At 39.6% G+C, this 288358-nt stretch overlaps 1 protein-coding gene and 1 long non-coding RNA gene across 7 annotated transcripts; both read left to right on the top strand.

Annotated features, from left to right (window-relative positions):
* Window positions 1–125300: 125300 nt before the first annotated feature.
* LOC133219391 (uncharacterized) lies at window positions 125301–187177 on the top strand. 2 transcript variants are annotated; one of them, XR_009727425.1, is made up of 5 exons: window positions 125301–125555; window positions 129684–129771; window positions 157308–157429; window positions 168182–168308; window positions 185987–187177. It is a non-coding gene; the product is annotated as an uncharacterized LOC133219391 (long non-coding RNA). The 2 variants fall into 2 exon arrangements; XR_009727426.1 differs by lacking the exon at window positions 185987–187177 and adding an exon at window positions 170538–170725.
* A 3515-nt stretch (window positions 187178–190692) lies between these two features.
* NRIP1 (nuclear receptor interacting protein 1) lies at window positions 190693–273316 on the top strand. Of its 5 annotated transcripts, none has more exons than XR_009727423.1 (4): window positions 190920–191214; window positions 197859–197943; window positions 233097–233310; window positions 234178–234586. XR_009727423.1 is itself a non-coding variant. In XM_061366686.1 (4 exons), exon 4 carries the CDS (start codon window positions 264783–264785, stop codon window positions 268263–268265), a length of 3483 nt encoding a protein of 1160 aa, XP_061222670.1. In that variant the 5' UTR covers window positions 190962–191214; window positions 197859–197943; window positions 244998–245046; window positions 264418–264782; the 3' UTR covers window positions 268266–273316. The 5 variants fall into 5 exon arrangements, 4 of the variants coding, with proteins under 4 accessions (XP_061222669.1, XP_061222670.1, XP_061222671.1 ...); XM_061366686.1 differs by lacking the exons at window positions 233097–233310; window positions 234178–234586 and adding exons at window positions 244998–245046; window positions 264418–273316 and having other exon boundaries at window positions 190962–191214; XM_061366687.1 differs by lacking the exon at window positions 234178–234586 and adding an exon at window positions 264418–273316 and having other exon boundaries at window positions 190962–191214.
* Window positions 273317–288358: the final 15042 nt, after the last annotated feature.

Genomic DNA, 288358 nt, shown 5'->3' with positions numbered 1-288358 from the left:
TGTACACTATTAAATGCTCATACAAAAAAAGACAGGCTGAAATCTGATAATTGCCTCCCATCATCTTCCCAAGCTACCAGTTGTTCAGCTTTTCTTCCAAACTTTATCCATGTGTTGTGGTTTAAACCCAGCCAGACAGCTTGTGCACCCACTCTCAGTGAGTGGTGCCAGGCTGGAAGCAGTTGAGGCCTGCGTGTCCCCTGCGGGGGCTCCCCCCTTCCCTGCTCCCAGAGGGATGGGGAGGAGAATCGAAAGAATGCAACTCCCATGGGTTGAGACAAGAACAGTCCAGCAACCAATGTACAACACAAATCAACACGGCTACCACCACCAACAACAATGGTAAGAGAAAATAACAAGGGAAGAGAATACGATACCACCTGCCGAAAAAAAATAACGAGTCCAACCCAGAAGACCCCGTGTCCTTCCGGGTAACTCCCAGTTACATCCTAGGCATGACGTGCTGTGGTATGGAATACTTCTTTGGTCAGTTTGGGTCAGGTGTCCTGTCTCTGTTTCCTCCTGGCTTCCTTTCCTGGCTTCCTTTCCTCCCTGGCAGAGCAGGAGGCTCACAAAGTCCTTGGTCAGCCTAAACATTTGAGCCGTAACTAAAAACATTGGTGTTATCAGCTCTGTTCCCAGGCTGAAAGTCAAAACCACAGCGCTGCACCAGCTACCAAGAAGGAGAAAAATGTCTGCTACTGCTAAACCCAGGACACTGAAATATTTAAGAAAGGATAGAAGAGTTCTCTAAAGGCTGAAAAATATAAGTACAGTTCTGAATTGTTTAACTGAATAGCAAAATTAGTTATATATTTTTCCATATATTTTAATTAAAGACCCTAGAGTGTATCACAGTATTTTTTTCTTGGAATTTCTGTTTCTCTTTCAGTGTGTACACAGAGTTATACCTACACCCACTGTGGGATGTTTCACACACGTTCTGTGGACAGTGCAAACACAGTTATTTAAGCAAAAAGTATTTTGACAAGGAATAGCTGTGTACAGAGAAAATGCATATACTTGGTAAATAGATCCATTTACCGTGCTAAAGCTTCACCTACTTGACTATTTCCCACATTTTCTGCCATATGTTTTATGAAACCAGGAACTTTTGAACCCTTGTCCCTGTAGGGAATTTAATTTAATCAAGGCTCATTCACAGGAGCGACAGATACTATATCTTGTCTCAAAGTGCAGTCTGATTCTGCCTTGCTGCTGCATAATGGATGCATACTTTACACTCACATTCCAGAGTGTATTTTTCAGCTGATATACTGTTCCAGCACTGTAGAAAAATCATTTGAAAATTGAAATATGTGTCAGTCAAATGGTAGAGAATAATAAAAATTACTGCCTGCATGAAAAAACTAAACTAGGTTTCTTGTAAGATGATATTTTATTAGCAGAAATAAGAAGTTCTTTTCTGAATTCATTCTTATGTGATAAATTAACTTCTCTTACAGTACACACGTTAAATCATTTGAAGTTACTTTAACACAGTTTTCAACATCTGTGCCCTTGCTGAGATTATTTCAGTGCCCAGCAGCAGGAACACTCCACTAGGTGGAAAAGAAACGGAGTTATTTATACAAAAATACTGAGCCACCTTTGAATTGGTTACTGGTTACTTTGAACCTGAACTGCATAAGAGAGCAGCTGAGATTATTTGGTTTGTGAAAACTTACCTCCTGTAGTTTCTATCTCATAACCTTCAAGACAGATGACATTTTGCAGTGACACTTTTCAAGCCCAGATTCCTTACCTATGCATTTCTTTAAGTGTTTTGGAGGTTTTTTTTTGGTTGGGTTTTTTCTTAGTTTATCTAAAATGAACTCATTTATAGTTTGCCCAAAGTACTCGTGCCATTGAAGTTTTCCACATCCCTATAGCTAAAGAAAAATAAGACAGAAAAGAAGGTGATTATATCAATCACATCTACTGCAGAAGTTTGATTTTTGTTTACTGGGGAGAACAGGAAGAGAGACATGATGGGAACTGAACACATTTTCTTGTTTGTTGCCAAACACTGCACTTTGGGTTTGCTTCATTTGTCAGTAAATGATCTTTGAAAATTGAGATTCTGGTTTCTTTACAAAATGATAGAGTAAATGAACTATTGATGATGCATCTTCAGAAACTATTCATAAGACACTCCTTTACATAGTGCAAGTGGTTGATATGCATTATGATCTGATAATCTTTCAGAATCATCTAATGCACAAAATTTTTTCTCGTGTATATAATTCATCTTGGCCAAGCTGCATTATTTGTTAATATGACTACTGTACTGTGTCAGGAGCCTGTTGTATAAGACTGATACTCAGTTTATGAGAAAACACACACACAAAAAAGCATTTCTTTCCCCATTCATAGTATAAAAAATATATTATAGACATTTATGAACAGTCAGCCTAACAAGAGCAAAGAGTAACAGGAAGCAGGTCAGCATGATTACCAGTGACCTGATGCTTCAGGCCAGACAGATTTGACTGTCTACTTTGCAAAAAAACCTCCTCATGCTTCTTCCTCTTAAAAGCTAGAGGGAAATTTCCTGTAACTATAACCTTTATAGTTCCTCAGGGGCTGCAAGTCAAGACCATTAGACTTGGCATGGGAAGATCTTCCCTGTAAGTCCCAGTTCTACCTACAACAGTTTGCAATAACCATAAAATCCTAGAGTGGTTTGGGTTGGAAAGGACCTTAAGATCATCTAGTCCGAGCCCCTTGCCATGGGCAGGGACACCTCACACTAGACCATGTCACCCAAGACTCCGTCCAGCTTGGCCTTGAGCACTGCCAGGGATGATGTACTTATTGCTTCTTTGGGCAACCTGTTCCAGTGCCTCACCCCCCTCACACTAAAGAACTTCTTCCTTATATCTAATCTGAACTTCACCTGTTTAATTTTGTACTTGTTACCCTTTGTCCTATCACTACAGCCCCTGATGAAGAGGCCCTCTCCAGCATCCTTGCAGGTCCCCTTCAGATCCTGGAAGGCTGCTATGAGGTCTCCATGCAGCTTCTCTTCTCTAGGCTGAACAGCCTCAACTTTCTCAGAAGTACACAGATAACTAGATAGGGCAACCCAAGAAGCAAGTTCTCCCAGCAGAGTGTGAAAGCACGATTTCAAACCATTCAATATTTTTTGCATTTACTCTGAGCAACTGAACTAGAACTGTCTTGCGAAGAAAGATGAAAACCAACTAAAAAATAACTTGTGTACAGATATAATTATAGGCTGCAAGTATCAAGAAAAGACACTGTTTAGCATGGTTAAAGGGGCAATCTGAATAAAAAGGTGATACATGTTACTTAGGAATTCTGCATTACTAATGAACTAACCTTTATCACTGTATAGTTTTTGCAAATGCTGTGATATAAAGCACTACATGGTTTCAAGAATCACATTAACATGTGTGAAGTTTTATGTACTTCATGTATTTTTTCTGAGTTTATGGGTCTATTGGGATAAACAAAGTTTTATTAATTCTCGGATACTAGATCAAATACTTAAAGGATCTGCAAAAGCTAAGCTAGAGAAGGCAATGTCCATACTAGCCTGTTCTGGTTTAAAGGAGAAAGTGGACTACTATATGAGTAGTGAGAGTCACACAGGTGTCATCTTCAGCACATCTACCACTGAAACTGTGTCCTACAGTTCTCCCTCACATTGGAAATCAATTTTTTTCATTTCTAGGCCTCAGTCCAGGAGTGTCTGTAGATAAGCTGTCATTGCAGGAGATGATGGTGAGAGCAATCCAGTGGGTGAAAACAGTGCAAGGAAGTGGTTTCTAGATTGGTTAACTGTGCTTCTAGGGCACCAGCAGCCAAAACTAGAGTAGTGGTTATTCTTCACCTGGGAATAACCTTACTAAGAAACTGAAAAAGAGACCAGAAACCTTTGTAGTCTCTGTATGACTCTGCCTGCTGTGCTTCTAATGCTTTCTGTGACAATGCTGGTTTCACAGCTTGCTCTCTCATGTCAAAACCTCTGGCACCATATAACAAGCGGTCCCAAAGCACCAAAAACAGGCTTCACTTTATACTGTAATCTAATTTACCTTCGTTTTAGTGGTCAAGTCTTCTGAGAATCTGTGGGAAAAGCTCTCAAAAATCTATAAGAAGCATGGCACAATTATTCTTCCAAAAATTTAAAGTTTATTTTCTACAATGTATTCAAAGCATTTGAGATTTTTTTCCTCTCTACCTACATTAGTTAAGTGCACCTTCCATTCCTAATGAAGTATTAAGTTGGGCATAAGCTGAGTATATGAAGCTAATGATGGGGCAATGGCGAATTGCTTTTATTCCTACTTTGAATGGGGAGATGAGGTCTGCTAGAATAAAGATAGTGGCTTTGGAAATACTTGACAGAGAGAAAACTCAGGAGTTGAAAATCTAGTGAGAAGCCATGGGGATGACAGAGTGCTCTGTTGCCAACTAAAAATTAATTTGAGAAGACTTGTGTAATTTAAGGCAGGTTTCCTTTTTCTCATTGGATGAATTTAACCCTAATGAGAATTTTCATGACAGCAAATGAGACAGAACAGAGGTTACTGCCAGAGAGTCCCATGTCTTTGCACATCCACCCAGAGATGCCATCTGCTAGAATATGAGAAAAAATAAAAAAGAATGCAAATACTAGGGATGTAGTAAAAGGAAAATCAAGTGAAAATTGTATTTATAACTTCATTGTTTTATCTTTGACATTCTTTAATCTTCTTTAGTAGAAAAAAACCCCAACATTTTACACTTACTTTTTCCATTTTCAGTCTTTCAGATATTTCTGCTCAGATGAGCAATTACAAATAGTCTGGAAGCAAATAAAAGGAGAGACAGCACAGGCATAATACTGGAAAGCAGACACCTAGGAATACTGTTGAAGATTTTGTCTCCTAGTACTTCAATATTTGAGGCAGGGAGGAAGAGTGCTATGAAGGTTACATCTTCCTACTCCATTTTTCTAACTGCTATGCCCTTCAACCCCTGAAGCATCCTCCATGCAGCAGTTCAGTCTTAGTTTACTTACAAAGCATTTGAATGTAATGAATAAGGAGAGACACTTTAGTAACATGATAGACACACACAGACAGATCTTGCTGTCTGCCAAATTCACTGCATGCCCTGCAACGCAGGATTGGCCAGAGCTGAGTGGTGCAGAATAAAGTCTCCACATGAGAAATTTTCACAGGCACAGAACTGCCAGCTTCAGACATTTGGAAACCACAGCTCAGGCTTCAAAAGAGTGCTGTGGGGCTTTAGAAACTCTGAAACACACTTTAGTAATGAATTCTGTATTTTTGCATTTATGCTCTGGATTTGGAGACTTGGCCTTGTTTTTAAATTTCTTATTTTTGTTTCTCTCTTTTAAATAAAAGCTGACTTTTTTTTTTTTTTTATGGTCTAGCAGCTGGTTCCTATGAATACTTCAGAAATTGCAAGGCTTAGGATAAAGTTGCAAGAGTTGGCATTGTATCTGGCATGACAAAAGCTGCTTCCTGCAGAGGAAACCCCTATCAGGTGTAAGGTAGATAGAAGACTGGTAACAGGAATATCAGACCAAGATGAAATATGTCAGAGAAAAATAAGGGAGTAGGTGAACAGAACTGCTTTGGTTCTTTTTATTGACATGAGCACAAGTTCTCTCTCCTGAACCCTGTAACTCACAGAGGGCTTTCACAGGCGGAGAGCCTTCCATCACCAGATCAGGCTTTTGCCATCCGTCTTGATCTCTCTTTTCTCCATCCCTGTGCAGTCCAAACAGGAAGGGAGAGCCACTGACACGTTATTAAATGAAAAATGTTCAGGAGAGGTCAGGAATGAAATCTGAGGGCTGTTTATAGTTGCTTGATTGCTGCCTGTGTAGCAAATAAGGCAACCATACAAAGGTCACTGTGTCTCATCCTATTACATCAGTGCCCTTTCAAAGTACATTGTGTCCCTTCAAGTTGTGTCACATCAAGAGCTGGTCGAGTGCTTCATTGTGATTGATATTCATTGCCAATTTAACTTTCTGCTACTGGTAACTGATTCTTATTCCTGGAAGCACGTTTGTTATTTGCAAGAGTGTTAGCAATTTGCAGATGCTCCATTTGATCATGTTGTTATGAGAGTCACATAAAACAAGAAGTTCCTTCTCTTTCTTGATCAGATGACACTCTTTTTAGTAGCAGAAAAATATTATTGAGGTCTGTATATATTTGTTCATTCCTGAACAGCTGTAATCTCATTAAAAAAAAAAAAAACAACAAAAGAAACCCAAAATACAAGGGAGTAAAAAGAGACAAAAAACTTTGTCAAAGAAGCTGAAAGTGAGCATGAACTTGGAAGAGTTAAAACGTTGACTGTATTTTCAGAGCATGCTTGTAAGCTGGGGTATTTTTGCATGGCAAAACCAATTAAAAAGTCAAATCCCTTCAAAAGTTATATTAAGAGTAAAACTCGGAATTCTCCGCTAGAGGACTCTCTCTTCTTTTAAATGACGCGCTCAGCTCTCGAAGACAGGACCGTGTCCTTCGGTCCTAGATATCCGAGTGGTTAGTTTATAGAAATGTGTGAATGATGTCAATGCTGAGGGACTTGTGTAAAGTCTCAAATGTTCAGCCTTTAGCTTAAAATGGTAAAAGATTTTCAAAGCAGCATCCAAATCAATTAACCAAGCTGTGAGATTGAACCGAGGTGCATGGAAAATCTCACTCTGTTTTGACACTTGCGTAATATTTTATACATACTGTTGCACTCTCAAAAATATCTTCACCTTTTTCTGTCATTCACACTCAAAAATTTATCAAACATGATTCGCACCCATGATCAGGACACATTGTTTTATTTTGACTTTAGTTAGTGTGGGAATATGTTAGTGCTTAATATAAACTATTGAAACACCAGGGAAATAAAGTGTGGCTTTTTTTTAGCGTCCATTTTCATGTTAAACCCACCCCATTTAATGGCAAAATGCTAATGTCCCCCACCAATCTGCTCGTACCTGGCCATGTGTTTCTTCTGCCTTTCCTCCAGCAGACGTAATGATTGTGCTGCTGCAAGGCGAGCTGGATTAATCAGTTGGTTCAACAGAAAACAGTCAGGTAGGCAAAGGGAGGCAGAGCACTGGGTCCCCTGCCAGCGAGCTGGAGGTCCCACACTGCTGGCAGAGGGCTGGCTGGGAGGGAAAGAAAGGTAAGAGAGGGACTTTTCTTCAGCAGCAGTTTGCAGTTGCACAGGATTAGGTGCAACATGATACAGCAGATTTTCAGGCCACTAAAAATTTCATGCAAACAGCACTTTGGTTTTCATTTGTTTCACTTCTGAAACCAAAGTTAGGTCTCATCCAGGCTTCTGATCTGTAATGTTAGATTCACACGCTTTCATGGAGTTCACTGGGTTCACAGCTGCTTGGTTTTATGCAGCCACAGAACAGGTGGTCTGAGAGAATCAGACCAATAAAAGATGTGTAAGTAAACTTGGGTTTGCTTTTTCTATTCCTCTTTGTGAACATTACAGTCATATGGCTGTTCTTAAACTACAAGCTCTAGTATTCAGGGGATTCAGTCATTGAAAATAGATTGTTAAATCCATGGGTTTATGAAAATAGTCTGTATTGCTTATCTAATAAACTAGAGACTTACTTGGACAATGTGTACTATATGTATTGAAGTTATAATATGATCTTGCATACATACATGGCACACTTATGTTGAAAGCCAGATCTTCTCTCACTAAGAATATGTGTTGAATACACAAACACGGTGTGAAGATTTGAGACACAAACACGGTGTGATGTTTTGATGTTTTTCCTGTGTCTAACAGATTTCTTACCATGCCCTGACTGGAATGACTAAGAGAGAAATAATAAGTATTAAAGTAAAACATATGAAACTACAACAAAAAGACGATGGTTTAACATCCACTATATTGTTTGTCTTTCAAAGATTATATATTAACATACAACAACTTTACAGATGTTTATGCTTTTGGTAGCATAATAAAACATGCAAAATATTTACTACTAAGCATGATTTTCTGTCTCTTCCGTGCTTGCTTCTGAAATACGCTGATAAAAAGCATAAAGACTTTCAGTAGGCAGACCTAAGCCCAGAGAAAACAAACTGGTACCTAGACCTTACTATGCTAATCAGGTACCTAGCCTTTCTACTGGATGCACTTAAGAAGAGGGTATCTTTGATTGTAAAAAGGTAGACTGATGATTACCTTAGTATTAGTTTCTTGATAGTATATGACATCTATGTTTTATAGAATAGGCGCAGCTTAGAAAGGGACGCTTGTATGGATAAATTCTATGAGGTCACAGAATAAAAGAGTGCACAGTTCCACAGAGGAGTGCAATTTAATTGCAAGACCCTGGGGTTAAAAAAAACCCTAAGAACTGCCTGTTATCTACCTACTTTCATATGAGCAGGTAGTTGTGTTATCTAAATTTCACATTCTCCATTTCTTTTCAAGACGGACATCTCAAGGATCTAGATTATGACATGGGCAATGTTTCCATGCAAGGGAATGTTTGTACTTGAGATTGCTCTCTCATGAACTTTAATCTGAACTGTTTGCCTGTTTGTCTGCTCCGCGGTGCTGAATGGGGAAGAAGAGGGGGAAATCTGTGCTGTAAAATTCCACTTGCTGGTAGGCACTAGCTGGCTTCTCTCACAAGGAGAGAAGGCATCATGGTGTACTGCAGGGGTATGTCTGAATCTATTCTTGCTGTGTGACTCAAGACAAGGTTTAATTAATAATTCTTTACCTAATGCCCTTCATATGGCTTTGAAGCTTCATACTTTGCCATGGTAGCCACAGGTAATGTCTATTTCCATCCATGATGAAAAGTTCTGGAAAAAAACACCAAAAACAAAATCCAAAACCAAACAAAAAAATAAACCCACCAAAACCCCACCAACTGTAACAATTCTGGTAGTAATTTTAGCTGGGGTGCTCGTGGAAATAGCCAAAGTTCCTTAGTGTTAAGTTAAGGCAGCAATAATCAGAATGAGTTAATATAAAGCTGACTATAAAAATGTAACAAGCCATTCAGTATTGTCAAAATACATTTTAAAACTAGCTAGATAGCATATGCTAAGCATTGCAGCATCTTCTCAGGTAATGTCTGCCAGGTACAAATGTTAATTCTATTATGGAATAGAAACTAAATGGTCAGCAAGTATAAAGGAATGACTGAAACCAAAGAAGAAGAACCATCAGTGGTTTAGCAGGAACCTCAAAAACTAGATATAGTCACAAAAATATGTAAGTGGAGCTTAATGGCAGTATTTTGGAAGAAAACACCTACTTTCTTGGATGAACTGATAAAGTTGGATAAAATGGAGATGCTTTTGGATTTGGCATCCCCTAATGCCAAAACCAAAAGCATAATGTTTTTCCCAGTATATTAGCTAACTTAATAAATGATACGTCCTTTCCCTTTCCTCATTTGTAACCTTAGACCACCATAGCTGTAAACAACACTAGTCCTATTTTGGCAAAATATTACAAAGTAGAACAATGATGTCTTCTACAGTGCTAAGTATCAAAACGAAAATGAGAATCCACATTCCTGTAGAAAGTAGTTCAGTCATGAAGATTTCAATTCATCATCTGTGACTTCTTGCTATGAAGGCATCTTTCTTTCTCCCAGGCATATGCATAGGTGGCAAATTAAGTTCTTTCCTGATGATAGTAAGTGGAAAGGTTCCAGTTTCTAGTTAAAATTTTCAAATCTTCATTCTCCCTTGGAAGCAAAGGTCAGTTTCTAGTTTCACCTGCCTTAAGATCTATAGAAGTTAAGCCAAAAACAATGGAAAAGGACAAGTATGTCATCTAACAGTAGTTATCTACACAGACTCGGCTTGGTGCTGCCAGTGCTGATCACTAGTAGAATTCTGGGTGTCAAATTCCAAATCCTGGTCATCCGCCCAACTCAGGCCTTGCCTTCTGATGCGTAAACAATCATCCAATGTATGACTGTGGCTGACACCTGCAAGTCTCTGGCACAGCAGTGATCAGAGTAAAGCAGTCCAGAAAAGCACACTAACCCCATCAAGTGAAATTCCCCCGAGTGTGAGCATTTGTACCACTTCATCACCTGCTCCAAACACAGTTCTTTGACCATGCCCCTGCCCCATATATATTTACGACAACATACACACTACTAAACACTTTAAAGCAATCCTCCTTCCCTATCTTGCTCTCATAAAAATATCCCTCCATAGAAGGTTTTTCTCTCACAAGCTCCTCTCTCTGAGGACAGGATGGAAGAAGTGTCAGATGCTAGCTCTTTTGGTTACTGCACTATTAGAAAGCACTCAGGCACTATGGTGATGAGGGCATTATAAAAGCCTTATGTGGAAGAGAATAGAAAAGGCTCATCAAATGTAAAACCAGAGGCACAATCAGCGTAACAACTGCATACAGCTTGTTTGCTGCACCTTGATCAAGCTTCTTGTCCTCTGGCCAAGTCACACCATTTGTCCTGGCCCACTGTTGACAATGGGATGGAGAAACATGCCGGGTGAGCACTCTGTCAGAGAATGTATACTCTGTCTTCCATGTCCTAAAGCACTCAAGGGATTAAACAATAGGAATCACAGGCAGAATTAGCATTTTAATGGGGAACAATGAGTTTGAAAATTCCCATAATTTGGCCTTTGGGCACCATCTGAAAAAACTGCAGGCACAGGGGGATGGAGACAGAGAGACGGAGAATGTGCTCTGACCAGACTTATGAGAAATTCAGCCTGTGTTTTAATGAGGGATGGGCTAACGTAAGCCAATGCAGCTGACCTTGCTGGAGACACATTTTCCTCAGCCAAATCCTGACATTTCAGACCTGCTTTCACACGTTCCATGAATAGATGTCATTACTCATGATCACATTTATCATTACAAGTCTAAAACAATGAGCTGTCAACGAGGGGAAGGCTTAAAATAGGTTTTAAAACTTTCCCCCTCACCTCCCCAGAAAGTACCTGGCATAGGTTATTATGTGGCAATGTGTTCTAAGAGGGGAAAAAGAAGCCAAGCTTCTGACACTGAAAAGTGTTTCTTAGTGATGTTATCCTGTGGAGACCAAAATTTTCTATTATCCCATTCCCTTCCAGACTAATGTAGGACATTGAGCTGAGCTTGAAGAGATAATAGCCAGGTTTTCCCTGTACTGGGGATTTTATTCTCCACTGCAGATAGCATCAAGCACACAGGGCAGATCTTTCCTCCCATTTTGGAGGAAAGTCAATGCAGTTTTCATGTATGGCAATAAATTACATTACAAAGAATAGCTTGACAGTTAGTTTCTGCATCTATTTGTAGCGAACTGTCATGGGATAGCTAGGGTGAATGGAAAATGACACAGTTACTGAGGTGTGGAGAAGGGTGAATACCTGGCATGCAAAACTAGAGAGGGTGAAATTATCTCCTTACAGATGTCACTCACCAAGCCTAAAGAGAGCCCAGCCACCTTGTTTCCTGGTGGAGGTGGTGCTTGGAGCAGCCCACAGGAGTCCTGCCCACCCTGTGCCACACAGTGCCTTAGCCTGCTGTGCCAGAATGGCTTCATTCATTGCTCCCCACCCCCCCAGCCCCCAGCAACCAGATCCTGGAAAATGAGTTTTGAAAAGAACTCTCCTTCTTTTGTAGGGTTTGGGCTTTGTGGGGTGCTTTAAACCCTATTAGTTCTCAGGCTGCTTCACAACATGGCCAGATGCATGGTGGTGCCAGCACACAGGGAGGAAGCAGAACACCATGGCACAAGGCAGAAATGAGCAGGAGCTATGAGAAACAAAAGGTGGTTAAGAAAATACAGGGAGGTATTGCTGTCATGTTGCTTCTGTGGTGACTCCTAAATCTGGTGATAAATGCTGTGTTCTGGGAATAGGAATCAGACTTTTAGAGCTGCTTTAAACAGTTTTTTTAATAGAAAGGAAACTGGTATTTCACAAATACTAAATCCAGCTATTTGAAAATTAACTTTTTAAAAAACCTGCATCTGTTGATAGAATTCTCTGTCATTTAGCCAAATGCAAACTCAGGTGAATAAGATTGCCAGTTATCAGTATAATTTTGAAAGAAAGGTATTCAGAATTAATTGCATGCTTCACTTGGAGAGCCAGTCTCTATCAGTTTGTGTTTGCAGTGCCATCTTATATCCAACTGACAGTATTATGGCCTTTTTATGGAGTTTTCTCATCTGAAAAAAAAAAAAGCCTTTGTAAAAAAAATAAGTCTAGCCTCCCCAGATTAAATCTCTCATTTACTTTTTGATGCCACTCCACCATGGCCAGCAGAACAGTCAGGAGGACTGGAAAACTTAACGTTGTTGAGGACGGTTAGAAAATTGCTAGTTCTGAACACATGTGCCATGAACACATGTAGTCCTGGTGGGAAAATTGCTTATCGTTTATTTTGGAGATGCAAAGATCCTGATCATGCTTACACAAGAGTGAGTGCTATGCGTGAGCTGAACTACCTTCGCATTATTTATGTACTCCTCAAGTGCAAGCCTAGAATCCAAAGAGCACTGATGGATCTATTTTGCTTTGTCTAGCGCTTGCATTACCCAGGTGACAAAGTGCACTATGCCATCCTGACAGTGGAAAAGTATCTAAAATGGCTTATGTTATGCAGCCTGTGATGTAGGAAGCTTTCTGTAGGAACGGAAAATGCCCATACGTGTGCAGAATTTCATATTAACCTTTGTATATTTTACAGAATAAGTTGTCAAATGCAGATGCCACTATGTAGACCAAATGAAAAGAGACATTGCCTGATTTTGCAGACAATTCGACTTCCATTTACTGATCACAGATTCATAGATTTAAAAGGCCAGAGGGACCATCATGGTCGTTCTGTCTGACCTCTTGTATCACACAGGCCAGAAAACCTCACCCATTAATTTCTTCTCCAAGACCATAACTCCTGCTTGTGTGAACACAATTCTCTCAGACACAGACTTTTTTCAGTGCCCAGTCCCATGACTGCAGGTAACAAGAACGGGGCAATTTTGTGCAAAGTCTGTAATTGTCTAGTGTGTGTGGGGGGGTGGTGGTGGTTTTGGTTTTGTTTTTTTCTGGGTTTCTTAAAACTTCTGGAAGGTTTTGCCATCACCTCTGACAAATTAAGTCCTGCACTTAGTCTGTCAGCAGTTAAAAAAGCACAGCAATGCTTGTTTCTTCAACACCAACCTAACCCTTGGCCTTTGCCAATGAAGGTGCCATGTTTGGTGGCAGTTTCTGTAATATGGAGAGTTCTCAGCTCCAAACTGGACAGACAAGTTAATTCCCTTCACATGGTCCACTGAACAGCCATCAGGTGGTGATAAATTTCAAGCTGCTGTTCACCTGCACTGAGTTCACTTTTGTAATTGTAACTGAAATATTGTAGTGTTCTACACTGAGCTTTATTATTGATAATTCATAACAATTCATTTTGCCCTTTTAAACTGGAAGCATAATTTACATGCTATATGCTTGTTAAAATAGAATAAAAATGTAATTTAGCATGTGACATAGTATAACTATATTATTTCACAGAAGCATGAAGAATCATTAGCCCTTGTCTTTAGAAGTTTAAAATCTAAACTGTGTAGTATATGCCATGGTGAAGACCTTGTGGTATATTATCTGAAATAACACTTAAGATTACTCCTATCACTGTGCTTTGATACCTTCTTTGCGTTTCCTGTAAATTAATCTTTAGTTTCCAACTGTTAATCTATGGAACTGCAATGTACAATATAAATGGGGCCTTTTAAAAATAGCACAGTAATGTAATGAATTAAAATCACAGTAAAGAAAAAGTCTTACCATTGTGCCAGAAATCAGTTCAATATGCTGGCTTAGTCTTTTTTAAATGAAATTGAATTGATGAACTTAAATGCAGTTCTTGTGCAGAAAAAATGTGTATGATAAATATTTATGTGGTCAGCACTTTAGAAGTAACATATATTCACCATATATATCCATGTGATCCAAATTTGGTATATCATCTTCATTATTTTTATGCACAATTCAAACAAGCATAAGATTGTAGTGAATGAAAAATAGAAAAATATTGTCCCATATAAAGCCGCATTTATTAGAAGGTAACAGTATGCTGTTACCTCTTTTGTCTGAAGTTTAGATAATTTTCAGTGTCTAACTGGAACTGGAAATGAACAGTAGAGTTGTTATCTTTGCTAATTATTTGTGTATTTTACACAAAGAATGCACCAAATCCATGCATTTGCACACAGGAAGATTCAAACAGGTGACATTTCTTCATGGTCTCACCCCTCTGCTACTTAGCTCGCAGCCCAGAAATCTCTCTGAAGACTTTTCCCACAGCCATGTTCCCAAGGCTTTAAGCTGTCTCTGTATTTTCTGCTGCTTCTTTTTCAGTTTCTCTTCCTCCCTTCACTAAAATGCTACCTTTCCTGACCATTTCTCCTTTTATTTCGTAGAGTGATAGACCATAGTATTTTGCTTAACTATATTCTTATACTTGATCATTTTATTTCTGTGCTGGAAAGATTTTTTTTTTTTTCTGCTTAAACTGCTGTAAACAACTGCCCTCACAAATCCTAATGACTCCTTGCACAACAAAAGGCTGTCAGGTGGAGACTTTGGCTATGGGTGCTGTTTATATGCCTTGCTGGATTTATTTACTACTGGGATCCTCCAAGGGATTTTGTTTCATTCATGTCACAGCTGTCCAGCACAGATGCAGGTGTTGTGTTTGGGCTCTGATGCTGCAGTGAGTTCAAGTCCTCCAGGTTTGGCCAAATCAGGAAACAGTTCCCAGCAAAAAATATACGTAGGAGGAAATTTCTTTTGCTCCCATGAATGGGTCCAGGATCTATCTGCCTGTGGTGGGCAGGGGAGACTGGTTTGTGGGAATTAGGAAAATAAGGTAAATTGCAGTTCGAAGATGGTGTTAATTACCTTAACTAAAACAAGAGTCTGCAATCTTCCATACTTACAAAGGTCTTGTATTGGTTACACAGTAGTAGCTAAATGCTTCTCTTGAAAGTCAATGTTGGAGGGAATAAATCTAAATTTAACTGCCTACAAATCAACTGTCTGTTCTATGCCTGGACTTAACAGAAAGGTAAGTTTCTCAGCAATGATACATCTTATTGACATAGTGCCTGTAACACCCCCTTATAGCCTAGATACTTACAAGCTAGATGCTTACCTTTAAGAAGATAAGGTGAATTGTATCCCAGCATTGGTGTACATTTAAATGGCAGTCACAAAAGCAAGCTTGCTTGGGTATCACGAGGAGTGCCAGTATGTATGTGTGATACACATTTCTGATATTCTGAATTTGAGCATTTAGAGGTGTAAAATTTTGCTTACCTTGGATTGAGACGCTGCAAAGGAGTATTGTGGCTTAAGCTGCTACTATTTCTTGCAATGTCAGGGAATGATTCTGCAATCTGTATTGATTTGAAAACACTGCTTTTGATTTGGGTTGCTACCTGCTATGTCTGAGGTTACAACTGGCTTAGGAACAACAGCCAACTGTAGGCAAAAATTAGATGAATACTTTATGGTAAAGTATTCCTTACTTGAGTCTTTGCATTCTATTTTATGTGACTGTAATTTTGCCTATCTTTTAGGGTTATCACCTATTAAAATGCTTCATCTACCACAAGACTTTTCTCCATGTTCTTAGAACAGCTCTGAAATTTTTGTTTGTATCATAAGAACTGGTAAAAGGAGAAGGGCAGCAGGCATCAGAGCTGATACGTGAAGTGTCAATCAGCTTTTGGATCATCATTTGCTATGACAGCATTGGGAATGAAGAAGAATGGCAGACACAAATTTATTTTAATGTATCCTGCAACCTTGTGATTGATGACAGGAAAACCAGATTGTTTCGTCCTTTTTCCACAATTGTTTTTTCTTAAATTAAATCCAGAACTGCACCTGGGTCAGAGCAATCCCAGGCACAGCTACAGCTTGGGCAGAGAAGAGATTCAGAGCAGCCCTGCGGAGAAGGACTTGAGGGTGTTGGTCAATGAGAAATTGAACATGAGCTGGCTTCAGTGTTTGCTCACAGCCCAGAAAGCCGTATACCAGACTGCATCAAAAGGAGTGTGACCAGCAGGTTGAAGGAGGTGATCCTGCCCCTTTACTCTGCTCTCTTGAGACCCCACTTGGAGTACTGTGTACAGTTCTGGTGTCCTCAACATAAGAAGGACAGGGAGCAAGTCCAGAGGTGGACCATGAGGATGATCAGGGGACTGGAGCACCTCCCCTATGAAGATAGGCTGGGAAAGTTGGGGCTGCTCAGCCTGGAGAAGAGAAGGCTGCGTGGAGACCTCATAGCAGCCTTCCAGTATCTGAAGGGGGCCTGTAAGGATGCTGGAGAGGGGCTCTTCATCAGGGACTATAGCAATAGGACAAGGAGCAATGGGTTTAAACTTCAACAGGGAAAGTTCGGGTTAGATATAAGGAAGAAGTTCTTTACTGTGAAGGTGGTGAGGCACTGGAACAGGATGCCCAAAGAAGTGGCAAATCCCTGGCAGTGTTTAAGGCCAGGCTGGACAGAGTCTTGGGTGACATGGTCTAGTGTGAGGCATCCCTGCTCATAGCAGGGGGTTTGAAACTAGATGGTCTTAAGGTCCTTTCCAACCCAAACCATTCCATGATTCTATGCTTCTATGCTTCTATGATTCTATAACTGCAGGAGTGCAATAAAATACTCTCATGAAAGTAGTAATCTCCATAAATCTTCACATTCCCCCCACCCCCAGCCACCTCATTTTATACACAAACATGGAACAAAATGATGCATAAAAGCAGCAAAACTGATTACCATCAGCAGAGTTTCCCTTTTAATGTATTAGGCCTTTAATCTTTTCTTAAATGTTGGCCATTAAAATTATTAAACTACTTACCTTCCGCCTGCCAATGTATATTTTTTGAATGAACTGACTAAGGTTTTTTAAAAATGTTACTGCACCATTTCCATAGCCTTCCTGGTGTGTTTTTTAGTGTAAATTTTGCATTGCTTAATGAATTCAACTCATTGCTTTCTGCAAAGCCAGTGGCTCCTGTATACTGCAGGAACTGCTTCTCCCCTCATTTGTTACTGGGAGCCTGGGGGTTCAGGAAGGTCCTGTGGGCCATGATAAGCAGGCAGAAATACTTCTCGCCCTGAAGTCATCTACTCGGAATGGATATGCAGGATTTCCAGAGCTAGCTTCTACTTCTTTTTCAGGCTCATGAATTGAGTCTTAACAATGTCCACAACCAGTAGGTTAACTGCCAGTTAAATAAACATTGTGACAGCTAGTAATATAATTATTTACATACTTCTGAAAGGAGTACAGCACTCCGTAGGGGCAGCAGCAAACAGCAGCAGGTTTGACGGGTCCTTTTTCTTGCAGGACAAGTGAAATGACTGGCAGAGATTTTCCAAAGTGCTGTGGGGTCTTAGGTGACCCTACTGAGGGGTCTCAGGGAGGCACTGGCTTTTCAAAATGCCAGAACATCAGCTGATGGAGCTATCCCAAATCACTTGTAATGTTTGAAAACACTGATCAGTAACAAACTTAATGCTGTTGATCCCAAATTAGGTGTTACCCTGTGTATCAGTGAGGTCAGGGTTCTCACACTAAAGAACAAGTGACAAGCCTTTCTTTAGCTTTTCATTTAGTATAAGTCCAGTGCCTATGACTGTCAGAAATTAATGATGCAGTCTTGAAATATGAATCATGGAAAATGAGTAAGATTAATTCTTTTACTAAATATGCCACATGCTGACCACAGTGACTTTTGCTCTCTGCTGTCTGCTCTCCCTGGAGAGTGGTGACTAAGTACTGGGTGCTGTGGGAAAAATGTTTGGGTGTAGCAGCTGAGTTTCTGCATGCTCTGTGCTGATCTTGTGAACACTCAAGCAAATGAGTAACTTGTCACATTTGAGCAGTCCCACTGAACAGAAGTCACTTCTTCCTTCCATGTTTGCAAACTCAGGGCATGTAAGTACTCAGCTTTCTCTAGCAACAAAATTTAGTCATTTACTTTTCATTTGTAACAGTCAGTTTAAATTTCACTCAAAACAAGCAACTGAGAGTAACTGACAATAGCCAACCCAGCGAAGATAGTGTGTGAGTTACAGTAAGCACACATGTAAAGTTGCATCGGTCATTTATTATGAGCAAGTTTGCCAACTTGGCCCATCTTCCTGTATAGTTCACGTGTTTTATACAAGCAATGAAAGGCATTCCACTTATCTTAATTGCTTTACTTGTGTCTTCCATATTCCTGTAATGGTTCTTGATTGTTCAGCCTTAGAAATTAAATGCATTGTCTGCTATTATTTCCACAGTTATCAAGTATGTGCAGTTAGGTAGTATCATTGATAGATATATGCTACCCTTTCACTTTTAAAAGTCTGAAATTCAACTTTTGCATTAGATTAAAAGTACAAGCACAGTTGGCTGGATTAGTTTAGCCCCTGGCTGGCTCCTGTAGCAAAGCAACCAGACCAAACTGGCAGTGTAATCAGTTATCACCAGCTGTATTGATAACTGCAGTTCTCATGCATACCTTATGTGTAAAAAACCTTGTATGTGACTGCAGAAAGTTTACTTTCAGTTAAAGTGATTGCTTTCTTTTCACATAAACAACCTTAGTTTAGAAATTTCTATAACAGGCATGCATAACTATTAAAGATACATGATCACAGAACAAACCAGGTAACTTAGAACCCGGTACAGACACACACCCTCCCCCCCGCCCCCCCCGGCCCACATGAGAGCAGATCACATTTGCTCAGGCAAACATGGAAAAGCTAGGAAACGCCAGAATTAATGTTGTCCATGTCACCCTAACATAGCCTTATATATATATATGTGTGTGTGTGTATATATATATATATATATATGCATGGATGCCTGAATTCCATGGCATCTGGTACCTGTGTGGTCTGTGAATCAAGATTGTGAAAGACAGGGGAATTTTGATTTTAAAACCTTTCTCAGATAAAGGGTTGCTAGGACAGTTTTACAGGATTAAGAAAAAGCGTTGCCATCCCCCTGTGCCCTTGTGTTTGGAGATGCCTGCCTTACTGTAGATGAATTGTTTTGGAAGAGGCACACTTCCAGCATCTAGAGTTCTGGTCCTGCTTAGTGGAAGCCTGGCAATTTTGAAAAACAACACAACATTGGGAATTATGGTGGAAAGTGGCACCCATGGTGATACAATGGCCTGGAGGAATTTCTGTCAGTAGTTGTGGTCATTTGGGTGTTTCTGTGCCAGATTGCTCCTAGAGTGTGGCTCTTGGAAGGGTTTTCCGGCTGTTTGCTCTCTTCTGCTTCCCCTGAGCTGCAGTTTTTGAATTGCTCAGTTGTGCTCCATATGTGGCTATGCTTGAAATTGTTCATTTTTTCCCTGATTTCTTTTGAAAAAGTGGGTGATGTCTCTGATCAGGTTCAGAGAGTGTCTCCAGAAAGAGTTGTATGAGCTTGGCTGGGGGGCTGGTCATTGACATAGCAGGTGTGGGACAAGGGAGAGATCAGGAACCTGTTAAGCTGGCTTTTCCGTTGAAAAAATTATAATGTGGACCAAGCCATTCATTTTTACTTGTGCTCTCACCTGTAGCTTTAATTTACATCTCCGAAGACACAGTACAGTGCTATTACTCAAACAGCAGTCTCTCATCTAGCTCATGAGCACATTTTACCTAAACCTCACCTTATCTTCAGGCAATCCAGTACCGCTTACCATTACCATGCTCTCTCAGAAAGCAGCTGCAAATCATGAAGGCAAAGTGAAACCAGTATATTACTTCCTGCTGATCAGATCTCAGTAAGAATTAACAGACCTTAGAAGAATTTCCCAGCAGACCTTTGTAGAAATTAATTAAGTGTCCCTTCTCCACTGGATTAACAAAACATACTGTTTCATTTAGTAACGAGAACTTCTTTGATATGCAGATTGAGTGCTGCAGCCCTGTCCTTGCCTGGCCCTGGGTTCTGCTGAGCTGGACACTGCCCTGATCCCATCCTCATCCTGTCCTCACCCCAGGTGATGCCTACCTAGCAGGCTCCATGGTGCCTGGGGATGACCAGTCTGTGGCTGACCCTGGTCACCATCCCCAGCGAATTCCAGCTCACCTTGCTGGGGTCCACAGAATGGGTTTGGTGAGGGAGGGAAGCACTACACTGCCCTGGCAACCCTGTGGCCCTATGCCTTGCCCAGGTGCCCTGATGCTGCCGTCCTGGTCCAGCTCCATAGCCCCACAGCAAGGCCTTCCACAGTCTGAGCCTTATGATGTCTGATTACATTAACAAACTAGTCAATTTTGCTTTAAAGACAAGCTGAGGCTGAAGCTCTAAAGATGTGCACAACATGAGCTTCTCAAAACCCCTTCTAAATACAGCTAATATTTCCTGTGAGCGATGTTTTCTATAAAAATGGGCACAGAGCTGGAAGAGTGTGACTTCAGGACTTGTGAAGGAGTCACAGCACATGCTGAAAACAGTGAGCAGGTGTCAGTTTTGTATGTGACACTTGCCAGCCAATCAAAGCATACGGTGCTAGGACTTTCTGAGTCATGGGAATTCCCTAGGAGCTGCATGGGTACCATGACTCCGCATCCTCATGTCCTTGAGGCTACAGACATCGATCCTCTCCTTCATTCCCAGTGGCACCTTCACCCCTCTCCCCATTCTCTCCCTGGGCAGTAGCCAGGACAGAAAGTAAACCAGAGGAACAGTGATTTCGTTTTCTACTGGGTTTCTAATAGGGAACCATTCATTACAAAATGTTTTTCTTAAACTCAGCTAACCCTTTCCAGCCAGGCCCAGTGCACACCATATTGCTGCCAGGAGACTTTTGTGAGGAGGTGAAAAGAGGGCAGATGATGTCTTTGAGGCTATACCTTGTCTTTTAGCACCTATTCATCCTCATCTGTATTACAGCATGAGGGAATGCAGAGATCTCAGAACAGGCTACCTAGAAAATTCACTGTTGTGCACTGGAAACTGGAGAAAAGAATGCCTGATTCATCAGTGTGCTGCTGCTGGGCCAAGGGCAATATAACACCATGGAAATCAGCTGGGATGAAGCTGGGATGAAGCTGCAATAGATCAACATAGAGAACAAGCATTCACACCATTATATTTATACTCGACGCCCTTGTGCATTGAAAACATTCCTTGCACTGCAAAGCCACAGCATCCCACTTGTAAGTACTGATAAAACGCACCTCTTTGCACAGCATGACCTGCTTAGAACAAAAAAAATGCATCAATCCAATTTTGTGTAAACAGCCTGGTTTAACTTTCCAGAGCTGCGTGCATGTAACATGTCGCTGCTGACTGCCTTTATTCAACAAGAATAATGTCAAATGCTCTTCTGGCACTAAAAAATGAAGACTTTGACCACACATTAACCCCATTAGTATAGTGTTAACTTTTGACTTTAATTCTGGCACAGTGTTAGGGGTATTTAAAAGCAGAACAAAGTGAAAGGAAATGTTAAACACATTCCTCTTTCTCTTGAAAACTCGAACGATAATTTAATGCTAATGTCATGAGATAGGTAAAAGGGTTTCATGTCTCTATGTCTTGTATAGAGTGTTACTGTAGGTAAACTGGGCAACTTGCAAACAGCAACTGAAAAAGAGAAACGTAGCAGCTTTCAAAAGGAGTTTCCTGTGTACTTTACCCTGTGAAGTCATTTTAGGTGCATACCTTAGGAGGTTTAAAGTTACTTCAGTAACACTTTCATTATTGGTGAAAATACAATGGTGATCAAAAGAATATAATGAAAAAAATCATTAATTATTAACTTTCCTATAGTGTAATTTATGCCAGCACTTTACATACAAAGAAATGTTTCTAAATAAACATTTGTTAGGTGAGTAAGCCTATTAAAGAGGTATAATGTAGGTCCTTGAAAGGCTACATACACTGCCTCCAGAGGTTTAATATTTGGCAGAATGTAATTTGCTGCTTCAGCTGGCCATATCTGGCCATAAATTACTAATTACATGAAGCTTACAATAGCCAAATGATGGTTGTTTCCAACTGAGATTACTATAACAAAAACCAGTACTCTGATTTCCCAAGACTGCAAGACTGTAGATGGATAAACATAAGGCGTAGAAAGAGAGATGTGTTCAGCACTCTCTTAAGGTAAACCTGAACTTTATTTTAAAATGGATGCATATATTTACTGAAGGAGAAATGTGGAGTCAGCTGCAATTGCGTGGAGAAAACATTATATCTTATGGCTAGTAAACTCCAAATACACCCCAGGGGACTGATTGGAAGTTACCTACAGTTCTCTCATTATCACAGCACTTTGTGTCTCTGGTGACTTTTGTCACGGTAAGCAGATTGAGAAGGAATGAGTGCAGGGTGAAAAAATAAAGGTACAGGAGCATACTTTATGAGAAACCCACACTTCTTCTACATCAACAAAGCACAGAAACAAACACTTAACTCTTCTGTAGTTGCAGTTATTTGTTCTTTCTGCCTTGGTGATACCTAGTTTTGACAGAATTACTCCATTGTGTCTATTTGTAAGTACTGTAAAAATGCAAAAGATGATCCACACACAGGATTTTCTTACTTACCTTAGTAATTGAATGGGCTGAGGGTGAGCTTGAGTTCTTCAAATAATGTCCACATGGCCAACACACAGAGTAGAGGGATAGATAAGGCAGTCCAGCTCTCTGAGACCTTTGCTGAGATGTGAGAATGTTTCCATTGACTGCTGAGCTAATCACCTTGGTCATACCTTCTAGTCTGTGCTGAAAGCTGTCTGGAGGGCATCTCCATTTTGCAGTGTACTGAGACACTGATGGCTTGTCTCTTTGCATGTCGCTGAAGGCTAAGCAAAACTGCTTCTATAGGAAGGGCAAGTGGTCAGTATGGCCACGCTAAGACTGAAGTCTTTGGGGATCGTAGGCCCTCCTTCATGTTAAAGAAGGTCTAGCCACCTTTCTTATTTCTTTATTTTTTATTGTATCAAGAGGAGCATTTGTTTGAGCTTTATATGCACTAGGAGCAGATTATGTTATTTGGGTGTTAAAATTAATGCAGTTCTTCTCTTTGCTGTCAGCCAACATAAAATGCATTGCTTGGGATTTCTCTGAAGTTTCACATCACATTTCTTGTAGATCATTTTAAATAACAATGATGAGAAATGTGCTATAATGCAGCACAAGAATTTTAGCTGAGATAACATAGAAATAATGGATGTTTATAGTCACTATTTGTTAGAGTAGTATAATTTATACTTTAGTAAATGAAATATTAGGCTATATTCAGAATATCATTGTATTAGGCATTGTAGAGATATACTGTAACTGATTGTCTGTGTCTCAGAGCTATGATCTAAGAGCCTTAACAAAAAAAAAGAAGCAGAAGGGAGAAAAAGATGACAAAAATATCTCAACAACTAAAGAGTGGTTCATAACCAAGCATTAAAACCAAGTGTCTCACCATTTCTGATGTTGTCCTTTCTTCATGGGCATCAGATCAAACAATGTGATGAGTTAGAATTCCCTCTGCTTCCCTTCTCTGGCCAGAACCGCACCAGGTGCTACCAGCCTGACAAAGACCATGGCCAGACCCCCCCTGCAGTACTGTGTCCTCAGTGCAGGAAAGACATGGACCTGTTAGAGAGGGTCCGGAGGAGGGCCACAAAAATGATCAGAGGGATGAAGCACCTCTTCTATGAGGAATGGCTGAGACAGTTGGTGTTGTTCAGCCTGGAGAAGAGAAGACTCCAGGGAGACCTTATTGTGGCCTTTCAGTTCTTAAAAGGGGCCTATACAAAAGATGGGGAGAAACTTTTTTAGCGGGGCCTGTTGTGATAGGACAAGAGGTAATAGTTTTGAAGTAAAAGAGGGGAGATTCAGTCTGGATTTGAAGAAAAAATTCTTTACAGTGAGGGTGGTGAAATACTGGCACAAGTTGCCCAGAGAGGTGGTGGGTGCACCACCCCTGGAGACATTCAAGGCCAGGCTGGATGTGGTTCTGGGCAACCTGATCTAGTTGGAGATGTCCCTGCTCATTGTAGGGTGGTTGGACTAGATTACCTTTTAACGTCTCTTCCATCCCAAACTATTCTATGATTCTATGAAACATACCTGGATGAAAGTGAGTGTGCTTGCTACATGCAAAACGGCAGACTTTATTATAGAGGGGTTTTTTTTTCTGTCAATGACTTCTGCTGCAGTTACCTTCAAACACCAAACAAGAAAATCTATCACTTAATATCCAAAACATCACAGAAGAAATTTAGAAACTCAACCAGTGTGTATAAATCTTTTCATTGGAAGCTAGTCCAGCTTCTCAGTTCTTTGAAAATCCCTAGATAACAAATGTTGACTTACAGAAGAAACACTGGGCAAGCAGTTAATCCCTTAACATGGGCAAGAAAATGGCTGTGATAACTGAAAACCGTAAACATAGTGTAAGTCGCAGCTACATTTCCTGAAGTGATGTGTTTTCTGTTTATTTTTCTTAGGTTTCTGTTACATCCTTGCATTTAGAGAAAGAATAAGTAAATATTATTTAGGATTTATATAGCAAATCACAAGCATTCAATTTAAAACCTCTAGATGAATACGTGTTCTAGAAATAAGCTTCCACATAAAAGCAGGCAGTTTATACATATTTTTCTTTTGATTGTTTAACCCTAATATTTTTTCTCTGTAAGACTATCATTTTATTCTGTTTTATCTTCCACAAATTCCTAAGAAGCACACCATTAAATAGTGACAAGAGATATCTAATTTCCTACAAGGAAGTCAGAGAAGTCATTGCAGGTCCATTGAGTTAGCTCCCAAGCACTGGTGTTCTAATCGTACTTGGAAGGATATCTTCGTTCTCTTTAGTAGCATGAGTAATTCATGACAAATAGGAATATGGCACCTCAAAGAAGGCAGTGCAGAGGACTAGGCTTTCTAGCCTATATCACCCTGAGTGCAAACAGAAATACTGATTAATGCAGTCTCTCTTCTGATTCTTCTCTGCCCTCTTTTCCACAAGTGCTTTTGATCCAAACAGGCTCTGAATCTAGAGCTTCAGTGGCCAGTCACAACCACGAACATTCTGCAGTAAAAAGTTACATTCAACGTACATCAATCCCCTTGCAATAAATATGTCACAACCTACTGCTGGTAACCCCATGTACTTTTGTCACAGAGCCTCTCCTCTCTCAACCCCACGTACTCTGTCACAGACCTTCTCCTCTCTCCTGGTCCCAGGAGCATTCAGGGAGCCCCAGGCTGTGGTATGGTACAGTGCATTGTCATCATCATGTTTATGCCTTCACAACAGGATGCTGCTTAGTGGGGATGCTGCTGATTCTTTAGCTCAATGTGCTCTTAATCACAACACATAGACCCATTCTCCATCAAAATAACAGTGTAAGAACATAAACTTTAAATACATGCAATGCAATAAGCAGAAAGCAGCATTTATTTTCTCTTGGTTTTCCTGCTTTCTTATTACTTCTCACCAGCTACTCCATATTCTATCCCTACTCCCATATTCTGTCATCTCTTTCCTCTACTTTTTCTCTTTCAAAGGTGCCCATTTTGTATGAAATACTGTTGTAAAAAATGTTAGGCCATAAAAATAACTCAGAGCTTGCTACTAGACTGTGGATCAGTTTCCAGGGATCTATGTCGCTATATGACAAAAGTGATCAGGAGTCAACCTACCGATATGAAAAAGAGGCAGGCAGCCATCAAAGAAAGTCTAAGAAGCCATTTTAGAGAGCTGAAACAAATAACAAGTTAGTTTCCTGACCAAGAGATTCCACAGGCTGGAGGAGAGCCATATGCAAGAGGGAGAGAAGAAAAGAACCTGGAAAATCTGGGCCTCAACCTAAAATTGTTCTCCAGAAACTGAGGAAGTGGAGGCATGGGGATACGTCAAGGACCTGCATTATTTTATCTAGTTATTGTTATGTAAAGAGGAGTACTTTATTTTTCTGGTAGTAAAAGAAAGAAGTGTAGAATCTCTTTTGTAAGGCCTTTGTGTTACAAGCTTTAAGTGCCATGTAGCCACAGAAAGACTAGTGCAAACTCAAATTACTCCTGTGGCTGAAGATTTAGGAAAGGGAAGTCGTAGGTTTAGGACTACTTCATGAGACTCTACTCATGCAGGATACCTGTACCAAGAAGCTGCACATGGGAGAAGCCAAGGAAAGAAGGGGCTGGACTTCACCTAAATCAAAGACAGCTGTGAAATACATCAGTCCAACATGTGAAACTACAACACAGACATCTAGCAACATAGCTTCTTTCTTGCCTTCTGTAACTGGCCTTGTCCAAATTGAGTGAGAATTATTTGGTTATTCACAATAAATAGACTTTTCTTTGGGTGGGCCTTATGTGTCTGTGTTCACAGGCTGCATGTGGACAATCCTACCACTAAGCTGCTTGACCCTATGCCTACTAATTGGAGTCCATAGTGAAACTCAATGGATGATCAGAGTGGCTGATACACAGTCAGATCCACTTACATGCAAGTGGTTGCTGGCCCCAATACGCTCAGAAGCAAAAAAAAAGGCCAGGACCTACAGGTCAGTCAGTGGTGTAAAAGTGGTACTCAAAAACTGGAACTTGCTATGGGCCCATTTAGAATTTTGAATGTTTCTAATTAGCAACTTTTTAAACCCTTAAGCTTATTGAAGACATACTGAAAAATAAGCTTGTCCCACATTGCTCTTTCCAGCTCTGCCTGAGAAGACTGCTTTCCGAGAATCTTCAATCACATGAATCTGTTTTCCTGCTGATATTTTATAGATGTGCATTTCCAACTTTTCAAATCCAGTGCTGACCAAGGGCCGTTTGTTTGCCAGAGTGAACCAGAGGGTTCACTTTACAAAGCAGCTTCACACAGGCCCAGATAATGCCAGACCACCTCAGATGTTCCTGCATGCAGGATGGAAAGCTGAACCTCAAGAGCAGTCTTGCAAGAAGTGGAGGGTTTTGCTTCTGATCTCTTCATTACCAGTAGGCCTAGTTGATCTAGCTGATCAAAACTGGTAACCTCTTTGCTCAGAATCTTTGTGACTACAGTTATTTACCACTTAATTTTCCTTCTGCCAGATTTTTCTGTGTATGATCACACTTCATGCCAACATGAGATACTTTGTTAGGAGTTCGTAAGTACTGCAGCAAATATATTCCTAATACAGCCACACTACTTCTATAATCCTTCTCTAGTTAATATCTAATGTTATGTTTCATGTCATATCTAAGATCTCTCTTGCCATTAATGTTATCTTGATAGTCATTAGTTTATTAACGTTGTGACCATTCTTAGCATGATTTTTTTTGAAAGCATGGTTTCTCTCTTGCTTCTATACATTATCTGTTGTCAGATACTTCCCATAAGCTGTTTACATCAGAGTAAAATTTGGCATGCTTTTTTTTGGCATATAAACCTAGGAGAATCCTTTTTCATACCCATGGAAATATCAAATTTAGTTACAACATCAGCACCAGTTCTATTTTTTAGTTACAAAAAAGTAGCTGAGACCAACTTATATGGTTAATATTAAACTGCTTGGTGCCTCTTGGAAACTCAAGTGAAGAGGTTCAAATGCTAAGTAACACTTGATATCAGTTATGGAACACTAAAGATTTTTCTCTTTGAACTAACAAGCAGGTTTACCCAACGTTGCATATCATCTTTCATAACAAAGCCATCCTTATTACATTGCACTTGGCCAACAATTTCTGAGACATCCTGGTCTTTTTTTATTCATTGGTCATCACTTTATTTTCACTCTGACAATATAGTTTTTCATTGCTGGAACATTGCTCAAAATTTAATACACAAACTAGTTCCCATCTTCAATTCTTAAATACTCGGGTGTCTTAATATTCTGGAAGGTACAAAACAAACCTGATTCTCAAGTATGCTAAGGCTTTTTTTTGTTTTTCCCCAGCCACTCTTCTATCTAAAAGGGTCTTAAACTGTATGGAAACAGCCTCTTGAGAATAAATCCTGCATGAAAAGGCCTGGAAGCAGCACAAGAGCTCTAACTCCTTGGCCCTGTTGTGAGGGGGGAGATACAAAGACAGGAATTTGTTGTGCTGTACAAGTTCTTTGCTTTGCATGACTGTTAGAAGGTCACGGGAATCAAAGCCTTTGGGTGCCTCAAATTCATGGCACACAAGTGTATCCAGTTGAGTGCAGAAAGTACAAATAATTCACACTGAGAAACATGCACATGTTGCTGTCAGGTCCCAAGTTAACTGCTGCAGACATTCCTCCTTGTTACTGGTTTTTTGAAAAGCTGTCATTTGTGGGTTGATTTTCATATGCCTGAAACTGTCAACACACGGGTACCTGTTTTCTCTATTCTGAAAAATCCTTGTCATGCTCCTGAAAGGTTTCTCACATTAGCTTGGTGGGTGTAAGCACCCAAGCCATTCAGAACACATTCAATATACAGTTATTTTCTAATGAGCAATCATAGTCCTTAATATTTAATGAGAAATGAAGACTTAGATTTAAGGTATGCCCAGGTTTGTTTCTGCAACTGCAGCTGTTTTAAGGATATGAATGTGATCTACATTTATTTTCTGTTGATTTCAAATTCTTTTATTTGGAAGCATTTTTCCCAGACTTTAGAATTTGTATGGCTATCGTACATTTTGCCAGCAAGCCTGCCTTAAAAGACCATCACCCTAACAAAAGATCTACAAACGTAACAAAATTAAAAGACACAAATTTGTCTTGGCTGCTCCATCATATTCCCTTTAGTCATATTTGGATTCCTTTCTAGCTGATAACAGTACTGTCATAAATCCAAATACCATTATGGTAGGTACGCACAAATCTTTTAAGTGAAAATAACCAATACATGTAGCCAGTGGTAGAAAAATATTGAATAAAGATGATACGCTTTGGCCACTGATCACAGGAAAATTTCTGATGAAGTGCTATGTGGTTTCTAAGATCAGTGGGAAACAGAGCTAGGGGGTTAGAATTTGGGTTTTGGGGTTGTTGAAATTTTGCCTAAAGGATGGCTCTGCAGCTGTCAAGACAGAGTTTACAGTTTGTGGGTAAACAAATCAGTATGACTGAGATTGGAACCTGTTGGTCCATAATACCGGCATGTTTGAAAGCAATATTATTCTCTCCCCCAGCAGAGTAATTAATATGTGTAAAGCAAGCAAGCATAAATTCAAAGCCTACTTCTCTTAATGTGTGATGTTCCCCAACTCCCTGTCCTACAGAGCCAGACTTAAAGACTGTGAGATGATAGAATCACTATTTCCCAAGCAAATTCTATTTTGATCTGTGAGCTACCCAGTGCAGGGGATCCTGCTGTCAGAAGAAAGATCAACAATTTTAAATATTTTTTATCTCAAATAGAACCAGAATGCAAATGCACTTGAGGCAAACTATGATTGCACATCCAACCTTGATTGTGTCATTTTCCAATTTTTTTATATCTCACTTTGCAGCTTCAATTTTAATTATAATGAAATTATATAATTTGGATGTGTTATTTCTTAGGAATATTTTAAAGTAAGGTTAAAATTAATTATAATTTGTATATGTGATGTACATGTGCAGGAAAAGAAAATGGGTTAGCTTTTTAAATAGTTTTTGCTCAGCTGTAGCAGAGGAGAGTTTTAGAGAAAAAAAAAAAAAGACACTTCTGAGTCTTAAGGGTGTTTCTTTTGTGGTATGTCAAAGCCTTACAGCAAACAGTGAAGCTCTGAGAGGTTCATAACGGAAAAATCAGAGGACTCTTTTATCATTGAAAGCATTAACTAGCCAACTACTAGGGAGGATACCAGTTTCTCCATAATATTCCTGTGGAAGATACTTGTGTTACTTGAAGAAACAATATCAGCCTAGTCCATGTTGTGCAGTAATGAAAAAAAGACTGAAAGCTTCTAAAAGTCTGGGTGTCAGTCCTGTTGGGAGGAGAAACACCCAGGAGCTCTCACAGCATCACTTACCAGCCGTGGTTCTATGATATGCGTATCAGCCTTAGCCTGCTGGATCACGAGGCAAAGGAGATTTAAGCCAGTCTAGAAATCAGTGTGAGGTATAGCCAAATTAGCAAAAGCATGCAGTGGTGATTTTCTGCCAGCACGTGTCACTGGTATCCTAGACAGCTCCCTGCTTGTCTGCCCTGTGCATACCAGGACACTAGCCCTACTGCAAAGCAGGAATATTTTGGAGCAGTTCACTTAGACAGGGACAGCTTTCCATTTCCAAGGTCAACTGGTGACCCAGGAAATAGCTTCATATAAAGTACCATGCCACTGGCAGGCCAAACTGCCCCAGGAATCTTGGCATTACAAGTACCATGTACTATTTTTGCCTCTCCCTTGAGCAACAGAAATAGCAGCAGTGTGTATCCATGCCTGTAGGACTGGGAAAATGATGCGACTGCATCAAGGGTTGGCATCAGCTTTCTGTTCACCAGGGACCACACAGAGAAGACAGAATAGTTGCAGCACACCCAGGTGTGTTCCGCAGGAACTTCTCCAAGGCACAGAAGGGAAATATTAAGCTTTTCCCAGCAAGGCTGATATGTATGAGTGTCCAATACAGCTAGTTTTGGTCTGGGGCTTGGTTTTGGCTAGACCGCAGTGGCATCTGCAGTAATTACTGCATGTAGACATAATGGCCAAGGTCTGATGCGAGTGTCCAAAAAGAAAGCGATGCTACAAGGCTCTGGAAGGTAGGCAAGAACTTTGGGTGAAAAATGTATAAGGATGGAGGAGCAGAAAAGCTTGTAACCTTGTTGTGGCCATGCTGATAAAGGTAACATGTCAGTGTCTTTTCAGCACACCAGACCTGCCAGGATGAGTTTGTACTAGATAAATCCTTTTTTTTCTGTAGTATTTTTGATATAGTAGCAGAAAACCTAAAACCAAATGAGAACCTTGCGGGAACCATAGGTGCCACTGAGCTGTCAATGCTTGCCTTTTTTATGCTGGGCTGTGAGCTAGTGCAGTGGAGAACCTGTAAATACTTGCTTTTGCATCCTTTGCTATAAGTGGTAAGTTGTTTGCGCTTTGGAGGTACAGCTGGGCTGCTCGATCACCGCGGTTAGACCTGACAGAGGTCACCTGTATGACTTCTGCTCAAGCAGTACCAATTTTTAAGGAATGTCTTATGTGGATTTGTTCCCATAAGTATGAAAACCTAGAAAAAAAGAGAAATAAGAACTGCTTAAAATCAACTGCTCTCACTGAAGAGTAACCAGCTCACCAATACTGACAATAGGATCAAAGACACATATGTAGACTACTAAAAGGGGTATAAGTATATTAATATTTACAAATCAGAGCAGTTCAGTTATCAACTTTCTGAAGCCTAAATGCCTGGAAATCCCAAAATAAAAGATGTAAAAGCAGCGTGCAAAAAAATTAGAAGTCTTGTATGAATACTGACATTTGTATGTGTTATTTCTGATCTAAATGATATTTAACCTACTTGTCAACACCAAGTAAGACTAGTGAGAAGGTCATTTTGGGGCCATGATAGATTTTGTCCTTGTAATACTGGCAGTAAGGAGACGATGTGAAACACTAACCTCTGCTTTATACATTTATATGCCTTGTAGAAAGCCTGAGATGTTATGAAAGAGTTAGTGACCTGACAAGGCTTTCAGGAAAGAGTTAAGAGCTATTTTTGCATGCCACATAGCCAGAAGGGGACTGAAAAAAAGGGAGTCATTTTTTCTCAAGTGTTAAGAAAATCAAAGGAGTTAAGAAAATCCCTGGCAAGGTGGATAGGTGAATTTCTTTTTTGTGCTTGTGCTCAGAACTGTCTGGATCATTGATAGGTTTTGTTTGCTTCATGGTCCTTTCCTTTTAAGTTTTTTGTAGGTCTAAAATTATTCATTTACAGTCAAATTGTACCTTTTTTAAAACTCAAGTAAAAATACTGTATTTTTTTTTTTTTTTTGCCAAGTTACTCTATCTTGGTTTTAATGTTCCTCAAGTGGGATCACACACTGAAGTTTTAGCCCACCATGACTGAACCTCCTCCACAAACACCAGTTGTTCATATCTGGGACCTGACCTGAGCAAGCTGAGCCCCTCTGTAGCCTGTGCACCTTCTGGAGTTTCCTTCCTATGGGCATCAGGCCATGGGGGCAGAGATGAGAAGCAAACACTTAATGTTTCCCACAGTACTAGCAATATATGATCCATTCCTGGAACTGGGAAGTATTTCTGAGTCTCACCAGCCACTCCAAGCCCGTTCCTGCACTTAATCTCAGTCCTGAACCCTGCAGAAAGGTGGAGCTGATTGATAGCACTATTTCAAAGGCATGCACTACCTGACCTAAACAGAAGAGCTACACTCAATCATGGCTTCTCCTGCAAAACCAGTCTTGCTTCCCTATGGGACCCATGTCAGGACCACAGGGACTGGGCAGCAGGCCTCAGAGCACTGGCACGCAGCATGCATAAAGTCGAGCAGGGGAGAGAAGGCACAGGGGGGAGAGAAGGCACACGGGGGAGAGAGGGAGGTCACATCCCCTTCGACTGTCCTGCTAAATCCACACCTGAGTTTCATCACATTATTGCCTTACAGCTGACATCTAATTATGTAAGCTCACAGAAGGCCTGGACTTTTGAACTGAAGAGCAAAGGTCAATTTTTGCTACTAAATCAAGGTAGCAGAAGAAACATATGGTCCATGGCTGATCCCTCCTCCCTGTCCTGTTTTATTAGAAACCAAGAATTGATTTTTGGGAGCAACTGTCTTCGCATTTATTTTCTCTGTATTTGGTATTTGGGATCAGTTAGATCTCTTAAAAATCCAAACCAAAACCCAAAAGCAATTAAAAAACCCCAAACATTTAAACTTTATATGCAGGGTTCTATCTAGGTAGGTGATATTCTGCTCTTTTTTCACTTGAGAAAGCATTTTAAGCCATAGTCTCTGACACTGACACTGCCTTCTGTTGAACTCTGCTACTGTCCTCCCTTGCAATCCCTCTAGGATTTAGTAAGTTTTCATCCTCTAGCCATATTCCATTGTGACTGCTTTTGGCTCAGATCCTGCACTAATATGGACAAGAAATGCAAACCTGATAGGGCAGAAACCCCCACAGGTGAACTAAAAGACCTTTTCTGGGTAATTTGTATGCTCTTTCCAGCTAGCTGTAATAGCGTCAAATCTAAGTGATAAGGATACTGCTAAACTTGCTTTAATTAATGTCAGCTTTACAGTCATAAATCAATTCCCACATGAATTTTAGAAGTGGCCTAGATTTTTTGGCCACTGCCACAGTTTGTCTGGAAATTCTCCCACTTGTGGACCTTAGCTTGTTCTTGCTTCAGTCCTGATGTTTTCTCTGTTAAATTCAGCTTGTGTCTGGTTTGCATGATGCACAAATTTACTTCTTTAACAATGACCTAACTCCACTTCTGCCTGTGCCTGGCCTTTTTCTCTTTCCAAAGGTAGATGAGATGTTGAAAGTCATTGCAGCACTGTCTTTCAAGACACATTGATTGTCAATTGTCTTCCCATACCAGTGCATTAATTCAACAATACTACTGATGTCTAAGGAGAAAGGCTGAGCACATCTAAGTAGCTTAAATTATTCCTTTTAACTGAAATATAGCCACTAACTTCACTGGGACTTCATGCTTCCAGAAGTATTAATGAAGGTGAATAATATATTACTTAACAACTCATATATTTTACTAGGTGTTGACTTTCCAGTGACTATTTATCAGGCCTTTCTTTGGTACCATTTGGGAGCTTGGACTAGTTTGTCTGTGCTGTTTTATATGTATTGACAAAATTCACTTCTGCTGAAGGGAATTTATTCTTTAGGAAGGCTGTGATTCTCTTATGGTTTCAATTTTGATTTCTATTTATGCGCTTTCCTTAGTTAACATTATTCAGCTGCCCTGTTTGTGTGTCATTTGTATGCAGACGATATTCGAATATCCTCTCAGTCCCTGCAGAGCCTACAAAGAAGTTTGATGTTTTGTGTAATTGCCTCTGTGATATTTAATCACGGGTAACTTCAAATTTTGTTAAACTTAACACAGGCGAAACTGAGTTGCTATTGATTAGTTCACTGGTGCGGAGGTCTCAGGTGTCATCTGTGGTAGTTTCCATTTGTGGTAGCTCTTTTATCCTTCAGATAATGCTTGTGACCTTGGGGTCATTGTGGATTCAGTGTTTTCTTTTGAAGCCCACATCAATCATGTAATTAAAGTGTCTTACTACTGTCTTTGGAATCTAGCTGGGCTGAGACCTGTGCTCTTTCTAGCCCACTTGCTAAAACTTTAATCCATATTTTGTTTGTCTGACTTGACTACTGCAGCTCTTCTGTATGCCCTGTTGTTTGCATTAGGGACACAATGTAGCTGTTTAGGAATACGCAGTAAATGAACAATGCTCATTGACTTCCATTCAAAGTAGAGGATGTCTTTTTAAAATGTGGCTAGACACTGGGTATTTTTCAGCTTCTTCTTAGCTGGGAGCATTTAATGATACTTCATTTAACAGGATATTCTTTCCAGACAAACCAGTAGAATTTTACATGAATCATATCAATTCACAGTGTTATTTTTCAACTTGTTTCTGAATGTGGGTGGCTTTAAATCATTAGAATTTCAAGATTGCTGTCACCTCATATTAATAAACGCTATATACTTGGCAAGTTGCAGGAGCATTGGTTATGTTTCCATTACAAACCTATCTTTATTTACTTGTCATTTTGGGGGTTAATGTTTTCCAGACCAGTGTCTACTAAAGAATGACTTCAGTTCCAGCAGAATTTATTTCAAACAATCCTTTTCTCAAATAGACATTTTCACCAATACAATGTCATAGGCCACATTTCTGCTCTCACTTATCTCTACAGAGTCCATTGGGATCGTACAGGATTAACAAAAGCCTTGACCATGATGGGGAGTTGTAAGATTTTTAAACAATCCAGATAATAAACCAATACAAGTATGTATGTAAGCAGTTATTTAAGTTTAAAACTTTTTTAACTTTTTTTATGTTGTGCTGATTCCTGGTAGTCTTGATGCACACTGAAGCAAATGAAAATAAAAAATGATGCAAACTATTGGCTTAGTACAAAATCACACTATATATTTGCATTTTTGAAATTTTGGTGGGTAAACAGAGCAGGCTACTGCCACATACACCTAATTATTGTTCATACCACTTTTGAAAAGTCAAGCACTTGAGGTGAAGCATGCTCTGACACATAGTGAGTAGAGGTAAAAGCTGGAAAAAAAAAAGTAATCCATGGAGAAATAGAACTATTGGAATACCAAGTGGATTCTCAACCATGTGTATACCAAAGTGTTGAAGCAATGCATCTTTACTTCTATTACTTGACTAAGAGTCATCCTGAGACTACAGGAGACAGGAAGCAGTTTAGCATTAAAATACAACAAAACAACAATGGCGCAAGCTTCTTTTTTTTTTTTTTTTTTCTTTTTGGTTAGGTTCTGTACGTAAGTGCTTGAAACTATTCATTACCATTGTTACATGCAGTCTCAGTGTTTATAGGACAGCCAAATGGGTGAATTTCACTGCAGCAAACTGCTACAGGAAAGGTGCATTTGCACTGAATTAAGTGGAGTAGTCTTTTGCTATGAGGTTTTTTGTCTACATGCCCAACTGTAACCCAAGGCTGTATAGGGTATACTTAGATGTGAAAATCAGATGTATGATATAAACCTAATATTTTATTTATAGCAAGAATATTGATATACAGCATACTAAGCACGATGTGCAAGGATCATCTAATGGTGTTCTGGAGCAGCTTGTTCCTAGCTGAAATGTGGACTTTCATCTGTGACAACGAAGTACTGGAACACTACAGCTTTCTCTGAAGTTGGATGCTCTTCCTGAGTCATTACAAAATTGTCTGGCAGTCACTGCAAGTGTCAATTGCTGCAATGAGAAGATAACTTAACCTACCTCTCTAATCAGAGAAAGCACACTGGCCCAAGCAAGGGAAATGTCTGAAGCTTTGCCTAGTCGTCTAAAATGGATCCCAAAAGTGAATAGATTAGATTTTCAGTACCTGAACAGCACTGCCTCCTTTTCTTATGTCTATTTGCAGCTTCTGTCTGGAGACTGATGAATTTGGAGAAAAGGAGAGGTGTACTTAAACTGCGAGGAATAAAAGAAATCTGAAATTGAGTAAGAAACTTTCCAGACAAGAATTTTCATGTGAAGATTATTCCAAAGTCTCCAGAGAAGTACAGGTTTTGTATCAAAGACTCAGAGCTCAGTTATAGATGATAGTGTATGCAACAGAAGTTTTTAAATTCACCCATGAATGCAGCTAATTGATTTTAATTGAACACGCCTTTGCTCCAGCATATATAATAGAAGAAGAAGAGTTGTTCCAAAACAGTATGCTAAAGCACTTCAGGAAGTGTTGCAAAGTCAGATTCTTTCCTTTCCACCTGGACTCAAAACGTCTGTGGAAGCCATCCCCAAAACAAGATAAGAAGTTGCAGACTTTTTCCCACCACGTAACACAAGGGTCAGACACAAAAATAAAGAGGATATAACATGAAGAAATATTTGTTCCTTCATTATGATGTGCTGCTTTTTGGCAGCAGTGGAAGTTCAAAGAGAATTACTTTATCTCCAATATGGACATGAGTAATAGATGGCAGAATGTACTGAGACTTATATAGGCAGATTTATGAGGCATGCCAGAAAACAGTGGCCCTCTGAGTTTATTTAAAGCCATAGATTTCTGAGCAAGTCTGCAGCAAGGACTAAAGCCCTCATTGTCCTCCTTGCAGTAAAATTGTCTCAAGCTTACAAAGGTAAGTGTAGCACCACTGCTTTCTATCCAGAAGAAATTGGAGCCATTCAATAGTCTCGAAGGCTCCAACATCTGTAAGAAAGCTCTTTACTCACTAGGAAGCCTTTAGTTTTCAAAGCAAAAGTCTTTCTGTTGTAAGTCTGCTTGACTTGGTTGACAGTAGTGAAACAGAGCTCTATATAACTACAAACTTCATTACAATAGATTTTTAAGATGGTTTGCTCACTTTGGTCAAATTTAGATACTTGCCATTTAATCTGTAAAGGATATAAACTTTGATGTTTATATCCTCTAGTTAGTTAGCAAAAAAGTTTGTGTGACTCCAGAAAAACATGCCCTAGGAAAATATGAGAAAAATTTGCATCCCTGAGGAGGAATATAATGTTCAGATGCTGTATAATGAACAGAGGTGAAACTGGTAGTGGAGTTACTGTGCAGTAAAATATTCAGAACTCATAATGTTTCATGGGGCCAATGCCCCTGGGAATAGAAATAAACTCTTTTCTATGGCAGAGCAATAAATATTTATATATCATATTGCCCAAAGACCTCCATCAGAGGGACAGAGAGGCAGCTGAGTTTGCAGAAAAGAAGGTACAATTCTTCTCTTGCACTTACAACCTGAAGATAGAGACAGAGAAGAAAAATTTGTTCCTATCCCATTTAAAGAAATGAGCATTTTGGAGGCTCTGTAAAGAGTTTGGTAACTGGAAGTATTACAAGAATGTTACTTTTTCCCTTTCTTTGTCTTAGCACTGTGTAGGAGTAAAGCATATATGGTCTTTGAATAAACACAGCTGACAAATTAGCAAATTTTACTGTTTGATGGAGGGAAACTTGATTGTAATTCAGTTTTTTCCCTGCAGAATCTGAGTGATCTGAGAAACTAGATAACCCTTAAGGACAGAAGAAAAGGAATCACATCCCTCTTAAGCACAGAACATTAACTTTCCCAGGTTTCCCAAATGCCCGTTGACACAGTCCCATCTTAGAAGACCATAATTGGCTGAGAAAAAGAAGAGAATCAAAGACTACAAGGAAATCATTCTCACCCACACAGACTGTGTTAAAGGTATTTTTCAAAAGTACAAGCCTTGTATACTTAAATGCAACACCCATAGCACCTATTCATAAGACACCACATGAAAGAAATAAGTTACAACTTGATTTTCTACTTCAGGGAGATTAAGATATTTCCCAAAGACATCAGAACAGCCCAACTACAGTCTTAAGTCAGACCAGTGAGGTTTGGAGATTCACAGAGCACCACAAAAAGTGCATCTCCTATTGCAAACATTAGAAGAGACAGTCTTTGTAGATCTAGTGACTCTCAAGTGCTCCTCAGATATCAATGAGATTCAGAGATGCAACGTTCATCTAAGAAAATTTACTCACAATTTATATACAGGGAAATTGAGGCATTATTATCTTGAGCAAGATTTCAAAAATTCATCTCTGATTTTGCAGTCATTGGTAGTTGTTTTCCATCCTGAGCCAGGAAATGTATAAAGATATCTGTGAGTCTCAAAAGAAAATTGGGTTTGGTTTCTTTTTCTGTTAAGCATGTGAAACTGTCAATAGCAGAATGTTTTGCAGAAATGTGTGAATTTAGATGAACCTCTGCTAAAAAAGGTGGACACTGGAAACCACTTTGTTTTCTCCCTAAGTAATCAAGTTTTCTAGGGTCAAGATTTCTTGGGTGGTCCCTCTGTACCACAGACTTAGCAGGTCACAAAGTTTTAAGGTTCCTGCAGCATGGCTGAGAGCACAGAAACTCAGGCTGTAGCAGAAGTCTTTCAATATTTCAATTCTCCACTTTTCCACAAGCTTGAAGAGGTATACCTAATATCTAGAAGAATAAAAACTCATCTTAAACTTGAATGGCTTTTGGTCTTCTAGGAGCAGCTCAGTAAGATGCAATGAAAACAGGTGTTAGGAAATAATTGGTTAGCCAGTTAGGAAACATGCAGTTTATTTTTTCTTAATTATTTGTAGGGGATGGAAATACATTTTCTTCAGGGGGGTTCAATTTGTGTGGGGATTTTTTCCAGGGGTGGACAAAAAATACTGAAATATCAGAATTCCTTTGCAGAACAGAAATGTTCCATTTCAGTATTCTGTTCCCTGTTGTTGCTCAGCCTTTGTGGAGATCTTGGCTCCCTGCTTTCTTTCTCTATGCAGTGACAGACTTTTGAAAATAAAGGACAGTGAAAATTCTGGACACAGAAAATAGCAAGCGAAATCACTAAGAGGTCCTATTTCACCTCTCAGAGATGTGTACTAGAATGAAAGACAAGGCTGGGAGGTCAGAGAGAACCCAGGGTTGCAGTGGGACTGCAAGTGCTGAGACTGGGAGAATTGAAGAGAACAGCAGTGAAGCCCTGCTAACCTCCCCAGCAGCCATCAGCCTTCCCAGTTTCTAGAAGAGAGACTCAAGATAGAGTAATCCTCAGATTTAGGCACGAAAAAATAGGGACATGCTGAAACCAAGGACTCTTTTTGAAAATGCTCAAAGTTTACAAGTGCCAAAAGAAATAGCCAGATATACGCTGGTTCCAGTGGTGAGGGTTGCAGGGCCTGGTGGGACTATAGAAGGAGGGGCTGACCATCACCTTGGGTGGCCTGGGGTTGCTTCAGGCACTGCAAAAGAGAGGCCATCTCTGGCATTTGGAGCTTTATTATAATATATGTGAGTATTTATTACCCTGAGCAAAACGTCCACATTTCTTCCTGGCAAGACGCTATCCTTTTCTGAGGTGTGAGATGCTTTCAGTTGGGTGGGGTTAATGTTAAGCAAGTGCAATTCAAAGGAGAATTCTAAATTAAAGTCTACTCCAAAACACTTCTTAAAACCCTGAGTCATTAGAGGCTGAATCACATTATTCCTATCAGCAAGATCTCTTCTCTAACATCATCCTCTATTTACTGTACATTACCTCATGATCCTGGTCAAGCTGCATCTTTTTCACGAACATGAAGAATCCTAGTCATTAGGATGAGTTTAACATGTTGTGAGCTTTATTTTCTGACACTAGTTAGGAAACAACAGTCCAAATTCATGCATTTACTTGTCTGCACACAAAAGAAGCTTTTCCTAACAAGCAGGTCAAACAATAAGCCTCGTTTTCTGATCTTCACATTTCACTCACTTGCTGAAGCTCAAGGCTGGCTGTTACAAGGGCAATTCTAAAAGTCAAAAGGTTACAGAATAAAGCATCACCCTTAAAAATTCATCATTTATCTGTCGAACAGTGACCTCCTGGTGACTCTCTCTTAGCTACAAAGCCATTGATTGCATGGCCCTTCATCCTCCTTCTGTAAATCCCATAAACAAGTCCCTCTGAAATGCCAGAAGAACATTTAACATGCAACTTTCACCACATATTAAAATAATGATGTAATATTAGATTAGGTATTAGACTAATTACCACATAATTAGCTCTTTCCAACAGTTCATCATATAAGATTTGGGGATAAATTATTGGGAAAATACTCTATTTGATTAAGTTTCAAATATTTTAAAATTTGCCTATATAATATATACTTATCTAAGTATATATAACTTTATGTGTATTAATATGGCAGGTAGTATGTTAAGGAGATAAGCTCCTCCAGTCCAGATATGTCTATGAACTGTATTTCCTTTCGACATAGAGCTATGTTGGAATAGCTCTATGCCTTAGAAAGCTTAAGCAAACTGAAAGATAAGGATCAAAATTAAATTGCAAATTACTTCAATTCGTTTGTCTCAGTGATTAGAGAGACCATACCATTAAAATAGAAAACAGTTTAGTGCTGCTTACAACAAAACTGCTCAAAGGGCAGAATTAATGATGAAAAGTTTAGGAATTAGAATTGAACTTTCTGCTCAGAGAAAATACTCAAATTTTCAACCAAACAAATCTATTTACAGTCTGGATGATGAAAACTTCACTGACAGATTATATCTCTGCTGCAATACTCCTAAGGGACCTGAAAGTCAAGCTAGGCTCTTAGACATCACCTTCTGCAGAGGAAGTTCTTGAATCAAAACAGATATCTACATTACAGAGGTGTGGCCTAATTATCATTACTGCATCCCCTCTTTTTAACACCTGTTAATTCTGGGGATGATGAATAAGAGGAAGTTTGGGACTGAATTCCAAACCCTAATATAAATTCATAAGGTATTTGCTAATAATAGCCCACAGTTCATAGCAACACTGAGACAAACCCTACATCCCAAGCTAGTTTACAACCACACTGCACAGAGACCCTTGATCTAGCCAGCCTCTTAACTGAGAAAGTTGTTATTAGAATTGAACTTTTCCCTGATCACAGTTAAAGCACTCTTGGGGCATGTGGAAGATAAAACTGCAAAGAGTAGTCTTGCTGGGTCTTTAGTGTGGAAATTACAGTGTTGGAGCTACTCTATCAATTCAGACAGCAGCTGGCCTCTGGCAATATTTTTTTCCTTCAGATTAATTAACGTTTCTCCTCAGCCTCCTGGTTACAGGCACAATCATAAAATCTGTGCAAGTTAGCAGAAGTTGCATCAGACACTATTCACCCAGCCAGCTGTGTAGGAATGATTTTCTACCTCTGCACAATCTTTTCTGATGTTTCTGAGAGGCAGGAGACTTTGGTGCTGAACATGAGAATGGTCAGATCTCAAATGACTGAGCTGCAAGCCTGTCAAATCTTTCCATTCACCTAAGAATTTATCCCTTCTGGGCACTATGGTTTCATAAGAAGCAAAGCTGTCATTCTGTAGAGTCAAGTTTTCATTTTCAGAAGTCAGAAACAACCTCCTATCAACAACACCAGGTGAGGATTTCACACGTTGCTTCAGGGAAAGCTGACCTGTTTCTCCATCTCATTGACAGTATACATCTCAGCTTCTTAGGCTGATAGAATATTTCCTTTAAGAAATCTCCTTGCTTCAGTAAGGCCTTGTTGGGCTATGGTCTCACTATTCTTCAAGATTAATTTTTTTATAAAAAAACCCCAACTTTTATTCCTATATTAGTGAAAAATACTCTTCTTTCAACAAGGTATGATATCATGAGGCAAATGTATAAGCTATGGTGAAATTTTGTGAGTGCCTTTTAACTTTCAGCTTGCTATTACTGAATAGTTCCAGTAGTAATCCTCATGGATGCAAACAAAGCTGGCTGTGACTAAGATTTGTAAATAATAAAACTGCTTCAAAAAACAGTCTTACCTTCCAAATTTCTACAGAATTGTTTCCTTCTTTCACTCTCAACACAACTTTAACTTGCTCTTATACAACAATAAATCCTAAAAATATATACTCAAATAACAGAGATTGTTCACCATTTGAATTTTAAATCACTGTGCTGATTGAAGATGATGAGAACCTTGAAAATATAGACTACTTCTATCAAAGATGGGACCAGATCTTGGACATAATCATTACATGCATTGCCTCAATTGTATGACGATGTTCAGTATTCCCCTAGAATTACACAACTGCCAATGCTTTATTCTTTAGATCAAGGTAACATCTTTCCTTTTCTATTACTTTCTTGGGACTTCTGGATGCATTACTCTGGATCTTGAAGCAGAAATAGCAATTGAAATTAGTAGAAATAACTGCAGAAGAGGACTTGATTGTGTAAAATTTGGGGACACAGCTATTATAGCTAGCCTACAGAGATATCTACACCATTTCTTAGAAAATCTCTTGGACACCCTTGATAAATAAAAACTGGAGGGCTTTTGGGAGAAAAAGTCATGGGATAAAGCCTGTCCCTTATATATTAATGAAATGTATGAACTACCTGGCGGCATGTAAAACCCCCCACACAACCCAAAATAACCAAACAAAAAAATCCCAGAACACTGAGGGCAACATAAACCCTACATTCATGAATAGGTCAATATCAAAGATCATCTGTAGATCAAAACCTGGAAAATGCAAAATGTTCAGATTAGTATGCAAAATAAAGCATCAATGTAGAGAGTGGATTTATATGATTACACTATGAATAATTCATTACCAGAAGAAATACAATTAGCTTTTAAAAATGATCTAACTACTAAGCTCATGTTTAGCAAATCTAACATATAGTAACATCAGGAGGTAAAATTCCATAATGCAAAAGAAATTAAAACAATGCCTTTAGGACACCAGCTGCCTTATTACTAAGGGGGAAAGGGCAGTGGATTAGGCAGGTTAGATCATGCCCAGAGAGGTTAACTTGTCTGTAGTCAATACCCTTGCATTTTCAGGTGTGCCCTCAATTGACCTTTTTAATATATGTGCAACCCTTGCTGGAAAACCTTATTTCAGGAACACTAAGCTCCGGTTGTTTGAAGTGGCTCTGACTATGGCAAAGCATTCCTTAAATTCATACGGAGTTTATTTGGTGGGAGGATGCACAGGAGCTGAAATATTTTTCATGAGAGAGGCTTTTCTGCGCTTCCAGTAGATAGAAATCAGAGGGCTGAATCAGGCAGAAGATAATCGATGCTATAGCTGGCATACTCAATCAATACATTACTGGCAACTGTAGCTAGTTTTAGCTGAACCTTTGCTTTCCAGAGCAATCACTCCAAGTCCTGACTTAGTCATTTTTAGGATGAAATTGCATCAGGTTCTTAATCTGTATTGTACTGGTTTGATGTTCGCCAGACTGATACTGATAGTAATTTCCTAGGAGGCTGACATCTGTGGACTGATACTACTCAAGAAGGGAGCAGAGCAAGTGCAAATGCACAAGAGCTTGCTGTGGAGAAGCCTTCTATTTGGTATTTTTCTTCTTCCCTGTATCCTACTTCTGCAGATGGTTTATGTAAGGGAACACAGACAATGCTTACCTACCCTTTGGTATCTTAAAAGTACTGTGTATTCGTAATAGTTCTTTTAAGAACGAAGAGTGCCACTGCTAAGTGACATTATGAACAAGAAGCCAAAAGCTGATACAACAATTCAAAAGCATACAAATTAAAGTCAATTGTCAAATGGATTTTCCATTCCATTAAAAATGTCAGGATTGAAAAATTTTGACACACAAAAGATCATATTAAATATTCATATTAAATTAAGCGGGGGCAAACTCAAAAAATAATCCAAACATTGTGCAAAATTAAATTCTAGAAACAATTACCTTGCCGAAAATATTTAAATCCAAATATGCTGTGGACATTTGGATCCTTCCTTGGATCCTTTTATTTTCTATTTCAAAGAGCAGCTGTATTTTAAATAAAGCAAAACATTTTATGAATAATATGTTGAACAGAAAGCATTGCTTTGCTATGGTGTTCTGTTTCTTTTCAATTTTTATTGTTACCATTATATAATTTTTATTTATTCAAACAACATAATGTATTTTTTATTATCTGTTCAAATAATTTGTCATAATTAAATTTGCCACTGTAAAATAGCTTTAATGAAAACTTTCAACCTAATTTAACATCCCTTTAAATTCTCCATTACAGTTCTACTGTCTGGATTAGTAATAGACATAACTATTACGACATTTTTGCTCTCTGGTGACTCTAACCCCAGATGTACTCATTTAACACAGGTCTTCTCACTAAATAGCAGTGGACTTCTGAGTTTGGCCTTTGAACAGTTTGGATGCTTCTGCAAACCCAAGTAAAGGAGAGCCAGCGGACAGTACCTGGCACAAAGGGCTGTGTCGCACTGACTAGCTCACTTCTAAGCTCATTAGGGCTATTGGCACACCAGAGCAGACTTGCTGCTCCATCTCTGCACAGTACTTGGTCCCCTGTCTCCTGCCCCATGGGGCACCTCTCATGCCTATTTCTATTTGGGGCTGAGGACACTAGTTCAAAACATACTAAATGGTGCTGCAGACTACCAGGGTACTGTCTTTAGCTTGGAGCTAGGAGGGTGCTTTGCATACCAACATGGTTATCGTGCAAGAGAAGTGTGTAAAGGTACAGAAGAGGACTGTGCAGAACGGAAGAAATCAGACCCAGTGCAGTGTGGTCCTTGCCATCTGTTAGCTGAGATCTCTGGTGTGAGCTCCCATAGAAAATCCAAACTTTTCCTGGGCAGAGCTCGTTGGAGAGGTCCCAAACCAACAGTTTAGCAGTGTCACCAGTCTGGAGGCTTGTGCTTAGCTGCTTTCTGGCCCTCCTTTACACCACAATATAAATCGTGCTATCCAGGCAAGACAGAGGTCTTGGGAAGTGTGACAATATAATTAGTGGGAATGAGTGTGAATTTCTTCCTTTTCTCTTAAAGAACAGAGATGAGGGTAGCTGTATCACTACATGCACATGCCTTTATTCCCCAAATTTACTTCACCTGTATTAGAAAGCTCTGTCAACAGAAAGGCAGCCAGCACAGTCTTAGTGGCAATATTTGTTTGGCACACAGTGTTCACTGTTGCATATTTGTGTTGATGTTTTTGTTCTCACTCAGCTGTGGGAAGATGTCTCCATGTTTGCTGCACTTCTTCTGTCCCATGCTAAGATATTTTCATATTCAGTGCTGTAAACAGCTCATTCTTCACCCTTTTCTCAAAGTACAGTGGCATTTCCGAGCCATATTTGCAGTAGCTCGATCTTTTTCATCCCTGCAGCTACTCCTTTTCACACCATTTCCAGACTCTTTTGCAAGCATAGATATAGCACTATTCAGCAATTGCTCATCTGTCCAATTTAAATAATGTTGCATACCAAATGTACCTGATTAAAAAATCAAGTTAAACTCCACTGATAGAATGCTTTTTCTAATTCTTTGTCCACTTCAAATATGTGTGACTCATAGCTGTATGCTACAGCTGTGACCTTGACTTCTGCAGGCACATCTTAACAATTGCAATTTGCAGGAGTTGTAGGTGCCTGTGAACTCACCTGAAGCTATTTTGTTTTAGGATGAATAAGGCATTATTCATAAGAAGTTTTCACTAGAGCTGCTGAAGTAGCAGCTTTGGAAAAGTAGCTGAAGACATGGGATGGAGTTCTCCTTAAACACTGCATGGTAGCTTCAAGACTGGAAAAAGGACACAATGTGCTATGATCCAAATTTTGAATTAAAAGTACCCAAGACATAAAGACAGCTAAGTAACATGTATGTAATGAAGAGAAGGCACAGCAAATAGAATTAAGGAAATTTCATCATAGCTCACAATAACTCACATGAGGAAATGATTTCTGATAGCAGAAACTTTCATCTAGTAGGAAAAAAATCATCAAGACATGCAGTCACTGGAAACTGAAGCTATGTAAACAAGGGCTGTAAATAAGAGGCATTTTATTTATTTTATTGTATTGTAACAGACCATTAATCACTAGCAGAGTTTACACAGAGACATTGTGGATTGTTTGAGTGTGTCTTAACAGTGACTCATACCATGGTCTTTCCTCTTGACACAATTTTTCACATCTAGGCTCCTGCCTCCAGTGCACTCTGATATGTAAACAATAACTCAACATTTATCCAGTGACTCTGCTTCACATTTATGAATTTTAATCAGCCATTGACACACTTACATGAAGTGAAACAAATAAGCAGCTTTGACAAATGAGATTTTTGCTTAGAAAGGATTTTAAATTCATATTAATATTCAGTTCCTCTCTAGGACTCCTGACATCAACTGTGTTTTGGCACTCGTATGGCTGTCTTGAGTCTAGATGATTATTTTCTATTGCCCAAATGGGGAGCCCATTGTGCTAAGCATATAATAAAGAGACAGCTGCTGTTTCTGAGAGCTCACAATCTAAGGCAGAGAGAACAAATGGCTGGTAGATGAGGAAGTTTGAACTTCATTCAGCAAGGTAAGAAGCACTGTTGATATATTATTTAACTAGCTGTTGAAGCCACATAATTGGACTCTGTTCCAAAGATGCAGAAAATTTCTGCATATAACAAGGTCCTCACCTTTAGGGTCAGATTTTTTTACAAGCGGAGCCTGGTTTGTCAGCTAATGCAATTTTCTCTCTTTTTCCCTCCGCCACCCTGAATTGCTCCCTGACCAAGCACCCCTCAAGCAAAAGTCTTTGTGCCTTTGATTATTTTATGGCATTTGCTGCATCCCAGTTTTCATCAGAGGTCTTTCCCAGCAGAGTAGCAGTCCCATGAATGGAATCAGCAGGGAGGCTCTTCATTATCGCAGTTCTGGCAGTGAAGTCTCTGTACTTTTATCACTGTATTGGTATCAATTATTTGGAGCCACATTAAATAAATGAAGTTACTAACATGAATATATCATGCCCAATTCATACAGAGGCTCATGAACTCTCTCTAAAAAAGCACCTCTCTTTTATGCCTACTGCTTCCCTTATGAATTCTTTGTAAGCTCTGACCTTAGACATTTCTCAATCATTGCAAGAATGCTTAGCTCAAGATTGAGTACACATCCATTTTAAATGGGCTGAGGGGAGCAAAAATCATGAGAAAAGCAGATGGCATCAGAAAAAAAAGACTTTTCAAAGAGGGTTCAATGACCTCCATATAGATAAGACATGTTAAAGTCACTGACTTCTTTTTAACTCAGCACTTGCGCATATATATATATATATATATTTAGTATTATATAATGTGCTTGTAAGGGCAAAGCCTCTTCAGCATTTGACTTACAATATTTATTGTAGAGTTCTGACTCACCTTCCTTGGGTGTAGCCCAGAGTCACCATAATACCAGTAATGACAATGAGATGGGACTGAATTGGCCAGTGACCTTTGGTTGTTCAATGGGTCACAGCAGCATACTGATTGCAGTTTTCTGCAACTTAAAGACAATCTTATTTATTTATTGATTCTGCTGAATCAGAATTAGGCTTAGCAAAGATTATTCTTGAGAAAGAAAACAGGAATCAAGAACAGTCTGGGATTTAGAGAGTATTTTTCTAAAACATTTCTAATCAAAACTACCATATTTTGGTCTTAAGTAATAAAAAATGCAAATCTCTGATACTATTAACTTCAGAAACCCTAAAGTTAATTCATTTTGCTTGTAATTCTGACCTGTTTGAAAAGAGTAGAAAAAACAGAACTCTAATGGAAAGGAGATTTCTTGGACATATCTTTGCACATAGAATAAAAAATCCCTAGAACCTTTGATCTTACTGAGAGTAGAATTACACATAGATAGAATGAGCAATGGGAAATGCTTTGTGGGAGTGTCTGCAAACTCCAATTTAGCCACAGTTGAACAGGTTTCAGCCTCTCTTCCACTAACATTAACCAGAGTGGATTTTATTTAAAGGCATGTTGGAGAAAGAGTATTCTAAACTCAAATACAAACAGATTTCATTCAAACCTGCCTGAAAAATGTTTTCTCTGCTTATAATTGAGACAGTCAACCTGGCAGCTGAAAGAATGGCATGTTTCTTAGGTGGACAATTACACACCCAAAATAAGGAAGAGTATACAGGTAGAAAACATAATTAAACTAAGTAGAGCTTGTAAATAAGCCCTGTCAGAATACAATCTAATGGAATGATTATTCAGCCTGTGCCCCATATTCCGATTTGCATAGATGCTTAGTTCTTCTGCACTCTACTTCTGCTGAAATTTACAGGGAAAAATCCTGTCTTGTTACAGACAAAGACAAAAGCACTGACCTCAAGATTTTGGAGGGAGTGCAGTGAGTTAGATCTGTGACTTCACTAGGACTACTGGGGATATGCAAATCTGAGCAGTGCCAGTTAAAAAGAAAAACATTTGCATCTTTGCAAAACTAAAGCCAACCTCAAGAAAAGCAGTAAAACCCCACAGCTGTTCAAAATTTATCAGAAAAAAAAGGGTGTAGGGTGAAATTCAGATTAGAAGTATGTAGCCAATAATGAATAAAAAGAAGAAACTTAGTTCTTTCTTGGAACTCTTGAGTTTGGGTGCTTTCTTTTTTTATTAAAAAACAAATCTTAAATGTAAAGTGAACTGAGAAACCAATTATTCAGGTATTCTGAAAAAAACCTTGACTGCTCCATCAGCAACAGGAGTAATTTTAAAGTTAGCACATCCCCTGAGAATTTCTAACCAGATCATACCAGATATCAGGGTTCTTTGTTCCGGAAGCAGAACCAAAGCACAGAGGGGGTCTTTATCTCAGTCTTATGTCATATGCTAACCAACTGCAAAAGCTTAAAACAAGTGGCAACAATCCTGTATTTCCAGTTTACCATTTTCTTATCTCTGGATCATGCTCTTTCTGTTTAATGTACTGTAATGTAAATATACAATACTTGGACAACAGGCATCTCATCATGAGTTAAGCCATTTTTGATAGCATTAATCCTGCAAAGTTGCCCAACCATAATGGACATGTCACTGCAAAGTTTTTTGAGGTTTTTTGGTTTTGACAGTCTCTTTGCATGTGTTGTCCAGTATGATAGGTATGGGAGATGTAGCAGTCCTTCATCTAATGTGCATTCCTGGTATCATCATGTTACTTCGTGATGGTAAGACTGACAGGTTTACACTCACAATGACAAGAGAAAATAGTATTGTGCTGCTGTTCAGGGGAAAAAACAAAAGACAGACAAGTCAAGTACACAGCTCACTCATCAGAGATTGTGGGCGTCTCTCATTTTGGATATGTTTCCCCATATTCCTAAACTATTCATTATCATTTTACTGTATCATTGCCCCTCAAATGCTTGTCATCACTTCAGGGGCAACCCTGAAATCAACCTTTCTGAAATCCATGAATTAAAACAATCAGATAAATGCAATGCGATGTATTAAATATGGAATGACACATCTGACTGTTGGTAAAGGCAAAGAGTTTTCAAAAGAGCTTACTGCAATGCAGACTGCCACCTCCATTTGTTTCTGATGGCTGTCACACTGTCCAGATGCAAGGATTGAGAATGAAACTTAAATTTGGTGCTAGAAGTCCACTGTAACATCAATCACTTGAAATAATAATGTCTTGCTCATGATTCTTTGGAAAATGCTTCACTTAACTTCCAAACTGTTGCTTTCAGAAAAGGCTAATTCAGGGTTGGGTACGTTAATGTCCTAATGTCAGTGTCCTAAAAAAGTGCCAGTTAAAAAAAAAAAAATGTCAGCAAAGACATTTTTTAAGCCTGTGTCAGCACAAAAGGGTGCCTCAGTTGTTTCATCTCACAACAGCTGCATGCTTTCATTGACATTTGTTGCCCTTTCTTTGTGCACTCATCCTAACCTCATAGGTTATTTCCTGGCCTCCCTTCTGTGACCTATGACCGATGATGACCTTTAGCTGGAGAATGTGACATTTTGTTCTCCTCTGGCTGACATGTGATGCCCTCATTATTCAAAGGTATGTGAAAATAATGACCTGTACCGACCTCTCAGTTTCCTTTCGTTTATTGGTCTACACTTGGTGCTTGTTCAGCAGATTGCTATGACTAGGTGGTGGGGTGTACTATTTCTTTTGAAGAAGGAAGCTCATGAATTGCATCAACATTTTAGCTCTTTGTGTCTGTTGCTCCATTTGAGGAGCAGGAGATGAGGTGGTGCAGCTGGGGGAAGATGGTTCAGGGTTAGCGGTTCAGTTCAGTTTAGGTGTTGGGAGCACCTTCACAAGGCTGGCTGATGCAGCTAAAAGCTTGTGGTTGTACGGAGCATTAGTTGAGTCCCAGGCTAGATATCTACCTTAGGGCATCTTAAATGGTACAGGATGCCTGTGCATGAGCTACTGATTCAAGTCCTCAGTTCTCAGTCATATGAAAGAATGGATGACTAAACAACCTTAGAATTCAAAACAGGAGACTGTAGCTTACCCATCATCAAGATTTCTACACCTTCCCTGTTGTGACCACAATGGAAACACAGTCACAGTTACAAGAAATACAGTATTAGTCTAACATGCTAACAGTGCTTTCTCAGGTAAGTTCATTTTTTGCATTTCAAATGGTGGAAGTTTCAGTGTTCTTCAGAAATGCAAGCCTGAACACATGAAATGTTTTTCAAGAAATAGATTTTCTCTCCTGTGAGGTGAGACATGTCCTCATTGACTATAGTAAACATTTCAAATGCTGAAAGTCTAAAGAAGGAACTAACCACTTTTGTGTGGGAGATTGTGATACCAATTAAGAGTTTATTGAAGACCTAGCCAGCATGAATATTTAAACCCCCTTTCTTTGAAGAAAAGATGGTTACTTCAGGTCAGGGATGAGGGCATGTATAGAGCAGCATAAGGAACAGATGGCTGCTAAAGACAAATTCTGACTATAAATAGTCCCTATTAAGAAAACAGAAATAATCAATTAGGGACTTAGCTCTGCTTCCTGATGCACAGGAGTGGAACAACAGAAGAAAATGTTAGCACATATGTCAGTGTATGTTTCTGGCTGAGAAAGAGATAACAGGCCCTTTCCCACTGAAAGGTGGGAAGCCGCACTGGGTCTGAAGGTTAAGATGGAAGATTATCAGCAGCTCTTTGGAAAAGGTTCTAGGTATTCAGTATGCAGGCCAGGAAACACTGAAAATCAGGAGCAAGATTTTGACCTTGCCTCAGCACTCTGTGCAAACTAGTACAGAAACTAGGGGAAATGTCATAGTAACAGCCAACTTTATGGGTAAAAAGAGATTATCTTCCCCTCACCTGCAGGTTGTAAAGAACTTCAGGTCAAAACACATTGCCTAAAGGTGGAAAAAGTACTCATAACTGATACCCAGACCTCAACTTGCAGACTTGTAGGTTTGACCTGGACATTTGGGCCTTCAGGTCAGACATGCATCCTGAACTGTAATCCAGTTAAATAACCCATTAAACATTCAGACTGACACTTAAAGTACTGCAGCGTAGTGGAAACAAGACTCTAGGTTCAAATTTGAGATAGTGTGGTTTTGGGTTGAAATGGAAGAGTTAGTGTTATCCAATGAAGAAGAGTATTTTATCTATCTTGGTAGAAAATGATGTCTATAAATACCTCTACATAAGCACCTAACTATGGTAATGGCTTACCAGTCATAGGTATATGTCTTCGTCTGAAGACAGCATAACTGAAAAATCTTGAAAGTATTGTTCTCTATCTACCAATATAATTTTTGTTCTGCTTGGACTCAGCTTTGCTGCGTCAGTCCCAGCAGCAGATCTGGGCAGAAGGCTGAGACCCAAGAGTGACAGAAAGAAATGGCATCTATGATATGTCACATCTATTCTGTTGCTCATTTCACAAATGCCCCTGGCATTTCATTTCTGAGGGCTAGCTACTGATGGATTAATTGAAGAAAAAATAAGAGCATATAAATGGATCCTCGCTGGTGCCAGGCAGTCCTCCTATCACTGACCTGACAGTGCCCCAAACCCTGTTGCTGAGCAGGGCTTTTACAAGAATCTTGTTCCCTTTTGGCTGACAGTAATCTTCATATAATTTGTCCATGGAATGCTTTTAAAAGGATTCAGCTGAAGAATACACATGCTTTTACATGTGACCCAAGCCCAGATCAGATGTCAGATTGCTTATGACCAATCAAATAAATATAAACCCACCATGGCAACATAATTCTGGAAGGTCTGCAGAAACCTTGTAGAAATATTTTTATCAAGTGCTCAAAAGACTGTGATGCATGAAATCGTAAGCTGCTTTTGACAGCTTTGGCCAAGAAAGGCAACTTGTTTGTATGGCAAAAACATGAGTTTAAGAGGAGGATAGCACTAAGATAAATTTTTAAACCAAGAGCATATATAGACTTCATTATCTTTGTTTTTTCCCCAGAACCACAGTCTCAGAAATACTCTGTTTTTCTTCCCCTCTATCTCATTTGCCTCTCATTGTTCAGGAGCTCATAGGGTTTCACTCCTCCCAAGATCCATAAATCAGATGATTAACTTTCAATTCAAGACTGTTTTATATGAGCAGAAGAAATCTAATTGGAATACAATCACCCTCCTACTGCTTTTCACAGCTTTCTTTGCATCTCAATGTGATCTGAATTTCAGATGTCTCTTTCTGTGAGATATTTATTTTTCCCCATCATGCACTGAACCCAATTGCACTGCTATCTTTTTCTGCCCTTTTAAGCTCTGGCTGTAAATTAACCATTATTCAACTGAAATAAGTTCCTTTGGAGTTCATAAAAAGTATTTCAGCATGATAGCTTCCAGAATAGTTGTACAGGAGCAAACTGGCTAATCCTAGGAATATGAGGGGTTAATATCAGGTTCATCTTCCCCTCTCTCAACACGGGTGCTTAGGGGAGAAGCTGTTTTGTAAGGTGCAGTACTGGATTGACTGAAGGAACAGGAAGGCTGGAAATGCAGAACACCATTTGCAGGTGCTGAATGAACTCCAGATATAGGAATCTTCACATTATACTTATGGTTACTTGCTTTGATTTATGCTGATATTTAGTACAGCTGAAAAATCCTGCCAATTACAGACCGACTGTGGCCCTCTGATCTGCTGGCTTATATTACTCTTCAAAAAAAGAAAGTCAAACCCTTTTCTTATTAACTGAGCATTTAAGGAAAATGGCAGCTTGAGTGCTGAATACTAAGATGCTTCCTTTAACCATGCAACCCACAAGCAGCACAAACTTTTCTTTAATTTCTCACCTCCTGCACACTAAGCCTTCTCCAGACCAAACAGGGCATGTTTGTGGGAGAAGTTAATACTCACTACACATTAAATACTTGCATCTCAGACGCTGTTGTTCTAATGATTTCTGTATGTATGTGCTACAGATACTAACCAATCTGAGAAAAAAATAAACTTTAAATCTAACCACTTTTACATATCCAGATATTAAATGAAAACAACTTAATCATTACCACATGATCATGAACAGATACTGAACACAACAGGCATGATTCCTATGACCATATGAGATCTGCAATGTGGTGCACCTTTCTGTCTACATCCCAAGTGATTTACATTGGGGACTTGTCAGAAAGCATGACAGCTTCCAACTTCTCTCCTCTTCCATATCAGGGTGCCATTCAGACTGACACAGAAAGGTACATGCCTGGTTTTCATTCTGATATGAAGCCCAGACACGGCAAGATTCCAACTCCATGTCCTACAGTTTAGACATAGTGTATCCATCCACAAAACAACTGAATGTCAGTTAACTAACTACGTACCAAGCCCTACTTTGCTTCTCATATCTTCAGCAGTCCTACCTGCCTCAACAGAGCTACTTGTACAAACATCTTAGGGAATCTGACTTAACTAGTGTTAGAACAAAACATTGCAAGCAGTTACTTCTGAGTTTGAAGTGTAACGTAGACGTCAAATTGTGGTTCTAATCTAATGTAAAATTAATTATTAAAATGATTAATCCATTAAATAAATACATCTCAATTCACAGCTGGTTGTGACTCAGGCAGGCTAATTAACCAAAAAGTAATAGACAATTCATTTTCTGGGCCTTCACCTGCATCCTTTTACATTGGTGGAACTTTTCTCACTTATGTTTTCAGCAGTCTGAGGGAAAGGAGGATTTGACTTAATGTAGCAGTTCCATTGACATGATATGACACTTTTTTGTGTTTTCATAAAAAAACAGCTTTTTTGTCTCTGAATTTTTCGGTAGTTACTTTCCAATGTAGTGAAGAATCAGCAGTGGGGACCAAGATGGTATTTATCTCATCTTACTTTAGGTATCTCTAGTTTAAATGTTCAAATCTGAACGAATCACTAAAGGCTCCCATTAGACTTTTTTTTAATGGGAAATTAATCTAGACAAATGAAGACTCGTGCTTTTCCCACTACTAAATGAAACCAAGGTTGCTTAACTCATATGTCGAGATCTACATTTAATCAGACTAACCCCATCCATTGGTCTCTTTTCAAATCTTTCTTCCCTGCTGACTGTAGTAGTGCTATGTGACAATGTCTGCACTGGTGCTCACTAGCCATACTGGAAGAGACTTTTTGTTCAATATTCTCTTGGCTCTTAGTAATCCACTAAATGGGGTTGTCATGGGGATACAGACTCAGGGCAGCCTCACCTTCTTTCTCTCATCCACTAATACATAGTGTGGATGAGTGGAACTTATGCAAATAAGTTGCAAGCAGAGTTGCTTGTCATTAGCAGAGACAACTCTAGAGGCAAAACCAAACAGAATTTATCAGTAAGAACTCTATCATTAAGAAATTTTGTTTGTAACCCTGCAGTGATTCATAGTCCACTTGACTGTTTTCTGCTTACCTCTTCATGTCTTTTTTTTGTTCACAAAATTAAAAATAATCATTTTGGGTACCTTTTCTCCAGTTACTGGTTTTATTGATATCATATGAGAAAGATAGTTTCAGATCCTGTCAAACTGGTAGCACAAGAGAAGGATTTCATGGATGTCATCTTCTTCCAAATACTGATAAAGCACACAGAGCAGGGGAGACAAAAGCATTGCTGGGAGGAAAAGAACAAGACGAGAAACTACAGCCTGATTGTAATGAAGTAAAACTGGATGACTGTCAGCACTTATGCTTTGTTTTTACAAGGGAGATATATACACATACATATAACCTGAATTTGCTGAGCATGTCCTAGTTGAACCTGAGGATGAGTTTATACGACACAGTACGTAGACATACCTGCATCACTGGAGGCATCTCATGCATCTTAGCTGAGTGTTATTCCAGAAATATCAGGAGAGCAAGCTGATGTAATTCCCTGATACCTGAACTAGCCTGGATAACTCTATATTAAACTGATACATACCACTACACACCCTGCGACTGTCTCTTAGTTCCTGCTGTCTTTGCCTGAGGTCTCCTTTATAATTCATTGGTTCAAGCACTGACCATCCAGACCCCATCAACTGAAATAAAGCCACCTCTAAAGGTCTCACAGGTCCAGGCCCTGCCCTATTTGATGCCAGAAATGGCCAAACTTTTAGGTTGTGAGCAGCACAGTCTTTGGTTTCTTTCAGCTGCTGAAGGAAAGAAAATGACCTATCATCCATGAAAAATTCAAGCACAGCTTTAAAAACATTAGCCACACAGAAATACTTGTGTTATATAAAGTGCTCATCATGAAACAGTGGGAGATCTGTCTGAAATTAGCAAGAATTACAAAACCTCCCACTCTGAAGGTGAAAGGAGAAGCAAGGTTATAATTATATAAATGACTATGGGTGAAACAGTTGCTCTGTGTAGAGTGTGGGATCCAAGTAGTCTCGAATACTTGGAGACAGCTTTCCTGAAGCCAAGGATTTGGAGGTTTTGGGGGTTGGTTGGTTTTTTGGGGTTGTTTTTGTTTTTGTTTTTTTTCTTCTTAAAGTTCCAGTCACTTCTCTGGTAAGATTTCCACCAGGGGTACACCCCACATGTATTCTCAAAGCAAGGGATTCAGATATTCTCTAGCCTTAACTTAATTCACCCTCTCTGTACATCCTCACTGTCTTTATCCCTCACTTCATTGGTGTGATTCTTAGTATGAACCCATAATACCTGCAAAAGAACTGGACTACAGGGTTTCTATATTTTTAGGCTCCACAACCCTATTTACCCAGACTAAACTAGGATTATAGTTCATTCTTCTGGGACATGAGGCAACAGAAACAAACAAAAATATGAGCTTTGAAGGGTTCTAAACTCCAAGCTTGCCTTAATTGACTCAAGAACCATACAAACACATAAAATATGGCACTTGCACACATTATTGATTAAATTTCCTAACATCTCTGAAGTAATCCCTGAATCTGAATTGACAGCAAGTTAAGGTCTCTCTCTTACCCATGGCTTCCCCTAGAAGTCAGTGTCTGTTCCCTGGGCTTTCTCTTCTAGCCTCCCTGCTTTTACAACTTGCTTCCATTTTCTCAGCAGTCTCCCAAAAGGGCATCTCTGTTACAAAAGCATTTCCCATTTCTGTCTTCTCTTGCCATCTGCACACATCTCTTTCCCTAATCAGTTTGCATTCACATCAGCTGACCAAACTAATTTTGTGGACAAAGTGTTCCTAGAGCCACGTGAGGACATGGGGCCTAGGCTGAGGCAAGACAATTCTTCCTCTTTCTGCATGGCTGGCTGCAGCTTAAATTGAACAGAAAACCGCACTGAGGCTGTATAAGATTCTCCTTTCTGATATATGCCTGAGAATCTTTGCTATAGACTTTTCCACGGTGGCAATTACAGTTGCTATTGAGGGTGGGGAGAAGAAAAATCATGGTTTTTTTTCTGCTTTTCCATCTTCATTTTTGTACATTTGAAAGTTCAACAGCACGATGTTAGCAAACATCAAATTGGCACAGCTGTGACTGCTGCACTTCTGAAAGAACTGTTGAGTGCCTCAACAAACATTTCAAAGGATATAACAGAAGTCAACATTTGCTAACAATCATCATGTGTAATATATGGTATCCTTACTGTAAGGAAAAAGAAGTACAAGTCCCTAATACTGATGTGATAAGTGTTGACAAGTGCTGACATTTAAACAACAACCAAAACAAGACCTGACCCTGAGGTGTCTCCACAAGTATCATTAGTTGCCTACTCAAACCCACTAAAATCAAATGAGATTGCTCTCTCATGACTGCAGATTTCAAGATCAAATCCTTAGTGGAAAAGAATCTCTCTTGAAGTAAGCTCCTGCTCCACTCATGCTAATGGGCATATTCAATTGTAGCATGACAGAGCTTGTACTATAAACATTAAGTCTGTAATGTTAAGGCACTAAACTATTATTAAGCCAAATATCTAAGGTATTTCAATTTAAAACTTCAAAGAATACCTATTTGGGCAGTAGGCATTCTTGCTGTTAATTAAAATACAGTTGATGAACCAAGCACAGACCACGAAACCGTACAACTGAGAGCGCAGCAGTTGTGACCCAGCATTCCAGTGGAGTTAGAGGAAATGAAAAAACCTATAAAGCCACGTATTTCAATCTGACATATTTTTAAAGGTCAATCTGTGTCATACTCTGCATTCAAAACCTTGTCATCAGGGATGACTTATCAGCAACTTAGCAAAGTTTGGTGGCATTAATTTTTTTGTGGTTTAAGGGATTTAAGTAATGGAAAAGTCCATCATAGAAGTACACAAGACTATAAGTAGAGGACCTTAACAGTTTAAAGGAGCTATTAAGCTTTCGATGTAACTATACATTACCCGATCTTTCCTATAATGTGGATTACATAAATTTTAATTAAGCAACTTTTAAGAACATTGATTATTGATTTGATAAACCATAATGGCAAGCCATCAGGAGCTATTGTGTAAATAACCATTTAAAAAATTTGTTATGTCATAAAAATTTTTATGAAAAGTACTTATGGTAGTTTACATGCTGAGTAGCCACTTTTCAACATTAAGTACCTCAGCCAAAGATACATTTTTAAATTAAGCAGCTTTTAATTTATATATGATTTAAAAAGAAAGCTTTTAAATCACGCAGCATATACTTTTTTGAACTTGTGTAATTTTAAAATGGTCAAGCCAATAGTTTTTTTTTAATCCCTGAGAATGAAGATGATGGTAAAATAGCTGATCAAGTGCCTGTACCAGGCTTATCAATGGCTCTTTGTGATCATACAGCTGTTGTGACAATACATGCTGAGAAACTTATGTAAGTCCAAAGAAGAGCCTTTCAGCTCAAATCTCATTAACAACTTCCTTTGAGAATTTGTTTGTGTTGGTTGATTTCCAGCAAGGATGGAGATACCAGCTATCTATATACAAATCCAGAAAGGGTCTTGTTGAACTGGTTTTGTACCACACAGTAATGGAAGGAGAGGAGTTCTCTCCTAACACAACTGATCTGTCATGTCCTACTAAAAGGAAAAAAAAAAAAAAAAGCCAAAAAAACCAGCAAATGAAGCAACAACCAAGAAGGTGGAGTTGTCTGGGATAAAAAGCACCGACACACTGCATGTACTGGAGTTGTTAAAGGCAAGAGGCCAGCTGAATGGGAAGCAAGTGAGAGTACATATAAATGACGCTAAAATAAATAGTCTACATTCAAGCAAGTAGACATGCAATGAGGAATAAATGGTGCCCACAACTGGAATGCCATGGATTAGGAGTGGAGAACACAAAGGAGAAAATAGAGGTTAAGGGTGATGCAGATATCACCCACACAAATTTCTTCTGCTGGTGCATTCACTGGAACAGCAATACACTGCAAGAAGGACAGCAGTTCCCTGTCACATAATCATTTTCTTACAGTGACTCATCCAAACAGCCTAACTGAAATGCCAGAAATTTTTACGATACCAGCAATGTAAAATCCAACCTCAGAGAATGAGATAGGGAAATGATTTTAGGAAAGATACTGACAAGGAACAAAATCCAAACAAACACACTGAGAAATGATTGCAGGAGATGTTTTGTCAAGGTTCTCTGAATGCTTTTGCTCTAACTGGGGCTTCACAGCTTCACAGGCCACTGCTTATGAGGGCGAGTCCAGACAGTAACCTAGGGCTACCTTATGTTGCAGTGGGGACCTCTGTCCTTCAGCGGTAGGACATTCCTACACTTGCATATTTGTGCAGTTAAAAAGTACTTACTCTTCCTTGCAATGGCATGGCATGAAGTTTTCTTACAATGAGGCTCTGTGCCACCCTTTTGCTCTGGGGGTGACTCCACACCAGAGCTTAGAAGGTATAGGGAAAATCCTTAGAAACTGGAACTGACCACAGCCTTAGCCATGTTTCTCTCTGGCTTTACTTTAAAAAAGTAGACAGAGCCTTAGGTGGCATGATTTAGTGGCAGGTGTCCCTGCCCATGGCAGGGGAGTTGTAACTTGATGATCTTAAGGTCCTTTCCAACCCTAACTATTCTATGATTCTATGATTTTTAAACTGACTTGACACACTTAGCTAGAACAAAAGTGAATGGCAGGGAAGGATAATCACAGTGTAAATACACTGCAAATTGCTGTAGGGAGGAGTTTCATCAGGATAACTATAATTTATGGAAAGCTGTTTGTTGCAGGGGCCAGCATGTACAGAATGAAAAGCAAACTCAAGCAGAAGTGGCAATGTCTTAACTGTCTGCTTTTATTCCTGTTTCTTCAACAAGTACTTAGTGTTGCTCCTCTCTGTGATGCCACCCATTACTGGGCAGGACATTTTTTGCATAGAGCCATAAGACGCATATTTGCAAAGAAGCTATATACTTGAGGGTAGCCTAATATTGCCTCTCTCATGCATCACGCACCACACCTTATTTTTTAATCTCTGGCATACTGGGAACACGTGCCAAACAGCATGTGTACCTTTCACAGATAACCTAGAGTCAAGGTATCTAACAGAGAGTCACCAGCACAAGCAACATGAACTTTGGCCTCACATGGCCCCTTCCAGTTTGCCCACGCTAAGGCCTCATGTTCCCTCAGCAGACGTTGGCGCCTTGCATTTGCTGGCTACACAGATACTCCGAGGGACTACTTAAGTATGCAATTACATATATATTTGCTTTTGCTCATCTGCTTTTAAAATCTTTTTTATTTTTTTTATGAAGTGATGGAAATCCCACTTGTAATTTTGGTTGGAGTTTAAAGTTCTGGGAATATCTCCCAGTGTGCAACACCATGCTGTTTCAAACTCTCTGAGTGATAAAATATCGAGAACCCAACTGATTAAACAGAGGTGAACACGTCAGAAACTGCTCTGTAGATATTTGGGAAAAAAGATAAATGTTCCATCTGTCTTGACTACATCTGTGCTCTTTCTGTATTTAATTGCCCTGAATGTTGTAGGAAACAAGTTCCCTAACAGTTTAGCAAGACCTAGAATTACTACTGTTAATGTTTTTGCAAAAAAGCAGAAAGTATGAAGGAACAGTGTACTGAACCTATTTTTACATATTGAGCTAGATTCAAAAGTAATACATACGCACTTGGGAAGCGGAACACAGACCCCTGGCCCTTCTGTCCAGCAGGTTTAAATGTCACATGCTCATGACAGATGTCTTGAGAACAATCTAACAACCAATACTTACTTGCAGCAAATGAATGCATGTTTTCAAGCGAGGAATGCATTTTTTGAAAAGTGCTTAGATAACCAAAATAAAAGCTCCTGTTTGTGCAATAAATTATTCCTTATGAACTATTCAGTCATTTGTCATAACAGCATTAACTTTTTTTTGGTGCATTCTAATAATTGGTCAGGAATATTATTCAATATTGTTTATGAATGTCTGGTGGATAAACGATCGTGTACAGTAAAAGGCAGGCTTAATGTCAGCAGTTCATGAGCAACCTAGGGAAAGGTCATCTTGGTGTCAAAAGCTGCAAAAAATGCCACATGCTTTCTCTTCATTGATGCAGGCTAGGAGAGAATCCTCAGGGAGGACCTGAGATCAGAAGGAGGAAACAGACATTGTTGTACCAATTATGACTGCTTATTTGAGCGTCTCCCTCTTTGTGATTACCCCAATTTAACCAAACATGTAATTTCTAGGCTGCATCAGTTTATCATAAGTGAATCCACTTGGATGAGTGTTCATGCCATATTTAAATATAGATAGACTCATCCTTGCCAGGTGCTGAGTTTGCTTAACTCCTACTGAAATTAGCAGAGGCTCAGCATTTTGCAAGAATCACTTAGCAGTGCCCAGGATTGGGTTCTTTATGTGTCTTATACATCAAACCAAAATCTGTGCTCCTCTAATGTCCATTTGCACAGCAGCCCATATTTCTTTTCATTCATTTATTAACAAACAGACATCCACTTGGTGTTTTTCCTAAACAAATGTTAGTGGCTGTCACTACTAGATACTTAGGAAAATTGAATGTATTCCTATTCCCTTCTGCACCATATCAATATTATGCAGTGTACTTTAGCTTTCAGCTTTTCCTTATGTACAGGATATTTATGGTCCATTTTGGAGTTGTCATCCAAGCACTTGGGGTCATTTTGTTATTAAACAGTACAATATTAAAGCAATGGGGCACGGCAGGTGGTGTGTTTCAGGCTATTTTGTCATGCCTCAGGCTGAGTTGCCATCTTCCACCCAAAATAATGTCACGTTGAATATTAGTACAAGAAAAAAAAAACATATCCAGTATCAGACAATTTAAAAAATAGAGAATGCTTCATTGTAAGTTCCAGCCTTACATGGGGGAATTTTTCATGTGGGTGCTCTTCAGAGAGATACAGTGATTGATTTTTATAAAAGTTGGCATGCGTGACCAAGGGCAGATGGTGCATAAATTTGGGCCCCAGTCTTACATTCTGCTCCGTGTAGGTGGACCCCTGAACTGCTGTGACTGAGAAAAAAGGATATAACTGTGCAGATGCAAGATTCCTGAGTACTATGATCAGGCTGTAAGACTAGAACTCAAACTTGCATTGGAATAATAATTTTAAAGCCAGCTTTTGGAATACACTCAAGCATACGAGCTAGAATTTATAGGCTGGTATTTAGATGCTGCTCACACTGTCATTTCATGTCTGATGATACTGAAAATATAGCATCCTCCCAGAATATATGCCACCAAACTAATGAATCAAGTGAGCCAAATGTACACAGTTTCTTTATCATTTTGTTGCACATTTACATACTTAAAGCATAGGCTGTCTTCATAGGGCAACAAATCTATGAGGCTTCAGTTTGTTTAGCGTTTTCCAAATTGGAAAATGCCTGACATTCATATCTTTTTCCCTATGGACCTCCAGGAAGATGTGCAAGGGTGACAAGAGGGCACAAGGTGGCCACAGAAAAGGGAGAAATAGATGGGCAAAGCTCAAAGGCAAAATCCAATGTCCTTGGAGAGAGAAAATCAAGGAATGTCAAAGAATGAATTTAGCAATGAGGAACAGACATCATTCATATACTATGGATTGGGGTTCTCATCATTTGTAAGCTTTTTCTAACATCTGCAGTAACCAATCTACTATTCCAAACTGCATCAGCAAATATATTTCTTTGCTGTCTAATTACCTGGGGATTACCACAGTGCCTCTCTCACAGACTGCATTCTCCATTAAGAATGGGAAATAGCACATGAAATTAGACAGCAATGTACTACATTCATTTTTAAAGCCCTGCCTATACCTTGCCATTTTTTTAATTCACTGTGCCATAGGCAGACTCACAAAGCAGCCCCAATATGTATTTCAGTTTCACAGGATCCTTCAGCACTTCCAGAACTGCTGAGAACCTGCACCATGCCCACCAGCTGGAACTGTAGAGATAAAAATCCTCATAATTTAGCTCAAAACTGAATGTGCCTGATTGCTGATCCTAGAGCAGCTGGACAAGGTAAATGTTCAGAGCAAAGGCAACACGTGGTGTAGACTCCATATATTTCTAGTTACTTCTTTCTTTTACCTGCTTATGAATATTTACATGAACAGATTTTGGCTCACACTGGGAGATTCTCTTGTATAAATACCTATGGTAACATAGCAACAAGGACCTTGTGCACAAAACTGGTTTTCTAACTGATTTCTCTTGATTTCTAAGATGATCAGCCTTGGTAGAAAGCAGAAGAAAAAAAGTGGTTAGTTCATCTTTGAAACCTAAGCTCATTTTTCTTGAACATTTTCAGTAGTGGTTCTGCTCAATAATTATTATGGCTTCCTTCTTTAGTTACAGATGTTTTGATGGCATTTTACATTTAGCTTTATACTGAAACAATATAATTGCTAAGATGTTCTTCATGTGGCCATTCTACATGATATCTTTTCCTAGAATTTGTATGTTAAAATTTATCATGAAACCCTTGCATCATATATTAAAGAGGTGAGATAAAGTGTAAAAACAAGGGCTGTACCTGACACTTGAAAGTTGCTATTCCTGACAGCACTTCATCTTTTTCATACCCATATTGGCTTTTATCCCAGCCCATCTATTCCTTAATGTAAGCGTTATAAATTGTTGTAAAGTGCCATAAAATATAATAAACATGAATCAATATTTCTTGGTTAAAAAACTTAGAAATGCTGATGAAGCTCAGGTTTATTATAGATGTCCTGAACCCACAATGTGCCTTTATTTTTTTTACCTTCTTCTTTTTTTCAGGTCTTGAGTTCATGTGTGCATACACATTCATTCTTCACAAATCAAAGAGGCAGGGAAAATGGAAATTACTAATGCAGAGCTAGTGAAGCATCTAACATTTTAATCAGTTGTTTTAGGTAGGATATCCTATATGTAAAGGGTTATTATAGTTGGTACGTATGACCCAATTCAAGCAAATTCCTTATAGATCTAGTGAATATGAAGCATGTGCACGGCACCAGAAAGTTTGGGGATTACTCAAATGTTTAAAGTTAAGCATAAGCTTAAATGCTTTGCTGAATCAGGGTTTTAATTAAGAAGCATGGCACAGTAGTGCTATTTGCCATAAAAAATTCATCATTGCCATGGATCTCTTCTCATTAAAGAAGATGCTATGATCTGTGCTTAAAATATGAAAGAAATATGATGTCTGCATGATGCATTAAATACCCAAGCATACACATGCATTTAAATTCTTGCTGTCTTCTTAAGGATATTGTTGTGAATTATGTTCTTGCATATGCAAGAACATCCTTCATAGTGAAGTGACAGTTCGTTTCTACATCCAGCTGATGCTCTTTACATATTATTAGTATTATTTATTCTCAGCCTGAAGCTAATGATAGATTCCTTTGTCATAGGTTGGTTTTGTGGCTTCTCCACAAGAACCACCATGAACCATGATGTTTCCAGGGGCATTGGAAGGGTCAAACCTGGCTCCTTTCCTACCTGTGAGGGGAGGTGCACCGGCTGACCCAGGCACAGCAGACACTCCTCTCCTGCTATTGGGCTGGTTTGGAGGTGCCCAAATCCACCCTGCTCTCACCATGTTGCTACTGCCCAGCAGGACAGGGCTACTTCCCCAACCAGGGAAGCTGGTGTGCGCCATGTTGGTGAAAGCTACCATGAACTACCCCCACTATGAAACTCACCTTAATGGAGGGAAACATCCCTGCTCTGTCCTGCTGATTGTGACCTAGGCACTTAAGACCCTCTTTGGTACTGGTCTGGCAGCTGAAGGAAGAAATCCTCCAACAGTGCCAGGGCATTGCCTTTGTAAGGGACACTCCACAGTGCCCTGGGAAGCAGTTCTGCGGGGTGGGTGCGGCTGTGAGGGAGTAGCTGGCAAGAGGCCTCCTCAGGGCTGCTGCCAGCCCTGGGGCCCTGCCCCTGGGGCCCTGCTGACAAGCCCTGGGCCCTGTCAGTGCTGCAGCTTTTCTTCAGGCCAGGGGATGGACAGACTGCTGCTAACCCTGGTCATGATCCCTGCTCATGATCTCTCATCATGGTCCCTGGCCCAGCCCACTTCACTGGGCTGAGGGCAGGGGAGGGAGGGTGCTGCACCACCCTGCAGCCCCACAACCCTCTCCACACTGGGCCTTTGCTGTTACCAAATGGAAAGAAATCCTGACAGAACTCTACTGTAAAAGAGTAGAGTCCTGGCAAAACAATACAGCTGGGTTATAATACGACAATAAATTTACTGCATTCATTTTCCTTGGACAGGGAGGCTGGCAGGGACTGAGGCAATGACTTCAGCCTCATGCCACATGCTACAACATGCCTGTGCTGCCTGGCCATTCAGATGGAGTATCCATAGCTGGAAATGAGGCCACTAAAGTGGAAAAAAAAAATAAAAAAAAATAACATGCCTCTAGACTATGTGTTGCCATGTGTTGTTTTGGTTTGTTTTTTTTTATTCAGCTATTTATAAAAGTGATAGTCCTCTGTTTCTCCTGACTCTTTCAGCACCCCACTGAAGAATGTGTGAAAAGCTCTAATTTCCCTTGAGGGAAACAGTTAATATCTTGTGATTTCAGTGAAAAGCTGTGTTCACACTATGGTCAATAAATTCCTATAGACAACTTTCCCCCCTTGGAATTCTCTTATCTTGTTATTCTGTTAATGCTTGGGATGAATATTCCAGCTCAGCAAAGATATGGTGAAAAGCCATCCCATTTTCTGCAGGTCAGCTCCAGAAGAAGGTTGCCAGAGCTTTAACAGACTCTCCTGGCATTAGGTTTCCCTTTTCTTTCTTAAAAACATAAATACTTTTGGTTTCCTTCTGACTTGGAGCAAGATCAAATTTCAAAATATCCAAATCCTCCATGAAACAGCATTACGTCTTTCTCTAGAGCCCCAGTTATTACTTCCTCCACTGATAAATCCCACCAGTATCATAAAAAGAGATTTTTCATTGAGAAAAAAAATGAAATGTCTCCCTAGACGAAATCTGAAATAACTTCCCTTTTTATAGGCTGAAATACAATTTGAAATATCTGAGCTGAAAAGTTCTTGCCTCGGTACCTGAACTGCTTCTGCGTTTACACCCAATGTCTCCATGAATTCCCTGATGAAAGGAGACAGACTTTGAGGATGGCTGTAAAGGAATATGCAGCTCCAAATCAAGTATCCCCTGAAACTGTGTGTGAAACTGCTATGTGGTAATTTCAAAGCCATGGGAATATCCTGCAACCTCTAAGTCCAGGATCACTCTGATCTTAGCCTCATCAGTAAATTCTACTTCAGGTCTGTGTGTAATACTATTGTTCTCCCTGTTTTGAAGATCATTTTATATATATGGCTTCTTTTTTTTTTCCAATAGTTAGTTTGTTTTTCTGTGTTTGTCAGCACTCTTTTCACAGCACCTAAGTACAGAACACCACAGCAGTGCTGCTAATCTGACTGAAAGCTCGCAATGAGATGAAAGAAAAGCAGAAGAAAAGTGGTTTAGCCTGATGAGAAGCTGCACTCAGGTCTTAACAGAAAATTCAGAGCAGGAACTACAGCCATGGTGATTAACAAGGAGTTTCCAGAAGTTAATATACCGGGCAAAAGGGTTGCTGCTTTGGAGGCTGAGCACTGGAGAGTGGAAGTTAAAATGACTTGTGCACCACTGAGCTGGAACATGCTGCTCCTGGGTCATTGATCTGCTCTGCTCTGGCAGGGCACCACTTTGGTATTGTTTATTTTCAATGACATAAAAACTTGTATTAGTACAGGAAGCAGAATTGAAAGGCCAGAGACTAAAGGAAAGACAAAAGATAGGCCAGTGGTAAATATGGAGGGTTCCAAGACTATGATGCAAAACCAGAAACAAATACACCCCCTGAACAATAAGAAATTCATTACTTCATGGATCAAATGGTCCAGGCCAGATCCTTGTCTGCCAGAGGTTAGAACTGTTTCTTTCATATCAGGGAAACTAGGCTCATATGAACTGGAAGAGTAGGTGATCCATAGTTTACACAGGCAGTGAAGCTGTATATAAGAATGACATTTTTTCACCTAAAAGGTGAATGCACAGAGAATTGTACAATGCATTTTTTTATAAATATTAAACATCTAAAGCACACTGCTACTGCAATCCCTTTTTATGACCCCTACTATAATACTAAGTATGAAAAGGTGCATAAACCTCAAAGAGCTATTAATTTATCAGGAAGAGAGATGCTCATTCTAAAAACTAGGGGTAATAATTTATTGCTTGGATCTTCTGTAATAAACTTGAAATAATGCCCCTAAATTTCAGAATTTTACCGTCAGTGAGACAGTCATTAGTTCTTATGACTGAATTTCCACACCATAACATTCATCAGCATCTCCAAACAGTACTTTCCCCCAGGCTTTATAATGCACTGGGTACACTGCCCTGGGGTCTCAGTGACATAGGCACACTCAAAACTTCAGTGTCTTTTTAGCAACAAAGACACTGTAAATGTAGATATTTTCCTCTTTTCCTTTGACATAAGTGAAGGTTCTACCATGCCTCCACTTCAGCCAGCTTGGGAAAACAGACATCACTTTTATCAGTGTTACACACAAAGTGGCTGATTTGTGTATGGGGAAAACAAGTTCTACTGAAATGTCCATCACATCATTCTGTCTGACAGCTTTGATGTACAGAGAGAAAATGGACAGCTAGGAAAGCAATTAGACTAGTAAAGGGAGCTTTTGCCTGCATATTTTCTGCAGTTGCCTATTTGCAAAGCAGAGAAGACTTCTTGATTCAATATAGCAAATGGAGAAAATAGTCTGGCACATTGCAGGGGGCTGTCTCTGCACCTCATCTGGGCACTGAGTCAGTTGCTGGTCTTAATATAAAGTAGCAATTAAGAGAATTAACATTTATTTAAAATATCAACAGTCTCTGAATAACTAGGGAGGATGAAGAGGAGTTGAATGGCACCATGAGAACAACAGGCAAACTGGAAGGAAGCAACAACTGTTGCCTGAATAATCTGGTGACCTGGTGTGTCAGATTGCATCAGTTTCTTAAGATGAGAAGCAAAACTTAGTGCTTAAAAGAATACATCACTTAGTGTTTAAATACTAATCTCAAATTTTATTCAGAAAGCGAATCTCTAATTCAAAATCTTCTGGACTTCACTTTTTTTTTTCTCTCTCTCATTCTCATTCAGCCCTTCTTAATTTAATGCAAAAAATATTTAAACATTGAGGCATTGCTCCTTTTTTTTTTTTTGTTTGCTTGTTTAAATTGTTTAGTATCTTACACGGTATCAAGATCAATTTAGATTGTTAACATCAGCTCAACTCAACAATAACCTAGCAATGCAGACTACCTCTGAATTCTAATAGATGCAAATATTGGAGTCTTCAAGACCACCTGTAAGATGTCTCAGGTCTTAGATATTGTCCTATCATAGGCTTGAGGGTGATCTTTTACTTGCTCTGCAAGGAATGAGGGCTCAGTGGTGCATAATGACAAGACAAAGGGATTTTAGATTAGGAGACTACACCTTTTCTTTGTAGATTTATATGTAAGGCATTTGCACTTTCTGAAATACAGCCAGTTTTCAGTTTTACTGGGATGTCCTTTTATTAATTTTTTTTATTCTTTATTTTTATTTTTTTTTATTGCCAGAGCAGAAAGTCACAGAATTTCAATGCATGAAAATCACAAAGCATGACCAGTTTGGTTTGTATTCTACTAAGAAGTTATACCAGTACTGTTGTGAATTGAAAATGCTTGATTTTTTTAAACACGCAGGCAAAGACCCCCAATACACAATTTGATTCAGTTATTCTCTTTGGCTGTATCTAGATCAATAATTTAAGTAGTGCCTGGCCACTGAAACTCAATAGCCTATGAAGTTAAAGAGTTTAAATGTGGCTTGATTTTGTTCTGGACCATATTATACCCTCTCAGACTATTCCCAGGCAGATTCTGAGGGTTAGTGTGGGACAGTATTACAGATTGCCGTATCTCAGTGACAGTGTAACTGCAGCAATCCTACTTTGAAGATTATGAGATTATAATAATACGGACAAGCTATTTTGTGCTAGTTATCCTCAGTGCCAGGAAACTACGATAGCAGTAATCTTTATGGCCATGTGATTCCTGAGATGGTGAGGCCTCACAGGACAGCTGTTGTAGGTTTTGGTATTCACTGATTGCGTGTGATTGATATTTTATACCTAAGGAACTCTCCCATTCTTTCTCATGTTCCATTGTACCTCCATATATCCAAAAGCCTACGTTTTGGCTATATTGGAATATGAGTCTTGTGAGTACATTCTCCGGAAGGTAGAAGAAAGAGGCAAATCCTCATTAATTCTCATAATAATAACACTTATCTGTTTTTCTAGTTACTTCTTTTCTTTGTCACAAGCATACTTGAAGTTCTTCTTGACCAAACTTGGCATATTAAAACCCCCATATTCTTAGGCACTGAATTAGGATAAGAAACTGATAGCAGTTTCTTATTATTATATATTCTTTTTATATTTATTTATATATATAAGAATATATAATTATTTATTATATATTCTTATTATACTGCAAAATTATTGCAGTATTTTCTTTAGAGTCAAGAAAGCAAAATCAATCACTTCAAATCCTTGGTCTTTCCCAAATGTGCAGAGTCAAAGACAAGATTAATGACAAATGGTGGTCTCAAAACAAAATTGGAATTCATTGCTGTCTAGCATTTCCTGGGGTTGCCTGGTGTCTTCTTGACTTCCAGCTACCACTCCAGAAAGATGCAAGTCTCCTTAGGTCTTCTCTCATATCTGCTACTCCTGCAAGGAAGTCTTGGATATCTTTGGATATCTCAAGAGATTCTATAAGTTTAAATTTAATCCTCAGTGTTCACGCAACAAGAACCTGGATGGTGTTCTGATCACAGATGAAGCTTGTAAATACTAGAGTGAGACTAATTTTGAAAAACACATTAGAAACAAGTAGTAATATTGTTCCACAAAGCTGTCAATGTCCATGCCATACTCATTTTGGGATAGGTTTTTGAACTCTCACACCAAATGCTTCTCACTCATACCAGTAGTCTCCCTGAATATGTGCTCATCTGCATGAAGGGTAATGATAAAACAAGATATTTCATATTGCAGCAGATTTGTTGCTTGGATACTTGAAAATGGCAGATACTTGGTAAAAGACACCTGCTGTCATGTGTGGTTCTAAAGATCATTGCTTGTGACTATACTAAAAAACCATCCACAGGTTTAGGTTGTTTCAAATACAAACAGAATGCTGTAAGATTCCTGGGCTCTTAGTGAATACTATGAACCAATTTGCACCAGGAATCTAATATCAGAATAATTTCCCTGAGACAGACTCACATCTGATCTACTAAGGTGCTTATTTGTGTGGCTGCTGCAGAGCTACCTCTGTATCTTTAGAAATCTAGACTCTATTATTTCAATTCCTAAATAAGCTGAACAATCTACTAGCCCTACGAGAAAGCAAGGATGGGTGTTCAGATATGTAGGTGTTCAACTACTCTATCAAAATTAGAAATAAAGGAGACCTACGGGTGCCTTGGGTATATGCTACACTTTTTCAGTGAAATGTCTAAACTCCACGGCAGTCAGTGGAGGGGGCGGGGATTTAGCTCCTAAACTGAGATAGTTTTCCAGGTCTTCAAGGGCATTTCAATCCAGCCATCTGAGTCAAAAATCTTTGGGGTGCAGACTATTTTACTATATCCTTATCAACAGCACAGAAAAGATTGTCAGTGCTTAATCAACAGTGAGGAATTCCTCAAATGCTGCATTTAGAGCAGGTATTGCTCATGGTGGTTGACATCTCCATAAAGCACAGCTTTCCATCTCATCCGTATCAAAAGTAGTCAGTCCCCCGGACCTAATGATAGAAATTTTATCTGTGTGGCTGGTGCCCGGAATCCACTGCCAAATTAGGTGTGTCTATCTCTATTCTGGGACCCTTTAGGAATAAAACACTGGGTTTCATGGTAAGACAGTCCTACTGATTTACACTACTTGAGATTGTAGTCAAGTTATATGCTAAGATTGCATGTGGCATATAAATATGAAAGTTCAAAAAAAATCAGCAAGGACTGGAAATTGATCACAGTTCAAAAGACTGCTCAAAGCACATTAACATGTTAACAAAGTGCATCAACATTTTAACATGAACATGTTAAAAAAAAGAAAGAAAAGAAGGTTGAATAGCAACAATATAATCAAATGGTAAGATCTATGTAGTTTGGAAGTCATGATTACTCAAACAAATTCCTTGCATTTATATCTCATCTTCCTTCTACTGAAGACAGTTTTTTGTTTGTGGGTTTGTTGTTGTTTTTTTTTTTTTCCTCTTACGTACAACTTCAGCTGAGAAGAATCTTAGACAGATATTAACTAGCAATTCATAACTACATTTGTATTTTTATTGTTTTGCTATCCAGGGATAAGGTCTATGCAGACATATTCATTTCTTTTTTTGAGTTTTCAAACACATAAAAGAGTAGGAGATTCTGATAAGGCCCTATTGTGGGTATCATGTGATATAAGTACAGCTAAGGTCATGTTGACCTGCTCTTGTTAGAATACATCATCTACTTAGGAGAAAAGAAAACAAATTGTGTCACATTTTTTTCCATCAATGGCTGTAAATGAAAGGGATATTTTGAGAAACTGAATTAATAGTACATTAAAATAACTGGAAAGAAGGGCTGATAATTAAACATGCTCTGTAATTCAATCCCAGCATGAACAATGAATCTGCTCTTTTGGTAACGTTTCTTTTTAATTATAGAAGTGACAATTCTGAATGACTCAAACCTTCTCTGTCATCATGCACACAGACAAAGCCAATTAAGGTGAAACCAAAGCAAAAATGTAGCTCATTCACTTTGCACTCAGTTTACCCAATCACTTCACTTCTCTTTGAAGAATGCAGAACGGAGCAAGACCCAGATCTGATATACTTGTGATGTCTTTGTTTGTCTGTTTCTTTTCAGCTGTTTATTTAAAAGCTCTTAACAATTCACTCCACAGACACAGGGATGTTAAGTAGCATGGCTTTCCACATTTGATGCAGAATCAGCAGCAAACTTTCAAATCACTTCAGGTATTCTTGGAATGACACACTGCTCTACACAAGAAAAGCAGGCAAAATAAGATATAATGATAATTACAGTAACTTATCAGAAGCAATTCAAACTTTTACTATCCAGGTTAATTTAACATGGAAATATTGTGAGACATGGAATAATTGTATCCCAGAGGATAAAAGAATGATTTTTATTGCAGGTTTCCAACAAATTTTTCTTCAAAAGACCAAGACAATCCATTTTTTTGTCCTTATAAACTACTGAAATAAAACATAAGTCTCAGCACCTCAGGAGAGATACATTTACATTGATGATACTGCATGAAATTTTACTGCCAGCAAATGTGGCTGGAATAATGTCAAGGAGAGAAAAACAAAATGGAAGGGTATCTTTACTGCTCTCTAGTTGGTGTTTACTAATAGCTATTTGCACCCTTGTGCATGATCATATTTGGATCACCACTCTGCCTTTCAATGCATGCATGTATTAATGTAGATAGATTCAAACCAGGATTTGGCAGCAAATCCCAAATTCTTAAAATCCTTTCAAAATGACTGTGCTTCCTGATTGCTATTTTACTCTTTGGTCAAAGACCATTGTTTCTTGCTGAGGGCTTTGCATTAGAAGGGTGGAACCAAGGTTTACAGGTGGGGAGGGGAGAGAGAAGCTGAGAAGCTGTACCAAAGACCATGATGCATCTTTCTCACTTGCATTTGTTCAGGCATGGGGACTCTGAATAAAGCTTTGCTGTGGAATGTGCCTAAACTTGACCATCACCATTAGACTTAAAGAGATGAATAGAATCCATCAAACTGACTGTCTTGGATAATCTGCATAATTATCATATCACATGATTTTATTCTGTAGAGGCTGGCATACTCCCTGGGAAAGCAGTAGTAATTGCTTCTTCTTTAATGTGTCTTGTACACAATGCTGAGGCACTCTTCACAGAGCTTGGTGACGGCTGTTTCTTGTGTGGATTGCAGAAATAGCAGGCTGCAGATGAAAGCCTTCCCTTCCTACAGTACTCGGGAAAAGTGCCACTTCCATCTTGTGAGCAATGATGTGACTCGCCTGAATGATATTTTTCAGCATCATTGTACAAATAATCTTAGGTTGGTGGGTGAAAAAACACCCACATATTCTTTCTTTTTTTCTTTCACAGGGAAGAGAAAATTTTGAATATAATATTCCCTCCTATGTATTTTCAGTCTGATCTTACTGTGTTGGTCAGGGACAGATCCTGTGTGCTCAAGTGAACTGCACTAAGTTGCAGGATATTTACTGGTTGTTCTTTTCTTTTACACTGGGGATGTCATAAATGATTATAGAGCAAAAAACATTCCACATTTTCTCTAGGTAGATTTAGAACATTAATTATGACGATGATGATGATGATGATGATAATAATAATAATAATAATAATAATAATAATAATAATAATAATAATCTTTTAAATCCAGAAAGCTTCATTGTTTCAGTTTTAGAAAGGCAAGTGCCACTGTCATAAACAGCTATATGACACAGACTAGGCAAAATGGACATCTTATTGCTAGGGAGCAGAAGGGCACTCACACCTTAGGAATAAATACAATATGTTTTACTCTGAAGCTGTGCTGAGCCATGTCCTTCCAGGAACTCCTCATGACCTACTAATTGATCCCAAACCACAGTTTTGAAACTGTGGGTTGGGAACTAGATGGTAGCAATACCCATCTCTTACTATACACACATTCCTGATGATGCTGATATAAAGAAAAATCAATCAAGCTTCTAAGAAAGGTCAAAAATAATCAATTTCAGCAATGGTTTAGGGATACAATTGAAGTCCAACAAAGAGGAAAACCACCTCTTTCTGTCAGCATCATGGATTTCTGGCTGAAACACTCCATACTCACTACCGTGCATTTGTCATTTAAAGGACTGATGTTACTGCATCCTGCAAAACATCAGTTTTACTGAGATGATGTGTAGCTAATTAAACTACTGAAAGGCATACAAGTATCCTTTCTGGATTCACTGAAACACATGGAGCTGGTTCTATCATGTTCAGGAAGTGAAGAAGTGCCATGATCACCCAAATGTTTTGTTTAAGACTTCCACAGAAATCCAGAAAGGAGCTTTACCAAAGGCAGTTTCTTTAAGGACAGACAAATGCCTCATAATGTCCACTGCATTTGAAGGAGAATCATTGATCTAAAGAAAATCATTAGGATGTAGTTCAATTTTTTTAGTAATATTCAATGGGTGGTGATACAGTTGCCTATAATGATCATCAGTGAATCTAAACATTTTAATTCAACAAGTTCAAGGTTTGTGCGTTATACATCCTGAACTTCTGTTGACTTTCTCTATGAATATAGACCATATTTTGTGTAGTTGAGAGCCAGGTGGCACAGTCTTACGTCTGACAGTAGAGCTATACAATATGACCTGTATGTTCAGGGATGTGCTACATTATCTTGAACATGTACTCTTTCCAGTTCAGAAAAAGTACACGTGCTCCTGGCCAGCAACTGAAATCTGAGAAAATGTGATTCACATAAAGAAGTCAGCTTTTTATGTAGGTTTGTTTTTCTTTCGATTCCTGGCGAAAACACAACACTATATTCGATCCTTTCCTGCAGCTAAGGAGAACATGATCAAATACATCAATTATCATTTTTGCTACTAGGGTTTCTTGTACTACTTAACTTAAAAACTCTGAAAAGTAAAGTGGGAAACCCAAAAGGGCAAAGTGCAGAATCAAGTCAGCTAGATCCTAATAGGCAAGATAAATAAATGCTGTTACGTAAGTTAACCAAAAGATGAACAATTTGGGATGAATTTTCTGTTTGCAGTAATACAAAATGCAGCAAAGAACATCAGGAAAGATAAAAGCTTTCTACTGTTAGATCACACAATGAGACGTGAAAAATGAAATGTAAAATCATAGAGTGGTTTGGGTTGGAAGAGCCTGTAAAGATAATCTAGTTCCAACTGCCCTGCCATGGGCATTGATACCTTCCACTAGACCAGGTTGCTCAAAGCCCCATCCAACCTGGCCTTAAATAATGGATACAACATAGGTAAGAACTTGTACTACCTTTAGGCTAATTGCCAAATGCATTGTTTCATTGAATATTAGCTACAGAAAGAATGATAAGCAAGAGAAAATACTTGCCTGGTTGATCACTGAAGATAGAAAAATCACAAGGAATTGTATTAACTTACATCCCAAACTGAAAAATCTAAAATGCTTTATGAGGGACATTAAATGGCCAAATACAGTATTTAGCAAAAGAGTAAAAGTGACAGAAGGAGACTTTAAAACATAAGAGAAGTAGCCCCACAGATAGAGCTACAGAAAGATCTCTCGTCATTGCCTCGAGAAGGCCTTCTAAATCCCCACCTAAACTCAGCTTAATAACTTATCCACTGAAGACTTATTTCCTGAGAGACAGAAACTGTATATATTAAACTAAGCAAAAGACTTATCTCCTTACATATAAGACCAACATGTTCAGGGTGGGATTTTTACGGTCCCAACCACTGCTTTCCCTAGGGTGATCATCATTCTCAGCATGAGAATTATCCTAGATACACTGTAAATACTCGGTGCTGCCAAAAAGCTGCTTTCAGATTTCAATACTATATCTAAAACACTGCACTAATGGATTTGACTGTAAAAATGTGCTCTCATTTCCTTCCTACCCTGATTCATCTGTCCCATCCTTTTACTACACTGGACTTCGTGGCTGGAAATTGTGACAAGGGCAGGCTCCCTCCTCTAGGGTTAGTGACTGTGCTGTAGCTTCATCCTGCTATGCAGGCAGCTACAAAGGAGCATTATCCCCTGTAGGCAGCAACACCACCTCTCCTGCATGCTTTTGCTGCTGCAGCTGGAGAGAAATAAGCTACTGGGTGTCTTAGCTCTGCAGCCTGCAAGCAATGCCAACCTGTGAACAACTGCACAAATACTACAGCCAAACTTGTCTGGGTGGACACTTCCCCAATGCCTATGACTTTGTTCCCCACTCTCAGGTCTTCTGTTGCTCTTCCAGCTTACAGAGAGCAAAAGTAAAGATGATCTGATTCTTTGTGCAGTTAAAAAATGACTACATGTAGTGTAATGTAACAGAAAGGAAAAGAAATATGATCAGTCACAAAGAACAGTCACAGATGATGAATCTTCATTGTATTAACATTAGATGAAACCCCTTGGATAGGTTTTCATATTAAAGATCTATATGTATTTCTATTTGTTGCTATTCCACTTTGTACTTTACATCTACTGCTCATGTCGTCTTGAAGTTATATTACCTTGTTCCAGGTTTGTGAGTGTTTTTTGCCAATAGCCACATAGTAAAAGCAGGTGACAGTACTTGACCCCAGGAGCTTCCACTGAGCACACATGCCAATCTTATAGCTAGAAATCTTCAGAAGCCATGTCAGAAGCATAGCTGCATGTAAAATAGATTTTACTATTCCTGAAAATGTTTAAAATTATGAATCTATATATGTGTGTGTGTTTAAGACTTTTTATTCCAACGATATTCCACAGAATAATGACAGGAATACCTCAAAACTGCCATTAGCTTGGAGGTCATCTTTTAAAATATAGGAAACCTTAGAACTGAACCCTTGGAGTGCTAATGCCTCACTTTCTGATGTTCTTTCGGTTACTTTGAGCTCAGTTCCTACTCTGGAGAAGATATTCTTGCCACAAAATATGGAGAAATTTTTCCTGAAGAAACTCATTGAAAAAGATGCTTCTTGGCACAAATTTCTATGACTAGGCACTTTCTAATGAAAAAAGTCAGTAAAAAATTCTCAGCAATTTTCACACAAATAATCACCAAAATTAGACAAAAAGTAAATGGACTTGGCATGTTAAATCAGCATTGTTTCCAGGCACAAAGCATAGAAAACAGCTCCTAGAGTTGTTTTAAAGTGAAAGTATAATTGAATAACATGTATCTTAATCCAAACAGTATTTTTCTTGCTTTTAATCCACTGGAAATGGAAATTTATATGGGCAAGCAATTCTGTCCAAGTAGCCAACCTCAAAACACCTTTGTATTCAAATAGTGTGACACTTGACATTTGTGTGTCCATGTGTTATCAGACTGCTGTTTACCCTCTGGAAAGTGCCAGCATAAGGGGAGAATAAGGGAAAGTGAGAATTTGCCTGCTGGTTTGCGGAGAGCTGGAACTCTGATTTACTGTAAAAGTTCAGGATGCCCCAGTTAAATCAGGACACTTGAGAGATATGAAGACTTAAATGTCCCCCCAAAGCTTTGGTCTAATGTGATTAAGCTGGCTGATATTACTAATCATAGACATATTCTAAATTGCAGAAAAATGATAAGTAGATATAATGGGTTATTACTGTTGTATACTTATAAGAATATGCCCCAAAAAGGTTTCTATTCCCTGCTTCTATTTTCTGTTGAATGTCAATCACTTGTATCTTTTGGCAGCTATAATATAATCTTCCTTGAGATACGTGATGCCCTTAGCTTTCAGGAACATCATGATCTTTTATTTTTACCCCTAGACTCCTCTGCTACCTTTTTTTCAGACTTTGCATATTGCTTTTTAGATTGCTATGCATTTGTGAAATGCCTGTGACTTCCTCATGTGGAAAGCCACTGTTTATACAGTGGGTACTAACTGAAGACAAGATGTGAAGAAAATGTACCACACTATACAGTATAATACTGCACGAGTATGCAGTGCAGCTGGAGATTTGAATAAGTGAAAAAACATTATGTCCTATATATCTGAATAGCACTGAGTTGGGACAGCTTAGGACTTGCTCTCAGCTGCGTTCCTGAGAATTACATTTAGAGAGGAATGTTGCATCCAGGGTTTTGTTGGTTTTTTTTTCTTCTTCTTCAAATTGGTTTTAAAAGCAAATTCATGCTGTGAAAATAATTCTGGCTTTACAGGTGAGAGAAATATTCCACTACAGTTATGAAGCACCGATCCTGACTGTAGGTAAATAGAGGAGAGGGATCTAACTAATTGGAGTTTTGCCAGAAGGAAGTAGTAGAGTGCTTACAATGTATCTACACACACTATGACTAGATGGAGACGTTTTTGGCTACCCTCTCTCTCAGTTTATACAATCTAAGTTGTCTTTAAATACAGCCACATACCAAGTCAGAGAGTGAGCTCCTTCATATAAATGTTTTGAACAACATGTATACCCACATTTCATTAATAAACTGGGGTGGAACAAGCAGGACACAGTTGCAATCAAACGTTATTGCCTGCCCTGCAGCATTCATTACTTAAAGATTTTTAACCTCTTTTTTTTTTTTCTGTCCTCTTTTATTTGTTGGAGGGTTGGATCTAGGTACACAACAAATTAAAATTAGAATAACTAATTCTATAAAATAGAATAACTGTGAAATATTGTCATTCTAGAAGCAATAGGCAAGACCTTTGGCTGCTGTAAGCTGTAAAGCTTCATTTGTATAGATGGAGCAATGAAAAATCTACATTTACTGAGGATGTGGTCCATTGTTTGCTGATGACAAAGATCTCAAAAATGCCTGTGACTTTTAAATTGTGTACGTGGAGGTTGCTCTGAAAGTTTCAGAGACTATGGGAGAAAGGAATAGTTATCATCAGTGAAAAATCTAATGCTTGGAGGACTCTGACATTGCTCATTCTTCAACTGTCTAAATGAGTTTTTTACTTTTTTGAGATTTTTCCAGTAATATTGTTATGTACAGGGAAAATAAAATTAACACTTCATTGCTATTCATCATATGGCACTAGAGGCAAACGAGAAAATATACATTATTTACCACCAGCAAAGTAACATTATTTGAAATGAATTAAAAACAATAAAAACAATAAAAGAAAATAAAACCAATAAAAGAAAATAAAATAAATCAATAAGATGATAGTCACTAAGTATTCCTCCAATACACGGGTCTAGCAAAGCAGCTGAATGAAACATAATGGTGCATTCCTTAAGTAAATCTAAACCAATCACAATTAAGATGAAATCAGGAATAAAAATAGAGGAATAAGGACAGAAAATTTCTTTTACACTAAGATGTCTCAAAACCTCTGAGTTGCCCACACTGGGAACAGATCTAAGAAATATGAACACAACTGGAGTATTTAGAATCAGAAAGATTAATGATCATTGATGAAATTTGCATGACAAAGATATATTTTTTCAAACATAGCTGGTTTTTTTTTGGCTATGCACAAGTTCTAAGATGTATTTTCAGACAAATACAGAACAGTGCTAAGCCAACTCTCTCTCAAACCAAGGTTTTATATGCTTCCGGAGCTATGGTGGAAAGATAACACATATAGGCAGAGAACACCTTCTCAGTGTCAAAACTGTTAAAAATCTTTGCTGAAAGAATTGTACCATATACATATCGCCATAAAATATTAAACAGAATTTGCAAGTTCATGTTTCTCAGTTGTCAGGCAGATATATAATGTGTGTTGTTATTTAGATTTTACATAGATACACAATGACCCCCCTACTTTCTTAAACTGATGCCAAAACTTCAGATATCAGTGAGGATTAGAACCTGGTTTGTAGCCACTTGTGCTTCTAGTCTAAGCAAGTAGAAGGTCATCAGTTCTGCCATGACACCAATGATAAAAACAGACAAAAAAGAAGCAATGCAAAGACTTACAAGTGGTAACATATTTGCAGTATAACAACAGAATCACTGAAGGTGCAGATGACTTATTAAACATCTGTAATGACATGTCAACAAAGGCTCTGTAAGCATAATTATTGGTCAAGGACAGATTACTGAGAAAATGGTAAGAATAGACAATTTTAGATTCCTTTGCAATAAGTCTTTACAAAACTAATATTAATCATATGTGCTAGATATGAGTATTTTGTACAAAGACAATTAACCTCTTTATTTGAAAACGAGAGCTTCGTTACTGTTGAATATAGAGCTAATCCTTTGCAGCAGATAACTTTCAGCAAGTATGAGCAGAATAAGTTGTAATTGCTATGCCCATGTTCTTCCACAAGTGAAAGATTAATATTTAATTTGCCAAACACTGGTATATATGAAGGCTAGGAAACTTCTGGTATAGGAAAAGTCAAGGTATCATCTGAGGATATAACAAATGCTTGCCCTAGACCCATCTTTCCATTTATTTCTTTTTTTAACCAGTTCAGCCCTACAGGTGAAATCGCCCTTTTTTGGTCATCAAAGTTCGGCTTCTGTGAAAGTAATAACAATTTTTAACTAGGTTTAAATTAGCACCATGATTGCATGGCTAGCAAAAAGACTGCTAAGAGCAGCTATCCCTTTTTTATTTAAAAATGTGTCAGAGTTGCATTGATAGACCAAGGTAGCTGAGCCATCACTTCAGTTGAGATGAAAATATTTCTCTGGAACTCCTAATACAGCATTATACACTTCACAGGGGCAAATACCCAATCACAGCCCTGTCTTTATGTTTAGGACCATGCAAATATCAATTTGTATTGATATATTGTATAACACTAATTCCTGATTCATGGTAAGGTTGATGAAGCTAATTAGGAACAAAGTACAAGAAATGGGGAACAGTGTGACAATGCAGTCATAAAAGCCTTAAAAAAATAAACTCTTTTAATAAGATAATAAAAGAGGTTATCAGGAGGCAAAACAGGCCAGCAAGTCCTCTGTTCTAGAGTTTAGGCTCAGGATTCATTCTATGGCAGCACCTTGTTTGCAAGTTTCTCATCCAAAAGCAGCACTGATTCTTGGACTTTACACAAGAGCAGTGAGACACTGAGAGAGGTTTAACCTTTTGTTCAGCCTCAGCCAGACAGCACTACTGAACTGTAGACTCAACAAGGGACAGGACATCTGAAGAGTCTATTATCTTTCTCTATTGAAAGAACAGAAAGCTTCTTATGCCAGCTAATACATTTAATTTTGAAAACAGACCTATTTTCCTTATGTGTAATTGAGTTCTGTTACAGAACACAAAACAGGTAGGGCTCGCTGTCGTAAGCAATGAAAAGAGGTCAACATCGAAGGACACAGATGCAAGTTCCACTTTATTTTCAAGAGCATAAGAGCTTCAAAATAAAAGAACCTCTCCTTTCTGCATTCAAAACAGCCAAACACTATTTTAACTGGATTAAGGTACAAGATGAACCTCTTTTGTATCATTATTTCACCTAACCCACTCTTTTTCTCTCTTCAAGCAGATGTTTCAGGGAGCACAAGTTGCAGTCAGGTCTCTCATCACTTAACACCTACTTGCTTGGATTTCTCTGATCTCACTTTGGTGTTGAAGGGGTTTTTGTTCATTTACACCTTGTGTAAAAGAGGCGGGGTTGGCCTAAATTGTGCACCTTCTTTCAAATACTGAGGGAAGAAGGGTGGGCATGCAAGTTGTGTTCTGCTGCAAGAATAACTGTTGAAGAGGATCTGCTGATTCATCATTACTTGAAAATCATTTTGGAGTGTCCTTACTAGAGTATTACTGGTGAGCTAAATATAAGATTAGCTCCCCAGTCATCACCTAATCAACAGATTAGGTGATGTTGGAACATAAAAATAATTTTTTCACACAGCAGACAGAAATGATCCAATTAGAATGTAAGTCACTAGTATCAGTGACATCCAGTTTGTATATGAATGAGGTTACTGAAGAACTGGTTTATGAGATGCCAAGATTAAATCAGTAATAATAATAATAACAACAACAATAATGAGATGACAACAGCAATAGCAATAATAATAACATAGTAATAATTAAACGTTACATGTTGAAAGAGTTTGGGGTTTTTTGTGGTTCAAAAGAAAAACATAAGTTCTACATATGTGTCAAACACACAAGTGCTATGACATGCACTAAGCTTCAAAATGATATTGTATGTGATCATTTGGGGGTTGGAACTAGATGAACTTAAGGTTCTTTCCAACCCTAAATATTCTGTGATTCTATGATTTTGATTATTATTATCTCAGACCATAAAAGGAGAAAAATAGCTTTTGTCAATCCTAGGAGTTCAGATCATGGCACAAAGTATCTATCTTCTTTAAAGACAATCAGATTGTCTAACTTCTCCTTTTCTTAGTATGTTGTTTACCATTCCTGTATCTCAGCAATGATATGTCTTCCAATGGATACACAATTTCAGCTACCTGTATTCTGAAAACCATGTCCATTCATATTCAGAATATATCAGTGCCACCTGCTTAACCTGATATTCTATTGTAGCTTTCTTAGAAGCAATGATGCAATTATAATTGCTGGCGAAACTTTTCCTCTCACTTGCAAAAAAGGAACAGCTGGGTATGTGCCTACACATAGCTTCTTTAGATACCAAAGTAAGGTGCTTCTCAAGCTATCTATACCAAGATCCCTGACTTCCTATGTATCAGTGAAAGTAACTGCAGTTTTTCTGAATTACATCCAAGCATTTAAGTTAAACAGTACCTGGTAAGAATACTTTTCAGATGTTGAGAGCATAGTCCTGAAAATCACCCCTGACTTCCTTCCATTGTAAAAAAAACTTGCTTATTTTGTGATATCTGCATTTTGCAGTGGGGTTGCACAAAGTCTTCTACAGAATCACCATACACCCCCCCACACCCCACCCCCACCCCCCATACACTGGTGTATATTTTACCTCCTTTTAATTGTACAATTCAAGGAACCCTTACTGCTCTGGACATTACTTAAATACCAAAAAATCCAAAGCTTCCAAAACAGAGAGAGGTAATTGGTATCACCTTGTACTAAGAAAAAGGATTTCTGCAGATGAAGTAATATCAGGGTCATTTTCCTACCCTCTGCTGAAAAAGTGATCACTGTTGAAATTAACTCTTGAAATAAACCTAAAGCTAACTAATGTTTACAGCTGCTCTACTAAAAGTATAAGAATGGGAATATGTGATCCTGTCTGCAGTTTCCATCAAAATCACAGCACAAGAGAGTTCTGCAGTCATCATGAGGCAGATAACATTGATTAATGTTCTATACAGCAATGGCACCATACATTTATGGACAGAGTGGCAAAGCTCTGCCAAAGCTCACTAAAAGCAGCTGCAAGGCAGGACTGACTTTTAACCTCCCCATTTACTACAGGAACTTCTTGGCATAAAATCTGTGCTAGTAGCATACAACCTGCAGGGTTACCATTACAAAAACAGATTTGGCCAGCAGGACATCTCTATTTCCTGAATAAACTCCTAACACATTACATGAAAGTGAAGTTATACAGGTATATCCGGAAACCAGAAGAAGAAGCAACCAAAAGTAATTAATTCTTAACATACACTGAAGAAACACATTTTTGCTTAATTTTTGATATTACAATCTCCCTTTTCTTTGGTTAACAGTATTGTTTGATATGAGAATTAAACAATTATACAGTTGTCTACAGGGGGGAAAGGTGTGTACAAATCCTTATTTCTGCAGAAAACTTGATCTCTGAGCAATGAGGCGGAGCTTTTGCTTGTCTGAGAAACATATTGCTAAGGTGCAGGAGAATTGTTCTTGCTTGCTGTGGAGTCATCTATGGTTAAAGCCAGGGTGCCAAAAGTAGCTTGTCTTGTGAGTTGCAAAAGGGTATTGTGGGACAATAGTATTTCTCTTTCTTTTGTGTCAGAAAAACAGGGAATTCCTCAGTAAGACATGCTGATTAAGGAGGATGCTTTTTATCCCTCAGAAGGCGTTTATCCATCTCAAATTCCATTTTCTGAATTCAGTGATATATTATTAGTGTCATTTTCTGGAACAAATTATACTGTAAATAATTCCAGAAAGTGCACTTAATATAGATTTGTTTGCTAAGTGGCACTGTCTGCCTCCAGGGTTAAAGGTAGAATAAAATGTTGTTTATCCTATGGGGAAAAGAAATGACAAGGTTTCTTGCTTCCTCTCTTGTTTCAGTGTGTGAGCCCTTGTCATTCCAGGTCATAAGATCTGTCACATGCTAAAAGAGAGAATTCTTGCAAAGACTCCTTTGTTTCAGTAGGGCAGTATCAGTGGCCCATTGTACCATTCATTAACGCACCACCTCTTCATTGCTGCTTCTGTTTCTTTTAAACAAGCCAACTTGCTTCTTGAAAAGGTTGCTCTGTGCTCAGCTGTGTAACTCTGGATTACAGCCTCCCCAGTAACCAAACTCAAGGGTGTTAAGCATATGGAGGCTAGAATAAATGATGTTCACAGAGTGAGCTCCCTATCCCTCTTAGAGAAAGCAATACTACTAATGAGGACTTTTCATCGCAGAAATCTGACTGTCCCGAGATCACCAGGGCTGGACTGACAAAGGTGATATAGCAGTTGTCACATTTGCATTTGTGTCCCTAGAGTGGACCCAGAGATAAAGTCTCTGGAGCTTGGTGCTTGTGTGCCCCCCTTCTTGGTCTCTTTTCAGCCACACCCTTCTCACTGTCCCTCTGTGGAGCTGTTGTTTCCTCTCAGCAGCAGCTAGGGCAATGGTTCCTAGACTTTGTACATTTGCTGCTATTTGGAGCTTCCTTCAGTAGGGTAACAAGGGAAGGGAGTGTAGGCTCCCAGAAGGATGGGAAAAAGTGCCATACATAAGATGTATGAGTTTCCTGTTTAGTGGATGTGAATGTCACCATTTTATACATGAATAAAAGAGTTGTCATACCTATGATGGTAGCTTATGAAGTTTATTTTACTCTTACACAGCTCTGGTCTAAACCTGGTATTTATCAGAAAAGACAGAAGTTGTACAAGACATATTATTTTCACTTCAGCTGGGAGGTACCAAAAATCCTTTAGGCCCCAATCCCACATCCACTTACACCTTTGGTATATCATTCCATGAAAGCAAATAGAAGCATCTCTTTCATCATTTTGGTGCCAGATAAAAAAGATGCTGTCTCAGCTACTGTCCGTGAAAAACCCACTACTAACCAGCCTAACTATGTAAATTACTTACTTAAAGGATCAAGAAGGTCTTTATACATCCAGCACCATATCAGAACACATACTCATTTAATAAACCCTCTGGTTTCAAATCTAAAAGCTGCTAGCAGTCACTTCAATGCAGGAATGTTCATAAATGATTCATCTTTACACTGTTTGCAGGCTAATGAAGTGAATATTGGTTACAGAAAATTTAGGTGCTCCTATTACTCTGAAGGAATCAGGATCTGCTGCCTCCAACAGATACTGTTACAGGTGTTAAATTTCAAATCACAGCCTCCAAACTTTTTTTATTTTTGTCTGAGAAGAAATTAGGCTTGTGAGAATGAGTGTGCTAATATTTCCTAAAACTATTCAAAACTGCAGTCATGCTAAAATGTTTTCAGATCCAAAATGTTTATTTTCCTAAGCATTTCAAGCAAATTTGCTGAAAACAGTCAATCTACTTCTGAAAAGTTACTTATTGCCTGAGAACTGGCTTCACATGTCATATCTGAAAGCAGACATAAATGAGCAAATTTCAGACAGTGACTCTGCTAGCCTTCCCCCTCAAAAGCTACACTTTAATCAAATTCCCTCTTACAAGGTAGCCACCACATAAAAACTGTAAATGTATTCTATGATTCTGTATGTGGAATATGTGTATGAACATTTGAACAAATTCCACTTGAAAAGTCAGCTTGATTACATCAGAATTATTGAGACACACAAAACTACACCTAGCTCTCTACCTCTGGTCTATCTACCCAACTGTTTTATTTTGAAATGATTCACCCTTGAAGGCACTAGAATGCCTCCCAAAACGTGCAAGATTAATCAGTCCTGCAATGGCCTTATATAAACACATAACTCTGAGGCTGTGAGTTGTGTTATTGACTTCACTGGGACTACTCATTGGCTTGAAACTCAGCCAGTCTGAATAAACAAAGTTACGAGGTTTTATTTCTCTTCCCTGCTTCCCTATAGACCACTTGGATTAATTTTGTTTAGGGTAAAGTTTTTCTCTCTCTCTACTGCCATATCTGTCTTTTATTGCTTCTCATCCTTTATTTATTTTCTCCCTTTTCTACCTCCTGTCTTTGCTTCTTGGTATTAGTATTTACCTTCTTAGGAGAAGTTTTCCTGTTCCATAGCAGACTCTAATAGAGGATTTTGACTATCAGAGATAACTTTTTAGTGCATAATGGGGTTCTTAGCTGTAGCCGGTATCATCAGTACTATTAAAACATAAATATATTAAAGAACAACATCCATAACAATGTTGACAGACTATTAACAGTGTCGAACACTCTGATATATCCAGGCCAAAGAGGTCATTTTCTTAATGTCAGCTTGAGAAAGCGTATTTTCATTTTCACTCTAATGAACAATTCAGCAGTGTACAAATGCGGTTAGGAAAAATGCAAAGAAAGTTCTGACCATTTTAGAAAAATAGGTGTGGACTAAAAAATCTGACTGCTTTTCCACTTTGCAGCTGAAAGGACATTGCACTTACATGCAGCTATATCAAAAAGAGTGGTTTCCTAGAGCAGCAAAACAATCAGAATGTCTTTCCTCAAGGAAGAACTGCAAGTATAATATTGTATGACTAGAATGGCAATTGACATATAATTAAGGGCATTGCCATGATTTGGAATCACTCCTACTCTTCCATTATCAATAGGATTTAATTTCTGAGGCTTTTTTTCCTAAACTGACAGCGTTGCTCTTCAAAATAGACAGAGCGTCTATACAAATTACAAGTGGAAAATACAAGTGGCACTGTTTGGCTGGCATATAATCTTCAACTGATTGTATTCAGTTTTGTTCACACTGGGTGTGCTTTCTTTCTCCCTAAAAAAAATAATGCCCATTTTCATAAATGAAAGGAGCTGTGAATAATCCACTTTTTATATAAGCATTGCTAGTAAGCAGAGCAGAATAAAGATGCCTTCATTCCACTAACAATTATGAAAAGATCATATCAGACAATGACCTTTAGAAATGCTTCAGTGATCACTGTGTCAGGCTGTAAGTCTTAAGTGGGAATTCTTCAGACAGGATTTGACTTCACTATCACTTATATGCCTAATTTTGCCCCACTCATGTTAACATGATTTTTACTGTTGAATTTAACAAAGGAAGAACAAAGCCCTTATGTGGAATAAACTCACAGAAATCAATAGATAGCCATATGTACAATGGAGAACTGAGTTTAGCTGTGCATTTTTGCTTCCTGGCCTCTTGATTTTCCAAGGACATCCTTTTGCATTTGATGTTGGTGCCAATTAGAGAGAAGGTAGAGGCAGAATTTATAGCAGCACCATCAATAAGACTCTTACTGAAGCAAATGGGAAATATGTGCATGAATTTGGCTGAATATCGTTATGGTAGAAGAGAGCCAACCAACTGATTATTTTCAGCTTATAGATGGACTAATAACCTCAAGAAAGCAGTGAAAGAAAAATGTCTATTTGTTAAGATTTTAAAATAACATTTTCAAGTGAACTTCCTATAACAACACTCAGCATAAGATTCAACAATACAAATAAATACATAATCTCCTGCCATTCAAGGTCACATTAACCTTCTTGAAGAAGAAGCCAAGAACTCCTTAACTTAATCACCCTCTAAATTGAAGCTGGTGCTCATTTGACTCTGAGGTTTTGCTCAAGACAGAGCAAGCATGTGAAAAATCGGTGAAATGCAAGATTTCATTTACACAAGGTCAAAGTGACCTAGATTTCAAGTGAGGTCTAAAGTATTATCAGTCCTTCACACAAGAAAAGTTTTGTGCGCAGTTCATTTACTATTTAAGACATTTGCATAAGTATATAAAAGAGCCTTTTCTTCTTGCTATACCCAGGTATGGCAAGTAACTGTTAGTACTGAATAAATCATGTGTGAGTACTAGTCCCCAGAATAACTTGGATTATGTGCAGTTTTCTCAATACACAACAGTTTATGCAAGGAGGAAATACATACACAGGGGCTACATCTACCACAGAGGCAAGCTGTACAGTGGTGTGAGCTCTGGCCATGCCTGCTGATGATTTAGGCCCACTGAGACAAATGAGTATAATGAAAATAGACAATTTATATCAACTGGAAGACTGGAAAAAAAATTTTGAGTATTCAACTTTGTTCATGATGTAGCTCAAAAATAAGGGTAAATTTATCAAAATGAGGTCACATCTTGAATAGAAAATCTTTATGACAATATAAGAAGAAATCTATGTTGTGGTATTAATATCTTGCTGACTCAGACCTAAATAACCAGCATATGCACTGGTGAAAAAGCTTGAAAACTAACAATTAATTTTATATTAAGTTGGGCAGAATGAGAACAGTGTAGTCAATAGCTGTAGCAAACAGCATTATTTATATATCATATTTAATTACACATGAATGCTTTAATGTTATTATTAAAAAAAGCACTGTAAACTTCTCTCATAAATATTTTAGCAGTAACATAATGGACTGAGTTGTTATTTGTAGCAAGATTATTTTCTTCCTATTTTCCATCTGTCCTACCTGTTGATAGGTCAATACACAGATCAGGACACGAACATTGAAGACAAATGGCCAACATAAGATGTGCAGTATAACTGATAACTGCAACAGGCAAAATCAGATTTAGGTAGTCTTTCGGTAAAGAGAGTTACACTTCATTGAAGCAGTTACTCACTTTTAGCTTTGAATATTGGTCACCTACTGTAATTGAAAGAGGAACACAAAAGTTGAGACAAGCTCTAAAAATTTTCTGTTAGGTATTTCTACAAGTTAGAGATGAGAAATCTTCAAGGTATATGTCTCCTAATATGTTTTTCTTATCTGATAATTTTCCTCATGCTAAGGGTCAGAAAGTTTGAAATTCCAGTTCAGAGGAAGGGCTGTATCATGCCTTCAAGACAGGTTTCTCACCGGGGAGGCAGGATCCCTGCCCGACTTCGTGGAAGCTCAGGTACTCTGGCACACTTGTCAAGAGCACCATGCTGCCTCGCCTAGAGTTCCAGCTCTTTCCAGTGGCTAAATAAAGACATAAGAGCCTTTGCTGCAGCCCACTCCCAGTCTAACATCACTTTGGCAAGGCTTGTGATGTGAGCCATAAGCAACCCTTATACTCAAGGGAGAGTACAAGCTCAGCAGCAGTACCTGCCTTTCTGTCTGCTCAGTCACTTCTTGAGCTTTTACTCACAGAGTAGCCGTCAGTCAGGCCAGGAATCCTGTACCATTTGTCTTTAAATGAAGTGCTCGCCTTAAGACTGCAAGCCACTGCATTATTTATAAAAGGCATACCGCTCTCTTCTTTTTAAATACAACCTGCCCTATTCTGAACACCTCTTTAAATTGAATGTTGTCTTATGCACCTTGGTTGTGTGTGAAAATATACTGCTTCAAGGTAAAAGGAGAGAAGTTGAATTATTATCCTGAAGGCTGTTTGTACACTTGCATGATCCACCCACTCATCTTACCTTGAGGGTGACAAGAATTGCATGGGCTGGTCAAGAACAGAGCAAAGTACTCAAGCGCTGACTGACAAGGTTGCCCCTCCTAAGTGTTCGCTCTGAGCTCTGATCTCCAAGCACTATTGATACTCGGCAGTGAAGCAGAACTGCTGACGTTCCTGCTGGGTTCCACGCAGAAACCTGAACATCCCCACTGCATTCACAAATTGGAGCCAGAGTTCAAGGGAGAAAACTTAGAGCAGGAATTTTCATCTTAAATCACATTTGTTTTCACTTTGGCTCCTATTCAGTACCATAATGAAACATGCACTTAACTTTAAACGTTAAACCCCTATTGTGTACTGAAAGGCTAGAAGTCAGATGTGTGATTGAACTTAACTTGCTGAACTTAGGCATATAACAAGATAGAAAACTTTAAAGGACCACTCTGTATTAAAAATATATTTTTACCAAGAGCTGATATGTTCCAAATAGGCCAGGAGACTATATTTCTTACTAGCTACTTCCCAACCATCTTAATGACACTGTAAACCACTGGTTATCATACCAGATTTAAAGTGTGTATATACAGAATGAAAGTTCCATTACAAAAAGAGCTATCACAACCAGCCTTGCTACTCTTGTGTTATTATAGAAGAACAACAAATATGTGTGCGTGCGTATCTGCATGTCTGTATGTATTTAATTTATAAAACACTGGGTGAAATTCCTAGCACCAGTAAAATGATTACCTTCCCATGTATTTAAGTAAGACAGCATTTCTCCTCATACTTTCCATCAGCAGTTTGATTGCTTACCTGATTTCCTTCAGAATGTAGTTTAAACTTTACCCAGCTCTTTTTTTCCCTTCTTCCCTTGTTTTTTAAAACTAAAAACAAAAATGTGATTGTAAGAAGAAAAACTGCACATTTACAAATGTACTATTTTTTTTCACTTCACCTACAAGAAAGTTGTCAAAAAAATTTAAAAAGTCATTAGGATAATAGCTATAAATACAGTAGTTCTCTTCCATGAATCCTCAGAGGTACATTGAACTTAAAGTGACAATAAAATAATCTACTCAAGTAATTCTGAAACAGCTAGGACTCCTTAGGGAAAAAAAAACAAAACAAAACAAAAAGCCCAAAAACAACAAAGAAAAAAAAAAAAAGTAATGCATGTAAGTGTTAGAAATGTTGCTCTTAGAACATGTTCATGAGAGTAACAACACTGCATGTATCAAGCCACAGATGGGCATCTGGTGTGCCCTAAGGATTCTCATTATTGCTATATGCTGCTGCGGCTGAAATGTAAAGGGGCAAGTCAGAGACGGAAAAATGAGAGACTGTAAATACAAGGCAATGCTTTAAAAGAAATTGATTGGGATGGCTTCTTAGCGTCCAGTTGGGATGTTATAGAGCCCTGTATAAATCTTCCTCCTTTTCCACTGAATGCTTCTCCTAGCAGCTGGAGGTGTATGTGTAGCAGAAGTGGGAGGCTGGGTCAAGTTGGTTGGAAAATGGAGGCAACAAAGGTAAAAATATTATACCCAGGTAGGTAAGATGGAACATGAAATCAGCGCTAGAATAATTTTCCTGTAATTAGGATGCTGTCAAAGGGTCGACCATCACTGGAAAGTCATCCCCTACCTCTACTACAGGCCTCACAAAGGCAAAATACTGTTCAGTTTTATGTGAGATACATACATCTATCGTGTATGTGGCATGCAGGTGGACATACTGGAAATAATTCTGGAAAGCCCTTGATACGCAAAGCCTGAGACCCTTTGCAAACTCTAGACCAGGACTGGGCAGAGTGATGAGCCTTCCTCCTTCACCCGTTTGAAGTCACATTCTGACGCCAGTGTGGACAAATCACTGTCACCTGCTAAATTAATTGAGCTAAAAATTGAAGAAGGACCCACGCTTCACCCTTCTGCACCCATTGAAGTCCCTATAGTCAGGAGAGGGGGGGCTTCCTAATTTGCCAGCTAGACCACTCTGCCACCACTTCCAAAAAACACGCCTTCAAATCCTTGTCTAGACATGGCCTTATGCAAGGGAGAGATAAGAATCAGCCCCTGAATGGGCGTTTTGTTATATAACCACCGATGAGGCAGGGGGAGTTAAACATTTGCAATAGTTTGTAACATTCCTAAAGCATTACGTTTTCAGCAAAGTGGATTATCTTGTCTCATTTTTCTCTGATGAACAATCAGCTCCGATCTTGACACATGAATTTATTATGCTTGGGTTAGACAAACTAAGCCTTAATAAGCTTCAGTTAAAAACCTCACTTTGTGTTTGTGGAGGGGAAAACTCAGCACTTAGGTTGCCTGACGGGTACGAAAATGAAATCAGGCTTCTCTGCCCTTATCTAGCTTAGGTTGGATGTGTGTATATATCAAAGATGGGATTTTTTTTTTTTTTTCTCTAGGTTTTGCTAGCTGTTTGATTGCTTTGTTGAAATGGTTCCACGATATCTGACTGGGTTGACCTCCAGATGTACCTCCTCCAGGGCATTATGTTCTGTTTCGCATTATCAGCTGCATGCTCCAAAGGTTAGGTTGTGAGAGCTTGGGTGGGGCTTTTAAACTCCTTCTTCCAGCCCCACAATCACAGTGTGCCTGTTTGCATGTGCTCACATGGTCAATTTTACGAAACAGTGAAAGAAAAGCAATACCTACTCATCTTGATTTAATAATTGCAGTCATGATTTATGTATAATGGTTTCACTTTATTGAACATCGGTTTGATAGATAACAGAGAGCATGTGCCTGGCTTATTTGGAAAGTTTATTTAACACTACAGATCCTTCAAGGAATGTGCAGAAACTTCTAGATATATGGAACAAACTCATCTGATGTATATCAGGTGTCTGAATTGACAGCAGTAATGGGTAAGGCAATAATTAGTATGCATAACTATTTCAGGGTGTGTAAAGTAATACAGTTCCAGTGCTGGAGTGTCGCTGATTTACACCAGCTGAGGATATGGCCCTGAGAACTCACAAGAAATGGCTATGCCTACTAATTACTGAAGCTGCTAATGTATTTCAGCTGAAGAAGTGCTAGCTCTTGCAAATCAGACACCTAAAAGTTTCTGCAATTTTTTTTCAGCTAAGCAGTCAGAAAAGTGAGATTGCATTTTGCACTGTGACAGTCCTTGTTAGCATTAAACGCTGGCTTGCTGCACTGATCAGGCATCTCACTAGTTTAGGTATGATCACTACTAAATTTCCACTGGCTTCTGCCCAGATTGAGGCAGGATGAAAAGCTGATTTTTTGGTTAGCTTTCTGGCATAGAATGAAGATGCATTTAGGATGCTTTTGACACTGTTGCAATTTCACTCAGGTAGTCACTCAGAAAGAAGCGGCTAGTGAGTACAGAAAACTATTGCACTTGGCATTTCCAGCAGCCAATCTTTTCTAATGAGCGACAGCTGAAAACAAGTGGGAAGTATTTTAAACCCAATGGCTCAGATAGCTTCTAATTTCTAACTTATGTAGAGGCTACTGAAGGTTATACTATATGCCATATTTTGTCCTGCCAGATTTATGTCTTGGATCAGTTCAGTCACAGGTATGTCCTTTCAAGGATTCAAATCACGGAAGGTAAAAGCCCTCACAAACACAAGGACACCAAAGTCCTTCACATCATGGCTGTAAGTTCAGCTAGCAGTCTTTCCCAGCTACTGTTTTGTTCAGTTCAAGGTCTGTGGGTATTTTGAAATGCAAGAGGAGTTTTTTTATTCATTCCTGAATCAAGTTTATTTGGAATATCATGGGTCACTGTTGGCCTAACTACTAGTGGGACTTGACCATTTAAGAATATTTACAGGGATCTTTAAGACCAAGGTCTCTGCCTTGGCTTTACTTATACTGCTGCGGGCACAGTAACAGTGAAGCTCCCTGGAAATTTTCAGGCTCTAACTCAGATTCTTCCTGTATTTGTATCCTCAACATGTCAGATGTTGTGGGAAATATCTAATTCTTTGTTATTACTTCCCAGAGAGGAGGTTCCCTTTCTACGGTTTTGGGCTGGAAGACAAATGAGTGAGCTCAAGACTGTTCATGTTTGTAGAATAACTTGTTTTATTTACACAGTCAGTAATCCTGGAAAACAGATGGTTACAGAAGAATGTAAGCAATTCCTTCACCCTCCATTCCCAGTTCACTGCTAGTGCATAAGGTCCTGGAAGCTACATTACCTCTAAAGTTGAATGTAGTTCACCTGATAAGAATTAGAAAGATTTTTTTTTCCCTTAAAGAAATAGAGATATAAGTCTAACAAGATTTATATTATTGTATTATTCTTGAGAGTAAAAATCTGGCCCCCATGGTAACAAAAAAATTTAGACATCTGTGTAGACCAGCAACTTCTTGTGCCCTTTGCTGAAAAATATAAAAAGGAGAGCTAATGGTGTTGTTGTATTTTCTTGCTTTTACAGTCTAAGCCAAAACCTGATTTTGATTGTGGTAAGTATCTAAGTATCACCATCTATTTTTCTTTCAAGTGACAGGCTATATTGCATTATCATGTTAATCCATTTTGGCAATACAGACAGGATATTTTCAGAAGAACCAGACCCTAACAAGACCTTTCTATTGACCTTTACCACATAACTAGGTTATTTTCAAAATTTACTTTGATTATCCTCACTTCAGCTATGAAGAGTCACAGTACTTAAAAAAAAAAAAAATTAAACTAAAACCAAATTAGCCAATACAAAATCAGATTTGAGATACTTCTTGAGCAGATGTTTTGAGTTTTAAATTACCAAGTTGGTTGTAGTTTACTTGTCCTGATATTATTCCATACTGCTGTGCCTGGTTTTACTAACAAAACTCCTAATAAATTGTTATGAAAGAAGAAAAAGTATTATTTGGTGTTCAGCCAGAATGTCTTTTTTAATCCATGCCTCTTTCTTCCTTGGGTTTATTAAGCGCAGGTTTGGCTACAGCAACATTTAAGTACCTCACCTTTAAATAACAAATCATGTCCAAGTTATTCCGTTCGTACATTAGAACTCTTACGTTTTCCTTATTCTCACATGGAAAATAAATACATGAAGCCTGATTCTTCATTTACTACACTGTGAGTAATCATTATGCCCATGCAAGAGAAACACAACATGGAAGAAAAAAAATCTGATTTGGTAGCATAATGGGCTTATTTTGAATTCATCACAATAATTACACAAGGTGATGAGTGATGAAGAATCCAGCTCATTATTCATAAGAAGCAACTATCTTTTAGCTAGTACTGCATATCAGGGATAGAAAGCCCCTGGTTTATTACAGCCATTATTATTAGTCCAGTTGCCAATCCAAAAATCATATTTGATTGTCTCATATGCAGCAGAATACTAATCTATTCCCTTCTTACTTCTCCCTCTATGCTTGTATAGACAGGTACACTAATCTATTCTGCCAAGAGCAATCTCTTTATCTATGCAAAAATACAATGATTATTCACTCTTATCAGTATCAGCATCTGCATATATGCACAGGATGAAACACAAATATTTCCTCACCCCATTTTTTGTCAGTTCTCTGCTTGAAGGGTGATCAGATCATTTTTAATTGCATACTGAGCAACAAATATCTGACATTTGAGTTTGAGTGACTAAGAACTACATTTTGTTGACAATATTAATATGCTCTTGTGTTTCATGTCTATCAGTTTTCAGGAGTTTAATCAGATTAACACTTTGTAATGACTCCCAAGAATGCCACATTCTGGCAATGTCTGATGTTAGTCATTCACCAATAGCACCAAGCCAAATCCCTTCATCGGAAAGGCAGTGGATGCATCACGTCCCAGTGTACCCTGGAAAGGTAAGTGGTAGTGAAAATAGACCCAGTTCTTAAGAAGGAGGTTTCAAAAGACAGGATGATCCAAGCACACAACTTTCTGGCAATAAAAAAGGGCAGTCCTACACCTCTCATTCCCTTTTTTTTTTCAGGCCCTGCTCTGATCCGTCAAAGAGATTAAGTGCAGCAAAATGGCCAAATGAATCATCTTCTGAAAGTCTAGTGACCTCACCAGAAGAATTTCACCATCATCGTTACGGAAGGCAAGATCGAGCCCATAGGGAAACTGAAGTAATTTATCTGTGGGAGGAGGAATATGAAGTTATATGATCCTTAGCTTGGCTAGAGGGATAGGTTTCCATTCAAAGTTTTCATCAGATTGGAAAACACTTAAAATTTTGGCTTGATAGTGGTTTGATCTTTGTTTAGTTTTTCAGAGTACCTAGAGCTCTAACTAAAAAGGAGATAGACAAAAGAAGGAATTCTTCTCATCTGTTTGTCAGCCCATGAGTCAGCATGATGAGAAGAGGCAAAGTGTGATCCAAGCGCATCTTTTGGATGACATGTTAAAGCAAAGTTCTGACCACTTGACATTAAAGATCCCATTGCAGTAATTATATCTGAAAAGCGTGTTAATGTTGATGACCTGGACCAGTGCCAAGTCTAAAAATTACATTCTCACTTCCAACATTCCTACTTTGTTCCAAATGGAAACTAAAGTCTTCATTTCCTCTCCGAAAGAGCCATGTTGTTGTAGGCTGCTAAATTCTTCCTGTGTTTCACCACAAAGTTTCAGCGCTGCAGTAGATTAAACAATCATTATATGGTTTCTCTATCAGCTTGTAAAGCAAGGCAATATTTCACAAGATGAAAGGAACTATGAAAATGTAAGCTACTTTTGAGTCTGCTTACTGCAATACAAAATTTGACCAGTGGCAAAACTAGGGTCAGCTGAGGCAGTCTTGAGTGGTTCCATTAACCAGTGAAGTGCAGTATTTCTCTCAGCATGTTTAGTATTGTGAATGCAAAATTTGACCTAAAACATCAGATATTTATGTACATTGTAGCACTGGATCTGCTTTCTTTTTAGATCAGATTCTCATCTGATTTGTGCTGCAGACAGAAGTCCTATAGGAGACACACTTGTGTTAAGCACAAAACCCCCCGAAGTAGCACTTGGGCTTTTTGTGCATGTTTAGTTGCTGGCTTTGAGGCCAGTCCAAAAAGCAAGGGCGCTAGACAAAACTCAGTGCTGTATGGGGTCAATGCAGTAGAGTAATTTAGCTAAGGTAATAGCAGAGTCATAAGGGACACAAAACAATCCATCTGTGTTAACGAAGCCTCGTCTGATGCCAACTCTTGATGTTTAGAGAGAGAGCATAGGAAAAGGGTGCACCTGTATCAGTATTTCCTCCAGTAATGCTTCCCCACATTCTCCTAGCTTCCAGCAGTCTGCAAGACTATGCACAGGGAAACAATGCACAGAATGGATAAACTAGTGGCATGGAGAAATGATATACAGACGTAGCTGATGCTGAAAATGCAATTTGCATAATATGGTAATGTATGCATTATAGTTCCAACTACATACATGATCAAAGCACCCACTGTAAATGATAATGCAAATTAATTTTAGGCTCATTATTGTTAATTGAACCTGAATAGAAATCAGATTCAGCAAAAGTAGAATAAAGAAACAAACAGAAACTATGTAGGGAAACAGTCATTAATATGATTATTCTCTCTGGCTTATAGTTAGGTACATGCTCCTTCTGTCTGTGTTTCTCCTTTTGACTTCTCTGGTATGGTTTCAGATACAAATTCTCTATTATTGTGTAGCTGATGCTCTTGGTTTCTGTGTTGATGTTCATGTCACTCTCTCAGCACACTTTCTCAAATGTATTATTAAGGTCTGCATGGTCTAATAGGTTGCCATTACCCTGAGCTTTATTCATCCCTTTTCCAAACTAAATCAAATTTGAGCTTGAATAATGTTGATAGGGACATTTGCCTAAACTCAGTTTGCTACTGCAGTAATGGGATTGTTTTTTGTGAATTAATGGGTCATTTGTTTTTAAAAACAGAACACCAGTATGTTCCTGCCCCTTCTAATAACTTTTTAATGGTGATCTTTTGTCCTGTTGTAATGGTTTCTCATTTCTGCAGTAGTTTATGCCTGGAGACAGGAAAAGGATAAAATACTGGGATCGAGCCATTATCCAGCACTGAAGTTTCTGTCCTACAGTGGGTTTTGAATCATTTAATAATGTAATGTAATTATATCCTGAGTTTTACTAAATGCTTATATCTGTTAAAAAAAACAACACACAACAACTTAAATCTGGTGAGACTACATTTTCTTTTCCTAGACAGTACTAACAAGTGTGATCTTCAGTGACTACAAAATTATTTAGCATTGATAACTGTCATTAACAACTGTAAGAAATATATCGTTAGTTGCCTTAAAATTAAAGACACCATAAGGATATAAGAATCTTTTCTTTGTGAAAATTTTAACTTTATCATAAACCTACTTTCAGTATAGGATAACGCATTGAGCGAAGACTGCATGCAGTTGTAGAGGCAAAATAATATTAAATTTCTTCCTAAACTGGGGAAGCAAAATAGGACACAAAATTTGTGATCTCATTCCTAGGAACATTCCTGTCTGTTTCTTCTTCCTAAGATATTAACAATATCATTCTTATCACTCTACAACCACCTGAAAGGAGGCTGTAGTGAGATGGGGGTTGGTCTCCCAAGTAACAAGTGATAGAACAAGAGGTGATGGCCTCAAGCTGAGCCAGGGGGGATTTAGAATGGATATAAGGAAAATCTTCTTCACAGAGAGGGTGCTCAGGCATTGGAACAGGCTGCCCAAGAAAGTGGTGGAATAGCCTTCCCTGAAAGTGTTCAAAAACTGTGTAGATGCCCCCCAGTGATATGGTTTAGTGGTAGTCTTGACAGTCTTGGGATACTGATTGGACTTGATGATCTTAAAGGTCTTTTCCAACCTAGTTGATTCTGCAATTCTGACGTTTTAAAAGTAAAACCATTTAAGTAATAATTAATCTTTCTCTTTACTGATATTTTTATTTTACTCATTATAGACCTTATGAATTTTTTTACATTTGGCACTGTAAAAACTTTTAATGTGTTAATGAAACTGCATATCTCTGTTTATTTTTTTAGAGTTTATACTATATTGGTACTTATAACTGCAGTGAAGTTGCACAAAGCTTATTATCTTTATATCACAGTATGTCCCAGTTAAAATGCAATCACTTTCCTAAAGTAATTTTGGAAAAGTATTGGAGCAATGATGTATTTGTGTCAGTGGCTGCCTCTGAACCCCATAACCAATATACCACTGACGTGATACTGCTTGCACCACCTACAGGGAGCAAAGATAGAGTGACAGTTGGAAGACTAAAAGGAGGTACTTTTGCCCCTGCCCCTTGCTGGGTATTCACACTTTTACCCTGCTGTATTTGAGATATTCTCGTCCTGTCTCCTCCAAGGGAGATACAGTCAAGAAAAAGCCGAATTTTTTTTTCCTTTTTCAAAGACAAAAACATTCTGCTTGGGAAGTCCCTGTTACCAAATGTGCCTGGAGCATGTGCAGAAACTAGCAGCATTTGAGCATGCCTGAGAGATTGGTTTTGTCACCTTTATTCACTGTAGATGGCATTTTACTTCATGTGTTCTTACTGAAGTCAACAGAACTTGAACCAGAGTATGCAGATACCGATTTTGAATCCTGGACCAGAATCCTGCACTCCTCCCAGGTTTTACATTTTTCAGAAATGCTGGTCACTCTTTTAACGGCTTTAAAACTGGATATTGCAGGTGTCCGGTATTGACAGCTGCAATTTTACTGATGCTATGCAGCACAGAATGTCCAGTCTTATTACGTTTCAAGACATAGCAAATGCAACTCAGTATCTGAAAGCATAAGAAGGAAGGAGCCTCTCAAAGTTCACAGTAAGTGCCATTATTTTTAGGTTATTGGAGAAGCTTTTTATGCTCCTTTACATAAAGTACTTCATTTAAAAACTTGCTTTTCATTTTAAAACTTTGTTTTCATTTTTAATGTTTTCTACAAAATTCAAGATGACTGTGGAAAACAGTACACGCTGATATACATAAATCAATTACAAACTTTCATACCTACACACTTCTGCCTTTCCTCTGCCCAAAAGCCCACATTAGTTAGAGGAGGTTCACAGATGGGAAATGCAGAACTGCCAGAGACTTGAACCTTTCCCCTGAAAACAAACCAAAGGGAAGCCAGCATATGAAACACAGGATGCTGTGAGAAACTTTTGAATCAAAAGCAAGGTGAGGGGTAAGTATACAAAATGATAAACAAAACAAAAATAATATGTGGAAAAATATGCACATGTTCACTGCACTCAAAATTAGTCTGTTGACCTTGTTTCCTCAGGCCATAATTTACATCAGCCGTTCAGCAGGATTTAAAATATGACTAAATATTGATTTGGGCAACAGTAAACTCCCAAGGTATAAAAACAAGTTTTCTCACAGTCTTATTGGAGAGGATATACCTTCTTATATTGTAAGGCATAAGGCTGATTCTGATCATCAAGAGCAAGGAGGAAATATTTTCTGAGGATATATATTTATTCCTTCCTTAGTTCCTTGCATTTTCTCTAAGCTTCTGATCACTAATGGTATGATGATAGAACACATGGACTACTGAGGTCTGATCCAATATGTTGATTCCTACAGCTCTGCTGAGAATGGATGTTGTCCTGGATTCAGAAAATAAATAGAATTCCTTGTGACATCCAAGAGGAGGAAAGGGGCAAAGCGCTCCAGGCCAGGGTCAGAAAGCTCCTACAAGATCTGTTCACAGTTACCTGCTGTATTTTTTTTTCACATAACTTAGTCTTGCAGACTTTGACCGTCTGATGCCTTTCAGTCTCATAGGAATTTTTCAGATATTGACATTAGGCATTTTGCCTTAGGTGGCAAGCATGACAAACTGTAAAGGTGCATACGAGGTATTCTGGTATGTGCTCATATCGTGGTATGATCTCATCTTAAGGAATGTGATTGTGACTTTCCAGCATTATAAACTGAAACCAGGATTTGGTTGTAGACTGCTGCATACCAAGGAAAATACTGTGCCTCTGTGAATTTCAGCTCATGTTAATACGTCTTCATAACCAATGCTGGAAAGCATCACCAATTACTGTGGCTGTTTACAGAGCACAAGAACAGAATATTTAATTTTACCAGCCTCTAAGGACAACAAAGTTGAATTTGAACTCTAGTTAAAGTTTTGCTGATTACTCTTGACCTTTCTGGGACAAAGACATGAAGGTCACTGGAGTCATGATTCTTTTCACATTCTGCTTGTCTTTGTCATTCCCCTAATAATGCATAGGACTAGAAACAAGAGCTGGGTGGTGTTTTTTTCCCCCTGCCTGGAAATCTATTTAGATTAGTCACCAGGTTTTCCAGTCTACGGTCATTGAAGGTCATTTGGTTTATAGCTGAAATCCTCAATTGGAACCTCATCTTGTAATCACAACTTAAAACCCAAGTGAGGTTTTGTATCTCCTCTGAAAGGGTAGGTTGTTGTATGATTAGCTTCAGAATGTTAAATGGATTGTCTGTGTAATGATGGGTAATTTGGGGGGGCTTAAATTGCACTATGAGAAGACCAGTCTTGAATAATAAGTACTGGGCTTAGTAAGTATAAAGAATAGCATTCTAGGCTTCTCTGAAATGCTAATTCTATTACACATTAATACTTCCTTTGCTGTAAAATGGCAAAAGGCAAGCCAGCAAGATGTAAAAAACTTACAAAGTGCATTTTCACTTATAGACTGTTCCGAAGAGCAAGTTGTTTCCTGAAAATGTCCCTTAAATAAGCATCCACTTACAGTGGTCAGCATTTGCTAATAGCTGTTCCACAGCCTTGGTTGCTGGCAGATACAGAATATTTGTTATAATCTATAGAGCGATGGGAATGGGTGTATAATTTTTACACTAATTTTTGAAACTATTCTTAGCCCTAAGTATGATGCATCAGGCACACCGTGCAGATGTACTCCTAGAGGCAGTTCATAAAGTCTGGTGTCTTGTGTATTCTTTGAGTCTGCAAAATTACTGGTGAGAGTCTGAAAGAATAAGTTTTGATTGATTGGTTCATTGACTGATTATTTTCATGTCTCTTTGGCCCATGTGCAATTCAAACTGAAGTACGAATACATACATTTACATGTGTGGGTGTGTATACATGTATATATAACCAAAACTGAAGACTTATTGAAGGAATAAATTCTACCCTGCCATGATATTGTTAGGGAGGTAATTGTTATGCTTTGTTAGGGTAAACTATTTTTTTGATGAGAATATCCTGACCTAGAAGCTGACCTTTGACTTCTTTATTTTATTAATCCTTAGGTTCCTAGCTTCAGAGACCAACCTAGAGACAGCTTGAGCATGTACCATATCTCTCTTTGCCCCAGCTGCTGGCTTCCTTTCTCTGTGTCCATTTGACCTCCACACAGCTGCTTGGATACAAGCAGCAGGTTACAAGCAGGAGTTATCTTGCTTAGGGTTCAGTGTCAGACACTGCCTTGCGCAGTGTAAACTTGATGAGTGTCTTTTGTTGGGTATCACCCTACAGTCCATCACCATCACTATCATAACCTGTGACGCTACAGCAGGCATTATTCCCACTCTTATTGGCAAGCCAGGCATTTTCATCTCTGTAGACAGCTGGTAGACCCACAACTTGTCCCCATTCATTAAGGAGTCTGAATCACCCTTCCAGCACACCTTTTTTGATTCCTCTCTGGGCTTGCAGGAGCTGACATCACACAGCTCTTAAGCTTTTCTCTAGAACCTAATACCAGATTACCTTCCTCTTCTATCTTCTTTAGCCACCATACAAACAGAGCTCCTTTTAACTGATTACTTTTCTATATTCACTTTGCATGTATTAAAAAAGGTCTGGTGGATTTCAAAACACCCCACTCCAATAGACTCCAGCTCAGCAAGTCCACCAGCTTCCCAGAAGCTGCAAATACCACAAACATGCATGCACCCTTACTCTCCATGTTTTTTAAACCATGACATATTCTGGGATCCACATTATGCCACTGTTGCATTCCATGTCTCTGATGTAAAGATGATGTAAAACTGCAGTAAATTGATTGATTGATTGGTGGCTTGGCTTTGCGAGCGAAGATTTGGGAAGGGCTTTAACCACACTTACTAGAAGCATGATGACCAAGGGCAAGTGGGATATGCAAATCTGGTTGGAAAAAAGTGTGCAGAGGCAATCAGGAAGTGTCCGATCACAACTGTCATCTCCTGGGGCAATCTCGAGAGACCCATGAGCTGATCTGCCTGCATGCAAGGCTGGATCTGCAGCTTCCCAAGCACCTTGTCACCTGCCGTTTCGACCCTCACCTGTCCATACAGACAAGTGACAGTGAGCCCTTCCAGCCTGCGCAGTGGATTTTTAAGGAGAGCTGCAGCTTGTGCAGAACTGGCCCCACACTTTACACCTGATGTTTAACTGGCACGGCCTAAGTGAGCTAGGACAGTGACAGCAAAGTACTCAGGTGGTAGGTTTTGTAAGAGTGTCCTTCTCTTTGATGCAAGACCTTACAAGGCTAGATGAGCTCCATCAGCCTGGGTTTGAAGATCGGAGTTTTCCTTCTCCTTTAAGGAAGGCCTGACTTCACTAGCAAAGATTCAGAAATGGCTTTAACACACACATTCTGAACAAGACTGTCATCTCCTGGGTCAATCTCAAGTAACCGATGATGCAACAGCACAACATGAAGTGTCTAGGTGCTATTCTGGCTTAGAGGCGTAGCCTCACACCAGTGGCTCCTCAGCCAGCTGCACGCACCAGGGGACTGACCCTGCTGTTCCTCTTGTACTGAGCAGGATTACTATTGCCACAACACATCATCAGTAGGGTAAAACTAACCTGTCTCACAACTGTCTAATGTCTGGTTAAAAAACAACTGCATAAAGAATCAATGCCATTCAGAGCTATCTGCATTTTTCAATTGTCATTAGCCAAACTAGACCCTGATTACTTTAGAGAACAGAATAAGGCAAAAGTGATAAAAAACTTTATTTTACTGAACTTCATTTCATGATTCAGACACATTCCAGGGATCTGGGCCTATGCTTTTAAAGCACGTTATTTGGCTGAGACCAGGCTGACTTTTCCAGCTATCTTCTTCTCTCCACAGCTAAGATCTCAGAAGAAAGAGCATTAGTTTGACTCACATTAAAAGGGCACCTTTAAATCTGATTCCCAGACAGCCTCCTGCATCTTTCAGGCTGTCAACCAAATACCAGCGTATTAGAGAATGAATTTACTTTTGATGAAGTGCAGACCTTAAAAACCTAAGCTGGATAGGGGGTTCATGACAGACAACAAGGTCTTTCAGTGCAGAAAGAATGTGCAGCCACAGAAAGAGACTGCTTACAATGTATTGGAGGAAGACTACAATTTGAGATACTTTGCTTTTTAATAGGCCATGTAGTCTCTTGGGTGTTCATGGGTACTATGCTGACTATAGGGTCATATCTTCAGCAACAGTGTAGGTAGCCATGTGTTCTCTTCTAGCACATGACTTAGTTGATGTTCTTGAACCTAATGAATTTTGGCGGAAGGAATGATAATAGCAGACATTTGTTTCTCTGCAGTCACTAAATTTTGTTCGAGAGTTAAAATAAACTTGTCTGCTTGGCTAGTCTCATGTGTAACAAAATAAAAATAAGCCTTCACAAGGAATCATTTTCAAGCAGCATTCTACTTTTTGTCTTAGGCTTGCAAATGGCATTCATGTTTTCAGATATGTCAGATATCATAATGTAAAATAAATAAGTGAAACACACAGATATACTCTCGGTGCCTTGTGATGGAGAACAAGAGCCTTCTGCTGCTTCCTTTACCTCCTTCCCAGTCTTTTTTTTTTTTCCCTACACTTGCAATTGGTGCTTGTTCATAGCATGTGCATGAAACACTAGTGTTATTTTAATGCTGTACCATTTTGGAGCCCAGTCACAGCTCAAGACCCCCACTGAGCTAGATACGGTGCAGACAATAAAGTCAGATCTGGCTCTGAGGACACCCCATCCCACACTCCACCTCCCATGGTCACAGGAGACTAACATTGTATATCAAATCATAGAATCATAGAATAGTCAGGGTTGGAAAGGACCTTAAGATCATATAGTTCCAAACCCCCTGCCATGGGCAGGGACACCTCCCACTAAACCATGCCACCCAAGGCTCTGTCCAACCTGGCCTTGAACACCGCTAGGGATGGAGCATTCACAACTTCCTAGGGCAACCCATTCCAGTGCCTCACCACCCTAACAGGACCCTGAATCCAATCTAAACTTCCCGTTTAAGTTTGAACCCATTACCCGTTGTCCTGTCACTACAGTCCCTAATGAAGAGTCCCTCCCCAACATCCTTACATGTTGATGCATTCAATGCATCTGCCTCACATGCAGATCATAGAGACAATGACATTGGCTGAGATATTAGGGGTTTTGTAGAAATGCCTATTGGTTGCTAAACACATCATTCAAATGTAAGCATTTAAAAAGAGGCTTAAAGCTGATGTTTGCCACAAAAGACCCTGCGAAATCAGCTTTGAAGGAAACACAGGAACATACCAGTGAAACAGGACTCCTTAGGCCAAGTATATACAAGTCTCCCAGTCATTTAAGAACTTACAACCTTAATTTCAAAAGTGAATTGGAGCTGAATTTCAAGAAACAAAGAACTTATGGTATTTTTGCAAAGGAGGTCTGGGTTCCCATTTTACTTTTCAAAATATTACCCTTTCCTCTTGAAAAACATGTTGCCACATACAGACCAAGTACTGTCACTCCAGAACAGAGAGACAACAACAATAATTCTGTGCTGGTCAGCCCAGCACAGTGCCTGCCCACTAACAATAGCTGTATCAGAGCTGGAGAGAAGAAAAGTCTCTTAAGTTTCTGGAACAGGAACTTCTTCCTTTTCTGATAAATGAATCATGATTAAATTTTATTGGAACCAAAGTTAAACTTAAAACCAAAATCCTGTCCTCCTATGGTCCCTAGCCCTAGCATTGTTATTTTACTTTACATCGAAGCTGTCAAATAAAACTTCAAAATGGCATAGGACCAATGAGTGACTTAGCAGTTAGCATCAGATTCATCAGTTTGCTTTTTTTTTTCTATAGAAGCAAAGTTGCTTGCACTAGAAATAACTATAGGCATTTGACTCATTAAATTCTTGTTTAAATTAATATTTTTTTCCATAAAAATAAAATGCTATTTCTAAATTGCCCAGAAAAGAAGCTTGATTAAAGATGCTTCCTAAAACAAAGCAGACTTTCTATCTTTTAAAGTAGGGATCATAACTAAAGGCTGTTATTTCCTTTTTCTATGAAGTTATTTGAGCAATTAAATATACTCTGAAAAGATTTTTTTATTCTGTAAAACTAATTATTGTGTCCCTCAAAGTAGTAATAACAAAGTGGATTAACTCATTCTAGAAGGGTAAATAAAAGTGGTCTCTGCCTTACATTTTTCTTTGCTTTTGACCTATAAATCAAATTAGGATAATACTACCTGTTAATACATCTAACTCTTTAAGGGAAAACGTGTTGACAGTGGCTTAAAAGCAGTTTCAAGCAATGAATGATCCAGCATCCTTGCTTAAATTCCCTCATAAAAATCTCTTACTTCCCAGCCTGTAACCTTTCAAGGTCTGTTTCTGAGACTGGCTTCCACACCCAGCCGATGTTGGGTTTGCACTTGCTGCCGTACTGTGCCCCCTTGTTCTGTAGGTGATGCTGTCCAGGGAGATTCCTGGCATCAGTATAACAGCCTCGAGTTGCTGCATGTGATGTTTTTCCAAATTGTCTGCTGGTTCATTAAAATGCAGTGAAAAATTCTGTACTTTTAAAGAGTCAATGGGGACAGCAGGGGGGGCATGATTTTTCTTGGATGGAGTAAGACTGTTGGAACCCAGACCTATATCTAGACCTCTAACCAGTGAAAATCAACAAGGCTTTGCTGATTTCTTGCAGCTGAGGGACTTTCTGTACAGTTTTGAAGGGCCCCAAACTACTCTTATTAAATACCTGTCACAGTGGTACACACCAGAGCTACACTCTGCACAATGGGATCAATAGGTGTTTTCCCACCAATTTCAATACTTCCACATATGATAAAAGCTGCAGCCACATAAAATCCTGTAGCACATGAAGTACATTGTGTAGGACATATCCTTAGCTGGAAGAAATTTGGCATAGCTCCCTTTACTGCATTACTGTAAAGTCAATTTGCATCAACTGTATATTTGGCCCTAGATGTTGAATTATTGTTTGGTCCCTTAGCCTAGGAAGAAAACTATCATGCATGTATATAATTGCATCACAGAGAAGCCGACATATAAGGAGAAAACATGTTTTAGAAACACTTTAGAAGAACGTTTCGAAAGCCACAAGATCATTCCTGTTAATTTTACAGAACTCATGACAGATTTCTGATATGCTAACCACCTGTGAATGCAATGCTAACTCCTTTCAGTTAGAAAGGCTGCCACTTGGTCTTCATCTTTACTGCCAAAGATTTCAAGGACATGGCTTGTGCTTAATTCATTTGATCCTATTGGCTTGTTGTCAACAAAAGTGACAATCCTGTATTTGTAACGTCATAAACTTCCAAGTATGATGTTGTAAACTGAAGACCATGACTTTGACTTAAGGACAGGAGCAGATGGTTTGGGCATTTACTTATGATCTTGTTTTCAGGAAGCAAGACCTTGCAATCATAATAGTAAAAAGTTACTTCATGGGAAAAGAAGGTAAGGAATCTTTTTGCTGAAATGCCCCTCCTGTTTCTCCAAGCCTCCCAAAAAAACCATAATTGATTTCTAAGATCCGTGTGAGACTGCATATTTATTGCCCTGAATGAAATATGGATTTCATGAATTCTGCTGGTATGACATTCAACCCACTTGAACATTATGAGTTTGACAGTTTGACTCTAACTCAGTTTATTTCCCACTTGAGAGACTGGAAAGGAACAGATGGGGATGTGAGAACGACCAGGGAGGGGAAGAGCGTGCAGCAGCTTGTGATGCTGGGTCCTGGTGTGAGCACACCTCGCTGCAGCTAGTCAGGGGTTGTGACCGCCATCTAGAAGTGGATTTCCAGACATTATTAAAGCTGCAAAAGCACATGTAACTCTTAAAGCAAACATTAGGCAGCCCCAGAAGGTAAAAGAATGTCTGCTGAGTATGGGCTGTGCCAAATTTAGCTCTGGAAGGGAAAAGGTGATAGAGGTCAGCATTACAGGTCTTGTAGGACGTTGGCAGTCTCAACTGATCATCACTGCCATTGGGCATGTCCCTGCATTAGTGCTGAGTTAATAGATAACTAGCTGCATCATCACAATATTTACTCCGCTGGTTTGAACACTTTTTTTCCCTGTTAATAGGGTCTCTCTTTTTCAAATGTTTTGTGTATTTTCAGGTCTTTTGTCTGCTTACCACATTTTGTGTCCTTATTACATATACTGCTTAGTCATATATTTACTGAAAATTAATGAAGAAGAACACTTGGCATGTTCCAGCGTCAAAATACTTTGCAAACATTAACTAATTAATAATGTATCCCTTATTTTCAGGCATGCTAGCATGCTCGAATGCTGAGTGAAATTTTGCTAAATCATTGTCTCCCCGCATGTCCCCTGCTCTTTTGCTAACCCATTACATGGTTCAAGAGTCCGATTATTGAGTTTGGTTATAGACAGCAAGTCTGATTCAAACTTCTGATAAGCACATGATTTCTGAAATGCCTTTATAATCCAGAGCAGACTTCTAAACGAAGCTCAATGTGACACATAGCTGTGTCTGGCTGCATGAGGTATGATCTTAAAATAAGCTGAATGTCTTCTATCTGACAAAATACAAACACTGTTTTAAGAAGACCTGACCCTGGATGGCTGGGGCTTTGCTAGGAATCAAAGAGGTTTTACTATTTTATTGTATATTCCAGTGGAGACCCTGAACTGACAGCACTCTGTATGCCAACAGGGATACTGCAGTAACGCCAGCCCTGCCTTATGCAGTAGGTCAGGCCAGATCCTTGCATTTAACTCCTTGCCAGACAAGAGGACTGCTACAGTAGCTCTCAAGTTAGAAAAACAAGACACAAATCTTATAATTAACATCAGCTATGCCCGTGCTTTATAGAGGCTTGAAACTGGTTTGGTTCAAAGGTGTTTGTTTTCACTGCAGAGTTTACAGAGGCTGTGCCTTTATTTATCCCAGGACACCCTTATAAATGTTTGAGTGCAAGGCTCAGTTACTGCAATTCCCTCATAGCAGGAGTTTGCCATAACTCAGCTGGTTCACGAAGCTTGCTCACAGATCTGACAGCTTGAGCAATATTGCTCCCACCTTGGTTTCCCTGATTTTTGCCAGCATTTGTATCACATTCCCCTTTCTGTTTACCATCTCCCCGCTGCCTTAGCATGATGCAAACTGTTGTCTTGAAAGAAGCAGAGGGCATTGCAGAAGTGCTTTAGGAAAATATCCCTCCCTGAGACTTCTAACAGATTAAGTCTCAATGCCTCCTCAAGGTTATTTCTGGGGGAAGGGAAGAGAGGATTGTGGGACTTTTATGGTTATAGTTTTGGTTTTGTTTTACAAATATGGGAAGAGTGCACTTTTTCTAGAAAATGGATGTTCTTAGATGAAGAGTACTGAGCACTGCTTTCTTTCGGGTACTACAGCCAGATGAGATGACTTTTAAAGATTCTCTTCCTAGAACGAGTGATGCCCTTCTAGGGTGTACCATCCACTTACCAAAAAGAACAAAAGGTACAGTATGTACATATTTGTTGGTAACATTACTGAACAAGGAACAACTAGTCTCTCTCTTCATGGGAGGCTTATCTGAATTTAGTACATCAGTTCTTTTGAGTTTGTGATGTTTGTAGGTCTGTCACAATTTTTTTCCTATATTTTCCACCTCACTTGAGTGTTTCAAAGCCTAACAGAGAGCAAGCAGTGTGCTTTTTCTGGTCTGCAGAAACCAGTATGCCCTACTTTTCACTTTCCTTAGAAAAGAACATTTTTTCGTCAGAGAGTGTTCTGTGGCAAAGCAACGAATCCTCCAGCCTGCTATTTTATAGCACACTATACTCCCAAGGTCAATCAATTAATATTCCATATTAATCATTAAACTTCTTATTAACTCTTGTCATCCTTGAAAACATTATAGAACTTGCACAGAACAGCTGCTGTAGTGATATTCATTGCTGTCTTCATTCTTCAGATTATATGGAGGGGTTAGGGGTGAGCCTGAAATGACTAGAATCAAGATAACAAAATATATTTTAAGAGAACTGCAATGGCATCTAGGCACCGATACAGAAACAGCACCTCTTCTGTGTCGTGCAGAAATTAAACCGCCTGCCGAAGAACTTATTGCTTCTAGGACTCCCAGACTAGTCCTTATAAATAGCAAACTTGTAAATAGTTTGACAGCCTTCAGGGACTGCTGACCTTGAATTGCCTTCCTATGAGTATATCTAAAGATTGTGCAAGCAATCCATGTTAAGCAACTCCTATATTTATAAAACTTATGGAAATGAATAATGTAGCAGACCTGCCTTGGAAGCTGATACTATTTTGACTGTTTTACCATTCCGCTGTTGTAATACAGGGACGAAGGAATATCCAGCCATTAGTTCATCTTGCCCTTAAGAAACATTACTCCTAACATGAAATTAATGCTTTTTGTTTGTTATCCATTCAATCCCTCAAGTCTCCCAATCTAGTCCTCACCCCCATGCTAAATGTAAAAACAAGTTTAATAGCCCATAATGAAGCAATTTTTTCAGGACTATGACCAACCCCAGCTTTTGAATCTGTTTGTCCCAGATCCCTGGAGCTGTTTGTCTACCCTAAATGTCAAAGAATCAGACTCCCCTGAATGCTCCTGTCTTCAGGGATTTCCAGCTGCCACTAAGGCATCTGCCGGGGAGGAGTGGGAAATGATTCGGAAAAGGGGTTGTGGCTGAGGTGCATTTCCTCAATTTAAAGAAAACATGATGTAAGGCAGGCCCTTGCATTCTCTGACGAGTGCCAGGAACTGGATCAAAGACCAGAAAACCCAGGTTCAGAGCTCACGCTGACATCTCTGCCTCCTTCCAAACTCACACTGAGTATTTCTCAGTTACCAGCTTGAAAAAAACACAAGTAAATACAACCACTCATTTCCACCCCAAACGTTAGTTCTGATCATTGACATACTTTAGGCATTTCTCTTTACCTTAAAAATTATTATCAATCAAGGCACTGGTGTAAACTGGAACATTTCCATTCAACAAAACTGTTGATTCATGGTGGCAAAGAATTTAGTCATTGCTTTTATGGATCCTGTTAAATGGGAAATACTACATTTGTCTGTTTTCTCAACCAAGCACTGAATTGCTCTGGTGAGGTACTTATTGCTATTTCTTCAGGCTAGCATTGCAAATGTAGCTTAATAGGAAAATGTATAATATGATTATTAATTTAAACTAGCAATTTCGTATGTTCTACTTGGACTTACATTTAAATTTGCTTAATATTCTATATATATAATTTAATGCGTCTTGTTCTGTGTTTAGAGCTGAATGATGAAAGAATAATATTGGGGGAGGTTGTCATTTAAAGCAGCAATGGAGAAATATGTTTGTTTGTAAAACTGAAGGAAGTTCACTGATTAGGTGGAAAATTGAAATTTACAATGTTGTCTTGAGCTTTCTTGGTTTTAAGAACCCTGATTTTACAGAACTAATGCCTTCAGCTTAAACTCAGTATTTAAATGTATGCAATCAGGAATAGGGGAATATAGATCTGAAGTGCCTTACTTGGACCTATTGAGTTAAGGCCATTAAGGGGTGGAAGGGAGGTTACATAAACATAGGTCTGGGACAGAAGGCACCAAGACATGGGGGCAATCTAATTTCCATACAGGGTTCCTGTCCCCCAGGTACCCAGACTGCAGGGTACAGCAGCTCGCACACAACAAATACAACTGGATTTCCTTCTCATGAAAACCGGGGAGCGGGTTTCGAGACCTAAGCTGAACATGCAAGCAGATACACTGGGAATTGCTCCCAGACTCCACAGTTCAGCTGTTAACCATAGTCTTCTACAATCAGTCTGCTCCTGGTAGTGTACTCCCAATCACCACAATTATGTTGCTAATGCAAAATACAAGATCAGTCCCCATCAGGCATACTTAACAGGGTTGGCTGAAGAAGTTATCACTCCCAGTTGCATGTCTTATCCCTGTTCCAGAGGCTACTGCCACCATCTCTAGTTAGCTCAACAGAACAGACATCACGTCTGCACCTCCACCACCAGAGTTCATAACCCAGCGTATTAACTTCAATTGCTGTCTATGACACTTTAATTTGCCAGACTTTGATTTGCACAGCAGGAACTGTGACGCATTCAGCCCACCCCATGGCCTCTGCTGGGAGAGGAGGGAACCCAGCTGAGACCTTGGCAAAATCCAGCATGGTTTCTGACTCAGAGTTTTAACTTTCCAATTTTTCAGGGACATGTATGTTATACTGTACCATTACACCAGTTACCTACGGGACTCTCTCTGAATGCACCTGCAAAGGTTTGTTGACAGCACTGGATTTTAATTAGAGCTGGTAGGGGATTTCTACCTGAAAATGTTTTCCACCAGTAACTTTTGAAGCCTCAAAACTGGACATTCCTCCAAAACAGACCTATGAGCAGGAAAGGGTTAATTAGCCTTATGAAGAGTAAATGTGTTTTGAGGTGGAGAGAGATGGAGGAGAGGAAGGAGATGTGCATTTGTCAAATGGGGTGGATTGGATGCATTCATTTTTAATTGCTGTGATTCAGAAGGAAGGTAACATGAAGAATCTTGTAGAAGAGGAGTGCTGCTGCTTACCCAAATTCAACATTAATCTAAAGCAGAGGGAAACACAAGAATAACTGTTGGTCTCCTGAGGTGTTTCCCTTTCATCAGGCCGAACCCTTGCAGGTAGCAGTGTATTTAGTCTGTTTCACGTCCTCCACCTGCAAGGAAGCTCAGTGGCACTCAGAGCATCCTCACCCCTCCCATCCAGCAGTCCCCCAGGCTTCCTGCATCTCTGTTCCTCCAGCACCTCTCAGCTCCACTGCAGTCGTTTCAATAATGCATGAGCAAGGCTTATGCCCTCATTTTTTACAGTTCTTAATCAGATGAGAATTAGATGTTTCTTAGGTCCTGCTGTGTATTCTGCTGTGGGACAACAGTTTTGTCTGTGTTGAGTTTTGCACGTAGAAATTTTTCTGTACATTCAGAAGTAGGTGCTGTGACTCTGGAGAGCAGCCACCCAATTAGGCACAACAAAGCATGTAATTTCCATTCTGAGACTACAGGTAAATCCTTTAATTAAAGGAGTCTTACGTACTTCAGTAGTTCCTTCTGGAACCACAGCATCCTCCTGAGGACACAGATGCCCTGCTCCACTTCTTATACCAGTCCTGTTTCTAGACCTCCTCCTTTTCATTAACGTGAGCATGACAGGGTGGCTCTTAGCTCATTCGCATTCAGGGTCTGACCTGACAATTGGGAGTCATTCAAGGACACAGCTACAGCAACTTCTGTGCACTCTCCCTGGTGACACCATTGCGGCCAGTATGCAAAAACTGCGTAGATGAGGCAGAGCTCCTGCCCCTGAGGGTTTATTGTGCCTGCTGTGATTTGCACAGCAGATCATTTCCATCCATCTCTTGCCCCTGCTCCCTGCTTTTACTGCAACCAAAAGCAGGTGTAACACACCAGACTTGCCCCACAGAGCCCATCTCGCATATGAGGGTATAGCTGCTTTCACAAATGGCTAAGCCAAGGGTGCTAACAAATGGGGTTTTAATGAAATCCTGGGCAGAGGTGATGCAGTGCATGTTTGCACAGCTGGCACTTCATACATGATCCTCAGATGAGGTTGAAGCCCCTGTTGACTGCTCTGAGGAGGGAGCCTGTGGTCCAGCCCCAGCTGCCTGGGAAACCTGGCTCCTCCTGAGCACCATGATGCTCTACCAAGCTTCCTCCTCAGAGGCTTTGCAGAGCAAGCTGGAGTCATCCTGTGCAAAACCATGTCATTCAAGCCTCAAAATAAGACCAACCTGTAGGTACAAGGCTATCTATCTCGTGTACCTATTAATGAAAAAAGCAGCAAAGTTCATTCATTCAGAAAGGAGATCGATTTTTTAATTTTTTTTTCCCACACAGATTGCATATACTATCCTGGTTTTAGAATACCTGCAATCAAGATTAATTTTCAAGCAAGGCATAAAAGAGACTGTGAAGTTATTGTAGCTACTATTAAATAATTGCATTTTTTGTACCACATGATCTTATACTTGGATTTTTTTATCTCCTTTTTTCTCTTTAACACAATTTAGCAATTCTGCTACTCTGCAGATGGCTATACAAATTATTCAGGAAAAAACATTTGAGGACCTTTTAACCTTCAAAAAATATTCCAGAACTTTCTTTTGTAAAACTTTTCTGCATATTTAAATGTATTGGCAGGTTCTGTAATATTCAAATTCCTACTTAAAATAGTAAAAATATTTTGACATATTTCTGGGAGTAGTCAACCCTGTTAGCTTCCACTTAAAGTGCAATTATTCAGGAATATTATAGATCATTATGTGGCTTTGGGGAAAAATCAGTATGACTCAAGTGCCCATTAGTGAAAGTGAAGTGGTAGTAGGACACCCAGGGAAACACATGTGGTATTCCCATGAATATTAAATTAATTCATTATGATAGTACTGGTAAAGTGTTAAACTCTTTCCCATTTCATGAAACAAGCTTTATTTTCCAAGGCAGGAATATAAACACTGTCCAGCAATGTCGTAAGAAAAGGTTTGTCATGGAGAGGTTTATGTAAGAGATGGCCTTGGGTGTCTATATAGTGGTGCTGTTGGATAACAACTTACACGACAAAGAGGTTTCCCCTTCCCAAATTCTGCTGGAATGCAAGGAAGAGCAACTGTTCCTTTGAAGTAAGGAGTCCCCTGCTTAGAGGTCAGTGAGAGCACATGCACTTAAGTATACAAAATAAAGATACATATTCGAATAGCAATCAGGGAGGTAGCTGCAACATTGCAAAGCACACACCATGCTCTGCCTCGCCCTTGCATGGCCAGCTTGGTGCCCAGAGGAGACAAATGTGGGTCAGCACCCAAGTGCTCATTCCAGAGCAGCCATTGCAGCCACTCCTAGCCACCAGCACACCAGTCCCTAAAACAGACAATCTTCTGCCCTATCCTGTGCTTTAAACATGATTCCCTGGGGCAATCCTAGGCACAGCAACAGGTTGGGCAGAGAAGTGATTCAGAGCAGCTCTGAGGAGAAGGACTTCGGGGTGTTAGTTAATGAGAAAATGAACATGAGCTGGCTTCACTGCACGTTCCCAGCCCAGAAAGCCAACTGTATCCGGGGCTGCATCAAAAGCAGCGTGACCAGCAGGTCAAAGGAGGTGATCCTGCCACTTTACTCTTGTGAGACTTCACTTGGAGTATTGTGTGCAGTTCTGGTGTCCTCAACATAAAAAGGACATGGAACTGTTGGAACAAGTCCAGAGGAGGGCCACGAGGATGATCAGGGAACTGGAGCACCTCCCGTATGAAGATAGGCTGAGAAAGTTGGGGCTGTTCAGCCTGGAGAAGAGAAGGCTGCGTGGAGACCTCATAGCAGCCTTCCAGTATCTGAAGGGGGCCTATAGGGATGCTGGGGAGGGACTCTTCATTAGGGACTGTAGTGGTAAGACAGGGGGTAATGGGTTTAAACTTCAACAGGGGAAGTTCAGGTTACATATAAGGAAGAAGTTCTTTACTGTGAGGGTGGTGAGGCACTGGAACAGGTTGCCCAAAGTGGTAAATGCTCCATCCCAAGCAGTTTCTGAGGCCAAGTTGGATGGAGTTTTGAGTGACATGGTTTAGTGTGAGGTGTCCCTGCCCATGGCTGGGGGATTGGAACTAGATAATCTTCAGCTCCATTCCAACCCTAACTATTCTATGATCTGTGATTCATACAACTAGCTTCAGTATCCTGGGAGCTGAGGTTATCTGATGTATTCCCATGGCACAACATAGCTGAACCTTTATTCTTTCTCCTCACAAGCAAAAGGCTGTTATGTCCAGATCTATTCACATGCCTGACGGTCAGGGAATGGGCAGAGGTTACAGAATGGTGGAGTGACAAGAAGTGACATTTTGTGGCGTCTGTGCTCTATTTGGTGTACCTATCCACTATGGGTAGATGAACAAAATGTTTTCTCATCTGTTTCTTACTCATTGCCTGCTCATTTCAGAATCCAGCATGGCAATACAAAAAATTCACATCTCAGGCCAGGGTAGGATATATGTGCCCACAAAGGCCATATCATGGGAAAGGAATAAAGAAGTCTGGACCTTGACAGGCTGTTCTGAGGCATCACAAGTAGGAGAGAACTAGAAAAGAAAGGCCAGGACTTCCTGCTTTGCAACAGATCCAGACTCAATCTCCTGCAATGCTCCTGCTTCCTGATAAAGGGAGAAACACAGTATGCATCTCCTCTTCTCTGAAGGTACCTTTGTACCTTCTGAAGTTTCCCTTGAAGTCTTCAGGTGTGTGAACATTAAAACATACTTCTAGTCCCACATTATACAAGCAGGACATGAAGTGATACTTGTCTGAAAGAACGATGGTTTTCTAGACCTTAGACAGGCATGTGCCCTGTGACCATGATCATTATATGAAGGGAGGGGAATGATTTTGCAAATTACTTTGATCTCAGAGAGTTATTTGCACAACATAGTGTTCAAAGTTGACCCAACTGACAGTTTCCTATACTGTTTTAATAAATGCTTTTTAACCAAAAGATCAACTTTTCACATTTCTCATTTCCCAATTCCTATTACCAAACTTGTGGTTCTGTTTAATAAAAACAAAACAAAAAAATGCCACCCCACAATCCTTGAATTTACAATAAGTTTTAAAAGTATCTTTCCAAAAAGGTTGCAAAGAGCAGAATCTTTAATATGAAAGGATGAGGGTGGCTTCCTAAGAAACTTTTTTGAAGACTATTTGCTAAGAAATCTCAACAATCTCCAGTTAAAAGCAAACAAGTTATACAGGAAACTTATTCAGGAAGTGAGCATCACACTTCAAGGCACCAGTGTTGTAGTTGTCACGGCTCATCTCTCATTCTCAGGAAAAGGTCTGCAGATTATCCCTTACCCTCTGTTTCCCCTTCAGTCCATCACCCTTCGTTCAGTGACCCATTTAGCTGTTCGGTCACTAATCTGCTCCTTTAGGAAATGTCTCCCAACTGCCAGGGCATTTCACACCTATTAAGTGTTGTCACCTCATCTGACACAGATTTTGTCACCCAGAAGGTTCCCCAGTCAAGTGACACCCAAGTGATTCATCTCTTCTATGTTGTAATTAAAAGTCTGCAAACCCTGGGGGAAAGGGGGCTGGGAGTGTCTTTTGTTTATGATCTAGGTGCAATGGCTCCCACAGGGCCCCATGGACATTCCAGTGATAGTGGTCTGCAAGCCTAATGTCCTTCCAGGGAAAGTGTTCCCAAAAATCATGACAGGCTTGTGGGGGTTTAAACTAGGAATATTTTCTTCAGGAGATGTAGGACTCAACATGCAGGGGAACTAACCCTGGAGGTTCCTTAAGAAAACTTAATTATAGTCACACTACAGCCAGCACATCCCAGACCAATAAAACAGAAGAATTAGGAAATGGAAGGGAAATCAGCTACAGCCTAAAAAAACAGAGTACACATTTGCTCTTTGCAAACCCACACAAAAGCTCTCACAGTATTCCTTTGGCCAGAACAACTCTGCAGAGACTGAGAAGCTACCTTAAAACTACATATAGTTCTGAAGAAAACCACATGGTGCAGAAAAATCAAGCACATAAAGCAGCCCATCATCTATGACTTCTTGAAAATAAATCTGATGAGTTGCTGATGGTACTGTAGAATTAGAAGCACTACTAATTTTAAGGGTTTTTTTTTCCAGGTAGTAGAGGGGCATAAAAGTAATTATAAATAGGGGAGAAAAGCTCTATTGTCACCCTTATGATGTCACAAATGTGGATCAGATGAAGTAACTCTGACATGTGTCTTTGATAAGTTAATTAAACATATATAAGAGAGAATACAATAGAACTCATATATCCAGATTTCAACAATGAATTTCATATGTTGCCACGTAAGAAGTTAAGCTAAACAAAGCCCATGTTAGTGGCAATACTGTAGGACCTTTCTAAAAGGTTCAGGACCTTTCTAAAGACTATCAGAATATAAAGTATGAGGATGGAGGAGAATGGTACAAGGAAAGGTCTTAAAACCTACCAATCTTTCTTTAAAGATCTTGGCACACAGGTAGGAATGCACAAATGAAATTTGCTGATCACAATGTTAATGTTGAGGTACTGTTAATACAGAGGACTATTAGGATATCACACAGAAAGAAAGAAATGACAAATGGAGTAATAGAAATTGGATTAAATTCAATTATACCAACTGCAAGGTGACATGGTCAGGGACAAGTAGCAGAAATCTCTTATAAATTGGGAACTTTCAAGTGGAAACCAGCTGAGTACACTACAGACTTTGATACAGCTATTCTTTCTGCATAAATACAAGGCTCTTGTATAATGCAATCACAAAAGACAGAAAGTCAATCCTAGACTGGACTGGGCAGCCAGAAAGAAAGGAATATAAAATCTCACTTGGAATTCTGGGCATCTGACCATCCATGTTCAGGAAAAATTACTCGAGATGAAACAGATACGGACAATGATGGGGGAAAAGAACAGTCATAAGTAGACTGGAAATCAAAAGAAAAAAATTCAATGTAGAGCAGAGAGATTCTAGAAAAATCCAGGCAAAAATTGTACCTACTGTTACAATTAAACTTGTGATCAGTCAGCTTATGAAAAGGATTGGATGATACGATTGGGGTGATAAAGGATTTGAGTATAGGATGCTCATGGGAGAATCCCTAAATTTAATCAGCTAAGCAAGAGAAAAAGAGGTCAAAGAAGGGAAAGAACTCACAGAGGTTGCCAAAAGTTTCTGTGTGGGTCTTCACTCCAAGGAGAATAGGGAAATACCTATCTTTGGTTTGTGAAGGTGAACTGCTGTCAGAGGAGCGCAAGAAAAAGTGCTGAAACAACTTGACAAATTAAATTGCAATAAATCACTGAGACTGGAGCCTATTCATCTCAAAGTTCTGAAGGAACCAAACAAAATAGCTGAGCTATTAAACATATGTAATTTATCATTAAAAACAGCTACTAGATCAGAGATTTGGAGGGGAGCCAGCAGTATTCCAGATCTATAATTTAAATGGGTACCTTGGGCAAGCCTAGGAAACATTACTGCAGGCCTGACACAGTTGGATGGGGGAGGAACCATGTCAGCAGCAATGACAGGGTTTCCAGAGGACTGCCACAACACCCACGGGGGGGGGAAGTTTTTTGTCCAGCTAAGATTTGGTTCTGCATTGCTTTGCAATCAAAGCTAAGGAGGGAAGAAATCTCCTTTATGGAGATGAAAAGCTCCAAGTGTTTGCCCATGGCATCATGCAGTTCCACACTATGCCAAGGCACTGTGTAGATGCTAATGCGTGTGTTTCTGTTATATATCAACTTCAATGAGCCCACTCACCACTGAAGGATTATATGATTTTTTTTGGTGGTGTTGCTATTTGCTTTTCTGCAGCCCCTTTTATGGATGAGGATCCCATTGTACAAAACATTGTACACACAGGAAGGACATACAAATACTATCCAATTATCCAACAGAGACATGAGAAGACTGGGCAGGTTGAGGTGGGGACTGCAATGAAACATCAGCACAGATCAAGAGGATGAGCAGACATCCCTGTGTACCCACAGCCAGTTTTCTCCAGAGCTGTTAAAGGCGGGTTGGAGGAGATGCATCGTGTATGAGAGGCCCCAGGGTGCAAAGCTTTAGCATGCTTATCTGGCAGTTGAGCATTCTGTAAATGAAGGACTGTAGGACTGGCCAGCAGACAGCAACCATCTTTCCTAGATCAGTGTCCGCCACCTTATTCTTGGTTCAATGGAATTACTGTTCTGAACTGGAGATTTCCAGAGCTTCCTGTTTTTCAGACCTTTCAAACATTTCCTGAGAGAGGGGCAAACAACATGTAACAAATTTGAGCCTAATGACTATAGGCTTGCTTTCTGAGCTCATTTTCACACAACATTTAAGAGAGTTAATGGAGTACAAGTTAAAAACTACTGGTTTATACACTCATGCATGTTAGAGAATGGAATATAACACTATGGAAAAAATCTAAATTCTGATAACTTGTATACATTATGAATATTTGAACATATGCATACCTAGTTTCATGGACATATTAGAGCTCTTCTGTTTGTACAGTGACCTGGTGAAATCATAAAAGTAGTCTTATCTTAATCCATTTTTTACATACTTATTCTGGGAAAACAGTTGGGGTTTCTTTGACAGACACAGCCTCAGACAGATGCTATCCAATAAAGGTACCTCTAAACAATGTCAGAGAGGTATGCTAAGTGTCTTAAGTGTTTTACAACAAACTCGACCATTAGAATTTGAATACAGGACTAGACTTTAGGTAAACTTATCCTGAAGGCTTATCCTCATTAAATTCTGCAAGAGTTGTATTGAACTGGATAAAACATAAGGACTGCCAAGAAAAAACCTGACTTTAAACTTCAAATGTTGATTATTTCAGAGTTCTTCCCAAACAGATTTATACAGGAAGAAGTAGAGTTGACAAAAAGTTTAACTGATATAAGTACACCACACTTGCACACTTGTGACTATACTTAAGTGCGCAGAAATCCAAGATAGACCATAGTATTTTAAATACCCTCACATAATGTCATCCTGGACTGACAGCTAGGGAATTGGGCTGGAAGTCATAAATACACCACTGTAGCTGCCACTGGTCCATTTTCTGAACTCCAGAGCAAATACAGGCATCGGCTGTGAAACTGCCATGACCCTGTCAGCTGACAGCAAGAAGAAACCAGAAACCATTCACCCCAGCTATGCTCACAAACCCCACAGCATGGGCACAGTGATAGTGACAGAAGGGTGTATTGACCCCCTTCACTAATGTCACTGAGAAAGATGAGACACTGAGTGAGATAGTGTGGCTGTGCCACCAGGACATCTCCTTTCACAGGCATGGCATGCGTCCCAACCTACAGGTGCTGCCAGGGCATCCGTCTGAGCAGTACAGAGGGACACTGCCACTGTGGGCAGGTCCTCTGCCATCACACCTCACTACACCTCTCACTCCTCATGTCCCATATTGTCTCTTTCCTTCACTCCTAGGTATAAACTGTATCTGTAGACACACACTGTTAACCTCCAGGGCTGAGATTCACCTGCTGGACATTTCTGGCTTCTTTAGGGACTTCCAGAAAGCGCCTGAACAGGCGTAGCCTGCAAGTGATCTAAAAGAATAAAGCAAAGGTAAAGCTTTCCAGTCACAATTTGATTAGCTTTGTAAAACAACACTTCACAGCACCTCCATCGCTAGAAAAGGTCTGAGGCAAAAATAAAGATGCATTTCAGAAGACAGGAGATTAGATAAGAGTCTTCTTAGCTCTAACAAGACTGCCCAATTAATTTAAAATATATTGTATTGTATATGAAGAAAAAGAGTAAAACAAATAATAAAAAAAATCTTTTATTCCAAAGACCCCCAAAAGTCTATGAAGCAAAATATAGTTTTAAATGTAAATGAAATGTTGTTTAATGTGCTACTGGTGAACTTCTGCTTGAAAGCAAATTTCTCCCCTGACTGCAAGTTCTGCAGTGCTGATAATTCCTGATGCACAGACATGTAAGATTCATTGACCTATTTAAATGCATTTCCCTGTTAAGAGGCCTGATTACCCAGGACTGGCCAAACTAGTCCCACTCTATATCTAAATCTGACATCTCAACTCCAGCGTGATTCATTATTATATGATAAGGATGCCAGGAAGTAGCAAACACACAAAGTGGGGAAGGAATGCAAGTGGGAAATATCTGACATTCAGAGAGGGTGCTTGAAGCTGACTTAGCGAATGCTAATGAACTGCCAGTTTGGACCATTTCCTGCTTATGCTAAAAAAAGGTTTGCTTTATCAGAAATGAACCTTTTTTAAATACAAGACAAGCATAATGCATTTGCATGGTTGAAGAATCCACCTAAAATCCCTTTTGCTTTAAAAAATATAGTGCTATTTTGGAACCAGGTCAGGAGACAAGTCTGTTGTAACTGACTCAGTTATAATTATAGTACAGATCAGGCCCCGACTCCACTGTAATTGTATAGCATGACAGGCTTGTGCATGAACGAAGAGTAGGAGTCTTGGCTAGAGCAAGACAAATTCTAATATCATGAACATAACAGTGAAAATCATAATTACAGATACGTCACGGTGGATTGGAGATGTAGCAGGCATGAACTGATTCCTGGTGACCTGGGAGGGGCTGACTCAGCTCCACTCTGCTGCTGCTAGTCGGCAAAGCAGTCAGGCTATGATCACTGCTTTTTGCCAAGAGGGAAAATGATTGGTAGGGTGGATATTCCCTGTGGGTCATTGACAGCTGCTGGTGACGAAGGGCTCATCTTTTACTTTACCATGGTGAGGTGATCCCTAAAAGCAGGCAAGAGCTTTCCTCCCAGAGCAAAAACCAAAGCAGCAGCAACAGGGTACTTTCCTTGCTCCTGCAACACATGGGAGAGGCAAATGCTTCCAGTGGATCACACTGGGGCTATGCTATACATCGCCATTCTGCATGCTCTGCTCCTCTACCTCTCCAGCAGTACAAAAAGGCGTGTCTTCCCCTCAGCTAGCAGGTGACTGCAAAGCCAGCACACGTTTTCATCAACCACCTCTGCAATGCAAAAGGTGACCTACAGCAAAGGCATCAGATAAACAGCCAGAGGTGTTACTGTTTCTGCAGCTGGGCTCATAAGACTCTACCTGAGCACTTTGATGCCTCAGGGTTTGGTTCAAAGCAATCAAGTCACCAAGTAAAAAGCAGATGCAGAGATCCACCAAGACCAGGCTTATTCAGCATCACACCTCTTGGACATCCTTGGCGTCAAGCACCAAGCTGCAGGGAGGTAGAGAATTTTTTTCCAGGTGTACATGACCCTGTTACACCTTTCCTTTAGGATTTAGTGATGATATCAGTGCCTTTTATAGAACAGGGCAGTAGTTAAGCACTTTGATGGGCTTCAGGGTCTGCCCTTCACAAGTTCAGGGGCCTTCTCAGGTTTATAGATTCACATCTGACCTTTCCCACTTCCCAGAACAGCATCCTTTAATCACTAGGCTCTAGGCTCCAGAGAACAAGAGGGTCTTGCCCACCCTTCCAGTGCTATGTGGAAGATACGGTTTTCTACATCCTTCCAAAAACTGGTGAGAAAGGGAGACGGAGACATGATTATCCATTTTACATTAAACAGTTACTGGAGTTGACATTTGAGTGTACAACAAAAAAACAACAGATGGATATTGACAGATGGAGAAGCATGAAGAAACAATGAGACATCCTCAACCACTCTTCTCTGCTTCTGAAACATGTTATTGTTTCCCCTACCATCTCTCTTGACCCCAGCCCCATTTTCAAGTGCTACTCCATATGCTTCCTTTCTCTTCCTCCATATGTCTTAAACATGTAAAAAATAATAAAAAAAAAAGAATTAATTCCACTTCTTCTGGCCCTACTCAGCCAATTTCCCCCCGCTCTAAAATCTGCTTTCTGTTCCCTCTTGTCCACAGAAACAGTTTATGGCATTACCAGCAAAGTCACCAGCTAACTTGTCCTCCCTTCCATTTTAGAGAGACTGCACACCCTCACTTCCTGAAAACCACCTGTTATCCAGCTTTCATAAATGCCATACACTTCTTGTTTTCCTCCATTCCCATGCCATGACACACTTCCACATCTTCAGCTACCTCTTACAAACTCAGCAATTTAACTTCTTCATTTCCACTCTGGTTTGCTAACAGCTTGCCTTTCTGTTGCCAGCTGAACTTCCTCAATATCCCTCTGCAGAAATCAGACCACATGCCAGCAAACTGTAAAACTCATGCACTTTCTTAAGTTCCTTCTCTTCCTTGATGCTTCTTAAGCTTGAAAATAAAATGTATCCGCTATTTTTGACTTACATTTTCTGATCCAAATTTTTCCACTGTCACTCATTATTAAAATTCATACAATAGTATTTTCTCCATGATCTCCAACCAATAAACATGCCAGCACTTCTTAAGTTATACCACAGATAAGAGATATGTTCTTCTCTGGCTCCTGATGTTTTACTTAAGTCCGTTTCTTTCTTACCTTTTACTTGGATCAAACCCCATTCCTCTGCACGTACTTTTGCTGACCTTGCTATTAAATTTCAGTTCTTCCCCTCTTGCCTTCATGGACATGCACACTTTAGGGTCTTTCTGTATCTCCTTCATCTGCAGAAACTCTTCATTCGCCACTTTCAAAGATCCCACTCTGTCTTTTCTTTCCCTGTTCCTGGAACCGATCCACTGGCCCAATCCATCTAATTTTCATTGGCTCTTCTCTGAAAAGAGCTATAAATCCTAGCTTCCCTGCTCTCAGTACTAGAAATTACTAATAAAGATTAATGGAGTCATTAGCCGGATGCAAGCAAACTTCACTGCTTGTTTACTTATATTTCACTGCTTATTTGATAATATTATTTGTGATTGTAAACTATGATAAGACTGTTGCCACTTCTGATGCACCTCTAAGTACCTGGCATGTTCTGAGACGTGTATAAATTACACTCAGATTGTCACGAAATTGGACTAACATTTAAAGCTTTGCAAAATTCATCTCCACCAAATTCTGGTGTCTGAATTCAGTGCTCCATTTGGAACCTGGCATGCAATATAATTATAGTGAAAGGTGAAATAGAATAGTATGAACACTTTGCATACCTGCTATTCACCATCTGTTCTTCTCTGTGATAGAATGATATAGCTTCTCTTTACAGAGAAGCTTTTGACTCGATCAGAAAGGGAAAAATAGCATTTTTTGCTATACTGCAGAAAGATTTTTATTTTGTTCTTAAAAAAAAATAAACTTAATATATCTTAGTGGGCTATGATGATATATTAGATGACTTCTAACTTCAGAAGCCATAAATTAGTACGCCATTACCAGGAAATCATAGTACTGCCTTAACAGGACCATGAGGCACTTTGGCATCTTTTTATGCTTTGTCTGGATCATTGGCCCTAAAAGGTGAAGCCACAGGCATTGGAACTTATCCTAAAAACAGACTAAGGTTTTCACATAATCAAGGAGTAAATCATTAGAACAAAAAATGCCATTGCAAGATTTGCAATGATTCCACAATCACTTGCAAAAGTGAGAGTGAAAGGTAGGGTGGGCACAGGCACCCTAATTGAGTGATACCTGTGTTGAATCACAGTGAAAAGTTCGCTTTGCTTTACAAGCTGTATCCCATAGACCTGCTGACCTTAACACGGGAGTGAGAAATGAAGGAATAACTAGGAATGTCACTTCTCCTGCCTTTTTTAGAGCAAATTCTCACCTGGGGCACAGCACTTTCCTTTCTACCCCTTGTCTGGGGAGCGAAGCTGCCCCAGCAGTGGTACCTGCCTCTTGCTCTCCTCTTAGGTGGTTTCCGCACCCATGTCAGCATGCTGCCCCCAACCTAGTGGGGTGCCAACGGGTCAAGTCAGCCCACCCAGCCCTCCTGCAGGCCTGTCTCCAGGGGGTTCGTAGTCTTAAAAAGAAAATTAGTTTATTATTATTATTAATAGAATTTATATATATCTAAAAAATCAGGGCATGGGAAGGGTTAACTTTTCAGACCCAGACAGTTCCCCGCTGATCTGGTAATGAGTAAGCAATGCAGCTGAATGTCAATAGCTCGGTGTGAACTCCCATAACCCAGCTGAGCCCTGTGCTGGGGGGATGAAGGAGGGGGGAGTAATCGCCTTGACCCCCCCCCCCCGACCTCCCCCAGCCCGCTGGGCTCCTACGTGCTGCTTGCCGGAGTGCGAGAAGCCTTTTATAACAACTGGGTCTGAGTCAGCTGTTGGAGGTAATATAATATACCTTAGTCAATAGCTGTACGTTGCACAACATACGATGTGGCAGTTCCTTTCTAACTTGGGGAGCCACCCAGTCTTTTTAGGATTTCCAGGAAGAGCTGTGGCATCTGACCTTCAACTGTTATTAAAAGAAATCAAAGGTTGTATAACAGTCTGCTGGAGCTTTGCATTTCTTACTGGAGTTGTGTTTCTTCAAATGCCTCTACATTTCTGAGCTTCTCAGGTTCTTTATTCCTTTACTTGTTTATCCTCTGGTAAGCATTTATTAATAGAGAGACTTATTCCTTTACTGTACTTGTTTATCTTTCAGGGGGTTTGTTTTGGTTTTCAATTTAGAAGCAGAAGGGTCTCCCACGCATTTCACATTTCTGTCTGCGGGTGAAGTCCCTGCATGGCTTTGATAGCAATCTTCCAGCTGTCCATTTGCACCCTGGAATCCCTCCCTTTGGCTGATTTTCTGCATTATCACCATAGTTTTTGACTAAGACTATTAATCCACCTGTCCCTCTGTGAAAGCGGATAGATTGGCTTGTGCAAAAGGGGAGTAAGATGGTATGAACTGTAAGTCTGCTATTAATCCTGTTAATACGGGATTAAACTGAAGCCCTATGAGTTGGAAAGGCTGATTTGATTGTTTGGGACTATAACTTAGCTCTCCCTTATGAAAGTAGAGTTTGCCATGCATCACATTTTGTGATTTGCATATTTGCTCTCTGAGGAAATCAAGGTTAAATATAGCAAGGAGATTCTGCTGGCTTAAACTGGTAGCACAACTATGTTCCTTCAGCCTAACAGTCTCCCGGATAGCAGAAGGAACCTGTCTGTTCTTGTCTCGCAGTAACTGCATGCTATAATACAACTTATATTGTTGGCTTATGCTTTGCCTCTGACCTTTACACGCACTTTGCTTAGGTACCAGATAGACTGCATGCCTTATTTTAGAAGGAAAGAAGCGACAGAGGAACTGGACTAAAATAAATGTCTTGCCATTGTTATTTTCAGTAAAAGAGTTACAAAATCAACGGCAATGGAAGGCTGAACAGCATCATATATTCCCTGTGCGAGGCTATCATATAGAGCAACATCTATCTCATTAAAAAAAAAAAAAAAAGTTGATACTGTCTCTGTGTTAGAGATTAGCATTCTGCTTGCTCCTCAGCCTTAAGAGAAGGCCTATAAATTATTAATACTAACATCAGTGTGAGACAACAGATGGTAAAGATTACTTGGAAAAAGTCTTCACATTAACATATTACGGCCTTGGTTTCACAGCACGTTGGGACTGTTTCTTGCTGCTGCCAGCCGGCCTGGCCCTGGGAGAAACCTCCCAGCAGAGGGGAATCCTTGGGCAGCAGCAGCAGAAAGGTCCTGCCCTGGTTCAGCTGCACAGATATGGTGGCCCAGCCACCACCACAGAGGGGCTGGTGTGTGTCATTGCCCAGTGAGGGTCCTGGCATCTGCTACACCAGGGATGAGACCAAGAAGGAAGGAGCTCAGGGCTAGGAAAACCTTCAGCTGGCTAAAACATGTATTCCTTGCTGCGATGCTTCCAGATGGGATCAGTTACATTGCATGCTCTGAAAAATAAGAAATACGCATTTATCAGTTTTAAACTGTTGTTGAGCCAGTGGTGCTACGAGACCCAAAGTATTCACGGATATAATTATGTATATGTGCATCATCCAAAAATTTTGCAAGCAATTAAAGTATTTTTATGCTCTCTAGAACTGGTTACTTTAGCTTTATCAGGTTTACAAACATATTAAAGTTGTATCAAGCAAGTAAATTAGAAATTTCTGTTAAGAGGGTAAGAGTATTGCATTGTCTCCCTATCTAGCACTTGTTACAGCAGAACATGACCTTTACTCTTGTCTTAGAGTTATCAGTCTATGACCCTCCTGCCCATGGCTCTGCTCACACCATTTTTGAAGATAACTCTGTCAGAACCTCTGACACTGAAAGAATTTATCCAGCCTCTTAAGGACTTTTACAGGAGACATTTTCTCATGGCCCATTACTTCTGCGAATGCATATGCCATGTGAGTGTTTCACTGTGATTAAATCATGACTTAAAACATAATTCTCATGTTCCTACATCCTCTGGGTGTCACAGAAAATTTTCCCCAAAGCCTAAATAACGAGTTGGGCAGTGCACAGGTGAGAGCATAGAATGATCGCTAGAAAATGCCTTCAGTGACGTTGTTGCTGTGATATTTTCATAATGAGTACCAAAGCCTTGGTTAAGCAGTTTTGGACTCATACCTCATCATTTTCATAGATAGTAATACTTATTTTACTGAACAAATATGGTTATTCCCTTCATTATTTTGTCACACTGCCTTGCAGAATACTTCATTGCCTTGGCTTTCACCAGTCTTCTTTAGGGGAAAATGTCTATGTTTGCACAGCTGCCAGTCCAAAACCTTCGTGGTGAAACTGTTTCTTAGATCCTGGCATCACCGGTTTCAGTGCATCCAGACTACACCTTCAGGGACTTCTGGCTTCACATTCAGTTTTACATGATGACTTGGAATATTAGGTACATGTAGCACATCCCTGAGATGCCACCCTGGAAACAGCTGGCCCTTGAAATTTCCTGATTTGGGAATGAGGTGCTGGAAGAACTGTTTGAAGATGCCTGATATCATAAAATGTTGATTTGTGACACTGATCTTTTTTTAATCATTTAACAATACAGTTAACAGGTTCTTGGAACAAACATCAGATTAACCAGGCCTGCTACTTGATATTAGTTTAGAATTAATTTTTCCCCACAAAATTCCACTTACTATTATAGTGCTTAATTTTGCTGTATAGAAGAATTCCCCAAAGTCTCAGTCCTAAGGCCACTGAAGATGAAGGCAACATTCAGATTAAGGTTAGCAGGGAAAGCGTTCAGGAAACAGTATTAGTGGTACAGAAAGGGATTCAGATGTTAGCTTGTGATAATTCGTGATCACCTCTACCTAAAAACAGCTACACTGGCACAGATTTGCATTTGCCAATGAAAAGCCAACAAGTGTTTACAGGCTCTGGATTACGATGGTGGCAATCTGTTATGTCACAAATAATCTTGTTCCCAAGTGCTGAATGAGGGTAATTTGTAATCCGCTTTCTCTGAGTGAATGTACCACTAATAACCTCTTTTCGCTTGCTGATTTGATGGGGACTTGGGAGTCAAGGCCTTGTTTGTCAGCTGCAGCACGGGACAACTGAGTACAGCCCAGGGGGAGGGCACAGAGCTGGTCTACAGCTCACCACCCCAGCCCCACTCAACAGTCATTTGGGGTCCTGGGGGAGAGTTGTTGCTAAGACTTCTAACAGAAGGTGCAGCTAGAAGGGATTTTGGATTCTTGTGTCCTGGATGAGTTTCCAGACTCTTCACCCCATAGTTGGTATCAGAGGGGTGATATTATAGGGCTCTGAAAGCAGTGGTAGCAGCTCTCCTCTCCAGTCAGAGAACGTCCTGGGGAAGGTTGCCAAGGTTCTCTGAGATCAAAAGAGAAAAGCAAAAAGACATGCGTAAAAATGAGAGTGATACATGTGAAATCAAGTTTATATGAAGGAGGACAGACTAGACTGTTCTACACTTGTTCTTCCTGCTCTCTGAGCTCTTGTTGAACAAGCAATCTCAAATTCAGAGCCATGGACCATGCTTATCCCATGTACCTCCATCCTCCCCCAAGTCCTATCTGAACCTCAAAGAGGAAGAGGTCTCCATGTCCTTAAATTGTAAGAGGCAGACCTAGTGAAGTGATATTTTCTGAATAATGTGAATCAGCTGGCTCCAGGGAAACCAAATAATGATGAAGAACTGGGGAAGCCTTTTTGGTTCAGCCAGTGAAGTATTAGACTTGGAAAGGTGATAGGAAGATCTGGCATCATTCAAATGCACACAGAGGGACTAAAGCCATTCTTAGATTTTTCTGAGTATAGAATCAACATAGTGCAAAACAGCCAGTGCTATCTGTGTCAAAAATAACAGTACAGGTGTAGCTTTGTGTGTCACAGTGCGCAGATGATAGGAATGCTCAAATCCTGATATGCACTGTGTTTTGTATGAAGGCCAGCTGGTGATCTATATGAAATAAAAACGTGATTACAGATAACTGAAACCACTGAAAACAAACCTAACTGAAGGCATTGGTATGTTTGAAGGGGAGGGGAGAAACAAACACGCAGAAAAAAAGTCAATTAAGATTCCTGGGGAGGGAGGGAAGCTGCTTGGTGTTCCGCAGAGGGACTAAATGCTGAAGGGAGGAGCAGACTTTACAAGGTAATGAGAGTGCTAAATGGCAAAGTTTGGGCTGGGTGAAAGGTAGAGCTTCAAAGGAGGAATATGCACAACTTGGATCCTAAACAGCCTTTACATCTATCCTTAGCAAACTCGAAGATGAAAGGATCTGCATTCAAAGGACCTGCTTTTCTCTTGCCTTTCACCTTCTGAGCTTATTTGTATCTGCGCAAAGGGTATGTAAATTGCCAGGGCTCCAGTTCAGTGGCTTGTTTTCTAGATATATAGGATGAACAAGCCTATATGCTGGGATGTGAATACCTGAGGACTCTCATATCCTACCACATGCTGCTGATGGTGCCCTGTGCTATTCTGGTAAGGGGCAGGGGGGTGAATCTTCTCTAGTGCTTTGGATAGTGTATGCATAATACTGCAGCTACAAATGTGAGGTGAGATACTGAAACACTGATAAATTTTTGGGTTCTGTTGTTTCTCCTCTGCCGAGGTCCGTGGTGCACTGCCCATGCCTCTGCCCTTTTGCCCGCTGCCCTTCTCACGCTCATGCTGCATCAGCAGGGGAGATGCCCATGGGGAGGGCTGCTCCCCACCCTGTGAGGGCAGGCAAGCAGAAGAGCTGCTGTGCATGCAGCCTCCATCATTAGCCATACTAGAAGCCTTCCTGCTAATGAAAGGGGCTGGATGCATGTGGGAATTGGGCTGGGGTAAGAGGGAGGGGTGGTGCATTTGGGGTCCCAGATACGAGGGTTTGGAGAGAGACGAAAAAAGGCTCTCCTCACCAAGAAGAGTTCCATCAATTTAGTTATCAGGACAGCATGGAAACTGTAGGGAAACACTGGAGGATGAGGAACTGATGTGCACTTTTTGAGTCTCATTTCACTTGTGGGACTGTTAATTATGAGAATATAGAAATGATTGGGAATGCTTGTATTTAGACAGTGTGCTTCAGGATTCACTGCAGTTAAGCCCCAGTTACTCCAGTGGTATTAAAGATCCTGTGTGGGTTTTGCAAAATTCATTTACATCCATTTAAGGCCCCTTTGCTCAGACCGAGCAAATGACAACAGATCCTAAGTGAGAAAAATAAAGGGAAAGGAGAAAAGACTGATCTCAAAAAGAAATGAGCTTCACATTTGTGGTCCATTTACAGCCAAAGACACAATCACCTAATCTGACTCCTAAAGTTAGTCCTAAATATCAGTGTAGGCAAGTCCCTGGATACTTGCCAGTGTCTCAGGGCAGATAACATCAGCACAAGTCGAGAAGAGCTCTTGAGTCTAGCCTGCGTTTTAATATACTATTAAAATAAAATGAGACAGCAATTAGTTTCTCTTCAGCTATTCCACAGCATAACTTCATCGGTCAATTAGTATGAATAAATAAATATAGGTCTTGAATTATTAAACTGCAAATAGAAGAAGCAACTGCATTTAATATTTCACTGTTCCTTCTCCTTGCTGTTTTGCTTTGCTTGGAGTTTTGAGTCAGTTGGTATTACAGGAGTGCTGTTGTCTATTCTTAACTCTTTCCAAACTTTTCATTCTTTCCTAGGGTAATTTTCTTACTCCAATAACACTTTTAATCCTGGCTTAAGATATAAAGGTCGGATTATCAGAGGGTATGCATTCACAGAGCAACAGTCTAGCCTCTGGGAGCAACGGGGAGTTCAGTGGCTTAAAAAAAGAGAAAAAAAAGGACATCTAGCGCTTCAGTGTGGGCTTACTAACTTGAAGTTCCCACACACTAAAACCTTCACAGAATCATAGGGTGGTTTGGGTTGGAAGGGACCTTAAAGTTCATTCAGTTCCAACCCCCCTGCCATGAGGGGTTGGCCTTAATCTTTCTCTACATGGGCTATAGAAGAGTAAACAATGTCTGATTATCCCACCGGTTAATCCCTTTTCCTAGTAAGAGAGGCAGAAACAGGGGTTGAGCAGGGTTAGGATATCTCCTGTTCGTGTCTGAAGACTCACAGATACTTGGGGCAGAGAGGTCCAGTCTGACAGATCTGCTTAGGAAGCTGGAGTACCACAGGCTGTAGGAACTGCTCAGGACCTTTGACACTTCAGGCTCCATGTGCTGTGACTGTCTCAAGTGTTATTTGAATGTGTAATCAACAGGGATCAGTCTCTTTAGCTGCTGCATGGTGGAAAAGTCGTGTGCAAAGAGAAACCTCATTTTAATTTTAGACTTTGATTATTTCCAGAAGATCTCCAAGAAGGTAGATCAGAGCATTTTCTGACTTCTTTGTTCACAAATGCTACTGTTGACCTCTTTGGTCACTGGTGCTGATTCTTACAGAAATGGGTCACTACTGTAAGTCGTTCTGTACTTTACCAAAGCGTCTGGACGTCAGATCACATGTTCCCTGCAGGAAATGGACAAAGAATATATCAAATAATAGTAACATGTTTAATCCTCTGTTGATGAGAATGTCAATGCATATAAGAGGAGGAAGAAGTGCAACTTCAAGTCAGTAAGCTGGAGAGGGCCTAAAAGCTCTTGGGGTATTTCCCTCCTGAGATGCCACTGCCTTCTGACCTCTGGTTTTGATTGTGGACAAAATTCTTATAGTAATGGCACTGTTGTACATGAGAAGAGAGTGGGTTCTCCTCTAACTGCCTCAGAAGAAATTCTTTGCTATGAGGGTGGTGAGGCACTGGAACAGGCTGCCAAGGAAGTGGTGAACACTCCACCCCTGGAAGTTCAAGGCCAAGCTGGACAGGGCCTTGAGCACCCTGGTCTAGTGGAAAACGTCCCTGGCCATGGCAGAGTGGTTGGAACTGGATGAGCTTAAAGTCCTTTCAACCTAAACCATTCTGTGATTCTATGACTGTTTTGCTCAAGATATACATACTGGTGACCCCAAACTTGTGACCTGGGCAAACACGCAGTGCAATAGGAGTGTATATGTAGAAAACAAGTAGTGCCAAGGAGCCAGTGTCTCACTGTGTGTGCTGTGAGGGTTCTTGTCTTGGACTAGCTCTGGCAGTCTGAGCTCCTGTAGCAGCTGGATCATCCTGGGTGAATCTCTGGAATGCATCCTCCAGTTAAACTTTGTCTAAAAGAGGCCCAGCTATCTTATCCTAAGACTGCCTCACAGTGTGAAATAATACGCACTAAAAGCGTGCACTGGGGAGGTTTGTAAACCTGAATCAAAACACTAAAACTGATGCACCCTGCTTAAGGCAGCAGACTGCAGCAGCAGCACCACCACTCCCCACGAAGCCACCCACCTCAGTGCTGCCTGCTTCACGGCACAGCGCTGGCATCCCGCAGGGTGAGGGCAGCATGCTGGCTGCGGGGAGCCGCCATGGAGTTATGGGGCTTAGTAAGACTCGGGAGGGAAAGAGAAGGCTGAGCGCCGCAGCCCTAGGTCGCAAAACCCAGTGGTGACCTACACCTGCCCATCACAGACTGAACTCTGCTGGCACCCATCCTGTGGTTTCCCACTCTTCAGTATTCGATGCTGATGACAAACCTTGAGCTGCTTCTGTGTACACTGTAGGTGTATTATTTTGTCACCTTTGAAGTCGCTTGAGGCACCCTGTGAGCTAAGTGCATTCCTCTTAGGTTGGTTCACTGCAGTGTATTTTACAATGTTAATTTCAATGACATTTTGTTTTCTATTTTAGTTTAAATATTTATTTTTTTGCCATTTTCTGGCCTGCTTTTATGTTCTTGTTTCCAGCTGTTGCTAGTGTAAGACCCCTGAAGAGTGTAGTTTGGGTATGTCAGTGAAACTTTTTCATCCTGTACAGCTTTTGGGTAGCAATCATAAATGGCTCATGGCAGCAGGCAGGGGGAGGATGTGGCATACAGCCTTGTGGTTATGTCTAACAAGCACTGCTGTCTGGTCTGCTCTGGTCTGCATTATTTTCTCCTCTCTACTTAGCTGCCATGGTGATAGGTTACTTGGGCATACCAGAAATAGACAAACTATCAGGGCTTTCACTGAGTCTGATCATGAGGGCTCGCTGTACTTGAGCATATGCATATATTTGTGAAAACTGCCACTTGAGGCTGTTGCCTACAACATAGTGTGGCGAGTATCATTGTGCTTGCATTCACAAGTGTGCAAGAGCTTTTACTGGGAGCGCTGGATATAAGAAACAGGATACTTAATTCTGGTCAACCTGAAGAGGAGTTTTACCTCCTCTGTCCTGTTCCAGGCAACTTTCTGCAAATTAGCAAGGCTCTACAAGGATTCAACTTGGTAGGCAAGTACCAGCTTTGGTGTCTCTGTATCCCTGCAAAGCAGAGATGGTAGCTTAAATGCCTGTGTTGTTTGTGGTCCTGAAGCTGGAATGACAGGCATGACCACAGAGATTCCCCCTTTCCTATCATGTCCACTAGCAAATTGGTGAAATTCCCATGTACAAGATACCTGCCAGACTTTGGGAGGGATAAGTCCCTCTCCAAGGGTCCCAGGAAAGATGCTTCCTGTGTCCCTGCAGAAACACGTAGTAACAGAGGGCTTGTAGCTTAAAGCTGTGCTTTTTTGTGAGACAATCCATGAGGTATAGAACAAGTTTGAGAAGATAAAACTAAACCAGAGCTAGGACAGGGCACGTACTGGAAAAATAAGTAAGTCTCACAACTGGAGCCTGAGACTCAACTCTTGTATCTGTAGGGTCAGGATAACCCACATCATCTCTCGCAGCTTGTTCAGGTCAAGTAGGAGGGTTCCTTCCCTGCCTGTGCACTGAAGGAAACCAGCATGTACAGGTGGTCCTCCTGACGCAAAAGCCAGCCTTGTGTGCTGACAGCAGCATGACCAGGGCACCCTACACCAGCAGCCCTTGCAATGCCACATGGCTAGTGGCAGTGCATGAGTCTGACAACCATCCCATGCATCTCTAACCTGAGAAAATGGAGCCCAGGCAAATGGGCCCAAATAGTTCAAAAGAAAGAGGGAAAGTAGATAAAATGGTATTTAAGAAGGAAAATATTAAATATATGGAGGTATTTATGGTAGGTCAGAAAGGGGGAAAAGAAGCAGAGCCACAACAGGTAAAGCAAGCTGAAGAAATATGGAAGGAAGAGAAAAACTGGGTAGATGGAATAAAAGCATTAATAAGGATGGCTGGAATTTTAAATTTTTACATGAGCTGTTAAATACTAATTTTAAGTAAGGATAACTGATTTTTAAAAGGTATTAGGTGAACTTTTAAATATATTTTATTCTACTCTTTCACATTTGAATCTAATTTTTAAAGGTAATTCCTAAAGTAGTTGATATGACTATTATTATTATTTTTTTATGTGATTCACTTAGATCTGACTGTTACATACCTGTCAAAATGTTCCAAACTATAGCTTTTGCTGTTGTATTGTCCCTTTACATGCGTAAACCCTTCAGGAAAGTGGCAGGTGTCATAGAAAGGGAGAAGAAGCCATTCAGAAATTAAGGTGCTCACAAAATGAGAATTTGTAGATGATTTCTTCAACATGGAGGTAGAAATACAGCATTGTGTGCTTCTATGAGCTTATATTTTATGTCTGTGTATGGGTAAACTGTATCTAAAATGCAATTATAGATGTTTTTACTCATGAGATAATACATCAAGAACACCCTTCCCTTAAAAGGAAAAAAAAATAAACCCAAAACAAACAAGGGTGGGAAGTATCACCATTATTCAGATATAACACCTTTTTGGTTTGGAGAAAGGCATTTGATTGATAGTGCTCAGTGACCAATCTGCTGATAGTGACCAATCTGCTGAATTAGTCCTTCATTAGTTTTGTTTCCACTTCTGTTAGATTTGTGTGCTATTTCCTAAATAGTTTCTGCAAACAAGCATTTGTTGTCAGAATACAATATTAAAAACTAAAGTTACAAGTTAAATTGCACAGCTCGTTATAGGCTGGTTTTGATCCCTGACTAGATTAATAGAAAATGGATCCTAGTATCCCTGACTGGATTAACAGAACATGGATTCTAGTTCAAGTACACAAATCTAGACTAGATTCCAGTTTTAAAAGCAAACAAAATCAATCCCCAGTCTCCAACTTCATTCCTTTTCCTGAAAGGTCCTGTTGCTGTAGATGAGTTGATGAGGAGTGCACATGCAAGGACAGAGGTGTTCCCAGAACAGTGGGTCTTTGTGTGCATTCAGGAAATTGCCTTCATAGGCTGAAGCCCTCCTCACTTTCTGATACCTTGGTGAGGCTGGAACAACAGCAGCAGGATTAAAGCTTATGTTTCAACTGTCTGAATTGTCATCTACGTTTACGGTTTTGTTACTAGGACTTTTTCCTTTGTTCTAAATACTGATGTCAAAACAACAACGCGAGAAATTGTGACTAAATAGGTCAGTTTTTCTACAGAACAGCTGATTTGGCCTTGGGTCCTTCAAATACTTTAAGCAATTGCACAATCTCATTGAAGTGAAGTTCATGAAGTTGCTTTGTGTTCTTACATGATGTATATACATGTGCAGGTCTTGAATACTGTTTTCACCATGCTAGATGGCTCTTGTAGGTATAACTGCTTCAAACTGTTTTTTCACAAGCTTGTCTTTTCTCCTTGATAATAAGGAAAAAAACCTACATGTAATATTGTAATTGCATTTTGCAATGAAAAGTTTTCCCTTGTATGGTGGATTTTTATTCAAAATGTGCTAAATTCAGTGTAAAGCAAAGTAATCTGATTCTTCTTGTATCAGTTTTGTTGTAATTCATCACCAATAGCTACCTGCTGTTTGGAGGATTTCTTATTTCTTTTCAATGGCCAGTGCCTGATCCTAACATTCGCTCTCTCTCCAAAATTTAGTGAGAAATCTCCTTTAAAAGGCTGAGCAGCCAGGTCATGTTTCTGTGACCTTTTATTCTATTAGTATTGAGTCAAAACATGGATCTGATGTTAAAATGAGAATAGGTTGTCAATATTTACAATAGCATACAAAGGCTTGGGGTGGGTAAATGTGAGTCAGAAAGAGAGGTTCACACTAACTTAGGTGGTGTTTCTTTTTCATTGTATGTGATAGAAAGGCACGACAAGATATTTTTGAAAGACACATAAACTCTGCACCCTCCATCAAAGCTTTCACAAGGAGATGGGAGAAGCTCTTAGCAAAGAGCAGATAGACTTAAACAAAGAGTGGGTCAAATCTGTAAGCTTCTTGCTTTGACTCCATGTCCAGGGAGTCATCTGGGGCATTCTTGCTAAGCTAGGAGCAAACAGGCACTTCCAGATGGTTTAGTTCCTTATCTGCTGTGGAGTCATCAGGGGAGGTAATGTATGGAGAGATGGCACAACACTGAAACATTATGGGCAGCTGTAAAGAGCATATTAAATCACCAAACTGAATGGAAGAATTAACTATTGCCCATTCTCTTGTGGGCATGGTAAAGTCCCTTGAAAAATCTGGTCATTTTGTTTCTGTCCAGATGAATGCTGCAGCAGCAGGAGTGCACTAACATTAAAAGGCTGTTGCCAGATAAAGGTTTGTGAGGATTTCATCTGCAGTCAAAGCTGAATTTTCATTCTGTTGCTGTTTGAGAGCTGTCTTGAGCTTCTCTTGGATGTGGTGGCTCAGAGGTTGTCTTTTTTATTAGTTTTATATACACTTTATTTTTTCCATACTACACTCATAAAGCCTCTCCAGTGCATCTGCTCTTCCTTCTGTATCTATACCCTCATGGTATTTGCTGTATCTACTACAATAGTCTTTCAGGTTTTAACATGGTTTTCCAGCCCAGGTTTGGGTGATACGGTATTACGGAAATCACCTTTCTTAATAATCCTGTGACTTTTCTCTTGTAAAATGCAGAATATACCTCTGATGCTACAAGCATTAAACTTTTTCAGAAAAAAAGCTGTTGTATACCCTCAAGAGCCTATTTGACTCAGCTTCTTGCTACATCCCAGATTGTTTCCTTCTTAAAGATTTCTCTTCTCATGGTCAGTGACTAAAGCCCTTATCTCCATCATTTTCTTCAGCTCTGTTACTTGTCACATTTGCATTGTATCCATCAAGCTACCACCACTGCCTCACTGTACATACCTTGAAATCCACGAGTCCCAGCTGATTAACATAGTAAAAATTGTTTCAGCTGCCTTCCAAGCTCCAGTACAGCAAAGGACTTCCACGTGAGAGTAGCTGCGAGTGCACAGATCATCCCACTGGATTTAATATCCCAGAGTTTTTGATCATTGTAAACAGTGGTACCACTACTGGCCTGGAACATACAAGCCCCAGCAGAGATGGATGCACAGAGTGCATCTCCACATTCTCTACAGGGTGGTGCTTGTGGGCTTGTGCTATTTCCTATGTTGTTTTTCTTACTTCCGTATATTCAAACACACAGAATTTGCTTGTCTGCTTGCTCTGGAAGTATTTTAGAGAAGTGGGAAAATTCTTGTCCTGATCAGGTTTGTGTAAAGATCTGTGACCATCTTCAAAATCACAGCAGTGAAATGTTAGTGAATGGCAGCTGCATGTGGAATAGACCAGAAAATATAACAACCTTTAAAGGAAGACAAAATGATGGTCGAGACTGCAAAAGGTAATAAATAGTGTATGTATAATAGTGGTAAACTTAAATGATGATGCCTTACTAAATGAGGTCATCATCTAACACGCTAACCCCCCCCCTCCCCCCCCCGACAGAAATAAATGTGTGGCTGAATTCTGATGAAATATTTGTCAGTCAGTGGGTGTTTGTTGTGTTTACTCCTACAAGTATGGAGGCTAAATCACTTGTGTCAGGATGATATGAGTAAACTGAAGGTCACTTTCAGCATACTTTAGCATGCCTCAGAGGCACTACTGATAAGGAAAAAGACAAAAGGACAAAAAACAAAATTAACTTTTAATTTCCCACCAAAACTATGGCTGTCACAAATAGGGAGATGAGTGAAATCTCTTGCAACATATAGCACAGGACTGTATATTTAACATCTTATCTGATTCAGCCTATCACAAACAGCATGTAATTGTGTCTGACTGTATAAGTACGAGTATGTATGGATCCTAACACATAGCTCAGAAAGATTTTAGTGATGCACTTTCATATCCAGTTTCAGTTTAAAATCTTTCTGCCCTAAATTAGATGAATAGATAAACAAATCAGATATATTAATTTTCTGTTGAGAATGCTTTGGTGATTGCTTACAAAGAAAAGTTATTTACATGCTGATATAAGGCATTACTTAGCATAATGAGCAGTAATTTTCTCATCCTCGAAGGTATTAGGCTCCCTTATGTGTTATACCTAACTCAGTTACATAGTTGTGCTGCTCTATATGATCCCCAGGTGCACATTTGAAAAGCCTGGATTTTATCTGATCAAGTTTTATGCAGCCAGCTCAGAGCTCAGCAGTCAGCATGTGGGTACCAGACAAGCACCCCGCTAGCCTCCAGCACCCACCACCTTCAGCTGGGAAGGCTAAGGCCAGCTGCACCCCAAGATCCCATCCTCACTGCCAGGGGAAGGTCAGAGAAGGCAAAGCATTTTTGGCCACCCACTGGGTGTTGGTAGGCAACATACCTGCCTGCAACTATCCTTAATGCAATGGATGTAATCGTACTGAGGATTTCTGTTTGGTTTTTCAGAAATGACTAATACATCCCTTGAGGAGAACTGGTGATTATGTTATGTGCTTGTCTGGGATTGCTTCCTATAAAAATTTTTTATATATATATATATCTAAGAATGAAGAGTCACAAATTGTAATACTTATTAACCACTAATGACATTGATCTAAGGATTTAAAAGGAAGATGATTTCTAAAGAGAGCTTTCAAAATCTGAAGTACAGAAGATTTTTTTCTGGCCTGAGTTGTGGGAAGCCCCTTTGCTTTACTTTGAGGTTTACCAAAGAACCTGTTTGTGTTCAGAGTCCATCTCTCTGGAAGCTGTAGACATCTGTTCCCCCACCGAATAAATAAAGTGGACAGAAAATTAATTCAAGTCTCCCTTGACAATATTTTGGTTTGTTTCAGCCTTGACCTGATCCTGAAGCCACTTTGTCTTTTAGGCCCTCTGTGTTTTTTGGTTTCTTGGTTTTCAGTGGGGAATCATGGTAAGGATATGAAGTGCACTAGTGGTCTCTGCTTTCACTGGGGAATCACAGTGAGGATATGAAGTGCACTGGTGGTCTCTGTAAGGTAGATGAGGAATAGCATAAGACTTACTGATTTGAGGCAGTCAACTTTGTTAACATGTATTTAAATTCGGATAGGCTGTGAGCCCTACAGTCAATCTCAGTTTTATGATCTTAAATTATGAGCTGTTCAAAAATACATTGTATTTTCTGCTTAAATAGTTTTATGTCTGTTTATATCTTAATTGAAACGGTACATAGGCAACTGCAAGTGCTTTTCATTTGAAGGCCATTACTAAATATTGGTATTGCAAAGGTGTCTTAAAAATGCATTTTTATTGCATTACAATGTGTTTGTTGACAATCTCTCCATTAAATGATTAAGCCTCTAAGGTTTTTGCCTGTAACAGGTATAGGTTTTGCTTTGTCAGCAACAAATAACATACCTGTCTGCCAATTACAAGAAGTTCTTGCATTGAGCTACAGAGAGATCAGTATGCATCTGACAGAAGCCTGAGCTTCCCTGTGCTTCAAAATGGCACAACCTGCTCTCCCAGTGTGCTCCCCACGCAGAGAGGCCAGGGGGCATCTAAGCCTTTCCCTTTGTAAAGCATGCATGAGCAGGATTACTTTGAAGAAGCAAGAATCTGCTTTGTGCTGAGATCACAGCTCTGATGCACCAGGGTGAAAGCAGGTGTTCATATAATCCAAACTACTGAATTTACTCACTTCTTCTCAAAGGACCATGGAGGGATTTAGGCTGGAAGGAATGTTGAGAGGTCTCTAGTCCAGCCTCCAGCTTACAGTAGGGTCACCTGTGAAATCAGACCATATTGCTCAAGTCTCTGTCCAAGCAGCTAGTGAAAGTCTCCAGCAACAGAGACTTCACAGCCTTTCTGGAAGATCTCCTCCACTGCCTGCCACCCTCATGGGGAAAAAGTTGCTCCTTATATTCAGTCTGAGCATCTCTTTTTTCAGCTTTCAGCCATCGTGTCTCACCCTGCCATACACCAATGCAAGAACATGGCTTCATCTTGATTACTGCCCTGATAGTACAGGCAGATGGCTATTAGGTCCTCCCACAGCCATCTCTTTCCCAGGCTGAGCAAGCCCCAGCCCCTCAGCCTCTTCTCAGTTCTCTTAGTTACTTATCTGCTAAAAAGGACTTCTTTTGCCTTTTCTGCCTTAGCACATGTCCAATGACGGTCACTCACAACAGTGTGCCCACAGATGCTGGGAGGAGAGGAGGTAAGAAGGGTAGCACAAAAAGGACTTCTGAAATTTCATAATACCTGTACGAGCTGAGATGGTGCAGAGAACTGGGTGTCCTAGCTTGGAAGCAGAGAGTGGCACAGGTTGGCTTTAAAGCTTGAAGTTCAAAGTAAACAAGACCTGTGTGCACGCAGCACAGGAATACAGGTGCAGGATGTTAAGCACCCTCTGCATCCTGGTGCTCTGATAGCACAGGAAGGTGCTTTCAGCATGAATCTGATTAAAGTGCTATGGGAAAGGCAGAGTGAGTCTCAGTACCATTTGTTCATGTCTTGAACTTGACTAGACCACTCCTGAGGTAAGAGAGTAATTGCACTGTACAATCACTTAAGTTCCAGTATATATATACAAAACCTTCCTTAGTGACTAATCATTGCAGGTACAGTTAATAGAAAATCTGGAAAGTCAAAAGCCCTGGTTTCAGCAGAGGAGTACTTGGGTTCTGCAACAGTTGTAAATATTAGAGGTTCCCAGCCCATTTTTATTTCATTTCACTGATTTCTGTTATTGCTGTTATTCACTGCAGAAAAGACTCTTCTCCCTCCCTATCTGTTCTGTTTCTGTATTAAGTGCTGGATATGCTGTTACCCTCTCACCTAAGCCAATGTAATGTTACTGACTGCTGGTATACTGTGAAACACAAAAGAGAATCTTGATCTGTGATTTCTAGGGTGCTTGTTTGGTTGTTGTGGGTTGTTTTTTTTTTTTTTTGAGGGGGTGGTTTTGTTTTGTTATTTTCTTTAAAGGGGAGCAGTGAGTTCATCTGGGGTTCCTAAAAGGGTTCTGGGGAAATCTGTTCGCTATTCAGGTTTTGAAAACACTGGGAAAAAAAAAACACGTGAAAATGAATTGAACTTTAGTCTGTTCTGGCCCTAAAACCTAGAAGAGTTTGTTTCACACTTTTATCTTTCAACCGTGGCCAGATGAGACCAGACAGCCAATTAGCAACGATGCATATCTGCTGACTAGACATCATGGGACAAAGCTACAGCTAGGTTAAACTAGCATAATTCCATTGCCTGCCCTGAGTTTTTCTCTGCGTTGGACAGGGATCCTGCCTAGTTACTGTATACAGTGGAAGTGGGGGTCTGATTATATATAAGTCTCCTTTAGAAAAATAAGTCATACCTTATTGTCTGAGGGCAACAATTCTGTAAGAATTGGGAGAGTCTTTGCCAGAGTTGCTATGAAATAATAATGGGGATCATGGTATAGCTGAATGATGTTTCTTTCCCATTGTGTGTGAGGCATTCCAGCTGGGCAACCTCCTCCTGGTATACTCAGCAATGCAACTATCTCAAAAGAGCAGCTTACAAATTTGGAAAGAAGGCAATTCCAGAGAGTAACTCCCACTGGATATTTCAACTGTTCCTTTTTTATTTACTTATTTAACTCTCTGCACACACAGACAAGGACCATAAATCAATTTATATAATTTTTGCCACAATGTAACTTCATCACAATTTCATTGCAAGGCTCAGATAAGTTTAGTTATAAATTTATCCTAAAATCAGTATTTTTAAACAGAACTATGTAATTAGAGAAATAATAGAATTTATTAGCAGATGTCTAAAAGCTGTTGTTTTCCAGCATTCCTCTGATGATGAGTAAGTCAAAATAACAATGGGAATTGCTTGAGTGGAGACTAACTAGCATCATGCATTTCATTTACATGTTAATGCCTTGTTGTTTTTCTTGTTCAAGTAAGCTATGTCTCAGGATGCACCTGTACAATGAATATCCATGGGAATAGGCTTATGTGAATTTTTTCTTCGCCGTGTTAAATATTAGAGGGTCTTCAAGAGACATGGCTGAGATTAAAACAAATGTTGTCTTGAGAACTAGGAATGAAGTGAAATTTTAACCAAGAATTAGGAGTTTAGGGGTAAAACCTCTCCTTTCCTGGTATTAAAAATATAACTGAAGTTCAATGTGTTCATCTGGTATATGGAAGCTGTTATGTTGGCTATACAGAGACAGTTCCAGCTGGATAGTTTATTAGTAGTGTTGCACAGTGATGTGTACGTTTGTGAGTGAACAAGCAAACAGAGTACTTATACCCAGGGCTCATCTATCACAGTCCTCCTTCTTCCTGTGATGGGGGTCTGCAGCAGCATACAGGCTGCCTGATAGTCCTCATCACTGGGCTGAATATTGCTCTTGATCCACCCATAAAACACCCACCAACTATACCATACCACCCCTAAAGTTCCCTACTCAACTGGTCTGTACTAAGTCTGTGAAATCCTAGGAGGAATCAGGTGAATATATTTTAAATATGGAAGTGGTGACGACCTTTCTGACTAACACTGACTATGGGTCTTACTGACCTTGGCAGCATGAGAGGGTCATTGCTTGACATGGCTGAACTGTTCTTGAACAATTTATATGGTGTGCTGGGTACAAACAGTCTTTTCTTCAGTATCAGGCATGCATGTCTTATCTTTCTACTTATTCTTTTTTAAAGAATCCTAGCTATTGTGAAGTAGGCAAGGAAAAACATGTTCTCTATTTATACTGTTTGTTCTTCTTGGCCTCTACTATTCTATCTTGGACAATACCATTTCATGAATGTTTATTTTTTTCTCTTTATTTTTGCTTGGATGGTTTTAAAGAGGTCTCCTTTTTCTTCTCCAGCACTACAGAACATGGTCTCAGGGCCTAGTTTTGCAGTGCTGATGTTGATGGCCATTTCCAGCTGGCTGAGCGGGGTTTAAACATCTAATATTGCTTTGTGAATGCAAGGAAAGAAAAAAAGAAAAGTAAAATTACTTGCCAGCCTTTTAAAAAGGCAGCTCTTGAAAGATGACGGGAGTGAATGAGAATGCCTAGTAGGACAACTCTTTCTGCTTTGTCTTCAATGGAAAACTCTACATTAATACAGTGAACAGATTTTCAGCTATCGAGAACGCATAATCCAGTCAGTTTTGCTATCTAATTTCAATGGTGGTTTGTTTGGTTCGGGGGGAGAGGGTAGTTGGTCTGTTTGTGCTTGTTGTTGTTCTGTTTGTTTGTTTGGTTTTTTTCAATAGAAAAGACAGAAGATCATGACAGGTTTTGGTTCAAGATGAAGGTCAGTGTTTTGTACTCAGTGGATTATCAATGATGGTCTCTAAAGCAGATTTTCTTGCCCAAATTAGTCAAGTCCAAATGTAGACAGTGACAAATTCAAGTGTGCTTACATGCAATATTTTTTTGCTCTAAAGAAAATGTTGTGAATCCACTGCACATGAAGAATATCTCTGGGAAAATAAAACCTGCTTATGAATTTTAAGGGAAAGAACTCCTATCTCCTCCAAGCCACTCCCCATTGCCCTGGTTATTCTGCCTCTGGGCCTTTTTTTCTTCCATTTTACTTTTTCACAGGTGATTTGGGGTAATTCAAAGGCATTAGCAGCCATCAAGCAATACTTTTCAAGAAATTTTTTATCTGTATTGCTTCTTGTTTTCCTGGCATTTTGTTTTTTTCTCCTTGTAATTGTTTGAAAGTTGTATATCTGTTCTCTGTGCTAGAGAAACAGAAGCTGCAAGTGTTGCAGACAATATTTAACCACTTCATTTTAGGCCACAATCTAACAGTGTGTAGTGTTAATTTTAATAATGATTTTGGTGGAAGGCATCTAATTCTATTGTAGAGCATGAATCACAGAAGACATATACCTGGACAGTCCTATTAGGATGTCCTTGCTCAAAAATCTGGAAAGTAAAGCATAATGCAAATGAAATCAGTTATGTTATGAATAATGTACGGTATCCATTATTCTTTATAAAAAGTTGCATGTGCTTCTCAAACCTATCTAGATACATTCCTGTTATGTGACGCTCATAGCAATGAGAACCATGGAAGACCAAAAGTTATGTGGCAGGAGAGACCAGAGAGGATTTTGTCTGTCTGGAGTGTTAAGCAAAACATTCATCTAAATCACACCAACGTGCCTCCATGTCTCCACAGTCATAAACAGCTTCATGAACTGCAACTCTCCTCTCTGCAGGGCACAGGGCTTTCACCTGCCTCTGCTTTGTTTCTGGTGGCGGGGTTGTGCTCCTGGGTGGGGGATATGTTTTCAACTGCACATCCGCAAAGAAAAGTGAACATATATTTCTGAGGACAGGGTTTGGCTCACGGAGTAACCACAAGCCTATGTCTCTTTATTGTTTCCGAATAAAACAGTCTCTTTGGCTGAGATCCTGTTAAGATTTATGCAACATGCTTAATTCTGTACTCTGGGAATAATCTCACTGGTTTCAGTGGGACCACAAGCAATGTGTAAATGTAAATCATTGCAGCACTTGTTCCTAAAAATCAGTGCAAACAGAAAAAAGATTTAAATGTATACTGGTTACATGGACTCCTTATTTAAGGGGGGGAGAAGAGAAGAAACTTTTTCTCTAGATAATAATATGGAGCTTGAAAATTCTTCTGCAGTCAGATATTATTTCAAAACTGGTATTTGAAGCTGGTTTTAAATAGACTTCTCAGCAAAATAAAGTTGATTGTAAAGGTTTCTAAGTCTTAACAGTGATGGTGATGTAAGTGGGACAGGTAATAAAACAGTGATAAAGAGAACTAAAAAGCAAATGCCTGATGTTCCTTTCTGACTGCATCCTTGCTTTTCTGAGTGTAATTCCATAGACTGCCTTTAAAGTGTCCTATTTGGAGGGACTAGTAGTGGTGAAGATAGAGAGGGGGAGTTTACCAGTACAGTAAAAGAGAGTGCTAACCTCAGCCTTGCATACAGAAGGGCTGCTTCTGCTGTGATATAATCCTTCGCTAGAATGAGCCAAACTCTCTATTACTTAATTGGTCAAAGCTCGCTTTGAGTTGTGCTTGATTAACAGCTACAGAATCTGGCTCTGGGCACTTGTGATGAGAGATGCTTCAGCATCTCAGCTTAGCCCGCCAACACTGATCTCCCAGCTGCTGGTTCCCAGAATTTCCCAGCTACTGCTGTTGTGCACTATCTGGGGAGAGAAATTTCTCTTTGAGCAGCTGCGTGTTGTACTAAGTATACTGAAAGGCAAAGCCATAGGCTGGCAAGTGGGAATGAGTGTTAGTCAAATGGCAGACCGCAGCCCTCTCACCTTTCCAGCCCACCTGCAGTGTCATTGCCAAGAAAGTTTTGGGGTTGGCTTCTTTTTATTATTATTATATTTTTTATTATTTTTTATTTTCTTTTTTTTTTATGTAATGTGATTGGGTTGCTTTTGTGGTTGCCTTTGAGAATCTGGTCATCAGGTTTTGACATTAGCTAAGACATTTTATGGGTCTGTCTTGATGGTACCAGAAGGTTTGTCTTTTGTCAGGGTTGGTTGTCTTTGCTTGCTTTTAATTGAGCTAACAGGCCTGATTGCAAACAGTTTTTAGCATCTTGGGAAGTTGAAAGCCTGAGACCACTGATACTGCATCACAGGGTTTTGTGGTTAAGTACGGTCTCCTCTAAGTTACAGCAGCATTAGAAAAGCACTAGGCATACACTTACAGGGGCTGTCTAAATTTGTGTTATTCAGACAGATTGTGAGGTTTCACCTGATGCTCATTGTACATCACTTTCTAATTGATATATGCAGTTTGAAAATCTGCATGTCAGACATGTATAGCTACACTGTACTGTTGCTATGCTGTTACCATATGCAGGAGTCACTTTATGCAGAAAATAGTCTGGTTGGCACTGTATTTTAAAAACAAATACTCTGCTGTAGATTTCTAATGAGCAAGGTGATGTTTTGTTACACATAAATTCAAAGAGCACCAATTCACCCCCTAAAGGAAGAGTCAAACTGTATAGACTGAAAAAATTAGACAGTGCAGGGGACTGTTATTAAAACACCTTAGACATCCTAGTCAGCCTTTGAATTAAAAAACAAACAAACAAACAGAAGGCCTGCAGGCTGCCTGGTGCTTAACTAAAGAGGAGCAATTAATGAATTGGGTGTGAAGCTGCGCTGTGATCTTTATGAAGATTATGAAAAGGGTGTTAAATTTATGGAATCCATAACATTTGGCACAGGATTTATTGGTTGTAATTTTCCATTCTTAGCTCATTCTTAACTGTCTTATGCACACATAATGGGCAGGAGAAACTTCTTGTGTAACATTTTCCGAGTATCTTCTTTTCTGTATAAATATGAAAATGTTACACAAGAAAATGTAAATATGTTTGTTTTCTATTGCATAATTTTTAATAATATGGCAGGTGTAGTGTTTGCATATTATGCATATTATAACCTTGCTGCATATCTCCTTAATGGTAATTCCTTTTAAGTTAAGCAATAATGTGGCTTGAATGAAGACTTCAGGGTTTAACTAATAAGGAATACAGAGGCTTGGGATTCAGAGAAGCTGATGTTTTGTCAGCTCATCTCTTTGACGGTGATGTGCTCCTGTCATGTTCATTATCCATATTTGAGAATTGCCTTTTGAGAATCAACAGCCTCATTCTGACTGAAATTGCTCTTGGGTCAGTATCTTCCCTTCTTCAGGGAAGAAACATGGACCACAATGTATTTCCATTCCTCTTCTTAAAGACCATAATTCACATTCTTTGTTTGCTCAGCTTCTTTCCAATCCAGAAGGGTGTAGTGACAGAGCATGATTAACATCTATGATTTGTAAGTATAAAAGGCTGGACACCAATTCTTGGGACAGAAGTAGATATAAACAAATGAATTTATATAGGGCACATATCTATTTGATCTGCTAGATAGAGAGGGGATATCAGTAGGGAAATCACGCTGTATTTTTTAGTTATTAAAAAATTCAGATATTTTGGCCTAATTCTCTGAATTTCTGGAGTTGATATACCAGATTGATTTATTAGAAAAGCAAGGAATACTTTTCCTTTTAAAAAAGTCTCTCCAATATGCAGCTGTTGTACACATAGAGCCAGAAAGAACAAATGTGGGAAAAAGAAACTGGAGAATGTAACACATCATAAAATAGATTATCCCATACCCAGAAACATACACTTCTCACATGTATTCCTGATACGTAGCTTATACCAATTTAGATTGTAGGTCCTGATACTCTGGGTGGAGGGAAGCAAGTCTGGGTACACTAACGGATGGTCTGATCTCATCTAGGATAACTTTATTTTATACATGTACTCCTCTGAAGTTGGTCCCACTATGAGGCTCTGCAATGCTGAATCAGGAAATACAGGATCACCTTAGCACACAAACTGCTACTGCGCCTCAAACATTGTGTGGCTCTGCTCTGTCTATTCTATAACTTACAGTGTCACTTTTGCTGGGGTAGTATAAAAAGGGAGGGACAAGTAAGTTACAGCAGTACAGTCTCTGGTACTCTGTAGCTTTTATGGGGCTGCTATGCCTGGCTGCAAGGGGATACTTTACTCTGCTGTGAAGGGAGTTTTTACTCTGCTGCCTTTCATTGTATAGCATCCACTTTGTGTTCCGTTTCACCACTGAATTTTCAGGAGTGTTACTTTGCTATTGATGTTGTTCATGAATTGCGCTTTTAATTGATGGAGACTTTCTGTGATGAAAAGAGCATCTGATGTGTCTGCATGTCGTTGTCATCACTTTTCCTCAGTGCCTTTCTATAGTAAATCTACTCTTACACTTCTGATTGATAGAGTAGTTACAGCAACTGACCTGATTGATTACAGGTAGATTCACACCAGTCTTTCAAAAAGCAAATCAATTTACATTGCTCAGAGAATGATTTAGTTTTTTTAAAAAGCTTTTACCAGTACCTGAAATGACTCTAATTTTTAATGATATTAATGCTGTTTTATGTATTTGGGTCTAATCTCTGATACACAGGATATCCCTAGCAACTAATAGTAGCTCCAAGGGTTCAAGAACTGTCCCAATGTAATGAATTCCTCTCTTTATCCATTTAGAGTGATGAAATAGTGGAAAAAAATTAATTAAGGGGATGTTTGGGAATCTTCGCTGTGGTTGATTCATGCATAAAACTTAGAACCGATGTGCTGTTCAGCTAGTAACTTCTCACCAGGGCCTATTCCTTTCAGCAGAGACCTCCTGTTTTGAAGCAGTAATTGTCTCTTCCAAATATTTGGCCAAATCAGATACTAGTGCAGATCAGTGTAGCTTCATTGCCTGTAGCCAACTAATCCCCCTCCCACTGCCCAACGCTTTGACTGACTGTTTGCAGAAAGGAAAACTTTTCACAAATTAATAGGAAAGTTATACTCGATTTTATGCGACTTCTTTATTATTATTTTTATTTTACCTGAATTTAAACCATTTGGCAATATCTTAAAACAGCGTGTGACACTGTTGGTTTTGGTTGTTGACTGGGGTTCTCAATGTTAAATTCTATTAAATCTTCTTGAGCTCTGTGTTAAGAGACATATTTACACTAGTATACTGAAAGATAGACACAGAATTGTATGTCATTTCCAAAAATGAAAATAATAATGTGGGTTTACCTGATTTGCTCTGTTGGAACATGTGGTTTTGCTTAAGGGAAAAAAAGAAAAGAAAAGAGACCCAACAAAAACATACAAACAAACATCAACCCCCCAAAGCAGAGTACATGGAAAATATAGCAACTCAGTAGGAGGCATGATACAGATCTGTTTCATGTAGTAATCCCTTTGATTTCTTTTTCTTTCCTGTGTGGTACTATCATTTATATTTCCAGCATTAGTTTGCATGTCTCTAACTATAGTATTTACTCCCAGGAATTGTTTTGTGATGGCTGATTGCTCCAAATCAAGGATGACTAGATAACCTTGTCTTTAGCTCAAATGGCTTGGTGTTTTTTCAGCAGAAAAACTGCAGTTATTGGTAGGATACAAAAATCTAATATTTTTAATTTACCCAGTAACTTGCAATGAAATAAAATGAAATCTGACTTTCTATAATAACTTGTAGCACAACACTCATGATCATGTTGAGAAATCAGATTCTTTCATTGAAATGTAAGCTAAAAATGCATTTACTTCTGCTTGTTTTTTCCCTGCTTACAATGTATTCAGAGACCCAGTAGAATAGCGTTAACTTGGAGGCTAAATATCTAATAAAAAATACAGTTTCCATTTTACTCACATCTTCACAAAGAAAAAAAATTGGACAGGCTTAAGCAAACATGTTGGTAAATGACAAGTGACACCTGCCAGAGATGTGACTACTGTCATCATTTTGACATACATTCCATAATCATTCCCTGCGATATCCTATATGTATACCAAAAATTGTTCTAAGCCAAATCCCTGTACAAAGCCATACATAGAATCACCAGAGGCTGTAAAATTCAAGTAGAGCTTTTGTTGTTAGACCCTTCTCTAATTTCATCATGTGTATTTCATCAAAACACATGCATATGTGTTTTCATTGCAAATTTGTTAAATTATTGTATCCGCACAGTCACTTCTGTGTTCTACAGCTGCTATTTTATATTAAAAAAAAAAAAAAGACAGTGCTCTTACATTGCAAAATGCATCTTTCTGTTTGCCTGGTTTTTTTTCTGTTTTGATATCTCACAAGCATAAGGAAAAGGTAGTGCCATAAGAAGGAAAAGTTATGGTGTCTGCTTTACTATAGTTTTGTGCCTAATATGTCTATTTTCTTGTGTCTGATAAATTAACATGACAAATTTTCCTCAGAAGAAGCATTATCTTTCTTCTGCCCCGTCATTTATACATGTACAAAACTCAATCGGACACAATATTGTTATAAATGCTACCACTGTCAAAACCTCATTGAAATTGCCCTGGAAAACTGTACGTTATTTTGCAAGAAAGACAAAAGGATAGAAATACCTGCACAGGCAGTTGTATAAACTGGCTTCCTTAGGAAGCTGGACTGATAATAAAAACTGACTTACTAAATTCAAGCTTCTTCAGCTGAATGCTGGAGTAGATAACCCGCGCCTCCATTTGCCGGGGAGGGAAGAAGCAAGATCAGCCCCATTATTGCCAGATTTGATTTGCAGCAACTCAGAAGTCTGAATGAATTTTACTCTGCAACGGTATCAGCTGGATGGTGATTGATTTGGTTGCGCTTTCTTTCCTTCTCTATTGTGTGCGAGTCCTGGCAATTTCAGAAAGTGTTTCTTTGATAGCACTAGCTGAAAGGCTGGGGGGGGTGAGGGTGGGGGTTGAGGATGGAAATCAACAGTGTGTCCCCTCTCAATCCTGTTGGATTCTGCAGATTTACAGGTATTCCACAGCTTAAAATGTGGGCAAAATGCTGCCTTTGTGGGCAGAAATATTGTTCCTTTGGATCCATATTTTCTAATGGCTGATGAGGAAATGTGGATTTATGATTATAAATAAATGCATAAATAGAAATGGTTTGCTGTTGCAGTATTCAGGCTTTGTCAGCCCCTCTCTGAGGAGCATTTGTTGTGAAGTCTAGAAAGAAATGTGTATTCCGGATGGTTTTCTCTTCCTCTCCTTTACCCCCTTTTTTCATTTCCCTTCCTGGAAAGAAGCACTGGAGGCTCCCAGGAATTGGGGATATTTGAATAAATGAGAGAAACTGACAACACTACCTTTTATATTGACGATGACTATCAACATATAACCTAAACTTTTAGAATACTAAATGATCAGCTAAGTTAAACAGACTGCCCAGAGTAGCTATAGGATGTTTCAAATAGCTCTCTAGCTGTGGTTTTGGTTTAAGCATACACTTGAACAGGTTTTTTAAAGTGAAGTTGGCACTGCAGAAATCAGTTTAAAAAGTCCCAAAAGCCTATGCATGGAGATGACGACATTTAACAGAAGATAAGGTTACCACAGCTCTCCCTTGAACTTCACTTCCTTGTGGCTAGAAAATGTGATTCTTGAAATGGCATGTGTTATCTGAGTAACTGCTACCATTTGCAGGGCAAAGCTCACAGCCAGCCCAGGAAAACACATATCCCCTCTGCTGCGAGCGGGTACCTACACATCTGTACATGAGTCCTGGGAGGGTAAAGCTTGCATGTCAAAACCTAAGCCACTTGATGACGTTACCCATGTGGGATTTATGAGATGAAAAATAGCATTTTAATGTGATACCTACTATATTTGCTCTGTATGGTTACTTGGAAATCAGAATTGGGAAAAAGCCTGCAGCTGTTGAAGAGCAAAGAGAAAAGAGATTTATACTGTATCTTTGCTCCTGGATGAGAGCTCTGTGTGTATCCTGACAGGACTCCTAAGGCTTAAATCTCTACCAGTCAGACACAGGCATTGTCAGGAGGTGTGTGGATGTGCTGGGGAGGCCCCGCAGAGTGGTCACCCCTTCTCCTGCTGCCATGGCCCCCCTCGCTTCCCTGCTCCTGGTGGGAGGGAGCTGTCTGCCAGCTGTGGCTGGAGGGACTGGGCTTTCTCCTTTGTTTTCTTCATATCTCTTTAATGATAACCTGCCGATTTTGTCAGCTGCATTTTCCTCCTGCTTGAATTATTCCTGCTGTAAACTGGAAAACTGGCTCTGAAAATGTTTTCATGTTTTGAGCATCACTGAGGTAGCTGTTTCTCCTGGTGGTTCTGACTTGTGGCTCCTCTAGATCATGCACCTACCTCGGCTTCACAGGGCAAACTCACCCTTCAGAGACATCTGGGTACTCTCTGAGTCTTGCCAGGGACACCTTGCACCTGGGATAACTCTCTCACTAGACCTAAGCCTTGCAAATGTTTGCCGCTGCATTCCTGTCTTCTCTTCAGTCCTGTAAGAGCTTAATGCTTCAGCCAGTTAAAAGCACTTCTTGGTCTCATGTGTGCTAACAGTCCTCAACCACAAACATGCTTTAGCCATACAAGCTAAAATGTGCGTGTGCTGGCTTACTGCTACATGTGTACCTTTCCCTTTAGGTGTATCTAGGCAGCCAGGGAAGGTTCCCTAAAACAGGGATCTTGATGAGGAAACAAAAATATAGAGCATTTTCATGAAGAGGATAACTAACTGTCCTAGTTAATGACCTCTCTGCGAAGCTTATCAAGCAGATACTGAATAGTCTTTGAACTTGCCCTTAACACAGGCGTTGATACTGGGCTCATCAGTGCTGTAGAATTACAGTATTCTTCAGGGAATTGTTTATCACTGTGATCCTCAAAAATAGGATGGCTGGAATGGTTAGAGGCAAATAACAGCCATTTTGTCCTGGCATGGGCTGAGTTTTCAAACACTTCTGAGATGATGAAAGCTATATTCTGTTTTGCTTTATGGTTGTTATCCTGCCTGCTATTATCTTTAAGCATTTGGGAAATGATATTGCATTTAGATGGACTAACTCAGGCTTTTTTTGAGCAAACTAAAGAGAATTCCCTACATTTTATTCTGATTTTTTTTATTTTTTTATTCCTCCCAGTATTACCTCCCAGATTGCACAGGTGAGGTATATCCAAACTGATGCACCTCATAGCTTGGTTTCTAATGTATCTACCACCTTGGGGCCTCTTTGGCTCTAGGCTTTTGTGAGTCCTTTACTGAAGTGATGGTTTCAATAGACTATGTGTTGGACTCTGAGCTAGATTTTTTAGAACCCAGCAAGAACTTTATATTTTGTCTGTAAGTGAACTGTAGTAGGAAGTATATTTCACTCTAATAAATTCCCTTTCGTTACTCTGATAAATTGGTTTTGTTTTTAAAGAATTTCAGAATCACTGAATCCTTCCACATCTGGAGTGGAGCACTGCTGCCAGATGATTTGTTGAAGTCAAAACATTGGCACTCTTAAAGTTCACACCTACATGTCAGAGACGTTGCTGTACACATTGTGGCTAGACTGTTCCAACATGAAACTGGACGGAAAGGGAGAAAATAATTAAAAGAGGTGGCATCAGGAGAAGCAGTAACCTCTCTGAAAATGGAGAATTTTATGTTCTACCTCTTCCTGTGTGATTAGTCCTTTGGAGAACAGCTGTTCACCATGACAGGGCAGTGCTCCAGCTGTGTGACATTATTGACATGCCCTGATCATCACCCATTTCTGCCTGCACTTTCAGCCTACATGCTTCAAATGTTCATTTCAACAGCTTTTGTGTTGACAGGAGGCTGGAGCCTGTGTGAAAGCGATATGAGTGTACTTCTGTAACAAACAGGACTTCTCATTTCACGTTCCTCATTGCAGTTTTCTTCTTTCAGTGGGATTTCTGTTCAGTTAGCAAAGCCAACGAGGAGCTCCCTCAACTTGGGGAATCAAGTTGCAATGTGGAGGTTTTTTTATTTAGCAGTCCTAGGTTAAATAATCTTCAGCAGCTAAAATAAGACCCATATCTTTTTTCAAAAAGGTGGGTTTCTGAGTGCTTCAGTTCTGCTGAGCAACCGAAGGAGAGATTCCACAGGTAATCTTAACATTTCAGTGTGGTCTCATGAAATTATATCTGCAACTCTTTCCCCCTCCAAGGGGTCAGTACATCATTGTGTCCTAGCTGACGGGTTTTTGGAAGGCTTACAAAAGTAACTCTGTTACACTCACTGAAACGTGATTGACTCACATGGAAATAAAACCTACGCTAGGGAACCGTAGGAAACAGATGAGCTGTGGCTGTCACAGATTTTGGATATGCTTTTTAGTCTCTCTTTGCACTTCAAAAGCATTATGTAATTTTCAGAATAAATCAATGAGTTATGCATATATGGAGAAAGCTAAACCACAAAGGTTAGTTGCTTGAGAGCAAAACTGAAAAAAGCAATTATCCTTTTCTCCTTAGTCCCACAGTAGATACATTTGCTGGTGTTATGGCTTGTTCCCGTCCTTCTTGTTCCAAGGGAGGTGTATGTCTCTCAGTCTGCAATGGCTGCACTTCCACAGCCATGAGTGGGGCTGGCTCCCCTTTGAGCAGGGGTGCTGTGGTCAGAGTCTTAATGAGCCCTTGGGACCTCAAACCCCTGCACGGGAGAATCAAATTAAGGTCTTGCAGGGAAAAATGATGATAAATATTCCACTCCAGCAGTTGTTTGTGCTTTCAGTGCTCCTCAAAAAATAAGGATTAATAAAACAGCAAAAGACTGGCATATTTAGGTCTTGGTTCACCTCATTTTAAAGTATCTATCTCAGTGGCTCAGTAACTGCTTCTGAAAGCTCCAATATCACTTGGACAATCAGTGCTCAGAGAGAGGAGCTTTATGTTTCCTCCAGTGTTAAAGGACAAGAGCTACCTGCCTAGCTGGTGAATGTGATTAATTGTCACTTGTCTGTAGTAGAGGAGTTATGGTCTGCTGGCTTTTCATACTGGCTTGTCTGCCTTGCCTCTCCTACAAGGCTATGAAAATGAGAGGAGGAGAGGCTACTGCAGAATTTATCGCTATGATGCTGATATAAAGTGAAATGCATGAGTATAAATATACTTTTTAAACTGATCTGCATCTACAAATGCAGCTTACAATAAAACATGGGGTAAATCTCTTAATTTTTTCATGCATAAGAGTAGTCATAAAAAGCAGATCAGTTTCCAAAACTACCGTTTTGCCAAATGCAATATTTCTATATATATACCAGAGTAGATGCAGCACTGACATTGTAACAGTAATTGAACAAAATCTTTGTTTTTTAATGCGAGTGTTTATTATTTGTACTCTTGATAGCTGCTCAAGACATGACTCTGTTGATGGGTATTCATCAGGTTTTGTTTAAAAGTATTATGTTCTATATTGTCCCTGTGGCGTGGGCTGTGAAAAGAGCTTCTTAAAAAACAGTAGGGCTGCCACATTACCAAAAATTCTTTTTTTGAAGTTTTGTATCAAACTCATGTAGAAATCATTTTGTTAAATAAAAATGAAAGAAGCTAGTGATTTGTTATTTGAAAATAAGACAACAACCATTCAAAAGACTCTTGTCACACAGAATCACAGAATCCCAAGGGTTGGAAGGGACCTCAAAAGATCATCTAGTCCAACCCCCCTGCAAGAGCAGGGTAACCTAAAGTACGTCACACAGGAACTTGTCCAGGCTGGCCTTGAATATCTCCAAAGTAGGGGACTCCACAACCCCTCTGGGCAACCTGTTCCAGTGCTCTGTCACTCTCACAGTAAAGAACTTTCTCCTGATGTTCACATGGAACCTCCTATGCTCCAGTTTACACCCATTGCCCCTTGTCCTATCACTGGACGTCACTGAAAAAAGCCTAGCTCGATCATCCTGACACTCACCTTCTACATATTTGTAAACATTGATGAGGTCACCCCTCAGTCTCCTCTTCTCCAAGCTAAAGAGACCAGGCTCCCTCAGCCTCTCCTCATAAGGGAGGTGTTCCACTCCCTTAATCTTTGTAGCTCTGCTCTGGACTCTTTCAAGCAGTTCCCTGTCTTTCTTGAACTGAGGGGCCCAGAACTGGACACAGTATTCCAGATGCGGCCTCACCAAGGCAGAGTAGAGGGGGAGGAGAACCTCTCTTGACCTACTAACCACACCCTTGTCGTCATCATCACATGCAGTTCTTTTTGCTGCTTATTTAAGTACAGAAAAGTCCCAGTTTTTATACTTACTAAGTACCTGGATTATACCCCTAAAAGTCAAAGTCTAAACCTATATCCAGATAGTGATGACAGTTATCATCCTCTTTTTATTTGGGGGTGGTGGGGAAGATACGACTGTAGCAAGGCATTTTAACACCAGAGCTGGGATCCCCATCAGGTCTTGCCTACTCCAAACATTTCTCCTGCTCTTCATTTTTATATTATTATTATTATTTTCTTCTATGTGTCCTTCTTGGTATGCTCTCCTGACAGCCCAGCTGGTACTATTCATAATTGGCAGGCCATTCAGGGCTTAGGCAAAAATAGCTATAAATTAAAACACGACTGACTGACCACTCTCTCCCCTGCCTTGCACCTTCTGTAGACACTTCCATGTGTGGAAATTGAGTGGGGAATTAGAATAATTTTGATCTAGTAAGGTTTTATGTGTGCTTTGCAGGGTCATAAGAGGCTACAGAACATATACAGCTGGTATTGTATAGACACAAAGCCAATAATTCACATTACGGCTTGTGTGATAGTTCTTCCATTGGTTCATACTTTCCACTTTTGCAGTATTTCATTCATTTTAGCTATTTATTATCATACTAATACATTAATCTTATTTTTATTCTGTCTCAAAGGGATCCTATCATGAAAGTTAAAGATTAGGTATGTTATTACTGTATCTGCTCAACATTAGGAGCCTGATTATTCTAGATAGTGATATCTGGAGAGTATACTGACAATTTTAGATAGTGATTTACCTAGATAGTGAATTGGAATTAAAAGAGGTGTGGGCAGTGTCAAGCTATTACAATCTCTATAACAAGAGCTTTGGAAACCTCAGTGGTGATTTAGTAACAAAAAATACTCTAAAGACATTAACAAAAAAAATATCCAAAGTTTACAATGGTCCCTACCTGTAACAAGGTTGATTAATAAAATACTTTTGAAATGCTAACTATCAAAATGAAAGACTAATAATTAGTCTGTGTAATTATCAGACAACTTTCATAACTGACCTTATAGCCATTTGTTTTGTTTTGGAAAGGGTGATGGGCAGAGGGAGAAGGCTGTCTGAGTAATCCACCCATCCTCACTACACAGATACATACTGTGAGGTGTGAACCCCACAACTGGTACTGCACCTCAGACGGAAAGAAAATCTGACACGTGTGTTCGTATTAAATGAATGGAAGACATGCTGAGGTTTGAACTGATCTAAATTGTCTCTTCCTCTGAAAAATCAAATGTTCTGGGAAAGATTTGGCATGATTTTGGCCTGTTTTTTTGATTGTGTGGTGTTTAGATTCTGTACCCAGTTAAAGGGGTGATTCTTTTCGTAGCAGAATATTTACAAAGAAGTCTGTATCTAATGTTCTGGTCTAGCATCCGTAAACGGGGTTGAAGCTCTCAGAGGTCTACGTTTTGATAGCACTTTGACACTAATGGCTTTCCTTAGAGCAGGCATCCAGTTTTTCTTAAATCCTTTTAGGTCCAGTTGACCCAGGAGAAGGAATTCTTAGCAGGAATTTTCCATTCCTCCTGCATCCAACCATTGTACAAACAAAGTGAAGAACTCAGCCCTTATGAGTATATTACTGTGTTTGGTATTTCAAACTTCAGCAACTGCAAGATGCACAGCCAGATTTGTTTTAATTCTCCCCTCCCCCGGAAACTGTTGCTCAGAGAGGAGTTTCTGGGATGAGTTCTGACTAGCTGTTATCAGAGCTTTCTGTCTTTACATATACTCTTTTTCATACATGCTTGCTGGCGTATTTGTTACATTCACTAGGTAATTGCTGTTCTGTACCGCATGGAGACCTTGATCTGCCACTGAAGAGCTGCAATTCCTGTGTGGAAGGTAGAAGCTGTTTTTGAAGGCTGCCGTAAGGCTCCTATTCTTGCAAAAGGTAATGGATTTCAAAGCTGCAAGGAAAGCTGACAGTGGGATCAGACTGAATATTGCCCTAAGGAACATAGATATCTTTTTCTTCTTTTTTTTCTTCTTCTTCCTTTTTAATTAATTAATACAGACTAAAGCTTCTAAAGCCTTGGAACATTAGGTATATCCTCGAAGTGGATTTGTTGGCAGAGGCTGGTGTGTAACATCAAAGATGCATAATAGATTTATTACTGCAAGGATCAGCCTCAAAGAACCAAGAGTCATATCACAATGCAGAAGTCATTGGTGATTTTTGATTTGTTGTGTAATCTATTTTGAATGCCCGTCAGAGCTCTGCTGGAACTGATTTTGCTGAGCAGAGCTTAATGCATAGTTGACTGGCTTATCACAAAGTTGAAGTTATATATTCTATGTGTGGGTTATTTTGAATTGAAAGCCCATTTCAGCATGCTAGCTTCACACACTTTTTTTTTTTTTTGGTTGCAGGAGTGGACAGAATTTGAAAATGTGTGCTTTCTAGATGAGAAAAGGGAGTTTAGGTGTGTTTTGCAGTAATTCTTTTTACTTCTTTGAAGAGTATACTGAGTATGATAGTGGGTTTGGACTGAAAAAAGGGTGAAGAAAGAATTGGTGTTTTCCAGTGTTCTGCTGTAAAGCTGATGGTTGACTTGTCTGGGGACTTTGCTTCCTTTCACTGTTTCTGGTGCTGGGGAAACAGACTTAGGTTCTCTCTAGGTTTGTGCTTGGTGTGCAAGCACACAGCAACACACTGACAAGCACCTGTAATCCAAGCACTTGACAGGGTAAATCATAAAGAAAGAAGACCATACAACCTGAAAAGCTGTCACAGAGGAACTAGCAGAGGGATGTGAGAAAATGGATGGGCTAGAGGAACTGGAAGGAAATTACTCCTATATGTTCCTCGTTACCACATTCTTCTTCCTTTTCTATTATTTTAATGGCTTGCTCTTGGTCCTGGTGAGGCTTCTGTCTTGGCTCCTGTGCTTTCGCTTTTCCTGCATGCTCAGGTGTTTGTTGAAACAAGGTTAAGAGCATGAGAGATGGGAAAAATATGTGCATATTGTTTGGTAGTGGGTGAATACCTGACTCCAGGTGAGCCACCTTCAAGACTCATCAGACTGCTGCCACACCTGAACTAATTAGCTTCAGAGAGATAGTTTTATTTATTGTGAAGAAGCCCCCAGAAGTTGCCCTGTCTGTCTAAGAAGAGTTTAAATCATTCAAGTAACCCCTTTCTCACACCCATTTTCTGTTAATGTTATTGTCATCTTCATTCTCTGTTTAATATTGAGAGCAAACTGATAATTGTAGCTTTTGTAAAGTGTTGGTATGATCATTTTTTTCTAGGTTAAAATATTTATGATGTTTTACCACAGCCTTAGAAACAGGAAAAGCCAGCCTAAAGACAGAAGAGAGATACTAATTAGAGAATGATAGAAATACAAATTTGAAGCAGCCACAGTAAGGCCGAGAGTTTAAACAAAAGAGCGTCCCTTTTATTACAACCTAAGCTTTAATTATATATTCTAAGTCTTCTATTATATCCTAAGTTTAATTGCATAAAGCAGGATATAGGAAAACTAAGCCTTCACAGCCATATTTGGTGGAAACTCCAGAATGAGATTACCATTAGAGGAGAAAGTAGGAAGCAACCCCTTGTGAGGAGCACCTTAGAGAGATCAGGATGTTCTAACTTGGCCAAGGGAAGATGAGGAGAACCTAGAGCTCCCACCACCAAGGAATGGGACAGAATAAGCTGGTGAGTGCAGGCTGGTGAGAGCTGGATGTCCCCTGAAGTAGCTGAGAAAAAAGCTGACAGTGAAGTATGATCTGGTGATATGTTATGTTGTTTTATCGTTTTAAAAGATGCTTAACTCTGCATTGGTGGTGTATATTTGTAACTGGATGGCTCAACAGTCTCCCAGATTGTTTGTCAGCCACCATGAATGGTGTTTTACTAAGTGTATATTCAAATAAATGCTTTGGGGGGGGGACGACTGGTAGCATTGGATGTTGATCTTATAGGAGGAACAGTTTTGACAGATTATGAAAAGATGAAGAATACAACTCTTTATAACTTCTCAGCATTCTTAAATTATATCAAGATTTCTGTATAATGTGTGGGGATTCTCTCTTGAACATGGCTCCCCCCTTGAAGCTCTCCTGCAAACAGCATCTTTTTGCTTTGTTTCATTTCTTCCACCTTCCCCAAACTGGCCGCTGAGGAGAGACATGTGTGGCCTCAGCTAGTGTGCAGGGACATGATCAGTTCTGTTAGCTGTTTTTAATTCCAGGGAATCCTGGACTTCATCTGTTGTCCTAGTTTATTTCTCTTTGTCTCCAAATACTCTAGAATGCTGAGTTAGTCTAAATTGAGTCTGTTCTTGTGAGTGTGTTAGTTAAGCCTGAATATTGAAAGCATCCCTTTTCCCTCTCAGCTTAGTATGAACAATACAAACATAGCCTAGATAATCATGAGGGCTTAAGCCCCCACAGCTATCAACTGAAGGTAGATTCCTCAAAGTCTCAAGAGTTAGTTTGGTTCTTCTGGGTTTGTGTGTGTATGGTTTCTGAGACAGAGTTGTGTTTTAATTACAAGTAAGTGGATTTTTTACTTACAAAGAAAAATGCACTTATCTAACCATCCTTGGTTTAGATTTCAAATTCTTGCTTCAAATCATGGGAATCCTAAAGAATTTATTAATAAAATCATGAAGTATTTTGCATAACATTATTTTCTAATTACATTCTTTAAAAGCCTTGGGTGTTTTATCTGAAGTTACACATCCCATAATAATACGTATGTTAGTGGTCACTCTGTATTAAATATTTAATCCATCTCCAGAATATCTTAATATTTCAATGTTTAATATTACCTACTTAAATTATCTCTATAAGTAAAAAAAATTGTCCTCTATTTTCCCTTTTCTATGGTTGAAGACACAGAGAGACAACTAGACTTATCTCTTCAAGCCTCTTTTTAAAAGCATCAGAGCCAAGGTCATGCAAGAAGGATGTGTTGGTGTCAGAAGCTAAACTGCACGTTTAGACTTAGTAGATTATGCTTCTCCTCTTCTTCAGGCTTAGATAGTGGACCTCCTTTTCCCTCACCTGAAGTTCCTCCAAAGGGACTTGGAAAACCGTATATCACAAGCAAAGCTTCCTGTGGATGCCTTCCCTCTGCTGCTTCCAAAGAAGCTTTGGTACAGGCTGTTTATGGTCTCCTTTAGTAGCAGCCTGCATGAAGACTAGAAGTCCTCAGGGAGAAAGCAGTTAGTGAGAGATTCACAAAAAATGTGTGTGTGGAAATGGGAGGTCTTTACCTCCATTTTAAGTACTGTGGGTTGTCATGAGCTCCATTCCCAGGTGCTGTATGAGGCTCCATGCGACTTCATTCCCAAGTGAACTAATGGGGTTGAAGGTTTGCTATCGTTATTCCCAGTTGCCAGTCAAGAAAATAGTCTCTGTTGCTGCCGTCTATTCATGGACATTCAGAGAGTACAGCTGGATTCTTTAGCCATAGAGCACTAAAGATAGGACTTCTGTTTATTGTAGATGAAGAAATGATAAATTCTTCTGTGTTTATATTATACAATTTTCACATTTGCGATATAAAATGTATTTGCAGCTGTGGCACTGCAAAACCTGGACAAGTGTATTATATTCAAAGGCTTATGCTTTTTTTTTTTTTAAGTGTGTCATTTTGCCCTCAGTACATGATCTCTACCAAAAATACTGGGGTGAAGATCCACAAAACCTTGTGAAAGAGGTTTAGAGCAAGCTGCTGCTATGTCATCTTAGACTGGGTGACACAAAGCAAAGTCTGGCTGACACCTTTGAAAACCAAGAGTGTTTCCACACCTCTGCCTCCTTTGCATAATCTGTGATATCCGAATTAAGTTTCATGACATATTAACACTTTGAAGCTGAGTTAATACACTGTGTTCTATAATACATTACATATGATTTGCACATCAATTGTGCTGGAGCATTAGCAGCCACAGACTTGAAAATGCTTCTCTCAGAGACAGAAATCCTAAACAATACTGAAACCAAATTCTGTTGGCATAATTTTATTTTGCATTCCTTGTACCATTACATCTCTTACTTGCAAAACCTTGAACTCATATTCAAGCCATCTAGCTTCCTTTTCTCTCCTCCATGTACTTGTCACAAAGTCCCCATTCCACTCTTTCATATCACAAATATTCCCATGGTGCTGCATGGTAATTTTAGTTTGTAACATCAGAAGTGTGAGGCTTACGTTAGCTTTGCTGAGCCTGGACACTACGATGTGAAAAAGAACAATGATGAGCATTAAAGTTTATAATAACAATATGCTAGAAAGAAGAGTAAGAAACAAAAAAAAAAACAAACCCCACTGTGGTTTTGTTTCTTCTTGTATATTCATACTTCATGCTTCCAAATGGAGCTAAGATATAGCCTGTTTTATCAGAAATTGTCTTGTAAACTATACATAGGTCTGACATTGGATACAGTATATATATAGGCAAATATGCAGTCAGAGGTTTGTTGATCTTAATATAACTCATCTTAAGCCTTATTACTTTGTTTCAAAATTAGACTCTTAGAACATATTAATTATGGACATATCCCCAGACAACATGGCTGGCTGTCCATAGGGGATTTCTGCCCTTAACTCTGATAAGTGTTAATAGGAGCTATCCATTTAAATCCTAGGGGACCAAAAAGAGAAATAATTCTCTGCTAGCTATATTTTTTTTTCTTTTAGGATATAGAACAATACTGAAGTGTTCTGGGAGTGAACTGGTAGAGTGCTTGACAGTGCAAGTCTGAAACATTATCTCTCCATGGTGGATTATGGATCTGATAAGCACACATTAAAATACAACTATACACAACATTGTATATTTTTAAGTAATATATAAAGCAATACTCCTTTTTGTTTGGTTAGGTGTTTTACGTTGTTGTTTGTCTTTTCTAACCTGAATTAGACAGTAGGGATTTATTCCCCCCCCAGGAAGCACTTCACTGAGGAATGTTAGTATTATATGAATAATGCCTACGTGACCTCATGTTTTATGCACTAATTATCCATTTGTCATGGCTCTCCCACCTTGGATTACCTGGGAAGAAAACATCTAATCTGGAATTAGTAACAAGAACAATTTTCAGAGAGAGGAGGTGGCTTGTGATAGAAGCCTGATAAACTTAAAGATTTTCAGGCCTGTGTTGACTGAGACTTCTGGGCTGTAGTGTAAACTCATCATACAATAATTAAAATAGTTTCTTAGTGATGGAGAATTTACTGCATCTTTTGAGAGTTCATCCTACTAGCTAATTATACTTAAAACGTGTTTTTTATCTCCAGATTAAATTTGCAGATATTGGATTCTGTTGTGTGCCTTCCCACTAATTTAGAGTCTTCTGAAATACCTTCTTCTTGTCCAGTTGCTTAAAGATTATAATCTTCTCTTTGAAGCAAAACACATTTAGTTCAGTGGCTCACTAGAAGACGACTTTTTTTTTCCAGACCTAAATCATTCTTATTGCTCTTCTCTGCACTCTTTCCAAGTTTATTCATTTTTAATTATTTATTTTAATTAAAGGTATCATAGTTTCTCAAAGGCTTGCCTGCTTTGTTCACAGAGACATTATGGTTTGCTTGGCTTCATTCATGTTCACATCAGCGGCTGTCCCTAGCTAAGCAATTGGTACAGGTCTTCATGAACAGGGAGTGATCTGACACCCTTCATGGAAAGAGCAGGCAGGTGTTATCTGAGATCCAACCTAAAGGTTTTATTGTCTAACAACATTCAGAATCTGTAGCCGGAAATAAAGCAGGACCTATTCTAAATGATTGTGTCTATTCTTAGTGACAGCAGAAATTTATGTTCATCATGGTAGACCTGTATGATGGGATGGCCATGTCCAGGGGTGAGGTGATCAGGCATGCATAATGTATGCACAATGCATGCCTTATGATGGAGGGGCACCACAAGGGGAAGAAAGCATGATTTTCTGGATAGAGAAAAGAAAACAATGCAATGTAACATTCTTGTAGTTGTGCCATCTGCTTTTGCAGTTGCAGGAGGGTAGTACTGTTACCCAAAATGGAAGCAACACAAAAAAAGTAATTCTGTCATTTTCTGTCAGTCTGTAAACTCTGTAAACAATGCAAATCAAACTCTTGGATTAGATGAATGATGATGCTTTCAAAGCAGTGCAGTGAAGGTAGTGGGTAAACAAATAGATCCAAATAAGAAAAGTCAAGGGCTTCTCACAAGTAAACCCAGGAGCTGACCATCCTCACCCAATTGTTTCTGAGTCCTGCCAGCCCAGCTAAAGGAGAGGTTTTAAAATTCTTTACTGGACTTATTCTTTTCCCTCCTATTTTTTCAAAGTAGGTGAAAATTTCCTTTTTTTGTATCATTCTGTTAATGAAGAGGAAAGAAAGGTGGGTGGGGTGAGTATATGTGTGTCTCCCCGCCTCATATGGAAAGAAAAAACAAAGGTGAGAGAAAACAAGCTCACCACAGAGGCATGGAAAGAAATTCATGTTGAAAAGATGGTAGTGATGGAAAATAGGAAAAGTGTCACTGTGATCCCTCTGTCTCTGCATAATTTCTTCCAAACAGACTGTGACAAACACCTGTGGTATCTGAAGAAGAAAATATACTTCCAAGTATTTGTTTTATCCTAGTTGTATAAAAGAATTGCTCACGAAACATGTACTTTCTTAATCTTCTTTGCCACTCCATACTATTATGACAACTAGGACACAATGGGACATTAGCAGGATCTTCCAGTACCTTTCTGTTACTAGGCTGTGTTGCAATAAATGCATATGTGCATCTTCAGCTTTAACTTCTGGTACAGAAACGATTTAAGCATTTTATGTAGCTCTTCTCTTGAGGAGAATAAAAACCTGAGGTTTACATTTGGTCCTTGTTTAGGCAGGCTTCTGTTCCAGATCAAAGTCTTATCTTAGTGAGGTCTAAGAAACAGATAATGCACAAATACATCCAGGGCTTCAACACCTCTATGTATCTGCTGTGCTATGTGCATATTTTATAGTGAAATATGCAGATGCCAAGCATTGACACTTCTCCAAAGTAAAAGCAGTAGCAAAAAGCTGTACAACTTCAAAACATCCCATGGCAGTTTTGTAAAGTATGGCTTTTTATTGTTAGTGGGCTGACACTTTCCTACTATTTTATTTATTTGATTTGTTGAATAAGGTTGAATTTTGCTGCAGGCTGAGTTACTGTGGGTACCATCTCAAGAAGTGAATTCTGCAAAGACAGGCTTCAGAATATTGCCTGATTTCTGAAATTAGCTCTGGTTATTACAGCTGAGTTGCTCAGAAGAAAGTACATGACAAATATCTACAGTATTCAGAAGGTGCATAAAGTCTGACTTTGGTTTTGTTGGGCTTTTTTTTTTAAGCTTTTCAATAGTTAATATAATCCCATCAAATCAGGTGGTAGGGTTTAATTTTTCGGTGGAGGAAGGTGGAAAAAACCCCTCACACCATGCTTTAAAGCTTCATTAACAAAGACCTTTACCCAAGGAGGAGATGTTAACTAGTAATGAAACAAAGTCTCTATTATAGAGATTAAATGTGCATGTGTCTAAGTACAAAGTTCATGTTGCAAAGTGCAGCTGTTTCTCTGCTCATAACCCTGCAGCAGCCCCAGAGCCCCAGGTTCAAAGTCTGCCTGCTTTCCTGTCACAGAGCTGACCAGGGCAAGGTCTGGCCGAAGTTCAGAGTTCAGTGTCGGAAGGCTTGCCGGCTCTGTCTGCTGTGCTATCTGACGCAGTTGGGATAAGCAATAGTTGGCTTAAGATTACCAGTGCAAACAATAAAAACTTCCCGTTCTCTGTTCTGGTGTATCAGATGTGTCCTTTCATTAAAGAAGGAACATTTTGGAAGGAGTCACTGAATTGTTCGGAAATAACGTGCTGAATAATAGAGCAACCTAACCAAACCCCACTGAAGGCACTGACTAGTAAAATAATACATGCAGGAAATATTGTGTTTGCATTCTCCTTCCTCCTGAGATTTATTTAAATGAGGAAAAATTATGTAAAAGAACTAATTCTAGATATAAAAAGAGATGAAACTGAACTATTTTTTTTTTTAAGAAAAAAAAATAAGATGAAAAAAACTAGTCCATGGGTTTCCTTTGTGTGACAATAACGGGGTTCCACACTGTGAGGGTGAAGAGAACTTAGTACACCTGGATATCCTTTCAGATCCTCCTTGTTTTCCTCTTTCAAAGCCTTTTTACCAAGCTAACCCCAACTTTCTTTTTCAGAAGGTCTGCAAACCCCACCTGTGCAGCTTTTTTGATTAGCTGTTGTCATAGCAAAGGCTGCTATACTCAAGAGGAGGAATTCCCTTGGAGGAATTTATATTTTAGGCAATGCTGTAGCTGTATTACAGACAAGAAAAGTTTCCTATCTGTTGCCACATCCTTTCTCAAGGAAAGGATGGTAAACCATGGGTGTTAAACCAAGTCACCAATGCTCAGTGCCCACAGCATGCCACAGGTCTGGGCAGACTGCTGGCATCTCATTTCACTGAAAGAAACGTGGGTATGCAGAAAACTTTCTCAGACATCAAAGGTCCTTTTGTGTTACAGTTTCTTTTTCCTTGGGTTCCGTAAATTTAAACATTGAGAGCCACAACCGAAAACAGGATGCAAGAAAAGACTCTAGTAGCCAAAAATATGAGTACTGAACCAAAGGATTTCTGTGTTTATATGTGATTTTTTTTTTTCTTTCCTGCAAACATCCCTGAGTCCACCAAACAGAAGCCTTCCTCTGATAGGTTAGTCCTGTGCTTTTTTTATTATCACAGGTCTTACCTTCCACTTCTGAGTGTACTTGAGAAGCTAACAAAGACCCTTCAGTGAACACATCAGACGGTGGTGTATACAGGTTGGTTCAGATAGGCACATGACCTACTTCGTGCTCAGAAGAAAAAAAAAAAGGGAAGAAAAAAAGTTCCAGCCAAGGTCCAAAGATCCAAAATAATGTGTTATAATGGCTGAGCCCTTCCTGGGAGGACATGAGGAAGGAGAAATAACAGGAAGTGCACCTTGTAATGTTCCATTCCTGTCCTGGACTTTGGAAACTCAGGAATATCTGGAGTTTTTTCTGTTTGCTGTCTCCGTATCACTGTAGTGAACAGATCAAGTCACTGAGGTTAGTAGTTAAGCACTGACACTGGCATCAAGCACTGATGCAAATCCATGACATAGCAGCACCTGTGAGTAACAATTTCTGTTGGTCCCTCTGCTGAAGTTCCTCCTGAGGCTGGGGCATCTCTGCTAGATGCACTATACTTGTGCTTCAAATCTTTGTTACCTAAGAAACAGCGACTAATGCCACCTCTCTCCCCAGCACTGTAAGATGCTGAAAACATATAAATGGTGAGGAGAAGATGATGAAATTAACAGGTGTAAAGCGTATACATTGCTTACTGTACTGATAGAAGTCCTTCAGATGATAAAACTGCTGGGCAGTAACTATAGTTCTGAGCCTTGGCTTGCCTTACCCAAAAAGATGCCCCTGTAAAGTTATTACCTACTGTGTGGAGTGGGTTTCTTTAATTCCTTTCTCTTGGCATTGACCTTATATCAATATATTTGTAGGGGAAGGTACAATTGGAGGAAGGAGAATAGCTCCTACAGTCTTAAGGTTAGTAAGGTTGCATTGGCTAAGGTAGTAGGCTGAAGTTCAGGCATATAGTCCAAATGAAGCAAAAGAGGAACTTGGACCAGGTTTGCAAGGTAGCAGCTATTCTGATTGTTGGCTCTGCTGAAGTAGATAAGTGAATATCTGTACCTCTCATGCCTTCCCCTTCCCCTGTTCTCATGACAGTCTTCTCTGTCACTTGACTTCATTTAGAAATATAATAAAATGGAAAATCACTTGCAGGTCACTCCTTTTCCTTTTCCATCTGGCTGTATCTGCTTTTGTTTAAAATTTCTTATTTTCTTTTTCAGCTGATAGTTTGAGAATCATCCCACCTGATGCCTACTTGAACAAAGAACCAGATCCTGCACTAGGACTCTGCTGATACTAGCTGGCTGCAGACCTGCTGGGATCCTAGCATTGAGAGAGACCTAACAAGTAAGTAAAAATCAGAGTTTATTTGGGCTGAGGCCCTTAGAATAGTACTCTGCTATCTGCCCCCTCTTAAATAAAAAAAAAAAAAAAAGCGTCAAGAAAAGAGTGTGCACATGCAGATATTATTTGCAAGAATTTTTATCTTGAAATTAATATTCTTCCACTAAGAATCTGTGCCTGTGAATTGTTTTCTTCTCAGTTCACACAACCTTCAGCTCCCGTTTTTGTATCCTTTCAGGTAAGGCTATCAGGAAAGCCCTCTTTCCATCTAGCTTCCCTCTTCTCATTCAAATTCAGATGTCATAAGAAAGTAAAGAGGAACTTCCTTTGGCAAGAATACTGGAATAAAGAAAACAAGAATAGTCTGAAATAGGCTTGTTCCAGCTGTCCTTCGGCTGGGTTTTTATTTGTTTCTGATTTGTTTGTTTGTTTTGCTCTCCACTTCAGATTTTATTTTTTCCTGCATGTCTTTTGCATTCAGCCTTGTTCACACTGGAGAAGTAGAGTAAGAGGGCTTTTCTGCAGCTAAAGTTTCAGGGATTTATTCTCCTAGCAAACTCTCCACTACTCCTTCCTTCTTCCTAATGCATACTGGGTTATATCAGTAAGATGCACAGATACTTACAATGCTCTGTAAAACAAGTTAGAATCATAGAATAGTTAGGGTTGGAAAGGACTTTACGATCATCAAGTTCCAACCCCCTTGCAGGGACACCTCACACTAAACCATGTCACGCAAAGCTTCATCCAACCTGGCCTTGAGCACCACCAGGGATGGAGCATTCACAACTTCCCTGGGCAACCCATTCCACTGCCTCACCACCCTTACAGTAAAGAACTTCTTCCTTATATCCAATCTAAACATCCCCTGTTTAAGTTTGAACCCGTTACTCCTTGTCCTATCACTACAGTCCCTAATGAAGAGTCCCTCTCCAGCATCCCTACAGGCCCCCTTCAGATACTGGAAGGCTGCTATGAGGTCTCCATGCAGCTTCTCTTCTCCAGGCTGAACAGCCCCAACTTTCTCAGCCTGTCTTCATACGGGAGGTGCTCCAGTCCCCTGATCATCCTCCTGGCACTCCTCTGGATTTGTTCCAACAGTTCCATGTCCTTTTTATGCTGAGGACACCAGAACTGCACACAGTACTCCAGGTGAGGTCTCACAAGAGCAGAGTAGAGGGGAAGGATCACCTCCTTCAACCTGCTGGTCACACTGTTTTTGATGCAGCCCAGGATATGGTTGGCTTTCTGGCCTGCAGACGACATTTTGTGTCATATTTAGTAGACCTGTTAGTAGAACTGTTTGTGCACTAAGACTTTTAGTTGTATGATTTAATTTTAAAAATCATATTTCAAATAAAACAAAATTGTATGCAAGGTAAGTATTAAAAGCAGAAGACATATCTGGATAGCTCATTACTCTATACGTTGGTAATACTGAAACTAGCACATATTCAATTTTCTTTTCTTTTAGCTTATTCTTCTTTTCTGTATGTCACACACTCTGGGATTGATCCTCTGTTCCTGCTCTTGTTCCCCAAAGTGCTCTCTGCTTGACTAACAGCATGGACATGTGGTTTTCATCTGTGGAGAATTTTCCAATTTTTTAGTCATAACTGAAAATTTATGTGCTAAGTTCAATTCAATGAATTACATGACAAGTCTGCAGCAGTGCAGACGCCATCAGGGAGACAGGGAGACTGGCCATCTGTCTTGCCAAGTATCTCAGCAATCCTAGGACAGAGCAAGCTTTCTAATGTGTGGCATATGTGACAATGAGATGTGCTGACTTTTTGATATATGCGTGTACAAAGTTCCTATTAAAGATTTTGTTTCCAAGTGAGAGTTAGAAGCAGCTGAGTATATACTGTGCTTTCCTATCTGCTGGAGAGGAAGAGAGAAGGAAAAAAATTAGGGTATTTCAGTACATTATCAGCCGTGCTGGTGGGTGGTGTGAAGATCAAACGGAGCAAGTATACTTCTCACAGCTTTTAAGGTGTGTGCCTGCATGTATAGGGCATGTTCCATTAGTGCAACTTAAATGATCACCAGCTAGCTTTTGCTTACTTATATAAGTTGAACTTGGACCTATATACTATTTTGATATATTATTCATATTTTAAAATTTTGTACTATATTTCATGCTGAATATATAACATCAGCATGCTTTTATTTCCTGTGTTAATAAGCAAACTTGCCTCCTTGTAAGCAAATGAATTGTTTACTTTACAGACATAAAAAGAACATACTCTTTGGAAATATATATAGCGTGATCTGGTCTAGCTGAGAGACTGGTAAGTTCACATTGAACAGGTATTCAAATTATTGCTACAATTAAAATAGCCTTTGCTGAAACATGTATATAAAAATCTCTGAGAATCATGCATGAAAGATTTAAAAATGTGACTGGATTTTTTAGTCCTCTCTCATTTAAATAGCTCATTTTTAAATGACAGTGAAATTGTTTTGGCTTATGTGGTTTCAATTATTATTGGCTGAAGAAGTAGAAACAAGATAAAATAATTGGTTATCTTCAGTTACATGTTAAGATGTATTTGTTAATTTTATCAGATAAAGATCCTTGAATTGAATATAAGCAAAAAGATTTTTTATGGTTTTCTTCTGAGCCACAAGCTTTAGGTCAATGAAACCTTGCATTCTTTTTCAAAATAACTAATCAATTTATATGAATGATAAAGTGTAAGTTTTCATCGTAGTCTCAGTTTTCTGAATGGACTCTAGTGCTCTGGAGTATTAGTGATGCAGGGCTTGCTTACTCTGACTGGTACCAGTAGCCAATCACTGGTTGTGCATGGCTGCCCTAGGGAAACAAAGTGGGAGAGAGAAAAAAACCTGGAACAGCACCTTACAAACTAAGCCAGTATCTTCCTTGTAATAAAACAATGTGGCAAAAAGACTTTAATTCCTACGTTTATCCATGTCTCTGTCTTCTGTGGAATTCAGCAAGTGACTCTGGGTACAGTCAAAGGGTCCAGCTTCTATAATTTAATTTCACAAAATTAAGCAGATATCAACCCCCGAAACATTACCTAAATGAAAAAAGAGATGCATGTATTTAGTTCCATTCCTTCCTTTGCATGTAATAAAGGTAGTTTTCACACAAGGAAGATAAAAACAATACTGCAATTTAAGCATCTTGTCTCTAATTGTCATTATTTTTACTTTTCTGTATTTATATAGCCCCCTTTTTCCCTACTTTGCCATTGACTTTAATGGCTAAGAGCTAATGCGAAGAAGACAGTTCTGAAAAAAAACACCATCCTGTATTTCCTGAGGATCAGCTTAGTGAATCTGCCTTTGAGCTGCAAAGCCATTCCAATATTCAGGATTTTAGCCAAAGCAACAGGGCAAAACTCTTCTGTTGTACAAAAAAAAAGAAGCAAAAACCCCAAGGGTCTTTTAATGATCAAGCAGAGATGATAGGACCTTGGCATATGAAAAACCCTGATGTAGTAAATCAAACCAGGCTGTCTTGAGTGTAGTAATATTTTTATGCTAATAAATTAGTGTCATAAGTGATTTGTCAATAAGATGTAGAATATGCTATGAAAGAAGTCAGACAATATTTTTCTTTCATGTAGAAAACTAGGGTGAAGTCATAGCAAAATCTTCAACATGATTTTTTTCTAAGAAAGATGCTGGTGGTCTGACCCACTGCACAATATTTGCATATTTAAATTCTTATATGTCTAGGATATCTTACATACCTAAGTTAGATTTAGCCATTTGGAAAAGTTTGAGAACTGTTATAAAGAGCTGCACTGCTGTAATAATGCAGAACACTCCAGTCAAGTGATATGCAGGACTTTCAAAGCAGTGGCTCCAAAACTTGCATGAGCAGATCTATGTGTGAACAGGGAAAAGTTCATGGCCCGTTCTACCCTTCTTCACATAGTGATATTTTAATTCAATCCTGCTTTTAACAGATTTGGAAGTTACATGCTAGTACTGAATTTAAAAGTGGCATGTGGATGTAATGCATCTGGAGCTGGCAGTGTCAGCAGCAGAAATGGTAGTCTTCTATTAATCTGCCTAACAGGTATGATACTGAGAAGGGTTTCAATCTCTCTCAACACCCAGACAGTTTGGAAGGGCAGAAGTCTGGCTTATTTGCCATACTTTTAATGGAATTTCTTTTCTGCGGCTGCAATTATCTTGATGCAACAAGATAGTTTTCTACTGGCACTTGTTTTACTACTCATTTGGATATTCTTGTAGATATGTGTAACATATGTGAATATTAATCTTTCTTGTGCCAAGATGTTTTTAAGCTTTTGCCCTCACTCTCAGGACAATATGTCTTCTCAAAATCACAAGCATAAAGAACATTTAACCCAGAATCTATTGTAAGACTAATTGTAGTTGTGGTGTAGAAATGGAGAATTTTATATGCAGTCAACCTCTGCAAAAATATGTCTACTATAGCTGGCTGTTGGGTTTGTGAGAAATGAAGGGAATTCTCTCTGCTAGTAACCATGCTTGTTAGCCAACGCAGACCAGCACTGGGCTGGCAGATGGCTGTCCCATTTGCAGCATGATTAAAGCAAATATATACTGTATGTACTGTTCACACGGATATACCAACTGCCTTATCTTCAAATTATCCCCTGCATTGCTAATTCAGGATAAGACCTTCTTCTGTAGTAATAAATCAGGTTCTTTGCAGTTTGGACCTGATTTTAAGGGGGTAGCCAGAGCATGTCAGGCAGTGACTCAGAAGCAGCTCCCTGAGGTGGAACCCCAGTTCAACCGTTTGCACATCGTACTGTACATTCTCAGATCCACCTCTGCATTGTGCCCTGCAATTGTAATTTCTTCTTGTGGGTTTCTGATTTCAGCTTGTGATTCCTGGGCTGATACTTATTCCTGTCTCTAGCTGCTGACCCTTAGTTTGACTTTCTGGTTCCTGATTTTGGCCATGAACATTCGGCTCCTTTCCCAGTTTTGGACATGGGCCCTAACCTTTGGGCTGAATAGCCCATGCTCTAGTCTGTAATCCTAGAAGGTCACCAGGTCATCTGTAGTAGACTGTACTCTATTTATTCGTTATGACTGTACTCATTTATTCAATAACGAAATCTAGCAGACTGTTGGGGTTTTTTTTTGTGTGTGTTTTGGGGTATTGGTTTGGGGTGGGTTTTTTTCCTATGACAAGTGCAGGTATTTATTTGTAATATGGTATTCTATTAGCATTTTGCTAGATTGCTAAGTATGAACTTCTCCTTTCTGTTGGTTATCTTATAGTGCTTAATTGTCATTCTTTCTCTGGGGAGAATATAATCATACCTTAGTCTGTGGAGCAGGTGAACAGAACTGTTAGCATACACAGAAATTTCCAATTAGTGGTGACAAACCTGAAAAATTGCACCAGAAAAAAACAATAGTGTCAGATTATTATGAACTTCCATTTCATTTTTATATGAAATGTTATAAAAATCATTGATATACTGTACACATGGTCGGCTTTTGTCTGGGGGTTCAAAATGTCATTCTGTTGTACATGACATAAGAATGTAAAGACACAGTCAAGTGTGGTCACTCAGACGTGTTGCAGTCTCATGACTGAAATGCAATGAAAATATGAGACATAAAGTTGACAAAGTATGATGAAAAATTTCCAGATGAAAAAGGAAGAATTGGAGTTTATAATGTGTGTTAATATTTGGTGGAAGAAGGGTCAGGCTGTATTGACAGGAGAATATATGGAGAACGAATACAAAACTGAGTTGTAGAAATAAGTTAATTCAGCTGATCCATATAGCTTCCTAGGCAGTTATGTGGATCTGAGTGACAATAAAACTGCTTTTGTATAAACTATATATGTTACATTGTTTACACACAAAGATTGTGTAACATAGTATTTATATACATGTGCTCAATAGAAGATAAGAATCACAGGATCTAGGTGAATTTTATTTATTTTGGGGCATCAGCTGTTCATGGATTAAAAACTCCATGTTGATGCAGTGGTTTTGCTCTGTAATGTTTTGATGGAATTATTTATCTAAAATCAAAGTAATATATGATCCATCTATCCTCCTTCTATGTCAAAATAAATGACAGTTGACAATCTAGGAAAAGTGTACTTGTTATTTTGCTTTAGCCTAAAAGCAAATTCTATTAAAGTCCACTGTTCATTGCTGTTTCATAGAAATGTGAAGCTTCCTTAATTTTAGAGCTTAATTCAAGACCTATCAATACAGAGATACTTAGATTAACTTTCTAATTAAATTATACAAACATGCTTGTTAAACCCATCTCCTTCTGCCCCTTGACAAGAGGAACTGTCCTTTACTAGAATAATTTTCACAGAAATACTTTTAGGGTTTTTTTTTTTCTCCTGAAGCAGGCTAGCTGAAAAAAGGGATAGCAGGATGCTTGTGGAATTCAGCTAATGGTGAATTTAGGCTCTGCTTTGCTTAGTGCAAGTTCAGAGAATGGTGGAAGAAGCGAGTTTAGCGCATCGCTTTGGTTTGTTTCTTCCAAATAGGCCATGTACATTAATGTGATTTTATATACTTTTGTTAAACTACCTGTTCACAGAAAGAAATCCAGTGAAATAAAACAAGTGACTTCTTCAATTCGTCATTTAGGTAATATTTGTTAGTAAGAAAAGGTAGAGCAATACTGTAGGGCACGGCCATTATGTAAACTGAGAAGTACTTGGTGTAGATCCCTTTAATGGAACTGACCATGAACTTGTGTGACATTCACCAAGTGTAATGACATCCTTTTTTTTTTTTTTTTTTCCTCAAATGAATTAAAAATGGAAAGTACTTCCAGTACTTCTTGGTAAGTACCAAGAAGTCAGATCCCTTGGTACCACAGAGGTCCTTTCTTCATTAGAGGCAGATAGTTCCCATATTCATATTGGGTAGCATTTCATTTAAAATCCCACCATTACTTAAAAAGCAAGATATTAATGACAGATGTTACCAAAGTGCTGTCTTTTAGTGTGATATCATTCAATCCAGCTGTTTTAAAATTTCAAAGAATAGTGCTTCCATTACCTTTACATCAGAGAAGACTTTAAAAGGCAAGAACATCTAATTCTTGCCTATTTTGCCTTAGTAGCCAATTGCCCTTCTTAAATCTTCACCATTTACTTTTTGGTTAATCCTCCTGCTTCACTTTAAATAATTTCTCTGATTCCTTGATATCCACACATTGCAGTTAGTTGTATATAGACATTTTTCATACTACCCCCACCCACTTAGCTGGTGAGTAGCCAACTAATACTTACTTGGCACTTTTAATTTTACCTCATAAATCAATCATTGTAGCTCCAAAATCAGTTACTTTTTGGTTTTTTTCTGAAACCAGCATTCAATACAAAGAGTCCACTATGCATGTCTGTGAACAATATATTGTGTGGTTTAAATTCATAAACAATGTTGCACAATTAACTTCCTAAAATTGCTCACTTTGAAAATTGTACAATTTCTGTAATATTATCTACACGATTACAGGATTAAGCCAGGCACTGTTGCTCTGAATTGTCACTAATAAAGTAGATGCCTCTTGAATGTGCAATTACGATAGAAAGAAAATATATTCTTTGTTACAGATTTATTCCTCTAGGTACTTTTTCAAAGGTTTTCACCCTGTTTTGCATTGTACTAATGGTGTAAGTCAAGATTATTTCAATGAATGGCTTTATTATATAAAGAAGTACTATTAAGGATTTTTTTAGAACTAGATAAAAAGTAGATTGTTCACTGCCATATTTTCTATCAGGTTGCTTAAAAACAAATATAACAATTACTTCTCTACTGATTGTGCTCCTTTGTTCTTGGCAAAAACTGTTCTTTTTGGGGGGCGGAGGGATAGAGATAAAGATGAAATGAATAGCAGGATCTACAAGGAAAGAAAATAGAAACCAAAAGGAAACACGCTTATATGTTGACAATTATTTGTTCCAAGCTGTAGACTTAACTAAGATCCATAGGCTAGACAGAGTGCTAATGTCTCTAATGGAAGTATTCCTGCCGTATTACAGCATGCTTAGATAAGGCAGAAAAAGAGCTGAAAAGGGCATTACCCTACTTTCAAATCTAGGAAACTGAAATGCAGAGCGACAAAGCAGTTTGTCCAGTATTACAGAAGTCAGTAGGAGACTCATGAGTGTAAGCTCCTACCTCCCAGCTGAACTGATCTACAAGACCATATTTATTCTGTAATCTGTTTTTATGCTCTTAATCTATTTGATCTTTCCCTCATGCCAATTTTTAGAAGTGTCTCCACAGAGAACTCCAGCATGAGAAATGTTTCTGCAGATGAACCACAAGGTTTTATAGTAACACTATATAATTATTACATGGGAGGTACTTGGTGTTAAAATGGTGCAAATTACCATTAGATGTGAATCAAGGGAAGTAAGGTTAGCTGTCTGCTTATTGCTGCCTTTCCATTGTTCACCGCCAACAGCAGCCACTCCTACGGCATTACATAGTGCTACGTATGTTTTATCAGATTGCCCGCTTCTGCTGGGGGGAGGGGGGGGGTGGGATGGGACAGGGGGACACCCAACCAATGCACACTCCTTATCCCCTTTCTGCTGTGATAGGGAGGGAAATTCCAGGGAGACTTGGAGTAAGGCAGTGCCACAGAACTGCTGGTTGTGCTGCCTTCTTGGCAATGCTGCTAAGGCAAGGCTGTACACCAGCTCCTTCCTTAGCTTGCTTCATGCCTGTAATTCATAGAATCATAGGCTGGTTTGAGTTGGAAAGGAGCTTAAGATGGTTCAGTTCCAACTCCCCTACCATGGGCAAGGAAGCCTTCCACTAACTAGGTTGCTCCAAGCCCCATCTAACCTGGCCCTGAACATTGCCAGGGATGGGGCATTCACCACTTCTTTGGGCAACCTGTGCCAGCACCTCACCACCCTCATAGTAAATAATTTCTTCCTTATAGCTGACCTGAATCTCTCCTCTTTAAGTTTGAACCTGTTACCCCTTGTCCTACTGCTACAGTCCCTGATGAAGAGTCCCTCTCTAGCATCCCTGTAGGCCCCCTTCAGATACTGGAAGGCTGCTATGAGATCTCCAAGCAGCCTTCTCTTCTCCAGGCTCAGCAGCCCCAGTTTCTCAGCTTGACTTTGTATGGGAGGTTCTCCAGCCCCCTTATCACCCTTGTGGTCCTACTTTATTCCTCTATGAACAATGGGGATGGGTTAGCAGACCCTCTTGTCACCTGGATATTTGCACATGAGGGCTAGGTGGTCAAAACCAGTGTCTTACAGCCTTCCTTATCCTTTGCTGCACAAAATAAAAAGGAGGGGGAGGAGGGTGGGATGGGGCAGCAATTATCCTGTGGCTTAAAGCTGCAGTGTAGAAATACATTGAAAGGAAAGCCCAGGTGTGGAATTAATGGATTTGGTACCCTATGGCTCAAAGTAAACGACAGCCACTAACTATTGAGCATGGTGTACCAGTTATTTCACAGGTTATTTGTTTAAACTGAAGATTCCACCACTGCTAAATTATACTGTATGTGAAACTCCGAATCTGCTACTGCCACATTTATAAGAGAGCATTATATAGAGTATAAGCCTATTAATTTTACAGTCTAATTTCTGATGAGATTTTACAGCACCTCTGATGAACTGCATGGATTTTACCCATTAAAAATGATGACAATTCAGTTCTGTCATTTTAAGTGGAATTAAAGCCAGTATTGCCAAGTATGATAATATCCTAAGAAAAAAATGAACCAACACTTATACATATATATCTATTAAAAAAAAAAAATAATATCCCAGCACCATGTTATTTCTGTGTAGGAAAAATTCACTTGGCAAGAAAGTGGCACTGTTACCTGTTAGTGCAGGTTAGTGCAGTCAAGAGCCTGTGGTTCTGACAGTTGAAATCAACAGAAATTCTCCATTCAGGAGAACAGATTAAGTAGTGTTTTGTAGCACAGCTGTATAATGTGTCTGTTGGTTATTAAAAGAGCCTGCTAGAGCTGGTTAAGGAAAAGCTTAAAGTAAACTGTTTTCTATCAAAAACAGTTTTTTTAAAAAACAAAATCTCTACAATGTCTACACCTTGTTTTAGAGGAAACTAAAATCAGTGGAATTTTTTGAGAGGAAAAAACCCAACATTGAAACAGTCTGTTCTTGATCTCTTTTTAGATGCAAGCTTAATACACGCCCCAGAACAAAAACTGGAAATGTTGTAATATGAAAATAAAAACTCCTTTTTTTTTTTTAGTGACAATTTTAAATGCAGGGAAGGGTCTTATTCTGCTTTTAAATGAAGCCAGATTCTGAAAACAGACATAAAATGTCATTCCCACTTGTAACATGGCTTTCCATTTGCATTTGTAGATGCAAGGTATATATTTTAGCTCTTTTGCTACACTAATCCTGTTGACAAAAGAATGGCACATTTCCCACTAACTTTATTAGTGACAGGATCGGGCCTTGATGCAATACCTCATGTCACAGCAGCAAAACTTGTTGCCAATAAACCGCCTCAAGGGAGGAGATTTCCAGTAACTGCTCCCTGAGAACTATGCTAAAAACGCAGCTTTATTTTTTATGTCCAGCCATCGGGATAATGATACACTCCATCCCTAAAGAGAGGGGCACTGACTGAGCTGCATTGATGGCACCAGAGGTCCCTGCTGGCTTGTTCACTAAACAGAACTGGCAACTGACTCTGAAGATAAAAGTTCTTGACGTTTTTCCAAGCTGGTGGAATGGAGCTGAGTGACACTTAGAAATAAACAGAGGAGGGAATAGTATGATCTTGAATGACAGAAGAGCTTTCATGAAAGACTTTCATGGGGGAGATGTGGGATGTACTGTTCCAGGCTTGAGTCTAGGGGATTTGTTGACAGTTGGATAATGTGCATGTTTGCTACCTCTAATATGAAATGTAGTGGAAAACAAAGGGAAAAATTCCAAAAGAATTCTTTATTCTCATTTAAGTGATTAAAACGAAAATACAACGCTGTATCTCTTTCTTCTCTATAATTGACTCTCTACAAATTGCCAATCTCTTTGGAAATCTGTTAGAAGAATGTTTTCTCTCCTGACAAGGAAACGTACTTCATGCAAAACATTTGTCATTTGTCTGTTATGATAATTCATGATCTTATCCTTCATTCTCTCACTTGTTTAAGCAAATAGTAACAGTACCTTTAACCCAAGACTTCAAAGGTAAAAATATTGTGGAGAGGTCCTCATTCTTCTTCTCATCTCTGATCTCAGCTAAAGCCTTTGAACATCAAAATGGCTCAGAATTTGCGGCAAGTTCTCAAGGGTTGGGTTACTAGAAAGAAATTCATTACGTTTCCATGTTCATATTTAACATAGACCATAACAAACATTAATGTTCAAGAACAGTTTAATTTCATCACTTACAATAATTAAAATGAGTTGCTGCTTAATCTTTTTGCTCAGTACAATGAAGCTTACTCATTCTATTATATTGCTGTGACAAATCCTTGACTTCTGTCAGTCAGAAATAGCTCGAAAAATTTCTGACCTAAGAACTACAAAGCAATTAGAAATGTAAAATAAATTCCCCAAACAAAGAATGTTGCCATTTTAATTACAATATCACTGTCACCTAAATGGTTAACACTTAAAAAAATGAATCTTGTATCCTCCATATATTACCTCTAAGCAATTCTCATTTTCACATTAATTTTTGTAGGCTGTCATCTAAGTTAAATACTTTTCAGCTCTGACAGTTTATCTCTATATGTATTCTCATTACAGCAGTCACTAGTGCCAAAATATTTTAATCTTCAGTATAATCCCTGTAGGACCATATTCTTAGCTACAACTTTAAGGGTTCTACAGCTGGTCTTTTTCAAGAGTGGAACTCCTTTGTGAAGCAACCCTTGCCCTTGTAAGGATTTTCTATAAACAAGAACGTTTTGCACTCTGTTCTGAAATTGCCTTCATTGTCAGTGACTAGATAGTCATAAACCCTTCCTTTCCCCATTACTCCCCTCCCAATTCCTGTGTTTTCAGGAAAGGCTTTAATAACATTATTCTGGTAGGTTTAATTTCTGGTAATTTAAAAGCCGAATCCTGGGAACAAAACTCTTGACATTTTCCACTTTTTTTTTTTTTTTTAGCTGATAAGAACATATTGGACATCAATAATTAAACATGATAGTCCTGAAGCTAGATCCCTCCTCAGATCAGTGAAACCATACCTAAGTGTACACACCTGAGTGACCACAAGAATCAGTAATCAACTCTCCAGCAGAAACGCATGTCTTCAGGAATGGCAGTAAGATGGGCTAGTGATTCTGCCGTATGGCTGCTGCTGACTCAGGTTATAGTATGTTTTGTTATGGAGAATTTTCACTGGCTTCAGTAGCACCATCCGAGAAGTAAGGTACTTGTTTGGATAAGGTTGCCTGAATCACAGAATCATTTAGGTTGGAAAGACCTTTAATAACATCAAGTTCATTTTCCAGGGTTATTTATTTATTAAATAGTCAAGACTGCTTAGTCCAAAATCTTAAAATTACCACAAGGACCAAAATGAAATTCAGCAGCTCCTTAATCCATGGCAGCTGACAGACAGAACACCTTCACAAGCCAGAACTCCTCAGAAAATAATGCAAATCTCATGCCCCTTGTGGCATACTTAGACCTCCACCAGACACAGCAGTCCCAGATTGCCTCTGTCAGTCCTAGTCCTCTGATCAGTCTGACAGATGGGTGATCACACATGAGGGCTTCCTTCAGGAGAAAATGAGAGCTTGCAAAGAACTAGTGCATATACCTAGGTTTCTCTTCAGTGTATGGGATATAGCCATAGTGCACAAACACCTGGATTCAGGAGCTGAAAATGCTCCTGAATCTGCCAGTTGGGATACACCAACTTTTTCTGAAAAAATATATAGGATATGAGTAGAAGGCCATCACCCAGTGTCCATAGAATAACTTTAAGAACATGAGTAGAGGCTACATGGGTTTGCAGCTCATGTTTTCTGAAGTCAGTGATAAAGCTTCCATTAATTTAACTTAACTGGTACGATCAGCCCCCTGACGAATATCTCTTAGTGGTAAGTCAAAGTTCATTAAAAACTTGGTAGGGCCAGTGCAGTAATAGCTTAAATAGATTTTGTGGTGTACTGGCAGCCACCGTGAGAGAACAGCAGGTATGAACCATGCATTAGTCTGTACAATACATTGCCCTGGAAACAGGACTTGTTATACAAGATGAAATTTGATAATCAGTCTCATCGACATATCAGCAAGCAGGGCATTAAAATAATCTAATCCAGGGAACATAAAAGCCTGAATGAGCAATAAGAAAAGCACATTTATTTCAACTAATGATAGGAAGCCTTAATCTTTTAACTGCAATCCTGAAAGAAGAGCTTGCAATCAAAAACCACCTGAGGTTTTTAACCAATGAACCTGGGTTGAATTTTAAAGATGGGTTAGAAGTTCAAGTCAGTTTGGGTTGACAGCATGAGCCAGCCAATGAACATCTCAGTTTTGTCTGATTTTAACTGAAGAAAATTGGTGCTCGTAGAAGCTTTTATAGTCACCAGCTTGTCAATATGGTAATAACATAGTTTGAAATTGCTGGTTTGGTTGACAAATAGATCTCTGTCTTGTCAGCAGAGAAATGAAACCCAGCATCATGCCAATGAACAACCCTGTATACAGGCAGCTTGGGATTGCTGAGTAAGAACAGGGCCAAAATGGAACCCTACAGAGCATGGGAAATAAATGCTCTAAAAGGACACAAATTACCCTTGAAAATATAATGCAGGTAACTGTTGGATAAATATGATTTAAGCCAATTTAGAACTGTGCCAAACAGGAAGATAAAGTTTCTCAGGCATTCAAGAAGAACATTAAGGTCTAGCAAAATGAGAGTAGCTGGAGAATGAGAGCCTGTCTTCAGGGGAAGGTTAGAGCTCATTTCTGTCTTGCTGAAAATTTTATATGGTAAAAACCCCACACAAAATAGAGAATTTCATTCCACACTCACTGAAGCCAATGGCAAACCTTTAATGTACTTTGGTCATGCTGGATTATGGGGATGCAAAATAAGAAAGTAATTCATAGAGGGAGTTTTTGCTTTGTGTTGTGTTTCAATACAGCTTTTTTTTTCAATATAAAAAACAGAATTTGTGCAATATTTTAATATTTTTCATTTTACCACAGAAGAGACTAGAAGACAATCACAACAATTGAGTGAAACATTCTGCAAATCTGATTTTGACCAATTTTTAAGAATTTGATAAAACATTTAACAGGTTACTTGTAATCTTCTGGTTTACAGATTTTCTTGCTACTAGAAGCATTATGGCAGGATTGGAGAATGTTGACAAAAATTCAGTTGAATATCAGTCCACTGATATTTCAACTCTCAGTTAAGAGACAGGGAAAAGAAGGAATGGAAACTTGTAAGAGAACAGCTGTGTTATAGGAAGAAAGGCTAAATATCCTCCTCTTTTAATCCACAATTTAAAAAAAATAAAAAGCAACAATTTTATATATATATATATATATGAAGGTGGGAACTGTGAAAAAGCTGATGAGTCATAGAAAACAGAATTACATGTCTTCATGTCATGATTTACACCGTGTTTTACTCATAAATCCTAGTACAGCTTATTACTAGAATCACAGTAGATCACTGATACTGGGAAAGAGAATTTCTCTGCAGAACAGTGAGAATCATAACACAGTAAATTGTTTCTGCCTTTTCTTTTTCTATATAGAAAAGAAGTGAACAAAAACTATTTACAATCAAAAGAATAACTAGGGAAATACATTAAACTATTTGTTTCAAAAAGCCAAGAATTCATCTGAATTGTTGCTTCATTTATTTGCTTTCTCTAAGCATCCATATGAACAACATCAATCAGATAGCATGAGTAGAAAATTACAAATAACTAGTACATAAAATGGCTTGGGAGAGCTGACTAAATGCTTATGGATTTAATTAATTTATACTGTGTCAGCCTGGCAAATGTATCTTTATTAATTATTTGTTAAATAATTGTGAATAGTGTTCATGTTTTCAGGAGTTTAAATCTGCTCTAGACTAACCACACAGACACTTTTTTCTTCTGAAATACATTTTTTCAAGGAACATTTTTTGTATATTTCCACTGGTATATATTTAAAAGTTATTAGGGATATAGGGATATAGAACGTAACATATTTTAGAATAAACTTGTAAGGAGTCCTGTGAGTCCTTACCCTTCCATTAAGAAAATTAGCAATAGTGTTAAAGAGCTGATGTATCAAGAGTTCCTCTACCATTTATATTAAAGAAAGGATTTTAAGGAATGGAGTAATTTTAAATAGGGTTTGTCAGAAAAACATTTATTCATTTGTATTCTGTATGGAATGAGAGTATTCTGTTTAAACAAAACAAACCAAAAGTAGGCACAGCATCAGATTTGACAAAATTCAACATGAAACCATTTGAAATATTTCTTTTTCCTGCTGGTTGACCATCTGATTCCTCAGATGGGGGAGGAAGCAAGAAGCAGGAATCCCTAGGAGTACAAAATTCTCCTCCCTCTTAAGAGGGACTTCCAAGTTCAGGTTTCTTGGAGTATTTTATTAAGAAAACAACATTAAGGTCTCGGCTTTCCAAATTAATTGTACAGTTGGCAATATTTTAATAATTTTGGAGGATTTAATGTTGCTTCTCAGTGCAAATAAACATGAAATGACACTTTCAAACTATTCACAAAATGTAATTCTTTTTCTCCACTCAAGGTTTTACGTTTTTAAAAGTTGTTTTGGCCATTGTAATGCAGCAAAATGGATGTTGTTCAAATGAAGAATGTAACCCACAGATTCTCTGTGCTAAGTCATCAAAACTCAGAATAAATTTTCATGGATTTTTTAATTATATATCAGAGAAAAAAGATGCAATTATTTTAAAATTGGAATAATATCTGTAGAAATAGGTTATAGTATCTGCTGTTTATATATGCAAGCATCCCCATGTTCTTACTCCTTCAAAGCATGAGTAACCTTGGCTAGGCAGTTCTCTAAATATATAAGTTTATATATAAAATTCTCTAAAATATATACAAAAAGGTTGGTAAGAGAAATTTCCCAGTTCTATGTGGAATGTAACTTATCGGAACAGAGCTATTGCTATCTGGTTTATGGTGAGCTGAATCACTCCTGTGCTTCTGCCAGCTTTACATCATGTGTAAAATATCGGTACGATGATCAACAGCATCAAAGCTGGGTTTGTTATATATCTTATATTTAGTGAAGTTAATGTCTCCTAATAAAATCTAGATGTTTGTATGCTAATAAAAATATTCAAAGATATATAGTTGGATCAGTTATAAAAGCTCAGCTAATATTATTCTGATAAACTAATAACATAAAATACAATCAAGCAGAAACTTATCTAAGCTTACATGGTCCAGTGACTGGAGTTCCTTAATTTTTTTTATACCCAATTTAAATGGATTATACCATTAGACATCTGTAGGTAAACAGAAGCAGTAATCACACATGACTAAATCTGTGATGATACATAGGTAAGCATCAATTTTTTGAGAATATTTAATGCTCAGAACTGGGCCCAGGTTTTCTAAACAGTCACTTTTTAAATACTTAGCCCTACAAACCAGATGTTCTTTCAGAATTACTCAGTTAGTACTTTTCTGAGGGATTTCATTACTGATGTTAGGAAATCCTACTACTGTTGGGTAGTAGTACATATCCTTTCTTTTTCCATTATGCTTTTTGTGCATTTGTGAAAATTGTTAAGTGTGTGTTTTTCCTAAATAATATATTTTTCTTTCATTATAAAACAACAAAATCATAAAGATGTTTAGTACTTCTGAATTCCAGTAATCTCCTGAGGCCAGTATCTTTCCTTCATCTCTCCAAATCTCACAATGAAAAAAAGAAAGGAAACAATCATCAACTTACAAAAAAGAAATATTACAGATTAATACAAAAGATAAGATGCTACTTTGTCATTTAAATATCATTATTGTGTATTTCATCAATAATTTATCCATTCTTATGTGGTATGGGGACCAAGCCGGCTAAAGTAAGGTACCCTGTCCCCCTTTAGAAATTTGATACTTACTTTACACTCTGGTGTAACTGAAATCAGGTAAAATAAATCCGGACTTGCCTATTTTACCTTTGTTGTTAAATAAAATAAGCAATGATTTATTATTTTTCCTTACAAAAGGAGAAAATAATAAAGAAATAAAACCTCTGACTTAATGTAACCCAAGCAAATGTTCCAAGTTAGTGGATGGGTAGAACCATAGCTTAAGTGTATTAAAATAACTTGCATTTTATGTTATTGGTTTTCTGTCAAAGGTTGTCTTGTTCATAAGCTAATATGTGGGGTGGTAAATATATTTAATAAAAATACATGAGATACAGTTTAGCTTAACACAGCAGTTTCATTTACTTGAGCCAGAGCACTTAAGATCATTTGCACTGAAGAATATTATTGCAATTTTAATATATAATTAAAATGATCATATATTATAAAACATTTACCCAGTACCTGTATTATTTTGAAGGGCAAACACAGGACACTTCAGCTTCATTTTTTTTAGCTGCTTCCTTATGGTCCTTTCCAGAACTTTATTCTTTTGCAGTGTGGTACTGGCTGCCAGATCACTGCATGTATAATTTGAACGTACTGTTCATTTTATTTTAGAACATGCTGTTTCAACAACATGGCTTGTGTCATCATGAGATCTGCGAGAAAGGGTTATCCAGATTTTACGTTAGACAGCCAGGAAAACAAGGCTGTGAAACAACACTGTAACTGAGAGTAACTTCTGAATGCAGATTGTGAGAGAGGGCACGACTCTTCAGTCTTCATTCAATCTCTTATCACTGAGATAGGGAACATCTTTGTCAAAGAAAAGTCTGGTGAAGTCTGGAAGGAAAATGCATGTTCTAAATGGTTTCAGCTACATGCATGTGACCTTCTTAAATGATATGTTTGCATCGCCATCAACCCACAAGTAGTAACAGTATTTTCAGTGTTATACCTGCTCTACCAGTACTTTCTTGCATCAGATTAAAGGTAGTGTCTCCAGGCTGGTTGTTTTCTGGATGTGCCTTCGCACTACCAGGAACGTGACTCATCAGAGCAGTGTTCTCAGAAGTATATTTTACATGTTTGCTTGTGAGAGTGGGATGGAATCGCAGAAAGTACAGGATGTGTTCTTCTGGCTAAAACCACCCAGATTTTATTCTTCTAAAATAATAAATACAAAGCAGTCATATCAACTTAGTACATGCCTCTATGATTCTCCCATGAAAGGTGTCACAGGGCTGAAAGTAGTATTTATTTCTTGCCACCAAATATAAGACTCAGTGGTATTTCCTGCCTATGGTCTAAGGACCTCCACCCCCAAAAAAGCATATGGTAAAGTAAGTCTCACCTTAGCTCATGCCTCAGAACAGATACAGCATCTTAGAGGCATGGCCAAAACTCAGCAGATGCTGCAAGCATATGATTCCTACATGAGCGTTTATATGGTACAGCTGTCTTTAAACGTTTTTGTAATTGGAAAGACTCCAGCATCTGGTCCTTTGCTTACTACTCTTAGATCAAATAGTCGTGGTCTGAAGTCTACTTTTAAACAATGCAGAAAAAAAATGAAACCAAAACCTTAAGGCTCTAATTCATATGGTCTGCTTCAAAGTACTGGTAAAAATATAAGTAACCAGTGTAATAAAACAAAAGAAGTGGCAAACAATTGCAGTAAGGAATGATACGAGTTACACAGGCATACAAACACCTTCATCATTTTAAAAGTAGGTATGTAAGCAACAAGTGGTATGTACTCAGTTACACAAATTACTCTTCCCTTTACATATTATTGTGTAATTCAACTCCACCTCCAACAGTTGCAGATTTGCTGCTGTCATGAACAAAGGAGGCTATGTGCTATGATATACCATGCAAAAACCCTTGCCCCGGATGACTTTTTCCTGATAGCACTCATAGCGTTCCCATTAAATTCACTTAATCCTAAATAGTACTTCTGAAGAAAGGCAGACTTTTCCACCATACTGCTTCAGATTTATGGATGCACACTGATAGATACGTAAATATTGTTTATCTAGGCAATCCTGCTCTGAAGTCAATTATTGAATAAATAAGGATCATAATGTTTCTATTTATTTTGTGTACCTACAGAAGTTCTGAAATACAGGTGATTTAATCCTCTGTGAAGGCACCTTTGAAACAGTGAGTAATCTGACATATTACATGAATTGAACTAGGCTGAGTCAAGGATAGAATTTCATTATTTGTCTATGTAAGGCTGACAAACTGTTTTAGAGGAAGAATCTGTCTGGACATCAGTTTGTGTAAAACTTCTCGACCACATCCTAAGCTTTTCACATCATGACTGGATGCCATAAAGCAAGGCCTTAATTATTTTGATTGAAAAAGGTAGTTTCAGAGCTGTTCGTCTTTTGAGGGGCTGAGAAAGCCTTAAAGAAAAATCAAAATAACAGCAACTGTAGTTCTCCCAAGCTCTTCAAAGCACTTTATGTGATTTAAAAATAGGCTAGCATTAGCTTTAAAATGTTTGGGAAACATGTAATAGCATTTGCTTTTCTAAATGAATATGTGTCGTTACCTCGTGGCACAGACCTGTGTGTTTTACTTCAGCAAGACAAAGTTTGTTACTGGAACTGTGGCTTTGTTCAGCTTTTTTTAAAATGCATTATAGTAATTATCCAAATTGTCAAAAAAAAAAAAGTTGAGCGTACGTCAACTATTTATTTCACTATTTTTGAAATGGTCACAGATTAATTGTGTACTTCAAGAATGTCAGAATCACAATTATAATTTGATTTTGATAGAATTCCTACTGGGGCAAAAATGTACCTTTCTGTCTTGAGATTTCCTGTTAGCAATTGTAAAGAGGGTATGTGTGTACCATTATGTATTTTTATAAACATAAAAAGAAGTGGTTCATTGAAATTACCAAAGTACAGCAGCAACAGCTCTCCATTAAGTGCTTGCAATTCTGGAAATGAGTTCTAATACAAGCTCTATAAAGGTGTTTTTCTCTTCCAAGAGCAATCCAAAGGTAGTTTACATTTTCCTGTCATAATTTGCCTTCCATTTACAGGCATCATAGAGTGATGAATTCTTCTCAAAGGAAAAAACCTGAAAAAAGTCCCCTTTTGGGACAATCTATAACAAAGTGAAGGTATAGACACCACCTGCAGATTGTATATAGGTGGGTAACATCGGTAGGTGTACGTCTTTCATACTCGGAGAGTCAGTGTGTGCTCAAGTTTGGTTGAGGACTGCACAGGAAGAACCAACAAATAGGCTGAATTCACTGGGTGATGGACTTTTTCGTTTACATGTACAGTGTATTTATTTTGTATATTATTTGAATTCCCATACTTTAAATATGAGCAAGTGGCACAACTCAGTATGATATGAATATTAGTATTGGAGATAACCTCCCAAGTCATACATTGTATATTTAATACAGTCTCAGTTGATAGTACCATATCAAAACTTGTGTCCTCAGGCAACTAGGTTAACTAACAATAATGATTTGAACAAATATTCCATGCACACATTTTTCTGTTGCTTGCCCAAGATCCCTCATTTTGTAGGTCTCTCATCTACGCAACACATCCCCTAAGGTTAAGAATGAAAGAGGTCTCTACTACAGACACTCTTGAGTGAAATAGCAGCTAAATTGCTGGAGTAATGAAAAAAAAAAATTATTTTTCCCCAGCTAATTCAGCTGCTTAGCATTGAAAAAATTTTGAGATAAAGATTCTTCATTAAATAAAAACTTAAAGATTTTTTTTTCAATAAGAATTTGCTGATGAGCCTACTATGAAAATGAAAACCAAAACTTATTGTTTTAATGCAAGTATGATCAGGCTATATTATGAAATCTTCTCAAAACAAGAGACTCTTGTATAGACACTGTGACATGCAATAGCTTTAGAAAATGCTGCTGTGTTTCTGGAATAAAGTGGTTAAAAACACAGAATGATGAAGTTAACCTAAATCTTTCATTGGCTTAAAAAAATAGGTCAAGTAACACATTAGTAGCTCTGCTGTAAGCCTGTACACAATCTGTACATTCTGAAGTGAAAGATATTTTTCTTCACATTCCCACATTTATTTTCATTCATGATATCGCTAGGTTAAATTTGTTCTTTCCACAAACATGACTCTCTTTTGTGTTCTTTATAAAGTGGAGATCTGTATGTTAACTATATTACTCTTTTACTAAAAAAATTAGTCAAATGAACCATTTATATTTTTTTTGAGTTTTAGAATGTTGGCGTATGTTAATGCAGATATCATCACACAATTTATAAGCGACTTGTAAACAAAATAGGTTCTTTTCCTCAGTCTTTAACTTCTAGAAGTATCACAAAGTATTCTGTAATGCATTTGGCAAACACCATGCAAAGTGCCAAGACACAGGCACATAGAAAGATGTAGTAAAGGTCACACACACTTTGCAGCTTTGCCTATACAGCCAAGCTCAGCCACTATCTCTGCATATTCTCCTCTTTGGTGGGAATGAATTCGAAAGAGCAACTTGACATACCGTGCCATTTCTGACAGCAGAGGTTGTGGGGATGCCACCTACCAAAATGGAGGGCTGGCTCTCCTGGAAAGCTCAGCCCAAGGTTCGGCTTCCTCCCGAGCTGTATTTATTGCCACGTGAGCGAACAGCACGGCTGCGAGCAGCCGTTCTACCCCCGATTCCCGAACTGCTTCTGTGGGGGGAGCTGGGCATCCTCTCCCCAGCCCGCGACACCGGGGCAGTCCCTCTTAAAGGACTGTCCCCTCTCCAGGGCGCGGAGGCCGAGGGGGTACCGAGCCCTGAGGGCAGGGCCGGGGTAGGGAAACAGGGAGCCAAGGGGGGGTGGAGGCAGGGAGGGTGGCAAGGATGGAAGCAGGGCCCGGCCGGGAGCAGCCGCAGGTGCCGGCGCAGCGGCCGTGCGCTGGCGGGATCTTCGCGGGTTCTCGTTCAGAGAGAAAAAGGAAAAGAAAGTTTCTAGCGCATGTTTTTTGGAGAAAAGCATGAAAATATCGGCTTTAAAGCGACGAGAAATAGTAACGCCTGCCGCCCCCCCCCCGTTAGGCGACCCCAAGGGGGGGGAAAGGTGTTATTTTTAAGCCACCGCTGTTTTCATTAAATGCGAGTCCTCCAGTGCTATCGCTCCTAAGTTTGTTTCCCGGGGGCTCTGCGCCTTCAGTTGGATTAATTAGAGCAGGAGGCTACGAGAGCTGCCTACGTGCGCGGCGCTCAGCGGCTGCCAGCCCCGCCACCTCGGCCCCGGGAGGGGCGGGGGTTCATCCTCCTTCCCCCCGCCACCGTGCCCTCCTCTCCCCGCCCTCCCCTCGCTGCGTGTGAGAAAAGGGTTAAGAAAGTTGGCCGGCGAGATGAATGGTGCGGCGCGGGGAGGGGCCGGGGCTGGGGCTGGGCTGTGCCGCGGCGGGCGAGGTGGAAGGCGGGGAGGATCGCGGCTGCGGGTTAGGCTTTGAAAGTCAGCCTCGCAGGCATTGCAGCAGAGCCCCGAGACGCGGAGAGGACAGGAGCGGAGCTCGTCGTGTATGTGCGCGGGGCCGGGAGGGGGTGACGGACGCACAAGCAGAGAGACGGACGGACGGACGCGGGGGGGAGGCGTGTGGGGGAGAGGCGGCGCGTCCTGTCCTGTCCTGCAGCCGGGGAGCCCAGCCGCGGTCCTCGGCTCCGGGAGCCGCCGCCGCTCCTCTCCGCGCCGGCACCGGCCGCCGGGGCTGTGTGTGTGTGCCCATTGCCTGCGCGGGAGCCGCCGCCGGAGCCTCTCCCGGAGGCACCAGGCAGCCCGCCCGGGAGGAGCTGCTGCCGCCGCGGAGGAGAGGGTGCGCGGACCCGCTGCAGGGTGAGTGCGGCGCTCCGCTGCCGGCGGCCGCGGTGGCTGGCGGGGAAATGGCCGAGCTGGGCGGGCCGGGCCGCGCTGCCGGGCGGCGGCGGCGGGGAACAATGCCGGGGTGAGCCCGGCGCGGGGCTGGCGGTGGCGGGGGCTGTTTCCGGTGACGGCCGCTCCTCTGGCACCTCGCACAGCCGGTGCGAGCTGAAAGTTTGGCTGGGCAGGGTGGGCCTGGGGGAGCGGGAGGGACGGAAAAGTTATTAGTCTTTTCCCCCGAGACCCTTGAGTGTTTTCCCGAGCGCTGGCTGCAGGCCGGGGTCGCCGTTCTGGAGGGACACTCTCCTGCTCCTGCTTTTCCCGGTGTGCGTTTGAAGTATTTAAGGAGCCGCAAGCTCTGTGCGCAGCGGCTGCGGCGGCCGCCCGTGGTGCGGGGAGGCAAACCCGGCCCCGCCGCCTCGCCCGCCACCCCTCGCTGCCGCCCAGCTGCTCTCCCGGCAGCTGCGGGCAAGGCTACAGTCCCTTCTCGCCTCCCCCCGGCCGTGTGCCACCGCCCGCCCCGCCTTGACCTGCGGGCGAGCGGCCGGTGCCCGAGGTGCTTTTTCCGTCGCCTCTTGTCGGTGACAGGCGCTAGGCTCCCTGCTTCCCCCAAAGATGCCTTCTCATTGCCTCGGGCTCCTTAGGGACGTCGCTGTTTCCCTTCTAGACTAAAGGTTACTTTTTCCAGACGTGTTTTTGTGTCCCTGAAGCCCTTTAAAGGTGATTTTCATTTTCCGTTTTAATTGCCGCCCTCTCCCCTTTTCTCCCCACGGAACATGTTGTTTGAGGCTGTTCTTTTTAAGTGTCAGTAGGTGATTTAAGTTGGAAAGTGGTGAAACCTAAAGAAGCCTAGTGTGGACAAAATAAGGGACAGCTTTGTCAGGTGCGAACAGCCTCGTGTCTGTGCTGCACCTCTCGTGGATTCTGCATCGTGGATTCTGATGGTTTATTAGATTTTTAATTTCAGTAAGTCATCAGCTAAAATGCTTGAAGCATGTTGAAGTTCTGGTAGGATTGCTGGCTTTGGGGTTAAGTTGTTGTTAGGAAAGCTGAAGTGGAAGTTGTCCCTTCCTGCCTCATCTTTCTGGAATCTGGAGACTATATATTATTCCTTGTTTTATTTTGAGGGAACCTGCTTGCAGTGTCTGACAGCTCACAGGCTGATTAGAATTTAACTGAGTCATGGCACTATAAATGTTCAGAGATACTGTAAAGCTTTATTTAACAAAGAGTGCAAATCCAGTCTGCAAAGACCTGTGGAGAAGCAGTCACTTGTGGAAAGGAGGCAGCATATCCTTGAGTGAGTGGTAGAAAACACTTTTCTTTAATATTCAAATGCGATTTACTATTTCTAGGGCTGGCTGAACACAATAGAAAGTGGCACATTAAGATGCCATATGACCAAAGCCTTCTGAGCTGAGGATATCTGGTGGTTAAAATCGGATTTAATGGCAGCTGAGTAATCGTTGCTATATGGACAGCAAGATTTGACATCTCTGAGGGCAAAAGTTCTTGTCCAGACAGTGTTCGGGCAGGTTTGGGACTTTTGCTGTCTGGGGTTGATGTCTTCTTAAACTTGTGGTTGAGAAGTCTGACTTGTTATTTTATCAATGGTTTCTTGAGATAGAATTGAAGTTGACTTCAAAGCAAGGCAGCAAGTTTGTTGTGAGTGAAATGCTTTTTCTATGGAATGAGGTGGAAGAGCTAACGTGCGGTGACTGCCTGTTCCAGGTAGGAGTGAAAGCTGACCTGTTAGACTGGACTACAGTGCCGAGTTACCTGATGAGCGAGAGCTGTCAATAGCATTCAGGTTTGCATAGAACTATGCATGCACCAAGTACAAGATGCTGTCAAATGCCAAACTGTACTGGTGGGATTTTAATTTTTTTCCCCTCTCTTAGACTTGGGGTAGGAAATTACCAGGTGGAAACATGTCTTTCCTTTCTGCTCCCCATACTTGTTTCTTTTTCTGAAGTGAGAGATGCACTAACCCAAATTTATTATGATCATAAAGACTATGTTGATAAAGTAGTAAAAGTGAACTAATGTTTTTATATAGTAAACTCAAATGCATGATTTAAATGTTGGCTGTGTCACCTGTGGTGTTTGATAGCTCTGTTTAGGGTAAATCTGTTCTATAAAAGGCACCAAGGAAAATGTGGGTTTGGTTTTGTTTTGTTTTGTTTTGTTTTGTTTTTTTAAGTGATTCAGTAAATGTTGTAGAACTCAAACATGAATTAACTTTATAGTGATCATATTTACCTGTAGGTTTTGCTTAATATGGGATTGGCTTAAAAATTGACAACAGCTTGCTTGCTTAAAGCTTGTTTTGCCTTTCCAGAGCTAACTTTCTTTTTCTGGCTTTGAACATTGGCATAAGGTTTCTGTCATACCAGCTGTATTATTGTTAGCAGTGAGAGTGCTGTTAATTTTACCAGTGACAGTGCAGGACACTACTAAATCAAAAGATAAACTCTTTTTGTGTTGTGCCGAGCACATGTATAAACCTGCCCAAGGCAAAGCCAAGGAGTTGCATTTCCCACAGTCAGCTGCCTTGCTCAAGGGTTGAGCTTGACACCTCCTTGTAGGGATATCCAAGATGATGCGAAGGCTAATATTTTGTTCAGTTTAGAATAGCTCATTGGAACTTGCCTGAACCTCAAAACCCAAGTGGCTTGTGGTTTGGGTTCCCCCCCCCCCCCGTATGTGAATGTACAAGGGAGCAGAGGGAGTCCAGAGCAGAGACTAGGGAGAGTGTGGGGATCCTAGCTGGGTGCCTGGTGTGGGGGCACAAGCCCCTTTGCTGCTGGGTGGCACATGCTGGATGATGAGCAATAGGTGGGATAAATAGGGTAATTATCCTATGGATTAAAAAAGGATAAATACCCTTTTGGGAAAAGAAGTGCAAATTTTGAAGGATGAATCATTATTGCTCAGCAGGGGTTTAATGACAGGCAAGTGAAAAGATAATGTAGGTAGGGAATGAAGACTGGGCAGGAGGAAAAGGTATGAAAGAATATTCACAAATGTATAAAACAGATAAAAACCATAAACTTGAGAGTCTGTCTAAACAGTCTTAAACTAAAGACATAAAGGTTAATGGTAACAGTGTTTGTGGTTTGCTCTTTCTTCCTGCCAGTAGGCCAAAATGATAAGAACAGTAACTATCTGAACTGTGTTGGCCTGCCTATGGCAAATGTGAAGAAAATCGAGGGAAGTATTTAAAAGGCTTGTGTCGTTGCTTTTGGCTGTTATGGTGTTAAGGTTTTGCTAGCTGCATTTGAAAATGCAGTTAGAAAAGAAGGTATTATGGGTGGCAGGCAGTACTTCAGGTGGATGTCTGTGACTGTGTAAAATCTTTCTTGCATTCTTTGGTGGGAAGATCTGCCTGAGGAGAAGCAGGCAGAATTCTTTTGGTAAAGGTGAATGCCCGGGCTTTAGTGTTTCTAGATTATTTATTTCACATACTTAGAAACATTAACAGGCCTATTTAGCACTTGAAAGAATTATAATTTGGTAATTTGTTTGGCTGACTGTTGCAGGTCGATTGGCTTGATGGTTGAAGAAGGAGAATTGGAACTAAGACTCATGTAAATAAATGATTCATGTGTAGGAAGGGGAAGAAGCTGTTGCTAGCCATCTTAGTTTGGGTCAGCCCCCTCCTGGCATAGTCTTTTCATGCTTAAATTGTTACTGGAGTTCATTGCTCCTGTTTAGTTGCTTGTCTTGAGAGAAACTGTTTTCATTACACTTATTTCTAAATAACACTGTCTTCAGCAGAGGAAAACCAATTTTGTTTATAAACAAAATCAGATTAAAAGGGGAAGCTACAGAACTTCTGTTAGTCACCAGTTTCTAAGTGGTTGAGTTTAGTGTAGAAAAGAAAGTCTGTTTTGGGGGAAGACTTCTGGTGGGCTGCTCTTCCCCCTGTCGAGAAAGAAAATTACAAGGGAGACATGAGAGATCAAGTGCTAGGTGTGAAATGTGTTTTGGTCTCAACAGAAATTGTTATTTGAAAACAAATAAGGAGTTTAGTGAATTTCTGTTGTAAAATGTGTCCAAGTAGTTTTCCTTGCTTGCAAGAGAGCAATAGCAGTAGTTTTGTTCTTGTTAGTGCTAGGCTGGTACTGCTGCTCAGATGCTGGCATTTTCACAGTGAACTTTTTAAGATTTATGGCTATGGAGTTTCTACTTCTCTGTGCCCCACCCCACTGAGAAAATGGAGTGGGAAAGGAAACTGAAAAGGCTTTTCAGTGGTAGAAAGGAAGGCTTGCCTCCGAGGTAGAAAGAAATGACCATTCTTGCCCCAGGAGACTGTCCTGTTGATGATGTTCATGTCATCACCTGTCCCACTTGCAGCAGTTCATAATATATATAAAATTCAGCATTCAAAAGAACTATTAAGGTGTGCAACACAAGTGAGGTGAAGTTTTGGGGAATAAAGTATTATTCTAGGCTTTCCTTTTTCTGGGTTGTTGGTGTTGTTTTTTCAAGTATTAGTGAAGGAATATGGAATTATCTGCCAGAAACAGCAAATTCTTTTGTGTCTCTTGTTCTGAACTCTTGCAGACTTTTAAACCTGCATTTGGGACAATGCAGGAAAGGCTGTCTAATGCTGACCTAAAGGAAGTCCTGTCTATACAGTGGACCCTGATGGCAATACAGTGTGAGGTGTTTGTTGTGTTTCCCTCCCACTAAATACAAATTTGTCTTCTGTTGAAAGTAGAACTACTTAAATAAAGCCATTTGGCAGTGATCAGGAAAAAAAAGTTTGTCTACATCTATACTATAGAAGAAAAATACTGGTGCTATTTTTCTTGAATTAAGGTGACTTGAAAAGGTGAATATATTTTTAAGTGCTGCTTCCTTCTGCTCTGAGGGACCTCTTCCATTTTTCCTTTGGTCACAAAAGATTTCACATCCAGCTTGTTTGCACTTTCAGTGAAATGGGATTGGAAAGGCTTTGAACTATGTTTATTACCACTTTCATTACTCTACCTATCATTTCCATGTTTATTTTGACTGCAATGATAGCTTTTTTTTTTTTTCTTTCCCCTAATTGAATCCAAATGTTGAGGATTGCTACTGTTCTGTGGTGCAAACTGTCTTTTTATTTTGTGGTGTGCATAGGGGAAAGATTTGAAATACTGTCTACATGTAGTATTTCAGAGTATTGACTACTTATTTCAGCTTAATTAGCTCTATTGCTTTTGTTGGGTCTTGATGCTGGCAGTAGTCAAGCATGCCTCTGTTATTTCATATACTTGAAACCTTTGAATAGGTCTTCCTTTGGATGACCACCCGTCTATCAACACCTGTTGGTTGGTTGGGTTTTGGTTGGTTGGGTTTTTATTATTTTATTTACTGTATTTTCTTATTGGTTCCTCCCTAATGTAACACATAGTAGTGGTCAGAGTTAGATGTTTTTCTCTAAGCTGGCATTAGCCCAGGTGGTTTTGTGGCAAGGGGAAATGCTGAAGGCTGTCCACAGTGCACATGCTTCCCACTCTGCCTCTCTCCACCCTGTGGACCCAGAGCTACCAGTGGGGTCCTCTATGCTAAAGAAACCCTGTATTTAAAAGGCTTTTGTATGCAAGTTTTGTGAGAGCAGAAGCTAAAAGTGTGGAAAAGAGGAGAGAGCTCTCGCTATGCAAACCAGGAGAAGGGGAAAGTTCAGCCAAACAGGGGAGAAAGTGTGTGTCATATGTGTGTGTGTGTGTGTGTGTATATATGTATGTATATACACATATGTGTTTTTTTTAATGTGTCATTTGTTGGGGGGGGGCTTGTTTGTTTTTCTTCAACTATATTTTTATTGTAGTTATATTTGCCTCTGTGCGGAATAAATGTGCTCTTTGGGTAGTACCTTGGTGGCACAAGATTTAACGTATCCTTTAATAATGTGACTTGTCACAAGAACAAGGCTAAAGCAATGCAAATAACAATGACCACCAGGGCTAGCTGTAAGTTTGCATCTTCTAGCAAAACTTAGTAGAGAAGTGGTGAGAAGAATTTTTCAGGTGGTACTTGTGATGAATAACGTCTTATAACTATAATATCATGTACTATATAATTCCTAAACGTATCAAAAGCAAATATTGTAATTTCTACTGGGTTTTTTTTTTTTAACTAATTTTGCAGTGTTTAGCATTACATTCACCAGTTATACTGTGCTCTTTTCCTTGTGTGTATATATATTTAAAAGAATAGGGGCTCTTTATGATTTTGACATTTGTAGGTGCAAGTTTGAAGTGTTAAGCAGCTATTACTGCATAGGAAGGAGGGCTTTCATGTCACAGCTGGTTTTTGAATGGAAAGAAGAGAGTGGCTTTGAATCAGTTGAACATGGATTTTGTTCTTGCAGAAATACTGTTGACTTAGTCAATACAAGTCTAGACAACGCCGTTTGTTTCTACTTGTATTACTGATGGTTTCGTTTGGAAGGCTTTGATTTCTGAAGTTTGGAGTTATGTTTTTCTTCTGAATAGAAATGTTATTTGGCATTCTTGCTAGCGGTTTAAGCATTGCATTCTATTGCACCAACAATAAGAAAGTAGTATATTGGATATGAAAAATCAGTGTGTGGACTTTCATAGGGCAATTTCTGCTGTTTTTTTCAGATAAAGCATGGAATTGTTAAGGAAGAAAATTAATGCATCCTTGGACTCCTGAAGGAAGAGCTTTCCCGATGGGACAGCTTTCAAGGTAAATAATTTGTCTGGGTTATTTACCTTGTCTCATTGTTTTGGGGTTGCTTCTTTTTGTTGCCGAATCAGGCAACAGGACAACAGGCTGCTATGTACAAGCCTTTTAGTGTTGTAATATGTTTTAAGTGATAAATTTTCAAGCTAATCCACCTCTTTTACTGTAAGAATTTTTTTTTAATTTTATTTTGTTGGTTTTTTTTTTTTTTTTTTTTAGAGTGTACTGATTAAGGAGAAATAAATATTTTTGTAGCATTTGAACCTTTTGTGTGGAATTTGCTGATAAACCCTGAAGATTTAGCCTACTTGTTTAGGAGGTAGCTGCTAAATAGAGAACAATTTGATGTACATATAATTTCGGAATGAAAGAGAAGATTAAATAAAATTTACTGTGCTACAATCTCTTCTACTTTTTAAATAAAACATATCCAAATTGAGCTTCTGCAGCAAGGGACTGTCACCGTATAATCATTATTAGATATTACATTACAGTGGCTTGTAGACATTTAGCACTGCTGTCATTTTGTTTGGATCTGCTCCCTTGGTTCCCATTTCCTAAATCCTATTTTTCTTTGATACTGGGGAATAATTCCCTGAGTGTTGTCCAGTGATTGCTTATGTATATGCACTTTGGTTTGTGAGTAATTTTATACACTTGAGTAGCCCCACTGTACTCGGTGGGCCTACATACATGGCTAAGAACTTGAGAATCCTGATGAGCATAAAGAATACAATTTGGGCGTGTAATGGTTGACAAACAGTTGTTGTTTTGTTTCTGGTCTCTCTTAGGACTCATTTGCATTGCCTCCAGTGGCAACTTTTGTGAGCATTAGTAGGGAAGGTCTAGAAGCTGGAGGCAGTCACAGAAAATCCCAGCCTGCAAAATTTCTCCCATATCTGTCACAATGACACAGATTGCAGATGCAAGAATAAATCTTTCTTTTTTTTTTTTAATAAATAAATCCTTGACTTCATTTGAATATAGTGTTGTATAGCATTTATGTACTTTAGTTTGAGTATCTTCGACATAGTAGAATGTAGCAAAGTGAAATAATTAGAAAATATTGGCACTTTGCAAATTGGGGAGGTTTGGGCTTATTCAGAATCAGTGTTTTGGAAATTAAGATGAGGGATCTGTTCCTTCTCCCCTGCCCTCCCAATAATGTTTTGTATCTGACTCCCGAAAAATTAAAAACGAGTGTCTAGCATTGCTGTAGTGCTTCTAAGTTGTCTGAGTAATTGTATTTAAGGAAATTAACTGTGTTACTTGCTGGTCTCAGAATCAGTAAGATGGGCACTTTGGAATTAAAGCATCATTAATTAATTAGCTATTTACAACTTGAGAATTGTTGTGATCAGCAGCAGATGGTCACTTATACAGCCTTAACAGAATTTAGTAGACAGTGGCTTTTGTGACAACAGGCTTTTCAAATCTTTCATATCTTCAGAAATAGTTAAAGTGCTTCAAAGATTTGTTTCAAGATTGTCACCTCTGTTTAGAAGCAGTTCTATTTAGTCAGAGTTGCAGACGTGTAAGCTGTAAATGAGGGTCTGGCATCAAGTATTCAACTTACCAGTGAGGTGGTTAAGCTAAAGATTTAAGAAAGCTTGTTTGTCAGTGTATACATGGCTGGTGATCCTGATACAGTTTGCATTCTTCTTTTCCATTTCTAACCAATATTATAAAACAGTTACATGCTATGTATTGGGTTTTTTGGGGGGTGTTGGGAAACAGGTTGGTTTGTTGGTTATAAGTACTAATTGTAGAATACGTGTGTTGATATACAAGTGTGAATTGCATAGCATTATAAATAGTTTTAATGCGGAGTCATGCTGAGAGTTGGTCAGTGGAATTAGACTTCTTGTTTTAAGCTCTGGGCCGTTATGGTGGTCTTTCTCCAAAACAGTGCTGCTTTACAAATGTAACTGTTGATCTTACTGATGCTGTGTAACCTTCATGAAGTAAGAAATACAAGAGGGGAAGACTGATACAGTGTAACCTTCATGAAGTAAGAGATATAAGAGGGGAAGACAGTGGTGCTGAGCTTGAGCTTGCAGCAAAGGAAAATAATGTAGCAGCGATCTAAAATGTGTAACTTGTGTCCTTGTTAAGTTTATGCAAGTCTGCGAAACTTTAACTCACTTGAAGATACACTTACTGTTAGTTTTTAATTCTCATCTGTAAGTAGCAAGATTAAGGTGGTGACTCAGTAGGAACAAGGTTGTCAGAGGCAGCCTTTAATTGAGGAGGAATTGGTCACTGTATACCAATTAAGTCTTATTTTTAATGATAGGTTTTGGAGAACAACAAATGAGTGCAGTGTGATCTTGGCTGATAGTATGTGCTTTTCTTGTTGGACAAAACCGTAAAGCCTGAGGATATGAAATGGCAAACAGAAGTTTCACTACATTTTTTTTTCTTCCTCTGAAGAGGAAAAAGTAGACTGTGCAAGTAGAAGAAACTCCATGCTTTTGCTGTGGAACTGATTAGCTGATTAATTTGAGTATATTTTGTCTTTGGGGACTAGCACAGTGCTTCCATTTTTGTCATCATAGGAAATCTGGTGAAGGGATTGGTAACTTGCCGGGTGGAGAAACATCCCTCATTCTGTCTGTAGCTTGACATTTAATATTTTATAGCAAACTTAAGTTTAACATATTTGAACTTGTACTAGATAGGGTTAATAGGCTAGAACAAAAGGTCAAAGCATAAGGCATTAGGCTTAATTAAGGGAGAGCAGGAGTGGCAGGAGTATGTGACAGTTAAATGGGTTTCCCACAGACTAATGTCTGTTACAGTGCAACCATGCCTCAACTTAAGTGGGTTATTTTGTGCAAAGGGCAGCAGTGATTAGCAGTTTGACATGCCAGACGTTTCTGGCCAATCCCATCTGTTTTAGAGGTTAAAAAGCATACCTTTATGAGCTGATAGATTGATTTGTGTGCCTGTCTGGTAAAGATTAGAAGTCCAAGGCCGATGCTGTAAATGCCAGTTATAGAATATTGTACTTTCTTAGTTGCTCTTTGTTTAAACTGCTAACTGTGTTGTAATGGGGCTAACAGCTATAAAAGTGACCGTGCAACACGAAGAACACAGCAGGGCTGCTGCAGCGGCAAGTGTTTTGAACCAGAAAGGTTTGGGAGAAACACTTCCTTCTTGGTTCAGGTTTGTTTTGAATGCGAGCCTGTAGCATTTGGTCCCTTGCCAGTGCTTCACTTGGAAGGGGGATCTAGCTGAGTGTGCTACTCCTCAGAGTTCACACTTTTTCGTTCTAGCAGTTGTTGTTAATGTGCTTGTCCAGAGGTTACCTGCCTCAGCATGAGCAGTTTTCCAGTTCCAGACATGGTCAGCTACAGGAGAACTTCAGCTTTTAAAAGATTTTGGTATTTATCTTAACTTTGTTGTGCTTCTGTATCTTTCCCACTCCATTGCTGAAGTGGGATGATACATGTGTATTCTGTTGTTTTCTCCTTTATAGCTGTTACTCTCCAGATAGTTCCGGTGACTGCATTATGAGGTTGCCTTCTAAGCCTAAAATAAAATAGATAGCACAGTAAGTCTTGACTGTATTTCTCATCATCTTTATGACTTTGTAAAATCAAAGTTACATTACTATTAATATAAGACTATTAATAAATCGTTGATGCAATAAAACTGTTTTTGATAATGTTCAAGGTTCATACATAGTTGAAGGTGATAATCCTATTTTAAAATCAAGTAGAGGTCAGACTGTATTATAACGTAACTGACTGTGGCCCAAATGCTTCCAGACCAGTGACAGTCTTCTTCACTTTAAATGAGTACACACCTTTGAATTAAATTGTTAACTGTAAATGCAGTTTGTGGTAACATACTGATTAACTTCCTTTGTATTTTGTGAAAAGCACAGAGATGTGCTCACTTAAAAGTAATGCTTAAAGCTCTCTTAAAAAAAAAAAAAAAAGAAAAAATTAAGTTTTCCCTGTTCTCTCTCTCTGCTCTGTTCAAACAGTAACACTTGTAGCTGAATATAACTGAGAAATAAAATCGCATTAAATTAATATTTGGTGCTGTGCACTTAGCATTCCTACATTAATTTTTATAGTCAGTCCTCTGTCTAAAAATTCTTCGTTTTCTCCTTGCAAACAATGATTGTTTTTCCCTTCCTCCATTTTAAGGAAAATAAAAGTAAAATCTGAAGGTAGTAATGACTTGATATTGATGCTATAAAGACTGCTCCACATACATGAGGTATATGTTTGCTATAACAGATGTGGCCTGTTCCTGAGATTTACTGATTTGTGATCTGTGAGTAACTTGTCTTTACCTTATCTTATTTTGTAAGAGCCACCTTAGTTTTTCCATTTCCCAGCCCCCCCCCCCAAGGAATTCTTTTCTTTTGGAAATACCCAGAAATATTTTCAGTGTCCTTTAGAATGAGCAAGACAACATCATTATCTTGTGGTTTATTTAGTAACATGGAGCTGAAACGGGCATATGCAGCATCATGTTCTCTATGGAATAATATCTATTTAAATGATTTGAATCTAATACATATTTACGTAAAAAAACATCTTGCCCTTCTCTGTACGGAGAGAAGGTGAACAAGCATAAATTTTATAATGTTCATTGCTTCTCTTGCACTAAATCATACTTAAATTGCAGAAGGTTGTTGGCTTGAGAGATGTGTAAAAAGTGCTTGGCTAGTAAAGTGAGGGTGCAGGGAGATTTATCTAATTTAACACGAAGAAAATGTTGTCAGCTGCACTGCATTGATACGGGATTGCCTAAATCCAAAAGTTGTACTTTAGATTTTCATATATGCATATTTGTAATATTTTCATGGTTATAATACACAAAGTACAATCCTGAAATGATCCATTAGTGCAGTGTGTATGCATGCTATATTTTTGGCTAATCTGATTGCTATTGATCATACCCAAGCCATTATCTAATATAGGAGTGGGATGGACACTGTGTCTGCTTTTCTGCTGTTTCAAGGCAGAACATACTTTATGAAGTGTCTCGCAACAGTCATTGTTAAAATTTTTATAATTGCTGCTTGAATGTAATTAGCATTTCCTGATCTAAGCATAGTATGAATAGAATAATAAATGTTTTCAAGTAGTATGCTAGAGAGTGTACTTAGGACTTCATATAGGATATTTTTCCCCCATAAGGATATGGTCTAGTTTTGTTGATGAGAGTGGAAGTCTAGGTAGTAATTTTTATTGGGTTTGGGCTTCTCTGTGAGTCTGCACAGTTCACGAAGCTCAGTGATGTAGAGTCAGTATGATGGCTTCTTTTCTACCATTCCATCACTGGATAAATCTCAGCAAAATGGTTTAACATTATTGAATATAACAGGACTATCAAATGTTGTTGTCATCAGTGAGTCAGCTGTGGGGTTTTTTCTTTTTTTTTTAATATCTGTTTTGCATTGTGCCTTTCAGTTAGAATATGGTAAAATATTTGTGTAAGGTATTCATACAGCTTGACTGGCCATGAGGCATTAAAAACAATTCTGAAATGTCCATTGTTTTCAACTTCAGATAGTCTTCAAAAAAGGAAAGGATACGGTTGCAGTCTTTGGTGCTTCAGAGATTTGCTTTTTTCAGGTAATTGGTGAGAAGACAAGCACTTGGTTGGTATCCCTGACCCTTTACAAACTGAGTAAAAATGATGCTGCACCATATGCTTGTGTGAACTGTCTGACTATGGATTTCTCCTTATTTTAGATTTCCACACTCTTTGACCTTGTAGTTGATGACTTTGGTCTGGAACAATTTCAAAGTCATGTAAATGAGTGTAATTAAGGTATTGCTTATCATCTTGGAGAGTTCACAGAGATGCTTATTGGCTAGAAAGGTTTGTTTACTTAATATGGAAGGTTAATATAAGGTGAAATTTTACTGTCTAAAATGGCTTCATAATGTTACTATTTGGCAGCTGAAGAAAATAGTATTTGAAAAGGCAAATAATAGTTTTATTTGACCTCTATGTGTTTCCTGTAGCTTGCATTTATTGGGAAAATTTATCTTCATTGCATAGTCTTATTACAGTTTTCCTTTTTCCTTGCCCTGCAACAAGAGCCTCTCAGAACTATTTCCAGATTTTCTTGTAGGAAAGGCGCTACATTAAGGAAGGAAGTGCAAAAATACTTGACAATAATTGCTATAAGTAGTCTTTCCACTTCTGTCTTTTGTTCCCCCCTCCCTCTTTTTGCAAGAATGGGATTCATGCTTTGTTCTTTGCTGTTGCTTTTGTCCTTATTCCCATTGCTGCTGAAATAAGGTGGAAAAGCGGTGTAAAACACACGGGAAAAGCAGCAAGCTACTGGTTTCTGCCTTTGTTTCTCAGGCAATATTAAAAACAGGACCTAGGCCTATATTTTCTCCTCTGTAGCCGTCAACTTTGAATATAGTTGTTTTGCTTATCATTGTGGAAAAAAAAATTGCTTGCCTGGTTAATTCAATAAATAGTCTTATTGGACTATCTGTAGCTTCTGGAGATACCCTATAACTACTAAGCGAGAGCATCCTTCCTCTCCCATTTTTGTAAGAGCTGAAGGCTTCACGTCCTACTCTGTGCTTACTAAATGTGCAGGTAGGACAACAGTTTGGTTTTTCTTGAAGTCATGACAACAATCATAACTTGAAGTGAGATAAAGATGCTTTCAGAAGAGAGAAGCAAAATCTCTTGGGCAAGATGTGAAAAGGAGCTAAAGTTCAAAATCAGAATATAATGATCTAAAAGGGGGGTGAAGAGGTGGGGTGGAGGAACACCAGAGATAAATAGAAAATCCTTTACCTTTGAAATTTGAAAGAATGTACTATTGACTTCAGTAAGGCCAAGATTTCACCTGAATTCCCAGACTGTAAATTGAACTCCCAGAACTCCCAGAATAATGGAGTAGTAATGAATGGTTGTGGGATAGAAAGACAAACCCCCTGAAAAATACGCTTTGTTACTTCAGGCCATATTTATCTGGAAGGGAAGAATCCTTGTCTTTGCCATTTGCTTTTGCTAACGTGCTAAGACCAAATCTGTTCTGACCTGCCCAACAGTGGCTAAGTAAGAGTGCAAAAATTCTCAAAGAAATATTTCCCCTTGCTGATGGAGGTCAGGATGATTTCTCAAAAATCTGTCCTGGTCCTTTTAACTTACTGGTGTTTAATTCTCTGCTACCTGAAGTTTTATCCTGCTATAAAATAAATGCAAAAGGAACATTTAATAACCTGTGCTGATAGCATTTTGTGACCTCTTTGCACTCCCTCACATAGGTTTAACTGCCAAGATAAAGAGATAACAAGGTTGTGCAGAATTGCATTTACTGTTTACTGAACTCTGGCTTGTCTTTTGTTTGTGATGTCAAACACAAAAGTTTGATCCTGTTTTTTTGGATATACCTCTTCAACACTGCTGTCTTGCGTGGTTGCTCACAAACTTCTTTTCTTTTTAAAGTTTCTCATCTGGTTTGTCATCTCCTCAAGGCTATCTTGGCACGCATATGACCAAACTGGCTTTTTATCTGAAATGCATAAAAGGCCAGTTCCCCAAACTTTATCTTCTGGACCTCAAGTATTATCATTAGTCATTTTCTACTGTGAATTCTATTAATGGAAAAAGAGTCTGTTCAGTGTGCCCTTCAGGCTCTCCAAGCAATTTCATTTCTGCATTACCTTGCTCTGGTTTTGTTTTCCAAGTATTCTGATGTGAAGTAGAGGAGATGAACAGTATTTGGACGCTACTTTTGAGGTAATCCTGAGTTTTTTTGTGTTACAGTGATGCATGGTTCCTCTAGCTCTGATGTCCTCAGAGCTTTTCCTAAGCAAATACCAGCTACATTTTGTCTCTGCAAAACTGAACTTAAGCACTGAAGGAGGTCTTAAAATATCCTCTTTGTGCTGATGATCATGCTATTTCTGTGTCTCCTACCTTATGACTTGGTTGTTACTTTTTTGAGGAAAATTGCACATGCTTCACAAGATACCAAGAGCACGGAAACAATCAAATTTCTTCTGTTACGGCCTTTTGGGGACATTGTAGACTATTGCTGTTTTGCTACTTAGGTAGATTTGGAGACTCAGATGTCAGTTACTCTTTTGGATAATGGATTGTTTGAATTTAACATACAAGGATGCCCCTCTTCTTTTCCTGTCATCCTTAAAGGTCACTGTACACGAGAGAAAGTTGAGTCATGGGCTATAAACAATTGTAGATCTGCTATCTGATCTAATCCTTGCTAGCTTATTGCTTGATGCTGTGGCAAGTGGACTTTGTCAAATTTGTGTGTCAGTGCTACTGACCCTCATGACCTGCTCCATCCATCTGCAGAAGGTCCCATCCTTGTGGTGGGATGTCATGATGGTGTTGTCTCCTCACCTGCTGCCCTTCCTTGCTGAGCAAAAAGAGTTGCTTGGAAATGCAGATGTGCCATGCGTATCATACAGTTTATCTCTGTGAAAAATTTAGTTGGCTGTTCTTGTTAAATTTGCTCATGTCACATGGAGATCATCTGCAGAATTTGGCAAACTCTGACATGATGTGCTGTATTGTAGAAATAGCAGTGGTTGGTTAAATGATTCAGAAAAGTGATGCAATGTACTGAAATATTCCTGAATATTGCAGCTATTGTGCCTTAGCATCAACACCATAGATAGATGAAAGAGTACTGAAAGGGCATGTAATAAAGGGTGTATTAGAGCTGGTGATACTAGAAACATCAAATGCTCCTGAGACTGGAACAACTGTAGTGCTGTCCTGGGGATAAAGCACATAGAGTGGTGTGGCTTTCTGTGCGTTGTGGGCTTGTTTGTTTTGGTGGGGGTCTTTTTGGGGGGGGGGGGGGTGTTTGTGGGTTTTTGGTTTTTTGGTTTTTCTGTTTTGTTTTTTTTTCAATCCTAATTTGGATTCTGTATTTAAGACCTCTGTCAAATGGCCTTATGCATTCCTGCTTGGAAGAACTAGGGCAGAGGGCCACCTCATGACATAATTGAAATTGTAGTGATGAAATTTTAGGGGGAGGGGAAACTGTAGCGTTAGAAGTCTTGGGGGATGTGATTATTTTGTATGCTTTCATGATTTGAAGAGTACAAATAATGCAATGCTGTTCATCTGTAATAAATAAAAATGAGAGGGAGAAACACATGCTTACCTTTCAGCCTGCATAAACAACCTTACTAATTAAGGGCAAATATTCTTATGATTTTCTGTTTTGATTTAATCACATAGACAATATAAAAAATGTATAAATAAACAAACATAATTCATTAACTCACATTTCTGAATGATGAGTCCCCATACATGCACTAATGGTGTGTTCCAGCAGTGTATTCCTGTATTCATTATTTACAAATGGGACGCTTAAAATATGTAGAAATAACTGTGAATTACTGAAATGAGATCACAGGAGGAGAAAAAAGTGTAGCATCTTCCGTATGCTTTTATTAATTCTCTTTGGTTATTTTGTGTGTGCTATTTAGTCTTTGCAGATTGCTCATGTGTAGTGTGTGCATAAAATATTCTCTTCTAGAAATGCATAAGTGGTTTACATGTAAGTTGTTCAGTGACAATGGTGCATTTTGGAGGGTTGTCTCCCATTAGATTTAGCCAGTACTGAATACCTTGATGCGCTGTGGTCTGTGGGCATAGCTTTCTCTCAGTTTACAAGGGCTGTTTGCCACTCCTTGTGACAATGTGCATAAGTTGATGCAAGTCTGATCTAATGTCAGCTATGGCTTTGGAATTATTTGAGGACCTTGGTTTAAGATGAACATTTTTATTTAAATAGGTTGGTCTTGAAGAATCTGAATATACCAAAAAGCATTTTTTTAAATAAAAGAAAAAAGAGTCCTTCTGTGCTTATGTGATAATACCCATGCCCTTTCCCCTCCATGGGTGCAATAGATTTGGTAATTTGTTTCAATATGTTCCACGGCAATCATTAGCAGGCATTGTCTGTGGGCATAGTGGAGGACCAAACTGATGAAAAGCAAAGCTGAGTTGAAGTTTGGTCTGTCTTAAATGTATGTAGAGAAAGATATCTGAGCTGTCCTACTCCAGAGGCAAACCCAGTATTTATTTTTTCTGAATGAAAAGGAGAGTGAGGATGGATAAACTGGAGAATGAATGAGTTGGGTCTAGGAAGTGTGTACTTTAGAGATGTAGGAAAAGAAACAGCATCCTTAGTTTCTGGGAAAGCTTCCTGATGTGATACATGTGGGAATGCAGTAGAGATTCCAAGGTTTACTAGTCCTAAATACTTGGAATATCATTACTTGTGTCACTGGAAATACCACTTATTCGAGAATTGAGAGTATCACCATAATTTGGCACCTTAACTTCTATGTAACTTGGCTTTTTCTCTGTCTTTCTGGGCGAGAGGGGAAGGTCTTAGTGAAACAAATCTGTTAAGTGTGTGGATGATGGGAATTTTGAATAATCCCTTTGGGCTAGGTTGAGTATCCTTTAATTTTACAACTGGTTTAACAGTTTAGAGGGAAGAACAGTTGTGGAAGGAAGAGCTATAGCAGAGGGGAAGGTGCTGTGTGAAATGCATTTTAGCAATAGGAGCTCTAAGCAAGGCTTCTGGAGCACTTGGAAACTGTCTCAAAAGGAAGAAGAGCGGACAGGAGCATTGTGTGGCTTATGAACTCTGTCAGTGCCCTTCAGACCATGGGGTTTGCTCTGATTCCTGAGACTACAGACTGGTAGAGATCTGTGGGAAAACATGCTGCTCTGTGTATCTGAGAATGCTGCTGGGAGAAAGTTGTTTAACTCTGATATAGTGTAAAAGGTAAACACTTGGGTGTTCTAGCTTGTTGTATGTGCTATCATCATCACACAGGATTTGCAGAGTCTGCTCTGCATGCATACATCACACCCTCCCCCTTTTTTGTTGTTGTTGTTCATATGGTCATTGCATTAAGAACTTTAAAGCATATTTTGTGAGACAAAATAAGTCGTTAAATATATGTGGTGTTGGGCTGCTCTAAGCCTTGCAGCCAGTCTAGGGCATAAACCATCACAAGTGGAAAACTGGCAAAATGTGACATGTAACCAAAATTATAGAGTAGTTCTAGGAAGGAAAATGAACAGATCCACGCTGTACCTCCCAGCTTTGGGGAGGGGCTTTAACATCTGTCAGTGGCTGCTTGAGTTCTGCTCTGCAGATATAGCTCATTGGTTAGCTTATGTGAAATAACTAGCTAAATTCCTTAACCCCTTTCCATCACCATTAGAGTTTTTTTCCAGCTGTTTGCAAGTAGAATGGAAAGACCTGGCTTAATCTAACACAACTTACTTCTTCCTTAAATAGTTCACACTCTCACCTCTGGTTGTCTGAAGTCTTTACTTTCAAGATGTGTGCTGTATACAGGCTTTCAGGTACAAGAACCTTCTGAATAAAAATATATAAACAGACTTACTTTGGTTAAAATTGTCACGTTTGTGAGCAGTATCAGGCATAGCTAAACCTATAGAAGTTAAATTATATTTAGTCAAGAGAAAAATGCCAGAAGGTTTAGTTACATATTTATAGTATAAAGTCTGTGGTGGGGTTATTCTGTAGAGATACTATTAAGCCTAAGCTTGGGCTGGCTCCCTTGAATGAAGGGAGTTATGCTTATTTATACGCTTTTATGGAAAAGTTTGGGAACAGTACTGTTTCCTTCTTTTAAGCTTTTCAGCATTTAATTAGATGGCTTTGTGTCACCAGCTGTGACAGAAAGTGAATATAATAGCATTCATGCTGTAGGAAGTTACAGATCTTGGCCTGTAAGTGCTATGCCCTGTTCTTGTGTACAAGGGTGACTCTTTGCCCATCTTGTTTTTTTTGCCCTTAGTGGGAAAGGTTGGCATGTAAACCTGTGTCAAGCTCACTTCCATGTCCTTGCTCTCTTCAGTAGTGGGACAGGCTCAACAGGGATATCTGGGCAGAGAGAGGGCAAAATGTATCCAGACTTGAGTTTAAAAATTAATCTAGGAGGGACATTCTAAAAATAGGTTAGAGCATGTGAACATAGACCTGTGAGAAAGAGAACATAAAAGTTTTTGGTCCTAAATGAGGCTTTTTAAAGGGATAGCTGTATGCATCTCTTTCAACATGCCAAATTACGCGTTCATGATGCTTAGAAGTATTAATTCCATGGGAATTAGAAATATTAATTCCTATGAGGCAAATGTGTCTTGGTTTGCTTTGGTTGCTTCCTGTTCTTGTAAATTTTGACACAGTGTAGGAGAACTTCAAAGTGGAACACACCTAAGTGTAGGGGAAATAGCCCTACTGCCTTCAGAAAATGAGCTCTTTTTTTAGAGGTAAATGCTGAGTTTATAACCAAACAGTTAACACTTTTTTCTTTTTTTTTTAATCTGCTAACTAACATTTATTTTAGTTGTTCCTTTTAATAGCTGTATCGCAGTAAATACATCTTTTCCAAGGAGGACAGTAAGTCCTTTAACTACACTGTGCCCTGTTTCTAGAGGAAATTGTGAAAATTAGTGGAACTGTAGGGTCTCCTGTGAGTTGATGGCTTGGTTATTGTTGCTTCCTTTTGCTGGAAGGAGTAGATTATATCCAAGAAAAAAGTGATCATTTTCCCCCTTCCCTCACTTCCCCCTCCCCCCATCTAATTCATATGCTAATGATTGTTTTTGTAATACAGGAACACAGAAATTGTAGCTAGAAGTAGCACTTCACTATGTTTTGGAGTATAAAACCACATGAACACACTACAACAGGGTAAGAATGGGACTGCTAAAGTTTTACAGGTATGGGACTAAAGTGTGGGGACTTAAGTTGGCCAGAGCATCCGGAAGGGAGATCTGTGGCAAGGTTATGCCCCATCTCAGAGCCCTATAAGCTTATGCCAGCATTCCTGGGTGGATATTCAGTATAGCACTGACAAAACACTTGGTTGTAATGCATCTAATGCATGGAGGCATTATTTAACAGTACAGTAAAATAAAATAAAAGAAAGGATGATTGAATAAAACTAGAAAGAATGGCACCATCTTCCTAGCAGTGCCTTGTATTAGACTGGCCTATGGATTAGTTTGGGACAAAACTAAGACCAGGTAAGATAACAGGTAACACTCTCACCAGACGGAGTCTTCTTTCAGGAGGAACTAGAATAAATATTCTTATTTTGTGGGTTTATTGTTTGTATTGTTGTTTTTTTTTCTCTTACTAGATTAGATTAAATTAAAGATCAGAAGGCAACAAGAACCTGACCTGTGTCTTAATTTTAAAACCAGTGTCCAATCATGTGAGATTTTGCTTGCACAGAATGGAGATGTTGCATATGTGAGGGAAGGCTTGGGCATATTCACTTAATTAGACAGGGAAATACAAAAGAACAGCAAGAGTAAATCCTTACCTATAACGACCAAGTACACACAGATTAATACCGCAAATTGGTTTCACTGAGCAGGGAAGTCCTATCCCTGGCCCGTCAGTCCTTGCACAGTACTGGTACAGGCAGAGACAGTGGTATTACTCTGTTGGGAGCAATTTAAGGAGACACAATTATTTGTCCTATTAAAAATACAAATGTGTATGCCATCTTCATTACCTGAGCCAGTTTACTGCAGGGTCAGGGAAGAGATTGCTGTTACTGATCAAAGTGTTAGTGGAGGAGGAGGAGGAGAATACCTAAGGGAAGGTTTGCACAAGGGCACAAGTAGAAGCAAAGTTGGGGACAGGAAGTGGCAATCTTTCTTTAATTTTCTTTAATGCTGACTCCCCAGTAGGCTCACTGGAGCCTATAGGCACATGATTAAGAGCAGCAACAAAAGATGGATAAACAAAACACTAGTTACATATTTTAGGTAATTCTCTGAACAAGAAGAGTGCTTCCTTCCAGGAGACTGGAAGCTTTCTGTTCTACCCTGCTTTATTTTACCAGCTCTCCAAAAGAAAAAAAACCATAATCAGGTATTTGAGGATGGTTTTGTATCAGTCTTATGAGGTACTCTTATTACAGTTTTGTCAAAGGAAATGTTATTAAATCAGTAGCCTGACTCGTGTGTATTGCATTCTTTCATCATAAAACACAGCTGTGTACTATGGCTAATAAGTGACTACTTTAGCCTAATGCTGTATGAAAAGGTGCATATTACCACAGTAACTTACGAATGAATTGGATGATCTAATTTGCACACACAAAAAAAAAGTCAACAACAAACAAAAAAGTTAAAGAAACAAAAAGAAGTTGAATTTATGAAGACCACTCATTTCCTCTAAGTTTTATAAGAACAGGTGAAGAGGACGGGCCTTAAATTATTAACAAGTTTGCCTAAAATGATCTTATGAAAGTCCTCTGTTAACTGACAGGCCTTTCTGTGATCCAGAAATACTCTGTAGCAGAAACAGTAGGCACACATGAAAATGTTAGTATAATTTGAAGAAGGAGGCATCAATCACAAGATGCAGATGTAATTTTGTAAGTTCAGGTTCAAAAGACTTGTCTGACCCAGAAACACAAAAACGTTCTTAGCTAATAGCCAAACTGAATATTAGTAAGTAGAGAAAATAAAATGGTGTTTAGTTTGCCATTTTATAGGTTTTGTGTTTTAGGAAAAAAAGAAAACAACAAAACAAACAAAAAATTTTAAGAGTGTATCAGTTTATTTAATAGCTTAGAAAACATGCTGTTTTAACTAAAGTAATGTTCTTAGGGAGGTATGCAAAAGCAAGCAGTGTATGTTTTTCAGGTAATAAAAGTATTTTCTATAGGAATTAATTCTGTACTTCTTAAATTTGTCTAGAATTGCCGGTAGCATATTCATAGCAAAGTGTTTTGGAAGACTATAGCTTCCTTGCTGCTAAAAGCCAGGCATTTTGTTTAACTCCCTAACATATTATTAACAGCTCATTTTAACATCTCTGGATCAAAAGGAGATAAATGTCCCTTAAATGCTCTCCTGTTTTTTGTGTGCATGTGGTATAGAAAAATTGCTTACTACAGTAGGACAGAGATGAAGGTAGGGGTCTCTGGGATTAGATTGTTCTAAACTAATAAATCTGTGAGCTGAAACAGGCACTTCCAAAGAGGTGTATTACAGAGGGAAATGTGGAGTTGTATGTGTTGTGGCTTCAAGTAGTGCATTGCGGTGTGTTCAGTGTGAACGCACTGAATTAAGAAAACCTTTTCCACCTTTCTAGCCATTTTAAGGAGTCCTGGATAGTCTTAATGTTTTGGTTCTCTGCTTAATGCAGAAAAGTAATTCCAATCTGTGCAGAGTGAAGCCTCGGTCTGTTCCCCTATGGATGACTTGGATGTAGCTGGCTGCCACATGTAACAAGATTAAGTAAAGGGCACTTTTCCTTTAACGCAGAAGTTGGACTTGCTGGTTGGTGTTCTTTATTCCTGCCATCAATCTTCAGTCTCTGCAGCTGTTGTCTGCATTAGGAATTTGTGTATATAATACCTGTTTAATATCTAATGTTTCCAGAGCTTTGCTCTGAAGACTGTAGGAGACCTGTCACAAAGTACTGATGTCCTTATATGAATGAAAGAATGGAAAAGGCTATTTTCAAAATCAAAAAAGTCTCTTGAAAAGTATTAACAGTTTATTAACATTTTGTTGATGGCAAATACGGTATAAAAACAGAATATCTTGGGTTGGCAGGGACTCAAGGGTCATCAAGTCCGCCTCCCTGTTCCTCACAGGACTGAAACTAAAATGTGTGATCAAGAGCATTGTCCCCATGCTCTTTGAACTCTGATAGGCTTGGTGCTGTGGCAACTTCCCTGGGGAGCCTGTTCCAGTGACCAGCTATGCTCTCAGTGAAGAACCTTTTCCTAATGTCCACAATGAGTAAGGGAAAGATCTGCTGTAGTTCATAATCACTGGGAAATTCACCTCAGTAATAGAGGCAGACTGTGATGATTTCTGTTGACTTATTATAATAAGTACACAGCATTTCTCAATATAAGTACTCTGCAGATAAATTTGGCTTTTGCCATATTTTAACATTTTATGCCTTACCTGGGTCTTGAGCAGTATGCACTGTATTGGGGAAAAAAAAAAATAGTATTTTTAAAGCATTATGTTTTAGGTTGAGTTTTTTTGGTATGTTTGGGTTTATGTTTTGGGTGTTTTCTTGTGGTTTTGGGATTTTTTTCAAAATGGCACGGGTTAGATTTTTAGAAAATGATCCTTGCCGCAATTTTGTACTTGGCCTAAAATTATTATCAAAATTTGGAGAAAGTGTCGGGTATCTTCACTGACTAACTTGGGTTTGTGTTGCCATTGGGCTAACTGAGCTGTTGATGGTCCACGGTACTGCATGTGCTGTAAGTGCCAAATAGTTGGCTTGATTAATAAATTACTGCTTCCAGATATTCTTCCTTTTTTGAAAAATGTATTTTGACACCTGTATTCTTAAATGGTTCAATAAAATAATGCAAGTATTGTTGGACTTGCTGTAGACTTCTGGTTTTCCAGATGTGTTCAGATCTACATATAGTTAGGGGGTTGTATGCTATTAGCTCAGGGTCTGATGCTTAAGCTATTGTGTTACAGCACTGTAAAGAAGTTTTTGTAGCAACACAGATGGGCACTTAACCCATATTGGGTTTGCAGGGAACTACAAAAGCTACAGTCAGATTCTAATATAGTTATCTGTAACAAAATTATTTCTTTCTGGCACTTGGACAAATAAAAAGCATTAAGATTCAGCAATGCTTAAATGCAAAGAAAAATATTGATTACAATTTGGAAACCTGCTATGAGTTATGGAGTACAACAATATATATTTTCATCTTTTACTGTTTAAAAATTAATCTTTCCTTTTATGCCTTGTATAAAAGGCTGTGTTGGCCTTGAAAAGCAGTATGGATAAGCAAGATGAGTGCCTGGTTGTTTTGTTTCAGCTCTAGCTTTGAGGATACATTAATTGCAAGGGGTTGTGGCATTGCCTCTTCTTTACATGAGCTCATTATGTACCATAACATTTTCTTCATCTAAGTAATATTTTGGAAATAGTTGGAAGGATATGTGGAAAGAGGTTCCAGTGGTTCCAGTCTGACCTAAAAAAAAAAAAAAAACACCAAAAAGGAAAAAGGAGGAGTCGAGTTGTTTTTGGCTTTCTATGCTTGATTTGGGTGTTTTGGTTTTTTTTGTTTTGTTTTTGTTCTTTTTTTGGGGGGTGGGGGAAGGGTTGTTTGTTGCACTTTTTTTTTTTTTTTTTTTTTTTTAGTTGGTTTTAATTCTATTTTCAGGCAGCACTCTCATGCATGCTGTTCGGAAGCACTGGTTGACTTTGCTGGATAACTGGGAGTCACCTGTTCTTGTGCTTTTGTCATTGAAAAGATGACTTGCTTTTCCAGGTCATCTTTCTTTTCCAGTTGGACATTGCACATTCTTTGTCTCCAGAATACGTAGAAATAAAAGTAGCAGCAAACAGAGGTAAAGCACTAAAGGCAGGAGGTACTACTTTACTGTAACTGGATTGTTTCATCTGTCTTCTTATATAAAAGAGTTTTGTAACTTGCTGGCTTTGAGATATGTACAGCCAGCAGTCTTCCGGCCTTCTGCATAAGGACGCAGAAAAGGGTACTTGGGGGTGTTCCATGTCATGGCAGCAGTCTGACTTTGCAACATCTGTGTGAGGCTGCAGGCTAGCCTGTTCTAGAGGCCACACTTGATCAGAACTACCAAGCTTCACCCTGAGAAGTAGGCAGCTGCCTGTGCAGAGAGGGCATGGGTGGTAGGAACACGCTCAGGCAGTTCTTCAGCAGCTATGTTGGCTTCCTTTTGGCTTCTGGGTACAAGTCAAGGTTTTGGCCTTGATTTGCTTTTAAGCTTAACACGACTTGAGCTCCAGCTGAGAGGCTGCCTGCTTTTGTGATCCAACGTAGCAATTAATGTCAACCAGGATACTTGACCTAGATCATCCTCGTTTTTAATGTCAAGTAGCCATTGGCAGGAAGTTCTTTGAGAAGGACTTTTCACTGGGGAATGCCCTCCCAACCTGGTCTGCTAGAGTCTGCTTGCAGGGTTGGCTCAGTTCCAGGCTTATCTTATTTCTTTGCCTATGGAGATGAGGAATTGTTCAGTGCTTCTCCTGTTCCCCTTTGCCACTGAAGAAAAGCAGGTTAATGTGGGTTTATAATCACTGCGCAAAGATTTTTTTCCACTTGAGCCATGTGGGAAGACAAATGAAATATGTATTAAAGAAAAAATAGCATACATGCCTTTCTACATAAAAGGGCTTTTTTTTCCTGAGAGAATTTAATTGAACGTTTTGCATGAAATGAAAGCAAAAGACGTTTCCTCACACAGACCAGTTTGAAAGTATGGCAAGTTAAATTTAGATAAGTGCTGGTTTCTTTCAGCTTTGTGGAAGACTCTACAGTTGCTGCCAGGCACAGAAAGCTTGCTTCCTGCTGGGAAACGAGATTTGTGAAACCATTAAAACCGTTGCCAGTTCCTTTAAGCTTAAAGTACCCTCCCCAAGCCTCACAGCTGAAAAGACTGTAATAAGGCCTGCTTTACCCCATGAGAAGGTGTTTCATGCTTCTTTTTTTTTCTTAACCTTGTAATTTTGGATGAGGTTGGTCAGTTGAGTGAAGAAAAATGTTCAGGGACAAAGTAATTTTGGGAAGGAAGGGTTTTGTCTGGAGTGTTCCATGATGACTTTGTACCAAAGCTGGAATAAACTGTTGGGATACAAATGCTAGTACTAGGCCTGGAAAAGCTCTGTTATCTTACAGCTCCTGGGAGATGTGTGAACATTTATTGACAAATACCCAGCAGCCAACCAAGATGCCTATAGTTATGGAAGGATATGAGGGAGCAGGAGGTGAGATACATTTGAGCTAAAGCCCTAAACTTTAGTCCAGGGAGCTGAGACCAATTTCTAACAGTACAGCTACATTATGCCTCTTTTTGTTCATGTGAGACTGCCTGGTCCTGCAGGCTGAAAGAGTTCAGTTTGCATGTCTGCTTTGGACAGGGTAGAAGAAATTTAACCACCTCCCTTTCTGGAGCACATTTTAACCATTTTCTAGTCAGAGAAGTTTGGGAGTATGTTTTAAGACAATTCAAGAGATCAGAAATGAGGAAAAAGTTAATTGTTTCTAGAAAGGTTAGGAAACAAGAAATATTGAGGCTTGCTTCAAAATTAACTGAAGATTCACTGGTTTCAGCAGATTTTGGATTTATTTTATCTTTTTTATATGCAGAATGAAAGGAAAAAGACTTAAGAAATTGAAAACTTAAAGGAAATAAACTAGAAGGAAATATATAGGTCACACCTAAAGGGAAAGATCTTTAGCTAGGTCTTTTTTTGAAGACTGGTAATGAACAGAGGAAGTTGCTGTGCTAATGAGAAGCATTTACTACCCAGAGTGAGGCAATTCTTGTGACATCTGAGGGGAAAGTACTGAAAGAGTAAGTGCAAGCCGCTGGATGTTTTGAAATAAACACACTGATTGGTGTCATGTAACTAAAAGCAGTTATGTGAAGGACTGGTGTTCTCCATTAGCAGGCATCCACTGTATTGAGTGGGAAACTCCAAGAATTTACACTATCAGTGTTTTTTTTACTGATTCTTAAAAGGAAAAGGTTAAGGTGGTGTTAGGGTATAGCATGGGATTTCTTGTCTATGTTATAGATGTCTACTGCACTGGAATGGGGGAGAAGACCCTGTACAAGGTGAGCAAAGAGAAACAGGAACCCTGCAGAGCTCTTTGAAGGCAAGGAACAGAAACAGGCACTTTCAGGGTGTGATTTGTTTGACCTCCTTTAGGCATATGCTATAGGATGAGTCCAGTAGAAGAGCTTGGTTCTTCCCATGGGCTGTAAAGGAAGACTAATAATGACCTGCTCAGATACAGACACCTACATTGTAAACATCTTTATTTGTTCAAGTGAATTCTGGCTTGGCGTCCACATCTGAGAATGGAAAGACTATGGCGCTCTGTTATTATGGCTTGTGGTTAAGTGTCAGATGCCCTCCATCCTAGTTGAGTAAAGACTCAATGGCTTTTCAAAATGGAAGTTGGCATTCCAGGGCATCCAGAGATCTTCCCAGGTAGGGCAAATAGCTCATGCTGAAGCATTGAAGGGCATCATCTTTATGCCATCTCTTAATGGCAGCAGAAGCAAACCCATGTGAATCCTTGCTCTTCTGGTGTCAGTGTAAATGGAGAACAGCGGTTGGTTGAGCTATGAGGCCAAGTCCTGCAACATCACTGGGAAGATGTGAGCGAATGCATAGTTCACCCAGCTCTGGAGCAGCAAGCATCTTCAAGGAGCTGGAAGTAGTAGCCCACTGAATTGCCCGCATCTAGCAGTGATTGATTTACAGCTGGACGTGTGTAGATATGACAAGTGGTCAGGCAGTGAGCTCCACAGGGACACTATTACTGGAGAACAGAGTGTACGTTCTGGTGATGGGCTTGGTGCTTACCTGTAAATCACCTAGCACATGTTTGGTGGGTCATGAAAAGTAAATGGTATTTGTTGAAGCTGCTTCCTGGGTAAAATTAGACTGTTGTGTTGTATTGTTGAATAGGGCCACATAAAACACAAGAACTCATGTTTTGTTATTACTTAGTAATTTTAATCCTTTGTTTGGACTATAAGTAATATGCAGATGTTACCATTCTTTCACTTGTTTTAATCATAGCTCTACAAATCTGCTTTTATTGCTTTGGGGATTTGAAAATTTTGTTTATGCTGCAGAACTCCTAAATAAATAAATAAAAAAATAAATGCATCTTTTTTCAAATTCCTTTTATTTTTTTTCTCAACTTTTCCTGCGGTTATTTGGAATACCAGCATATTATTTGGTGGCTGCAGTATTCTTTCTCTGTATACATGTTACAATTTGGTATCTCTGGAACAGATTAATAAAAACCCCAAAACAACAAAAAAAACCCAAACAACAACAACAACAAAAAAATCAAAACAAAAACAAACCAAAATCCCCAAAACCCCACACAACCAAACAAGCCAGCTTTATTATTGTTATTGTGATATGTATTCAAGTTAAATTTTTCAGGAAACTTTTGATAGGGAAGTTTAATAAAAAGAGTTTTGATTTTAAGTTGTATTAACATTCAACACACTGTACTAATCCTTTTTTAAGAAAACAAGGGGTGTCAGTACTATGAATTATTTTATTAAAGTACGTTTTAAAAGGTAACCTTGTTGTGATTGTCTTTATTGTAAAAAAACCCATAAACAGATCATTCCCATTATTACACCTATTTTCTTAAAGTGCTCGTTGTCCCTGTGTGGGCTCATTTTATAATGTATGCACCTGGCAATGAAAATAATAATTAAGTTCTTTTACAATGAAACTGTGATTGGGGGGAGGGTGAGGGCGGAGAAAGCTCAAGTAATGCTAGCAACCAGATTCATACCCAGTAAAGCTAGCTAATTGACTAGTAGGGCTGATGCTTCACCTAATGTATTTTAAAGCCTAAAGTTGTATTTTAAAGCAATGTTTCTCTTTTTCTAATTGGTACCCCAGATTTGGTAACACCACTTTTAATTCCCCTCTTATTCTTCCTTTAACTTTTTCCCCTTTCCTGCTACACCCTCCCATGTCTGTCCCCATCCTCAAGTATGTGTTCTGACCTTCAGAACTGTAAGTAACCCAGGCACTGACTTAAAAGTGTTTGAAGAAGATACTACTGAGGAGGTTGGAAAGATCTGAAAGGTCTCTATTCATCTTGTTCATCCACAGGGTTACGAGCCATGCTGTATACCAAACACTAATAAAGTCTCTCAATCCTGAGAAAGACAAAGATGTAAACTAGAGCTGGGTAGCAATACCAAAGTGATGTGGTTTAAGACACAGCTCTTCAGGGGTGTGTGTACTGATTAAAATGTAGGAAATAAGTTGTGCTGCGACATGGCTGACTAAAAGTATTTGAATTATATCTGATTTATTCGTTCAGTTCTTGATCTCCTTGCTTTTAATTTTGTTATTGCTCATTTTTCTTTGTGGTGGTGATGTGCTTTCTGTGTGGTTTTTGTCTGTTGTTGGTTTATGTTTTGGTTTTGGGGTTTGGATTTGTTGGTTTGTTTTTTCTGAATACGTGCCTTTTAAATCAGTTTTTCTGCATATCCTCTGCATCTCTTTCAAAGCCTATTCAAACAGGTCTACTTTTGAGTTAGGTCTTGAAAATGATGAGCAGTGTCAAATGACTTCATAGCTTAGGATGAGCTTCTGACAGTGCCTGAGTTCAGCACAGCCCCAGAGGTCTATATTCATGTCGTCTTGCAGGCACAGATTAAAGCTGAAATAGTCTCACAGCCTTGAGCTGTGTAATGATTCCCCTTGTGTAACAGAAGGAAGGAAGATGAGGAGGGAAACACGTCAGACCTGGCTGGATATGTGGGTTTTAGCTTGGGGCAGCTGTAGTACCAGGGAGCATCTTTTTCTGGATACCTTTCAGTTGTACCTGAGGCCTGGGGTGGCCTGAATCCACATAAAATGTGATTCTTGGAAAGGCTGGTCCAATCCGTACATGAGTGCTGCACATTTGGTACAATGTCAGTTTTTCCCTGTTGAGATGTATCATTGTAGCATTTAAATAAGATGGCTGTGCAGCCTATGTTTTTTAATAGAAGCAAATGCTGTACAATATTAAAGACCTAAATGATGCACTAAAATGATGGCATGCAGTATTAAGTCTCGCCTGGCAGGAACAAAAAGCAAAGTGACTGGTTTTGATGCTGCTGCTCCATTGTCAATTTGGAAAGTAATTTTGGTCTTTCCTGAGCTCCTTTAAACTTTCTGCTTCAGTCACCACCTGTAGTAGTTTATTCCACCACCCCTATCATTAATTACTTCTGCAGGACCCCTGTCTATACTTGTATTTTCAATCAGCTGATTTGTGTAACTTTGAAAACCTCCAAATTGTCTCAGAATGCCTTTCTTCCTGATGAGGAATCAACCTGGATTCTTTAAGTGTCTGCAGTACAAAAGCCTGAGGTCATGTATCACCTATTTTTCTTTTGCTGACATCTACATCCTTCTATTAGATAAGAAGGAAGAACCAAGTATTTTTCTTTTGTTTGCCTGCAACAGCTGTATCCTTCAGACTTTCTTTTTTAGTGTGGGTTATTTAAAATATACTCTCTCTCTCTCACCTTCTCCAAGAGTAAGTTTTTCCAGAAGTTGATGAAAAGCAAAGTTTTGCATGGCAAAATCTGAGTTTCATTGTATGGTCATTGCAAAAGTTTTCTTAAGTGAGAGTGACCTTGATGGAAAATTGTAACTGCAGTTTGGTTTCTGCTTTTTTCTTTGGCTGTCACAAGAGAAGAGAGTAACCCAGGTGCTCAGCTGTGCTAGTGACTTCTTTGGAGGGTGGACCAGAAGGTCTTGCCTCTTACATGCCAGCCTTTATGGGAAGCTGCTTCCTTGCCCAGCATAGGTTCCATCTCCAGGGAGCAACTTCTTCCTTTCTCAGGGGAACAGTAACATTCAGCCTCTTACACTCCCTGGCTCTGCCATAGACATTACACAAGAGAACAGGAGGGTTCTGGCCAAAGAGCGTCCCTATTAGAAATAACTACAAAACTTCTGTATCTTGCTCCATATAAAGCCATTGTACATATATCAAGCTATGCAGTGCCAAGAACTTTTTTTCTGAAATGAGTTACATTTTGAGTGTGTGCAGCAGAAAACTGCCTACTCTGTTTTTGTTTACATGCACAGAACTAGAGTTGTGATATGTTACATCTGACTAAAAGGGAAAAAAGTCTTTGACGGGGACATTATCAAGTTCAGCAGATTGTAAGCAAGGAGCATGTGGATTGGAACTAGATGATCTTTAAGGTCCCTTCCAACCCAAACCATTCTATGATTCTGTGTTTTGTTTTATGTATGGTTTTCGCCACAGACTTGGGGGAGAGCAGGAACAGAGGCAAAGGTAGAAGAGTGCAAATGCCATGCACAGCCAATAGAGGAAAAGGGTTTCTCTTATATAGTGATAGATCCAGAAACCAGAGTTCAAATCCATGTATATGTTTGTACTGTGCTTTTAGTGAACACATATAGACTACAGCTTAAAAACTGCAGACCCTGACTAGTCTGATGGAGGAGCTCAGCTCTGGAAGTAGAGAAGAAAACTAGTCAGAGAAGTTTTGGCCCTTTCCTGCCTTTTTTCTTGTGGGTGTTGGTAGCGCGGTGTATGTAATGCATAAACCAGGGTTTCTTTGTTGGTGAATGACATTGTGTGACGTTTGCATGTCATATTAGTAGTTGTAAGAAAGTATGACTTTAGAAGCTACTTCCATTTGGAGTACTTTATTAGATTTGTTTCCTGTTTCAAACAACTGATGTGGAAAGTTGTTTTCTTGGTGGGTGGATTAAAGAATTTTTTTTGTGTCTCTTACCATTATGAAAGACTAGTAAATCCTGTTTCTTATGTGGGTTGGTAATTTTTTGTGAGCAACTGGTCAAGTTAATATAAGTACATGTTTTGGTTGGGGTTGTTTTGTTTTTCCATAAGACAAGATACTCAGGTTTCTAGAACAAATTATGTTCTGATATAGTTCATCTTCAAAATATATTTGGAAGGGGTTGTTTTATTTTTTAACTAACAGAATGCAATTGACTTGCTTTGTTCCAAAAGCATGTATCAGTAAGCCTTTGTTGTTCCTGAAATTATGCTCCTTCTCATTGTGGTCCTTGATTTTGCTATGTAAGGAATGGGAAGATCTTCAGATTTCTGATGATGGTTGGTTGGGGTCTGTGAGATTATTTTAATATTTTTTTTTTCCTCATTGGTCATAGTCATTAATCTGCTCTTGAATTTGTGGACTGTTTTACAAGTTCTGTGTTTGTTCCGTCATCTGTCTGTTGTCTCCACCTCATGATTAACTGTTGTTGGAGCTGGTTAGATTTCTCCTACTTGGGTTCAGTCACTGTTGTCTTTGTATTTACCAATCTCTATGCTTGTTGTAAGGCTCACTAAAATAGAGAGGACAATGCCATAGGCAAAATTCTTTTTCTGTGCTCTTAATTTTGAAACTTGCTGATAAATTGGGAAACTCTGGCTAGAAGTTTACCAGATTGTTACTAGAAATTCTAGCCCTTAAATTTCAGAAAAGTTGTTAAACCAAAAGTTAACTCAGTGCTGTTACTCTGATGACAAAGAAACATCTGCCTGAAGAGCTTATGGTGACCCAATTTAAAATAGTCTGGACTGTGCTAAAACCAGTTCTACAATATCAGTGTGGCGTGGTTTTTTTTTTTCCTTTCACATTTTGAAAGAATCAAAGATAAATGTCTTCCACATTAAGGAGATAAGCTATAATAAAACATATATGGAAAATATGGCAGCAGTCCAAGAGCATTAGTATGCATGCCCTGATTAAGTTGTGGTAGCAGCTAGCAGTCACTCTCAACTTACAGTAAAATGTTACTGGGTGAGCATGGAGAGCCTTCCTCAGTGAAGTGTAGCTGTCTGGAAAGGAAAAACTCACCCCAGTTTAAAGCATTTGTTGCCTGGATTGGTGAGAAGCCTGTCGATTGGGAGAACTAGTGTTCGACCTTTCCAGGGAGCAGCATTGTTCTGGAGGGTCTGGACCACAGATGACAGCATCTGTAGCCATGTGGAGAACTGTTGGGATGTAGCACATATGTAACAAATATGTGGGTAATATACAGTCATGCTGACGTGGGACTGGTCATGCTAGCAGACATGAAACAAAGTTCATGTACATTAACAGGCATATACGACAGTCACATGAGCACCATCTCTACTGCATAATGATTTCTGCCCAGTTTTTTTGAGTGGAGGCTGCAGATTCTCATGAAATATAGCAGTGGGAAATCAGATGTGAGAGTAATTCCTCTAGGCTTTGCCTGTTTCCTTTCTATATCTAATTAGCCACTGGGGAGGACAGCAAGGAGTGGGCAGCTGGTCAGATAAATGGTTACAGTGGATTGCATCTGGCCAGCAAGTGGCAGCTTGGGCATTCTGGTTTAGATTAAAAGAAAAGAGTTAAAATAAACCAAAACCAATAAACCAGGGGTGAGGGGAAAAGAGGCTTTATATGTGTTTCTGACCCAGCTCACCTGGAAAGACATGTGCATTAGATGTCAACGGTTGTTATGTTTGAAACCAGTTTTCTTTTTCTGTTAAGTAGAAGGCTTTTGGAAGGTCTTAGTAGTTTCTTTTCTATGATTATCTATTTATTCCTTTTGCTTAGAGCAGGAGTAATCTTTACTGCTTCTCTGCATTATTACATGCTTCTTGCAAGTGTTCAGGCTTTTACTTTATTATCCTTTGGAGACTCTTTTGCAGAGAAATGAACCTTGATGTCAGGTGGTAGTGAGCATGAATATTCCAAAGCCAAATTGCCCCTGCTGTGGAAAGCCTTATGCATAAGAAGAGATTTAGGGGAAGGAAATTTTCTATGAGATTCTTCCCACAGACATTTCTCATCTGTTCTTTATGTTCCAATGCGACAATGCAATGTGAATGTGACTGATGAGAAGAGAAGGTTGCTTCATGAGCATGGGTGATCCTTTGGATAATGTTGGGATCTATGGCGCCGGGATGTGTGTAGGTGAACTCTGTGTATAGTTGTTTGTTTGTCATATGCTTTGGGGGTTACTATAATGTTAATTCTGCTCTTGTGAGCAAATAAATTGGGTCCTTTATTGTTTCAATGGTCGGTACTTTAATTGGTCATGCTTTGTTTGATGCTTGTTAATACTAACATGGAAAACAGTGAAAGAGGAAAGGTTTAGGGCATTGTTTCTTTTCTCTCCCTAATGTGGCTTATCCATTAACCACTGAAAGATGAAACAACCTGTAGAAGGACATCTGATATTTATGTATACACTGTTTTGTAAAGCATCATTGAATGGTTTGGGTTGGAAGGGACCTTAAAGATCACCTAGTTTCAGCCCCCCTGCCATGGGCTGGAACATCTTCCCCTCGCCCTATCCACCCTGGCCTTGAACACTTCAAGGGGTGATGCAGCCACAGCCTCTCTGAGCTTGTCCAGCATCTCACCATTCTCACAGAAAAGAATTTCTTCCTACTGCCTAAACTAAATCTACCGTCTTTCAGTTCAAAGCCATTCCCCCTTGCTCTTACTGGATACCCTTGTAAAAAGTCCCTCTCCAGCTTTCTCATAGGCCCCCTTTAGGTACTAGAAGGCTGCTCTAAGGTACACCTGGAGCCTTCTCTTTTCCTGGCTGAGCAACCCCTTGACTCTCTCGGCCTGACTTCACAGTAGAGGTGTTTCAGCCCTCTTTGCTTTTAGTTTTTGTTTGTGGAAAATAATTGTATAGTGATATTTTAATTCAGCGAATCTGTGGTTTTGTGTAGATTCATGCCTCTTGAAGAATGCATTTTTCATTTGTTTGGCACACAGACATACTGTTAGTCATCCATAAATGAAAAGAAGTGAAAGTTGAGAAAGGTCTTGTAAATGCTTTGAAAACTTTTGGTGCATGTAAGAAAATTCATGAAAGCTTCATAATTTTTATTATTTGAATCAGGCAGCCTGGGGGTGGTGGTGAAGAAAGTTTTATAACTGGCAAAATATCAAGAATTAGATGAACTTGAACAGACCATTTACACTCTGAGAAACTGGAATTATGTTTTGTAATGTGCGCTAAATAAAAACTAATTGTCTTCTGAAAAAGCAGAACAATTTTAGAGTGCTAAGACAATAGTTTGGCATGATCTTCTGTTGTTAAAATTGTTAGGATCTGTGCGTTCATTTTATAGAGACAGTGTGTTTGGTCTGAATATTTGTATTTACAACAAGACAAGAGGTTTTGTTTGTAAAAGGGTCTTTCTAGTGCTTCTAAGAAAGGAAAGGATAATTGCCGAAGAACTTTCTTTCCTTTTCCTTTTTATTATTTTGATTATTTTCTAGTAAAAAAAACATTACTGGTTCTGATGACTTATTCTAGACTTAAGTTTATAGTACTGCCTTTGACTAGGAACAGGATAAATCTCACTTCTACTAAAGCTTCTGTGGACTTCAACGTGAGATTTAATACCACTTGAGTTATATGAAAGTAGTCAAGAGGTCTAAAACCTACAAAGGTATTAGAGATTCATAAACATTTGAATTTCTAAGATTAAAAAAAAAGGTGCCTAATATGTTGCAGATTTAGATGAATGCAGTAAAGTGGGAATCACTGGCTTGAGTACAAGGCAAAGCACCTGCAATACTAAATTCAGAATGTTGTAAAGTGAAATAACGAAATAGAGAATCAGTGTGATAGATGGGTTTCTGACGCTCTTGCTAGCTGGAGAACAGGAGAAATTTGAATCACTGTATGGCCTAGGAATTAGTATTGTTGAAGATAAAATTACGCATGTTTGGGAGAAGGAAATGCAGTTGGCAACTGAGTACCCAAATGTACTCAATAACTAGGAATCATTGTTGACTGCTTTTGGCTTCAGCTGTTTTGTTGGACATGTGGCAAGGGTACTGCAGTGTGATCATTGCTGGAACTGCACAAGTGTAATTTATTCTTGCATTGTGCTTACCCTGTTGTCAGTTTCTTACTTTTCTCTCAAAATGGCCTGGGGTACCAGGATAAAGTATTGCCATCTAACATAGATGCATACATATGGAGATAAGGTGCATGTATACAAAAGATGCTTGCCTGCCAGACGTTTCCAGTTTTTGACTTCTCATAAGTATTTTCTCTAATCAGTATGCCATTTCTTGCTTTGTAATGATATCTGCGATTGCCAGTATTAACTTTCAGGTACTCTTCGTTAAATACTCTTCTATTGTCCTTGGCAACGTAATGTTTCAGTGATGACACAGACTGAAGCTTTTGTTTAAAAAAAAATGTTTCCCCCCGGGGCCCCCCCCCCCCCCCCGGTTGTGACATTTCGGTAGCAGTCAGGTGCTGATGAAATAATACTTAATACAGTACAATCAGAAGTGTAAAATAAATACTTGCTTTTCTCTCCTCAGTTTGACTTCCTTAATTACAGAAAGGAAGAAGTGATACAGAAGCCTAAGGAGGTTGTGGGGTGATGAAAGAGGAGGACTGGGGAACAGGGAATCTTTAACTTTATAAAGCATAAACAACTTGTGGACTTTTTTTAGATTGCAGATTATTGTTGAATGTAGCCATCTTCCCACCTCCCTTTTAAGTGCAAATGTAGAAAAGGTTGTGTCTGGCAGAACAGCAGAAGGAGCTCAAGGACCTGTTTCTGTACTGGATGTCTTCAAAGGCAAAGAGTGGGAGGTGTATCTTAGACTTGCAAGATTGCAGGAGTTAAAACTGATTTTTACATCATGTTTATACCTTCCAGATAAAGGTGGCTGCAGAGATTGAAGGCTAAATTAAAGCCCATGTTAATATAGGTAGCAAAGTAGAATTATTAACAGACTACTGATTAAGGCAACTTTAAAGGATGTTTTTCACTACTTAAAGATGTTTCCAGACATCACTTTGCTCTGAAATGCACTTTAAAAAAATCCTCTCCTCTGCAGACAGCCAAAAAGCTGTGCTTGTGAATGTTAAAAATGACCTTGAGCAGAAGAACTCAAAGGTTGTTGGTGGCTTTGTACTGAATAAAACAAACTGGCACAGCAATGAGAAAAACCTGCATTAGGGTTCAAGGCCCTGATTCAGCAAAACACACTTAATCTTAAATGTGGATACAGACCTTATTCTTCTGTGAATGCTTATGTAATTCCTGATCAGGGCATTTAACAAGTTTAACACTAAAATTGACAAGTTTAACACTAAAATAAACCTATTTGAGTGCATGTAATATAAAGTATTGATGATGTTCTTAGATGGGTATCTGAGATGTTTGAATCAGGAAAAGACCACCATCACCACCCACTACCACCACCCCCCAAATAAGTAGTGCTATCTGTGCAAGTAGTCATCCAGTCAGCCTTGCTTTTTTTAGATGCACCTCATGGAGAGGTGTCACTGGGTTTGGAAGCTACTGCTTTTGGCAAAACATCTACAAGGGTTTGTTGCTGAAATTGAGAGTTGTTGGGAGACCTAAATTAAACGTCTGGTTTTACTAGCAAGGTGTGGATGATGTCTGGGTGTTAATTGAGATCTCAGTAGAATAAGGTTATTTCCTTTGTAACCGTATAAACACTGACAATCTATTAAGATTTCCCCCTTTGTGGATATGGAAATAATCACTGTATTTGATCAATTCAGCACATCATGCCCTTAACTGTTACTCTTAAGCAGTAGTAATAATAAACTTCTTATATACTAATATAAGTAGTATATTGCATACCATGTAAGACTACTAGGTATATAAAGTATACTTGAAACTGATAAGCAAATGATAAGGCTTCTTTGCCTTTGCTTCCTTACATTTAATTTCCATGAATTTAGAGATGTAGAATCCATATAAATGATTAAGTTGATGTATCTAACACTTCATAGTAGTATTAATTTTAATTTTTCAGATCTATTTTTCTTTATAAGCATTGTAAGATTTATCTGTACTAATGTTTTAGCTATTATTGCAGTACTATGTTTGTATCTGGTGATGCTTCCCTTTTCCAGGAAAACCCTTATTTGTACAATATTAGTGCTACTAATATACTAGTATATTAGAACTACAAAGAGCAATTTATCAAATTTTCTCTGTTTAGTCTGGTTACTTAAATTTGGTAGCCACCCATAGCTAATTTGTCTTTAAATTGTCATTGCTTTACACAACAGTTAGCTCATAAACAGTAACAGAATATGCAGTAATGAGAATTGTAAATGCTGACTCTTGTTTCTAGAAGTCTCACACGTGGTGCTAGACCAAGGGCTGCTTCAGATGCTGCCAGGAAGTTAGGTCACCCGTGCTGGGTGACAGTACCACAGGACAGTTTTTCAACTTTTCCTTCTTAATAGCAGTACCAGTGGAAGCATCTACGTTTGCTTGCAAGAGAATGCTTTAGTCAATAGTATCTTTGCTTTAGCAGGTATGGTTTTATTGAATAATGGGGTCCAGGTGGGGAAAGAATACATGATATTAAATTCTGCCATCTTTATCCTTTTTTTTTTTTTCTGCACACACTGGGTGTGAAATAACTGCCTTATGATTAAAGAACATGCATATTGTATAGTCAGAATCAGCAGCTAAGGAATGGCAGAATTAAGGTTGCACGGACAACGTGTACTTGGGCGGGTTGTAAAATGCTCGTTCAGTCCATTGTAGGGCTTGTGTGTGCTTGTGTGAACATGCCCATGGAGGCAGCAAAGAAGGGAGAGAAAAACCTGCCTGTCAGTGCTTGCTGGCCATGGGAAGTTGTGGCCACAGGGGCTGTTTTTATCAGATGGTTAGAAATGAATGACTTCACGGCTGATATGTTGTCATGATGGCTGTGTTTTCGGTCTCTGGGTGCAGAGGTTGCTGCTGTAGGTTTTGAGTCATGGCTAAGTGCTGTGTAACCACGCTTGCTGCTTGTGTGTGATGTTCTTAGGACAGCCTGATTTGGAAAGTTTTTGCTGGACTGTTGCGGCCCTGGAAGAAAGCTGCTAATTTGTATTTTTGGCTTTTGGCTTATAGTTTTGGCAGGGCCACACAATGTGTCCCATGCTTGGCAGCAGTGACTGCCTGGCTTGAAAGCTGTTGTGCATTTAAATCACCCTGCTCAGCTGGAACACTGCAAGAGGAGTTCTTGTTTTTGTTTTGGGGTTTTCACTGTGCTTGATGTTTGGAAAACCCATAATGTATTTTTGCCTTGTTACATGTTGGAGAAACTTTAGAAACCCTGGATGTTGCGTGGTCAGCTGTGTGCAGTGTGAAAATACTTCATTGTATTTTCTGCCAGGCAAACATATAACGTGAACTACTTTTAAGTGGGTCTTTCCTAATTACTTTTCCTGGTAACCCTCGAGTAAACTGGAAGGTTTTCTAGGAAACACAGTGTAGGACCCAGTACTACAATAGCTGTGTAATAGGCTAAGGGATGGGACCAAACTCTTCCTTTTTTTATTTGTTCGTTTGTTTATTTATTTATTTTAACCATAGTTGGCAGCCTCTGTGGTGTCCTGTCATTCAAAGGCTGCAAAAGGGACAGATTTCTGCAGAAGTGTCAGTGAACCCATATATGTTGACCTGCTCAATGTCTATTTGCCAGAGGCCCTGAGGTGGTAGCAAAGACATACAAGGTTGTGTGCCACCTCTAGCCTCCTGCTCCCTAGCGCTGCAGAGCTGAGGCAGGCCAGGTCCCTAGGGCAAAGCCAGCCTGGAGACTGTTCTGAGTAATCACAGGGGTTGTTCTGACACCCAGGTGCTGCAGGAACGCTGTGGCCCTCTGTCCAAGCGTAACAAAGGCATTGAAAGCCTTGGCAGGTCTGTGGAAAAGCATCTGTACAGTGCGAGTTCCTCCTGTGCTGGCACAGAAGGCACCGTCACCGATATTACTGAAAACTAAAAATGGTTACAGCCTTCTAACAAGGAGAGGTTATTTTGTGAGAAGAGCCGTGGTTCTTGAGAGTGAGAGAGTGAGTCTATTTTAGTGGTAGTTGGAGGGTAGTGTTATAGCTGTTGTGACATAACTGCCAAAGCTGTGTCCCTCTTCAGTAAACTTGAATGTGTTTTGTTCCTGCCTAATAGACTATAGTACTTTTAAAAATGACTGTAGAAAACCAGGCTAAGTGAAGCCCTCAGTACTCAACCAGAGAAGAATCACAACACCCTCTGCTGGTATGAGTGGCGGCTCCTTCCTCTTCTCCTCAAGGACTTGCCTGGCGGACATCCTAGAAATAGGAAAAGGCAGTTCTGAAGTGCAGTGCTGGCTCCTCTTGATTAAACTGAGTATTTTAAATCATCTGTATTTTTTTTTTCCTGTAGAAACTTGATAGGTTCATCTCATCAATAACACTACTGCTAAAACGGATGGGGAGCAGGTGGTGATGGTTTTTCTCCACTTTCATATGTGGGAATTCATGTTACTTTCTCGATGTACAGAAGCTTACTCTTGTTGGCAAACTGACTGAAGTTGGAGGTTCTGTGTGCAAATATGCTTCTGAAGACAACGTCCATCCCTTCGATGTGCTGATAGTTGCCAAATCCACTGGGTAAACTTGTGGTTTTGTAGAGTAACCATGTGTTCCTAGCACCTTTCCTAGAGCTTATCTCTACGTGCTTGCTCAAGATTGTAGAAAGCCTCTGTGTCACTTGTCAGGTGATGAGCAGTCAAAAGCAGGCAGGCTGGCAGATTAATTTATTTATTTTTGTCTCCCCAGTGCATACAGTCATGCTCTCAAACTCTTGGTAGGCCTGTCGCATATTAATATCCACTCCTCTGCTGCCTTCTTGGCTCAGGATGACCAAGGAGGAAATCACAGGTTAAGATGGGGAGTGGACACCTTTTTAATTTCTTCTTATAGAACACATCTGATGCCTGCCTAAGTAACCCTCTGCATGTTCCTGACCTCCTCCGCCTTCTCTTACCCACCTTGCCTTAACATGCAACAGATCATGGTAGGTGCTGCCACTTTCATTCAGAAGAATCATCTTCACCCACAGTATATTTTTTTTATGGCAGGGTTGGGACAGTGTGGCGCTGACCTCCCCTCTCTCCTGCCTGCAGCCTGAGGAGGATGAGGGAGCCTTCAGAGAGCAAGGGTCTGTTGCTGCAGTGCTCGGACACAGAGCCCAGCACCGCTCTGGAACATCACAGTTTAAGCTGGGGCAGGGAGCAGGGGGCAGAGGGCTGGGGATGGCTGGCTGGGTGTTCGGTATTAATAACAGTACCATTCCCAGTAAATGGCTGCTTACATAATTCTGTTATGAAAGAATGCTGCTGGTTGAGCTGAGCTCCTCTCTCTGGCTTATGAAAGTATCCCTTCAGCGTGCTGGTGATGTTCTGCCGCCTGCATGAGAAGGGTTAAGAGGAGACAACATCCTGTCAAAGACCTTGTTTTTAATTTTGCCTCTCACACTGGCACAGATCCGGCTAAGAGCAGCCCAGATTAGTTCGGAAAACCTTTGAAGAGATTTAAGATGTCCTTCAGCCAGTTTGAAGGTTTTTGTCTTGCAAATCCAGTACAAGGGCGCCTGCAGGCATCTCGACCCTTGCTGTGCTGCTGATGTAGCTCAAGGTCACACCAACCCGCCCTGTGACATTCAGCAGCACACACACACACAAAATTATGCGGTGAAACTGCTTCAGCATTCAGCCAACCAAACAACTTCCTCAGTTCCTCGCTAAAGGAAGAAGTGTGTATTTTTTTTCTTTCCTTTTTTTTTTTTTTGTCTTCGTGGATTTTTTTTTTTTTTTTTTTTTTTTTTTGCTGCAGGAAATAATCCAGGATTTCTGGTGTGTGTGATGACAAGGTCATTTCTTAATTAGAACACATGTAAAGAACAAAGCTAAATGGCTTCAAAACAGCTTTGTAGTTGATGGAGAGGATTTAAATTATTTAAAGAGATAGTCACCCAAGTATGATGGAAACTGAATTCTAAACACATTAACTCTTTCAGTACTCTACAGTTTCCATATGCTACTCAAAAGAAAATGTCAAACTTGATGAGCATTATTGCTGCTGCTGCTAAATGAACATTTTTACAGCTATTTATAGTTAGAGTTGTATTATGCTTTCTCTTATCAGAGTTATGAAAGCAAGTTTGGGGTTTTGGTTTGTGTGTTTTTTGAGGTTGTTTGATTTTTGATTTGGCTTTTTTAGACAGTGAAACATTCCATGCTGGCTAGAGAGCAAGAGCTAACTATAGGAAATTGCATCTTGGAGATCAGTGACTTAATTTTTACCACATTTCATATTTTGGTGAATGTGTTAGCATAAATGTGTGTGAGTACACGTATGAATTACAATGTGAGCATGCAGATATTAATGCTTCTGGGAGAAATCTGGACTGCTGTCCTCAGCACTCAGTGTGGTTACAAGGCATGAGAATATAAAGAAGGTTGGTTTGAGATTAAGGAATGGGAAATGAAAGGAGAGAATTGACAAGATAAATGGCAGCTTCCTTCACTTTGAAATGACTGTGAGCTGGCTGGAGAGAGGAGGTGGCATCTTGGAATATGAATTTTGTTCCTCACACTTGTTTGTTTCTTAGACTCAAAGCACTTAAATATAAAGGCATTGTTTTAACCACTGTTAAACCGTTGTTTCAGCTGTTTTAACCATGGTTTGAGGTGGTTGTATGATAATGATCCATCTTCATACCCTTATTCTATTCCTTTTTTTTCTTATTGTTTTCTAGACTCCTTGTTCTGTGAATACCTGTGGGCTAGTAAACTGACCACCTTTCTGTGGCTACCTCGGGGAGGGCAGAGCCCAAGGGTCCCATGGCCATCACTTGCCCCCAGTTCAGCTCCCAATATGAAAAGGGCTGACCCAACACACCAGAGGAGAAGCTGGATTTACTGTGGTCTGTGGAACCTGCCTTTGGGTACCAGCACCCAGTAACTTTCCAGGTTGGCTGTTTAAGAATATAGTGAGGGTGAAAAAATACTTGGAAATTGTTCACCAAGGGGAAAAAAAAAAAAAGGGCAAAAAAACACTGAATGGAAACTTCGCTGGCAAACTTAGGGTTGTATGTGTGTTTAAAGATGCTACTGCGAGATGCGTCAGGGAACTGAAATGTGGTGAAGTCAGTCTTCCCCCTGTAGGCAAAAGTCTATCACTTAACTCAGATTTAAGTGTTTCAAGTGTAAATGGCATAAAATGTACTGAGAGTTTATCACTTGTTTTGGTTCTTGTTTTGTTTCTGTTTTCTGGGGTGAATCATGTTCAGATGGAACATGAGGTGCAGCAAATGTCAAATGTTGGACTGAAATGGAGTATGCTTACTAGAGAGAGCTTGTGCTGGCTCTGAGAAAGGAGGAAGATGCCTTTGCCAGGATAAAGAGGCAAGATCAGGTGCTACAACTTCTTTCCTCTGTGAGTTGCGTTATTTTCCTTTCCCTGGTGCTATGTGGCTCAGAAAGGGCTTGTGAGAAGAAAACAATGGAGTAAAACACTCCCCACACAAGAAAGATGGATAGGACGGAACTGATCTGCTCTGTGAAATCTGCATGTTGTGCCCTTGCCTGGGGTGTGCCATGCCCTTAGTATTATGGGAGACCTAAGCTCACCTGCTAGTAATTTCTAATTTACTGTCCTAATTCATCGATTTGTTATCACTAATTGTACTTCATTTACTTCTGTGTAGTTTCCAGTACCTAAAGGGTTGAAAGGTTGCTGTAATTGGCACCCGCAGCTGCTCTTTCTTTTGACAGGGGATAATTTTGCAGCCTATGCTTTGTGTGACAGCTGCCTAATTGGGCATTCTCCCCTTGTAGCAAGCCTGCCTCCTCCAGCCTCCCTGCTGACAAATGGTGGTGGATTATAGATGAGGACACGCTGACCCGTTCGACCTTGCTGAGACAGCGGGGAGGGGCCTCCTGCTACTTGAGGGAAGCTTTGGGTCATTTAAAGGACAAGGTCATGAGCCAGGTGGGGAAATGACATGATATCACATGACAATAGCCCGGTGACATGGTCAGTGTGTCAAGGACAAACTCATCAGTATTGATTAACGCTGCTTTTTCCTGGTGTCTGTGCAAACCCACTGATACTTCAAAGATACGTTGCTGGTTTGCTCTAGGTAGAGTTCTAATTGCTATTTTGGGGGTTATTTGGGGGAGTATTTGTACAGTGTTTTCTGCTCAATACGGAACATGTGCAAAAGTGGTGTTGCTAAACGCACACACCCCCTCTCTCCCCGTATTCCTCCCCCAACAATCACTTATAGGGTTCATCTCAATGCTTTTGGCAAAATGTACATCTGCATGTACAGTAAGGAAAATGTCATGAAGGCTGCATGACAGGGCAGAACTTGAGGGGGGACAAAAATCCCTCCTTTTAAATTTCAGTATTTCACTTTTCACTGCTATGTGAAATGAACGTCTATGAACCCTTATGAAAACACATGTACCCACATATATACAGCTGTCTGGAATGTGGAAGAAGTGTTTAAATAAAGACAGCCAAAGAGAAAAGTTAAATATAAGTTGAATGTTTAAAGAAAGCCTTACATTAGCTTAAGGGCAATACAGTTAAGATAATGCCTTGTCTGTTTTGAGAACTAATGCAATACCCAGCTATGCCAGGCAATAAAAACCTGCTAAGTGGCTTTTAAAAAATGTGAATACAAGTGACAATATTTTGAGAGCATCTTCATGCTGCATTTCTATGCTAATAAACTTCAAGGTAAATGAGCAGCTTGTTTGACATTTGCTATGTTACAAATTCTTTCTTCTGGCGTAATTAGACTTGATAGATTGATTATGTTAAGAGGTAAAGATAAATATAATCAAAAAGAAAACTGTCTTGGAGGGAGTTATTGCCTTTTTTTGAACTTTTAACATTGTCATTCCTGTTTAGCCAATGCCTAATGGTGCGTCTAGCACAAACACACGTACCCATGCACTCACACACATGTGCACGCATATAAGCACCCACATACAGACACGTGCAACATGCAGCGAGTTCCTGAAGCAGCCTTTGAAGAGGGGTGTTCACCTAGGAGCACGGTTCCTGTTTCTGTGAGATCTGATTTGTTGTTGATAGCTGTTGTGTCTGAACCTCGTCACTTCATCAGGATGTAATTTTACTCCCCTGAGGTAAAAAGCAGTCAGTGGTAAAGTGTGATAAATTAGTGTTCTCAAGTAGATGCGCGTGAGTGTGTGTGTGTGTTTAATTCTGACCTTGCTGTGTATGTGTTTAGCTGCTCTTGGTGCCTGAGTCAAGCCTGGTGGAGGTTTAATCCTGTGCCCTTGTACACGTATACTTGATTAGTAGTTGTGGTTCTCTCAGCAGAAGACATTCTGCCCTCCTCCTTGTATTGGTCGGGACCCAGGCACTGGGGAGTCAAGTCGAAGGAGAAAGAAAAGAGATTTTGCATTAGTATTCTGTGAAAGCCTTACTGTCTGCAGAACAAATTGATTGCTACAGTGTACCTGTGCTTGGCACCACTGCTGTGAAAGAAAGGTATGGTTGTAATCTGTTTTATTGTATTACATATTGTGACACTCCAGGAATGTTTAACATTGGTCTCTTCGATGGCACATGCTAGAAGTCTAAGAAAAATGTGAATGAATGAATGAATGAATGAATGAATGAATGAAAAGTATGTGAGGCTGTCATATCGGCAGCTTTGTTTACTACAATGAACTAAGTAGCCCCTGCTAATGAGACTAAATTTATGTGCCAATGGCAATGTAAGGAGATGATTCACTGAATTTTCTGTATTGTACTCAGTTACTCACATCTGTGTCAGTAGTTGCTACATACCTACACAGATAAAATTCTAATTAACATTTTAAGGAGGCTTTGCTTCAGCTTTCAGCAAGATTGTAGATGTGAAATAGATGGATAGAACATGGATGTGTTTGCCTCTTTAAATGAAAATGTGAGGGGTTTTCCTACTTTTTAATCTGGTGCACTGGTCTTACATGGAGGCAGGGAGAGGGGGGTGAGGGGAGGTATGAAAATATGAGAACCTTAGATGTGCTGCTGTGATAAACAGAACAAGAACGAAGCTGAGGAAAAGTCTTGCAGGATTTGAGCCTTCAACTCGCCATCTCTTTATCTCCCCCTCTTCCTCCTCCTCCAGTGTAAATGAGCACGAATATTTTAATGAGGAAGCTAGTGCTCTTCATTTCCTTAACTCAGTTGCAGACTTTACACCGTTGGTTCTCTGGTTTTATAGATGCTCAGCTAATGTAGGTTGTGTGTTGATGGGAAGTATGAAGCACTCCATTAATAGAATTCAGGCTGTTCCACAGAGAGCTGTGCTTACTGCTTCGTTCTTGGCATCACTGAAGCTGTGTTGGTGATTATTTGGATGTTTGCTTGTGATCAGTCCAAAACATCTGAAGTATCTGCTCTTGTTGTGCAGACATTCCTGACTAATTAAGTTTAGGACAGGTGGCAGACTCCTGGGCATTTAAATCTGCATATAAACCTAATCTAATAATGTGATGAGAAAATGAAAATACATCTTTCCTGGTGTGTTATCACCATGCACAAGCCACTGAGGTGTCTGCAAAATCCTTTCTCTGCTCTTTGTCCTGGCAGGTGATGAGTAAACAAGTTGCTTTAAGGAAATTAGGGACTTGGAAAACACTGTATGCGGAGGAGCAGTCATGGACTATAATAGTTACTTCTGTCATATGGCCTTGCTGATTTAAGATTAACACTTCATAGATGTGCAGTATATTTATATGAGTGTACCCTTGAGCTTACATTTTACACCTTGCAAAGAGTGTGAATACAGTCTTATGCATGCAAGTCGTTGATCTTCAAGATCCTTCAACAGCTAAGAAAATTTCAAAGAGCCCTGGATAAGGAAGCTCTGTGATGTGACTGTACTCAACTAATGCTGTTGTTAAGTTTAACTAGGTAGTCATATCTGACTTATTCAAGGCAAATATTTTGTGAGTGAGCTGTTCTTCTGTATGGCATTTCTTTTTTTGGTTTTTTTGTTGCTTTTTTTTCAAATATAAACGTATGTTGTCATGATAAAAGTCAGTAAAAACAGTTGCACAATTCACACAGTAGATCACAAGATCAAGGGAGTACCACATTTAACAAGATTTGGGAATTCAACCGCAGTAATACTGCAGAAATGGTTAAATCTTCTCTTACACTCTGTATTGGCCTTTTTTAGACTTTAACTACCTAGTGACAGGTGGTCGAGCTCTGAAGAAGGTGTTAGATAAATAGAGGGCAGTACTCCATTTCAATGCAATTAACTTTTGTTCATAAATAATTCAACCTGTGACTTTAAATAAATGATTAGAGGAAAAGAAAATGACATGTGATTAAATCCAAGTCCTTGGAAACATTTTACCAGTCAAGATTGCTGTGGCTGCTTTGAGACTTCTTACAATTCCCCTTTTCAGTAGATCCAGTCCTGGCAGTTGTGGGTTTTTTGGTTTGTTTTGTTTTCATCAGTTATTAGTGTCTCAGTAGAGATATGAGGTATACTCTTTACTCTATAGTTAAAAGAGGACTGATGAGTGTGTGGTTTTGATACCTCAGTTTTCCTAGTGCCATCAGCTTGAGCAGCATGTGATTTTTACCTGTTTTTTTTTTTTTTTTTTTTTGGTTTTTTTTTTTTTTTTTGTCCTTGTTGTTTGGGGTTTTTATGGAAAATAGAAGGATGTTTGCAGAATTAAAACTTTTTTTGTCAGCTTTACTGAATGAACATGTACTGAATCTTCAGGTAACACTAAAATCTTCATGAGAATTTTGCAACACAGCTTGGCCTGGGCTGGAGTGAGCTACTATATCTGGGGGAGGGGGAACCCCTCAGGCCCCTTGCACCCAAACCTTCCCCCCCAAAAAAAACCAACAGAAAACAAAAACCAACCAACCAACCAACCAAAAAACAAACAAAAAACTCGTACCAAAAAAAAACCCCAAACCCAAAATAACACAACCAAAACCCAGAACACCAAATAAAATTAATCAGATTTAAAATATGTTCTTACGATCCATTGGAGGCAGGCAGTTGATTCCAGCATTGGTTAACTGTGTAACATTGCCTTTTGTCTGGAAAGACTGAAGTTTTAAATAAGAGTTGGTGCTGGAGCGTATCATCAATTTGGGCAGATGTTAGAGGCAAATTCCAGTTTATGTGTGTTTTTGAAAGGTACCTGTTCCCTGCTTGAGATTGTGAAATGCCTGTTAGCAATCTCCAGCTCCTTTCCTTCTGTTATCATGCTTTACCCTAGTAAGGAAAGAGGAAATGGAGGTGTTGCATAACTTCTCTAAGTAAACAGATTTTCTGTGCAGATAGATACTGAAGGCAGCCTTAACCAGGGCTACAAGCCTCCAGGTTCCTGCTAATGCCAAAGGCAGTTGTGTAATTAGTGGCCTTGTGTACTGAACTGAGACTGCTTTGAAACCTCTGGAGGGAAATATTTTGTCTATTATGTTGGTTAACTTTCCCTGAAAATTAAAAGTGTTGCTGATACTCCATTGGGGTGGTAGGGGAGGATTTTACAAGGCCTGATAAATAAGCTCTGATATCTTTTTCCTGACCATTGGACAAAACATCAGCAGCAGAATCAAGCTGAATGATTGAAATCGAGCCATCAGTAAAAATGAAATCAGTCTTACTTGAGTGGGTGATCATGGTAAGATAAGGAAGTGGAAAGCTGCATTTAGAAGTTTTTGTGTGGTTTTAAGATGTTTTCACTGTAAAATTGTAGAAAGAATTGGGACCTGGGTTTGGTACTTGGCACAATTTCGGTCATGGTAAATGAACTAAAGTAGACAAGATTATTAATCTTTATCTAATGTATTCTCCTGAAGCCATTTGAAAAACCTGGGGTGTATTAAAAGTTTCAAACAGCTTTTTCTCTTTGTTTCTACAAACCAAAGATTTGAACAGAATCAGCATCAACCATAATGACAGTGACTGTTAGCAACTGGAAGATTTGAGGTATTTCCCCTCCTCCCAGATTTACAGTTTTTGTCAAGCCAATTTTTGTCAGCCAAGGGTTAAACCACGACACCACTTGATCTGTTATCTCTCACTCTGGCAAAGAGTACATGTGCCAGGTATCTGCAAGTTCTACAGATTAATAAGAACTAAGTTAGTTATTGAGTTTGGTCAGTTTGGAAACTTGCAGCTTCATAAACTGGAATTGGGTCAAGAGGAAATGGCCTCAAGCTGTGCCAGGGAGGCTTAAACTGGATATTAGGAAACATTTCTTCACCAAGAGGGTGGTCGGCATTGGAACAGGCTTCCCAGGGACGTTGTGGAATCACCATCCCTGAAAGTGTTCAAAAACCATGTAGAAGAGGCCCTTAGAGATGTGGTTTAGGGGTGGACTTGGCAGTCATGGTGTAAAGGCTGGTTTTGATCTTAAAGTTCTCTTCTAACCTAGTTGATTCTAGGAATTTGAGTTTGCAGGAGCTCATCAGGTAAAATGCTAATGTTGACTGTTAAAGGCACTGTCCTGTGCTTTTTTGGCTTTCTAAATGGGAGGTAGACTTGTTTCTACAGACTTCGTCCTAGTTACTGGTGCAACTTGCAGAGTATGCTCAGTCAGGCTTCGCGTAATCCAGGGTTCCAGAGCCTGAGCACCACAAAACATTTTAACACACATAAAAAAGAAAAAAAGCCTCCTGTTTCAACTGATTTGCCCCTGCAGTGTCAGTCACCGTCATAGCTCTGCCTCTAGCATGGACTGCTGCAGTCTTGCTTATACACTGGTGTACCTATGGATGAATGCACACCTTGTTTTCTAGTCTGTCCAAGCAGTCCAATGCTGTGAATGTATTGCAGCTGAATTAGACTGGTAAAAAGCAGGTTTTGACAGCTTTCTAAAGCAAATAAATAAAAATGGACCTGTTTGGGAAGGAAGTGCTTAGATACATGTGTACATGTTTATGCATGCTTGAGTATGAGAGATCCTTATTTTAGGATAAAAAGGACTTTGTTGTTCTTGGTTAGGAAAGAGAGTGAAAGTGGGCAGAGGATCATAAGAGCCACTCCTGCAAAACTCTTTGCTGCTGCAGCTATGCAGTGATCCTTCCAGCTCCAATGAACAAAATAGTACTTGCCCAGCTCATTAGGACTGTTTCAGTAGGTCAGATCTCTTGACAAGTAGGAGAAGTTTATGGAATTATGGTTTTGATCCTAATGCCATCATTCATCTTTTCAGTTCAATACTGACACAGTTGTTTTCTCAGACAGAATATAATTTCAGTAGGTATAGTGGAAAACCTGTACTGGCTGTAGTTGACTGACACATATCTCCCCCTAAAGGTGATGACAGTGCTGATATTTTTTCTGATCTTGGAAGACAAAAGCATTTATTGTGGTGTGCAAGTCCTTTTTCCTTTAGTAAGCCCCATTGTTTCCTCAAATCAGTGCTCAGTTCTTTTTTTGTTTCACCAGTGGTGGGCAGGAGGGATGAGGCACCACCCACAAATGGTAAAGAGAGAATATCTTGTTATTGAAGGGCTAAATGAGATTTAGAAAATCTTTCTTTGCTATGGGTGTAGACTTCACGTAACTGTGGGTGAGTTGCTTAATCTTCCTTGTATACACTGTTCCTCATGTGTAAAGTGGGAATATTTCAAAGGACTGCTGTGATATCTTCACTGATGTTTGTAAACTGTGCTGTTTTGTCTGTATATCAAATAACATTTTTCTTTCAGTTTTGACAGTGCCCAGTAGCCTTCAACATGGTTTAGACCCACACAGTGCATATAATGAGAGGTCCTGAGGAACAATAGAGGAGTAAAATTACTATGATCAGTCTGTAAAGAGCAGCAGCCATCTAACATCAGATACTTAGATGTCAGATTGAAATGTCTTTGGTAACTAAAATGCCTCTTATTGTCATTAATTTGTTTGAGTGAGGATTTTTATGACCTCAGTTTACGTGTAAGTAACATAGAAATGAATTCTGAGGTTAATTCAAGTCCAAAATAGTTTGGGATTTTCTTTTCCAGATTCATGTAGTGAATGAATAGTCTATGAAAGTCCCTTCTATGGTTAGTAATGTTGCATGCTATCTGCAGCTTGGCGGTGGAGTACATCAAGGGTTATTTTTTTAATTACGGAGTTTTGAAATGATGGTTGTATGTTGCCTCAAGGAAAGGAAGGATGCTTGGTCAACTTCAGACACTTCTCAGCTTTTCTATCTGTGACTATCATTTTAACAAAGAAAATAATTTCATGGAAGGGTAGTTCAGATGCATGTTCTGTGTAATTTGCAAGTGTGGGCTCTTGCATGTAGTTACAGCTGACAGTACAGTCAGCGGAGGGAAAAGTCTCTTATCAACAGTACTCTGCTCCTAAGAGCATTTCTTCTGTTCTCCATGATTTATGAGGTCACTACGTGAAAGGTTTTTTGCGGCATTCAGCTGGTCATGATGGAGTGCAAGCCAATTTGAAATTTAAAATGGCTGGATGAACTTTACTATGCAAAAATTAAACTTGTAATCAAATTTGCCAGTCAAACAAAGAGAAATGTTTAATTTAAACAAGAGAGGTTTTCATGTCAGTACCTAGAGCAGGAAAGGTTTTGCTGACATATCCTGGTCAAATAGTCTGGGGTTTTTGGATATGCATTAGGAAAACTATCATAAATACTGCTGCCTTTCTCATGATCGGTATCTGTGTGGAACGTGGATCGTGCTTGCTCTTGGAAAATACCCACGTATATTAAACTAAGGCAATAAAAGGTCAGCACAAAAATTCCTGGAAAACTTGAGAAAGATACTTCCAGTAACATCTCATGTTCAGATGGATTAGCAGAAAGGGAACTGTTGTTATTCCATGTTCTTTAGAGTCATTTGTGTCTTACCAGGCAGCTGACAAAAATAATTTACATTCAGTGCACACTTTGCTTCTCATATGTAGAAGTTAATTACAAGAATAGTTTAGTCTATTAATTTTCATTCTGGAATCTTACTCCCAATCCCCCTATATAAGTGGAGCTTTTGGCCTGACTTTTCTCTTTACCTCCCCACCACCACTTTCTCAACAATAGGTTGCAGTCAAGATGTTTCAGATCTTGCAGTCCTCCCACTTGTTCCACTGGTCAAGATCAAAGTAAAAATAATCTAAACTCCTGAAGACTTTTACTTCCTGTCCATATGCATTGTAACATGATGTTTATTGCAGTGCAGCGGAAATGCTTCCTACAATGGTAGAGAAAAACAGCTTGTGTTTCAGGAACCACGCTATCTAAAATTTCATCTCTGGCTTTACATCTTAATGAAGCAGGTTGCTTATATCCTTTCACAGTGTGCACTGTCCTACATCATCTTGTTTCTGCTGCTCTTTTACATGCTTCTGGGGACTTTATGCTTCTGAGACACTGTCCCAGGCAGCCTCACTGTCTTCACCTGCTGTTGACGCTTTTCTACCTTATACCTACCTTTCCCCCTACAACTCCTCCTTTCCAGTTAGTTATCCCTGTATCTTGTTTTAGCTTGCAAGCACTTTTGGGTCATAGCGTAGAATATACGGGAATATAAAATGTTTTACAATAGTAATTATGCTAGTGTGTTTCCCAGCAAATATCAAGCACAGACAGACTTGATCTCATAAACCTGGCAGCATATAGAGAAGGTGAGTGGAATTTGCATCATGGTAGGTTTTTCCTGGTAAGCCAAACAGTTCACCTTCAGAAGTGCTACAAGCAAGCTTTGGGTTATGTGATTTAATAGAGAAGATACCAAAGGGACTTCAGAAGGAAGAGTTAAGTTCTATGTGCAATAAAACTGAAATCAGAGGTGGACCTAGTGAATCAAATCCCTCTGATCTGAGGAATAGAAGGGGAAATTATATTCTGAAAGGTGAAGAATTTGCAGAGTTAAGTCTGCTGTTTGGGCTCAGAAGATAATTTCATTAAGGCAACCGAGATACAAAAGTCCTCCTTTGTTTCATTGAAAGAAGTCTTACGTTTAGCTGGTACTTGAGGCAGGTCTCACTGTGCCTTCACCTTCCTCCTCAAAAGTTTGCTTGTTCATGTTGTGTTTGGTACCATTTGCTGTCATAATAAAAAAAAAAAAAAACAACCTCTCTGAGAAGACTTTTCCCTAGGAGCAGTGTCTCCTTTCCTTCTCTGGTCATTCTTCTATCTGTGCTCTCTGAAGCAATAGCAGATTGTGTTGGGCTAAGGATATTGTCCTTGTACCAGCCAGGGAAGGGAAGGTGCTTTCACTAGATTTTTAATAGCAGCAGCTCAGGATAAGGGTAGCCCTTGGATGCTGGTTTTTCTTCTTTCTACATTATATTTTAGCCCTCCTGTACCCATTTCCCCATATCATTAATCTTTGTGTTCTGTTGATCTTTTAGCATGTATCACTCTTTCTTTTCTCTCCAATCATATGTAGTAAAAGAAAAGTTTTGGGTGAATCTGTATTATTACAGCAGCATGTATTGTTGCACTGCAAAAACAATAAAGGTTTTTTTTTTCTTCTGTAAGAGAAGGGAAAACAGACTTATTCTGGAGACCAGTGTTGCTCTAGGGCTTCATTTAATTGTTGTCCAGTTGAATTCATATTATGTGTGTACTCAGCATCTCATAGGTGCAGTGTATTTATTTTAAACTTCGTACAGCCTTAATGAGGGAAAGGGAACAAATAGTGTGGTGTGAATCTGTGAGGAAAGGCAAGCAGCATACATCATTTGTGTTTTGGCTTGTGGTTATGCAGGAAGTATTTTGGGTGGATTTGGATTAATTTTTGCTACAGTGATTTACTGTTGGAGCAGAGGAAGAAATAGCCTCCAGAGTGCTGATAGTCTTTGCCTGGGGGGAGCAGTGCAGAAGCATAATGGAATTTCCTGTGAGAGGTGCCTGAGTATTACAGTAAACACGAGTGTTTGTGGAAACAAAAGAGTAAGGAAGAAGGACACATTAAGTGGTTAGGCTATGTGGATAGAAATAAAGTTATTAATGTCTGTAGAACTCTGATGAGAAATTTTAGACTCAATCTGGAGTAAGAGAAAAACAATTGAAAACTTGAAGTGAAGGGTTATATGGTCAGAGTGTCTTGAGGGGAAAGGATTACACTAACAGCTGTGTTTTTTGTAGTGTGGAAGGACTGTTGATGTCCATAATGTTACAGAAGTGTGGTTGTAGAAGTAGGGAGCTGAGAGAAGACTAGAGTAACTTCAGGATAATAGTGGGAGAAGATCAGTAAGATTTTTAGAGGAGGAGGATGCAATGTCAAAGGTGTGTGCTGTTTGCTTGATTGTTGTTTGTTTTTCTTTTTTGAAGTCATTGTGGTAAATGGGTAGTGTCAGCATAAAGGTAATCTCCTGATAACAACTTTTTCTGACAAAGTGGATAGCATTAATGAGGTGAGGAGACTTAGCTCTTTCCTGGCAGGTTACCTTTACCAGCTTGCTCAGCTCAGTTTTGCTGGTCAAGCTCTGGTAATGTCACAAACTGACCATAGATATAACCAACTTCAGGCAAAAACTATTTTAGTCTGTTGATACCTTGTTAAGAAGCAAGATGTACTTCCTGTCATGAGCTGATACTGAATTAACAGAATGACATTCCTGTTGCAGTAGAAATAAAATTTGTTTTCATCATAAGTTTCTGCATCCTGATATGAATGTATTTATTTTTGGCAGGGTGGAGTGAAAAGCAGATTCACAAAGAACCAGCATTGGCAATTGAAAGGTACGAATCCCTGCCCCTGAACTTGAGAAGTTTACTAACCTGTATTTTTTTCCCACCCCAGGTGTGGAGTGGTAACTTCATCTAATTCACACTAGCTTTGACTGTATCCCCCTTAAAAATTCTGAGTCTATTTCACATCCCCAGATAGTCTTTGATCTCCTTTTCCTGAGATTGCTAACTAGGGTGCCAAGGTAACAATCTGCTGAAGGTTTCCAGGGAAGCCATAGACATGATCACCTGCCCACCAAAACTTTTCTCAGCAAATGGATTTTGAATTGTGTGCTTTTAGAGCAAGAAGTCTCTTTGAGAAGAGTGGGTTTTTGGTTGTTTGGTTTCAGTTGGGTTTGGTTTTTCCCCCTTCCTATGGTCTTCCTTTGTTGCCCTGTTTGATTTGAACCTCCCTTGGCCAGTATGATTTGCTTCTGCATTAATTTGGTATTTGTGAATCTGCTTGTGATTCTGTAAGATGCTGCAGCCAGATGCAGCCTGAACTGTGGAATGAAATCACATCAATGTAGTCTTCGGTGAAGTTCTTTTGGTATTGCTCACTGATGAAATTTGGCAACAAGGGTTGAACGAATATGTTCTTTCCTAGCATTATGGCAGGATTCTTGTAAGACTCTAATAAGAGAAGAAGCAAAAGTACAGTTTAGTAAGATTACAGGCAGTCAATGAAATTTATCTTCAGGTCATTGACAATACCTTACTGTATATTGATTCAAGATATAGAAAGTGCGAGTTACTTATTGATGGTATATTGAGCTGGGAAATTGCTCTTCTGCATGCGTCAAGCAAAGATGGCTTTATATAATACAAAGGACAGGGGCTGTGACCTGTCAGCCGTGCTCAAATCTCTACCATGAAGCTGTAAATAATACCTAGTCTGATCAGCTGAATCAATAGGGTTGTAGCTATGAAAAATAACTATTATACATGATACTATATGATACATAGTTTAAGCTATTTTCATGGATTTTCACAGGTTCATTTGCTAGATTCATGAATCTTTTGTTTTATTATAATTCCCCTCCCCTCGCCCCCCTATTAAGTAGACATTAAGGGAACAGATTAAAACTGTAATTGCAACTTTGAGATATTTCTGAAGGTGTCATGTCGCTCCTGTCCTGTCCTGTCCTGTCTGTGCCAAAGCTGAGGCAAGATTTACAGAGGTAGATTTGCCACCTACCTCCCACAGCTTTTCATTGTTACCACCAGCCAATTTTGCTAGATGAAGAAATATTATCAGACTTCCAGCATGGGGGAAAACAGATCACCAGCTATAGTTGGTGTGTGTTGAACAACTTGAGGATTGGGAAAGCTGAGTTAACTGATTTCACACCTCTTGTTTGAAAAAGGAAATCCTATGCTGTGTCCTGAATAATAGGAAAATATTCAAATTTTCAATGTGAACCAGTTTGTTTTTAATAGTTATGGTGCTTAAACTGGTGATGTATTGCTGGTTTTCAGTATAGTAGATGTCCACCTATCATGTGCCTAACTCTGCAGCCTTAATATATGTTGCATCAATTAGATGCCTGTCTCATGCACAAACCTGAGCATATGCAAAATAATGTGTCATTATTTTTTATCCTATTAAAATCCACAGACCTATTTATTAGAGAAAATAAGTAAAAAGAAAGTACAAAGTTCAAGGACTTGCTACTAAATTATTCATTGATACAATATTTAAACATTTTTAAAAACTTGATTTGGGATTTCACATATGTAAGTATAACCACAGACAATATAATTTATTTTCCTTTAATGTACCTTTACAGGATTGGGCATTGGCAGCCATCCAGTGCTTCAAGATAATCCATTGTTGTGGCCTGCTTGACTACTAAATTGACCAGAAGTACTCTCTTTGTGCTAGCTGTCATTCTCATTTTTGTTGCTATATTGGCTAGTCATTTGTTGCAGTTAGCACCCCTTAAAAGACAGCACACTTGAAATGCTTTTCTTTAGTCTCTCTGTGCAGAAAGCTGTTTAAGAGGCAGACGTAGAGAAATGGAATGGAATAGAATTGGGTAAGAGACCAAAATCACCACTGGCTGCTGGTAGCAGCCTGCCTCATCCCTGCTGCTTGAAAAATGGGCGATTTGATTAAAAATTCAGAACTAGCAGAAGCCCCCCTGCTCTTGCAGGTTATATGTATAAAAGGTGTCTGCATGTATTTAATAGAAAATGAAATGGGGGGGGGGGGGGGAGCAAAACAAAAACTACCAAAAAAAAAAAACCAAACCCAACCACCATCCGCCTAACTGCTGCTGACTTTTTTTATTAAAGGGTTGGTTATGCTGATTAAAGTGTTTTTCATCGTATAAGCATGAGAGAAGACCTAAACTGATAGTGAATGAACAGTTATTCTCTGTAATATAGTTCAATTAACATAGATGCTTTTTTTACCTATTCCAATTTTCATGCATTAGTAAATTTAAATAAGCTATATTACTCCAAATATACTTGCTTTAGAGTCTGAAGTGTTAGATAGCGATACTGCTAATAAGTTAATGTGTTTCCTAGAATTTTTTGGTTGTGAAATATCTTATGTATTCACATTTTCATATGTGTTTGGTCCTCAGAGTACATGATGGATTTTTTTTCTGTGGATGTTGAATGAAATTTTTTTTGTTTGGTTTTTTTTTTTTTTTTTGGGGGGGGGTTGATTTTTTTTGTTGTTTTTTTTTTTTTTAATCTTGAATTATAATCATTGCCTGATTTAATTTTCCTTTTTTGTTTGTTTGGTTTTTTTTTTTGTTGTTTGTTTGTTTGTTTTGTTTTGTTCCTGACACTTCAGTGCAGTGAGAAGCTTTATCAGCCTTTCACAAAATGGGAAGGATAGAAATTCTGCTTGAAGGAAAACAAAACAAAACAACAACAACAAAACAACAGCCCAACAACAAACCTAAACCTCCCCTTTTCTTCCATTTTGCTGAAAGGTTTTAGAAAAGGAGGGACTAAGGAAGAGTAGAATTCCATTGCCCGAAGGTCTACAAGTTAATTCGGTATGATTTTAAAGCAGTAACTGTTTTAAGACCTGATGAATCACTATCAGAGCTAAAAACACCTACACTGTAGCACTGAGAAGCTTGCATCCCAGACTTCAGGACTGGTTTGTATCTGATTCTAGTAGCTCAGGCAATACTATAGCTTAGAAAGGTGACAATCTAATTCTTATGAAGTCTGTTTTCAAAAAAAGAGCCTTTCAGAAAGACTGCTGCAAATCTAACACCCATAGGAGAATTAAATGGAGAAAAATCAGTTGAAGCACAAATGTTGAAGCACAGCTGAAACAAGATGCAGGAGGGTGTGTGATGGTATGAAGGTTTTACTGGCAATATCTGAGATGCCTGCATATAAGCGAGTTGTGCAGGTCACCCCAAATGGGCTCCAGTAAAAGCTTTAATACAAACATGAATGCTCCTATTTATAGACATGGCTCTTTGTCTAAGTATAAACTGCTCCCAGTCATGTCTAGACTAGCATCAGAGCTGTGCTGGTATTGAAAGTAGGGGTTCAGAAGTAAGCGTACAAGCCACACTATTCTGTATGTTACTGTTTATTGCAGCGATCATCTAAACTTTGTGGGAGCAGTAAATCTTTAAATGTCATATGACATTATGTCACCCAAGACACCTTTTCTTCCTCTTGTTAAGCATTGGAAGGTATGTCTGGTGGATGTGACCCATAAGCTAAATGCTCTTCAGCATGTGTTTAAAGCTTTGAGAATGTATCGGTGGGTGGATGGATAGATGGATAGATAGATCAGCGAATGACTTTCATTGCTAACTATTTCCAGCAACTGAGTTTTAATGAGTCTTTCAACTGTTGCTGCTGTGTTTAATCTGCTCACTTATTCAATGTTCAGCATTAAAGAAGCTTTCTAGGAGGCAAATGTTGTCCTTATTACAGAAGAGCTTAGTTTGATTCTGTTGAGTGCAGACCTTGTGTTAAGAGTTCTTTTGGGGTTTTTTAATTGAGAAATATATGCTGTGTGCACAGTTGATTAGGATGAATAAACAATTGCTGTGCTTGGAAAATGCACATCCAAATATACAGTTGCTATGTTAAGATAAGTAACTTGGACTGCATGAAGTTATAAACTCTGGTCCTGATTCTGTAGTGGTGGACTTACTGTCATGTCCTATACTTGTGAGTTTCCCTTTTGGACTTTTGATTTCATATGTATCAACACATAGCTGAACAGAGTGAAAAGCATGGCAAAGAGTGTCCACTGCTCCCTTTTCATTTAAGGTAAGGGTTCTTCTTTAATTTACCTAACATCTCTTGTCAAAATAAATATCAGGGCAGCTGCTCTTAAAGGTAGGGAATGCTTTAAACATGTAATGTACCAGTGTGAAGAAAATGTAGTGTAGCGGTATTTCTGGTAAGCGTACTAAAAAAAAAAATATATCTAGGAGCTTTGTTCAAATGCCAGCTCTTACATCAGTCCTCTTTGTAATCTTTCTTGCTGATCTGTGACCTTGACCTTGTGTTTGTGTTTGTATGTCAAGTCTATTTTAGGAAGGGACAAACTAAGTTCAGTTTAATAGGATTTATACTCCAGCTTCACAAGATGCCTCAGTAAAATAGAAAAATTAAAATATTGAAATCAATTATTTTATTTCCAGTTATGTTTTCAGATCTTGAATATATTGACCATTTATTTGTTTTTAATTCTGTTGAGAAGATGCTTCTTAAAAAGGCATCTTTATCTCACCAATGAACTCTTCTAAATTCAGCACAGAAATTCTGCCTGGATGTGGGGTTTCCTTTGTGAGAATCTCACTGGTAGTAGTGTTTTCATTTGGCATAAGTCTGGGCTTGGTACCGAAAATAATCCCTGCTTTTTGTCCTTCCTTGTGCCACTCTTGTAGTCACACATAAAACGACTGTGAAACAACCTCTCAGCAGTATCTTTGGGGTTCTGATGGTGATGAGGTCCTTGGTCTGACTTGCCTTGAAGGAGCTTCCTATGGGGATGCTTGTGTTGCTACTGGGAAGGTGGCAGGCGTTAGAGGCTGCAGATCCATAGACCAAGGCAAGGCTACAACTTGTGACAGCAGCTTAACAGTTGGATCAGACAAAAATTCTTGTGAAACCATGTTTTGTATACATTTGAGTGTGCAGCTTGTGAACTAGTTTATTATTTTATTTATTTTATTGATTCCTAGGATTGTTCTTCATGGTGATTTGAGATGGTATTCATTTCTAGAGATCAAGACAGAGCTTGCTAGCAGCCAGGTAGGCTCTGATGTGCTGGTGCTGCTTTCATTCACCCAGAGCTCTTGAGCACAGGCTTAATTTTAGACCTATGCTAACATGGCAGTGAAGTTGGTTGGTGTAATTGAAGTTTGGGCATACGGCCTTTGTAACAGCTTAGTGAGCCTGTTGGTTTGATGGGCACTGTCACAGAATCATAGAATGTTTAAGGTTGGAAGGGGCCTTAAAGATCATCTATTTCCAACCCCCCTACCGTGGGCAGGGACACCTCCCCCTAGACCACATTACTCAAAGCCCTGTCCTGGCCTTGAACGCTTCCAGGGATGGGGCAGCCACTATGACAGATGGCCAAAATTAGTACGTATGTGTAAGTATGGAGTAATAGATTTATTTTTAATAGGTCTTTTATTTTGGCGGTAATGTTATCATATGTAGCAAATCACACACTTTCTTCAGAAATCAATTACACATCTGTAGTTTGTTTTACACATTTTTTAAAAAGGTGTGATCACCTGTTTCAATTTTCTTGACATTAATGGAACAGGTGGTAACAGTAATTAGCTTTTCTTGCTATTTTGCAGTTATTTCCTTCATTTAGCACTTATAAAAGATAAATATAAAACATATTAGTGAAAGCTCTTTCCCACAACTGCGATGGCATATTGTGTTTTTTTTTTCTTGGTATGCTTGCCATTTTTATCAACATAAAATTTGAGAAATTACTTCAAAGTGTGTGGTGTTGTATTGAGGGGTAGTTAAACACCTCCCCTTGCTGCCCATCCTCTGTTCCTACCATGGCTTTGTGATGGTGAATAAAGTTACCAGTTTTGAGCTAAGTCTGTATTTTACTTGTTCTGATTTGACTTATGGCCAAGATTGAGTTGCAATCCAATTTCTAATGTCTGGGGTATTATTAACTAACTGATCATCTCTATATACATCTATATGATTCAAAAGGCTTTTAGCATTTTACTTAGGGTTTTATGTTATGCATGTTTTCAGATTAACTCTGGCACAGTGGTAAGATGAGGGCTTTCTGTGACATTCTTTAGATGTTGTTAGTGTTTTCTCCCCAGGTTTTGTAAAAACAGGTTCTTGTGTTGTATCTTTCATTCCACTTGGGCTTATTGCTATTTTGGAGAGAAAAAAAAATAATTTTTTTATTGCAGTTGAACTATTAGAGACCTTCTTGTAACGCAGGTTTTTCTTTTCCCCACTTAACCGAAATTGTGAGCCTTTTCTGTGTCTGCAGCCTTTAGAAACATCATGTACATAAGCGGAAATCTCTATAATAGAAACTACATTGTTCTTCCCACTAAGAAAAAAAACCAAGCCCCCTCAAAAAAGAGGAGGACCTCCCCCCAAAAAAAACCACAAAACAAACAAAAAAAAACCACCTCAAAACCAACTCAACCCACAAGAAAACCCAAAGCACAACCACTAAACCACAAACCAAAAAACCAAATCATCTGGGTCTTTAGCATGGATTTATGGGGTATTACATATAATTGAATAGATCCTGTACATTTTATCTTGCTATGGAATGACTGTGTATTTTTGCTTGGTTAGCTGAAAACTGTTCTGAGGGAAAGTCTAGAAAGTGCCTCTCATTTATAACTAACCATGAAACACTTGGTCCCAAGTGGAGCACAACTACTACTATCAATAGAAGCTGTGCACTACTTTTCAGTGCTTTCCAGTTTGGTCTTTGTGAAACCAGTTCTTTCTTAAAACAACATTAAATGACTTATAATATGACAAATCACCTAACATGTATAGTTATTCCAACAAATCCAAGAAAATGCACAATTTCATTTTCAGTGCTGTCAATAAATGCCTGTATGTTTAGATCATTTCAGCAAGCAGAAGGTCAGAGCTGTGTGGAAATGCATTATCTGCATGCATTGATCATAACTCAAAAGCATGATTGTCCAGAAGAGGACATTGATTTCTTCACTGTATATTAATCAAATGTCATTCTTGGGGATTTGGTGTAGAGTTAAATGCATAATCGGTGATTTATTTCTGTATCTGTTGAAGGGAATGTGAATCTGGTTGTTAGTTTCCTTTTAATTACTTATTTATGCAGCTGGCTCGCAAAGATGGGAAAGGTGCATCTTTTGACCATTCTGGTACACCTACCATATTATCCACCTCTCTATCCTGAAAACAGGTCTTGGTATATATTTTCATGCCTATTTGTTTTTGTTTCTTGAATAAGAAGACTCAACTAACCAAAAGCCTTTCGGCTCACTGTACTCCTGAGCTTTGATCAACACACAGCCTAAGTTGAGATTTAGTGATAGGCGCTATTTCTGGATTCCTGTCCTTACTGAGGTTAGAGTGGGATGTAGCTTTTCTGCCTTATCATTTCATTTCTGCCCTTTTTGTCTTCAGTAGCAGAAAATCATTGAGCAGTGACTTATGGGGCAGGTTTAGAAGTCAAATACTCCATTCCTTCACAGGTGGCATGGCATTTCTAGGTTGAATGTAATATGGAAAAAAATAGACAACTGACAAAGAGTTGGCAGAGAGTGTTTCTAAGTTTATGTCTGAATGTTAGCAGATCCTGATCAAGAAACAAACTCAAATATGCCCTTTACAGTACCATTACAGAACAAAATAGAGATATTTCTGCAGTAGTATTTATAGGAACAAGTATATGTACATTCCTCTGTGCTAAAGAATTGACTGAAATTTTTGTGAACTGTTCAGTTAGAGAGCTAAATTGTAAGTTATATGAATGGGGTGGCTTTTCCACATCCAAGAGTGATCATTTTTATGATGCTCAATTCTTTTACTTGTTACGATAACAAATACTAATTTAAGGTAGGCTAACATAAGCTTTTGTTTGAAGAGTGCCAAAACCAAAAGCTGGCCACACCATGTGACTCATCTCTGAATTTAGCAGAACTTAGCAGGAGGTTTTTAAGTGGGGGACAGTTTTGGATTAAGCTGTGTACAGTGCTTGAGTGTACTTGTAAACCTTGAGGGCTGCTACTAAGGCTTTCACAAACTCAGCTTTTATGGCACTTGTGTCTGTCCCTCATTTCCCCTTCCCCATTTACTTACTTCAGCTGTTTTGGGGGTATGCTTGGTTTTGGGGTGTTGATGGGTGAGGGTTTTTTTCTTGTTGTCCAGATGGGTTTGTGTTTTCGGGAGGGGGAAAGGGGAAGGGTTGTTCAGTTTTGGTTTGGGGGGAGGGGGGTTTCTTTGCTTGTTTGTTCTTTTTAAAATCAATTAATTTCACGGTGTCATAGAATGGTTTGGTTTGGAAGGGTCCTTAAAGATCACCTAGATCCAAACCCCCCTGCCATGGGCAGGGGCACCTTCCACTATACCAGGTTGCTCAAAGCCCCATCCAGCCTGGCCTTGAACACTGCCAGGAATGAGTCGTCTACAGCTTCTCTGAGCAACTTGTTCCAGTGACACCACCCCTGCAGTAAAGAATTTCTTCCTACTGTCTAATCTAAATCTACCTTCTTTCAGTCTAAAGCCATTCCCCCTTGTCCTATCACCACATGCGCTTGTAAAAAGTCCTTCTCCAGCTTTTTTGTAGGCCCCCTTCAGGCACTGGAAGCTGCTCTAAGGTCTCCTCTGAGCCTTTTATTCTCCAGGCTGAACAAGCCCAGCTCTCTCAACCTGTCTTCATAGGAGAGGTGCTACAGCCCTCAAATCGTCTTCATGGCCTCCTCTGTGCTCACTTTAGTAGGTGCATGTCCCTCTTGGGTTGGGAGCCCCAGGGCTGGATGCAGCACTGCAGGTGGGGTCTCATGAGACTGGAGAATAGGGGCAGAATCCTCTCTCTTGGCCTGCTGGTAACACTCCTTTTGATGCAGCCCAGGATACAGTTGGCTTCCTGGGTTGTGAGTGCACACTGCTGGCTCGATCAACACCCCCAAGTCCTTCTCCTCAGGGCTGGTCTCAGTCCATTCTCTACCCAGCTTGTATTTGTGCTTGGGATTGACCTGACCCAGGTGCAGGATCTTGCACTTGGCCTTGTTGAACTCCATGAGCTTTGTGCTGGCCCAGCTCTCAAGAGTGTCAAGGTCCCTCTGGATCCTATCCCTTCCCTCCAGTGTCCCCACACAGCTTGGTGTCATCAGCAAACATGCTGAGGGTACACTCACTTCCACTGTCTGTTTCACCGACAAAGATACCCAATACCGACCTCTGCAGAACACCGCTTGTCACTGGTCTCCGCTTGGACTTTGAGCTGTTGACCACAACATTTTGAGTGTGACCATCCAGCCAATTCCTTATCCACCAAGTGGTTCATCCATCAAATCCTTGCCTCTCTAGTACAGAGACAAGGATGTTGTGCAAGACAGTGTCAAACACATTGCACAAGTCCAGGTAGATGATACCAGTTGCTCTTCCCTTATCCACCAATACTTTCTTGTTTTTCCCCTCCTTACTGGTAAGCTGGTGAAGTAAGCTTCACGAGCATGAGGCACATGTAACTTAGGCAGAAATGTCTGCCTGTGGCCTTGTGTAAGCTGCACACTGCTTTCCGCAAGAAGTACTGACGTGAGTTGAGTGCCGTCACTGGACAAGTCATGGCATACCAGAGCTATGTTGAAATACCCTGCTTCTTGGGGCAGGCTAATCTCCACGGGCTCCCTTGCTGCCAGGCTGGGCTTACTCACAGTTGAGCTGTCTTGGCTTTTTCCTGTACATGCCAGTCTGCAGTGCAGACATAGCTGTTTTTCTGAGCACCACCGCTCTTTTCTTGCTGTAGTTCGTGCTCATGCTATCCCATCTCAGGGGGACAGGGCTAGATGGGCATTCCTTTGTGACATGCTTCCTCAGTGTCGCGTAAAAGCTGCGATGTATCCAGCACTGCTCAGACTTTGGTCTTTTCCCTTGAAAATGCTTTGCCGCTGAGTTTGAGGCATTCTGACTTCTGCAATGCTCCTCGCGTGGGTACAAATGTGCCTTGCTGCCTTCCTGAAAAGCTCTCTGTGCACGTATGAAAATCTCTCTGACATTTCCACACCTTGCTTAAGCAGACTGTGGAAATACTGTATTCCCCCTTGATACGTAGTACATATCCTCCCAAAGCTCCTTGTCCCTGTGAGGTGGTATTGCGTGGTCTGGGTGAGTCACAGATTCCTGGACTGTAGGGAATCCCATATGAAATTTGAGGAGCAGAAGGTTACTGAGATGAGGTGCCTGAATCCCCCTTTCCACACCCCAGAAAGAATATGTAGGAACAGCCTCCCCTTCCTTATGTGCCTCTTGGGCCATGATTAACAACAACAGTAATTAGGATTTACATTTACAGTCTCTTAAAAGCCAACGTCAATGTAAATAGTCTACTGCCAGAACAGCTGGGTTTTTTTCTTCCCTATTCAGCTGTTGGTTCACTAACATTTCAGTCCAGTGGTCTGTCAAATCTTACTCTCACAGGAAGAACTTTTTTATGTCTGCTCTGCTGTTGGTTCTGCATTCCTGTCAATTTTATATAACAGGATTTCTCGCTTATTCTGGGTTTGTCTGCTTTCATAAAACAATAGATTTTGCAGCTCTTTGAGCAATTGCGTCAAGTGTTATGGAATCAGTTTTCTGTAGTATTTTTCAAAATCCTACCACTCAAGCTGTTAAAATCATCAGATTTTGATTGGGCTGGTTTCTGTCTGTGCCTTTCTACTCAGCCCCATTTTTTCCCCTAATACTGAAAGAAACCCAGCACCCCATTCTGTTGTCTAAGACATCTTTTAAGAACATGAAGACTGCATTTGGCAGTACACAGCTTAGCAAAACCTTAGGGAGAAGGGTTTTCTGTTTGGTATACTTGTGCAGGATTTATCCTGGAAGCTGCGGCTGTTGCTAACCCTGGCCTTATCCAAAGGAGGTATTTTGTAGAGTGAGCGATGCTGTTCAAGAGGCATCAGGACTGCACCAGCCTGGAGGGAGCACCCCTGCCTGGGATGATGGGGATGCCACCTCTGTGGTGGCGTCAGGGCCTTAGAATCCCCTCCAATAATCTGGCAGCAGCGGGGCTCCTGATGGCTTCAGCATGATTCGCTATGTGGCCTCTCCTCACATAGCTGTTTAAAAGCAGTAGGCTATCCTTTCCATGTTTAAAATGTCTTTTGGAGTCAGTCAGTAGGGCTAACAAAGGGGTGAATAACATGCCAAGCTTCTGGGAAGGAAGCCTGCTTTTGCTTTCTCAAAGTGATATACTATGACTGTAGGAGAGGAGCCTGATGGCTTGTTTTGGGGTTTTTATCCTTGGGGTCTTTTGGTGGGTTTCGGGTTTTGGGTTTTGTTGGTTTTTTTTTGTTTGTTTGTTTGGTTGGTTTTTTTTTTCCCAATTAATTCAGTGTAAAAAAGGTTTGTTGATTCCCAAGTTCATCTAAGTGCAACCATGGAAGAATGCACCCTTTTATTGGTGAATTTTGCTATCCACTATCAGATCACTTTTGGTTTCATTGGGTTATTGGTTTTGTTTGGGTTTTTTTTTGTTTGGTTTGGTTTTTTGTGTGCGTGTGTTTTGTTTCTTGTTGTTGTTGTCTCTTAAGCTACATTTGCAAAGGGAACCTTCAAAATGTCTTGACAGCCTGAATCAAAACTGTGAAGAGGTTTCAGTTGCCCCATTCATCTCAATGGGTTTCTGCTATAAAGTGGGGATTTAGCAAAGCACTTAAATACTTGATTCTGTTAATGCACATGCTTAAGTGCCATTGAAGTACCTGCACATTTGTGCAGCTCTGTGGATTGGGTACCCTGGGTTGTTGGATCAGGCCTCTTATAACTTTAACAGAAAGAGCCAACTGAAGTGCTTCTACCACCACCCTGAATACATCCTTTCTGCTTGCTAAAATCAAAGTGCAAATTGAGCTTAATAACAAAATAATTCTGAACAGGGAGCCTCATTTTCCCCACTTGTTTAGTTTGCTGCAAGATTCTGTTGCAGTTTTCAGTGCATCTATGGAGATCGTAACTTGATTGTGCTCTGCAGCCGTTCACTGCAAGTGGCTGTAAGGATAGAGAACCACTTAAAATCCTATGTTTTACATACTTACTGAAGCTGTTGAGCAACACACAGCATTTAATATGTTTATCCTCAATTATATTTCTGAAGTTTGCATCTGTTATTCCATCTGGGAAAACAGAGTATAGAAAAATAAAATCAGAAATCAGGGAGCCTGTCTGCATCACAGTGAGTAATTGGACCCCTGGTTCCCAAGCTGCCACTGTAATCACTGTACTGCATTCCTCAAATCTGTAGTAATTAAAATGACTGTCAGAGCCATTGGTTGATGCGGTGGGCTGCAGCCTTTACATTTGGGAATATGCGAATGGGAAGTCAGTCAGTAAGAGACTTTTTCTGGCTCTTCCAGTAGTTTCCAACCATTAGAACACTGAATTTGTTAAATAGCTAAAGACTCTAATTTCACAGACCAGTTTGATTTTAGCTCTACAAATTCACATTTTGACTCATTTCAAAAATGGAACATAAAATTAGTAGGGGAGTTTCATAGTCATTAAAGAACTCCGAAATGCAGTTAAGCTCTGTGTGTGTATATATGTGTATATATATGTGTATATATATATATATATATATATACATTTCGAACTATATTAATCATTCTACCAGCATTCATGACTTTGGATAGCCTCTTTCAGTAAGTCTTCATGTGGGTAATCTTCTAGCCATTGCTGATTTCCTAAACAAAAATCTTAATGGCTTCTGTAAGCTTTTTTCGTAAGACTGTGAATTTTGACTACCGAAGACACCCTGGCAATAACAAGCTTTATGAGTTATCTCCATTGGACTGTATAGCCCTCCTGCTCAAGTAATGCTAGTCTAGTGTTGTTAATTTACTGTGTCTCTGTTCCATTTAGCAAAGGGATCTAACTAGAAATCTTAGTCTGGGATATTGGAAAAATGTCTTGTGGATGTCATTTTGCTAGTTTAAATTGTAAACTGATCTTAATTTCTTAAATGGCAGCAGCTGAATATCTGTTGGTTTAACTAGGGAGATGCTGTTTGTTCAGAGTCTCCAATTAGATTTTACAGTTGAGGTGTTCATTAATTAAAAGAATCCTCTAAAAAAAGTAATATTTTCAGGAGTAAAAAGCCATTGGCTCAGAGGTTGCTGTGGTTTAACCTGTTAGATGTGTTCATGTGTTCTCAAACACTGCTATCTTTTGCAGCAATAATACTTTATGGTAAGCAAAGGATATTAGTACCATCATTCTTTTAACATCTTTGTGGTGACTGAGTATATCTAGTTTGCAATCAAAGGAAAACCCCCAACAACTGCAAAAGTAGAATTAATAGTCTGGACATATGCAGTTCAGGGTGCATTCTCGTATTTTGTTGTCTCCCCTATTTGGCACACAGTTTCTCCTTAGGCACTTTTCAAAAGGCTGCAAGGACTGATTTCCCATGGTATGCTCCACCTGGGGAGTGTCTCCCCAGGTTACAGCATTTGTGCTGCAATTTCTGCGGCTGCTTTAGCTCTGTCTAGGTAAACGTGGCTTAATGAGCTGTGATCAGTGCATGCTCCTGGAGGTTCTGCAAATAGCCTCTGCAAAACAAGTGCTTTATTTATTTGTTAGGATGCAGAAATCTGGGAGAAGAGAGCTGAAGCAACAGCAAAGAGTGCATATGCAGTAGTTACGTGGTCAAGAAAGTATGTTATCTTTATCAATTTAGTTTGTTACAGTATTGGCAATTAATACAATTTTTAGGTGTAGAGATTCATAGATATTAGAGACTGATGTTAGAGGCTAATTGCAGTAAGTTTTCTTCAGCCTTTAGTGGGAAATAGGAGATCTATTGATGTATGGCTTCTTTCTCTTCTGCCTTATTTCTTCACGTTTTTTGCCTCTTCAGTTCAGGTAATTTCTAGAATAATAATAACAAGAAATATTATTAACATTTCAGTGGGTCTAGGGAAATTCTTTGCTACAGTCTGTATGTTTTTAAACAATGGCTGCCTTGGTGTACAGATAAACATTAATTTCCAAAGCTGCTTTTGTTTCCACATGACCACTCTTCAAATAGTGGAGGAAAAGCATACTTGGTTCAAAACTGGCTGGAAGTGCTTAGTTATGAGATTGCCTTCAAACCCTGAAATTTACTACTTGGTTTTCCATCACAAATAAAGTGTAACAAGGATTTGTTCTGTCTGTTTTGGGTTGAAACTACAAAATCCCACACAGAGATGCATAAGTTTTTGTAGGAAGAGTAACTTTTAATTAGATAAATCCACATTTAAGTGTTAAGTTATATATTTGAAAGAACATTGTGTCTTCTACAGGTAAATGATGCTTAATGTAGACATGTATGTCTGAGAGAGGTACTGAGACCCCAGCAATAGCTACCATCTTTTCATCTGATATTTAGGTAAATGGGTATACACGTTTACACTACAACTTCATGTTGCTGTTTTAAGTGGATTTGGATTTTGGTTTGTTTTTTCTGTTTGTTTGATTGGGATTTGTTTGTTTGGGGTTTTTTTTAATATTGCTTAGTTTTTAAAGTCTCTAAATTACTTAAAATCTAGTAAGGGATTCTTTGCAGAGGGGATTATATGGGCTATTGGCATTATGGCTACTTACATGTCTCCTGATTCTTTACTCCTTTCAGATCTTCTATTTTTCTGACTTCTAATTGCCTGTAGTTTTCAAATTTAAAAATGGCTTCTGGAAATCAATCGTAAAATATTCATTCATTTTAAGGAGGCAAGGATTTCATCTGTGTACATACTTTAAAAACTTGTAAATACAAGTTTTCAGTGGACTTTTAGTCTGTGAAAGTTAATTGCAGAGTTATAAATGTGGAAAGACTCTTGGCTCTGATCATGTTGAATCTTTGTGAATTTAGAACTGAATGAGTGAAGGAGTGTGTGGGGCAATGATCTCAGTCTTGTACTGTGGTGACTGAACTGTTTATCCTACCATTGACCAGTAATATAACTAAAACTGGAGATGCATCTAACATAAATGCCACTGTTGTGTTTTTTAAAACAGCTTTTTATGGCATACTGCCCCATCCAAGAAAAAAAAGTATTGACTACAATCGAAAATAACAAGACTTCAAGGAAGACCTGTTTTGTTTTTTCATTTATCATTATATATTTAATACACAGAAAGAATGTGAAGCTAAAAATCCTCTGGTGAAGGGAGGATTTTAATACCAGGATTTATGTTATAACAGGAACATAAGCATTCTTTTCACCACTCCCCTCACATGATTATTCTAATGACTTGTGGTAGCTGGGAGTTGTAAAAAACCAGATTTCCTCCCTGCTGTGCTATCATGCTAGATTTTGCATTACTAGATAGTTCTGGAAAGCAGTGACAACTTGGTTTCTACTTTCAGCAATATTATTTATGTGCCAAACAAAAATGTATTCATATATATGATGCTGCCTGTTCGGTTCACAGTATCACAGTATCACAGTATGTTAGAGATTGGAAGGGACCTCAAAAGATCATCTAGTCCAATCCCCCTGCCGGAGCAGGAACACCTAGATAAGGTTACACAGGAACGTGTCCAGGCGGGTTTTGAATGTCTCCAAAGAAGGAGATTCCACAACCTCCCTGGGCAGCCTGTTCCGTGCTCCGTCACCCTCACTGAGAAGAAGTTTCTTCTCAGGTTTAAGTGGAACCTCTTGTGCTCCAATTTGTATCCATTACCCCTTGTCCTTTCATTGTTTGCCACTGAGAAGAGCCTGGCTCCATCCTCGTGACACTCCCCCTTTATATATTTATATACACTAATAAGCTCACCCCTCAATCTCCTCTTCTCCAAACTATAGAGACCCAGCTCCCTCAGTCTTTCCTCATAAGGGAGATGCTCCACTCCCTTAATCATCTTAGTTGCCCTGCGCTGGACTCTCTCCAGCAGGTCCCTGTCCTTTTTAAACTGAGGGGCCCAGAACTGGACACAATATTCCAGATGAGGTCTAACCAGGGCAGAGTAGAGGGGAAGGAGGACCTCTCTCGACCTACTAACCACCCCCCTTCTAATACACCCCAGGATGCCATTGGCCTTCTTGGCCACAAGGGCACAGTGTCGGCTCATGGTCACCCTGTCGTCCACCAGGACCCCCAGATCCCTCTCCCCTACACTGCTCTCTAACAGGTCGTTCCCCAGCCTATACTGGAACCTGGGGTTGTTCCTGCCCAGATGCAGGACTCTACACTTTCCCTTGTTATATTTCATCAAGTTATTCCCCGCCCAACTCTCCAGCCTGTCCAGGTCTCTCTGGATGGCAGCACAGCCTTCTGGCGTCTCGGCCACTCCTCCCAGCTTAGTGTCATCAGCAAACTTGCTGATAGTACACTCAATTCCCTCATCTAAATCGTTGATGAATATATTAAATAATACTGGTCCCAGTACCGACCCTTGAGGCACTCCACTAGATACAGGCCTCCAACTAGACTCCGCCCCATAGACTACAACTCTCTTGGCTTCTCTCCTTCAGCCAGTTCACAGTCCACCTCACTACCCTATCATCCAGACCACACTTCCTCAATTTAGCCGCAAGGATGCTGTGGGAGACCATGTCAAACGCTTTGCTGAAGTCGAGGTAGACCACATCCACCGCTCTACCATCATCCATCCACCGTGTTATTTCCTCATAAAAGGCTACAAGATTGGTCAAGCACGACTTCCCCTTGGTGAAGCCATGTTGACTGCCCCTCATAACCCTCTTATCCTTGATATGCCTTAAGATGGCACCAAGGACAAGGTGTTCCATCACTTTCCCAGGAACGGAGGTGAGGCTAACCGGTCTATAGTTACCCGGGTCCTCCTTCTTGCCCTTTTTGAAGACAGGAGTGACATTTGCTTTCCTCCAGTCCTCAGGCACCTCTCCCGTTTCCCAAGACTTGGTAAAGATGATGGAGAGCGGTCTAGCAATGACCTCCGCCAGTTCCCTCAGCACCCGCGGGTGCATCCCATCTGGACCCATGGATTTATGGATGTCCAGATTGCTCAACTGGTCTTTAACCCATTCCTCATCGACTAAGGCAGACCGCTCCGTTGACCTATCTTCATCCGAGGTCTCAGCGGTACAGGGCTCTTCAGGACTGCCTCCGGCAGAGTACACAGAGACAAAGAAGTCATTCAGTAACTCTGCCATCTCTGTATCTTCTGTCACCAGGGCACCCATCCCGTTCATCAGCGGGCCTACATTGCCTCTGGTGTTAGTTTTACCTGCCATGTATTTGAAAAAGCTCTTTCTGCTGTCCTTGACCCCTCTCGCCAGCTTTAATTCCAAGGAGGCCTTAGCCATCCTAGCAGCTTTCCTACATCCTCTAGCAGCAGCCTTATATTCTTCCCAATTGGCCAGCCCTTCTTTCCATGACCTGTAAACTCTCCTCTTCCACTTGAGCATACCGAGCAATTCCCTATTTAGCCACGCAGGTCTCCTGACCCTCTTCCTTGACTTCCTACGTGTCGGGATGCTCCGATCTTGAGCTCGGAAAAAGCAGTCCTTGAACGTCAACCAACTATCTTGGGCCCCTTTCCCTTCAAGCAGCCTAGCCCACGGGATTTCCCCTAGCAATCGCTTGAAGAGGCCAAAGTTTGCCCTGCTAAAGTCCAGGGTTGCGATTCTACTTGCTATTCTACTGACCCTACCACACAAGATCCTGAATTCCACCATCTCGTGGTCGCTGCAACCAAGGCAGCCCTCAACCTTCACTCCTTCAACCAGACCCTCCTTGTTAGTGAGGATGAGATCCAGCAGCACACCTCTCCTGGTTGGCTCATCCACCATTTGCATGAGGAAGTTATCATCCATACACTGGAGGAACCTCCTGGACTGCGGCTGGGTTGCCGAGCAGTCCTTCCAGCAAACATCAGGGAAGTTAAAATCCCCCACGACGACCACGGCCTGTGACTGTGAGGCCGCTCTCAGCTGCCTGTAGAAGGCCTCGTCAACTTCCTCACCCTGATCCGGTGGCCTGTAACAGACCCCCACAACAGTATCGCCCCTGCCAGCCTGCCCCTTAATTCTCACCCACAGATTCTCAACTCGCTCATCATCTGTCCCCGGACAGAACTCAACGCATTGTAGCTGCTCTCGCGCATAAAGAGCAACCCCACCACCCCACCTGGCTGGCCTGTCTTTCCTGAAAAGGACATAGCCCTCCATGACTATATTCCAGTCATGTGAGCTGTCCCACCACGTCTCTGTAATTGCCACCAGATCATAATCTCCTGACTTAACACAGGTTTCTAGCTCCTCCTGCTTATTTCCCATGCTGCGCGCATTGGCGTACAGACATTTCAGGGAGCGAGCCGAGCACACCGATTTCACCCTAGGATTACAGGAGGCCTCCCAGTCTTCATCAATTCCGGAGTGCTGTCCCACTGAGGCAAGCCCAGCTACAACCCCATCCCGTCCAGGTTGTAAAGCAATTTATCACTGGCTGCATCACACAGTAAATCTTAAATAGCAAATTCTTAACATGAGGATGAATTGCTTCTGAACATTTTCTCCAAAGCACAAACAAAATAAACAAGCAAACAGCTTTGTGTTGATACCATTTAAGTTCACTAGAAAGGTGCCAAGAAAACTGCTGTTGATTTTTTCAGTTTTACTATCCTTCCCTTCACAGTTTCTCCATTACTGATGGAATCTGTGACTGAGAGCTCTAATAGCCTGTTATTCAAATACAGATTTGTCCTAAATATTAATTTTAGGCAAGCCTCTTCCCATTAATTCTCTTTTAGGGTGATAGTCTACATATCCTGTGTAATAGGATAAATATTACATTGTAAGAAGAAATATTGATGCAAGCGTGAAGTATAATCCAGCACAATTTTTGTCAAAAATTATAGTGATTTAAGATTTTCCTTTCATCTTGTTCCATATTTTGAGCTGTAGGGTAAATAAATTTGGTGAATACTTGTAGTAGCTGTGCTTTTGATAATTAAACTTAATTTTTGTATAAAATTTTCTCTCACAAAGTTTTTTAAACTAGTTACCGTAGACTTTTTCCATTACTTAATTTTTCATTTATTCTGGAATGTGGATATTTATTGCTCTATATATGCTTAATCTCTGTCTAAGACAATGTGTTTTGTTGTTTGTTTTGTAGATTAAAAAAAAGTCTTATCCTAAATCTTCTATTTCTGTTTTTTTTTTCTTTTCTTTTTTTTTTTCCACTTAGAAATTTTATGTGCTTGGTGGAGATGGAAAAAGATGAAAAACAAGCTGGCTTCCAGGAGAAAGAAAGTGGCAAATACTTAGTGGAACTTGATTACTGTGGAACCACATTTTGAGTGCTCCTCCTGGACAACTTTCGTAAATATTCTAGATAACAGCAGATTGATATGATTGGAAACCTGACTCATCAAACAGTATATACCGGAAGAAGCCTGCTTGGGATATGATGTTTTGTACTGATTCTGAAAGTCTGTGAGAAAGCACTGTAGACATCTACCTATTATTTCCTAACTCTGCGTCTTGATTCAGCTACAGAACTAGTCTTTGAAGTGAATAGAGCCAGAGCCCTTTTGGAAACTTTTGTTGAACATGACTCATGGAGAAGAGCTTGGCTCTGAGATGCACCAGGATTCTGTTGTTCTAACTTACCTAGAGGGATTACTAATGCATCAAGCAGCAGGAGGCTCAGGTACTGCAGTTGACAAAAAGTCTACTGGGCATAGTGGGGAGAATCAAAACTTTAATATTTCTGGAAATATATTCCCCAGCTGTCAAAGTAATGGTCCAGCTCTTAACACAAATACATATCGGGGATCTGGCATGCTGCACCTCAAAAAGGCAAGACTGTTGCAGTCTTCAGAAGACTGGAATGCAGCAAAGAGAAGGCGGTTGTCTGATTCCATTGTGGATTTAGATGGAAAAAAGGAAGCTTTGTTAGCTGGCATGGTTGAAAGTGTGCCTAAAGGCAAACAGGATAGCACATTACTTGCCTCTTTGCTTCAGTCATTCAGCTCTAGGCTGCAGAGTGTTGCTCTGTCACAGCAGATTAGGCAGAGCCTTAAGGAGCAAGGGTATTCCCTTAACCATGATTCTTTACAAGTGGAGAAAGATTTAAGGTGCTATGGTGTTGCATCCAGTCACCTGAAGACTCTACTGAAGAAGAGCAAAGCAAAAGATCAGAAGCTGGACAACAGCCTGCCTGATATAACGAAGAACCTGCCCAAAGAGAGGTTTATCGAATCTCCTCATGCGGTGCAGAGCGGACCTAAAGTGATAAATGAGCCACTCTCATGTGCTGCAAGATTGCAAGCTGTTGCAAGCATGGTAGAGAAACGATCTAGTCCTGCTGCTTCACCGAAGCCCAGCGTAGCATGCAGCCAGCTAGCTTTACTCCTTTCGAGTGAAGCTCACTTGCAGCAATACTCCAGGGAACATGCTTTAAAAGCACAAAATGCAAATCAAATAGCAAGTGAGAGACTTGCAGCTATGGCCAGATTACAGGAAAGCACTCAGAAAGATATTGGACAGTTTGGTTTAGCAAAAGGAATGACAAGCCATCTCAATGGTCAAACAGGATCACCAACCAAACCAGTATCTAGCAAAAGCAATATGGCACCATTTCAGAGTTCAGTCATGCATTCATCTCCCAAAACTGGGGGATACAAAAGTACTTTGGAAAGAAGTAATCTGAAAACCTCTCCCAGCAACAGTTTGCTCTTGCATCTGCTGAAAAGCCAGAATACCACCAAACACATGAAAGGGCGTGAACAGAGTGAGAGAGCCAGCAATTTTGAAGATGGCAGCACACCAACAACTATTGATGAATATTCAGACAACAATCCTAGTTTTACAGAGGACGACAGCAGTGATGATGAAAGCTCCCATTCTAACTGTCTTCCTATAGACCTATCTTTTAAACAGAGGACAGATAAACCAGATGCAGGTCCACCTGCATCACTGGATAACCTGACTCAATCCTTGCTTCATAACTGGGATCCAAAAGTTTCCTGTCCAGAGAACAAGGAAGACAAAGACACTCCAAAAGCTTCTAAGCTGAATCCGCATCAGAAAGTAACACTACTTCAGCTGTTACTTGGACACAAGAGTGAGGAAAATGTAGACAAGATTACTGACCCTCAGGGACCACACAGTGCAGCTGATGTGGCAAAATTCACTGTACAGACTGGTAAAAGGACTCCAGTTACTGACAGTCCCAGTGCAAGTCGAATGACTCCGTTAAGCACTCCCCCTTTGCTGGCTTCTACAAAAGCAGATTCTCCTATAAATCTCTCACACCAATCGTTAGCCATCAAGCGTAGCTCACCACCGTATGCCTGCAGCATCCAGCCAGAGAGACTGGTGAATCCCGCATCTAAACATTTGATAGACCTTTCCAAAAGCAAAGAAATTCAAGGAGCGAAGCTAAGCAGGAATGATAGTCCCCAGAACTCTTCAGCATTCAGTGCCAGCAAACTGTTGCAGAACCTTGCTCAGTGTGGCATGCAGACTTCCATGTCAAGTGAAGAACAAACAGCTAGCAAACACCTGCTAGCAGGAAACACAGATAAACCTGTTGGCTTGATTGATAGATTGAACAGCCCTCTGCTTACAAATAAATTGGGTACGCATGAAGAAAATAACAAAATATTCAGTTGTCAGCCTGCACCTGCTGAACAAGGACTTCCAGGTTCAGAAATAGAAAATCTCCTTGAAAGGCGCACTGTCCTTCAGCTGCTTCTGGGAACTCCCAGTAAAGGTAAAAGTGAAAAGAAAGAGAGGATGCTTTTAAGAGATGAAAGTTCTCAAGAACAGACAGATAAGGCTTTGAATGAGCAAATATTGACAGTGAAAATAAAAACTGAACCATCTGAAGAATCAAATATTCCTTATAATTCAAATGCACAACAATTAAGAGATGGCAAGGATAACGCGTTTCAAGGATTTGTACATTCACTGCAGAGAAATGCAGCTACTTCTCCAGCATCTAAAGAGTTGAAATCTGAGCCGATTTCACCTCAAGATTTCTCTTTTTCCAAAAACGGCCTACTAAGTAGGTTGCTGAGGCAGAATCCAGACAGTTACCCTGCGGATGAGCTGGACAGAAGTCACCGAAACAATGAGTTGACACACCTTGAATCAAAGAGTCTTTGCACAGTACCGAAGAAGAGGAAGCTTCATGCTGAGCCTTTGGAAAGCCCATTAAAAAAGATGAAAAGTAATATGTCTGATGCTGCAAACAATCACGCTTCTCCTACCGAGGCACTGTATGGGCCTTTGCTTAACCAGCAAGAACTGAAATTCAACAGAAGTGATGCTGAATTTAAATACACTGTAAGTCACAGTTCAAGTAATGAAAGTGAAAATAGGAGTTGGTCTAGAGATAGTAAAGGCTTTAATGTGTTGAAACAGCTGCTTCTCTCAGAAAACTGTGAGAGAGATCTGTCACAACATAGGAATCACATACTAGCTGAGGGCAAGAAAAAAGGAAACAAAACCAGTGCAACAATTAATAAACCTGAATTCAGCATTTCATCAGTAAATGCATTAATGGGAAGCCCTGTGCAACAGAACAATTGTGTAGATCATAGAACATTTCAGTATCCTGTAACAGTAAAAAGTCCTGCTGGTTCCCCCTTCCCTGATCATTTGGGGAGTACAGTATCTAGACTCGAGTCTGACCAGTTTAGCGTGTGTCCCATGCCCAGTGAAAAAGGGCCCATCAGATGGGTAATCACAGGTATGGACAAGAATGATTACGAAAAAGACTCTCCAAGACTGACCAAAAGCAATCCAATATTGTACTATATGTTACAGAAAGGCGGCAACTCTGTTAGTAGCCAAGAAGCACATGACAAAGAAATTTGGAATGGACCTTCATTTGCTGATAGCTCAACTCATGTTACCATCAAAGAGGAGTTGATATCTGATGCAGAGCTTAAAACTCCTTTTACTAACTTAAGAAGCCCTTACAACAGCCATATAGGGAGTAAGACCACTCATCAGCATGCTGTGAATGGAGAAGTGCATGGACTTCTGGAAAAAGTGCGAACAATCAAAAAAGAGCCAGAATAAACTACAGCCTCCTCAGTGAGTTTACAATCAGTGGTTTTGAATCTTTGTTTAAAAAAAAAAAAAGAAAAAAGAAAACATAAAAATGAGTACGAACTTGACTACTGTATAAATTGAGCATGATTTTAGAAAAGCATGGTCTAATTGAAACATATTTTCATTTGCTAAACTTTTTATTTTTCTGGTGATGTTATTTAAAATACATGTAGATAAAATTTGCTTTACAGTAGATGGTCACAAGGAAACTAGAAAGGTTGTAATTTGTACAAGACATTTCTGTATGTATCAGATTAAGTTATGAGTACTTTTTGATCAGTCTTATTTGGATCTGCAAGTTTTTGGCATAACATAAAGTGTAAGCATACAGCCTAGGCGGTGGTAATGCTGCATTTCCTCCCTCTCTGTAAAATAATCCTTATTTTTTGGAAGCCTGAGCATAGAGATAGTGTACGGGTTGTTTTTTCTTCCTTTTTTTTTTTTTTTTTTTGAATGTTTAATATGTTTTGTGAAATTTTAAGAATAACTTTTAAGAAAAGGAGCAGTCTGTCCAAGGTATTAGCTCATCATATTGGAAAACCTGTGTCAGTGTTAATAAATGAAATGCACTGAAATGTGTTTTTTTAGTGCTCCCAAAATTTTTATGTTATTTTTAAATCTTGTTTGTGGTCCTGATGGAATAGTGGTGTAAAATCTATTTTTCTTCCTTGCCCTGCTCTTGATAAATGCCATCCTCCAAATTTTTAGCCATAGTTATGAGTTACTAATTATGATCAAGGGACTTTTCTAGGTTTTTATACAAAAGGCAGATTTTCATAGGCCATGCAAGTACTGCATGAGTCCTTTTGTCGACACATTCCTGTCAGTTTCCTGGTTAAAAGGGGAAAGCCAAAATGCCTGTTGGGGTAGTACAGTTAAGAAAGCTTAGTTGCAAATATTTAGTGAGGAAAATGGTGGGAAGTTTGTGAAATGAAATGTCTGTTTAGCACCATCCTGCTTCCCCTGCTGAGCACTACTAACTGTGCTAAAGCATCACTTCAGGCTTCCACTCAAAGATGGAATAGGATTTTAATGAAAAATGTGTTGGCCTCTTCCTACAACCAGGGAAAAGAATCCATATTCTGCCAATATTTATTGCTCTCTGAACAGCTGATGCATGGTTTAATGCACTACCCCATCACTGCAGAAAACCTGGTTTTCAAATAATTTTTCTGGTTGCACTGAGGATAAAATTGTGGTTTTGTCATGTTCTGTAATGGATAGTGGGACACGTCTGAGAAATCCTCCTCTGCCCTTTTCCTCAATCCCCACCTGTGCTGTGATTTGTAACATCTGGCAATATTAGCCTGAGATGGGAGTAACTGAAAATTGCGGTCAGAGCTGAGACACCTTAAAGGAATTGCTGGCAAGGGAAGAGCCATGCTGCTCTGCTTTCCTGTTAATGCTGTCAAGTGTTAACTCCATTTGCAGCCTTTATTTCTCATGGGGGAGGAGGAGGACAAAATCCAGTTCCTCTAAATTGCATGCATTATTGGCAACCATAAGTTCTGCTGAACTTTTTACTCCCCTGGAAAAAAAAGTGTTCCCTGTAGCTTCTAATTTCACTGATAATCCCCCATGCTATCGGCAGGCAGTTAAGTAGTTGGCTTGCACAGATAATAAAAGCTACAATCTGTTTTAATTTTGACTGGTCTTACCATTGAGAGCTGATGACATGACAAAACTGCTGTTTCTGTCCATCTCATGTTTGCATAGCAGGGGTGAATGACAGGGCATTTTGCTCTTTTTCCTTCTGGTTTGGTTTCAGAGATCCTTTTCCCAGACTCCTGGCTTGTTGAGACAGAGTGAGCTGTTGTCCCCTCTCATCCTCTCCCAGGGATCAGTTTCTCCTCTTCCCAGTGCAGTCTCTACAGAAAGGGATTTCTCCTCCCTGCCAGCTGGAAAATGCACCACTATTCTGTTTTGCCCCTCCAGGGGATAGCTTCTTTTAGGGAACACAAATATTTGTCAGTATTAGATATAAAACATTCCCCCTGGTTTATATAAGAAATAATGGAGCAATTTAAAGATATATTTTTATGTTATTTGGGTGAAGCGTAATATATTAATGGGCTGTACAAAGAAGATTTATATTTTAAAACCTTCACACAAATCTAGCATCATTTTGAATGTCATTGTCCGAAGTATAATATAAAAATAAAATTTTATTTGTCTTTAATACTGCATTTATAAGTGGCCCAGTGACAATTCAGATGTCTCATAGAATAGTCATTAACAAGATAAAGTATATTTTGGATTGACAGTGAACTGAATTCTTTTTATATGAGTCAACCCAGCAGAAATATTAAAAAGATGGTATTTGTTCCATCCATTAAATGTCTCTTAAAGTCTTAATTGATTATTTTTCTTGAAACAACATGTATATAGCTAGGAAATATATACAATATAGAATAATAGATGGTCCCCAGAGTAAATACAGGGCTATAATTTATTTGAAGGGCTCCGCAGAAAAAAACAGCTTGAATAGATGTGAAAAAAATCTGGTTAGAAAAGCCTCATCAAAACGAAGTTGAGACGAAAAGTAAGGAGGAGAGTCTAACCCTAACATAAAGTAATATCGGAGTCTAGGAGTGTGCTTACCTATGTATTTATTCTATGGTAGTCTATTGTTGTAATATATACTTTTGAACATTTAGTTTTTAAAGTTTTATAAAACATTTAAGTTAAAATGTTAACAGTTTGACCGGTTAATGATTTAGCTTTCTTTTCAGGTGATGTTAATGAAAGGTATTACCATTCTCACAGACGTCAGTAAACTTATAATACACAAGAATTTTAAGTTTAGGACATGCTGTTCATGGAAAAATCTTACCTCTTGTAGACACTGCAATCTCAAGCAGCATGTAAGGTAATGATGAGGCTGTTGAGAGAGAGAGAGGGTAGAACATGCCAACTGAATGCTCTTCAGTCAGCTGCTAAGACAACAGTCTTCTATATGAAAGTCTCCAGTAACAGTTACCCCTGCCTACAGAAGAGAGCTCTACCCCATTTACATTTACAGCCTTTAAACCTGAGGACCAAAGGCTCTTTAGTCATTTTTTATCTTGTAACATGGGTGAGTGAAAAGGAGCCACAATTATTTTCCTTGGGGACTTTTCCCTTCAGAAGAGGGGGGGTTTTGTTGCACCAGCAGATGGACTGGTAGAGCTAGCTGTGTTTTCCCAAGCAACTCAAAGATCCTCAATTTCCACCCATCTCTGTAGATGAATGACAGACCAAGGTCATCTGTTGAGTAATGCGTAGTATTTTTGGCAACTCCTGTCTACTTGGTTCAGTAGACATTTGCTGCTAGGATATGCATTTCAGCTGTCCCCAGTATGATTCCCCAGTCTGTGGGAGTGGAAGCTTCAAAAGACAGCTTTGCAAACTTGGAAGGCAGAAGTGTCAGCTAGGTATTTAGACTATAGACTTGAAGAAAAATGGGGCCTTGCCAGACATTGGCAGCAGTAGCTGTGTAGGCGAAGAGGTGCAGGATTGATGGGTGGTGTTGTGGGATCTCACCGTCTAAGGAGAAGGAAGGGAGGAGAGAAGACATCCCAGTTGTAGCTGGGTGAGACTGCTGTGGAAAGCTGCCTCCACCTCGTGAAGCAGTGGAAGTTCGCTTAACTGGGAATGGTTGCAGTAGCAGTTGGGGTGCTAAGTGCCCGATGCCATGCTCGAGGGGTGTCTACAGACTCGTGCTATTTCAACTGCTGTGGTGGTGTAGCACTCAAGCTAGCTAGATTGGGGGATGGACTTGCAATTGCTATGCAGATATGCCTTTTCTTTCTAGAGGGAAGTGTATGGGACTAAGATAACCAGATTTCTAGTGTCTCCTTTGCCAAAGTTTGAGAAAAAGGTGTAACATATGACCACAGAATCAGAGGTGTTTTGCTGGAGGGCTTCTCTACTGATACTGCATAACTGAGTGGCTCAGTTTGAGAGGTTTATAAACATTACAAGATCAAAAGGGAATTTAGCCATAATTTTCACTTTTCTTAGCCATTTCTCTTAATAATGTTTTTAAATTTTTAATTTACAAATGTTTTTAAAAGAAAGAAATGAATGGTTTAAATTTTCCCTGTTAAATGTTGGTGAAAGTATTACAGCTCTCATTGACGTCAGTGACATGATATTACCAGTTTGTTCTCTGCCACATCTTGCAGAGGGGTAAACTGGTAAGTATATATTATATATATTTATATATAATGTAAATATATTGACTTGTTACACCTATAATATGTTGAAATTGGTTTTTAAAAGGTGATGTAAATAGCGATTTCCTTAATGAAAAATACATATTTTGTATTGTTCTAATGCAAAGGAAAAAAAAACAAACAAAAACCTTTTAATCTTTTTTGTTATGTATATTCCATGTATAAGTGTAAATATGATCACATAGGTTTAAAAACTTTTGCATGTATGTATACAGTTGCAAGTCTGGAAGAATGTATAGAAAAATACTTTTATTTAAAGTTGTGATTACCTGCTGCATGAAAAGTGCATGGGGGACCCTGTGCATCTGTGCGTTGGCAAAAAAAATATGTCTTAACAAGTCAGGTCAGTTCAAAATGCAACAGTATTCCACTTCTGGACATGACTTCTGCTGTGGTATTTTAGCTTTGTGAAAGAATGTGCTTCAAATCAAAAGGGTCTGGGGAAAAAAGAAAAACAGAAACGCAAAACTACTTTTAAAACATGAAGTACTCATACAACTGTAACCAGTCATGTAAGTTCAGGACTCCATTTTGCATAACAGAAATATTGTACCAGGACTGTTCCATCCCTGTGAAACAAAGGAATATCGATTTTCGTTGCCATACATAAGACTTCGGGATTTTACCACAACCAGTTTTATTGTGATGTGTCTTCAGTAATTTATCTAACTGGTCTCATTTTTATTAGAAATTAATTTCCTCATGTGATGTCACAAAACTGTACATACTGCAGTGTGAAGTTTTTTTAAATCTTTCAGTGTTTACTTCCTGCAGAAGATTTGAATAAATGAAAAAAATGCATTGTCTTGATGGTTTTTAAATCTGCTTTATTTCATGTGTACTTTCTATTATTGGAGTGTTAGTGGGCTCTTTGCATGAGTGCTATTGATATCAATTTCTGACAACAAAAAGTATCCCAAAAAGCCAAGGGACACATAGCCTTCAACAAGGCTACTGACTGACAACGAAGAATCGTGGAGCTGGAAATGAAACAACCTAAATCAGATTAGCAGCTTTACTTTACAGAGCATTATATTACTTTTTATTTAAATACCCTTCTCATTAACTTGAAATCAGTGAGCATAAACTGAAAACCTCTAAATGGGAATTTTCCTGTGAAAATGATTTCAACCAAATGTTGAGCATTTTGGGGGTCCCCTGTGCAGGGCAGGAAAGGTGTGTTTCCTGCTAAAATCTACTTTGGTCCATATTGCAAAGAGTACTTGAGTTGTTTTCAGTATAATTTCTTAACCAAATGTGTAGAAAAGTTGAACGCAATTTGTTTATGAAGACTATACAAAGATTTAACAGCCTACTTGCATCATATTTTGCAGCTTTTAGGTTAGCTTGTGACAAATGGTGGATTGCAACATCAGGGCAAGTGCTGTTTCTCCAGAGAATTTTTGTTCCAAGATGTATAGGCACACTGTGTCTGGAGCTGTACAGTTGCAAGTAAGCTCTTGGATCGTTACTGTCTTGGGTAACTATAACAGCTATTTTCATGAATCATCCTATGTTTCTAGATCTTGCAGCAATAAATAGGCATGTGTGAGGTTCTTTGGAAGCTTTCTGGAAAGCATGAATTGTAATCCATAAAGTTCATTTAAAACCAGTAATTCCAACTTCATAGTTCTCAGCTGGGGCTTCATGAAGTATGTAGCTGAGCATTTTGATTGTTTGATATCCTAAATGGAATAGGATTGGGAATACCCTGTCTTTGGATACATTTTCTTAAAGTACACATATCACCAGTGATACTCAGCTGTACTTCAGAGGGAAAAGACTCTTGACCCAAACTTCTGTCTGTCAGTAGGCTTGCCCTGATTTGAGGGACAAATGACTAAGTCAAAATACAGCTACATGAAAAAGCAATACACTTAAGGATCCAGTTTAGTCTACTAATTCCCCTGTCCCTGGCAGTGTTCAAGGCCAGGCTGGATGTGGCTTTGAGTGACCTGGTCTAGTGGAAGGTGTCCCAGACCGTGGCAGGGTGGTCAGAACTAGGTGATCTTTAAGGCCCCTTGCAACCCAAACCACTCTATAGTTCTAATGGCATGCAGCTTGGAAATAACTTCTGAAATACATGCCTCCTCACTGACTTACTTCCTTTGGTTTTGATTCTACCTACCAAGCAAACCTGACAGCGCACCTTTTTTTTCAAGTGGTGATGCCCTAGGACAGTTTTGGAGCTCCTGAATATCACTGATTTTTGTTTTATTACTTAGGGAGAGTTCAGGCTCCTGTAACTTCACTATTTATTTGATTTATTGTGCTATAACACCAAGTAACACTTGCTTTGTTTCTACCAAAACAAACAGGCCTGTGGAGTTGAGAGTATGGTATGCTAAACAGCCTGTGGGGTGATGAGGTGTAAATATTCAGAGAAACATTTCACTGGGAGTGAGCATATACAACATTTGCTTAGTGATTCATAGTGAATTCTCTCAAAAATGCCTCAAAGTACCAGTGAACTCTTTACAGACAGACCTGTGGTCATGCAGAATATTCTTGATCTTCAATTTGCTCCTCACAGAATGAAAGACACATGTGATGCTGATGATTTTTTTTTATTATTTTTTTCCCACAAAATAGCTGTTGGACAAAGAAATGAAAGTTTCTGCTTCAGAGATTTCAAAATGGGGGGGGGGAGGGGGGAATATAGCAGTTGTGTTTATGGGACCTATAGCAGTTGTGTTTATGGGACCTGGCAGCCCAGTGTTATGCTCCGCAATGAAATTAGCATTGTGGGCATCAAGGATGGATGTGGACTCCAGTGGATCATTTGCAGCCCTGTGCATTGTGGAAGCATTTATCAGAGTGGAAAAAAACTTCTTGCAGTAATGTAAACATGTCTACATACAAGAAAAGTAAAGCAAATTATTCTTCATTGACTGTAAACTTTGTCAAGAAAAATGTTATTTTAAAACTGAAGAACACAATGACAATGTTTTTCTGTCTGACACAGCTCGGTGCATTAGAGATGTGTAATGCACTCATGGGAATGTCTGTGGGGACTTGATACGAGCCTCGAGCAGTAGCTAGGACATGCAGGTAATAATTGTTGATAATATTTTTATTTTGTTTTGATTGGTGAGTGACTCAAAGGGAGCATGGCACAAACTGAGGGCATGAAAATCCTCTCTGCTGGTAAATATCAATGCCACTAATGAAAGAGCATATGCTGATCTAAGCTCACAGCAGCCTACTTTGATTTGGCTTTTTAAGGACTGCTTGCTCTTAATGAATAAAGAGATTTGTCACTATTTCCAGATTACTTTTCTGATTAAACTACTCAGAGTTTAACTGAATGCAAAACAAACATTATTGACTTGCATCTGTGCCAGACAGATAAGCTTGATGCCTGCTTCTGCAATTAAATCCAGCATGTATCTTCATCTTGGTGTGTTAGGGAGAGATGGAGAAATAACTGTGTCCCCCTTCATATTATTAGGTGTTCTTGTTTCCCTTTGCCCAGTATAGTTTGGTGAGGTGGGGACATTTTCTCACTAAATGAGAGGCAAACTGGGCTATTCTGTTCCCAGTCTTTACTGAAGCTGATGTTGACTTGGTTGCGTGCTCAGTAATTCTGAGAATTTCAGCATAGACCTCTAGACCTCAAAGGTGACTTGTGCAGATGAGTTGTGGTTGGCCACCAGGACAGAGATATACCTAACCTATTGCTCTAACCTCTTAATATTTGTGTGTTTGCACCTTTGTAACTCCAGCAAAATGTCATCATTTTCCAAGCCTTGCCTGTCTAGAACCCATGCCCAAATCTCATCACTGCTACCAAGAGAAAGAGAGGAAATCCAAGCATGTTTTGGAGTTGGATGCCTTGAATGTTCAGTCGCTTGTATGCCATGACTTGGGAAAAGCTTTACTAGGGGTTCTGTGGAATATGGAAGGAAATACCTCTAATACCTGTACTGGAATTGTGGGGTTTTTTTCCCCCCAAAATACATTATTCACATTTGACTGTGAAAGAAATCCCTGGGTTTTTTAAAGAAACCTAATGAACTCTCACATGCCTTACAAGTGGCTCAGCATGTGATTTGACTTAAGTCATGCAGGAAGCCTGGGTTCCTTCAGTGGCTACAGATTATCCCTGTTCTTTTATGTGCTTGCACGCCTGTCGTTTATGTTTGCTGTGGCAAGCCAGTAACTTGGGGATGTGACCTCTTAGGCCACAGTTAATTTAAGGGGAGGAGGAAGAAAGAGAGGGAAGGGGAATAAGCTACAAAGATGTTATTCTTGAGTGCCTTTTATTTTCTAACCCCACCTCATTTTCCTCTGGTAACAGGGATAGAGTCTTCATTAGCATCTGCAACAAGAATTAGATACATCTGGGAAACAAAAACCTTATGCAGATATTCACGTTATATATAATGTACTGACCGTCATTGCTTAAATCTCAGGGTATAACTGGTGCAAGTTTACTTACTTCCAAATCCAAAATCAAAAGAAGTCTTACATTTCATTATGCAGAAGTACCAATAGCTGGTTGGTCAGCTTGTAAACATGCTTGCAAATTTGAAATGCATTAGTTTAGCTAATCCTTGCACATAGTGACATGCCCACCTTGTGCTGCTTTTGCCCTTCTTCCCTATTATTTTGAGTACTTTCATCTCATTTGTAAGCTACACAGGAGCCCGGTCATCGCCTGTGAAAGGCAGAGGAGGGAAAAAAACCATACAATTTTTAGATAAAAAACTTCTTCAAAATAAGTATTTGCCTAAGGTACTACATTATGCACTGACTGTATCAAATGGTGCATCGCAGTCTATCCTACTGAAAGTATTCACCCAAGGCATTGCATAGTGCCTATGTATTGAGAAGAGAGGTGATGACGTCTAACAGCACCTACCCCAGTAGCTCTTTAGAATGCTGTTTACCATGGCAGAAAGAAGTGAAGTGTATGCCACCAAACTGCCTCACCACCACCGCCCCCACCCAAAAAACAAAAGAAGCTCTTTGTTTTAAAATGTGCCACAGAAGAGAAGGTCCAAGGGCACAGAAGAGAAGGTTCAAGGACATAGAAGGAAAATGAGAGAGAGGGAATTTTTCAGGGGGCATCCTCAGTGTGGTCCAGCTGGCAGCCTGTTGCTTGCTCCCGTTCTGTTCCACCGTTTCCCAGAGGGAATGCACAACAGCAGTGGTTGGGCAGTGGTTGCTTCCCAGGGGGCCAAATGTTGCCATTTGATGAGGTCCTGACACAGAGCAGGGAGCTGGTGGTGGCTGCTCTCACCCCTGCCAAGAGAGTGGCAGCTGCTGGTAGAGGAAAAGAGAAGGCACTGAAATCCCCTGCTGAAAGTGTTAACAGTCCAAAAAATCATCTTGAGTTTTTGCATGGCATAGATTTGCAGTTATTAATTTAGAAGCACTAGGAATAACTGTCTAGAAACAGACAGCAGCTATTGTACTGAATACCTCCCACTCTTTAAAACTTGCATAGAAGGTTTAAGGATAAAGCTAGTTAAGTTAAAAAACAAAACAAAACAAAACAACAAAAAAAAACCCAAAACCCACCTTTTTTTATACCCATCGGCTTGAACCGATTTTTTCATTGTCTTCCTACCTTTGCTTAGCAATTGACAACTTGGTTCTTTTTAGCGAGGAAGGTGCTATTCCAGTTTTCCTGTCATCTTTGTCTCCCTTTTTATGTAAACATTTATGTTGTGCTTACACTCGAGCAATATGGCTTGCTATTCCATGATTGATTTCAAACCATGTCTGTAATATGTACAATTCTGCTTGCAAAACGTCTCCTGACAGTACCAGGAACCTCATGCATTTAACAGAAGTCTCCTCTGACCCAGACTAACTGTTGTGCCTTAGTGCTGGGATGCCTGGAGTGGTAAGTGATAATGTTGCTGACATGAAATACTGAACACTGTATAAATTTCTGCCTAGTTCAATTTTTTTACCTCCCAGTTTGAATGAAGGGTGCATGGAAATTTTTGGCAGTTCATAGAATCTGGGCTGCAGAAGTAGCAGCCAGGTTCCAGGCATCTACCGTATTCAAGTTACCCTGTACTAGCAGTACATCTGTGCCAATGTCACCCTTTGAGCACATGCTCAGTTGGCCAAAAGCAGACATGGTTGCACAGGGGCTGAGATGGTACTGTTCATTTTGATGTGGAACATGGCTGCCTGTGTCCTGGAGCCCCATGCTTTGCAGGAAAATAGAGGGTTCAGCATATGATATATTTAACTCTTGATAAATCTAGGAACACCTATAGGGTAGGGTAGAGCTCCTGATTTTATTGAGGAGCCATGCTGAATTCTTGATGGTGTTCTTCTCTGCAAGATGTATGTTTTGTGTATTCCTCTGGAGTGGGAACTAGGAGGGTAAGAATTGGGTGAATGAGAGCAGCACTCAACTGGGTTAAATCCAGTTCGTGAAGTGAGGAATCAGATCAGAAGGTGGTGAAGCACAAGGAGCTCAGCCCAGAAAGGTATCAAGGCCAAGAGACAGTTACAGTAGTAGACTGGTCAAATAAGGAGGGCTTAGAAAGATGCCATGTTGTCTTTTCTATCTAGTATGCAAATTCCAGGTATTACCTGAGACCGGGGAGGGATTAAAAGAGGTAGCATAAAGGGACAATATAATGGAGCCACACCGGCCCCAGCTTCTACTGTCTGTGGGTACTACTGGGGATAACTGTGGCCAGTTGGGTAGATGGTAGCATCCTTAGCCTGGAGGGAAAGATAACTGGGTTGGGCTTGCTGGTTTAAGACGGAGATGCAGAAAAGGACCTCAAAAGGAGTATTACAGTAACAAGGATGCTTTAGCATCTGAGCAAATAAGGTCAGGCTACATAGCCAAAACAATAAGGCTCCTGTGAAAGCAGGAGTTCTTGTTTGATATGTTTTCATTTTCATAACAGAAGTTGCAGCTGCTACATCATCACTTTTACAGTAATCACCGCAGTCTTCCTGCCATGAGCAAGGGTTGCTTTTGCTACAGTATCTACATGCAGTATATACAGACGAGATCTGTATTCATACCAGGTAGAGCCTGCAGCCTGTCATGACTGCTTGTTTTTCCCACCATCATGCTCACCAGGAGAGGAGGAATGGTCCCCAGATTATGATTGAGGAAACCCAGGTTTGCATTGTGGTTGATTCTGGGGTTTCATGAGACTTCATGGGGGGGCACATGGCCTGACTGCATGTCAGGATTTTTGTTAAATAGACAAAAAAACCCTTCTCTTTGGTTATGGAGATTTGAATGCCGGGAATATCAACTGCACATGTATCTGGTGCAAACAAGAGAGTGTAATTTGTCCTGCATCAAGTTTCAGTGTGTTAAAATGAATAGCATGTGGTTTGGCTTTCCTGTTCAGAGCACCTAAATGTAAAGATTCCCATCAGAAACATCTGTGGAAATGATGCAGCTGCTATGATCTGGTAACCTGTCTGTCAGAAATGCCTTTCAGATCACAAAGGAAAAGGTAAACTTCACAACTCCAGTCTCTTTTGCTTCCTGTCTGTGCTGGTTATTTAAATCACACTCTGTAACCCTGCCCCTGCTTCGGTCATCTCACCTGGGACCTTTGAGTAAAACTAGGTTAAAATGTACTTGCAAGAGAAAGGTTTTGGAAATATAATTTGCTTGCAGTGCATTAAAGGAGCAAGTTTAAAAGCCAGTGAGAATGAAGAAAATGAAAGAAAGGTTTCTGAAGCCAGTGTATAGAGTAACCAAAGCAGAAGCAGGACACTGGCTATGGTGTGTACCAACAATGTGTGAAGGCTGACCCCAGGCTTGCAATTGTATGGCAGGTGTAACCCCTAATAGGCTTGGACAAGACCTTGCAGCAGTGAAAGTGCTGTATTGTGACTGTGCTTGTGGGAGCCAGTGTTTTTTTCTCAGCCAGGCTGCACCTCACTGTGTTTTCCTCACCATAAAGCTCTTTCACTTAGGCTTAGTTCCAGTGTCAGGATTTCAGTGTATTTTTAGCATATTGTTTGTTTATCATCTGCATATATTTCTTATAGGAACAGAAGGGCAAGTTAAACATGGGGGCTCATGTCTAAAACAGCTTTTCTTGAAGAACACAACACAAGCAGTGCTTTTTTACTCTCTGATTAGGTTTCTGAGAGGGAAGGGGAACTTTTCCTTGAAGAATGAAGAAGAGGGAAAATCTTTAAAGCTGGCTGTCTCCAGCTGATCCAAAATGTTTGCATTTAAGTGCTAAATAAGGAATTTTGGTGCAGGGGATTATGCTAGCATTTCTTTCTGCAGAGAGGTATTTGAATCAGTATGTGTCTGTACCGAAACACATGCAGAAGATGGGCACAATGACTCCTGCAGACAAAAGAAAAATGAAACAAGCTGAACGTGTAGCAGCTGATATTTGAGACAGTTGGGGTGTAAAGTGAGCATTCTTGTAGAGTAGCCATTATTTATTAAGTAGAGAGAGAGAGGAGCTATACAAAAATACAATGAGACATGCTCCAAGGAGTTTGCAGCCTATTACAAACTCAGAAAAAAAACCACTGCAGGCACATAAAGTACATTAAGTGCTGGTACAAGTTAGCAGTAGTGAAGGAATCTGGCTGAGGTCATTGTTGAAAAGTATTGTGAAAGGAGTAAGTCTGGAGGAGAAGGAGAGGGGAAAGTCATCTGAGGTGAAATTCTTTGGAAGACTTAAGTGGACCTGGCACCAGCTCCTCTGCATGGGGCGAATTTTATCCTTGAAGCCAGGGGAAGATGACTTCTCAGTTGAAGAGGCTGTCAGGGCAAGGGGGAGAAAAGTGAAGCAGGTTGAACTGGAGGGAAGGGTTTTATGATGGAACTTGAAGGTGGTGAGGGGCAGATCAGAGCAGGAAGGAAAAGGGAAGAATTCAAATGTATGGAACTACAAAATAGCAACTGAGCTTGCTCTAGAGCTAGCCAAGAATCACTGGTTACAGGTGGTACTGAGCTAATTTTCAGGAGCTGAGTCAAACCAGAACATTCAATATCTTATTAAATTTAGGAGAATGGTAAATAAAACAAGTAAAGGAGGAGAAATATTTATTTAAGGAAGAAATTCCTTACCTATGCATTAGAATTCCTTGTTTTGGGAGGAAATAAGGATGTTATTTCTTGTGTTGTTTCATGACAACTTGAAACAAGAATGATTATGTGTGGTCTGTGTCATGGAGGTGGCCAGAAAAGGAAGGGCTCTGCTGCTGTGGGGTTTCCCAGTGATCCCTTGAAAAACGTTTCTGTGAACCCAAGAATAAATATGAGGCAAAAAGGAAGACTAAATGTGGGGTGAGAAAGAAGTTTCTTATTAAATTGTCAAAGAGAAAAAAAGTGCAAAACCAGTTATCTAATACAACAAAAAATCTGAAATACACACTGAGGTGTTTGGCTATAAGCTCTGACGTTCTTGGAAATGCTGCTGGTGCCCACACCAACACGTATACAGCTACTGTGGGTACATCTGCACTGCCACAGTGGGAGAGCAGTGATCATGCAGATGCGGTCTCAGGGCTTTGCATCAGACTGGCCTTGAGATTTTAGCAGAGAAGTGAAGTGTCATTTGGATCTGAAAAATGAGCTGTGGTGAGGTGAAAACAGGAAAGGCTATGTGGAGAGAGCTGCCTCTGAGTCCCTGGTGCTCCCTTTGTTTATACTTACTTGCTTTTAACTATCACAGAAGTGTAGTCTGGTGTGTGGGTGGTCCCCGCACTGCAACCCAAGGCTAGTCTTTGCTTAGTTAAAGATTAGTGCTGAGAATGCAAGCTGTGAAATATGTAATGGGACTTCCTAGCAGTGAATTTGAAGGAATTTTCCTAATTTCTGGTTGCAAGGGACACGAAAATAACAAATTATGGCTGGTATGGCATAGCTATTGGAAGGCTTCCACACCAGCCATGCTTTACACACAGTTTGATGAAGTGGATGACCTTACCTGGCCTATGAATTGTATAAGAACCTACTCACACCTTCTCTTATTCTGTAATATTACTGTGTGCTCACTGGGGCTGAACACATGCAGCAGAGCCAAGCAGCTACAGGTAGCAGATGAGCCTGGTTGTTCCTTACAGCAGACTATGGAGAGAAGGGGCAGATGGTCTTTCTTCCAAGTCTTCAGAACATCAATTTCAGGAAAGAACTCTTTGTCCTTTCTTTAAATGACCTAAGGGCATCTTTTGTCCTTGGATCTCAAGTAAATCCCAGCTTAGCCTAGCCTTCGTTTTAACTCTGTAAAAACAAAGCAGGCTTGTTTCTTTTGGGTGTGATCTTTGGCTCTCCTTTGATGTAATTTAATGAGTGTCAGTAACACCTCACTTCTGCGGACTGACCTTGCTTACCTTTTTTTATGGAGAACATTGAGACTTAGACTAAACAACACTGCATTTAGATATAAATTTAGGTAAACTGCATGTTGTTCCCCAGATACCTAACTATGCATTTGGTGGCGATTTACTATTATCTTCAGTTTCTGCATTCCTCAACTCCTCGGTGCAGAGCAGGGGTTCTGGAATTTATGACCTCCTGTGTTTCCTTCATAACAGTGCAGACACTTTTAAGTCAGGGAATTCAACCATCCTGACTAAAAATTTGTCTTCTCCAGCTGTCTTTCCCGGGGATGCTCAGAGTCCCTGTGGCCCTGGTAGAAAAAGGTCTGCTGTTGAGAGACATTATTTAAAGGTTATTCATGTACCACAAGAAAAGATGCAGTCATCCTTGATGAAATGAAAGAAGTATTTTTAAACCAGTTAGATTTAATCTTATACCAGATGACTTTTCACTTTAGTACGTGTGTCAGTGTGAGCATATATTCTGTGTAGGTATATTGTCATGGAGGCAATCAAAAAAGGAAGGAGCAGCAAAATCTGTTTAGAGCAATTTGCGCAGATCCAGAAACAGAAACTTGCTCTCTGGGAGGAAAAAAATGCATCTGTGGACTGCTGCCCCTGCCAGATTAGAGGAGTTTATTACTCTTAGGGGAAGGTTTAATAGTCTGTTAATTGAGAAGACAGAAGATCTTTTACACTTGGCTGCACACTATTATTAGGAACATAGCAATAAAGGGAGCAAACCTTAGCCTACATATTCAAATAAAATTTTGCAAAATAAGTTTAACAAGATAGTGATGGATTATCCATGCTACAATGTGCTTGGTTCTCTGCAGAGTGCAAAAGGGCTAATAGTAATAAAAGCATTGATTACAGACAGGATTTCTGCTGATTCCTACTATTGCCATGGTCAGGGTATGGTGGCCTAAGCAAGCCAAGGGTTTCTTTAACACTGTGTGAGGGCCAACAGTGTGAGAACTGGTGTGTTTCTGGTGCTTCTGACTTAATCCACAGGTCGTAGAGTTCCAATTCCATGTCTCAGGCCTAGCTTGCAGAAAATTACTGATTTTTTCTGAAATCTCACCACTTTTTAGCTTTGGATCCAGATTACAAGATCAGAGTGAACATTGGGTTCCTTGAAGGTACAAAACAGTTTGTTCCAAGGCTTTACTTGCTTTGTATGCAGTTTTTCTGCTGCTTTTCAGCATGTGATCTGATGGTACTGTGATTCACACATAGTACCACTGGTACCATGACAACTCGAGACTCAGCTGTGCTCGTGAATTTTAATCTTGGCTCCCAGTGCCAGCACTATATTTTATAATTCCCTTGTTTTGATTTGGTTTTAGTGGTAGAGTGTCACTCTGAACTGACTCTAACATTTTAAGACAAGTTGTTACTTGTCCCAACTTAAACAGGGAAAAACACAAACATTAAACTTGCAAACACTTCTGGGTCTTACATTTTTGTACACAAGTAAATTAGAGCTCTGTAAACAAGAAATTATTTGATAAACCCTATTGCGATTGGTTCTTATTGACTTAAAAAGCAGTAAAGTGTGTGATCATGCTGTCAGTACGAAGTCTCTGAAACGCAGATCTCAGGCGTGCTTGTGAGAAGTTCCTGGCGCTTGCATGTGACTTTGCCTGGGCAGCTGCCCGAGCCTTCTTCTCCATTCCAGGGAGACACAAAGGTCTCCCACAGAAGAAACTGTGGGCTTCTGAATCTGCATACCTGAATCCAGTAAGTTTCCAAAAGAGCTGTGTTGTATGCCATTTGGGAGATTACGTTAAAGCAACTTTTAGAGTATCTGTGCTGAGGAACATGGAGAGCATTCAGGCACTATGAAACAGGTATGATATTTCTTTTTATGTTTGTATATTCGTTGTCACTGATTTAGAGATGCTGCCAAAGAAGTTGTGGTGGCTTTTGGTTCTGGGGGCTTTTTTTGGTTGCGGGTTGGTTTGTTTTTTTCCAAAGAATGACATCGGTTAATTTCAGTACGAATATTTTTGTCCTGTCCTTTGGGTATCTGCTACAGGAGGAAATTCACTTTCCAGGGGTACTTATGCTAACACACAGGTCATACACCAGTCTTTCCCCCAAAACTTGAACAACACCTGTGTTCTAATCAGGCCATCATCCGTTTTTTATAGACAAGCAATTGGTTGCAGTGCAGAAGACAAAGGGCCAGAGGAAGACATAGCACTGGGGCCTGTCTCCTTGTGGCAGGGAAAGCCTGCAGCTGGCCAGCCCTGCTGGGAAACCATGTGTCTGAGGGAGCTGTAGGCAATACTGGGAGGGGGATTTTGATGTCCAAGAGCATTGAAAGGTATATAGAATTTGCTTGTAAGATGTACACCATCCACTGATGTTATTTCTGATGTATTCCCCCAAGGGAGGGGTGGGAAAGAACCACACACAAAAAAAAAAAAAAAAAAAAAGATGAAGAAAAGGAACTTTTCAAATCTTTCCTTCACATACGTTTTTAAAAATGCAGCAGATCCATTGTGTCTCGTGACGAGTACTGGCTAGCCTGAATTCTCCTGCTAGAAATTCTGTCAGCTCTGCCAAGAGCTGAGATTATTTCAGGCTCATCCAGATCATATCAAACCCATTCGCACCCTGTTCTCCTGGCACCAAATGTACCAATGTACTGCTCTGGCTGGGTCATGCTGCTGCTCTGACCGGGGTCAGGTATGATGCAGACATAAAATCCAAACAGGTGCCTAGCATGGGAATGTGCTGTAGCTGGCATTTCCTCCCAGGTCCTCCCATCCTGGGAGCAAAAGGCTCATTGTGCCACCCCACAGGAAAGATCTCGCAGAGACACTTGGACCTTGCTCAGAAAGGAGAAGATGGGGCTTGAGGAGAGCAATTCTGCTGATGGCAACTCTCCTCTACCAGCAACCCAATAAAACTGCGCAGACAGCTCAATAAGCACCATCACTGTGTCTTTAGGTCTTGCTGGGACAAAGTCATATACTGCAGCTAGTGTCCTTACAATGCCCAGATCTATGAGCTACTTAACAGGGTCAAGGTAGTCTAAGGAAATGTGATGACTGCTAGATCTGCCATGGAGAAATTTGAAGTGGGACAATAGTGAAATACAGAAGAGAGTGCACAAGCTGATACTGATTGCCCAACTAAGGACTTCATAGCCCTTCTCCCCAAGAGGAAGTTCTGCTTAGTGTAGAGAAATGGTGATACAACCAGTCACTGTTGTCACCAGCTAGCGAGGAATCAGCCACTGAACAAACCAAGAGTGACAGGCTGAAATGAACCAGATGAAGGGAGGGGAAGTTCTGGGACCAAAACTGCTACTCTTTTTTCGCAGTGGAACTCAGTGGAACATCTGTGGAGAAGCACAAAAATTCCTTGCAAACAACCCTTGTGATAACAGTTGCCGTGCTTCGAGAACAGGGATTCTGACAGGCAACTCTCAGGAAGCCGAATAATAAGACTGTTAGCATCTGCCCACCAGGAATGAAGCTCTGGGGCCACATTTTCCAGCAACTGAGTTGAACTGGCAGAGTTTGGGCAACTGCCTTTGAATGCAAAGCATTCAAAAGTTTGCATCTCTCTTCTGCAATTTGTCAGCCCAATCGTGTGTAATGCTCCTAATGGCTAATCTTTCCCCATATACTAGGTTTCCATTGCTGAAGACTGACTGGATGCTCTGAGAGCCACCAGCTGCTGTGATTTTAATGAAACAAACACTTTGCACTTATTCCTTTTTTTTCGCATGTTCTTGTTTTAATATGTTCAGATGCAGAAGTAGTTAACTGCATACTGCCCCAGATGTCCGAAGGCCTCCTGGGGATGAGAGCATGCATTGCTGATATTATAGCCTGGGACAGTGCTTTTTATCTGCATTAGAAGTGACTACAGTTAATAATGGAAATATTGGACAGGAAAGCACCTACCTAGAGAAGAGATTGACTACACATGGAGCCATGATGATAATTCTGAAAACCAAGTGATATTTAGCATTCAGATAAAATGAAGATAAGTCTGAAACTCAGCCACTCAAAAAGCAAGTTAAAGTAGGTCAGTGAGTTTAGTCCCAGCACTGCAGTTTTAACAACTCACAGAAAGAATCTGCCTTCTTAGAGAAAAAAAGAAACCCAAATAACATAGGCACTGCCTAAAGCCATTGCTTTGCTGCAGATCCAGGAGTCGACTGAACATCCGAAAGTCTGATCCAAGACCTTCCAATGCTGCAATAACATAGAAAATGAGACTAAATCATCATCCTTAAGAAGTGTTCAGTCAGGGAAAAATTTAAAAGGGTTAAGCTTCAGCTGACAGGTGTCCTACTTCTTATATGAGCTTATTAGGAACAGTGGTAGGAATACATCTTTGTGACAGCAAGCCAAGCATGAAGTTTGGTTATGGCCTTTGAGTCATACTCTTACGCCTCACCTTGGGGTTTGTGTGATGCCACAGCACTTAGCTCCAGCTTTCTGCAATTGCAGAGCCTACCTAGAGCCAGAGCTGTGAAAAACCTGCCTGCATGTGACAAGCTTGATCCAGGGTTATAGTGTGGAAAAGAAAAGGTAGCAAGTATTCAGCTTCCTGGGGCAGTTTAGGTAAGAATTGTGGAGGCAGTGCCTCTCTGAGTTACCAGCAGAAATGCAACAGGCTCGGGCAGTCCTATCAGAAACAGCTGTACTGGTTTGCTGTGAGGAAAGCATTCTCCAGGATCACTGTTTCCTCACATGGGTCTAATGCTAGTAACAAAAATAGAGTTAATGTTAACTTGTTACTGGGGAAGATCAGCAGCATTAGCCAATTACCAGGGCTGACAGGTGACTTCTCATTTGTGTTGGTGTCTCTTCTCTCCTAAAAACCACAGAAACTCCTGTTTCTGGCATGCCATTTCTCTGCAGGTTTTTAGCCCAAAACAAGAGAGTTGGTTTAAAAACACTAAATATATATAAAAAAGAAGAAACACAACCCAGAATAAAGTGACACCTTGTAGCTGGCTAGAATCTCTGATCTCTCTTGATAGCGCAGGAAAGCTTGTGCAGACTTTTATGGGGAATGACTCAGGTTGTTATTTAAATTTGAGAAGAAATCAACCTAAAACTATAAGTGAAAACTGATGCAGTTTTCTAGGTTAGGTCTGCCTTATTTAGTGAGCCTCATTGCATGTTCAATGACATAAAACCAGGTGGCAGTTGACACACTAAACCAGTCTAAACAGGTCGCAGTCTGCTGTAATGTCAATCATTTACCTGGGGTCAGGAAGTAAAAGTAGGCCATGACTTCTTTTCTAAAAACATCAGATTTGTTTCTGTTCCTTATTAGTTTTGTTCAACTCTCATGTTGAAATACAGTGGTCACAGGCACCCCTTGTAAACACTGAACTCAAGACTCTACCTTAAGTAGAATGCCACTGCACAGGTTTGCTGCTGCTCCTCACTGTGCGATGTCCACCCCTTCCTTTCTGGGATGCTGAAACAGCAGTTCTTTATTACCCCTCCTACCTCTAGGAAAAATCATTTCAAATTTCACAGAACAGCTCTCTTAAACAGCTCATTC

This window comes from Neopsephotus bourkii, unplaced genomic scaffold (genome assembly GCF_033783945.1).
Source record: "Neopsephotus bourkii isolate Nb327-2 ecotype Australia unplaced genomic scaffold, CSIRO-AGI_Nbou_v1 NB_1350, whole genome shotgun sequence".
NCBI classification, from domain to species: domain Eukaryota; kingdom Metazoa; phylum Chordata; class Aves; order Psittaciformes; family Psittacidae; genus Neopsephotus; species Neopsephotus bourkii.
This window is presented reverse-complemented; position numbering and strand designations above follow the sequence as displayed.

Coding starts and splice junctions, on each gene's coding strand:
- NRIP1 (XM_061366685.1), top strand. CDS start 264,783: ATGACTCATGGAGAAGAGCTTGGCTCTGAGATGCACCAGGATTCTGTT.